This window comes from Denticeps clupeoides, chromosome 10, assembly GCF_900700375.1.
Source record: "Denticeps clupeoides chromosome 10, fDenClu1.1, whole genome shotgun sequence".
NCBI classification, from domain to species: Eukaryota; Metazoa; Chordata; class Actinopteri; order Clupeiformes; family Denticipitidae; genus Denticeps; species Denticeps clupeoides.
In genome coordinates this window covers 20440848-20728911 of record NC_041716.1, presented here as the reverse complement: position 1 = coordinate 20728911, position 288064 = coordinate 20440848, and the positions used below count along the sequence as shown (strand labels likewise).

Below are 288064 nucleotides of genomic sequence, written 5' to 3'. Positions count from 1 at the left end.
CAGAAACATGAATCCTCGGAGACACCCTTTCACAGCCGTACAGGACAGAAGAAACATGCCGCCAGCGCCTGCGTTCTGTTCCTCTGTTCCTCAGATCTTATGGTGGAATCACGCCAGCCTGACAGTTGGTTATTTGCTTTCTGACACAATATGAGGTCACATGTATTTGAAATATGTTCTGAATTCTCATACAAAACCAACTGTTCCTCACACCAAGTAATCAAACTCGTTTTTCCAGCTAAATTGCAAAGAACGACAGAAGGACAAAATAAAGCCAAACACACACACAGACACATACCAAAAAAAAACAGACTCTGTCTAGATGACACCTTTCACTGCAGCCCTATTCAGGGTGCTTCACCAGGTGTTTGGGAGAAGTCTGCTTTATGAGATGAGTAACATGTATGGAAAAGTACCATTCCCCTCCCAAGCACTCATTAATGTGTCCCGTTTCTACACACATTCTGGCCCCAAAACTCAATTTTATGACAGAATCTCGTTCCTGTGAGGCATAGCTTCCAGTTTACGTTTTTAGCTAATAACAGCTTTGAGCACACAAGACTGGCACAAATTAGCACTTTGGGCAAAAGATCAGTTGGCGGACTGCCCATCACTGGTGGAGCATTGCCACAACATGAGCAGCAGTGTTCACACTCAACACACACTCACACACTCACACAGAAATGAGGTCTGGGATGATCTGTTACACCCATGTCCCGCTTCGGTTTATTATAGTCCACAAAAAATGTTCTTGTTACAAGAATGTCTGAAATGGAAATTTGTATTATTAGTATTATTATTATTATAATTGGAGAAAATGAAATGACATTTTGCACATGTTTTATGTACCAGGCGCACATTTTGACTCCAGAAAAAGTGCTGGAATTATTATTTACTCTAGAAAATGTTAAAAGCTCTCATGGCAATCCAGTGTTTTCCACAGTGAATATTAAAATGATCTTTGTGGTAACAGAGGGAATGGAGATTTTGTTTTTTAATCACCTACTTAGATATATACTCCACTTTTAACATTTAATCAGTCTGCTTTTCATATATATATATAAATGAACATGTCACATGTGTACATCCGGTGACTAAGTGACATCATGAGGCCGGGAGGATGTAGCCCTGATGTTTTAGCGAAGGCCACACACCTCTGTAGTGAAGGGTGGCTTCGTTCTGGTTGCCTGGCTGATGCTTGGGAACGAGCCACGCATAAGGTCCCATTTATGGTCCCCACACTCGTGCCAGGAGCATTTTGCTCACAGATTTGTTCTGAAGGGGAACATGTATGTTGGGACCTGGCCCCTGACAGTTTGGGCCCTGATGGAAGGAACCGGAGGATGAAGATTAAACCAAGTTCCTCCAGATTACAAGTGGAATTTCCTCTGATCTGCAGCTTGCTGCCACATTTGCTGCCACAAAAGAGCCAAAAGTTTAATATATCGGAGAAGAGGGGCGGGGTGTTGGATATTATCAAAGAAAACAGCTTTTTTTTCTCTTTCATATGACTTTGACCCAGCTGTGACCAGAATTTCAAAGTCCCCTGATTTACTGTGAGTTCCTTGCAAAAAGCTGTTTCTGTTCTAATCTGGCCCCCAGTTAAAGCACCTTCCAGTGTACGACGCATTAATGAAATGGATCTCTCCTAGCAACAGCGCTTTAATCAGGGCCGGAGAGAGGCCTGCACCTTATAAACAGTTGTGGGGAATTACGGCGATAGAGACGTCGCACTCGTGCCGCACACGGGAGTGAAGTAACCGTGCTGAAACTCCTGCCATTTAGCCCCTCTGTGCTAAGTTAATGGAATCCTCTAATGTTTAGTGTGAAGCATCAATCATGCAAAAATCTATTGTTGCATTAGCCTTGAAAGAACAATAATAATAAAATGCTATAATGGCTTTAGCTTCCTCTCCATAAATCATGTTGGTCGGCTGGGGGGGCCTTAACTTTGTAGATTACGCCGTTTCAGCCATCTTGAGCTGCAGAGGACGATTAAACTTGCGTTACATCCAAATTTGAGCTGACTGCAATCTATCTATCTATCTATCTATCTATCTATCTATCTATCTATCTATCTATCTATCTATCTATCTATCTATCTATCTATCTATCTATCTATCTATCTATCTATCTATCTATCTATCTATCTATCTATCTATCTATCTATCTATCTATCTATCTATCTATCTATCTATCTATCTATCTATCTATCTATCTATCTATCTATCTATCTATCTATCTATCTATCTATCTATCTATCTATCTATCTATCTATCGCTTACAGGTCTTTTTATGATCAGGCAGTTGGGTGGCGAGTCTTCAGGTCAGGTTCTGGAGGAGGGCTGCTCTGTTTCACAGTCATGATGGGAGGAGGTGGCGGGGGTTCGTCAAAAAAATAACCTTTTTCTCTCTGCCGTCATCAGCCTGACTGAGGAGAACAACAAAACAAATCATTTTTGGGGAAAGAATACATGTATTTTAATGCCTTCAAGCAAAACTAATTAAAGACGACACCTCATTTACATAAATAAGCATTATAATTTGCATGGAGGCACCAGGGAATACGTTTAGAAAAGAAGGCAATATTTTGCAGTCTGCTAATTTCATTTTATTTAGGATTTAAGCTTAATAAAGATTCATTTTGGTGGAGAAGAAAATAATCAAAGGGGAAATTTAAACTATCTCCAAAGATGCAGCAGTCCCTATTCAAAGGCCCCTTTCAGAGTCACAAGGAGTCCCTAATCAGAAGTGGCACTTCCTGGCCTGGCTCCAACACCAACTCCTTCAAAGGTAAAAAAAAAACGTAGAGCCCAGTTTATTAGTATGCGCTTCTGGCATCGGCGGAAGAATTAATGGTCTTGACTGATAATGGCCGTAATCGTAGCACAAATGGGGTGTTGAAATAGCAAACAACGGGCAGAAGGCATGTAATGGGGATTTTATTAATTACCAAAGCTCCAGGATTTACCGTGTCTGCCTGCCAGCCGCTCGGCCAGGGTCGCCCGGCCTCATCTGAGGAAAAGGGCCAGCTGGGGGTCATAGGGGTCACGTGCCACCACACAGCGCCACAGCGCTCCAGCGTGATGGAAGATCTGGCAAAATGGACACACTGCAGCCCTTTAGATCTGAGACCAGACACACAGATGGTGTGTGAGACTTTGCTGTCTCCAGTTTGTGTGTAGTGTGTACTCGCTGAGCTTTTCTCCCCCATTTTTTACCCTCCACCTTTACTTTGATACATAATTATCTTAGCATTTATTTACCAGGCTGCTCTCATGTTTTTTAATGCCCACTTTTGAAATTTGCCTGTGATCTCGGCTCAGCCAGATTGTGTTTTTCTGTGCCCTCAGTGGATTTTTAAAAAATTGAGCATCTTACGAAAAGCGTTCCACAAAGAGAGCACTGCGTGAAAAACAAATGTAGAACATAAATAAGTAATGAACCCGGCAGCTGCTCACAAGCCGGCACTTTTATTCATTTATTTATCTGTTTGTGTGCATGGCGGGAGCATCACCTTGGCTTCTGGAATATAGAGCGAAAGGTGAAAACGTATTTTCTTGCCGGCATCATAAGGTAGCCTGGCTACTCGCATGTCAACTCGTCACCGGCAGAGAGTTGATTAAAAATCCTCTTTATTACTCTCTGAATCCCTAATGGACGCTAGACTTTAAAAATGGAAGAAACAATTAGAGTTTTACTGCTTTGTGGCCACTGCTGATTTATATAAATCACACCATGGGTGTAAATTTTCCAATAAAAGAGCGAGGCGCTCCTCGCATGCATAATCAACAAGTCAGAGGACGCACTCCTGGAACAGGCGCGCTCTGTGCCGTTTATTTCGAATTCTGGGAAAGCGTCCTCGACTTTCCACGTCGTGTTCAAATAACTCTTTTATTAACATTTCCCTGGCTGTAAAAACAGGAAATGAGAAGAATGCAAGAAGTGTTCATTCATGAGCACTTTTAATAACGCATGACTGGAGGTTCACCGAATCAAAATTCGTTTGTCAAAATTTCTGTTTTATATCAGTGAATAAAGGCAATCGTGGTTGGCAGCCTGAAATCATGAGCTGCTGAAGAATGTCTGGACATTTATCAATATAAACAGGGCAAGTTGGCATCTCTGGTCCAGACCTGGCATGGTGTTCTATGTTCTGTCGGCACGTGGCTCCTCAGCTTGTATCTGTATAATCACAGATACCTTCGTTCTCCACGTACCATTTCAAAAATCAGCATCTACCATCACGCATGCCTGGACTGTGTGATTCTCCTACATTTTCTTCTTTTGATAACCTACAGTCAGGCATGGCCTCTCAGATAATACCTGCTGGTGTGTGTGTGTGCGAGTGTGTCTTTTGTTGGCTTCGGCCTCCCTCACTGCTCCCCTTCTCACGCTGAAGAAGATGATGGAGAGATGGGATCAGTCAGTCAGGAGAAGGGACCACAGATGGAGCACAGATGACCACAGAGACAGGGTGGGGCATGGAGGAGAGTGATGGACATAGCGTCCACCTGCCCTGGACCTTCCGCTGACCCTCGGCTCTTCTTCTGCTCCTTCCTCAGATCCTGTCCTCCAGGAAAAGAAGCGTCTGTCTCTCATACCTTTTGTTCTCCTCTGTACCTGTTGGGTGTGTACATTTTTGTAGTTTGTGAGATCATGCTTAAAAAATGCGGTGAAAAACATTTCGTGTTGTGACAGATCGAAAACCGGCTTTTACATAACGAGAAACATTTTTTTATATCTAAGCATGCATTCTGGAAACATGCAATGAATGTGCCATTCTGCCCTTTGTTTTCCTTTTCTTCCTCTTCTGTTGCTTTAAGCTGATCTTCCAAGTTAAAAAACCACATTCTTTTTCGGTGACAAGCCCCGTTTAAGCTAAAACCTGCAGCTTTTACATTCAGCGCCCTGTTCCTATCCAGACATGTTCAGTCTGTAGTCGTCACCGAGACTTTTAACTCAATTCACGTTTCACCCAAATCCTACATCAGATAAAGAGTGGTTTTATTCGCCCTTTCCCCCAGAATGATAACATTGTGTGGATATTCAGTTTTGATTACGTCTGGGTATCCACCCAGTCAGGATTTACCGCCATCCTTCTTGAAGTCCTTTCTTGGACTCCGGGGAATTTATCCGTCATATATACACTGGGCCATATTTAAATGAAGTGACGTGAAGGATTAACAGCAACATTTAAGACATGCCACTTAGGAGTATCCATGACTGCTGATTCATAAATCAATCAGCATTTCTACAGCAGTTGTAGCATCTGGCAGTCTCTGCGCAGCCATTGGAGTATTTTTGCTGGGAACTTTCTTCTTTCATTTCTCCCTGTGAGCCATGGCACAACGGTTCTCTCATTTACTTTCTATGTCTCAAGTTCAGCTCATTAGGATTATAACAAGTAACGTAATTAGCAGTCATAATAATTACCGTATTTGATATGTTTTCAGTTTACTTATCAGCCACATTTAAGCAGGAAATGACTTGTCATTAGTTGTTTTTGTCTCTTTGGAGCATTAAACCTTCTGTTTTCCAGGCTTTCAGCCTTCTGTCAGTGTGAAGCCTGTAAACGGGGGAATTGTGGCGCGGTACAGTTCAACTACGCCAGACGGGATTATCCCTATTTTACACAGTCATTGAGAAATATGGAATTGTATTCTCTCAGGCTCAGTCACATGTCTGAAACACACCCAGGCTACTTTTTTTCAGATTTATTAAAAAATGAAAATTTTTATTGTGCTGAATGGAGTGTTGCTTTTTGCTTTTATTGGCCTGGATATTCTAATGAGAAAACAAAATTGATTTTCTTTTATTAACTTACTGGGGGGTTAGTTTTGTTAAATCTTTTTGTGTTTTTTGTGGTGGAACAGCACCAGTGAAACGCCTGTGTTCACAGTGCCCTGTCTGAGGAAGACTCCGGTGCAGCTCAGCTGTCTATCTTCAGCCTTCAGACAACAGCATGCCAATTTATTTCTTTCTATTATTCAGGATCCACCTAGAAGTAAAGAAGAACGTCCAGCATGAAGGAAACTGGAGAGAGGACAGATTAGTTCACACACACGTTCAAATGAAACCACCACGTCACCCTGAAGGTGAGCTCTTCTGACTCATATTTCTCAGTCATAAATCTTAATAAAACAATAGAATGAATGAGTGCTGTGTCCACACATTGCATTCACATACACTCTGAACTTGAACTGTAAGTTGCAGGTCTGTGAGGGAGTGTGGTCTGACGATGGCAGTAATAGAATGAATGCCCATATCAGCATTAACTACAGTAAAAACAGTCAAATCTCCTGCCTTGTGATTCAAATTGAATATTTCGCCTGAGAAGATGATCTTGTGGGTTGTGCTGGTGATTGAGTCGGCTGGAAGAGAGTGTCGGCGTGCTTCCCATGCCACAGGTGGCTACACTGTTACTTCTGTATTAAGAGCTAATAAACTGGATTGTCTTTTTTTGCCAGCGTATGAATACGTATGAATTTCTTTCATTTCTGTGCTTCACAAAAGCACGGGTCTCTCCTGAACGGCAAGCGCGTCTCTGAGCGCTTCACCTTCGCTTCACAAAACAGCTTAATTGACTCACACGTTCACACCGATGCTGTGTATCAGTCATGATACCCCGAGGCCTGGCTTAATTAAGCTCTGAAAGCCCATGAGCGCCGGGTGTTCAGCAGGTGCCTGTTCGCCACGTTTGGGGACTTGCTTGCAGAAACGACAAGAGGTGTGCCAGCTCATTATAAATCTATAATGAAGAGAGATTTTTCTGTTTGCTTTTTAGCAGATGCTGCTCATCCAGGATCAGTGCACCTGAAACTCTTCACTTTTACCTGCTAGCGACTCTGTCACATCTCCATGTTGCGCCGCGGTGGCCCGGTGTGTGTTTCTAGCAATCTGACAGCAAGTCAGCTGAAACCGTACAGTCATTCACTCATAATCCAGAGCACACACAAACACTCCGCTTTAAGATGAAACAAATACAGATATGGCCCCACTGGCAGCAGGTTCCGGCACCCCACGAACCGCATGCCGCTGTTACAGCCGCTCTGCATTTGTTCACTGTTAGCAGTGTTAAGTGAGTGGGGTGGAGGGGGACTGTCACCTGTCAGAGGACGCAGGGATGGGGAAGGAGGGGGGCCAGGAGTATTAGAACTCCTACACACATGGCGGTCAAGCCCTTCAAGATCTCCTGCAGGGCGGGTGGTGGGGTGGAGGAACGTCTGCCAAGAGCCAGAGGAAGGTAAACCCTGGCACTCGCGCTGCCGGCAAACGGGAAATGGGCAGAAAATTGAGGTTAACAAGCGTGCCATATGCTAAGTGGATGTGGGAGTCCCCGAGCTCTCGGTCAGGCTGTCGTCCAGCAGACCCCCATCCCTGCTGGAGATGCTGCCAGAGCCTAGTGGCTCAGGAAGCTGGCGAGGTGACTGTCACCACATGGGTTTATGCGACTTGGCTCCTCCTACTCATTGCAGCTTAGAATTCCAAAGCAAACAAGTGGAATGGAAGGTTTGAATGGATGGAAATGATTAGAGGAACCTAGGAATTAATGTTTGTAAAGTATATTTTCTTGGCCCATACCAGCCTAGATCTGCTACCAATGGAAGTGCCTCATACAGAATAGACATACGAAAGGAAATGGTCAATAGAACATTAAAAACCAGAGCTACAATACGACTGAAAGGAAGTGGAATGGTAGCAGTTAGTGCAACTCAGTCTTAAAAGTGGAGGTATTTCCCCAACTCCACCACCCTGTGGAGTGCAGTGCTCCGCCTATTATAATAAGTTCAGCAGATATAATGAAGGTCATTGTAATCAGTGCTAATGTGGCGGGGAGTCGGGACATTCCGGCTTTATTCGTCGGTTAGGCCCGGCTCTGCGGTTCCTGTGGGACCTAGCTGATAGCGTTATCTTCACTAACCTGATTCTAATATGCTGTTCGCACTGGCGTCAGCCTGAACTCTTTCCCACTGATATGTGCAGGTCGAGGAGGGTGGGGCCAGAGTGGAGCGTTGGGCAATCCTTCCTAAATCCCATCCCCTGGTGTTTGCCTTTACATTCCTTTTTATTCCCTCCCACATCTCACAGTGGCAATCACACTCACCTAAACTAGCCTGGTTTATTTTGATGTGCTCCACACTCTTCAATGAAAAAATCTTTTATAAGAACACAGCTCTAGAGAGTGCGCTTTTAAATATAATCCACCTCCCATGCCTCTGAGGCACACAAATCTCCTTACTTCACATTGAGATGGAATTTGTCAGAGGGACACAGCCGTTTTCTTCTCCTGTGGTGCGATTAGCTCGCCTGCTTCTGGATTTCTTCAATGGCCATCTGACTTTTTTACTTTTTTATTTTTACAAACAGGAATGTCAGATAGAATATCATTTGATATTCTATTTTACAAAAAAATAGTTTAATCTGAGTTAGAATGCTAATTCTAAAACATGTTATAGTGAATTTCCGCTATTCTTATACTGTATAGTTGTGGCCAAAGGTTTTGAGAATGACACAAATCCTGTTTTTGACAAAGTTTGCTGCTTTACATCATAGCAATTATGCCAATTTGCATATACTCCAGAATGCTCTGAACAGTGATCAGATGAATTGCAAAGTCCCCTTTTGCCTTTAAATGAAGTTAATCACAAAAAAACATTTCCACTGCATTTCAGCCCTGCCACAAAATGAGATCTTTTCAGCGATCCTCTTGTTAACACAAGTGAGAGTACTGAAGAGCACAAGGCTGGAGATCATTCTGTCATACTGATTGAGTTAGAATAGCAGACTGGATGCTTTAAAAGGAGGGTGATGTTCTACCAATGTTAATCATTGTTCCACCTCGGTTAACCATGGTTACCTGCAAGGAAACATGTGAAGTCATCATTGCGCTGCATAAAAAAGGCTTCACATGCAAGGATATTGCTGCTACTAAGATTACTCTAAATAAACCATTTAGAAATATAAATAAACCATCAGATCATTAAAAACTTCAAGAACAGAGGTTCAAGTGTTGTGAAGAAGGCTTCTGGGTGCCCAAGAAAGTCCAGCAAGCGCCAGGACCATCTCCTAAAGATGATTCAGCTGCAGGATCTGCTTCTCATCCAATCGAGTCAGCTCACTCACAATTTTGCCTAAGATCACAGCCATGATTAAAGAACCTCCTCTGACAGCAACTTCTCCCAATCGTCCAATAACAGTTTGGTGAAAAACAATGCCTTTTCCAGCATGATGTAGCACCGTGCCATAAGGCCAAAGTGATAATTTAGAGGCTCAGTGAACAAAACTTAATCCAATTGAGAACTTGTGGTTATTTGTTTTAAACAAAAAAGTGAAAAAAGCTGATTAATTTCAGATATAATATGAACTATATGTCTGTTTGTATGTATATATACATACAATATATACATATACATTAAACACAATACAGATTGACCTTTCACCTTGCACACCAAGGGTGATGGGAAAAAGGCCCCCTTCCCTGAAATAACCACCTAAAAAATTGAAGTGGGGCTTAGTTCACCACTTTCATATTTCCCTTTAAAAAGACAGCCATCTTTCTGCTCTGAAAACATCAAAGGCCCCCCAGGAATTCAGGGGACAGAGAGTCTCCATTCAGACGTGCCCCATACAAAAAGATGCCTCTAACCCCTTGTATTTCTGTCAGCCCTATCACTCAAACTTCAGTGGTCTCTCTCTGGCGTCCGCAGCGCCGCTGTGAAATGATCTCTTTTGTTTCGCATCATTAGTTCCATCTGTTGCTGGAGAGCAGGAGTGCTCCTGTCTGATCCGGGGCAGGGTGGCGGTGATGGTGGCCACGGGCAATGTGAGACCCGGTGGCTCGCATCTCTCGACCTCGTCCGCCGTCACCGCCACACAGCCCAGATGACACCCCCCCCACGGCCCCTCCCACCACCCGCGCGTGTTTACTTATTCATCGCTGCTGTGCTGCGCTGTATGGAGGTTGGTGGGGCCAGGGCAGGAGAAGAAACAGAGGAACGCTGGTGTGTTGCCGCATGTTCGCTGCATGACATTAAAGGGTAATTGGCTTTCTAAATATTCATAAAGATAATGAAGTCTTAAAATAGTGTCTACTCAGACATCTCAATCATTGTGGAAACCCAAACGAGTATCATTGATACCGAGTACATGAAACTATAATAATGAATGGGATGCCATGTGAGTTTTAAAAAGCAATCATGTGTTCAGTGCGCTGATGATGAAAAAATCATAAATTCTGCCCACATTACAACCATTTCGGTGCAAACTTGATTTTCTTTGTATCTTTGTTGCTCCAAACAGATGCAGCATTTTCTCTTGGCAGGGAGATATTTTATTCATGATTTACATGAATGATAAATCTTCAGAAAGTCTTACTGCTGATGGGCATACACAATTTAACATCTGTCTTCTGCAGAGTAATTAATATCGCAGAGGAACACTTGGGATGCGGGCAGGACCTTTGTTTAACTGCTGTAGTGGTTTTTATGCTGTGTACTGGATCTGCCCTGCCAGTCTTCTTCCAGGTTCTCACATTCATGTCCCGTATAAGTAAAAACCTGAAACATAAGACCAGAGTAAAAAAGCTCAGCTCTCCTAAATCTACAAGCCCCCAGTCAGAGTTACACTGTTTACTTGTCCAGAATGCAGCCGGCTGAGTTCGAACCTGGATCAGTGTAATCATGCACAGTGCTTTAATGCGGAAAATTTGAAAATAAAGTAAACTGCCCTGTCTCTTAATTACTGTGTTGAATCAAAAGCTGAATCAATTAACAAGCCTCCTCATTTTTTCAAGACTAGTTATACTGTATTTGGTGCCATTAAATGTATATAGTATATTAGTCTTTTATACAGGTACAGACAAATTATGAAATATGAATATTTACAATTATAAATAATATTAGATATATAAATATGTCAATAAAAATGTATTTGTTCCTTCTAATGTGTTGTTTTTCTTAATAGAAGAAAGTCAGCTGGTCTATGAGGGTATTTGGGAATTGGGATCTGAACATGAATGTCTCCAGAATGTTTCCAGAACATCTCATGCCGAGTATATTGAGTATATTGCTCCACAGGTCACATGAATTGACCTGACCTCTGTTGAAACCAAAAGTCAGCTGATCCTAATCTGATATGTGTAAAGTGCAGAAATAGAGACACTTTAGATGTTTTATAGATTTCTGTACACTATGGCCATGTTGGCATTATCCTAAGTGACACCCCGTTGCCTGAACCGCAAGGTGAGGTATTTGTTGAAGCCATTATGAAACACAGTCGAGCTGCAGGAAAGGCCATATTCAGTTTGAATTGATTCTCGGAAAACTGCAGAAGTGAATATGCTTTCATTTTGATGGTATTACGATGGACAGAATGTGTTGTGTCAGTTTCACCTTTCCATTACTTTGTCCATTAGGGTGAAACTGACTGATTTTATTTCTTACACTCTATTTTCTGTGATAAAATGAAAATTCAAAAGCTTATTAACTCTGAGTGACACCCATATCTGGGGCGGCTGCAGGAAAGTAAGTTGACTAGATCCGGTTTCAGTTCATTTTTGACCAATTTCCCCTCCCATGATCAAATATTTCACTTTCCAGGATGGTCCTAATGGGAGTGTCAGGTTTGGGAGCCTTTCTCTGTGCTTTTACATGCTTTCTCGTGGCTGTTTCAAATTTCTACCTGTCAACAGTCATTCGGTGGTCCAGCACTGTGAGAAGTGCCACTGCTTTCCACATTCTGAAGCAGACCTGGATGCTGTGGGTTCATGCTAGCAGTAGTCAATTTAAAGGAATAGTGGGAGACATTAATAGATGAAAGGTAGGAGCACTGAAACCGTGTTTTTCTGCATGCAGCAGGTACTCTGTGTCTCTGGAGTTAATAAGCCATCTTCTGTTTTGCAGCTATTTCTGAAACGGGGCTTTAAATCTGCAGCACTTTGAAAAGAACAAACATGCTGTCTCAGGTTCAGAGGCCTTCAGCTATCCTTTCAATAAAACAAGTTCAGCTGTGAAAGCTACAGGATCTCTCTTGAAGGGGTTGCCCCCCGAAAATATGCCCCCTCCTGCTACAAAAGCCATTTCCCTTTGATTCCCTCTGGGGGGAAATATTCTGGAGTTTTTATTTAATCATGTTTGGAAGGTCTGGACAGTTTATGCACCCAGGCAGGGTCTACTAAAGGGTCAATTTATATAATGTTTATATAACTGTGGTCACACTTAAAGAAAAAGAGAAGAGAATATTTCTGAAAATAAAATGAAACTCTGGGATCAATTGCGCCATCTAGTGGTGCTTCCTTTCATACTGAACACTGACAGGTAGGGTTCATCTTTTTTGTTTATAGTAAAGGTGTGCATCTTACAATGTTCAGTAAGGTTATACTTTATTGTACCTGTTATTTATACTTCCGTTTTACACACCATTTTACACACCTGTGGCACACCTGGGTTGTAGGTGTGGCCCTAGCTCTGCGAGTGACTGCTGGTTGTGTGTAGCAGTTTAAGGTGTAGATTTGGGATTTGTTGTGTCTGATGATGTGTGGCAAGCCTTTGCATTGCATATGAGGGGTGGAGTGGGTCTTGCTTGCTTGGGATGGGCACTGCTTCCATTGCTGCCATGTGTGCTGCCCGGTGGCTAGTCTATCTATCTATCTATCTATCTAGCATATATGTAATAATGCATGTTGCCATGAAAGTCCTGAGAACAAAGTTTAAAAAAAATATGATGGCTTTAACTTTTAAAAACATAACAGTCTATTAGTACAATAATGCACTGGCCAAGACCTCTCAGGACCATTAAAACACAAACCCTCCCACTTAAGCATTTTAGCCTCCTGCATAAATGCATCTGAGTGACTTTCAGGGGATAGTGAAGACAGACCACTTGGATGCTTCTTTTTGTCTTAATGATTATTTGTCCGCTTTAAACTCATCAGGCTCATTTATCAGAGGATATGTACCTGTAAATAGCCTGAGATGGAGGTCTAGCGGGTCTCCCCGTCACAGGGTGGGCAGTAAATGCGCCACTGTACTCAAGGTACAGTTTCGGCTGTGTACATTAAGAGAGATATAATAATCCCTCATAAGGATGCACTGTTGAAAATTCTCCCATGGGAACAAAGTATGAAACCCTAATCCTGCTTTGGAAATGCTCTAATTCACTTGGCTTGGTGTGGTTTCTCTAAGATTTTCACAAGTCTGACCATATGAGAATTCAGCCCACCTCACCTGCTGTGAGTAGAGGTCACTGATCTGTCCCTGATCTGAGGTGCTTGTGACGACTAGCATTAAAACAAATTTCTCTGAGGTTTTGTCCCTGGTTGTAGCAATGGCAGGAGGTGCGGCTTAACAGAAGGAAGCCATTAGGAACATGGGGCTTTTTAAACATCCCTGTTTTTTCCTGTCTCCCTGCCTGAAACGCAACTGTTGACTTATCTTCTCCACAGTCCGACTGCTTCCAATTATGCCTCAGTCAGTGGAAAGGCACTCCCCCCATCTTCAGACGTGGAGCCAAGATCCAGTGAATCATTCCAAATAGAAAACTAATCACCAAAGTTCATGCTTCAAAACAAACTAAATGTGAGGCACTCTGTCATTCGGTCCCAACACCGAATATGTTTTACTGTGAAATCTATATCCAGAAAAACACGCAGTACATCATATTATGTCATTAATCATCATAATACATTGATTCCAAGTGAACTAAGCTGGTAGTGCAGTTGGAATGATTTGGAGTAGATTTGACTGCTGTGAATTTATGAGAAATAATGTGAGAAATAACAACGGTGACTTTGGTAACTTTTTAATAAGAATTGTTTCTGTCCCTGGGGCTATAACACCGACAAACGGTACCGGGTCCGGTCAGTCCCTGATATGGAGTAGAAGGAGTGTTGTAGGGGACCAGGGTCTGTGTAGGGAAAGGGATCCATCTGCCGCATGAATAATTGACGTGGCTCGGGCTGGTTCCTGTTGATGTTGTGCTCTAGCACTCCTCTAAGCCCCCAACACCCCCACACTCATTAGTTCACTCCCCCTTCCGTCCAGAGGGTGCGATGCTCTAACGAGAGAGTGCAGTTATGATCCGCAGGAGATAAATAGCTAGAAACCTTTTTACCTGCTTTCTGAGAGGGCTTTTAAATTGCTGACGATTGGGATGATATTCCTTTCCATTCAGTGAACATGCGGACATAGGATGTGTGTGCTGGGAAAATAAAACCGTGCTCATGTTTACCCGTTTTGACTGTGTGTGACAGATGAAATAAACACAGAACTGGTATGACGACCCACTGGCGATGCCTTAACACCTACCTCGGCTGGTGCAGTGTAGGAAACTTACTGAGAAGAACGGTCCTACCTGACACACACACGCACACACACACTCGGCAGAAGAGTGTTTAAAGCAGGCTGGAGGAAGGGAGGCGGCTTTGGGGATGGTGTGACAAGCCCTCGGAATCTCTCTCTCCTGGCGCCTGCACTAATCAACCCTTGTAATTTATGCATAAAATATGATTTATATTTAATTTCACTACACTTGCATTGTTAATTTGAGATGTAATTAACGCGTCGCCACGGCAACTAATTTCTCAATGCCGTAAATTATCACCGGCTTTTCATCAAAATTCAGTTACTTTGGCTCCTGTGTGCAATGTACTGATGCAATTAGGTTACCGGGGCAACCCGAAAGTGTTCATTTTCTTTTGTATAATTGCAGTGAGGCAGAAGTTTTTTTTTTCCTCTGAGAAGTCATGTTCACTTTTTTGTTAACAAAGAGCGCACACACACAGATCTTAATAAAGAGAATACAAAAAAACTTACATAAACACTCACATTCTTATTTCATTGTAGGGGGTGATATTTAATATATGTATTGTGTTTTACATTGTAATATATAATGATATGTATTTTTTATTATATTCTGTAGTACTTGTGTTTTTAATACTTATTATATATACAGTTTTATAATACAGAATCCAGACAAGAGGTAAAATGAATGCCATTTAGCTAAAATATACCTACTCATCTATGAAGACATATACTCATTATAATCACAGTTTTTATGTATATGTGTGGATCAGGAAAGCGGTGAGGTTTTGGCAGTGTCCTCTTCTGTTACGCATTTATCGAACCCTGTTCCTAGTTCACCGCCTGTGATATTTTAATGAAGTGGCACTAATTTGCACTCGAAAACAGAGGCCACCAGTACAGATGTGTTTTTCGCTCTGATTTCCTCAGTCTCCACGCGTGCCAGGCCCTGGGTCTCATTCAGATGCCCCACGCCTCACTGCTCATTGGCTGCAACGCTCTGGCCAGCTGAGAAAGGTCATTAAACATCTAGGTAGATTTTTTTGGACCTTGTGAGCTTTGGTTCAACCAGCAGGGTTTACGACTTTAGGAGAAGGAGGCTGGTTCTGCGGCCAGAATAGGGCAAGACCCCACAGCAAGACCCCCAGTTCTTTAACTACTATCTCACTCTGCAGTGGAGCATTTAAAAAAAAGTATCTTAGTTTTACTTTCAATTACCATGCAGTGTGTTTTTGCTTCAGCTTTAGCTTTAAGAATTTTAGTAATTAAGACCTGAAAGCTGACTGTCACGACACAGACTGAAGTGAAGAACCAAGTGTACAAACAAGCATGGGGGATTGAAAAGGCACGAAAGGGAAAGTGGAACATTAAAGAAGCTCAGAGTAATATGTCTTGCCTGTGAGGCATGAGGTTCGACTGTCATGGTGCGTCTTGTGAATCCGTTTACTGTATAAGAATCCTGGGGGATTGGACATATTGGAGTCACAATATTGAGTTTTTATTACAAATGTATGTATTTTCAATATTTATGTGTCTGTTACAACCTGGTATAATATTAGGTCTTCATTTCTTTTTTGTCATTTCTAAGCAAATTGCATTAATTGGCTTGAAAATGTATAATAGCGGTCAGTTGTGCCCGGACTGCACTGTCGATTCTCTGATATCATGAGTGCTGTTTGATCCTCTGTGGTTTTTACCAGTCGAAAGATTTGTTGAATCCACATCTATGAGGGAGGAGGATTTCTTTCTATATCTGGCTCCGGTGTCACCACTGACAGAAAACAACAGATTAACATCATTTCCAGAGACAGGCTAACGTATAAGGAGGAGAGACCCGGATCTCTCTGGAGGAAGTCCCCAACCCAACATCAACCAAAAACCAAACCCTGCAATCCCTGCATGCGTGACACGTTCGATTTCCACATCAGCTTGTTCCTGGCCCCCTGTTCCTTTGGTCTGATGCGCAGTTCAAACTGGTGGAAGATCTCAGCTGGGGAATATCTGCTTCCAGTTCAATTCTTGTAGCTGCTACCCTTCAGCCTTTGATGAAATGCTGATGTTTAACGAAAAGACAAAAAACATGAGGATGTCTGACCTCTGTAGATCACACTGCAACATTCTGAGTCCCATCACCTCAGGGCTCTTTTTCTTCTTTTACTTGGGTCTTTCAAGCAACAATATCATTAGCATAGAAACCAAGCGGAACCAAACTGACACTCTGGGTTGCTTTACTTTGGACTGATCCATACAGCACTTAGTTCAAACTAAAATGATTCCCAGGAGCAGCACATTGCAGGTTATTTTCTTATGTACATACATATGAAGTTGAAATAAACTGTGTTGAAGCAAACAAATTAAACTTGTTAAACAGACTCTTTTTGTACCTTAGCATGCAGTGATATTTCTTGAAAAGAAACAGACACACATACTAGCAATAGGATCCTAGCATACTAGCAATAGAGCATGGATGGCGGAAATTGTGGCCATAAACGTTTTTATGTACTGCTGGACTGGATGTGTGTTTTTATGTATAGAATTAATCATGCAGAATGTGAGTATGTATCTGAATGCATATTTCCCCTCTGATGTAAGTTCGGCCATTGATTCCGATGCAGTATGCAGGCTGTAATTGAGTACTGAATAAATGAAAGTGCCTGGGTTCTGTGTCGAAGCACATGTTAGCTTATCTCTGTGGCCACCAGACAGAGCTGCTCCTCACCGGACCGGTGCAGAGATGATTTCATGCATATTCCTATGCTACATGACAGCCCAGTAACCAGGGAATGTGGAAATTGAATAGAAGTCCAAGAGTGAATCCTTGATGTCTGAGGCCCGTCCTCTTGAAAGTTCAAGTCTAATGATTTTTCAGCCTACATTCACACAAAATACTGCCGGGAAATGCCACCGTGTCATTTCTTTTACAGTAAATTTGTACATATTGAGGTTTTGGCAGGTTTTTAAAATGTCAATCTAGACTCACCTCTAACTCTTACAAGTGCCCATACTGCTGGGTAATGACATACTATAATAATTGTTAATAGGTTAGGAAGCAAAACTACATGGCAACGACTAAACAAGACCAATCGATTTTATATATCCTTTTTATTGTGAAATGCTCCTGCAGTCCTCTAGAGGGAAATATGGAAAAGAATATCAAATGTTTAATATTTTACCCTGGTTAAAAAAAATTCTAATAAAGTGTATTATATTTGTTTATTTATTTGGTTCTAAAGCAGTAGTTGCTTTTGTCACATTTATTCCCATTTTACCAGCACAAGGGGCCCTGGAAGACGAGTTACCAAGGAACACAAAATTTTAATTAGTGTATTTTAATCATTCAGGCTTTTCGAGCTAATCCACAGACCCCAGAGAATTCCCAAGATGCTGCTCTGCTCTGCTTTACCATTTATTGTTGAGTCTATTATAATTACTGTTAGCAGGTGGGGGCTGGGAGGCGTTTATTATGTTTTTCCATCTTTATTATAATTACTGAAAAAAATTAAAGGATGCTGTTTCATTAAGTTTAGAGATGCCTTTCTGTCTCTTTTTTCCCCTCTTGGTCTTATTACCTTCTTTGACTTTTAATGTTAATGTTATATTCATTGTCATTGCATGATATTTGTGAATTGCTGGGCATTATGTTAAAGAAATGAAACCGATTTTATCTTCAAAGAGATGCAAAAGGGAAGGAAGATGGTGTTAATTAAGAGAATTTCTCTCTGTGACCGCTCATCAGGATCCAACTAATGCTTTGGAAATTGTGTTGATGTGTCCTCTAAAAAGCCAATGTTTAATATTGAGTAATTGCAGAACACATGGGCAGAATCTGTTTTAACAGCCTGCCTCAAATGAAGATAAGAGACTGGCAGTAAATCTTAAAGCTGCAAGCTTTGGGTTTTCTACAGGGATTTTTCAGAATCTTCTGGAATTGTATTTTTTCTCTGAGTGTCTGTCTGCTGTTTCCTTGTTGTCATGGTAGAGTGTTTGAAGCTTATTTGTACACAGCCAGTTAAAGTCTGAGCAAATTTTGTTTCTTATCTCTGAAGAAGCGTCTAAGGATCTCTTCATAAGTACAGTCCCAGCTGCAGTGTTTCAGGGGACACAGTTTGAACAAACAGCACTGAGCCATAAAGTACTTTACACTCCTGTCCCCGTTCACCCCCACTCTCGCGTCCCCTCTCTGGCAAACACACAAATATGCATATGCACACACGCTACACAACTTATTCCATATGGATTGCCTGAGCAGCAAATAGTTTGTTACAGACCCGCGCTCAGTTTTGTGAACAAGTCAACTGTAGGACACTTAAAAACCGAACGTGATCTTGATTTCTTTTTGATTTCTAGGCATACAAAAATTTGTGTATTTGGCACTTTTACATATTATATATAACATATATACAGTGGCACACCACTATTAAAATTGAACACCACAATATATAATTTCATAACTTTTCCCAGCTTTAATTTTTGTAATTTCTCAGGCATTTAATTATAGTCTGTATAATGAAAATGAAAAACATATATATATATTCACACACACACAATAAGATGGTTACATAAGTGTGCACACATTTAAGCAATGCTTTATTCAAGCACCATTTGATTGAATTACAACATTCTGTATTTTTGGATACACACAGAAAGAATGAACAAGAAATGAACAAAACCCCAAATCAAGTTCAGCTGTCTTAGTAGGATTTCCTTTACATTTACTCTGTTACAAAAATATATGCTTTTGAGCTTGTTGACAAATCAAAAAATTACCATACCCCAAGTAGCAGGTAAAGGCTCATTAGAAGGAGAGCTCTCAAGTTTTTAAGACAAGTAAGAGTGACATTCCACTGAATCCCACCAACACCACCACCTCAGGAATGTGGATGATTCATTAAAAATCGCATTATTAGTGTTGTTGTTTGTTGGTGTTATTTATTACTTAGACTTGTGGGGGGAATTTTTTGATACATGCACAGAAAATTACATCAAGTTATTTAGCTTGTTTGGAGAGAAAGATGATTATAATGTGAGAACATGTCAGTCATCATGTGATAACAAAATATGACGAGACTGATTACAGGTATTGTCAGTGAACTGGCTATGAAGGTTTAGGCTACAGACATGCTAATTATCTGGGCAACATTCTCTAACAGCAGTCAAGTATTCATTGTTTGAAGCAAAAACGTGAATTTGTGATAACATTAAAACAGAAGATATGGTTCTGCTATTGGCTGATTGGTTGTTGACTTATTTTGATTGGCTGGTGAGTGAGTGAAAGTGAAGTGAAAGTGAAGTGATTGTCACACGTGATACACAGCAGCACAGCACACAGTGCACACAGTGAAATTTGTCCTCTGCATTTAACCCATCACCCTGAGTGAGCAGTGGGCAGCCATGACAGGCCCTGGGGAGCAGTGTGTGGGGACGGTGCTTTGCTCAGTGGCACCTCAGTGGTACCTTGGCAGATCGGGATTCGAACCAGCAACCTTCTGATTACGGGGCCGCTTCCTTAACCACTAGGCCACCACTGAGGAATCCAAATCAACAAAAAAATGACTTCAGAATCCATGGACATGCATTTCGGGATGCTGTCCCAGCTAAGCACTTGTACTTAAACCAAACACTCCACAGCGGCCAGCAATCTACATCAGTTCTGGTGATCTGTTGCCTGGGCCCATCTCCTACTCTTCCTCTCCTCAGTGCCATCAATCTACATCAGTTCTGAAGATGCATGATCTGGTCCCATCTACCACCCTTCCTTTCCCCAGCGCCCCCAGAAATCTACATCAGTTCTGGAGATGTGTTGTCAGGAGTTCTTAAAACAACTTGAAACAGCAGAAAATGTTTTTTTTATTATTATTTTTGTAAAGAGCTTGGGTGCTGTACCGGAAATAATGTATGGGGTTCTTTATCTCACATATTACACTGTTATCATTTCTGTGTTTTGTGTACATTTTTATACTACACAATTTATAGTGACAGTTGCATTAAAACTCTTTCACATATTCTAGCGGTCTGTTTTAGAGACGGGGTAGTGCAGTTTTTTGCCATTGATTGATACATATACTCCAATTGAAGGCCAGTGTTGGGTGTAGCGTGTGCCCTGTACTTGTCTTTCCCGTTGGTAGTGTTTAGTTTCTACTGTTGCTCAGCCTTCACCTTAAAATGTCACCTTCACTGTCAGGGAGAGTGAGAGAAAGAAGCCATAATCAATGATACATTTGAAGCTCTGGGCTAAGCTTTATGTCGAAGTAATACAAAATGAAGTAATTGTCAGCCCATTGACAGAGAACATTCCCCATGTTTAAGCCTCAGTGCTGTTCTTTCAAGCTGTGTTGGTAGCATCTGCTCTTTCGAAAAAAATTCTTTCGTCCCCCGAGTGTATTTAGCACCAAATCACAGGGCTATTTCAGGAGCCCTCTTGAAGCCAGCAGAAAGGTGAAACAGGGCCCTGGCGTTCAGACTGGCCATTTTTTCGTGTTTTCATGAAAAATTCCACATGTCCTCATGAGCTGGCTTTCACAAGAAAGCAGGAATATATTTCAGGACAGATCCTGAGAAAAATTAATTAATGGACCTTTGAAAGGAGCAAAAGGCCAGTGTAATGCAATTATAGAGTCTTTGTGAAGTGTCAGGATTTTGGAATTATAAAACCACACCGGAATGGCAACAGTAATTACGCGGGAAAGGTGGAATTTTCTCATACCTTTACAGATATTTAACAGCTTACAGCTCAATTTCAAGTGCTCTGTTCACTTCTCCCTAGAAGCCAGCAATGATTCTTAGATGGCTCGACATCCTCTGAATCAGTAGAGCTCCTTTGATCTCCTTTTTAATTGAAACTGGCTCCAAATAAGGTACCCTGTCTACCCCATAACTTGTTCTTCTGAGTTGGAGTCTCTGCCTCTGAATATGATATGTACTGTCAACAGGACTACTGATACATTTATGCCCTAAAGAGGGGTCTAGATTAATTGCAAATAGATTAAATGAGACAACAGAGGACGCAAGATCCACAAAGACCTGAAAATAATGAAAATGAGGGGCTTCTCCACTGGGACGTCCACCTGTCTCCCATTTCATCTGGCACTGCTTGTTTCAACTTATCACAGTAATCCTGAGGTGTTTCAGACAGGGTAGTTGTGTATGTGTGTGTGTGTGTTTTGAAGCAGGTCTAGGCCCAGCCCAGTGCTGTTGCTTAAATAATATTTTTGTGGATTAGGACCAAAGGGAAGCAGGTAACCACTGCAGTCATTGCTTGTGAAGCTTGTTCACTGCAGCAGTTGTTATGTCTGTGTTGAACAGTTGTTGTGTCTGTGATGTGTGATTAGCTGTGTCAAGCAGAGAATAGTCTGTAATCCTAGGAAACAGGGATAGAATTGGCACGTTTTTAGTCTTTCTTCTGTTCTGTTCCTGTTCAAATTTAGGATGTCCCTGCATATCAGACAACCCCCCCCCCCCTTTTTTTTTTTTTTTTTTTCAAGCTTAAGGCCTTGTCCACATGAGAATTTTTTTTTCTTAAATATGAAAATTTCTATGCGATCTGGCCTTGCGTCCACATGGAAACAGTGGTTATTTTCTAAAACTGGTAAATTTCCCCTTTTCCTTGTATCTGTGTGGATGGCAAAGTGTTTTTTTTTAGTCCAACCTCCAACCTGACCTATAACCCCAAATGCATCATGCATACTACAATGGCGGATAACACATTTGTTGCTGTGCTGCAGCAACTGCAAGAAATCCTCTCGATGGTCCACATTTATAATGAAAAGACGTGGCAATAGAACAACAATGCGTTTAACTCACCGCGGAGTAGAACTAGACACCAAACAAGGAGAGCTGTAGCGCTACTTACAGGTGTGGAGAGGGGCTTAAACATTATCTGTGTGGACGTCAACATTCTCCGTGTGGACGCAGTTTTTTTGGAAATTGAAAACTTTTTTTAGAGAAAAGTGAGTGAGAACACGGCCTAAGTTTACAAAAAAAACAGCGATTTTATTTTGTTTATAGTGAAAATATATAGTAGGCCGTTGTTTTTAAAATAATTTTTGTAAGGCATTTGAATAAAGTGTTGTGTAACTGGACAGGACAGGTAATTTCCACTCAGTGCCGTAATGGCAGATTGAGTTATCTTTTCATTTTCTGAAGTACATTATCTGTTGTAAATGCAACATTGGCGTGAATTGCTTACATTGTGAAACATACACAGACACTCAGGCATCGGTCGCCGCAGAGAAGACCGCAGGTAGAAAACAATACGACCATCGTTATCCGAACGGGGTGGTGTAAATGGGCAGAAGGTCAGCGTTTTGCTGCACTGGCTGTCTCTCGGGATCAATCCCTTCCGCGGCTCCTGTCTCACCTGGCTTTGCCCTCGTTCAAACGAGCTTAAATGGCTCAAATTACTGCTGCAATCAGGATTTTAACATTCTGCTCATTTGGCACAGGGCTTTGGTTAATTGCTGCCAATTGCTGTTTTGATCTCCAGGTTAAAGTCAGGATTTTACTGGCTTGCAGCACTGTATGTTTTCTAATGATCGTGCACGGAATTTTTTTTACGGGGAAATGGTTTTCGTATAGGACCAGTGCGTAATGCGGGTGAATCATTCCCCATTTGTTTGGTTCTGTATTGAAACAGGGAGAGCCGCTGCACTCTGCGGCTAAATTGAGTTAAGAGGAAACTCTTCCCTGAATGACCTTTCTGTATGTCAACACCAGCCACAATTTAGTGGCTTTGTGAACTCTATTTCAAAGGTTAATTTTGAAATCTGGAGCAAATTACCTTAAAATGACTTACAACAGCATTAAAATTCTGAGGCCCTGTTTGTTGTGGCTGCATTTTGAAGAGCGCTAAAGAGAGGAAGAAAAAAAAAAACGTGAGAAGAGAATGGCCCTGGCCAGGCGAACGCATGTCTATAAATGAAGAAAAATAGATGAGGCTTAACTGAAAACATATGGCCGAGTGCTGAAGAAGAAGTCTGCTTAAGAGGATCATGGTGGGGTAATAATGGGAGACAGGAAGAGGGCACATGCGGTGGTTTCTCGCTGTGTTTTTTTAAAGGGCCAGTGGCCACCGTCTGAACCTGGGATGCTTAGCACTAACTTCGACGTCCTATCAATGTGCTCAGTCTCGCTAATTATTACCATTAGACTATGCGTCCTTGTCGTAGCCTGTGTCGTTTACAATTCTAATTAAGAATTCTTGATCTTGTCTCGTTCGGCTTGCTACGACTGCCGAATTGAAATGCGTGTGCAAGCGTGATCCCGACACACCCTCTGGACAGAGAGAAGCGCACCGCCAATTACTGCCAATGTCAGCGCGTGTTACACTGGATTTCCAGCAGATGTGGATATGCGTCCCTCTGACCGAGTTTTTCTCTAAATGAAACAGATATGGCAGTATGGTTTCTGCAAGGAGATGAAAGACCTGAAGAGAGTCCTGAAGAGACTGTTCTATGTAGACTGGCTGTAATATTCCAGACACAGAGTGGTGTGCTAGTAATGAGCTGGAGGTCTGTTAATTTTGCTTAGTGGCCCAGGTATATTGTCATTCTAATGGCCTGGTGTCCTGATAAATTGTCCTCTGAAGACCAGGTAGATGGCGTTTTCTAATGGGCTGGAGCCCCAGTTAAATTGCCTGTGCTTGGCTGTGGTGCGCTGCAGTGGTGGTGGGCTAATGCCCCCGGTTAAATTGGCAGCAGGTTAGATACTAATTAGCCCCACCTCACTGGTATCTGCTGCTTAAGTAACCGTGTCTGTTACTGCATTAGCCTCGGCCCAGCACTTTCCACAGCCTTCAAAAGGCTATCGCTAATACTGCTGATGAGCTAAAGATTTGCCTTGTTTTACCCCTCCTTTTCCAAGCAGAGGCACAATTTTCACAAAATTATAGTTAATGACAGTGCAGGCTTTAAAGTCGTCTCTGGTATCTATTGAACCCCGTGTAGAGAGCGCCTGAGTGGTTAATGATTAATAATTAAATGATTTGACTTGCACTGTGCTTGAACAGGTAGTCCATCCGGCTGCCTTATTTTCACCTGTTAGGATTCATTATTCTCTCCTCAGTGCTTTATTTAGTCGCGAACTACCTTTTTCCTTAAATCAGGCAGGATTGCAGGAGCTGCCGTATCACCTCCCCCTTCCTCCTGCATTAAACGTAAGTAGTTATAGGCCCCAGAGGGCCCGGCAGTCTATTTTCCAATGATGTTGTCAGACATGTGGCGGCCACCCCAGAGAGGGGGAGGGTAATCATCCTTTTCATCTCCAGAGGAGCAGGACCAGGTCCTCAGCTGGGCTCCTCAGCCCTGCTTGCTGGTTCCTGGGTGTTAGATGGAGAACGCTGGATGGCATGTTCTTACACAGAGCGGTCTATTGGAAATACACGCATTTTCCGTGATAATCACTCATCTAAAATAAGAAATGGCAACATGCTAAAAGGTCTTTTGTTTTTGTGTGAGCTATTGTATTCTGCATATTTGTTAATGGAACAAAAACAAAGCATTGTAGGTGGTTCACATCATAATAACCACTCAAATATGGGTTAATACACACACAAAGCTTCACTCTGCATAATGCACATTCTGATGCCAGTTCAGCAAAGATCAAAACCAAGCCTCAGGTTATTAAAGAGCAAATTGCCTTTTATGCTCTTAAATCCCCTTTTCTCTTTTCAAAAAGGTACATTTTCTTTGTGTAGGTGTTGGAACAATTGTTCTTTTCTCCGCAACTCCCTAAAATAGAAAACGCACCAGGCTTGTAAGAAAATTAGTGAATTTAATTTCCTTGAGTAATGAAAATGTCATGCACCATTTAATAAAACTCCATGAAAAAAGTCAGTGCCTTGCACATCACAGACAGCTGGGCCCTGTGGATTTGAAAGTTATACAGTAGCCTCTTTTGATGTTTTGGCAGTTTTGTTTCTTTTTTTTTTTCTTGACAGGGATTCAAATTAATCAGAACAGGATGGATGTAAATAAGAAAATGAAAAGTTGTTTGGTGTCTCGATGCAACTCCTGGCCTGGCAATTTGAGGTTGCAGATAACTCTCTCCTTTTAAACTGTGAATTATTTTACCTTTATGAGTCTGTCTCATCTTCAAGGTCAAAAATGTAATTTTTGCTCTTTCAAAGGGTTATAACCTTAAAAGGGAAGCCTCCATCCACCCTGATTAATGAGAGACCCCTGCATTTGATGTTTCAACGGTGACATTTTAAACTTTAAATATTTTATATGCATACGGCAGGAAAAAAATGAAGATATGCATTCATGTGGAATAAACGGTATTGCAGAGAAGAAAGGTTGGGCTGGGTATCATTTTAATAGAACAGTTAGAGTGCAATGGTTTTTCTTGGTGCTTTTTATTTGAGGTTTTTATGTGTGCGCAAGCTGATTTAAAGGCACACTAAATCATTTGGGATGGGAGTGCGGGATTATGCATTTAATCAAGGAGCAGGCCTTGGGAAAGTGGCTGACTGAGTCGCCAGGGCATCGACTAGTGCAATGTCTATTGCCATCCACATTGTCTGAATCACAAAAAATTATTATAAAGAAATATCATAATTTTGCCTCAGCCTTGTGTAAGTATCTAATGTGATCCTTTTAATATATTATTTTCAATATGAAATAAATAGGTCTAAAGTGATGGAACTGTCAGTAATCATTTTGGCTGATATTGGATCCTTGTTGTTTTTCTGACCAGCTCAGTAATATCACATTTACATGCCCCGATCCCATACTCAGACCTACTGTAATTTCCTGGCCTTTACTGCTAAATGCACGAAGGAATGCAGGTAATAGCTCTTCATCATCTTCATGTCTGTTTCTACAGCTAGCTAAAAATCATGAAGTACTTACAGTTTCAGCATCTGTTTCTCTGTTCATAGAACAACTGCGGCACTGAATCTGGATCTATTCTGAATGCCCGACTGTCCCACTGGACAACTGGACAGATTTCAGCTCTGTGTTTATTTTATACGTGACCTTGCTGCGTCGTACACAGCTGCAAAACTGTACGAGGCCTTTATCAGAGCAACTGTCCAAAAACGTGGGTAGGAAGAGGGGGGTGTCAGCAGAGAAGGCTCTGGAATGTTCTTTTGCAGATGATGAACAGTATGGTGTCCCACAGGGTACAGAAAGTGATCCAATGTTATTGTTCCCTGTTTATGATTCTCAAATATTTTTGGTTTTTCTTGTCAAGAATTTTAGACCATGTGGCTTCAGCAGTAACAACACAGAGATGTGAACTCATTGCAAAAATACACGTTTTTGAAGCAGAGAAGACCACAAGACCAAATATTTAATTATCCATTTTTTAGAATTTGAGTCAAGTCTGTTTTTAACTAGCATAATTTATAAAGAGTAATTGTCTTCCGCAGATCTTTCCGCTCCAGAGTGTATTAAGACAAAAATATATGGACTTTCCAAACGTTCTCTCTGTGTAAAAGATTTTCTCTCACACACAAGTTAATTACAGCTTAAAAATTGGCCCATCTTTCCACTCTTCATGTTTACAAGGTCCTAAACTCCGCAGACACCAATATCATCCCTTAAATAGGCTTCACAAACAAACATTTTATATCAGGGCATGGCTGTCTCCTCATCCTATTTGCTCCTGAGGGGGATTAGGGCTGTCTGTCATATTGACTGACAGCTCTCAAATCACATCTTTGCAGCAAAGTGGCTGATTTTTGTCAGGGCTCCTCATCATGAGGAGAGAATGGTTTTATCTGGACCACCTTGTTTGGAGACGCGCAAAACTGCTAAACCCGCAATTCATGAGAGATCTGTTTACAATCTATGTCGGCAACGGACTGCTAAGCAGCCTGCACAGATGCATTATGGGCCGCTCCAAGGCAACGAGGAGCAGAGCGATTACGCTGTCATATCGCTGTTCAATGCAGGGTAAAAAGAAACACACTCACTCATAACTCCAAAAAGAGGTGTATTAACTAAGCATTTCTAAACTTTTTTCTTTTTGCTCTGATTTTAAAAGAGCAGCAAAAGGGCAAAAATCCTGGATTTTATGTGAGGTTCTTTATCATTTTTTTATGTGATGCAGTTTATTTCACTGCTGATTTCCGTGATCGCTTGTCTCAGCAGGACGTTTTCAGACAGACCCTTTAATTTGGTTGAAATGCTCAGGAAGTCAATCACACATCTTAATATGTGAGGCATTACAGCCCGGTCCAGACAGGGTAGTCCGGCACTGTCCATTAAAGCTTTAATGATTTTATTTTTACACTCTGGTCGAAGCCACTTCCGGTTATATTGGAATGCATTAGTGTCTTGATCATTGTCTTAAGAGGTTAAGAGCTGATACAACATAGCAAAAATAATCTTACTAACAGAAATCATCCACCATTTATATTTTATGATATTCCTGAGGACATTAGGTATTGTTTGGAGGGTAAAGGGAGACGTTGGTGTGTGTGTGTGTGTGTGCGCCAGGCTCTTTGATATAAACCAGTGCTTTGTAAATAAATCCACACAAAGTGCAGAGAGAATTTTATCTGAAATTTGGTATTTAGGAGATTCAGAGTGAATGATGATATGTGACAATCAGTCACAGCAATTAGTGTAACTGTTAAGAGGCCTTTTTGTTTCTCTCACCCATACAGAATGTCACAAATAAATCCTCACTCGCATTTGCATATTAATTGGATCTGAGACGTCAAGCATCTTTCATTAAGCAAAATGATCTGCATATTTGGAGACATAAAATAGTTTATTTCGATGTGGGAAAAGAAGTCATTGAAAATTGACCGCGCACAGAGTGTAAACTTGGCGCTGCTGTCGACTGATGTCAACCTGGATTTAAATTGTTCTTGGATGTTCATGTATCCCTTCGTAATCTTGTTTGGATAGGGACTAGAAGACTGTGGCCTGAAATGTACATACAAAATGGAGAATCCACAAAGATTTAACAGAAGTGCAATTTAACATGCAGCCCCAAGGATAAATGGAAATGGAGTCGGCATGGCACGCTCGGCATGGTTTCAGAGCTACACTGCTGCTTTAACCACACAATGTACTCATGATAAAAAAACAGAATAGAGTTTGTGTAGGAGCATGAGTCTTCAGGCTTTATCAGTCCCCTGTACGTCATCTTATAATAAGGTCATATTTTCTATTTTTATGAAATACATAGACAAAACACACTGGTGGCAAATGTTTGCCGAAGACGCAGCCGGGGTGTAATGTCGAGTTAATTTGAGATGGCAATGGGGCCGGACCTTCAGGGAATGTGCTCTTCTGCTGCATTTTGTTTGCTGCCACTGTTTCCCCATTCTGGGGGGGAAATTGACATTGGTTTGGTTCGATACGATTAATGGGGAGGGCCGGGCATGGCGGGGTCTGGCTGGTTAGGGCTAGACTTGTGAGTAATTTGATTAGGTTGCGGGGGAATATATCTGGAGGATTATGTAAATGGCATTGCCCCCATGCCGAATTCTTTTGAACTCCTCAGAAGTCGCAGCTGCCGGGGTCGCAGCCAGACAGGACGGGTGGCGTCTTGGTGTGTGATTCCTCTGTGTTTCAGCAAAGCGTTTAAAGGTCATATTGAGAACAAACAACTGGCCTGATAGAGGTCTGAGGGTCTCACTTCTAAATGACTTCAATTTACTTTTCACTGATTAGAAGTGGGTCTAGATTACAGAACGCACGCAGAATAAACAGGAAGGGATTGTGGCTGAAATGGTTACTGTTTATAATTATAACCTTTAATTATGGAATAATGAGAAATTGTCTGTACATGGTAAAAGAGAGACTCCGATGTGACCTCTACACTGTGTTCTACGGTGGACCTCGCTCTCTTTTTCCACTCAAAAGATTAGGATATTTTCCCTCTGGCCTTATTTGGTGCATTTCTGGGTGGGGATGTGTTTGTATTCTGCACTATGGCAACCAAAGTCAAGGTGACCAGGACCATGTTGAGCACATTAGATTAGCAGAGCAGAGACAGAGACAATGCAGCCAGTGCAAAAACACACACACTCTTACACTTACGTGCGCACGCATACACACACGGTGCTTCTGCAACCATTACAGGCCATCAGTGGATTTATGGTTTTGGTGAGAGTGACCACTGCTCTCTCTGGGTTGGTCTGCAGCTCAGAACATGCCGGCTGGGTGAAGGCTGCAGGGCAGGCGGCCCAGCTCAGACAACAGTCCTGGCAGGGTGGACAAGTGTGTCACATCCTGTCCTGCCTTTGGTTTGTCCATTTTTTCACTGCATTTTCTCTGTTGATGATGTTAAACTGATTATTACAGTGGTTGAATCTGTTTAGATCACAATTGCAGAATATTACAGTTTGTAAAATAGCAGTTTACTTTAATAGTTTGTGTTAACACACCTGGTTTGAAAAAATGGAATAAAAAAAAAAATCTGCCTTTTCGCAAACATCTAAAACCAGCATACCGTATCTTGACATTGATGTAGCTGTATAATCTGAATGGTGGAGAATTTCTCAGTAGGTCGGATAGTGGGCCGGGAGGTAGTAGACCAGGTTTTGTTGAATGTCATATCCGTGTTGCACAATACTTTTTTCCTTTGTGCCGTTTAATGTGAACTCTCGGGGTGCTAACTGTACGTTTAGGGGGCTGTTGCAGTCTGGGATGTCATTTTGAAAAACAAGTGCTTTGAAGGCTCTCGGGCTTCAGCTCCATCATTTCACAAAGCAGCTAAATGCCACTAATTTTAGCAGCTGGTTTGAAATCTGGCTCCTGCTTTGCAGCATGTTAAATAACCCCGATCATTTATCCTCCCTTCTGCCCGTCACCGTAAGAACCATGCAGGCTGTCTGCAGCTCGGCCTCCCATTGAGACAGAGCTGCGTGTGTTTCCCATCCCAGAGTTCCATCTGTCTGTGTTCTTGCTCCGTGTCTGGAATGTGTGTCTTCAGCAGGCAGGCAGGCAGGCAGGCGTCCTGAAGTTGAGCTGCAGATGCTCGGAGGTCCCGTTGGAGAAAGTGGGGTGTGGAAGTGGCATCTTCGGCGTCTGTTGCAGGGGATGACGCCGATTTAGAGGAGACAGCTGGACTACTGTGCCCTGCTTTGGCTGTTTTCACCTCTGTTCTCATTTCAATCTGTCTGTTTGCCGAAATGTCTGGCAGATTTTTGTGAATTGTGTGAAACTGGTGTGAATATTGCAGATCTTAACTTAACTCTTTATAATCTTGAGAAAAAGAGAAAACAGTATTTTTGTGGATGTGTGCTTTATAAAAAAAAGCAAGTGAAGAAAACAGCCCATGAATATGCAGTGCAGCCGTCTCATATCTGGGAATAATCCTGCGCTTGGTGAAGCACGCCAAGTCACCTGGTTATTTGATCGGGCCGGGCAGCTACGTGTGCGAGGCTAGATACGGAGGCATTATTACCCAGGAGGGGTCAGGGGTCAAGCATTAAGCAAACTGCCAGCTGAGAGCTGTGTGCCCGAGAGCTGCGAGCACCGGGCCCTGGGAAATACTCCGACGCACTGTCTACATGATCATCTCACTGCAGATGCAAAGATAAGAGATAAATAAAGGTTGCGCTTGTCTAGAATGGTGGGGGTCAGCGACTCTTCATGCTCACCTTTAAACAGGGCTGTGTTATTTCCCATAAATGTTGTTTGACCTTCTACAGGGGAGCACTTTGTTTCAGGTCCATTCCTTAAAAAACAGAGGCAACACAATGGATGGGGAGGGAGAGGAAGCCTCCTTGTTCCATATTCCACATTAGAAACACAAAAAAAGTAAATATGGCTAAAATAAATGACTTTAAAGCAGTTCATAGGAGCAATTTATTTCTTTATGCCTTTTTCCAAGATAATAACCTGGGGTGGGGTTTTAGGTCATTCAAACACCACGTTGTGGCAGCAGGCCAGCCTGTGTGCGTTTGTGGCCACACTCCCCCACCCGCTTGTTGGTAGATGGCTTGTCCAGGAATCCGTGATGAGAGCGGAGAGTTTTATCACACAGACTCAAAATAACCCAGAATGCTGGGTGGCCCATATTAGGCCTTGATTCTCTGTCAGGCAGCATGCGAAGGAGAAATGGCCTGACAGTCTGGTGTTACTGAGCATCCGCAGGGACCCTGTGACACACACACACACACACACACACACCACACTACAGAGTGAAAACGATCAAATCATGCTGAGCTGGGTTCAGGCACACCTGGGCTAGCCCCACCCAATTAGGAAAGGCCATGTAGGGGATCACCTGGAGCCGTAATGAAGCCATCATCCTCCATGGGGAGATTGGCATTGATGATTAGTTGATGATTACAGATTTTCTTGCAGGTCAATGTTTCAGATGAACACGCCCCGAACTGGACCTGTTTTTTTTTTCTTTCTATTTCCCTGATATAACAGCACATTTTTCACTAGACAGACTGCTGTCATTCATGACTCTGCAGACAGAAAACCGTCTGATGTGCTTCTCCTGCTTTTTGGTTTTCTCCCTCAAATGGACAAAAGCTAAGTAGACGGGACAAGTGTATGTGTGTATGAGCTTCTGGTTTAGGAAAACTGACACTTTCCTTTTAAAGACTTCCTCTGAGCAGCCAGATAAGGAATTTAGTGGCTTTATCAGAAATGCCACTGTTTCATTTAAACGGACTGAGGCACTTAGGCTCTGGCAGCCGCTTTTCAGGGCACAGATAAATTTGCAAGAAAGTGGAAAAGATTGCAGGCCAGGGTGAGCAGATTAGCAGGAGACAAATATAGCAGTGACATGGTGGCGGGCATTGGTCAGGTGGTCCAGAACAAGTGCCTGCTTCCTGATAGCTCTGAGAGGCTGCAGGGTTGGATTGCCTGGAGCTGTGAAGTATGGGTCCACCCGGTATAAATATCTCCCTTTCTCTCACTCACTTTCCTCTCACTCTCTGCTAATCATGACTTTTTCCTTTCTCTCCTGTTTGATAAGGTTTCAACAAAGGTCAAGAACTGCTCTCTCTCTCTTACGTCTCCAGTCACCTCCTTCTCCCGAACCCATGCCCTCAAACTACCTACAATGTTCACACTTTGTTCCCTGAATGGGAAAATATTGATGTCCACACGTACAGGACATTGCAGAGCATACAGGAAGAATAAGGATAAACTGAGTAAAAAAAAATATTATTAGCTTAAAACTGATTGAGCCCAGATGATCTGTTCCAACATCATGCAGCTTTCTGTGGGACATGGGACATGTGAGGTGTGGGTGTAGGTTATCCCATTCGCATGCTCTCTGTCCCACTCTACCTCAGATCTTTAGATGTAAACATGCATCGCCTGCCTGAAGGCCTGGACTGAGCTCGCTTTCAGGGGGCAAGAAAACACATACAGCAAGCAGACATTACTGTCATATCTCTGCCCTGTCCCCCTGTCGCCCCCGGGCTGGGTGAGCATGTAGCGACAGCGATGCCAGACTTGGTCAGGCACATACACACAAACAGACACACATGCACAGGACACTAAATGTCTACATATGTGAAGTGTGTCTAATCTAATGCACAAAAAACACTTAACGCTACAGATAAATTCAAACTCATGTTTACAGATAGTATCAATGTATGTCTTCTAACGTAGGTACAAATACAGTGTATACACAGCACGCACAAAAGCACAAACGTGCTGCACTCTTCAGAAAAGTGGTGCGTTTAACAAGGATCGCTCAGGGAATATATAGCTAGTCCCAGCTACAGTAGTGCACATTTTATACCGCCCTGATTGATCTATGATGGACTGAGATGGCGCCAAACAGCAGTATAAGTTTTCATCGGGGAAGAGGTTTTAGTGGATTTCAATAGGATTTCAGGATATCCTTGCAGTAGCACAATAAACGTCCTCAGCAGCGGTGGAGAGAGAGGCACTTGTGAATCTTACCCCATCTATAAGTGTCATATGAACCCAATGCTCACCATATCTGCCAGGTCAGATATAAATATATATAGAGCGAGCTAGAAATGTTGCCATATACCGATTGGCTCATTATATGTTGTTCTAGAAATAATATGTTCACAGTCATTGGAATCTGTAGAAGTAATTTTATAAAACACATTCGGGTAAATATTAACCTTTTAAAAAACTTATTAAATATTAACTTTATTTTTCATCTTTTTATAAAAAACTATTCAGTACTGTGATTAAACACAGACCAAGTAGTGTTTGAAGCAAGGTATTGTGAACATAGTTTTTTCACACATTCAACCAATGTGTTGCAATTATATTGTTAGTAGACCAGATCTTAGTATACAATGTAGCGTATTACAATATTAATAATGCAGATTCTTTGTTAATATTTATTCCATCTTAGCATCACTGTAATAACAGCTGTTCCTAACATGTGGCAGTAAGCAAATATACAAAGTGTCCCGTCTACGAGCTGAAGAGGGAAGGAAGCGCAGAGATGGGATATGATGGGAATGGGATTTTATTTACAAACAGAAACAAAACCAGACTCGATGGCCAAAAACAGTGAAACCAAAAAGGGTAACAACATAAACTAACCCGCAGGCGTGTGGCGATTGCCAGAAGTCAAACTACTAATCAGTTGCATGGTCCACTACAGAGTTCACGAAAAATGTCGCAGCCCCACCGAGCTGCTCCATAGGGCCTTTTAACCTGCTGTCCTGATTGTGCACATGTGAGTCCCCAGGTGCTGTCAATCCTGACACAAAACAGAAGAATTAGAGTGACATTGTTCCACTATTGTCATTTTGTCAAACAAGTAAAAAGCCAACAACAGGCAGGCATAGGCATTTGTTTGTCTAACAAACAAATATCTATTTATATAGATGAAAAAGGTTCCACAGGGATCAGTCCTTGGTCCGGTTTCATGATTGATTATTTGTTTTTTTCTGTTAGAAATGAAGGCTGAAATTGGGTTTTATACATCTTCCTTAGCAACCTTGTAATGTGTTGACAGAGCTGACCACATTATACCGCGTTGCCTGGTGTGTCTGAAATGTTCAACTGTATGGTTGTAAGTTGTTTGATTAAACCATTTGCAGAATATAGTTTTGATCTGTTTGGCTGTTTGGATATGGGGGTATTTATAAATTAATGTCATTTTGTCTATATTTACAATTAAGTACAATTATTGTTATTTTTCATATTATTATTATTAATTATTTACATGCCCCATACAGTAGTATACTGTATGCTACTGTTCAGTGCTCTATTCCTGGGCCGGTATGTCACGAAGGGAAAATATGAAGAGCACAGGTTCCCTTCCAGCCCTTCCAGATTTGCAGTGTTAGTCAAACTAAGCCAGCAAAGTGTTATTAATGGATTAGTATGAAGGAAAGACAAATTTAGAAGCACCCTCCTCTTTTTTCTTTTCAGTGTTTCACTATGTTTAGTGCTTAGCAGATCAGGAGCCAGACATGGTTTAGATTTAGAAAGTATTTTTAACACAAGCTAATAGTGAAAAGGCTTTTAACCTTGACTTGCTTTGCTAAATTAGTTAGATGTGCAAGGCCTTGATGATAAGCAATAATAATTGATTTTTGATTTTCATTGATCAAACTGAGAAGGAAACTCTCAGTGTGTGGACTGAACAAACTTTTATGTAGCACCTTCAATTATTATTTTCCATTATTTAGATTGACATAACAGCATATACATATAATTACAAAGAATAATTGCTTTCATCTCTTAATCCTTCTGTTAAAAATGTGCAGTAACTAATGTAACATTACAAGCTGTTGCCCTGGCAGCGAAGCCTACAGAGTTTATAAGACCTTGAACTGGGCTAATACTTGTCTATTCTGATTAGGATTAGAATGTGTTGCAGGGACTCAGGCCAGGGAAGTGCCTGATAATCTAATAAATCGAGATAAAAAACTCTGAGATTGGTTTCGCCAAGGAGCAGGGATTTACGTTTAAACATCTCAGAGAGACAGGGATTAGCCAAGGCGATGGGGTTGAGGGGGTAAGTGGGCGTGGCAGTGTTTAAGGAGACATTTGTGGAAGGACATGGGTGTGGTGCATTAATGGTGTTGGAACAGTAAACAAACCACAGCCCTTTAGTAACTATGGAATTTTATATGTCAGAAATATAAATCAATCTGATGAAAAGCAAAGATCTGTAAAAATCCAATGAATCTTGACATTTGACGGACAAGGTCAGTACAGAAATGGCCAGATTAAAGGCCTCTCACTGCTTTTTTGATTCTTGTTGAGCATGCTGTGGGATAATCCCATCTGTAAAGAAGTAGGGACAGCAGGATGAAGCACCAGAGAAAGAGGAAAGTGTCTCTTTTGTGCTGTGTACCCACAAATCCCGGATTTTCTACTGTGTGTTGTCAGTATTTTTGGTTTCACTTGTTTTACTGGGGTTGGCACGAAAGCTCTTGTGTGTATTTCTATGTTTTGAGGAGTCTTACTCTAACAACCATATTTTTGTCTGTGGGGTTGTCGAGGCAACCATCCAAGCCCAGACATGTCAGAGGACTTTATGGCCCTGAAATGCATGAAAGTGTAGTCAATATATACAAAAACATTTCTAATTATGCTGCTAGCAAAAACAAGGGACACATTTGCTAATTTCTGACATCGATTTAACCATCTTACATACATTTATTCCACATGTTTATAAAGAAATTAAATAATAAGGTAGTAGAGATTTTGAAAGTGACATACGTGGAAAAATATATGAAATACTGTCGATCCAAATGTTTCCCCACTCTGGTAGTAATAGGGGTATTGAAATGAATCACAAAATTGATGTATCGTGGTGCAGAACATAATCGATTACATCATAATGACTTTGCTTGGTGATTTTCTGTCTGTGCTATAAAAGTCCTAGTTAAAAAAATAGTGCTGGTAGTGACTGTCTGATCTGAGTGCAGCGCAGCCTCCTTTTGCTGTGCTTTGTACCTGATTTGAATGCTAGGAACGCCAGAAAAACATCTGGTTTGTCCATGTGAACGAGAAGTAAAAATGAGAAGTAATGAAAAAAACTTGATGGTTCACACCGCCAGGTACTATTCAACCAATTCCCTCTGGGTACTGGCCAGTTTAGAACGTATTTCAGGGATGTCTGCAAGGTGACCCGTATTCGCATCCTCTCTGTTGCGGTTAGGACGGTGCAGGCGCACCTCAGCCCGGCTGTGTGCTTGCGCTGTACAGGAGATGAGAACATAGTGCACTGATTACATTACTGATTACAGTTTGTAAAAAGATAAGTGTTGTGATGATAATCTATCCTCTGAACATCCTGAATCCTTGTTCTTGTGAGGAAAAAAAGTCAAGTTTGGCATTAGTTAATGAGACGATCAAACGACTTCTCTCTGCTTTTCTGTCTTATTAGGGGCCTAAACTCTTCAAAGGCTGATGCACTGAGCTAACAATAAGGGATGAGACACGACAAGCCAGCCCATTCCAAAATGGATTTTGTCTCTTTCTTGGGGAACTGTTGGCAATATCATTTGGCAATTAACGGGAAAACAAGAGAGAAATGGAGAAGCCAATTACCTCTCTGAGTTCGCTAAAGGCCATTTTAAACTGTGTGCCCATGACATAATAATGTTTATGGTAAATATTATAGTCTGAGCGGGCAAGTGCCTGGCGTGAGAGAGAGAGAGAGAGAGAGACACAGAAAAGGGCATCAATCTGAGACAGAGAATAATTTATTAAGATCAGAGATGCGCCAATTATGTGGAAAGGACCAAAAAGAAAAAAAAAATCTAACTCTCCAGGAACCGCATACATGATTGCAATCTTGATTAAATCCCCCTGGATCTAATGAGTTGATTTTCTGCTGTTAATATTGCATTGGCTGATGATGGATTCGTTAAGATAATGGAACGAAGCTAAAATATAAATGACTCCCTGTCAAGGAGCAGATTTTCGTCATTTTCTGTCTGACACCTCTGCCGTGGGGATTTGGTCAGGCCTTTTTTGTGTTGAGAACTGGCAGATCTGGAATACTAATTTTTCCTGGATGGCTCTAATTCAGCACGCCCCCATATACACCCAGTCAATATGATCTTCTTAAATCTTGAACTGAGAACTGGAAGGAGAGGAGTACTTTGCAGCTAATAAAATTGGTTTGATTATTGTCTGAATTGAGCTTTTTAGTCAGTCATATGAAAGAATTAAAATTTTTTGTACTGAAAAGTCATGTAGGGAAGATGTCTAGAAGAGTCTAATGATCTCTGGTCATGGAATAGGATGAATTGGTTTTGTGTATATAAACAATTTCTATAGTGTAAATATAATATTGTGTGATATATGCCCTTAGTACAAAGGTGATCTTGTCTCTATTTGCGCTGCTAAAAATGTTTTAAGGCCACATTTTGGAAAATTTGTCTGCATGTGTCATCACCTGCAAAGTCACATTTGAAATTGTGACTGAAGTAATCTGCATGACAGTTGCTAAATAGGCCACCACCAAATAGGCACTAATATGAAGCTAAACAGCGGCAATCCTACTTCATCTCTAAAACTGAAACCATGTCCCTTTGTCACCAAACGCTGCTGTTTGGTGTCCTTAGATCCGCCAAATCACCAGTGTGTCTATAATCATCTTAATCGCCATTGTTGTCCATTTTCATGCTCAGCCTGACCCCACCTTTGTGGTGATGATTGTATTGACCCCCCTCTCGTTCTTTTTTCTGTGATATTACCAGGGAAACAGTCTTCCCCCTCCGGCCTTTCTTCCATGTGTCACTGTTTTTTGTCCTTTAACATGGTTTTGCTAAAATGTTTTTTAATCAATCAACTATAGGGCAGAAAATGGGCTTTGTCACGGCCAGGTCCCGGGTCGTGTGATGCCCGCTTTGCTCACTGACAGCTCTTCAAAGGCGGGAGAAGAAGGCATATTTTGGGGGGGGTGTTGTGGTTTCCATGACACCAGCACTTGTTGCACATCACCCACCATTCTTCTGTCCGGCATGAGCCTGGGGTTTCAAAGGGCCGGACAACAAAAATTAGGGCAGGAGGGAACAACAGGGCCATGGAGGTAGCTGCCCTGCAACCCGCTGCTGTCCCCTCCAGCAGCCCCCAGATAATGACAGCAAAAAAGGGGGCCTAGCCGGCCTCGTCACATATGCATAAGTGGCAAGATTTAGCATTGTGCTGAAGGCCCCTGGCGGCACCATCTGAAAGAAGCAGAGGATGATTTGGAGATGAGTGGTGTGTCCTCAGCAAATACAGCAAGTTTCAGGATGACGTCATATTAAATAAACACCGTTTCCATACTTTGTACCTTTTGTGCAGGAACAGGAAACTGAGTACAATAGGAGAGCCATATATATTACGTTGAGAGTTCCTGTTTTTGATGTTTTACACCCACGGAGCATGACACGTGTTTTTATAACTGGCTTTCTGAGATGGTTGTGCTCTCAGGGCGTGAGCTGGGTTTAGCCTTTAGTCTGTTAGCACACAGGTAGATTTCAGGCCTGGATTACATGCTGCAGGAATTTGCTACATTTTGCCGCTCCTTTTGCTCTTTTCACAATTTCTTCCCTCTATGGGGAAATGTATTAATAAGGTCAAGGTTTTTTGCGTGTCAAGACTGAACAATTCCTAATCATTTCCATGGCATCAGCATCGCCCACAACAACACACAAGTTGAAATACCTGCATCGGCTTTTTGTTTTATAAAAAAATAGATCCTCTCCCCGACGCGGCCCAGCCGAACTTCCCGTCTGTAATTTGAGTGGCAGTTTGTCTCTCCTTCTTCTACCGGCTGTCAGTCTGCTGTAAAGGTGAAGGGAGAGTAGCGATATGTTTCTTTAGGGGGATTTATCATGCTGGTCATGCCCGCTTTCCTGATGAATATATTAAAATTATTACTGTGCAAACAGAGTTTCTAATTACTGACCTGCTTGCCATTGTACTGTGCGTTTTCGTGTTTCTCTTCCCTCCCTCGCTCGCTCGCTCTCTCTTCCTCCCTGTGCCTTGTTTACTTATCTGCACCAGTGAATACAGAATAGTGCAATGTCATTTCCATCCACATGAAATGAATTTTGAAAATGCCAATCTCGCCTATTATGGGGAGTAATTACAAGTCTGTTTTTTCCCCCGTTCTTTCTTTCTTTTTTATGCTATCTTAAGTCGATGGAGATATCGGCGAGTGAATAAGTATCTGCTGTCAGTGTCGGGGTAATGAGAGTGGTCTCCACGTGAGAAGGCTGTGATACTGTTTAAACGGCGATGAGAAAAGAGAGTCCCATGAATCACAGCTGATCAATCTGGAATATGTATTTATAATTAGCCTGTCGTTTGTGGTATGAGAAGCACGATGAGCGCAGGGATCCTTTTGTTCTTTTTTGGTGCGGTCCAGCAGGTTTCTTGAGCTGGAATGTTGCAGAAATTTCCAAATTTGTGCATCCGCCGCCAGCTCGGCGTCGCCCTCGGTGCCAGGCTGTTATTAAAGTCACCCACCTGCCCCGCCACCGTGCCCTGCGCCGTGTCGGGCAAAGGCCACTGCTGTTGTTTATTCTTCCCGTGAGATGCGGTGACAGGGTTTGATCCGGGGGACTTGATAGGAACTGCAATTTAAAAGGAGGACACTGCAGCTCAGAACAAAAACAATTAAAGCCAAATGAAAGATGGCCCCCAAGGGTTAAAAAGGGAAAATGAGCAAAATGCATGCTGGAATGCACCGCTCCAGCCGGCCCCTCCCCCCCCGCGCTCTCCCAAACTTGCTACGCCATGGCATTGTTATGTATGATCAGATCTGCCAGTTCCTCCTCTAAGCTCCTTGTCACATTTTGACTTAATGAAGTGCAACTTAGAAGGGAATTGGGTTCATCACGGCAGTGGCGCGATGCTCCCTTGTTGTAGCAAACAGGAGCGGCATGGGACTGAAGCACTACAGCGCGAGTCGTTATCATTCCGGTCAGTCTGTTTAACACAAAATTAAACAAAGAACTAATTAGTGCCTCATGAATTAATAACTGCACTGTTGCCGAGTAGAAGTTAGGTTGCTGGGGAGGAGATATAAAATAAGTCAGAAGATCAGGTTGGAATTATGAAGACAGTGAGTGGCACTCTCAAGGTTAGGAAGTTTGTGGGGAGTCACCAGGCGCAGAGTGGCGGGATGTTGCCTGGTCTCCTCATGGACGGATTCTATTCCCAGAATTTTCCTGCTCGGGAATCATAAATAAGGCTCCCGGTGTCCGGCATCTCATTTTATGTTTGACCCTTTTCATCGAACGTGTCAGCTGCTTTTTGCAGTAAAATCATTTTTCCACTTTTATTACAAAACAGTGTTTGACCCTTAAACCACGGCAGACTGATGAAATTAATCTAGGGCTCTAAAGGCATTTGTGTCAAGTTTTTTTTAATGGAAATTCAGGTGGCCTCGTGCTCTTTTTAAATGTCCAGAGACATCACACACACACAGCCACACCCACACACACACACAGGCTGTTTGCTTATGAAAGCATCAAAAGAAAGTGGTCACAGTCGACTTGATTTTACTGCCGGGCGGAATATGAGCCGTGCGGTGGCCTCTGCTAACGCAAGCCACTCCAAGGTCATATTGGCTAATAAAATCCTCCCCTCAATCAGATTTTAGGATTACTGATTCTAAGTAAATTATCACTGGCAAGCTGCAGTGAAATATTCTGAAAAGTGGCGAAGCCCAGCGCTGCACCTGCTCTCCAAGCCTAAATGAGGGACAGAGACCCGTCACCTGCGGGGGCCGCTCAATTTATACACCATTTAGTACAGCCGCCGTGCCACTGGGCTTCACTGGTCCCAGTAAAACCGACACAGACACAGGCATGGAAATGCAAACACACATTTATATTCTGGTTCATGGCGGGGTGTGACGTTTACAGGAAAAATGGCTTTTCATAGCTTATGTACATATTTGTGAGCTGTATGTGTTTAATCTAAATGCTTGATTTGGTTTTAATTTGATGATGTTTTTTGTCTGTCAGATGAAGTAATGCACTGGATGGAATGACTTGGTCCCTCCAAGAGAAAACAAGGTAGGACAAATATGTCTTCTGACTAATTGCAGTCTTCGCCATCCACAACACTCGTATCCCCGACAAATTCAAGTGTCTTCATTAATCCACATGGATCAATGTGTCCGGGGTTGTAAAAATTGACAAATTACTTATTACATTCACAACATTTTCTCTTCCAGCTGATTAACTCGCAGCGAGACACGGCCATTTGTTAGATGCACATTCGCTGATACCTTACACTTACTGCTCAACACACCCAACAGTGCAGTCTGAGCGTTCCCCTTCACACGCGCTCAGATGTAAGCAGATGTTTTAGGGATTATCCATAATTTATGGCTCTCGCCAGTTCTGATGAGCACATGCGGGGTGAAAATACGATGGCTTTTTCAGAAGAGCCCTTTGGAGGAGAAACGCTGCTGACGTGGAGGTCTGTCACAGCATGGCTCGTCACGCCGCGGCTCTGCCCCTGGCTCTCAGTCAGCCGCGATCTCCCCACTGAAGGCTGACGTTCCACGTTGTCTCATATCAGAGAACTGGCTCTCCGGTCTGGCCGGGAGCCCAGCTGGACGGTGATACATAGGGCGCCACCACCTTCTGTCCTCGTCAATCAGCAAACATTCGCTGCACCAGTCTGGCACAACATGTAGCTTCTCGATGGAATCCCAGCACTTCTGTAGAAGGATCCAGGATGGATCGTAAAATCTCTTTTCAGGAGAATGATCTGATTTTTATTATTTGCTGCCGCTGTAGGGAAGTAGTGAGTAGGATGGGGTGTGTGGACGGGGTGCAGGAGTAAAGCAGTTGTAATCAGTTCGTGGAGAGCGACGTGCGGTGGTACCTGGCAGTAGTCGTGGCTTGAAATCTCTTCTTCTACCTGTTCTTGTGCTCTGCCTACAGCCACATTGATTAGCGGGAAACTGATGTTTTGTCTGCGTTAAGCAGGCTGCTTTAGGAGTCCCAGCTTACCTCCAACAGGAGCCAAGTTTACCAATGAAGGCATCTCCCGGCCCACCAGACTCACCCCGAAAGCCTGGAGTATAGTTTGCTTAATTGGGTTTTGATATATTTAATTCGGCTAATCACAAAACCTAACCGGCTTTAATGCTGGGCCTGCATGCTTCTCTCTGTTCTTCGGCAAAGCTCGCCGAGACCCGTGTGGAGCGGCGCTCCCAGGATGGATTCCCTCACAAACAGTGGGAAGAAAATTAAACTGCCAAATTTGTTTTCATTGGTTGTGGGCTTCCTTGGGGATTCGCAGGCTTTTAATTGTGCTCGCTGTGAAGAATTTGGTTGGGCTGTTTTTAAGACACCAAAAAAAAACGTGCCAGCCCTCTTTTACTCCCTTCCTGTGGAGTTTTTTTTTTAATGATGTTGGGTTGGTGCTGTGTACTTGATGCTTAGGGGACCAGACATTGCTTTTTGTTCTTATATGATTATTATTATTATTTTTATTGCTTTTTATAGCTATGAAATTAAAAACAGCTGCAACGTAAAATCATAGAGGCCGAAATTTGATGTCCAACCTCTAATGATCTGATGCCCATCCTCCAAATCTAGATACCCCGATTCTCCAGTTTTTGGCCTTTGAAAACATTTTTTTTCCCATGTGTCAAAATAAGCGGAGTCTACATGGCGATGGCAGCCCAGTGTAAATATTTATGATGTAACATCTCCATGTGAATAGACTTTCCTCCGAATCCATCCATCATTCCGGCGGATTGTGAAAGCCCACCCCCGGTGGCAGCCCAGTCTGTAGGAAGCGCAGACGGGAGCGCGGTGCGCCACCCCCACCGGCCCCCGGTTTTCTTTTGCCCGTGGTGCCTCCCGGCTGGGAGGGCATTTAATCTGCTGCCCCCTCCGTTTCTCTTTGGGCCCAAACTTCAAAGCCTGTTTGGCCCTTTGTTTCTGTGACGTGGCTGCTGGCCCCAGACGTGCAGAAACAGAAAAATGGGATGTAGGTCAAATTATAGCCGTTGTGCTCATGAAAACGTGAAATTCTCCCTTTCACAACCAAGAACCTTGGTTACCAATGTTCCTGTGCAGAAAAATGACAGCAGAAAAGCAAATCCTGTTCACACCTGTATTCATGACAATATTGAATAGAGTCATAGGCAGATATATATGGAGTTTTTTTATGTGTTCTGGATGCAAAAACTTGTATTTTTGTTGTAATTAACTAACCAAATGCATGTTCGTACTCTTTTCTACATATATGTTTGATACATTTGAAAATTGTGAAATATTTTCACTCTGTATCCAATGCCATGAGCCATTCAGGTGATTGGCTACTTTGATTGGTGATTACTTTGATTGGCAGGTTGATGCCTGTGAATTGAAATGCAGATTGAGGGAAAAGTGCTGTGAGGTCATCAATGCCACAAGGCTTAAGAAGAGTTCAGAAATTTGTCACACTGCATTTCAATTTGAATCATTTTAATGTTGCGCTTTCTTTCCGACTTTACCTGAGCAGTGAGCTCCTGTTTTTTTCATCCATTTCTTGCAAATGAGGCATCTGCGCTGTGTCTCAATACAGAGCCGTTTCAGCTGCGTCCGCTTTATCACGACACAAACACTAAAATGTAATTATTCCCACCTCTCCCCGATAGACTGAGCAGCACTTTGTGGAGGTAATATGGATTATCACAACAGTTCTCTGGCTCAATACTGCTATCTAACTTTATCCATTCATCTGCAATGACGGCAGCGCTTTGTGCAGCACGAGCAGTGCCGCATCTATCTAAATAATAATAATATATAAAACCATGAGGACTGGGATTGTCTTTTTAATTTCAGCAGGCCTGTGTTATTGTTAATATTCAAACCGTGATTACAGCATTCAGAGGGAAGGGAGGGACACAGGAGCCACAGGAACAGGAAGGACGGCAGACGCTGACTCTATCCAGGCTGCCTTTTTTTAGGTTATTATCAGTGGAACGTGCCGTAATTCCGCGCTGAAGTGTTCCGTGTGCGAGCACGGGCATTGTGCGTTCCCTGTGCTTTGAAGTGAGCACTCAGAATAGGTGTTTCTTTCTCCTTTCCCTCCTCTTCTTTTCTCTAGTTTTGAGTGGCTCTTTTCTCTCAGCAAATCCATTCAAGCTTTCAATACCTTTCCCCCCTTCTCTCCACGCTCGCCTTTTTTCCCAGCAAGCAGAGGGGTTTTACTTTACTCCTTTGTCATCCTAATTGATTGCATTAACCTTTTGAGTATTGAATTTCCCGTGCATCACGCCGGGCCCAATGTGGAATATTATCATAATCCTTCCAAGTAATGGACACAGGGCAATCAACAATGCTTTAGGAAAAGTACATCTTTGAAAGATGGAGCATCACATTATTTCCAATCAAAAGGGCTGGCCAGGATCGGTACGCTTTGAGGAACTTTGACAGTGTATTTTTTTTCTTCTTTTATAATTCAGACATTTAGCACTTTGAACTTCACACTATGCAAAATGTAAGCATGGTTAGCGTCATTGTGTGCATATCCCTTTATGATCCTCTTATCTGGCTGATTATGATGTACCAGCACATAAGCATGACAAGTCCAGACCCAGTGCCAGTGTGTGTCATTGTCTGACCTGGGCTAATTTGCCTGAAAATTCCATTAGTTCATTGTGATTGTAAGAAGTTCAGGGTGGACTTTGGAGTGTTAGCTCTATTCATTACATTGGAAAGTAGTCGTCATCTCCTTAACCAACAGATATCAGATAAATGTTCATAGAAATTAGTTAAAAATGTGTGTGTGTTGAGTTATACACAATGAGCACTGGTTGGTCAGTAGTCAATTTTCAATACTTGCAGGTTACACAATATGCTTTTTCCACAATTATGACATCACAGGCCTCTGTGTGTGTGTGTGTGTGTGTGTGTGTGTGTTTGCCTGCAGGGATGTAGTGTGAGTTTTGTTTTACATGTAGTTTGAAGTATTAAGGGTCAGGAGATACTGGCTTTAGAGGCAAGATTAGCCCTCGATTTACTCCAATCTCTAGGCCACGTTCTCTAATCTTCTTAGCCGCCTTACAGCTGGCTTCTCTCGCTCAGACAGACCTGCCTTTCAAACATGTCCACGTTTCTGTTTACTCAGCGTGGAAGGAAGGCTTGCTGCTGCTAATTAGCAGTAACGTTAAATTGCGTTAGCAGATCAGGATCAGGCTGTGCTTGTTGCAAAAGTTCTGGAAAAGACCACGCTTTGGTTGCCTTGGATCATAATGGACAAATCAAGCAGCATTGTCTGGTCTTTTATTGGTATTATAATAAAAAACGTCCTTTCAACACAAATCCAGCTCCTGTTTGTAATGGGACTATGCTGAATTTCTGCACCCAACAAAAGACTCGGTGTGTGTTGGGCCCGGCTGAACGTAGCCACCTGGCGCTTCCGACAGACTCTTTTGTATCTCAGGATTTATTTAACAAAACCCTGAAATCTAGAGTGGCGGCATGGAAAAAAGGAAAGCAAAACTGACTTTTCAGGTTTAAATAGAAGTGTAAACAGCACTACAAAGCATAAAATTAATTGATTGTTAGGCAATACAGTCTCTGTGTTATCATGTTACCGTGGCAACATGAAATTGTTGTCTAGCTGCTTAGATGAATTGAGGCAAAGCAGCCCTTAATTCACACAAACTCTATTATATGTTTTTCAGCCGAGAGAGGAAAAATCAATTGCGAGTGGCAGGCTGTGCCATGGGTAATTATTGTAAACAGGGACGATGCGTCATGCTCTGATGACACCCGCTAGTATGAGTATGAGGATAAAGTGCATAAAAATCTCACCTGCTCTGCTCCTGGCCTCCATTCAGGCTGAAGTAGACGGGATTTTTCGGTATCAGCGTCAGTCACTTTTGGTAACAAAATGGCAGGATCGCACAGGTGTTCAGATTAAATTCTCACATTTTTTGCCCCAGAAATTTGCATGTTGCTATCATTTTGGCAGCATAAGTGAACAATGAAATTCTGCTCACACGTTTCTTTACCTAATACCAGCACTGTTTTATCTGTAATTTTTTAACATTATGTCTTACTTTCTTTAAAAATGCTAACATGCTGCATACAAATTGAGGTCTAAAGCATTCCAGTGAAAAAAGACACAGTTGCTAAAACACATGGCAACAAAGTAAAATCAAAGCTCATTAGGCTGCGACAGCACGCATCAAACATTTGCAAATGTGTCGAAAATGTCATATTTGCCACAGATACAAATTTCACATTGTCAAGGAAGCAGAGTTTAAAATATTGTATAGTACCAGTTATTTGAAAAAAAAAGCCTGTTCCATTCCATCAAGGCGTCAGGCCCCGTGGGCCAACACAGAGCGCCTTGTCCTGTAGGCCTCATTACCAGGACTTCTGAGCGATGTCAGCCTACATGCATACAGCAGATGGTGAAGACACCGTCCCTGGTGGGTTAACACAAGTCCACGCAACCAGCAGATGAAAACCTGGCAATGTGACGGATAAAATGAATGATTCAAATTTAATTTAAAACAAGAAAAAAACATGTATACAGGAGTATGGATCCTTTTTGGACATCATTAAATGCATTTTGAAATGAAAACATCCCTGTACTCTAGGCAAAAATGTAAAAATTGTGTCATTTCAAAAACAGTGGTTCCCTGTTAGCAAGGTATAGTCTATTAACAATTGGAAAGTTAACAGTTCTAGCTATCTAGTAGACTTAACCATCATAAAAATAATCATGATTATTGTTTAAAATTGTGCCAATAATTGGTGAATATTTTTTAAATTATTTGACAAACAGCCCTTCAGATTGTTCTAATTGGTCTACTAAATCAGACTGTTAATTTAAGGTGAAAAAAAAACGCATGTTATTTTGTTTGGTGATATGTTATTGGCATGCTGGTTCAGGTTGAATGCTTAAACCAGCAAAAGTGAATTGGGGAAGTGAAGGCATTTAAAAGAGCCATCATTGTTAAAGAATAGTCCTGCAATCGACAACATCGGCAACAACATTTCATCATACTTGTGAGACTGTTTGTTGTTTTTATTTAAATTCACTTGTAAAAGGCATTAAATTAATAATAAAATGAATTATTTGAATTGTGTTTGCCATAAAGTCACTTTTTTAGACACTGAGAGGTAAAAGTGTTGGTGGTGAGGAGTGTGGCTGCAGGTCTGGAATCAGTGCATTAGAGGAACCTAATTTATTACCAGAGTCTCTCCAAGATGACAGACACTTTCCCCATTAATATCTATTAAAGTCTGATAAATGGCAAGAAACGGCCGACTGTATTGGTTTTTGTATTTTTACCGCACTGTCAGGCTGATGGGCCCTGGCAGGATTTTCACATGCAGGGAGATGGGAGCTTGAACATTTTTTCCACACAGCTGTCACATGTGCATATGCCTCACTCGCACCTAACTAATACACCAGTAAATATGAGTGAATCAAGCCCAGAGTGACTCTTCTGTGCCTCTGTCACCTCCCCCTTCCTGTTGCTTCACTGCGCAGATCTGTCCCTCTCCCTCTGTCCTATTCAAAGACATATATAGAAACAATCCTTATTGATCTAATCTGGTTACTGCTTGCTATTTTCAACAGTTCATTGAAACTCCCCCCCCATCCATATCTCCCTCCCTCCCTGCCCCCCGTCTGCATGACCTACATGACAGTCACATGGCGCGGCTCCCTTGCCGGGCATTTTATGGAAAATCTGTGGGTGAGATAAACCCAGAGGGTTTAAGTGTTATCCCTCAGTGTCCTCTCAGGAGGGCCCAGCGCACTTCGAGGTGGGATTGTCCCAGCTGGGAAGGGCCTGTTCAGGCTCCGCCCAGAGAAGAGAGGGAGGGGCTTTGGCCTGGCTGTGACCGAGTCCCCTTCACACTGTCGTATGCCTGTAAATTTTCTGCTGCCTTTGCTATTCAGCCAATTACAGCAAAAGAGCTTTAGTGATTTTTTCCCTCCTCCCTCCCTCCTTCCCTCCTTCCTGCCATTATTTATTTATTTTGCCGACGAATGCAAAGCATCACTGAAGGTTAAAAAAATGCTGAATTTCATAGCTCTCATAACGTCAACTTTTTATCCGGTGCCAGCACTGATCAATAGTTGTCAGCTGTGTGCTCTGTTAAACAAACACCCGCGCACGATAAATCAGCCGGCAGCTCGCGCCTTTACTTTTCAAGACTCGCCATTTTCTGTGTCCTCCCTCTCACTTTGTGTCATTAGCAGTGCAAACATCAGCAGCCCAGTTCTGCATTTAATACCAAATTAGGGTGGCAGCATGTGACTCAATATTAGTGTTGACAGAGTCAACAAAAGCTTGTTCTGGAGTTTCAGAATATGTATTTAGTAGCAAACGATGCCGATTTCGGCTCATGGCAATATATCTTATTTTTGTATAAGCTTTAACTGCATTAAGCGCAGCATTCTGAATAAAGACAAAGCCCATATGCATGCAGCGGCATGGTGTACACCATCTCCCTGGCACGGCGTGACCCAGTTGACCCTGACAGTAATCCGCTCTGTCTTTCCCTGTCTGCTTCAGTCATGTTACATATCTAATAGACGCGGTAGAGAGGACACGTTTGCCCGAGGCGGGGGACTCTATAACCTCTTAAAAAGCTGGATTTTTCATTTACAGACGTTTCTTGAGTCTTATCTGCCGGCTTTTTATGGAGTCTAATGGAGTCTGAACTGCTTCTGCTTTTTCCACCTCCAGATAACCCGGCAGTCAGGAGGTCTCAGAGTGTCCAAATTCCCACATTCTTCTGGCAAACCAGCTGAAAATTGCAGATCGGTGGCAAGTTGCTGGATCTTAGTGGTTTCTGGCAGTGCATCACAAAGGGCTTTAGGAGGAAGGAGAGGCGGGTGGATAGTTTGGGGAACAAAAGAAGAGATAAGGACAAATTGATGGACGTGAGACTTTTGTTGTGGGTGATTAGAGGCCACATAAGGAAGTGATGCAGTATATTGCACTATATGTATATTTATATAAAATATGACCTGGAAAGCAGAACTCATTTAATATGAAAAAGTGATTCGGTCTCTGTGTAAAACACGCGTGGCGTCTGGTATGCGGATCGCAGGTTCCGCTGAGGCTCTGTGTCCCTCCTGCTGCACACCAAGCACCATCTGCATTTCGCTGTTAACGCGCCTACACATCCGCGGGAGGATTAGGGAGAAAATCCCCCGATTTTTTCGAGCAGTTGACAAATATCAGATTTGTCTCTAAAAATTAGCTGCATCCATATCTTCCACCATATGACACACAGAAAAGATTATCTTTAAAACCCGGCCAGCTTGAGTGCAGCGGAAGCAGATTAGGAAGTTTCTGTTTAGTCATATTTGCCGAGTCGCACCGGCAGCCCCTTCATGCTTGTCCCCTTACCCCCACTGGCGCTTTTGGAAGAAGCCTGTTTGTCTAGAGATGAGTGTGAGCAATATTTATCCAATTCATCATCACCCAATCCCGTGTCTGCCTTTCTAAACAAACAGCGGGGCGAGTTAAAGAGTCATAAGTGAATAAGAGCAGCAGGTGTTCTTTTTGAAGGCCCTTTGTCGCCGCTGCAGGCTGCTGGGCTGTTGTTTTAGACGGCCATTGGTGCAGTGCAGGGGGTGCAGCGGGGTAGTGGGGCTGGTGGTGACCTGGGACCTCGCTACTGTCTCATTGTGAGGTTTTGTGTAAAGGTAGCGGCTGTGTTTGATCTGGACCACTTTTCTTTTCATGCCCAAAATCCATCAAAGTGCATGTGTGTGAACTTTTGGGCCTTGTCGGGGGACAGGGTGGGATGTGTTAGCAGGTGTGGGGGTGCCTACAATATGCTTTCATCTCCATTTAATTACAGTACTCATGATCAGTGTGTGCGTGTGTGTGTGTGTGTGTGTGTGTGTGAGCACCTCCAGTCCACCTGCACTGCTCTGGTCGGCACTCATCTTGCTCCTTTTGTCAGGACCACCAGCCGCACCCAGAGGTTGGGCCTTTTCAACACAGGGGCCTGTAAATTAAATTAAGGTGTCAATTAGTCAATTACAGCATAATAACTGAGAGGGCAGGCATTTCGGGAGCCCGGTGCACCTCGGCTAAGTTCATTTCCTCCGGTCCAGCAGCCCAGCGCTTTGGCACACGTCACTCCCATCCCAGATCCGCTGAATAAGACCCTGGCCAGTAATTCCATTTACTGCAGCCTATCGCTTTTTTGATCAACAATTTCCTTTTGTGTGTGTGTGTTTTTTTTATTTTGGATGCTAGGATGACACTTTTTCCCTCCCCAATTTGGCTTTGGAGAATTTTATAATTTAGTAATTAAAATCTTTGATAGGCTTTAGAAATTGCTCCTAATTGAATTTAATGGGAAGATGAATTTCAATTTTATTCGATTACCGGGACCCCTGGCATAGGTATTTATGGAAAAAACTCTACAAAAATATGCTGTGTGGGCTAAGATGGCCTAATAAAATTAAGGATAATCGGATTTCTCCGTCATGAATTTTGCTCTAATTTCACTATAATTTTCCATTAGATAGCTGGTTTACAAATATTTGCTCATCTGCAATGGGAGTAGCTATCTGTCTAAAATGATTACGGGCCGTACCGTCAGAAACGTGGCCCTTTGCTGTTTCCCTTTAAAAAGGCAGATTGCGAGGGACCGAAATTAGGCAGATTGCATTATGACTGTCTGCATCCGGGCGAGAGATGCGCCCGCGTAATGACAGGCGGCAGGGGATGAAAGCTCTTGTCAAGAAAAATGTTTGGACTCTGGGTAATATTTTTAAGTGAATCTGAGGTTTCAGCATAGTGCTCAGCAATAATGCGTGTGTGTGTGTTATACGAGGCCAGTGTAGATTTTTATCTTTATTAAAATTATTCTGATATGCTACAGAAATAAACATAAAGAGCTGATGTCTACACATGCATGGGGGTGTTGGGGGCGTGCAGAACAATGCAAGGGCAAACCTTCCTCTCGGGCTCTCACTCATCAAGACTCTGCCGCAGCCTCAAGATTTGTCACATTTCATTTCTTGTTAATTTCATCTCCAGCAAATGAAAGCTGTGTGCTCATCATCAACCACCTCCTCTTTAGTATGAAAATGTTGAGATGGAGCCCCCCCCCCCCTCTCCGTCCAGTTTGGCCCCGCTGACCGCGCCAGCCAGCAGAGGGTTCAAACAAAATCCACAACTCCCAAACGGTCAGGGTTCCCTCTCCACACGTCACCGGGGCTGGTGCACAAAAGCAGCTGAATTCCCACCTTTCAGCCGCTGGGGTCCTTTGTCCCAGCCGAGCGTCCAGCAGACCGGCCCCTCCCTGGCAGCGCGGCGAGGGGGGACAGCGTCTGCGCTGCTTTGACCGACACGGCTCTGCCATGTCACACTCCCCACTGTCCCTTGCCCAGAGTGCTGCTCAAAAATACTCACATGCAAAATTCCTGAAATATCAAAATTGACAAGAAAAAAGTGGCTAAAGAGGGCAGTCTGGCAGACATCAGCTCTTTTCATCTATTTATTCCTGTAAAGCTCTTTATTTTTGTGGCGGGAGCAGGTTGGAGCACTTTTAAAGAGAGAATGTCCCCGGAGCACTCATTAAACAGACAAATAAATACACTCCTATTGTTTAATCATGACTCATCTCCATAATTACTGCATCATTCAGAACCTGTTTCATGAGCATGTCCTTTCACAGAATTATGAAGCAGGGGAAAAAAAAAAAAAAATCCTACAGCATATATATATATAAAAAAATTCCCCTTTTTTTAAAGCTACTTTCCCCTGTTGTTGCAAGTAGTTGGTAAGAGGCTGGCGGACGTATGAATATGACAAAAATGTCCAGAGACATTTTGCATGCTGCTGCAGAAGAAACTGCCAGGCAAATAAGGGCTTTGTCTTATAAAGTATTCATTGTCACCTGGTAACGGCCGCAACGCCGTTTATCATTTCACCTGAAATTACAATGAAAACTGATACCTTATCACAGCGACAGGGAGAGGGTGTGTGTGTGTGAGGGGGAGGTGGGGGTGTGAGTATTGTGAGGATGGCTCTTAAAAAGTTTTTTTTCTCCCTAATTTATAGCCAGCTGTTCCTGTATAAGGTTACAGACAGGAGGCTGTTCAATATTCATGATTGGAAAAGAATCAAACTCCCAACCTGAGTGATTCTTTATATTACAAAATTCATCTGGTCATTTATTCTCGGCATTTTTTTCATAATTTTTTTTTTTTTGTAAATGAATTAGAAAGACATTTTTGTTACTATATTATTAAAAAGATTATATAAAATGTCTCAACTTTCTTCAGAATGAAAAACAGAAATGCAATGAATGAAGTTATGGATTTTGAGCGTGAAAAAGTTGATTTTGAGCTGCTTGTGATGGAGCAGAGGAGGCTCCGCCCCGAGGGAGAGTTGAAAGGCTGGAAAGGCCAGCCCACCGCGCAGAAAAAAGCGCGCTCCGGTTCCTGCTCCGCTGTAATTTCCTACAGCCTATTCAGACATCACCAGCAGCCGGGTGTGTGTGCGCGCGTGTGTGTGTGAGCGAGCGAGCGAGCGAGCGAGGGAGCGGAGACCGGAGAAGCAGTGAGAAAGCCAGGGGGAGGATCTATTCTTCCACCTACCCCCCATCAAACCACAGGAGGGAGGGGCAAAGCCCAAACTGCCAATCAAATCCACTCGTGGCAGCCGGCATTATCTCAGCTGCAAACTATTGACAGATTACATGTCAAGGAGTTTAGTAGATGATTGAAGGAAGCTTTTATTTATTCTTTTTCTTGTTGTGAGTGTAGTGTAGTGTAGTGTAGTGTAGTGCAGTGCTGTTGTTGTTGTTGTTGTTGACGCACCTCCCGCTGCCCACTTCTGATGTTCTTCAGACTGAGTTGAGTAATATTATGAAAGTTACATGCCTGAGAGGATTTAACCTCGACTTCCCTGAATATGGTGAGTACCGCACTTTCTCTCTGCTCTGGCTGTATTGTGGGGGACTGTGGGGACGTTGGAGGAAGTTGATGTGCGGCTCGGCGGCGCGGGTGACAGCGGCTCTTCATAGCTTTCATTTTCCCCTCGGCCGGCCGACACGTTACTCCTCCTGCGCGTGCGGCGCACCGCTGCTGTTTGTACGGATCGGTATGTGAAATGTCATTCGAGCGCTGGCCGTGGCCTAAGGGTTTGTTGCTAAGGGACAAAGCAAACAAACTGTTGTGGCAGCTTTGTTTAGACACATGTAAGGGCAAACAGGACAGTGAAGTCCTCTTCCTCCTCCTCCTCCTCCTCCTCCTCAATTCTCACCTCTTCTTCACCACTAACCAGACGTTTCATCCGTTACTGTAATTATTCTTCATCAGAGCATTACACCCGAGTTGTTCTGAAATGTATAAAAGTACAATTCATTTTCATATTTATGAAATTGTTGTTTTACTTTTGTTTTGTAATTATTATGCATGTGAATATGAAATATGGTGACTTTTTAAATGTTTTAAGAATAGAAAGTGTGTGTGCATGTGTGTGTGTCATTTATATTTTCATTACAACATTCAAAAAAATAATTTCAGTTTACTCCCCTAACTTGTTGACATTTGAAAAGATTTGAAAGATGTGGCACTTTTTTAAAAATGTGAATGACCTTTTGTTTGAAAAAGAATAAAAAGGAAATAAATGAATAAAAATCTAAATAAACCTGTGTGTGCATGTTGAAGCCCTACTCGTCTCTGGGTGCGCTGCTGTTTATGGAGTGTGGGCTCTGTGATCATTATAATCAGGGCCGTTTTGGGGGATCGCTCCGAACTTGGCTTTTAACTTCCTGTTTGCCCGCGGCTGTTTTGTGGAGTTGCTATGAAAATGAATACAGAAAAGGTGAATAGGTACAGAGACACACCCTCCATTTAAAAGATTTAGAAAAAAGTCTTTCCATTAGTGTGAGTGCTGGATCCTTCAGCACCTCTGCTGCTCTCCACCGGAATGGGGTGAAATGAGGAGAAAACGGCCCTCGCTAACCCCTCTCACAATTTAGCAGCAAGCCAATCAATTTGATGTCTCAAGTAATAAAAAGTGGCGTTGCCGTCTTAATTCTCCAGTTCCTGGGATGACAGTAAATTTACATTTTTTAATTAAATGCGCTGGAATTTTTATGAGGGGGCTGGGCTATGCTAATGGGAGTGTTGTGTACTGCAGATTAACAGAGTTTCGAGAAACGGCAGAAAACAAGGCTCAGTCTTTAACCCTTTTCATGCCAATTTCTCCTGAGGGACACGTCCGGGCCGGAGCGCCGGCAGGAAAGAGGCTTTTAGCCATCAGGTGATTAGGATCGCCATAACAAACAAGCCAAATCATTTCACTTCGCATTTATTATTTATGCGCCATTCCGGTGGCACTGAAAAATGGAAATGATTCCTTCTGATCAGCCTGGACTTTTACATCCTCTTCTAGCATTTTCTTACTTTGCTAAAATGGCAAAAATAATTTAATTTTAAAAAGGTATTTTTTCATTGGAAATGTATAAATTATTTGAATTTCTAAGAATAATTTATTTGTTGTTTAATTGTTACATCATTTTTAAATTTAATTTAAAAATCTAAAATTCTATATTTTATCTGTGACCTTTTCTGTTTTTAGAAATACATTTTAGCAATATGTTTATGTTTTGTTTAGCGTGTGTGTGTGTGTGTGTGTGTGTGAGAAGGAAAGAGAAGGAGGAATAGAGTTGAAGATGCTCCTTGATGAAACTCAGACATCACAACATCATAATTAACTTTACTCCCCCAACTCAAAACCGCACCAACTGACAAACAAAAAGAAAACAGATATAAACAACCGTGTGTGTGTGTGTGTGTGTGTGCGCGCATTCGCCCTCCTGCAGGCTCACTCTCTTGCCCTCAGAGTGGGTGGTGTCGGCATGGAGGGGCAAGTGGCATCACCACCCCCTCCCACTTCTGCGCACTCATGCAGTCACAAGACCCTAATTAAAAGCGCCAAGCTCTCCGTCACCACACAGAGTAATAGCCTAATTAATACCGCGTAAGGAAGTACACTACAGCCATCAACACGGCTTACACTGCCTTCACACCGCTTTTTGAAACGCCTTGCATCTGCCAAATGAGGATAATTATTATTAGTATTATTATTATTGCTGCTGCTGCTGCATTTTGGGTAGACTGTGTGTATTATGGTTGGTTCTGTATGCTGCTGTCAGGTGGGACAGTCTGAGTGAGACGAAGATCTCAGAATGAGTCGAGTTTTTGTTGTAAATTCCCTTGCCGAGGGGAAATGTGCGATCTCTCTCTTTCTCTCTCTCTCACACACACACACACACACTGTCATTTTCTGGAAGAAGTAAAAACAGAGCACTCAGGATGTCTGGAAAAGTGACTCAACTTGTAAGATGTGAGATGAGAGCAGGCATTTTAGTAGCTGTGCTGTGTGAGTAGAAGGTGAGTAGACCCACAATGAGGCGTAGGCAGTGTGTGTGTGTGTGTGTGTGTGTGTGTGTGCAGTTGCGTGCAGAAAGTGTATAAAGATGTGCATTAGGGCTTTATTTCCGTATGCAAAGCGGCGATAGAACGGCTCTATTTCACTTGTACAATGGTATACATGAAATTAGAATTTCATGCAAAGTGGGATCGAAAAATAATCTCGCCGGCTGATATGGCATATAAGAGGGAGTGGAAGAATATGAAGAAGCAATTAGCGCGGTGCAGGATACTTTGGCGTGTCGGTGTTAAAGCGGCCGCGCTGCTGGCCTAGAATGAATTTGCATGCTCCGCTTATCAACGCACACTTATTAGTCCGCCTAAAAGGAAGAATAAGCCGGCACAAAACCCGTAGACTAATCCTTTTAAACATGGCAGGGGTCTTTAAGGTGTGAGCCACCCAGGTCCTGTTTTGGGTGGTCCTATGCTGTGTGACGGACCTGTTGAGGACTTCCAGCCTACCGTCTGTGGAGGTGCTGGGAGTTTTGCCCCCCTCCCTCGCACCTTCCACCCCATTCTGTGTTCCTCTGCAGAAGAAAGGAGGAATAAACATGATGGCCTGTCCACCCTGTCACCTGTCCTTGCACTGTGTGTTTGCAGTAGTGAGCTGCCAAGATGATCTCCTGTCCTCTCCTGTAATTGACTGCAAACAGGAGGGGGCTCTCCTTCTCCCTCTTGCTGTGTGTGTGTGTGTGTGTGTGTGTGTGTGTCAGGCCCTTCACTTGGGTCAGTAGCAGCCAGCACCGGCAATAATTACAGTGAGAAGATGATAAATCTGCAGGCCAGCTGTTGCGTTCCGTAACCGGGTTGCCTGGGTGGGTGGGGGTCTGTACGGGGCTGTTCTTTTTCTTCCGAGTTTGCTGTTTGACAGAATTTTAACTTGGTAACTCAATAGGATTACACGGTTCCAGGGCCTACACCTGTTAAGAGAACAGTTGGCTGGCCGACTCCGCACCCTCCCTCTCCCGCACGCTGCGCTCCTTTTCTGGAGATTTTTATTCCTCGCTGTTCAGGGTTTCGAGATGTTGGAGGGGCTGTGATGAGTGTTTCTCTCCCTGCTGTCTGCTCTCTTTAACATTCGGAACCCTCCCCTGTGTGTGTGTGTGTGTGCGTGTGCGTGTGCGTGTGCGTGTGCGTGCGTGCGTGTGTGTGTGTGTGTGTGTGTGTGAGCGTGCGTGCATGTGTGTGTGTGTGTGTGTGTGTGTGTGTGTGTGCGCGGGGGTGGACAGGTGCTGCCGCTGCCTGAACACATGTCAGTTCCACATTTCCCCCAATAAAAAGAAAAGGGAAAGTTTTCATGTTGTCAGCAGTGGGGTTATTATTATTTTTGCAGTTATTGTGTTATTATACACAGCAATTATAATGAATGAAGGTGTAGTTCTGGTCAAGGCCGGTTCTCCAGAAAAGATTTACGGAAAATTTCCACTTTCTGGAAAAGTAGTAATAATGCAGAAGCGGACACCGTGTTCCATGTTGTAAGAACCTGCTGTGTGTGTGTGTGTGTGTGTGTGTGTGTGTGTGTGTGTGTGTGTGTGTGTGTGTGTGTGTGTGTGTGAGACGGCGCTGTTTATTTAGCGCTCGGCCACTAATGTCTCTTACTGCCGTATTTGGTCGTCTGCAGTGTGGAGCTCGGCCGCTTTGCTCCTCTCTCACACCTGTCCCATTGTGCTGGAATATTCTATATTTGGAGTGAAGTCGTGCCACCCTGGTTGGTTTGGGACGTTTCCGCGTCTGCCAGCTCCAGCAGAGGTGGGGCAGGGTGCTTCAGGAGGGTCTTTAGCATTCATCTCTGACATTTTTAGGTTATATAACGTATTATATTTTTTACACCGCATTTCTCAGCGCATTTGCAATCTTATCTGGGCAAGAGAATGGAGCAGGGCGGAGGCAGAATGGTAACAATCATCATTCATTCACTTTGATTATCCTGATAAGCAATCAGAAATGCGGAGATAAAAAAAGTGTTTTTTAGAAACGTGGCCGGGCAGGGCTGGAGGTCGTCCACCGCCGCGCCACCTGATCCTTCCTTTGCAGTCAAATAAACGGCACACTTCTTAATTGTTTGGAAAATATTGGAAGGGACTCGTCACCACCCCCTGTCCCCAACACCCCCACTCACCCGCCCCCTGTTCATTTCCCCGCCTGTCCTCTGCTGCTGGAAAATGGCGTTAATTTTTTTATTACCTGTTTGACTCTCCTGCCTTATTACTGTAGCCCCTTAATGTTCTCCGTAACCGTGGAAACCAGATGAATAAACGTCCGCAAAAAGAAAATGAGATGATTAAACAGGTCACCCTTGCAAAACAAATTCGCTTGGTCGAGCACAATTTGTGTACCGAGCGCCTGTCTGAACAGTTTGCTAACAAGGGGATTGTTTGCTGGGGAAGCAGAAGGAGAGAAAGACGGGAATAAAGATAAAGTATCTTCATTTAGAAAAAGACACACATTTAAGGGGGTCAGGTGGTGGCGCTGGATTGTCCATCTCCATATGAAAGAGGCGCAATTTTGATCCATAAGAATAATATCCCAATGCGGGGACGCAGGGGGAGTTTGATTTCTGAATTTTTGTCATTTGGGGGCACGGCCACCACATCCTGCTTTCTAATTGTCCTCGCGGCCATCTGCATGTCTGTGACATCCCCTCCTGTGCTATTATTACAGTGGCCGTAATCGCAAGGTTTCGTTTTACACACGCTCTCCCAAAGGCTTCATTCCACAAGGTCCCCTGTCCCACAGTGCGGCCCAGCGTCCTGCAGCATCCTGCAGCATCCCCCGTTTAATAAAGAGGCTGGTCCCGCCCTGTTAAATACCTGTCTGTGTCGCCGTTGTGACAACAAATCACTAATGGCAGTGAGGTTGCTGTTTGCCGTGAAAGTGTTTGTCCACATACAAGGGTGTCCAAACGGCGTTCCTGCTCCTCCAATGTCCCTCCAGGAAAAGCGCGCGGAGATCCAGCCTCGTCCCCCCGTGCGGGGGTTTCTATGGCCGAAAACCGAAAAGTGCTTGTGCATTATTGATGTTTTAATTTGTGCAAATGCAGGAGTCTTTGTTAAGTGATTATAGTGCTGTAGATAACAGAGAGGTACTTTGCCCAGAAACTGGAGCCGCTGCCCGGAGCCGTGGGCCATCTGAGGAGAGAGAGAGAGAGTGCCGCGCTTCCACCCAACACTCGCCGGAAAATATCAACGTGTCAAAGATAAAAGACGGGGGGGGAACACTTGTTCTTTTGTCCTTTTTCAGCTACACCTCTCCCATTTATGGTGTCCTTTTATAGGTCTTTTACATCCCTTATCAAAAATTATTTGATGTAAATATAATAGAACTGACCTGAAAAGCCCCATAAGCAAATATTGTGCATGGCACGCTAGCACCTGACCTTGGGAAAGAATGCAAAGTTATAAAGCCCTGCGCTAGAAAAACAAACCCATAAAATAATGAGATGGAAAATGAGGTAGTTTAGGTAAATATGATTTTTTTTTTTTTTTTTTTTTTTGATTAGCTGGAACTCAGGGTCGGGACTTTTCCATGACGTCACATTTTTTTATGAATCAGCCTGATAAGGATGTATGCTTTTAAATGAATATATGAATTAATGATATCAGCAGCAATGCCAGTAGGTGGGAGCTGGTGTTTTGTGGGCCACCGTCAGGTCATGTAAGGTTCCATGTCTGTTTGGTTTACAGCTGCCTTTGTGTGGCCTTCTGATTGGCTATTATGTTATCTGAATATGCAGCTGTTAGCTCTGTGAATCAGTCTTCATCGTTTTATCTCCACTTCAGTATCGTCAGTATCACACTCCACCTTCATATCAGTCTTTTTTTAATAATAATGACATTTTACTTATTATGAGGGATAACTTGATAAAATGATCTGGCATCAGCCATCAACTACCGGCTTGGAATAAGGAAGCAGTATAAAAAAGGGACAAATGCAGCTGTTTTAGGGCATGAATTTGATGGAATGCCTCTTTCAACCGATTAGAAAGCATAGTAAAACAGGAAGCTCTCTCAACACATATCGCAACATTGTGTGCGTGTGTTTTTGTATTCTCAGATATAAAAACAGATGTCCACAGCGAGTGAAACCTAACCTTGCCTGGGGAAAACGAGCCTCGGTTTTAACGAGTTTCAGCCTGACAGATGACATTTAGGCCATCTATTGGATCACATTGCTGACATTATCTCTCATTTCACCAAACCCGGCGTTTATTAATAATTGATGAAAATGTTGTGGTGGAGCAGGGAGAGTGTTCGGGAGGAGTCGGTGTCGGTGGCACTTGGCGTACAGGACGTTTATGAAGGCGTGCACGCTTAATGACGCCCGGCTGGGGTTCAGCTGTAGGAACTGTGACTCAGGGCACCCAGTTCACATCTCCCACAGACTCTTCACCTCCATTTTGTAATCACCTGAGGTGTCCTGAGGTGAAATCTGCGGTTATAAGGGTGTAAAGTACACTGTTTTATGGCGTTGGCACTGCTGGCTGAGAGGTCCGGGGAGGTGCGTTTGCATGTTTAACTCTCGTGCCTCCAGCACCCGTCCCCGTGTCAGCGAGGACCCGCCGAGCACATGATGCATTAAAGCTGCCATAGCACAGCGCACCCAGCACAGCTAAAATCAATTGGAATGGATAGTTAAGCCACGCTAAAAAATCAATGAGCAATTCATGTCCTTGATCACACTGTGTCATTTCTCTCAATGTTAGAGGCTGCAGCCCGCCCCGCTGAGCATGACGGCCCCAGCCCACAACAGCGGCCAATAACACTGCTTTGAATGGCAAATATATAAATATTGAATTAAGCCAGGCTGATTCCTGCATTGTTGCGCCTGCGCTGTGGCCAGCATCTCTGTTCACATGAAGACTTGTGTCATTTGATAGTGATGCTTGGAATAATCCCTCCGTTTACGTGGCGACAGCAGCAACAGGAATAATGAGGGACTCCTGCTTTTTGCCCCAAATTTAAGAAGGTGCTGTAGAGAATGGCTGCCAGGCAGGCGGCTTGTTTTCTGCCATGTTGGACGATCCTGAGCTCAGGAAACCTTATCTGTTTAAACTGGGTAGGACCTGATGAGTTAATCTCCAGCAAACCATTAAAAATAGCAAAGGGCAGAGCGGAAAACACAAACTCCTATCAATTTGTATGCCATTCAGAGTTTTCTGAAGCTTGGTGCTTCTCAGTGTGGCCTGTGCTGGGCAGGAAACACGCTCTTTCCAGGCCATAATTCTGCCCTTATTAATGCCATTAGTGTAACAGTCGGGCCAGATCACATCACAGTATGACCAGTGAAAGTCCTGGGTCGGGCGCGGTGATGGGAAGGTGTCGTGATGCGTTTGGTCGCACTGGTCTGACGGGTGAAGTCTCTTCTGGTCCCCGCTGTTTACGTGTCTGATCCGACTTTCAGATTTTGTCTTTTCATTTCTGGGCCTTCTGGACAGTTGTGCTTATTTCAACTGCCTGACCAGTAACAAAAATCTGGGGGCAGAGACTCGGGTGTGACACAGTTAATAATGCAGGAGTCTGATTGGATGTTACGGTGATGAAAGGTGACAACAAAGCGTCATTTCAGTGCCGGCCCGGAAGTATTGGTGTCTTGGCCTGGTGGTGGCGGTGGTGGCGGCAGCAGCAGGCATTTAACAGGTGCCTCCTTGCCCGCAGCAGTTTAAAGGGCACCCAGTCACAGGCGAAATGCCTCTGATTTAGCCAGGGGCCTTCGGAACAGTTGTCCTCTGAGGCTGACAAAGTCGGCGAGTGTTGGCCGAGGAGCAGTTGCTGTGTTGAGGTGAAACTGCCACAAGCAGCTGCGCTGGGGGGTGGTGGCATGCAAAAAAACATGCAAAAGCACCTCCCACCTCCCAAAAGAACAGAGTCACAGCTGAGCAGCAATAACGATTTTTTACAATATGCACTTCAATATGTATATATATATATTATTATTATTATTAAGTGATTGAATGAGATTTTGTCCTGTTCATCATCAGCACAGAGTACACAGCTCTGATCTGAGTAGCTCCACAAACACTTCACCCCCCTCCTCTATCCATCTGCATCATGTCGATCTGTCAGACTGCCAGTGTCTGTTCCAATTAGATTCCACTTAATACACGTAACCTCGATTAACACGCAATCAAGCACAGATAAATCACGTCCTTTAAGCCCCCCCTCCGCCCGCCTGCCGCCGTCACTGTGTATCATCCTGTTTTTCACCGCGCACTGCATGTTTTCTTGCTGTTTTTAGGTCTGAAGCTCGGCCCAGCACACAGCATTGGGGACAGGTAGCCATTTGTCTTCGGTTATGTATTTACCGTATGAATACAGTGTCGGCGCTGGTCCAGTCAGCTCAGCATGCTGGGGATTCGCTGGAATGCTTATTTAAACTGACAGACCATTAGAAAAGCAATAATTTTATCCAATAACACTAGAGTCATTTATGTTGCAGAAAACTCGTGAAAAATTGATCAAATCTAAACAGGAATCAGACTCTTGAAGTTAATAATTTAGGCTTCATGCTAATTGGGTTCAGGAAATACAGAGGGGGAAAAAATACAAACCCAACAAAAAAGCGAGAATAAAAACATCCTGCGGCAGTAAAAAGGAACACACAGCACTCTGGAGTCTTGTTTTATTAATCGCCGCAGAAAGTGCTAACATTGACACGTTGGACAGATTATAGTTTTAATAACCAGCCGGGTTAAACACAGATATCCTGTCCACCCCACTCCCCCGAGATCCGTCGCGGGATAAGCCGGAGGGAGGGGTCAGTGGGCTGCTCTGGCCTTATTAACCCCTCCATGGGACAGGAACCTTCTCCACGTGCACTTTAAAATAAGGCTGATCCTTCTCTTATCTCTGCCGGCTTCCAGCCTTTTCTGGGACTTTACTAAAGCCCGTGTGGATGAGCGGGGAGTCGAGGTTCTCAGTAAAAATAGTGCCTCGCCGCTGCTCACGTGTCATATTTCACCTGTAAGACCGGGTGTCTGTCCCTTTAAACCCGCCACTGTCTCCTCCCAAAGATCAGCTAATTCGCCCCTCCTTTTTTTCCCAGAGAAAAATTGGGAATAACGCTGATGAGTTGTAGCAGCTTCATCCAGGCGGTGTGAGAGTATAATAAGTGTTTTCGCAGACGTCACCCGTGATTATCTCATCATGGTATTTTGGGTGAATGTGTTGGATTTAGAAGCCGCTGCATTGTGCTGACGCTACTGTTTAACAGGGCAAGCGAAATCACAGCCAAAATCACTTCAAACTCTCCCAGAGTCTGGCCTAAATGGCCAAACAATGAGTGTCTGGGAAACGTGAAAGGGAATGTTTTAAGCGTGAGTGTGGTGGGGTGCATTATGGGGGAATGGGGACAAATTTGCTTTCTCAGTGAATAATTGGATGAGGGGGGCTGACTGTGTTTTACCCGTTTTTTGTGCAGTCACAGGAACAATGGGACTTAAAAAAAAAAAAAAGATTATTAGTGTAAATTAGCAGATCGGCCAGCGTGGAATTCCTGTCCGTCAAGCGATTGGCCTTTACTGTAAACAGAGAGCGTGCGTTTACTGGAAGTGCTTCATAACCTTTACATTTATCAATACGTTTGGATGCTGGCTCACATCATTCCAGAATATTCATGGAGCGTTGCCTGATCTTCATTATGGCTGATGGAATTTGTCTTATAGACTGTCATGGAGTGCGATAACTCTGAGGCTGGGGTTATCGGTGTGTGGTCCAGGGTCCAGGATGGGGGCTTGGCACTAGAAGAGGACTCAGGGAGAGCAGCGTGCCGCAATGTGACAGGATTAGCCAAGCCCAAGTGAGCAGGGCTGGTAGTGCTGGGATGCAGAGCTGCTGCTCAACACCAGTCCCGCCCGGCTCCGAGGAACGCCGACTCCCACCTCCCACAGCCCACCTCCAGGGAGAGGCATCTCACCATCGGCCACACCGGGCAGCTGGGGCCGAAGTGAAAGAGAGTTGGAAAATTATCCTATTAAATTGAATTAAAGAGGCAGCCTTCATTTAGCTCTAGAATGATGGATTTGGATAATTAGCAGCCTCAATGGGTGCTGGGTAAAATGGAGATGTGGCGCCACAGACATGCAGAAACAGGACAGGTCAGCCCCCCGTGACCCATGGCCTGCACACCAAAAAACAGGGCATTTGTCATCAGGCTGCAGTTAAATTATGAAAAAACGGTGAAAAGGCACAAATCTGGTCAGTAGGATAGCGGTCATCGGATTATTCTTAAAATTCAAACTCTCTGAGCACCGCGTGTGTTTTCTGTGACCTGGCCGCTCTGATTGGCTCATTACAGGACCTAGTTACTGCAACGCGACCGGGGGTGGTCAGCCCACAACATTGTATCTGCATGTCCTTAATTCCTGATGATGTGTCAGCCCTGGGCAGTGAGTGTGATGGAGATGACAGCCGGGTCGGAGGGACCGTGTGGCCGCTAAAAAATCACGTTGCATTTCCAGCAGCTGATAGCCGCGCGTGTGGCGCTGGCCGAAATAAAAGGGGCGGGATGGGGGTAGAGTCAAGTCTGTTGACAGGCGTCCACAAAGGCAGGGATTTATAGGGCACGGCCGTCACGCTGTAATCTCACAGCAGAAAATAATAGCTAATCCCAGTAAACCACCAGTGCAGCGCCATTTGCATAAAATGGGCCGACAGGGCTACAGATTGAACGGCTTTTTATTCAAATGCAGGATATGTGCAGCATTTTGGTGGGAGATCCTTGGGAATACATAACTTTACAGCGGGCCCACCTGAAAAGAACATCTTAAATCAGGGATCAAATAATTTTATGCTACTTCTGGGCTTTAAAAAATTAACGCCGCTGTCAAGAGACGGGGGGAGGAGGGTGGGGCGGCGAAGGAAAAAAAACAATCTCATCAAGCGAGCGGCCGTTTGCTTAGCAAGAGCTGACAGTCTTTGTGTATGTAAATGACGAATTTAGAGTAATGGAGTCGAACCATTTCTAATTTTGTGATGGCAAGAGGATTTTGATTGAAAGTAATTAAGCAAGCTAGCTGTAAAATTAATTAAAGCAAAAGGAGGGGGGATTTTTATTGGATTGGATAGCGATATAGCTGCTGTCAGGCGGGGGGGACAAATGGGGGTGACCTGGATTCCCTGCCCTGTCTCCTCCCACCCGGGACTTTTATGTCACTTTAATCTCTTTAGAGCGGCTGGTGTGCATTTGTTCAAAATAATCAAGGAAATATGGTCAGAAATTGTCAGCTTTCAGATCTAATTTACCTGACAGCCCCGCAAGTGTGTGTGTGTGTGTGTGTGTGTGTGTGTGTGTGTGTATCAGACTTCTCCCACTCCAACCCGCTGTCCTCAGCTTTCTGGAAAATGCTTCTGACAGTCTTGAGACATCTTGGCTCCTCATAGGAAAGGAGACAAGAAACTTGGTCTGGTTAGGTTAAACCCCATCAATGTGCCAACACACACACACCTACACACACACACACACACACACACACACAGAATGTAATCCCACGTCTCTGAACTTCCTGAATGGTACTGTCTGTAGGTCATGGATGTGAGAGAAAGTCTTTTAATATGCAGGAAAGGCCACTAGTCCTGTGTCTTTGTTTGTCGTTGCTGTCCTCTTGTGTGTCTTTGGTTCTTCTTACCTGGTCTGGGAGGGAACAGCAACTCTGTAACTGTTTAGAACAAGGTTCATAACTGAACTGGTGTGCAATAGCCAAAGGGGCCTTTGCCGTCCCCGAGTCCCCTGGGGTGAGGCGTGATTCCTGTTGAAAGTGGAGCTCCAGAGAGGGGACATTGGCTCTACAGACTCCTAACAGGATTAGAACTCCCTGAAAAAAGGCCCGATCCCCGCAGTGGATCAGCTGCCCTGAGGATTTCCCCCTAAAGCCTCCATCCCCAACCCGGCCCCCTTTATAAATTAATATAATAAAAGGTGGAACAAAAGCCTTTTCCTCCTCTCTGTAATTAAACTGCAGGCCCTCCAGAGAAAATCCACTCCTCTGGTCCCTGGAATAAAGAAAGATGCAGAACAGCGAGCATCCCAACATCACCTCACCGTATACTGTTAATGAGTTACACACATACATACACCCACATCATCATCATCATCATCTCACTGTGGTCACAACACCCGTGCGTTACCTGTTACACTGCTAACAAAGCTGACTTTACACACACACTGTGTGTCTCTGGGGGAGGAGGGTGCAGGTACTTTCACAGCCAGCAGAGCTTTTGATAGAAATTACTTTCACACAATATGCAAATTCCTGCAATTGAAAAAAGGGGGTCTTTAAGTGACAGGTTGATATGTGATTAAACCACAATTAGAGAGCTGGAAATAAGCGGCGGCAGCCGTGGCGCAGGTCAAGTGCAGCGCTGCTGAGCTAAAATGTAGCAGGGTGGTGAGGAAACATTCACAGGGGAGGCCAGCAGAGAGACCCGAAGCAAATTAGCAGCCGAGAGAGAAGGACAGGCAGAGAGAGTGAGAGAGAGGTAGTCAGACCAAGACAAAAAACTCCACAGCAGTTTATCACCACATACAAAATCCATATATAATGCAAAATATATTAAAAACAAACCAAAATAAATCACTAAAAATGAACCGAATATCCAGGAATCAAGTGCTTTTTAAGAAATGTGCAGACATAAAAATATACCTGCTCAAACCAGAGCTCTAAAAAAGGTGGTCTACAGACAGTAAAAGAAAACTGCAAATTATTAAAGCATGAAATACTAACGACCAGACAATACTACTAATAAAATTCAAAAGTAACATCATTTGTTACAGGCAGAGAGCGGGAGGGAGCTGAAATGTACGGTTTTAAAAAGTGACAAAATGTAGGTGGGGGGAGGTGTGGCTTCTTAAATATTCTTCAACCCCAATAAAGGTTTATAAAAAATGTGTGTGTGAGGTCATCAGGTGGAGGTCATGTTCTGTGTGTGTGTGTGTTTTCCCTCTCAAATACATTTAACGATCCAACAATGTGACACACTGTCCATCCATCTCCTCAAGCCAAGACAAAGCATCTGCGCCTAAGGAGGATTTTCAGCACGGTGTCCAAGCCCAATCAGGGCTCTGACCTCATTTGCTTTTGATTGGCTCTCGCCCCCCCCTGGTCTAGGGCCTACATGGGATCCCAGGATATCTTGCTCTGGGGAGGACTTAGCTGGTGTATGTGGTTGGTTGGGAGGGATTTTCTGAGACATGAAAGGCCCAGGGCTGGTTCCTGGCAACAGATGGCCCACGGCCCATAATCCCGTTTTGATGCTGCGGTGGGCAGTTGCTCCTGAACATCTTCAGCGAAGCCCCGGGAAAAAAAAAAAAAATCTTGTGTCACATTTCCCTCTAACTGACCCCAATTGTCAAGGAGCTGGCAGCTGTCAGACTCAGTTAACTGTGTCTTTACAGCAGAGAGACTAAGGGCCACAGGTCCCCCCCGCTCCCTCATGCCAGTTTCCTGTTTGTTCTGTCACACGTTCTGTGCATGACACGGTTAAAGCATGACTGGTGGTATGTGGTGATATATATTTTTTTATGCTGGACAGGTTGTGTCCGGCTAAGAGGCTTACCTTCCATCTCCATTATTAGCAACAAACCGTGCGCTGCGTTCTGCACCTTTTGCTTTTCTCTTGACACGTGATTGGATCACTGCTTGAGATTGGCGAGGTGGGGATTCCACACCAATGAAAAAACTTCAAACAAACACAGATCTGTATCTGTGTGATGGGACGTGCACAGGCCTGTCTTCTCATGCATCTTCAATGTCACTAAATCCTGACAGAATTCAGCTCACCTCAATGGGGAAAATAAGACACATACGGGCCCTTCTTATGACTTTTATTGCACAGGAAGTGTCTGTTGTTGACTGTAAAAGGGGTAAGTGGCTGAGATTAGAGGCTCGTCCATTTGAAGGAGTGGCTAATGACATAAATCCTGGCATCGCAAAGAAAGTGCTTCTGTCAGGGCAAATCCCACAATGCCACTGAGCCCACTAATGGAATTTTTAAGGAATTAGGAAACCTTTTTACCTTCCTCTCGACAATCTCTGTCATGCTCAGAATGGGAAAATCATCACTGTGTACCAACATATATATTTTTATTATTATTATTATTCCAAATAAGCTTGCTGTACTTTGAAAGCTTCTCCAAATTCTCCACCAACAAGACAATTAGACCAAAAAAAAATTATTTTTTTTCTTCCCACAGTTGTGTCTCCTCATTTGTAACACTTAAGCTCAGCCTCACACGAAGCCCCTGTGATTAAATTAAAAAATCACTCACCCAAATGTTTGAGTGTGCTGCCACCATTATCACCTTTAGTTCTTATTAATTCTCGAGTGTAAAAAGAATCAGGGTTGAACTTTGCCGTAACCCGTGTCTCCCGGTCTTTTTTTCTTCTCCTTCCAAGGATCTGCAATCCCCTAATTAGAGGCAAGTTGAAGGAGAGGGAAAAAATAAAGAAGTGCTCGGTTGTGGCGGTAGTGTGCAATTGTGAAGCTTGTGGCTTTGGTATAATTTTTTTTTGGAAATGACATGCTGTAATCACACCTGGATTGGTTGATGTTGGAGGTCAGCGTCCACCTTCCTCAGCTCTGCTTTGCCCCGTAACGGATCTTGGAAGGATATGGCTCGTTGCTGAGTCGTGCACAGGACTATTTCAGGAGCCAAATGCGATTGTTTTAATACTTTAATCCTGCTGCCCTTGGCATTCAGGATTTTGTAAGGAGCATCCTACCAATTTCAGTGGCCTGGATTTGAGCCGGACTCCAGCCAATGCTCACCAATATTTGTAGGTCAAGCAATTTGATCAGTGTAGAAGGGGGTTTGTTATGTTAATAATTTGTAGATTAATTTTCAATGCTTTGTATTGTAAGACTTTTTGCACAGTACTGAACATTCCCAACAAAAAAGCCATTTTAATTGTTGCTCCAAATTCCATTATTCTTGTGGGGATGTTAATCCGTTTGGGCTTGGTTGTCAACTGTGTGTCAGGGGCACCAGCAGTGATGGCTGCCCAGTGCGCTGATAGCCCCCTGAGGGACAGTTAACCCCCCCCTCAACCGGCCCTGGTGCCTCGAACCCACGGTGCCACCCCGAACCAAGGTGGAGAGGCGGGAATCAGGGGAGTGCTGCTTGATAGTAATGCCTGCTGATGGTTTCAGAGATACTTCATTTCAGGAGAGGGGCTCATTAAGTGCTGTCTTCATCAGAAGGCAGCGCATTAGGGTCCGGAGGAAGAGGAGAGTGCATTAGAGAGAGAGAGAGAGAGAGACTATGCCGCTTTCCTATTGTCCTCCCACTTGTCCAAATCTAATGTACTTTCAGAGGGATCGGGGAAGAGGGGTCAATAATTATGCATTTTAATTATTAACCTGGGCCCATCTTAATTGTGCTTTTTAAAGCTCTGACATGGACAGGATGGTTTATTGCGCTGTTGGTCGGGACGAGCTTCGGCCGAATCACTTTCCCACCATCCACAACCTGTCTTTATGGGAGAGTGCTGTAATGCTGTTTTTTCTTCCCAACGGATAGTGCACTTCTTCAACATTTTTAGTGAGCACTCTCTCTGTGTGTGTGTGTGTGTGTGTGCGTGTGCTTGTGTGATATTCGTCCTCCCATCACATTAATTAGGTGATGCGTACAGTAGACTGACAGGCAGTCTCAGGGTGAAGATGTGAATATAAAGGAAACACTCACTTGTCTGACCTCGGTAAAAATTCCATATTCTGCACAACAAACAATGGCCGTAAAAACATCCTGTTGATGTTTACTGTATTTCAAATATTCTTTCTTCACCAGGAAGTGATCATCCCAGTGAGAACAGAGAAAGAAATGCTCCATTATGGAGTGTGGGAATGTTGGTTTTGGGTCACAGGCGTGTAGTTTGGCGTGCTGGGTGTCTCTGAAGGGCACGGGGAAAAATCATCACGGCAACTAATCTGATCCGTATTTATTCATTTACTTTTTCTAGATGTACAGTTACGCTGGTCGCTGAGGATGTGCTGCTGCACCTCCACATTTGGTGTCTGTCAGCTGGAGATGAGCGGGAAGTTTGTGTGGGAGCAACGTTATAATTACTGTCTCAGAATCCATACAGAGCTGCATAAAATAGTATTTATCCGGTGCTGCAGTGGCTTCCGTTAAATAAAACAGACCCCTGCGTTTGTGCACAGCAAGGCGGTCCACGGCGGAGATGTGAGGAAGCCGCGGTCCTGCCAACCCAGAGCAGACACACCCACGCGCAAATAAACATGAAGAGCTAATTTGTTAGCGGCCTCATTTTTCCCGGGCCAAGTGTGGAATATTGCGCGGAGGGGGAAAGTGATGCTTTGTCAATTGTTGACATGTGTTTGGTCCTCGGCGGCACATTCATAAAAGAGCCCAGAGCGCCGCGGGTATGCCGGCAAACGAGATTAGCCCCCACCCCGCTTCCTGCCCCCGACAAGACCCATGCATGTCCCCGCCACACGTCCAGATCCAGGCCCCACGCGCCCGATCCAGCTAACAGCCGGAAAAAGTCAAAAAACCCCACCAGTTGGCCACCCCAGTACCTGTGTGTCCCACCCAACCTCCACCTCCCTGTAGACTCCCGTCTGTCTCTCTCTGTGTGTGTGTGTGTGTGTGTGTGTGTGTGTGTGTGTGGGCTTGTACACTGCTGAGGTGTTGAACCCTGTCAAGACCTTTTATTATTTCTCACCTTGAGACAGAACTGAGCCACACAGGCCAAGGGCGTGGACTGGCCACGTCTGTCCCGTTCTGTTTCCCCAAATAAATAAATAAAGACGATGAAATTAGAGAAACAAAGCGTGCGCTGCTCTTAACACACAAATATCTCCAATATGCTGATGCGCTCTTTTGCGCGCCACACTGCCTAAATTGCATTTGACTGTGTGCATTGATAATGAAACTTTATGTCCTTGTAGAAAGGACAGCTAGTCCCTTCCACTTAGAGCAGGGACCACTGTCTTCCCTGGCCACTGCTGTTTTAATACCCCGCCTTATGAATAAATGAAGCCTGCGAAGCAAATAAATAAATAAATACATTTGTTCCATATTTGTGTAAATTGCTTTAAAAGCATTTTATCATGTCATAAAAATTCGCAATTGATCTGCAGAGTCGAGGCCCATTGGACAGCTGTGTGTTTTGTTAATGGCCACTTTGCTCCAAGCAGCTTATTAAAAAATTTATATATAAATGCTAAAATTGCATAAATTATTTAAATACAAAGTAAGCATTTTTTTTAGGTAGGGTGGGGGTCCCTGACGCGGAGTTCCTGTATTATTATCCCTTGATAAAAAGTAATGTGCTTCTTTAGATGCATGATATCTGGGCTGCGAGGTGAACACACACGGGGGGGGGGGAAGTATATATTTTTTGATGACTTCGTTTCAGCAACCCCGGAATGTCACCCATATCCTGGCTGATTGTACTTTCCAGTTTTATGATGTTTTTTCATTGATTTGTTTCCGCGGCGCAGCTGCCGACCTCTATTGAGGGACGAACGTAATCAGCGCTGACGCAAATTAGATGGTTATTCGTTTCGAAAATTGACAGAAAAACAATAAAAAAGATGAAATGCTCCCAAATCAATAGATATAATGAAATTCAAATAATCCGAGAGATGAGGTCTCCATGGCAACTGATAATGTGGAAAAGAAAACAATTTAATAAAGGACAGACACGCTTTGAAAACAGATTGGGGGGGGGCAGTAAAGCAGTCAGAGGAGAGCAGATGAGAGGTGGGGGTTGGACAGGGAGGGGTGGAGAGGACTGCTGGTGTTTAGTGGTTGTAGGTTGGTCGGTCGGTGGGTCCGGCGCTTGTCTCTGCTGTGTGAAGGATCCGTGTCTTGTCCCAAGGACGCTGGAATAATTAGAAAAGCTTTCAGGCCAGAAAGTGCAGATTCAGGTTTTTAATACACACACACACACACACACTCACACACGCAGAAAAAAAATGATTTGAGGGGCAGTGAATCGGAAAACCATTTGTTGGTGACCTTCCTGAGCGGCCCCCTGGTACGCAGGCAAGATGGAGGCAGGCATGGCAGCGCGGCTGAGTTATGGCATATTTGTGTTTTTATAGTGGCACTGGGAATGGAGTTAGGAGGGGGTAGCAGGCGGGCCGGGGGTGTCAACGGCGGTTGGCTGGAGGGTTTGGGTGGGGGCAGCGAGTGTGTGTGTGTGTGTGTGTGCGGGAGTTGCAGATCTGGCTTTATTTACAGATCAGTTGTCAGAAGCGCCATTTAGCCGCAATGTGTGAATCGCTGCACAACAAACTCTCTCACTCCAGCAGTTCAATAAAATTTTGCACTGAAATCAGCTGTTCTGCGAGTGTGTGTGTATGTGTGTGTGTGTGTGTGTGTGTGTGTGTGTATGTGAGACTCTTAATGCAAATCTGCCACCCTGACCAATGTCTGATGTTTAAACCTGTCAGACCTGCTCCCGCCATATCCCGCCCTGTTTGCTTGTCTCTAATAACGCGATTTGCTCAGCCCCAACGATATTAACGGGCCATTCAGGATGACAAGTCCTGCTAAAAAACCTCTTTTATCCGGTTTATGTGCAATAAGCAAATGAAGTCATCCAGGGTAATAATCCTTACATTAAATGCAGGAATTCTTGATAAAAACTAAGACGCACAGTTGGTAATCTGTCCACAAGTGCGCGTGTGCGCCATGTAATTCCAGAGCATCAGCTGCCGCGCCGCGTCTCCGTCGCCTGTTTAAGGGGGGATTGTTGGGCCAGCTGCCGCGTGGCCTGCGCTCAACACGTTCATTGCCGTCTTTCCCCTCCCTGTCATTACACACGGTTTCTCTGCTTTAGCTGCGGCCACACCTACTGGATGAAGGCCTTTTCGTCTGGCCGGACGGTTGCAGGAATGGCCCCCATGTGATATTGTCGTAATGCCCAGTCTGAAATTTGTGCGGCGTAAACAAATAAGTTTCATGTGAAAAGTTTTGCGGGCGAGTGGGAGAGAAAGTTGAAAGAATCTCTGCGAGACTTCAGATCTGACATGCCCTTGTCAATGAGATTTCGCTTCCCTTCTTCCGCCTTTTAAAATCCGCCTCCCAGGGACAGCAGCAGCTCTGAGGCAAACATGGACAGAAATATAAAATGAGAGTTTTAGGGATGTGTGTGTGTTGGAGTGAGTGAGTGACACACATTGTGTTGTATCAGGGTCAGGCTCTGGATCTCCAGTCCTTCTTTTCTCCTCTTCTCCAACCCTCCACGTCCTCTTGCGCTGTCCCCTGTCCACTCTCCCTCCCTCTCGGTGCCCTTTTTCCACGATGGCTGTGGAGAGCAGAGGGTGGTGAAGGACCCCTACTGGTTAAGTGGGTAAACATGCGCAGCCCTGACATCTGTGCTGCAATAGGCGAGAGAGGGTGAGAGAGAGAGTGTGTGTGTGTGTGTGTGTGTGTGCGTGTGTGTGTGTGTGTGTGTGCGTGCGCGTGTGTAGCCTAGACATAGAGCGGCTGGCGCGAGTGTGAAAATGCCGTGCTTCGTAGAGAGGGCTGCTCCAGAGCGGCAGCGTGTGGCGGCCAGGCCAGGGCCAGGTAAGGGGCCGGACCCCCAGCAGCAGGGGCAGCGGCTGGCCTGTGTGTGTGTGTGTGTGTGTGTGCGTCCAGGTGTGTGTTGTCAGACAGACGGACCTTAATTTCTGAGTGTGGGTGACGGGGGGTGCGCCTCTCATGCTCTGCTGTTGTTTAGTGGTGTGTGTGTGTGTGTGTGTGTGTGTGTGTGTGTGTGTGTGTCTGTGTCTGCTCTGCGTTGCTGGTTCTGCAGGTTTTGCCGGTTGCGTGGTGTGTGTTCTGCACGTGGGAAGCAGGACAGGTCCAAACTTTTTACCGTTTAACACCAGTCTGCTCCATTATCACTCTCCTCAGGTCCAACAGGAAAAAACAGAACGAAGTTCCATGTCAGGTGACATCTTTTATTGAGAAGGTGTGTGTGTGTGTGTGTTGTAACTCAAACTCTGTTTGGACAGAGAAGTGGAGCTGAGAAGTTTCCACGGCGCTGGGGTAAACAGTGGTTATGAAGACGCTCTGTTTGGAACACGTGTCCCATTAGACCGAACCCGCCGCTCTTTCAATTAGATTCTTCCTCCCCTTTTCTTAAATAAATACCATGTCTCCCAACCTAAACACAGGCTGGACCTTTATCGTTTCGCCACCGGGAGAGGCGAGGGCCTTGCTCCAAAGCCAGATGGAATCAGACGAGGTGCAAAAAGGTGAAGTTCCATTTGGTGTGTTTCCGTGGTGATATGGTGTTTTTTGGGTTGTGATTTCCATGCCGTCACTCTGGGCCAGTGGGAGATTGATGGCTGAATGATGTGGTGCATGTTGTTCAGGAGAAGTGAGAGTCTTTGGCTCCTTGCCGGCCCTTAACTTCACCTTTTTAAGTCATATTTGTGCTCGCTGGGTGGGTGCAGGCCAGGAGCTTTCGCTGAGATGGGTTCCACTCTGGTGATAACATTAGGAGGACTGTGAGCTTTGGGCATCTAGCTGGATTCAGTAAAAATTTATTTGAAATGACCAGGGCATATTTTCAATTTACTCCCTGACACAAAGGATCATGTATCGCTAAAGTTATAACAACACTGCAGAGCACCGTGGAATCTCAACAAACACCAGCACAATTTTGGAGGAATCAGAGCAGATCTGTATTCACTCATAGGAATATTTACCATTAAGATACTCCATGTTCCTCTTTTTCCTTTATTTTTATATATCAGGAATAAGGGACATTTTTCCCCATGAAGAGAAATTGCTCCTTCTTTCTTTTTTCAATCCACCTTTTAGTCTGAGTGAAATGTTTCCCCAGTTCGCTCAGGGACGACTTTATTTCTTAGTGGGGACTTAACACTCACTCAGTTCCCTCATAAATACAGCTTTTCCCCAACAGCCAGCCAGCCATAACTCATCCTCTAACTCTGCAGCGACGGGGACCGGCAGAGCAGAGGGAGCTTTGTTCATCTTCAGTCCTCCTCCAATCTACAGTCTGATGAGCGCTTTTCAACAGTTGGCTTCTTAATGAAGATGATAGACTGCCACTGTACGCCATTACTGAACTTTTTCTAGGCCCTTAATTTTTCAGTTACAGTTTTAACACATCTGTGCCTTCTACTGTTTACACTTTCAGTTAATGAAATTCATTTTGCATCATTGTATATCCAGCAATAATTTAATGTGATTTGTTTAAAATAAAAATTGTCACCATGTACACTGCTCAAAAAAATAAAGGGAAAACTCAAACAAAACAATGTAACTCCAAGTCAATCACATTTCTGTCAAATCACACTTAGGAAGCAACACTGACTGACTATCAATTTCACAGCCCCCACGTGCTCACCAGCGGTAGCATGACCGCCATTAGGATCCTCAGACTCCTCATGAGACCATATGCTGGTGCGGTTCACCCTGTGTTCCTCGTAATGCAAGACAATGCTAGGCCTCATGTGGCTGGAGTGTGTCAGCAGTTCCTGCAAGACGAAGGCATTGATGCTATGGACTGGCCCTCCTGTTCCCCACACCTGAATCCAACTGAGCACATCTGGGACATCATGTCTCGCTTCATCCACCAACGCCACAATGCACCACATTCTGTCCAGGAGTCGGCAGATGCTTTGACTTGTTTTAAGGGCATTACATCAAAATTGGTTTGTTTTTCCACTTTAATTTAGAGTGTGACTCCAAATCCAGACTGATAAATTTGATTTCATCGAAATCATTTTTGGTGATTTTGTTGTCAGCACATTCAACTATATAAAGAACAAAGTATTTAATAAGAATATTTCATCTGGGATCTGGGATGTTGTATTTTTGTGTTCCCTTTATTTTTTGAGTAGTGTATAAAACAGAGACAAATAACTTTTTTAAAAAAGGCATTCTTATTTTTTTGTTCTATATAAAGTTTGTTCACACTGAATACTTTCATCAGATATTAAAAGTTGTTGGATTTGGATTTTTGTCACTTTTGAGGGGGATTGACCATTTGGTGGATCATCCTAATCTTTTCCTCTTGCCTGTGCTGGCAAAACTACTTTGCTCTTGTTAATTCACTGACGCTGTAGTACTTTGTGTCATTGGCATTAGTATAACATTTGAGGTGCCTTTAAATTTCAAAAAGGCATAGTCACCACCCTGACCTCAGGGTAAAGCATCACTCTGTCCTGTGATTAAATCCCAATACCCAGAAACACCAACGCACCTGCCGATTACCTACAATTTAGTTCCTATATCTCTTGATGAGAAAGAGCTGGAAAGATCCTGAGGCAAGGAGCGAGCGAGCGAGCGAGCGTGGGTTCAGGTGAAACAAGGAAGAGGAAGAGTGGCGGGTGGGCGAGCAAGCGAGTGAGCCGAGCGTTCTGATCTCGTGCTGATGTTCTTTCTGGAGGAGACAGTATCTCTCTCTGGGCCGCTGAATTAGTTGTGATCCTGCCTGCTGGTGCCTTCTGCCAACACCGGCGGCTCAACAGCGTCCACAGTCCTCTGAAGTCATGCTTCCACCCCGCCACGCCCTCCACTCTCACACCGCGTTTGGGTGCATTTGAGTGAAAAGACACTGGGAAATTTAGCCAGGCTGGCAGTCCCCTCACCTTTGATGTGCCCGTCAGATCTCCTGTTTATGCAGATGCTGGAGAGACTTTCATAAAACCCACCTCACCTCAGCAGCGCCAAGAGATGATCCGTCCTCCTCAATCTGCAGTCGTCTCCACTCCTGTTAACACTTGTTTATCCAGCGACGCGCCTGGGCCTGACCCTGCAGGGGGGACGTGCGTCTGAGCCTGACCTGCGGGGGGGGACATGCGCCTCAGGCTGATCCTCCAGGGGGACGTGCGTCTGAGCCTGACCTGCGGGGGGACATGTGCCTCTGTCTAACCTGTGGGGGGACATGCGCCGAACTGCGGGGGGACGTTGGCGCCGGACGTCTCCAGAGTGGCGGGAGTCCGGCTCTGCTGTTATTGTGTGTCGGCTGGGCACCAAACTAATTTGATAAAGCGCCACTGCATACAGTAAACACATGCGTGCAAACACAGGCTGGCACGGCATCAACCGCGCCGCTCCGCCAGGCTGCGAACTGGCATGAGGCTTGGCGGGGTGTTGGTAATTGCGGAGGAGCGTGAGCAGCACCGGGCCTGGTGTTGGGATAATGACGGGTTAGCATTGCTCTCCTGACAGCGCTTGTGGATGGGGTGGGAGAAGGGGGGCATCAAACCCACCTGACACTGTGGCTTTACCCACAAGCCCCAGCGCTGGTTTCGCCTGGCTTTGGCAGACAGTCATCGAAGCCTACGTCCCTGCGCCCAGCACTGGGAACAGCCTTCATCACCTATATTCGTTTCCTGAAGAAAAGAGAGCGCAGCCAAGGAGAAGAAAGGGAAGAAAACTTTTCTCAGCATTTTCCTTCCCTTTGTTTTTTTTTTTTTTGAAGTTGTGAAGCGCTGCTCAAGCACTGAAGGAGTGCAGACTGTGGCATATGAATATGCAACAAGCCATATGGCTGAAACAGCACTGGGACTAGGTGTGTCCAGAAGGTAGTTGCTGCCAATGCCTTCTTGTCTTCCCAAGGAAATCCAAGGAAGATGCAGAGTTGTTTCTCTGCCTTTTCATCACCTTGGTGTTGGCCATGTTCAGTTTCGGGCAGCGCCTTGTCCCGCCACTGGGTTCCAGGAGCTTTCAGGCCCCAGCTCCGACCACCCTATGATTAAAAGTGATATTTCTGACACACGAGGATGCGCACGGGAAGTAACCTTCTCTAAAGCACCCATTATTAGATGCGTGGCAGACCTGAATATTTATAAAGCATGCTTTAATAATTAATAGCAGCAATCTGCTGCCGTAATTCATCAGATTTGCACTTTAACCGAGTATCCCTTTTCAGTTTAAAATAATAATAAGGGAGATGCTAATGTTGCTGAAATGCTATCTGCATATGTCTGCATATGTCTGAAATTCTATCTGCAACTACAGAACCATACAGCATTTTTAATACAAATTTTTGACATATGGTAAGATTTGCATCATGCACCAAGCCATTTGTGCTTTGCAGCTCTTGTTTGTCGCTTCCTTTTTAGGGTATATCACATCAAAAGAGAAATCAGGAAACCAAATGTTTTGGAGTAGAATATACAAGTAGCTGTTGTGGTTTTATCAAAAGCGAATTCTTTGTTTGAGTCAGCCAGCAACACTTCCTTTTGTGTTGTTGGACCAAAATAGCTCACAGTTTTTGCAAAGCACCACTTTGTATGTTTCATTACAACAGCCGTTTTTCAAAGAAGGCAGCTTTCATTCATCATGCAAAAAACACACACACCAGATAAGAGGAATGTGTGTCGCTTTTTAAAAATGCGTTCTGCATCCGAGTTGCTATAAAATAACAGCGAGACATGGTCTTTTTTAAAAATCGGTTTTTGTGTGTGTGTGTGTGTGTGTGTGAGAGAAAGAGTTGATTCAAAATATGCTACCCAGCAATCAATAACTGACCTACAGCCCAAGATACCACTAACAGGACAGACCCAAGGCACAGTTACACAGCTCCCTTTCTCACTCAAACACACCTACACAGCTGATTCTATGAGATCTGTACTTCAGATTCATGGTTTCTGCTGGTTCTTAGTCTGAAACCAGTGCTCTACGTGCAGCAGAAGATGTTTAGAGGACACCTGGGGTCCTTGCCACTCACATAAAACAGAGGAAAACAGTCTGTGAAGCAGAGCAAATGTTTTAATGGTGGTCAGGGATCGATGTTGTCAGCACCACATCCTGTCTGGAAATGTCATTTTTTCAGCCTAATGTCACCTCTTCCTCTCATTTGAAGGAGGAGAAGGCACCCAGAGCTGCAGTGAAGGATGAAAAACAGGCAGAATTTGAGGAAATCGCTTTAAAAACACTGTATACTCGCAGGCTCCTCTGTGTCTGAAAAACAAATTTAGGGAGAACCTTGCAAATCAATTTAGTGTTTCCCCAAGAAACACTTAATTGAAGTTTCCCCTCGTGCTCTGTTCAGAACTTTCTCTCTCACACTAAACACACTCCTTTCAGTCTGGTTTCACATCATCTGATGCTGTTGACCCCACTGGCCAACAAGGGACAGAGGGCAGTCACTTCCTGCACTGCTTCCTGTTGGCATGAGTAAGGTCATGGGGGTGGAGCTCTGCTCAGTTGGAGGAGTGAGTTCCTCCACTTCTCCATTAGAAAACCCTGGGAAGACAAGCCCTGGTTGGGGTTGGTGGCATGTCTGGTTGCCGTGCGTGTTTGGGTTGGTGGCATGTCTGGTTGTGTGTGTTGGGGTTGGTGGCATGTCTGGTAGCCGTGCGTGTTGGGGTTGGTGGCGTATCTGGTTGTGCATGTTGGGATTGGTGGCACGTCTGGTTGTTCGTGTTGGGGTTGGTGGCATGTCTGGTTGTGCGTGTTGGGATTAGTGGCATGTCTGGTTGTGTGTGTTGGGGTTGGTGGCATGTCTGGTTGTTCGTGTTGGTGTTGGTGGCATGTCTGGTTGTGCGTGTTGGGATTAGTGGCATGTCTGGTATCCATCCTTGTTGGGGTTGGTGGCATGTCTGGTAACCCTCCGTGTTGGGGTAGGTGGCATGTCTTCTCTTGTTTGCCCATGTGTGGCAGGTGTGCGGCAGCTCAGATGCTCCTCTCTGACAGCAGAGTCCGGATCCCACAAGGTCAACCCAACGTCGGCACACAAGGTCACAGCCCAGACTAAAAGCAATAAGTGCTTTATTGATAGAAAAAAGCCCTGTCACACAGCAAGCTAACAGATGTGCAACCAACTGATTAATAATAAAATAGATTTGCAAGGTTTTGTGTGTGTGTTTGTGCATATCTAACAAGCATGTGTCTGGTCTTGTTAAAGGTGTCTGTCATGAAAATATTTAGATATTTGGTGCATATTTGCCCTTTAGCCACCATGTGCTTGCTGATCTCTGCAGTGAAATTTCAAATCTGTTCTAACTCATCAGACAAAAAATGTCTGATTGCTTTTGTGTGTGTTTGTGGAATGTGTGTGGATCGCGTGCTTGGCATTGTCCCAGGGACACCCTTTGGACAGCGTTAGCATTCCTCTTTTTATGACTTAAAAAAAAGTTGAATAAAGACAAGCTGAAATAAATGAGTGACATTTGAATATAATTATGAAGCAGTGATGCTGAACACCTTTTCTTTTTCTTTGCTTCTCTCATTTCAGACCAGGTGAGCAACCTGCTGCTCAGGAAATTTCCCTCTCTCCCACACTCCTCCCCTTTGTTAAAACCCTCCTTAACGCCCGCTCGGTACATCCCACTCATCCCACCATATTCCTAAGGAAAATGTGGGGAAAACAGTGGCAGAAACCCGCCTGCTTGTGGCATTGTTTTTAATCATCAGAAGCCAGAAATTATTATTATCGCTTCTGACGTGGCAATTAAAACTTCAGGTCAGGAGCAGAACGAACGCTGATCAGCGGCGGAGCTGAGAAGTTTTAATTAGACGATCAGAACCATTAATGCACAAAAAAAGGTGTGCACTGGGAAATTAACGCCAACGTCTTAATCAGGGTTAGCGACTCCGAAGAGGAGTCAAGTGAACAGAGAGCAAAAAACAAATCATTTCCGCACCAGTGGGACAAAACTCAATTAAATATGCAGACAGAAAATGGAAATTTTTAGCTCGGGCACAGCTTGGTGGGGGAAAAACGGTGCGGATGTGGCGGTGGGGTCGTGGACCTGCTTATTGTTATTCTTGTGTAATAAAAATGAAAGAGGGGCAGATTGCCGAGGTCTGGGCAGTGGGTTTGTCCATCAGCTACTTTCTGCTCGGTTTCACTGTATCCATCCGTCTTTTAAATGAATAAAAATACACACACTGGTATTTTTCTTTTTCATAAAAAAGAAAATTCCTAAATAAGCTTTTAGGAATAAGCAAGTAAACACTTAAATTTAACAAAAAGTTGAATTTAAAACAAATAAATTACAAACAGTAAATAATTGAATGAATATATTTAAATGAATAAATATAAATTTATTAAATAGATGGTTTGGGTAAATTGCTAAATGTGTTCAGTTGAAGGGCTAAAACCAAAGCAAAAAATTAATAAAAAAATTACACCATGTACAAAAGAAACACAAAAATGGAAATTTGTGTGAAAATGAATTGAAATTGTTCATGTTCTGATATTAATATGATATAGTAATGTGAATAATAATGAAAGTTATTTTGTATGTTTGTGAGTGATGAATTATCGGTTCAGTGCAGATTCAGGTTTTCGGGTTGGGAGGCGTGGCCTGTGGCAGTGCCAGTTTACAGGCTTGTCGGTCATCTGCATATGAACAGCGCTGTCCTTCCCCGTCTGTCTGGTAACCTGGCTATTAACGGGAGGGGGAGATGGAGAGTGGGGTGGAAGAGGAGCAGGACACGCCAATCTAAGCAGTCATTACCCGCCGCCTCTCAGCACCGCCAACATGATTACAGTCCATGCACGTTCCGCCAAATAATGCACTTCCAACGGCATTATTAGGATTTGAAACACCACTTGATTGGGCATGATATCATTCTGGTGCGTAAACAGCGGCTCGGCATTAACGCCGGCACTTGAAGAGCTCTGACAGGAAGTTCATCACTCGCACCACCAGCCGCGCTCCTTCTTTTTCAATTCTTTTCATCTGGTTTCATCTTGGAGCCACAGATTTGTTTTGAAATAGTTTCCCCACAATTTTAGCAGGTTGTGTTTTTGGCCTTATAAAGTCTGACTTTGAGTGCGGGATCAGGTCTGCACAGTTTCCAGGGGAAAGTGGTGTCAGGCCTTCAGTAAACAGTGTGTGAAAAGCTGGAGTCCGGCGTTAAAAGCTCCTTCTCCTCACCTACCCTGACGAGGCACAACGAGAGAGCGGTGAGGTGGCGGCGGGAGGCTGTGCTCCCACAGGAGAAGCCTGTTCCCTCATCTGTGGCCTGGCCGATCTTTATCTCATTCTGCAAACACCAGCGTTACCATAGCGATCCCATTGTCAGCGACGACGTAAAGCGAATCGGCAGGGCAGCCGCACAGGGACCCACACAGGTTTATTTCAGATTGGTGAAGGTGTCCGTCTTTTACTCACTCCCCCACTTTTATACCTCTAATCAATAAATAGCTGCATGGAGGTCATTTCCTACGAGGAGCGCAAGGTCGCGGCGGAGGAATTACCAAAGACGCTGAACAGAGAGACAACACCCACCTGACAAAATAAATTCTTCGCAATTTATGCCTTCCACTTCCTAATAGTTTTCCCAGCTGATTTTTCCTTTCCCTCCAGAATCGGGGACCTTTTCACCCCTTCACTGCAGAAAGGTATAGTTCCTGGCTGAGACTCATTGTTTCAGACAGGAAGTCCACGGTAACGCAGAAAGTCTGAACAAAGGGCAGCGGGTGCACGATGTTCTGGGAGAGTCACCTATACTGGTTTTATTCTTCTATTTAGCCGTTTCATATTCATGCTTTCATTTGAAATGGATCAGACTGGATGGCTAATATACCCATAATCAATAGTGAAAAACACTGAAGATAAGTCAGATCCATGGATCACTACATCTAACTTAGAATGCAGTGGAGTCCATGACTTGATGCGTATATATTCACACTCTTCATATGTCTTTATGTGAATATGAGCTTGACATGGTTTCTAGATGTGACATGATTAAAGGACGTTTGTTTCACTCCGGTGGGGACGTGAAGGTTTCTGCCCTAAAAAGGCAGCTGTGGATGTGGAATGCAACGGTGGCAGAACGTGGAGAGTTTGCAGAGTTTGGAATCAGCCAGTGCTGTTTGTGTTAGCGAACAGCCGCACATCCCTCACGGAAGACACGTCTACCCTGCTTTGTGAGAGGGTGAGGTCTGGGATGAGATATGGTGTGGCAGGTCTCGCCCCAGACTCACACAGCAGAAACTCTGGATGTTTTTCAGCAGAGTCACAGTCTGTGTGAAGTTGGGTGGTCGCAGGAAATCTCTCACTTGTCTCGTGCTCAGAACTTGTGGGGATCCGTATTTGTCAGATAAGTACCTCTGAAAGTAAAAGCTGCCATCGTGGCACTCGTGCCCGTCAGGGTTAATCCTGAGCAGATCCGACAGCAGACGGTAAAGAGAGAGAATGTCTGGTTTCAGCTTGTTTCTGGTCGCTGTCATGTACGCAGGATCAGATCTCCATCAGAAAGTGCTGCGCTTCACGCTGGGGGTCTGATTCTGATCTGGTTGTGGTTTTTGCTGTTCATTGCAGCCTGGCGGGGGGTCAGGTGACGTGAGGCGGGTCTGAAACTCTGATGAAGGGGTGACTTCACCACACATTAGCATGTCATCCCTGCTCTGTCTATTTGAATAAACACACGTTGCAGATTTCTGATGGCTTGTATGTCTCTGTGTGGATGATAAAGGTGTTTGTTTCTCATTGTCTCTGCAGCTGAAAGGACTTTATGCACTGAAACGACCTCAGGAAAATCCAAGATGGCCGCCAAAAGAAAAGGTGGCCTAAAGCTCAACGCTATCTGTGCCAAGCTGAGCCGGCAGGTGGTGTACGAATGCGGTTCCCAGAATGCGGATGGCAGCACGAGTCTGCTGGACAACAGCGAGAGGGGCAGCCTGCAATACGATGAGGCTGACAGACCTGACAGCGACCTGCCTGAAGGCCTGAGCCTGGGCCAGAGCCTGGAGGACGACCAGCGGCGCCGTGAAGCCATCGAGAAATGGGTGAATGGGGAGTATGCTGACGAGTCGTCCCAGGATGGAGCCGAGCTCAGGGCTCTGAGGCCTAGCAGCATGGAAGAGGACGCCCCGGAAGGGGTCTACATGGTACAGCCCAAAGGCTGCAGCGACGAGGAAGAGAACGCAGACGAGTCCGAGGCCCCGCCGGCCTCCCACGATGGCAGCTTCCACACGGACAAGGACTCAGAGGATGGGCCCAACAAGGAGGACAGCTATGCGTCTTCCAGCGAGACCCCTTCCCGCCAAGCGCCCTTCACCTCTCCAGGTACCCCCTCTCCCTCCATCTTTCACACCAACTTTACACAAATAGCTTCAAGCAAAGCGGGGTATTTTTCCATTACATTTGCCCTTTGGAGATGGTTAATCCCAGGGACAATTTGGCAGAGACACATCACTGAGATTGACAGCAACCCTGCAACTGGACTGAAATGAGAGGGAAAGCTCTACTTACATTTACAGCATTAAGCATAAGCCCATTGAGACATACTGTATGTGATTTTGGGCTATATAAGAAATAAATGTTGTAAAAAAAAAAAAAAAAAAATGTTATTTATCAGACGTCCTTATCCAGCGCGACTTACAATCAGTAGTTACAGGGACAGTCCCCCCCCGGAGCAATTTAGGGTTAAGTGTCTTGCTCAGGGACACAATGGTAGTAAGTTTGATTTGAACCTGGGTCTTCTGGTCTTAGTGTTACCCCTAGGCTACTACCACCCACATACAGACAGACAGTTACAGACAGACATGTGCTTTACTCGCTGCAAAAAGGAATATGTGGAGCTTGCGGCACCAGCGCTGGTGCATTTCACCCCAAGCCTCCTAAAATGATGTCACCAGCAACATCCAGTCCCACCTCACAGACCACAACTCATAAAATCACAATCCAGAAAATAAATAAGTTTCTAGCTACAACCATGAATATTCAGCCACAACTTATTCTTTCAACTTCAAATTAAAATGATATATTTCTTATTATTAAGCCACTTTGATAAAGTCCCACAATGAGATTTCCACAGGACGCGCCATTTCAGTGTCTGTAGCTTTAAATGCTAATGAGGAGGAGAGAGGTGGGACAAGGAGGAGAGGGGGCATTTTGCGGAAATTACATCATCAACACCATTCACCAACCACAATGTTTATTGCAGACAGGAAGTCGTGTCTGCGTCTTCCCAGAAAAAATCTAATTAACCCAATTGTTTAACGTAAAAAAACCCCCAAAAAAACGTGTGCTCATTTTTACATCTAATCACCAAGCAACTGCAATGCTTCGCACATTTTCAAGCCATGATGGTTGATGGAGATAATGTTTTAGGGGAGGGGTGGGAAATTCTCTGGGCGGAAAAGCATGAGAAACAGGAGGTAACAAATTCCAGATCCAACCGTCTGAGCTGCTGCTCTCTGAACGGTGAAGCAGAATGGCAAAAACACTCTTTACAACTATCACCATTTCTAGCCATCAACCATAGACAGGCTAGGGGAACTTGTAAAAATATTCAATAATCTCACAAAGTGAAATTTTAATAATAGGGGACCTTTGACACCACAGCTTTCATTGTTCTAGATCAGTTCTAGATACACAGAACTGTGCTGTTCTGCTTGGGAAATCGACTTTTATTACTCCAGCGTGGGTGCTGACCGGCCGCTCGCGTCCTGGAGGAAATCTACCTGAGATGATCACGAGATAAGGCCGCAACAGCAAAGAAGGCAAACATTCTCCTGAGCCGTGTCATCAGCAGGCAGACACTTTGAACTCAGAGGGGTGGAGACGTCCACCAGAGCAGCGCAAACTAAAACTAGATCCCCCAAAAAGATAAGGACAGTAAACTCACTTTTTTCTTCAAATTGTTGTACTGACCTTTTTTTTTTTTTTTTCTATTTACATATTTCCGTCTGTGCAGCAGCATCTGGTGGCCCAGCAACTTTTTTTCCTTCCCCTGGAAATGCAGAAGCTCTGTGGTTTTAATTAGACGTTTTTGTGTTTATTACTACGCCATGAACAAGCCAAGTGTAAATCTGTTTGTGTTTGTGTGCAAGACGCAACACCTTTTGCCACCGCTGGGCCCGAGCGGCTCTGCATCTGACAACAAAGGCGAAGTGTTCAGCAGACAGTATTAGTCACAACTCTCGTCTTTACCCCCCCCCCCCCCCCCCCCCCCCCCCCCCCCCCCCCCCCCCCCCCCCCCCCCCCTCCCCTGGTCTCTTTGTTGATTGTAACTAGGGCATCTATATTGCCATGTTTTCGTGCAGCTCACAATTAAATTTTTTTCTCCTAGCCGCTGTCTTTCAAAGACTGATGCGGAGCGCACATAATTATGCATATAAACATAGTGGCTTAATTATCTCTCACAACATCAGTGACAATGTAATTAACAAACATTGCAAGATCAGTGAGAGAAACTGCGACCTTCAAAACATTTAACTTCTCGCACTGAGGCGCCACGCCGATTCCCTATCAGCACCGAAGCCAGGAATACTTTCCGGAGAGAAAGAAAAGGCGTGAGATCAGACAGGCCGGGCTCAGACAGCCATTTGTAATTATGCAAGTGGCAGCTTGAGAGAAGACATTTTATTTACTGTGTGCTGTAGCCCTGTTTAGATGTAGTGGTTTGTGGGAAAGTCACTTCCTTTGACAACAACATGAAAAAAAAAAGAAAAGAATGACAAGATTCTGAGAAAAAAAGTGTTTCACTGGTAAAATGAGAGTAAGATTCAAATTCACACACACACACACACACCATCTCACAACTGTGACACTGGCAGGGTGGAGGAGAAGGAAGATCTCCTCCAGCAGGTTCTTTAAGGTGAGATGGGTCAATCTTCAGACCCTGGGTTGGTGCAAGTGCTGCTATCAACACTGAGGCCAGTGTCCCCTGGTTTCTGAGGACAGGAAGTGCCACTCGCTCGGCCTCAGCTGCCCATGTTAGGAGACGTAATGTGCCGTAATTGCCTGAAACCCTGATCAGGCCCGAGTGGCATGTAGGAATATGGCAGCATGAAGTGGGTGAGATTAAAGGCGCTTCTTCTCATGCTCTACAGCCACACGGGGTGGAGGGAGGGCAGCCAGGCAAATCACACCTTCCTCCTCCTCCCACCCGCACTCATGCAGCATCATTAAGAGCTGCGTTGCGATAAGGCTGGAGAAGAAAACTCATTTACATGCTGTTCCTTCGCTAAGGTTATCAGCTGCATGCCGGACTCCAGTCGCTCCCCTGATACCGATACTACAACCACAGCCACACCCTCCTCGCCAAGACCCCGACACGATCGGCACAGATAGCACTGCATACCTGCCTGTGGTTATTACTGAATTTACCCACATCAGGGGGTTTCTGCAGGGAAGTCCCAATAAGGCAGATCATTAAAAACACAGCATTTCTGTCTTTGGCACATTTTAAAGGAACTTGATTAAAGGCTTGTCCTCGATTAAAGGCTGCATGGAGTCAAGTCACTTTTTAGGTGCACAATTATTATTCAAAATTGCAAAAAATAAAAAACAAATGTGTGCCATGATGTCAGGAGTTGTGAGTTTTATGGGAAAAGCCAATAAAAACACTGTAGCGGGATAAAGAGACCCATGGCAAACAAGCACGATACATTTCTTTTAAATTTTTCATGCCCTTTCGATCCCCTGGATCCCATTTCATACCAATGTGGCGTGGCAAGAAGTAACCCTGATGCGGCGATGGAAATTTGGGGATTATTTTACATGCTCAGGAGGAGATGTGAAAAGCAGGAGGAGGGGGAGCGACCGATTTAGCAATAACACCGAAATCCGAGACCAAAGGCGAAATATTTTCGTATTAATTACCACGGCAGCGGCTAGCATTACAGCGGCCCGTCTCATGTGTTCTGGGGCGGTGAAAACGGCAATCAAATAAATGAAGAAAAAGTCTGGAGCCCTGGCTGAGGTCCAAGCTGTCTTCATACACGCTTCCACGCCCAAGTGAAGTTGTCATCTGGACCGGCACTGGCGCTGATGCCAGAGACTATTTTTTATTATTCATCTGCATTAGTAACAGTTTACTGTAGAAACACCTCCTGGCCACTCGGTGAGCCCCTCTCACAAACCTGTATGATGGGAGTTGATGGTGCAGAAGTAATCTCTACACAACCCAAAAGTTACAATTTTACATATTACAGCATTTATCCATATGTTTGGGGGAACAGGACCTAGTTTTATCAAAAATTACATTTGCATATAAACAACCCCTATTGTTTCAGATTTCAGGACAGTGAGAACTGTGATTAAGTATCATTTTTTTGTTAAGATGGACTTAACCCTCCTGTTTCATCCTGTTTTGACTGGGTTACGTATTATATTATTTAACGGTTCCTTTAATTAGTACAAATATTGAACTTTTTGAGCTAAAAAAGGTTTGATTCATTTGATTTAGATTCATATGATAAGTAATTAATTAAAGACTAACATTTTATACAATCAACAATTATACAATCAGCTCTTTCTCGTTTTTTTCAAGAACTATTTGTTTTATAATATGTGAGTATGGAAATAAAGATTTAACTATTTGATTATTTGTATCACCTTAAAATGTATGCCATGTGAGAGATTCATTAATTAGTCATGGTGTTAATTCTCGCTGACCGCAGGTGAAGCTTCTGCTCTACGGGACTATGCAGCCAACACCATGAATGAGTTCCTACACATGTTTGGCTACGATGACCAGCAGGTGAGGGATGAATTGGCCAAGAAGATAAGCTTTGACAAGCTGAAAGCTGCTACCTCAGACCCCTCCTCGCTCAGTAGCGAGGAAGCCACCCGACGGGCCCGCTTCTCCAAGTACGAGGAGTACATTCGCAAGCTGAAGGCCGGTGAGACCCTGCCCTGGCCAATCCACACGCCCAAGCCAGAGGACATCAACGCCAGCAAGATCTCCCAGGAGAAAGGACCCCTCCTGGCCCCTGCTGGATGCCTCCCAGGCAATGAGGGTCCCTTGTACCCGGTGGGCCTGGACCATAAGCAGGCTTCAGCAACCCAGCCCTCACTCAACGCAGCCCCACCCAACCAGAACCCAGCCTCGCGAGCCTCCAAATATGACTTCTTCATCCAGAAGCTGAAGATGGGTGAAAGCCTGAGGCAGCAGAACGGTAGCACCTACAAACGGCCCTCCAAGTATGACCTGGAAAACGTCAAGTTTCTGCACCTCTTCAAGCCTGGTGAAGGAAACCCTGACATGGGTGGCGCCATTGCCTTCAAGACAGGCAAGGTGGGCCGTCCATCCAAGTATGATATCCGCAACATCCAGAAGCTCATGACAGGCAAAGAGGGCCAGCCGCTCATGCCCAGCATCCTCTCCACCACGCCCGGAACCCCTGGCACCACGCTGGTCCCCACAGCCGCGTCCACAGGGGCCGTGGGATCATCTGGGCTGCCCGCCGAACAAACGGGAAACCTGGGCTTTAACTCGGCCGACTACATGAAGTCCAGCTTCTCCAAAACCGACTCCATCACCACGGGCACCGTCTCGTCTGTCAAGTAAGAGCCTTTACCTTTTAACCTCGCATGTTCCTGCCTCGCCCTGCAGGGGACGGCGTCACACACTTCCTCTGTTCAGCTGAGGTGTAACTCGGCTGCTCTTTACAGGAAGTGGTGCAGAACTTAACCCACATCTGCAGCCCAGGACCTCTACATCTCTCTCTCTTTCTCTCTCATCTCTCATTTTTTCAAACCTTCAATCCACAGTCAGATCATATATTTTAAAAGAAATTATCTTCACCATTGAAAGTACGTGTTCAGGCAGTGGTGGCCTAGCGGTTAAGGAAGCGGCACCGTAATCCGAATCCCGATCCGCCAAGGTGCCACTGAGGTGCTGCAGTGTATCACAATCACTTTTTTTTTTTCTTACCTCTTAATGCATGCCGAATTTCATAAAAGAAAAAAAAAGTGAAGTGATCGTCACATGTGATACACAGCAGCACAGCACACGGTGCACACAGTGAAATTTTTCCTCTGCATTTATCCCATCACCCTGAGTGAGCAGTGGGCAGCCATGACCGGCGCCCGGGGAGCAGTGTGTGGGGACGGTGCTTTGCTCAGTGGCACCTCAATGGTACCTTGGCGGGTCGGGATTCGCCGACTTCCTTAACCGCTTCCTTAACCGCTAGGCCACCACTGCCCCATATCAACACACTTATGGTTCTGAGCCATGCCCAAGTCATTCAGTAGCCTGAGTGACAAAACACGTCCATTTTCTGTCTGTGCCACTTAAATTGTGCTATGTACCCTCCAATCGTGGCCAGGGGTGATTAATGGCTCCTCCAGCATTTTTGCATTCTCTTTGCTTGTTGTGGGGCGATGCATCAAAGAACGCTCAGAAGCCCCCTGATTCATTCCTGCCCAAAAACGGCAGGAAATCTTTATTGATAGTCTAAACTTTCATACGGCATGTAAGTAAATATTGTGTCAGTTTCGTGTTATTAACGATGCCACCAGCTCCATTAATATTCTCTCTTTTATTGTGTGCCACATTAGGAACGGACTGCCGCCAGAGAAGCCGGTGACAGAGGACGTCAACCTGTACCAGAAATATATTGCCAGGTAGCTCAACTTTTTGCGCGCCTCTGCTTTTTAATGGCGGGTATGTTTTATGACGCGCTGCAAGTGTGGATATGGTGGGAAAAGGGTCTATAAAAGTTGCGTATTTACTTAGTGAAAATCCGAGTTAGTCGAGTTGTACTGTAAGAAACACAAAGAGACAAAAAAAAAAAAAAACCAAGACAAAGCCCAGGACACGGATCTGCGGTGCAATATCACTTCCTCTATTCACCCCACCGCCGCCGTCGCCACGGCAGCAGAAAGGTGATTATCATTTGTTTATTTATTCGGCTTAAAAGAAAAGAAAAGCCCAATTTGAAAAAAAGCAAAGTGGCTGCGTTGTTAATGATTACTTTCCCCAGCCGTAACACGAAGGCCACAAATCAAAGCCCCGGCAATGATAGACATACACACACACACACACACACATGAAAAAAACCCTCCTTGGACTGATTACATTTTGCAAGAAGATTTAATTAAGGAATTTTTAATGAGGCTTCTGCTGGCGCTGCCAAGAACTGTTTTGATATTTGCTCTGTATAATGCATAAAATTTGTCTAAACATCTCGGCAGTTGATGCGCAGGGAGGCAGTAGATAAACCCAGATACAGTTTCAATTTCCGTGTTGCGGGGGGAGGCGAAGGAGGGAGGGGAGAGAAAGAAAGAAAATGAGGGACTCATAAAAAGGCCAAACGCTGCCTGCTGCATCTTTGTTGGGGGAGGTTCGTCAGTGTCTTCCACGCTAATGAGCACACACTTACACTAAAAAGCCATCTTTGTAAACTTGTCGACGCCCACCTTCCCCTGAAAAGGGGGAAAAGTTCTTTACACTGGCGCTCGGCACGGGTTTGATGTTTTAAAGAGCCGCCCTGGTAGTGTTTAGTTGCCGTTTTCCCCCCTTAACCGCTTTCATGCACCCACCAGTGCTGCTGCACTTTGATCAGCTTGTCTCCATTGTAACAGGAGATGTGCAGCAATCTCTGTATTGTGGCAATATTAATATTTAATCTGCCGCTGAATAGCAACGGGCCATTAGCCCCCTGACGCGGCAAGTGGGAATTGTCCAGAGGCAAAGCGATACAGCTGGGTGATGAGCAGAGGGGTGGACCACACTCCCAGGGGGGCTGTGTGTGTGTGTGTTTGTGTGTACTACATTCTACTATAGCTCTGTTTCTTTTTTTTAAAAAAGCAGCCTAAAGCACCCGAAGCCCCCGCCAACCCATGAGCCCTTCACACCACCACCAACTTTTAAAAGGTAGTGAATTTGCTGTTCAATTAGCTTAATGAATTTAGCAAAGTCATCTGTAAAAAGCAGCTATGGGATAATCCAGGCTACAGTGGGGACGTGGAGAAAAAAAAATCTATTACTTAAGCCCCCACACCCCACCCCACCCCACCCGCCGCCGGTACTTCAGCAGATGGTGCTCTTGGCAGCCTCGGTGCAAATGTTTATTTGTGTGTTTTTAGCTGTAATTGGAGGTTTTTAACAGTCATCATCGTCAGGGTTATAATCAGCCTGTAAACACTCGGGAAATGCGCCTCCATAAACGGCTGCCAATCTGTGCGAGCCGCTGCCGACGCCACCGCCACTCGTCAGAAGGGAGAGATAGCGTGAAGATACGCTCCCAGCGCTCTATTAGGCATCGCCGCCGCTGTTAACCTGAAGCGACGGGCGCTGATCTGGCAGGGCCTGCAGCACCGGGCCCGTGTTTGGGGTTACAGTTTAATCAGAACCACGCCGACTGCTTCTCGGCTCTGAGCGAGTTCTGATCCCTGCAAACGCACCACACCGACAGTCAGTGCCACGGAGGTTTCACGGGCAGACGTCCTGCCAGCTGATTGGTTGTATCTGTGTCTTGAGGCTTTGGTTAGATGTAAACCTGGAGGGGGTCTAACAGGGTCTTCCTGTGTTAAAGGTTCTCTGGCAGCCAGCACTGCGGCCACGTCCACTGTGCCTACCATTACCGGGAACATTACCACTGCATGGACCCCGAGTGCAACTACCAGGTAGGTCCCCGTCAACCCCGGCCCCTGCCTCCGAACACGCCCCAAATGGGACAAGATGTTTTTGTGTGTACTGTAATGCTGTGAAGACGTAACTTAGTGCTGGCCAGCGGGGAGGTCCGTGTACGTGTGTGTCTGCTGAACAGGTTACGGCTGCTGGCAGGTGGCCTGCCAATGGGAGCAGCCGCTCTGTGAGCTGCTTCAAAGCACAGTTGGACTCTGACAATTGGCCTTGTATTCTGGGTTAATTGTAAATATGCTGCAAATATGGTTCCTATTCTGCATTTTTTCCTCGATGGCATCTGCTGCAGGTCTGGAGCCAGTTTTAATCCCCTGTCACATGATTCATCTGGTCCCGGTCCCACCAGTTGTCAAGTAGAAGTCTGCATTAGGCAGATCAGAAGACAGCAGCCACGTTCGCCTGCACATATTGGCAGATTTGATGCACCCAGGGATGTGTGTGTGTGTGTGTGTGTGTGTGTGTGTGCTCAGAGTGAAGGCCTCTCTAGCTGTAATCTCCCTCTTCAGTTTCTAATCGTATGATTACATTCTGAGAAACAGACGAGGGAAATGCCTGACTAGCTGTCTCGCAACATGGAGATATATTTACTCATATTTACTCATCTGCTGCCTTCAGCCTGCTCTTCTACGCTCGGCGGCAGCAAGTGAAAGAGCTTTTCTGGTTACATGTGGCACCAGATGCCGAGTTCAGATGCAGCTTTGTCTACTGAACCTGTGATGATCCGGCTGCAGATCGCTACATGACACAGTCCCTGGAATATTATCCTGCTGCCAGTCACGCCTCTGGCCTCTCCTTTCATGGACTTGTGTTCATTGGCCACACCGATGGGAATCCTAAAATAAAATGCACCAGTCCAGAGCACCTCCAGGACCCACTCCACTCCACTGATTATGAATTATGAAAAGCCGAATGGCTTCTGTACACATGCTAAAATCATTATTATTATTAAATACCTTTAAACTAGGATATTCAGTAGATGAGAGTATAATTTCCCCAAAATATTGAATAAAATACTAACCAGACTTGAATTTATCTACTAAGCATTAAACTGGACAGCTTAATAAACTCCTGCATGAAATATGCGAATCTATTTAAATGAAATATAAAATGTTTTTGTGAATTTGATCATTTTAAATAAAGAGTAGAAATAATTTAACTGACCATGAATGTATGTATGTATTTATTTATTTATTTATTTATTTATTTAACTTACAAAATCAGCTCAGACCTGGACTGAGATGTCTGTGAGAAATGATGAGTTGCAGATGGAACGGACCCATCGATTCAACCTCTTTGGTTACAGTTCCTGTAAAATATCAGCTTAAGCCCAATTACAAAAGATTTGGCTGCTTGTGTCTCTCCAGAGGGACTTTTCCCCCCATTTTATCTTTTGCCCTTACTGGTCTGTGGTGTAGGAGTTTTGATTTTGTGAAGAGTATCGTAACATATTCACAGCTTATTAAAGTCTAACCCTGCACAAAACACAGCGCTTTAATACTTTAATTAAAAGAGGAATCATATCTCAGCCAGGGAATTAAAATGGGGAACATTTTTGGTCGGCTCGTTTGTTTGTTTGTTGTCTCTTTTCCCTGTGCACGTCTGAAAGACCATCTGTACGGAACATAATTTTTCAGAAGCTGAGAAAATCACAACTGTGATCTTGCATGTCAAGTGATCTGCTTTAATTAAAAATGGGGAAATAATAATAATAAAGATGTGGGTGTGGGAGGAGTGCGCGGCAACAGTGAGCTGCATGAGAGCAGCGTTATTGAATATAGACTGTAAGCAGTGAGAGAATAATGGGCTGCATGCGGTTGCTAAAGACCGCAGGGACGTCTCCAGTGTCTCCGGCTGCAGCTTCACACCGCTGCCAGTTGGCTTCTGTTGGCCTGTGGCTACTGACAGACCGGCTTTATGTAGCTGATTGAATATTAACCATATTGAAAGCCCCGCCCTGAAGCTCTGACCCGGTTCCGCTGTGTCATTGACAGAGATTCACCAGTAAGCAGGACGTCATCAGGCACTACAACATGCACAAGAAGCGGGACAACTCCCTCCAGCACGGTTTCATGCGCTTCAGCCCGCTGGACGACTGCAGCGTCTACTACCATGGCTGCCACCTCAACGGGAAGAGCACCCACTATCACTGCATGCAGGTACCCTCAAACCCGGAGGTGACAGTCCGGAGGCCACCAGTGGCCGAGCAAGTGTTCCTCCCACCTTTTCAACAAGCACCGAATTACCATTTAAGAGCAGTTTTCATGCGTTTGATAAAAGGTGTCATAAAGTAAATACAAGAAAAATGAAACGGATGGACACAAAGCAGTGGCACACTCTCTCCATGATCCCTCCCACCTTCTCCCTGGCTCTCTCGCTCCTTAATTGGCATGGATAAAATTCAGTTAGCTGTTTATATAAACTTAACATTTTTCATCTTTTAGTACCAAGCAGTGAGTTGAAGATTATTTCCCCCTACAGATTTGTTTAATTTTTTTTACATCTGCTTATTTTCAAGGTGTCACAGTCCCCGGCCGGATGGCTTAAGATATACTCTGTTTTTAAAGTTCCCTAACGGCGTAATTGTTATTAGACAGTTCAGGTCTTGTTTTAACAGCACTGAGAACCAGCAGATGTTGGCATCCCTTCTCCTGATTTAATGTGAAAGAAAAAAAAGACGAAGCCGCTGGCATTTTTTTCATTGTTTGACTCAATATGGCAAAGTTGCCACGTTTGCACGGGTGAAAAGTGCCAGGGATGATATACAATCGCTGCTTTTAATTCAAACATTCACCATTTTTTTCCAGCAGTGTGAGTGCTGCTGCGCAATGGAACGTTTTAAGGGAGAGAAGGTGACAGTCGAGCTGCCCACCACCCCCCGAGTCTGCGAGTTAAAGCAGAGATTATGGTCTTCTAATGCAGAAAAAACCTTAAATGGGAACAAGTTTACAGCACACGTTGCCCTCACCATTCCTACGTTCTGCCGCATGATGTTTCTGCTGTCCTGACCTTACTCATTTATCATAAGGATCTCGTGAATGCTTCATGGTTTTAAAAGAAACTTTTTAGTCTAGTTTGGTACACGTGCTGCGTCCTAAATTCGAACCGAAGTGAGGGCTGACGGTGCGTGTGCTCTGTCCTCAGGTGGGATGCAACAAGGTGTACACCAGCACTTCTGACGTCATGACCCACGAGAACTTCCACAAGAAGAATGCACAGCTGATCAACGATGGCTTCCAGAGGTTCCGTGCCACAGAGGACTGCGGGACGGTCACATGCCAGTTTTACGGGCAGAAGACCACCCACTTCCACTGCAGGTGGGACTCTCCTGACCTCATCCTGAACCGGCTGGAGAGTTTAAACCTCTTTGTTCTGTGGGACAAGGAAGACTTATGAATGTGTTTGTGAAGTGTCAAACATGAAAGCTTAAAGAATGAGCATTGAGGGGTTCTAAATGGCAGAATTTGAAAAGCAGGCGTGGCTTTGGGCTCTGTGTTAAAAATACACTTGTGAAGGACACTTTTAAAAACATGATTTGATAAGAGAACTTGAACGTAACCTTCACAACACACATGAGGTAACCTTACACTTCTGCTGCAGGCGCCCAGGATGCACCTTCACCTTCAAGAACAAGTGCGATATCGAGAAGCACAAGAGCTATCACATCAAGGACGATGCGTATGCCAAGGACGGATTCAAGAAGTTCTACAAGTACGAAGAGTGCAAGTACGAGGGCTGCGTCTACAGCAAGGCCACCAACCACTTCCACTGCATCCGCTCCGGCTGCGGCTTCACCTTCACCTCCACCAGCCAGATGACCTCACACAAGCGCAAGCACGAGCGCCGCCACATCCGCTCCAGCGGTGTGCTGGGCCTCACCTCCTCCTTCCTGCTCCCCAAGGAGGAGCAGGATGAGTCCAGCAACGATGACCTCATGGACTTCTCCGCCATCAGCAGCAAGAACTCCAGCCTGAGCGCTTCCCCCACTACCCAGCAGTCATCCACGGGGCCACACCTGCTGACCACTCCGAGCATCACCTCCGTGGCCACCTCCACGGCCAGCCATGCTGTGAAGCCCACTCCGTCTCTGGCCCCGGGGGGTCACATGTCCAGCCTGCTGTCTCAGGCCTTGCCCAGCAACATGCCTGTGGCCCTGGCACTCTCCAACCCCAACCTGCCTGGCTCAAACCCCTTTTTCCCCCTCATGCCTCGCCTACCGCTACAGCTGCCCACCTCTGCTGCCACCGCCAGCCTGATTTCGGCGTCTGGCAGCCACTCCATGCCCAGCGACTCAATCGCCCATAGCGCCACCTCGGCTGGAGATGTGGCACCTGGCACCTCCACCCCCATCCCCACGCTGACCCCCTCCTCTTCCTACAGCACCTCCTCCATCATGGAGAAGATCTCTGCCAGCAAAGGACTCATTTCCCCGATGATGGCCAGACTGGCAGCCGCAGCACTGAAGCCCTCCGGCAACTCTGATGCAGGTTAGTGGTCACATGACTCCTCCTCTTCAACAGTTTGGGCTCTTTATGAAACCTGCGGTGATGTTCCACAGGCTATATCTCAGCTGTGATTGGTGAGTTGAAGTCTTGCATTTCTGAGAATGGGGGTGTTAGTAGTGTAGAAGGTGTACAAGCGGATAAACAGCCAGAATTTAGTCAGAGGTATCCACGCACTCAAGCAGAAGTACAGAACAACCATAACCAGACCACATATCAGATTAGTAAAGGAACAGAATTTTTATATTTAATAAAAATATCAAGCAGAAAAAAAAGCAGATGAATAAAAGAAGCTGGTGACACTCGCTCAACCACAGCTGATAATAAATTTTTTTTACAAAATAAAGTACAGACACCAACAACAACAACAACAACAACAACAACATTTATTTCTTATATAGCCCAAAATCACATACAGTATGTCTCAATGGGCTTTGACAGACCCTACAGTTGACCAGACAACCGTACATAAATACTAACAGATTCTTCAAAACTAAAACACACACACACAGTCATCCACTCCTATCTCCACCAATCATGGCCACCTACACAGCCACAGACTGCTCGGGCCAGAGTAGAGTTGGAAATGGCTGCTATGGAACAGGTGGGTACAGATGGAGGAGGATATTGAGGGTGGGGCAGGTCCTGGTGGTATTTCTGGAGAAGGACACGTCCTCGGAGAGTGTATATTCGGGGGTCCCCTGCAGGTACCGGTGGAGGGTTTAAGAGAGTGGATCACAGATGGCGAGATGTCCCCATTCATCCCTTTCTGTCCTCATCCTTGGCTACAGAGTCTCCCCTCAGCATCCCAGTCTACGCAAGGTTCATCTTTAATTTAGCTGAATTCTTTGACTGCAGAATTACAATTAAAACCAAAATGAGAGGAACAGAGCAGACAGAGGCCTGGGAGTGGAGATGACAGCATGGAAGAGAAAAGAAAAGTGTGAATAAGAGAAAGAGGAAGCGGTCAGGGTGCGATGAAGAAATGGAACCATTGCTCATTATTGTATGAAATATCAGTTGCTTTTGAGTGCTCCCCCTTGCTGACTGACTGAAATGAAAGACATGATCAGAATCTATATTTCTTTTTTCTACTTCCTGCACAGCTCTCACTTTTTTCATATCAGTTACTTTTATCGGCACCACACCAGTGTATCTGGGTGTGTGTGGGTTTCTTTTCTTTTTTAATAAATGCACCATCTGAAGGGTTGACTAATTGGAGCCATGGTACAAATGATCTTTCACAAGCACAGCAACTTAGCCGAAGTAATTACACGCTGCACTCTTATTCCTGGATCATTTCCAGAAAAGGAAGGGCTTTCAGCTCAAACTGCTTCATTTTCTCACATTTATTTATTTTGCTTGGCAGCGGAAAGATCATCTCGGGGCCAGTGGCGGAGATTATTAGCCCAGATAAATGTTTTAATGAGTGTTCGCTGGCGGGGCTGCTACCTGTGCCTCCCGTCGCGCCATTAGAGGTGAGTCGCGGGGCACAACTCGATCCCGGCCGTGACATCCCTCAGCCATGGGGATCGAATGACACAGTTACCCTGGTTATTACAGCAGGTGTCTCTGGGTCTCCCCCCAGGGCACCGGTGTTTGTGTTGGGGGACAGCGGGTCATTCATCAGATGGATGCGGTCGTCCCCCAACAGAAGAACCAGGACGGTCCGATAAAATAAGCCTAGAATGTGCAGCCAGACAGGGTCAAGGTCAGGGAGAGAGAGAGACAGACCCCTGCCACTTCTCTACAACTCCCGCCCTCCTTCCCTGAACAACACACGCTACTCCAGCGTCGGAGAGGTTGTGGCAGGGCGGAGCCTCTTTTTTCATAAAACACCACCCGCCATCCACCCAAAGCCTTCTCTGTCTAGCCTGAGGACAAATTAATATTTCAACCACTGGGGGATTGTGTGAATGCAGTAAAGTGCATTCCTGTGAGTGCTTTCGACTCTTCTTTTTATCTGTCCTCACCCCTCACCATGTCGGCTGGATACATATTCAACACACAAATAAAATTCAATTCAGTGGAAGGGTCACGCTATTTGAACCGATCTGATTGGCTGTCACCTCCAATCTGACCAACATAGCAGATGTTCCTTTTGGGCATGCTCAGTGCACACCGGGCTGGCCGGCCGTTGTCAGGCCAACAAGGACGAGTGGCAGTGGGAGATGGACTGGGCAGAGAGATGGGGGGGGCTGCCACTTTTCCTCAGCATTAGCATCTTCTTTAATGAACACTTAAGCGGCAGGCCTGCAAATGAGTTGTGACAAGGGCTGTAGAAAAAGGAGGCTTTCCACCCATTCCTCCACCGCTCCATCACTCCAGACATAATTCCACCATCATTATCACTCCCAGGATTCCGGTGGCCCGGACACAGGTCAGATTGGATCTCGTCATGGGCTAATAATGCTGACCAACAATATCTCTCCCTCCCTCCCTCCCTACTCAGGGAATGGCCAGTCGGCTTCCGCCAGCCGCTTCAATCTAGTACAAGTGAAGCTGGAGCCGAGCGACAGCATCACCGCCGCCTCCCACAACTCGGTGCAGGAGCACAGCCTGGACTTGAGCAAGAAGGAGCACAGGTAGGACACGCCCCCATGACACTGGCCCCACCCTCTGCAGCTCCTTGTGATTTACTCAGGAAATAATGCTGTATTGTGTTAATTAGTGTGAGTGCTCTTGTTAAAGCACCCTGCACAAGGTGGCTGTGCGCTGTGGTCAAGGTGGAGTGCATTAGCAGTAGGAATCTGAGCCTCAATGTCAAAGAAGCCAAAAAAAAAACACTGGTTATTATTACGGTTTCTTTTAATTATGAAAAATCACACTGTCCCTAACACTGTCTTTTTACATTCAAGTCCCCATGTCCAACTTTGACCATGGTGTTAGATCTGATATTAGACCTGATCTGCATATTCACACAAGCGGTGATGAATAATAATATTTACTCTTCTCATCCACATTGGACGAAACATTGTTCATTTTCCTTGTTCCAGTAATGAATCAAACGGACACCAGGCACCAGTGAATACATCTCTTTTATCCTCACTTATGAATAAGGTAAGATCCATCCATCAAACGCTTTTTCATCCCCAAGACAAATTAGCACGACGTGTCGGGGGCTGTTTGTTTTTTTAATCTTTCCCCACTAATACGATGAGTTTGTATCATTTAAATTTTCAAGTCATTTTTCACTTGACTGTAATTTCAGCCCACCGCTCACAAATTAATATAATGAAGCAGGAACTGGGTGCCACGCCAGATATATAGAGATGTTTGTTTTTTGATGAGCTGTTTTGAACTCAGCAGGCATTTTTCCCCTCCCTCTCTCTGCTTTCACCTTTTTCCTCTGGCTTCGCTCGCTCTTTATTTATGGACTTTGTAAATTATTTGATTAAAAAGTCAGGCTGGGGGGAAGGGGAACCAATGTCTGTCAACCTCATTTTTTACCAAGAGTAAACGTTACCGGACACATATTTAAATGTTGTGTGTTTAGGAGCAGATTAAAATGGACATTGTTTTTTATCATACGTCTTTTCTGACTTATACAAATGCAGCGGGTGGGGTTCCATTACGTTCATGATTTAAAGACGCCCCAGAACTCATTTTTCCTTGAGCAGCTCGCTTTACTGTGGGGGTTTTTTTTCTCACCTTCATCTTGTTAGTAGCAGACACTCGTTTGTAAGACAGTGTAGACCATTTTCACAGAGCTTTGTTTCAGCTGACCTTTAACCTTACATTCTGTCAGATGACCCAGTCCAACTCCGGCTTCTTCAGCGTCCTCAACCTCAAGACAGAGCTGGAGAACAACCAGGGACCTGACGCCTCTGAGACGGTCCAGTACCTGAACCGAGTGACGGGCAGGTCTCTGGGCGACAAGTCAGCAGATCTGTGGAAGGCCTACCTGCGCAGGTAACAACACGAGTCCTTTCAATTCTGGTTAAATAGTATTACATGAATTACCTTGTTTTATTAGTTTGCATTAAATGCTGTAGTTCCAGTTCTTTTGCTTTAAAATTTGAAGACGTCATAGAGATATGGTGGTGGGTTAACAATGACTGGATTGTCCCTCTTACAGGTTTGACATTGAGGATTTCTGCGAGGCACAGTGTGACTTCCTGCAGAAGGTGCACTTCCACTGTCTGGTGGAGGACTGTGGAGCTCTCTTCAGTACCATGGATGGAGCAATCAAACATGCAAAGTGGGTGTGGCATTATTTCAAATTTAAACCTGTTTAGGACAATTTCACATATAGAGCATCCACCATCAGTTGAAAATGAATTATGAACCTTGTCTGTTTATTCAGTTTCCATTTCAGAGCCAACCTGAAAGTGAAGTCGGAACCGTCTTTCAGTGAGAACAAAGACTCTGCTGAGGGACCTCCTGGTCAACTGGCTACTTCCATCTCTTTGGCCAGTACACCCCCAATGGATGTTCCCAATTTGGTCTCCTCGGTGGGCTACAGCACCCCATCCTCCCTCCTGGCCTGGAAGCAGCTTACTGGCTCCATCCCTCAGCTGCCCGCCTCCCTCCCCAGCCTCCCAGCAACATCCCCACTGGCCACCACCTTGCTGGAGAACGCAAAGCCGCAGGTCAAGCCTGGATTCCTGCAGTTCCAGGACAAGTATGAAGCCATTTTTGTTATATACAAATGTTCCATACCCCATGTCTATTTTTATCCATTCACCATTCGTCTGTTCTCCAGTGACCCTTGTCTGGCAACAGACTGCAAGTACTCCAACAAGTTCCACTTCCACTGTCTGTTTGGAAACTGCAAGTATGTGTGCAAGACATCCGGAAAAGCAGAATCCCACTGCCTGGACCACATCAACCCCAACAACAACCTGGTGAACGTGCGAGACCAGTTCTCCTACTACTCTTTGCAGTGCCTGTGCCCAAACCAGGTGGGAATGACAATTGGAATAACAATTTTGGAATCTGCATGCTCCTTGCAGGATTCTTATACAGATGCCAGCCCACCCATCTCTTCTTCCTAAGCGGGAGGGAGGCAGATCACAGTGCTGTCAAATTTAGAAATTGTTTGTTAAGGGCATGTGGGCTGTGCTGCTTCATCCAGAAAAGGGTTGACCAATCCAGGCTATACGTTCTAATGGCACATTCTGAAATCCAGCGAAAGATAGCAGTTAGCGTTCTGGTCCCGATCTAACCAGGGTCTGACAACTGGGTTAAATGGTGATTTGTTAAGTAATGAATACAAGGAGAAGGACACCCCTGATGAGGTCGTGATAACGCTGCATGCTGTTCCCTCGCAGCACTGTGAATTCCGCATGAGAGGTCACTACCACTGTCTGCGGCCCGGCTGCTTCTTCGTTACCAACATCACAACCAAGCTGCCCTGGCACATTAAGAAGCACGAGAAAGCTGAGCGGCGTGCGGCAAACGGCTTCAAGTACTTCACCAAGCGGGAGGAGTGCGGCCGGCTGGGTAAAGTTCTGCCTTCATTCACTCAACCTGCCTTTCTACTAGTGTAGTCACGATACTAGATACCCAGGAAAATATTCGATACTTTCATACCAATTTAAAAATAAAAATAATGTTTAAATGCTAGGAATTTTAATAGCATTATTGCTTCAAAGTGACAGGTTCAAACCCCACTTACTACCATCGTGCACTTGAGTGTCTCCAGGGGGGACTGTCCCTGTAACTACTGATAGTAAGGTGCTCTGGAAAGGGCGACAATACAAACAATAACATAAAACAACATGATATTGTACAAAGCTATGGCAAATATTTTACCATTTATATAGTAATATATATTGTCTGTGGTAAAGGTTTCTGATCATTGTGTTTCTGGTCTATTACAAGATTATGGAACACTATTTAAAATAAGGTCAGCATCATCAACCCAAAATTTAAAATCAAGACTTAAAACACACAAGAGAGCTTTCAACTGTATATTGTTTTTCATATATTTGATTATGAGATCTATTGTTCCCTGTACATCACACTTCATTGTTTTAACCGAGCTTCACAAATTAAGTTGGGAGGACTTTAACAGAAACATAACACCATTTATGCTGTTAAACGAACAGTGACTATTACCGACGTTTGCGGCCTAGCAAGTTTTCTTCTCAGCTTTGATTGCTACTGTAATGCCAACATAACAAACAGGCTGTGGGCATGAGGACAGCCAGGTGCTAGACCAGGCAGTGGCACCATTACGCACATAGTTCTGAAAGGTGCTTGTGTACAGCAGCAGTCACTTGGAAACTGACCCCAGATCAGAAGCTCAGGGGCATGGTGATCTGGCACCGTCTCTCAGTTATTACGTGTAGGAGGGGTGCAGGAGATGAGCTGTGAAATCAGGAGTGATGTAACTATAATTCCACGTTGATAGCGGCAATGATGCCTTTCCCACTGACACACACACACACACACACACTTCCCCAAGCCCATGATGCACCACTTCTCCACACTGCATGACAGAAGCAGTTTTGAACCTTTTTTTGCAGCATTTCAACTCATAACACACACAGCATAAGAAGCACACACTTTAGGCCTACCACACAGCAGCTTCTGAAGATTTAGTGCAGCCAGAGAGAAAGTGCTGTGTGCCTTTTATCATACATTAATACTCCTGTATTTATAGTAGGTAATCAAACAGAAGTTGTTTTCTTGGGTATATTTAACCTGTCAGGAATGAGCAATTACACATGTTTGTTAATTACAATGCCTGTCTCACACAGTGTGTTTGTGTTGCTGCTCTTCCCTGGCCTCCATCACAATCACACATCACACCCAGGGAAAACGAAACTTTTTCTCTTTCTGCCTCTGGAGGTGGGGGGAAACTGGAGTGAAGAACCCAACTTGGTTCTAGGCTTTCTGCCGGGCCTTTTCAGACACACACGCTGCCTGTTGCATTGTTAGAGGAAAAAAAAGTGTGTGTGTGTGTGTGTGTGTGTGGGGGGGGGGGGGTGTATTACAAAAGCAAAGCGCTTCAGTCATAAAAAATTGATGGTTCAGCTGGACTTGGAAACTGGTATCCATGGCAGCAAAATCAAACATAAAGGGGGCCGATGTTTTCCCTCGATCTCACAAAAGGGCAGCTGATTTTTTGCCAGTTATTCCTATTTACTCAAGTTTGCACACTGTCAAGTGCACGGCCCATTGTGTACAAAGGCAATTTGATGACAACAAGACTTGCGGTGTGTGCTTGGCTGCCATGGTAACTGACAAGCCAGCACCTGCCCGGCATGTTGCTCCTTCAATTATTTTGTGTGCATTATTCATAATAAAATTACTACCAGCTTACTACCATATTTGATTAGCCTTTACAAAAGCTGTCATTTAATTTGAAAACATATAGCAATTAAAATCAACACGTCTGCACATTCAGAGACAAAACGCACGAGTTGCACAGGAACAGACAACAATAGATGGGTTTTGAAAAATGAATTTAATATAGAAATAATTGTATGTTTACTCTGGTTTGGTGGGGTGCGCGTTATTGCCAAACGGAACGCGAGAATTTATTTATGTAAATTCCAAATTGAATAAAAGATGTCATTGTAATAAAAGAGCACCACAGGTCTAATCTTCAAAAGAGTTGACTTGCTCAGTGTGACACCGGCCTCATCCATATTTCCAGGCATGCTGGTTAATTCTGAATCTGCTCTCTGCGTCTCCAACCCCCAGGCTGTAAGTATAACCAGGTGAACAGCCACTTCCACTGCATCCGTGAGGGCTGCCAGTTCTCCTTCCTGCTCAAGCATCAGATGACCTCACATGCACGCAAGCACATGAGGAGGATGCTGGGGAAGAATTTTGACCGGGTCCCATCCCAGGTAAATACATCAGCTAATTTGTGCTGCAGCCAGATAAGAGGTGGAGAACAATGCATATGGCAGTGTTAGCCGGTGCATACGGTAACACAACGAAACGTGTCCTCTGCTTTTAACCATCACCCTTAGTGAGCAGTGGGCAGCCATGCCAGGGGCCCAGGGAGCAGTGTGAGGGGACGGTACCTTGCTCAGTTACGGGTCTACTTCCTTACCCGCTAGGCCACTGAATGTGATTGATGTTAAAACCCAGAGGATGTGAAACAGCTCGTGTTGAGCTGAGGAGTGACTGACCTCCCATACGATTAGGGCTTAAGCAAGGATATTCTTCTAGAAAATTCTGTATACCATATAAACTATAGTAGACATGTACATTAAGAAGGAAGTGTGTGCTGTTCTCCTACAGCTGATGGCCCATGGCCAGAGATCAGAAGACTTGCAGCATCTGGCCAGCATGGCCGCCGGGGCGGTGGGCAGCCACTCGGCCCTGACCCCGGGATTCTCCAGCATGATGGACGAGGCCGATGACTACATGGACTACATGGGCGGGGGCAGCCCCCTGGGTCTCTCCTCTGAATCGTCCAATCCTGACCGCAGCTGCACCAGCACCCCGGTGGGCAACGAGAGCTCTCCAGCAGGTGAGCGCCACACAGACACGGACTGTCAGAATGGGAGCTCGGACTTCCTGCAGGATTCATACATTCCTCATGGAATGCTGGAGGCTTTTTTTTTTTTTTAAACTTGCACTCATTCGCCCGTAGTTGAGAGTCTCATAAAAGTAACCACTTGTCCATGAAACATCAGAGCCGCCAAATGTTTTCTACGGTAATGGCATTTATCAAATTATGGAGCAGTAAATTTATTATATAGTTCTCTCCACCCCCACTCGTACATTAATGTCATCCCCTTGGCAACTTCAGAAGTGAGACTCGGTGCTCCGGCTGCGTGTGTAAACACGGCCGCCGAGAGACATTTCTCCGGCGGACCTGGCCTCCGACTCCTACTGCACATTTCCACCATTTGTTTCCAGATGTTTCCATTCTCACCATGATGCTTTGGCTGCTTTATTTCATTATTTGATCTTCTCCTTCTCTTTACCCACCCTGTGTGTGTGGTCTGTGTGTGTGTGTGTGTGTGTGTGACTCCTCTTTGTCTGTCTGTCCTTCTGTCTCTCTACCTCCTGGACAACCTGTCTCGGTAGGACCAGGCTGCCAGGCCGGTACGCCTGCTTCCATTGCCCCAGCTGACTCTCCTGTCCCCCAAACTGCACCACCACCTACTCCACCTGCTCCACCTGCTCCTCCTCTACCTCCACCGCCTCCTCCGCCTCCTCCTCCCACTCAACCCGCACTCCCACCTCAGCCCCTCTCCTCTTTCCCTCCGGCTCTGCTCCGGCCACCTCTCCCCTCTCTCCCATACCTGCTGTCTCCATCCTGTTTGTCGTACTCTCTGCTCAGCGCCTCTCTTGGAGCGACACGGAGTGTTGTCATGCCAACCAACACACCGGCTTTCAGCCCCGTCATTGCCACTCCGTCTCCGGTTAAAAATGACGTCCCTATAGTGCAGGATGCTGCAGGTACTCATCCATCCCACCAAACAGCAGAATCAACTTCACACCAGCACTCAGACACAGCAGTAGAAACGTCCCCGAGCTCCGCGGGTGAGGTGACACCCTGGCTTTCATTAAGCAAATGGCCATAGGGGCAGTCAGTAATGGAGGCAGGGTGGTGTTACCGCAGTATATTCAATACCTGCTACCGGGTCCCTGGCCTCCATTAGCTCGTTTTTTTTTAATCACGCGAAAGTTTTACGCCGGGGTCCTGAGTTTCTGTCAGCAGGGACAGCAAGCGTCGTTAGCACTGACCTCCAATTCCCTGGAGAAGAGTGACCTCCACATAAAGCGTGAGCTGAGGGTGTCGGGGTGACTCCCCACCTCTGTTTGTAAACTGCACAGCCATTAAAATATCAAGATCTTAATACAAGGGGTATAAGACACGGGCTGTAGAGCCAGAGGTCGGGTGGGGAAATGGTGATCATTATCTGCTGGGTCACGATGTATCCCCTCTTTCACCACAATCAGGGAACACCATCTCCATCCCCACCCAGAGTGGTGCCAAGAAGCGCTTCTGGATCATCGAGGACATGTCGCCCTTTGGCAAGCGGCGCAAGACGGCGTCCTCTCGCAAGATGCTGGACGAGGGGATGATGCTGGAGGGCTTCCGCCGCTACGACCTGTACGAGGACTGCAAGGACTCCGGCTGCCAGTTCTCGCTCAAGGTCACCCACTACCACTGCACACGCGAGAACTGCGGCTACAAGTTCTGCGGCCGGACGCACATGTACAAGCACGCGCAGCACCACGACCGCGTCGACAACCTGGTGCTGGACGACTTCAAGCGCTTCAAGTCATCGCTCAGCTGCAACTTCCCCGACTGCCAGTTCTCGGGTAACAGCACGCACTTCCACTGCCTGCGCTGCGACTTCCGCTGCACCGACAGCACCAAGGTGACGGCGCACCGCAAGCACCACGGCAAGCAGGACGTGATCAGCGCCGCCGGCTTCTGCCAGTTCAGCTCCAGCGCCGACTGCGAGGTGACCGACTGCAAGTACAAGCTGAAATGCTCCCACTTCCACTGCACCTATCCCGAGTGCAAGCACACCGTGGTGGGCATGTCCCAGATGGACTCCCACAAGCGGAAGCACGAGAAACAAGAGCGCGGCGAGCTGCCCTCCATCTCACCCAACCAGGAGGGCGGCCACCAGGCCAGGGCCGGACTGGCCCCGCCCCCACAGATGACCGTCAGCCTGTCCTCCGTCTCCCCTGGTGGCCACCTGCATAACACCCCCGTCTACCTCCCACCCTCCGGGCCCACGGCCGACTACGAGCACCCTGGCTCCGGCGTCAGCCTGGACGGTTCCCTCAACCTCGGCACCGACACCAACAGCTCCCTGTTCTTCCTCAAGAACGCCATCGGCCTGGGTCTCAACGACTCCCTGGACCTCAGCAAGAAGATGAGCCACCATGAGGTGGCCCGTGCCTTGACCTCCCACTCCACCGGCCTGGGCCTGACCGCGCCTCAGGACGATACCACCGGCACCTCTGGAGAAGCAGAGGACGACTTGTCGCCTGAAGACGAGCCCATGGCGGAGGAAGAGGATGATGAGGATGAGGACGAGGAGCCTGAAGATGACCTGAACACAGACTCGTATGAAGATTCTATGCCAGAACCTGATGGTGTAAAGGACAACAGTGCGAATTTTGATGCTTCCAAGATCCACACTTCCCAAATGGAAAAGGAGGTGGCTGACCCATGAGGACCCCAGACAGAGAATCGATGAACAAACGTCATGAAGCGGCCTCATTCATCCCGATTAGAAACATTACAGACGTCCTGAAAACAACAAGGAATGGAAGGCCCAAAAAGATTTATTACAATGTTTACAAGGTGACCAAGATAATGAATTTAATTATGCATTAAAAATGAACAGAAGAGGCCCTCTTTTACACATGGATGGAAATGGACACATTTTCCTACGCATCAGTCTTTTTTTGTGTGCGTGCATGTTGACTAATTTATTTTGATTGTTACTTTTTTGTGTGTGGAAAAATAAGGAAGCAAACAAATCTCTATATATCTCTATATACAGTAGGTGTGTGTGGACATTGATGAATAAACGTGTGCAGTGGTCACAAGGACTGCAGGACCCTCTGAGCAGGGAAAGGGAAAGACTACTGTACAGAGACAGAAATGAATTCAAGAGAATGTGTTCCAATCACTGATACTGTTCTTATCGTTTTATGATTATTATTTATCATTGAAGAGCAGGGGCCTGCATGGAAGCTTTTGGCCTGTACATCTCCGTTCCTTCATGAGTTTTGCTGGTTCTCCTGTTGTAGTGGTCAGTCCACTGCCCTGTTTACTCTTCTGCAGTCTCTGCCATGCAGACCCCCGAAAACCACGGTCAGGTTTTACACTTTACTAGTCATACCAAAACACGCAAAGCTTTTCTTTCTCGTTCATTTCTGTCTTCTTTTCCACCTGTCGGCATTGCATACTGCTACTGTACTTTTATAGGCGAGGATAGCAGAAGCCTCTTTTTAAAATCATTTGTTACTTCTAACCATTGCATTACTTTTACTTTACTTTTTGCAGTCCTCCAGTTGCACATGTGATGTGGCGGTCGGGCGGAGATTTGTAGAAATGGTGTGTGTGTGTGTAGACTCTCAGCTACTCATCACACCCCAGACTAATGTGTCTGAATGTAGAGAGGAGAGAAGGAATTTGTTTTTCCTAAAAAAATGAAATATTGTGTAGCATGAAAACAAATATACAGACAAGGTAAGTGAGGAGCATGAGGTGACATCATGGACAGTGGTGGGCGGGGGGTGGGGCGATGTTTAGGACGGGCAGCGTCGTTGAAATGTACAGACAGAAGCAACATGTTTATGCCGTTTTTTGTTTTCTCTTTACCATGGCTGTGGTTGAGCTCCAATTATAATGGTTTTATTTAATATTTATGTGACTTTGCAATTAAATACAAATTAGGGTGTTTTTGCACTTTTTAGTTTCATTTGTACTTCATGAAAGAAATATTGCATTTACCTTTTAAGATGTTGTTTGAGTTCACTTTGCTTTTATGCACAAATAATAGATGTTTAGTGTGAGAACAAACTCACGTTGGGTGTTCTATTTAAAACGATTGGAGGGTGCGGGATTGAGTGGTGCGCCACGATGAGGAACACTAAGGAGGGCTGTGACTGAGGACGGATGATGACAGCGCTCTGACCGGCCCAGATTACAACAAAAAAGGTTCTGCCATGCTGAACTCCTATGGTGGCAACAAAATCACTCATTTGTTAAACATGGCTTTGAAAATAATGATTATTATATATGGAATTAAATGTCTAGATGGTTATCTTCAATTATTGTTTCAAGAGGGGGAAAGGTTGTATAGTATTTTCTTCTGTAAAAAAAACTATATGAACAAAATGCTCTTTGATGAAAAACTTCCTTTAAAATAAAATAAAAAGGGGAAATAATAAAACATTAAAAAACTGAAATAACACCGGTATAGTTTGCTTGTGTGTCAACATTTTATTATTATTATTATTATTATTATTACTGAACTTGCAGGTCCCTGGGAAAACAGCAATGAGGCGCCATAGGAAGTTTGCTTGTACTGTACTGATTTTGTTTCAGCGTCACACAAAACCACAGATGTGATTTATTATTGAATGTTTCTTATTAATTTAAAAACCATCTTTTATTCAGCTTTATTTGACTTTGTTTGTGTGTGTTTTAATTTAATTTCTTTTGCTGTAGGCATGCCGTTCCCACAGGCGTTATTTTGCCTCTGTCCCCAAGTGCAAGGCAGAGTGGGTTTTTTTCTTTTCTCTTCATATAAAATGTTGATACGGCTTTTTTTCTGTTGTTCTGGCTGGGAGATCCATTGTGCACTTGAATCCATTTTATGTGTGTAAAATAGCAGGATTTGTAAAAAGTCAGAAAAAATAAAGAACATCTAATTATTCTAAACTGCATGCATGTGCTAACTGCTGTTTGACGGAGCCACCTGGGGACACCACGCGAGTTCCAGGAGAGATTTGACCTCCGTTCACTTTCTCACTACCTGAGGATTCAGGGGTGAAAGGTCGACAGATCTGAATGGAGTGAATGAGAATGAAATGTTATGTCAGTATTGCGCTGTGATGAGAAAAGCCTCTCTGTCTGGAGCCCTGTCTGGGTGTCTGGAGACGGATGGTTATTTTATGTTTTCTGGGCTCCGCCCGCCGCACAATGCCCGGTTCGCCGTCCCTCAGCCTACAGCTGCTGGCGTCTCTTCCTCCTCCTCCTCTTCCTTCTGATGTTTCTTTAAATAAAAATGGGTAAAGGCATCACCATCTGTCTGCCAGCTGGCATCCTGTATATAATCTCAGCCCCCACCTCCCCACCCAAAAAATAAATACATAAATAAACATGAAAATTATATTACACAAAAACCAGACGGAAAGGAGCTCGGCTGCTGCCGAGGCCACCAATCAGTGCGCTCCATTCATTAACCAACAGAAGAAAGTGGATTATGTTTCTTCTTTGAAAATTTTAAATGAAATAAAATTTAAGAAATAATGAAATAACTTTCCTGTGCCATCCTACAGTGTCTGACATGTCAGGGTCACCGAGTGTAAACACACACACACACAAACACACTAATGATCATAAAGGTAAGGTGGGATTTTTGTTTTCACATGAGGATAGGGAATAATCACCCGTGAAGAACTGGGAATGTTTGTGTTCTGTTTCCTCAGTAAGATCCATGTTGAGAAAGGCCTGTCCTGATAAGTGTGTGTGTGTGTTGTTTAAATGACTGTGTGTTTGGAAACAGGCATATCTTGCTGGTTGGAGCAGGCCGGATCCGGACCACTGTGACATGCTACGCTGATGTGCCAGGAACAGGTTTTGTGTGTGTGTGTGTGTGTGTGTGTGTGTGTGTGTGTTGGAGGGGGTGTGCATATTTGTGAGTGGCTGTAGACACATGGCAGCTACATAGCAGATTAGGACACAAACAGATGAAGTTCACAGTGGGGCATGTGGGGGCATCGCTAATTTTATTGTATTTTACTCTCATTTCAAGTTTGGATTCGTTTTGCAATATGGTTTTATTTTTAGTTGCTTTCATTTCCATTACATTTTACATTTTTGGCATTTAGCAGACAACCTCATCCAAAGCAATCAGTAATTACAATGAGTAGTTACAGGGACAGTCCTCCTGGAGACAATGGGGTTTGAACCTGGGACTTTGTGCTGTTAACGTTTGTTGCTGAGTGTCTAACCCACTAAGCTACCACCAGTTTAGCTTCAGTTATTTAACTGCATAAGCCCCCCCAAAATATACAGACACTGAAATAAAAAAAAAATGTAATCCATTCACATGACATAATTTCCCCATTTTTTTGTCAACTATCCGCGGTTCTGCTATAGAACCTGGTGGATGGGAGCCATGGTCTCAGTTTTAAAAAAGGCGTCGCCCAAGAGAGCTGGGGGGCTTTTAGTTGCAGCTGTTGTCTGAATGAAAAATTAACTTGAAGGAGCCCAAAGGAACTGAAGCGAATTGGACTCCCATTCAGCCAATTTTACATTAACAAGGCTTTATTGGAGGCAGAGTCACATTGCCTCCACACACAGGGAGCAGCTCAAGCAGCTCTTCACTGATTCCACATCATCGGCATCATTTCACCCCATTTTCTAACAACGTATAGAGATTCTGTACTCTAAAACTATCATCCACTCCAGAACGCCTCCTGAGCCTCCTGTTCTAGTTGTGCCTCCCCTTTAGAACCCATAAGAGATGAATTTTGAATACATTTGCAGGGGAGAACTGGGGCGGGGTTTATATATGGTCGTATTCTACTCACTTTACGTGCTGAACATGTTTTATTAATGAAGCTGGTGACAATGCTGCTGTTATTTTAAAAAAAGACCGCCATGGAAGTCAGTTATTGGGGGCATGGATAGTTATGGATAGTAAATATTTAAAAACTTGATTGATTGTATAATTAAATATATTGTGGCTGTTAATTGTATATTATAGTGATAAATGTACCTCGCTACGTGCTGAACACAATGCTGTGTTCTGCAGCCCCACCTCCATCACCAGGATGATTTTCTGAATCTTGGGACATGATGGACAACAAATTATGGAATAACAAAGAGCTGCGTGGTGACAAACATCTCTGTAAGAACCAGGGTGTGGTTTCAATCCGGTCTATAACTGTTTATGGGGAGACTTTCTATTTGTTTCATGACTGATCTCCAGCGCCAGACAGGACGTCCAACCGTGAACACGGAGTGCAGGAAAATGTTCATCTGCGCTGGCCACGACCCAGGGAGCCATTACAGCTCAAGCTGCCATCTCTGTAGCAGAGGGGTGGGGGCTGCAGCGCTCCATAAACAGCAGCAAGAAGAGCGAGTAGGGAGCCACAAATGTGGCACTCGGGGCCACCAAGGGCCAGAGCAATTCAGCTTCCATGCCCAGGGGTATAAAGTGCTAAAGCAGGGCACATTACTCTGGTACCAGGCTTAAATTGGCATCATTGCACCACAGACTGGTGGGAATGGTGCTGACTTTGGGAGGAGCTGAACTGGGCTTCATGGAGTCCTCGCACAGTGAGTAAAACGTTCATGGCTAAGGGGACAGAAGACATTATGTTCAATTATGTTTAAAAATAAAGAAGGTGAAGTGGTGGCCTTCAGTCAGAAGATGAAACCCTGAAAGTCTGGTTCCTCTGCTGGAGACTGGAACAAGCGAATGGTACAGAGGGACCATAGGCCCTTCAAAAGGTGACGCTTGCGCTAATGTTTCACATTATGGTTGTCAAAGCAATGCCCTGCTCTCCACCCCTTTGTCCATTTAAAAGCGAATCAGCTATGTGACATTTGCAAGGCGGAAGCCGGCATGTTTGGGAAGATCGTGGGTGGGTTAATAATAGAAAAGGTGCAACACTGATGGGAGGTTTTCTGTTACAGGAGGAATCTGTCTCCAGCAGGAAGGTTAAGAGAGCAGAGTGGGAATTTGTAAAACTGTTTGGAAATCTTTTATAGTGGACTGATAGATGCCAAGTGCATTTACACACATACCAATAGCGCAGTTTGTCCAATGAGATGGGATCGGGTGAGCACCCACCCTGACAGTCATGGACCCTTCAACAGCCCCTAGCTGTTAGTTCAGAACTTTCCTGGACCAGGTTATTAGGAATAGTGTTAATGGTATATATGCATATGTAGGGGACAAGCTGTCCTTGCACCCACAGCTACCCTGCAGATTGTACCAGAGACACGAAGCTGATAAGAAATCGTTCATTTCAGCAGCAATATCCACATTTTCAGTGTTTCTTCTCCCTCCATATAAACAGGTGAGATGATGCATGGTTACAAAGGAAAAGAGAAAAATACAACAAGCAGAAAACTGTTTCACCATCATTAAGCTCCGAACTGCAGAATACAGAAAACGGGACAGAAAGGAGCGGCCTGTAATTATACTGGTGCTGTAATAACGAGGTAGTTGGCTCCCGCGTCCACCCATGTTCTCTAATTGTGACAAGGTGTGTGTGTGTGTGTGTGTGTGGGGGGGGGGGGGGGGGGGGGGTCTTTCTCAAGAAATAGAATTTAGAATGTAGTGGCATGTTGGTCCCTCACTCCAAGGACTTCCTGTCAGAAGTGACACACTTTCTTCACCCAAGTACAGCCACTGGTGTTCAAAAACAAACAAAAAAAAAAGGTATAGGCTCTGAAAATACTCACACAGTGATGCTTCTAGTTCTACAAACATCACACTAAGGCAGTTGCATGTTTCCTGTGCCAAAGATGAAATTCTCTTTTTTTTCTCTATGTCTTTCTATCCAATATGTGTCTCCACTACTTTTTTCTGGAAGGGTTAACTATAAAAAAACAGCATAATAATAGATTCACCATTCACCTAAATTGAACCTAGAATAAAAAGCCTGTTTTCAAAATGTCAGAAGTAGAATGTCCATTTATGTAGTAAAAGTAAACGATCATTCAAGAAGTCGTTTAAAGTATTTGTACTTCATTACTTCCCTTCTCTGGTGAAAAAGTGCTTAACAGACGCGTTCAAATTTTCCAGCCAATCCTGGGCCGCCTTGTTATAAAGCTCCTCCCCCTTCCTCTATTGGCCCCTGGGCCTGTTCAGGTGCTGCTGGTCCTGCCATTCGTCTCATTTAAGGTGGTGGTGGCAAGCGGTGCACCTGTCACCCCCCAAAGCGCCTGCAGTCCTGGCCACTCAACACGCTGCCTGGAAAATCCATTCTGCTCACAATAGCAGGACAAGGGCATTTCTCTCCCCCATCTTCTCATATCCGCCACCATGCTGATGCCTCATTATGGACCAATTCATAAATATTGTCTGCGGTATTACCCCTCACAGGGCTCTCAGATTTATTAAGCTCTTTCCCTGCGTTCTATTGGTTTTCTTTCTTTTGGCTTCTCCACTTTATTTCACCCCCAGCATCATATTTTTTTCACCAATTCTCCAACCTCAGGAGCAGCTCCAGGCCAGTTTAGCTGTGCTCCTGCTGTACCACATGGAAGAACAGGAGACCAGGCCAGGTGGCCTACAGGCAGCTGGAACATTGCAGAACACGCACATCATCCTTCTCACCCAGATTGTGAAAATGGTTGTGGTGCACATCTTGTATGCATATTTATACAAAACTGGATTTCCCTACTGTGAGTTGGAAGCAATTGCTGCATCAGGTTCTTTTTTTAATCGTAATGGTCTGAAAGGGCAGGAGACACCACTGCATTTCATCCTGAACATCTTATCTAAAGGGAACAAGGAAGCGGGTTCCACCACACATATCTCCATTGACCTTTCACTATGCAAAGCCAGGACTGGCCTGGAAGGAGCACCTGGTTAGAAGAAAGCATGGAAGGGTGTGACCCCCTCAGGTTCTTGGTCATGGAGTGGAGGAGGTGTGGGACCTACTTTTATTCCGGTGTTATTTTTGTGAACAGGAATTCAGCCAATAAACGTGAAGCTGTTCACTCCACACGGATGCTGTGTTCACTACAGCTTCGAAAGCTTCGCTGATTATATGAAAAACCCAGAAAAAGTTGAAAACTGATTAAAATTGACCAAACTGCATTGCTAGACTGCTGCATATATAACACCACCTCTAATGGGAGCAGACCACCAGCTCAGTTCAGGTGAACCATGTAGTGCTCTCCAGAGTAATAATAATAATAAAAAAAAATAAAATAAAAAATAAAAAAAAAACTCTGGCTGGGTCCACAACCTCCTTCAGCAGCCAATCAAGGCCAGCCCCTTAAGATTGAGATAAGAATTGGAGATTAGGAAAGATGAGGCTTTCTGGGCAACAAGGTCCCTCAAGACTCTAAATGATGTACAAGTGCATTCATTACAGCTGGACCTATAAATCTCAGGTTGGCCTGAACTCCAGGGAGGGGTTAATGGATTACAAAGGGATGTGGTATCGAACCCTCCAGAAGTTTATACACCACATCAATATGTGCAACACTATTGATCATATGGACAGATCATTTGAATTCATAAACTTGATAATGCACTGGAATATTCCAGCTGCTTACTATAGGTGAACAGAGCTGCTTTTTTCTTTCTTTAAGAACACCATTTCAGGATCAAGGTCCATCGATCAAAAGCCTCTTAACAGAACAGGGCTGCTGATGTAAAGTTACATTTTTAAAGTGGATGTGTAACATCCTTGTTATGGGGGCACCTACACACACACCCACACACACAACTCTGTTCTGATTTTACAGCTTCTGGATTCTGCTGCAGTGTTTCTGAATGACATATTATTTCGTATTATTGTTTTTCTCCGCCATCCACACTCCATCTAAATATTCAAACATTAAACATTCATGAATACTAATGCACAGAGAAATGGGATGTTTCAATGTCAGTATATTGTGAGTGCAGTGTAAACATCTCTCTCTCTCTCTCTCTCTCTCTCTCTCTCTCACACACACACACACACACACACACACACACACACACACAATCTGAATAAAGAAAATCAAACATTTTCACAAAAATACATCAACGATGACATCAGTGTTAAACCAGATTTATTACAATTATTTACATTCTTCTTGGATGTCCGGCCACTGCTGACGTGTTGACTGCTGCTGTTACCAACCGTGTCCTTACAGTAAAGCTAATTAAAACATTAGAGAGGGATCTCCTTAACCCTAGACATGTACACACACACACCAGCTACACACACAGTTAACAATGTGTGTGTGTCCCCAGGTGTGAAACACACAGTTTTACTCACACCTCAAGTACATTCCTCTTCCCCCCCACACACACACACGCGGTCCTCTCAGAGGCCAGATTGATGGCTGCATCTTTACACTCCTGAATTGAAATGATTTATCTAGGTTACTTCATAATATTTTACTATTTCAGATCAATATTAATCCATTAGAAAATGAAAGCAACTTTCTCTGTATAGCGGCACAAAGTAAGATGACACGTTCAGCGTCGGCTGAACGTGAAAACGTGGACAGGGCCAAACTCCTCCTGTAGCAGCAACCGGTCAGGGGGAGATCTCTGCTTCGCGCCTCACACACTTTAATTGTTTCATGTTAAGATTACTCATGGCGGGAGGCCTGTATAATTTGGGCTGGAGGGTTTGTCAGGTAATATAATGTAATAAAACAGCCTTTCAGTATTAGATTTTCCATTTGAGCCTCCTTGACATTTCAAGGCGTATGAAGTTATACATCTGTTATTTGTTGATCATTTGATTATTAACGTACTTCATAAACCAAATCAGTTGCCCTGCTGAGGACTGCTGGCATGTGAAGGGAGAGACTCTGTTCCCCCAAGCTGCTGGGCAGAGACAAATAAACATCTTTTATGCTCCATTTTAAGGTACGAGTTTCAGGACAGACAGACAGGTCAATCAGCACAAGCCCCCCAGTTTTCTGAAGTAACTGAATTAACATGATCATGTTTTGATCTATTTACATGTAGTGGATACAGTATTAGAACCTACAGAACCGGTCAGCTGACGAGTTGTGTCTCAAACGCAGTACTGGTCTAATTATTAAACCCCCACCTCTCATCCACACTGAGAGATGCTCAGCCAGCCATTCAGTGATGAAAAGGAAGAAGAAAAAAAAAAACTCTGTTCTGACTTCAACAGTAGATGCTGGTCTACAGAACTATAAATTCAATCAAAAGCACATGTGAGGCAAACAAAAAAAAAAAAACAGGCAAACATGGGACAGGACTAAGAAAGGGAGGAGATAGTAGTGTAGGGAAGGGTGGAAGTAGGGGTGTAGGGAAGGGTGTAGGGATGTGAAAGGACAGAGGAGGAGGAGGAATAGGTGGACGGTGTACAGGGTGGAAGAAGGAAGGGACTGAGGGATGTGAGCAGGTGGTTGGGTGGACATGGATAGAGGAAGAATGGGTGGATGCAGGGTACATGTAGGTTGGTGGGAGGAGCGGATTGGTGGGCGGGCCCCTCCTCAGTCCACCTCGCTCTCATTGCTGGCTCCCTCAGGACGGCGCAGCTTGTCCACCTGCTCGTGGAACTGTCCGTCTCCACCCCTCCTATCTTCTGTCTGCACGCAGTTGTCCTCGTCCACATGCGCCACCTCATCATAATCCTCTTCATCTTCTTCTTCCTCCTCCTCTTCCTCCTCTTTCTTCTCCTCTTCTCCTTGCACCTCCATGCGCACTTGGTCCTTCAGGTCCAGCGGCAGCATGGAGCCCAGGCCGGGCTCCCCATTGAGGCAGTGCGCCCCAGACGGGGTGGTCTGGGTGCTGAGACCCTCTTTGACCGGTGAGGACGAGACCGACTCATTGCTGACGGGGGATATGTCACTGCTGCTGTTGGTGTGGTTGGCAGAAGGCGGATTGGACAGGGAGTTAGGCTTTAATGGGATTTGCCAGGAGGGGATTTTGGGAACGGATGGTGACGCTGGAAATTGCCTCCTGTAGGGAGAGGATGAGGAGGAGTCAAGAAGAAGCAGAACAGGATTTAGTCAGGAAAAGTAAAGACTGACCAGGTCCCCTGAAGAGTGAACATTATGGGCGCCACACACATCCTGCCCTGCATGAAACTTTGTTCTAATCTGAAAATGTTATTAAATCTAGTCCATATTGCCGGCAATTATGCCGGCAGAACACCGCACTGAAGCAGATGTCCAGCACACCTGGCAGGGATGTGATTGTACATTTAAATAGCTAAACTAAAGTCTTCAAAAAATTTAAAGTTACTTCTAAGAAGAGATCAAATGGTTACTGTGGCGGCACGTCGTAACAAGCTGGTGACAGATGGTCTTTTTTTCCTGGCATTTCAGTCTTTAACCAAAGCCAATTACTATCAAAAATGGAAAATAAGAATATGTTTTTTATTCAGATGTCTAAGAGATTACTTAGGTCTTCATTTGCATGAGACCTTCATAATCAAATGAATATTAATGAAGAGGGGGTGGGGAAACCTGTTGGTGATGTATCAGGCCCCATTAACCAGTAATGAGCCGGTTCCAGCAACATGCCCTGCTGAAGGGGTGAAGATGACAGCTACACATCCAAACGTTTAAACGTTGTTATCTGCTGGAGTAGCCATGACGCTTGCAAATAGGTGCTGAGAAAAATACACAGCATGGGACCAAAAAAACTAACCTGAATCTGGTACGTCACCCGATTTTGCAGGTACTGGATGTCTGAATATCGAATAAACACTAGGGTCGATTTGATAAAGATAATCATGTACAAGTATTGTATACTAAAAATAATGTTACACATAATCTAACTGGGGCCACCACCCCCCACGTGATATGCCAGGGAGAGCTGCGGGAGATGTACCTGCTGAGGAGGAGAGCCTTCAGCGAGGTAATCTCAGCCTTCAGCTCGCCGATGCTCTGGGACTCCAGCATGCGATTGGCGGTGGAGGAGGCCTGTGGAGGAGAGAGAGAAATAAGCGCATTAACCCACATGACTTCTGTAGTGGAGGTCAGCTGATCTCCAGGCTCAGTCAGTCAGGTGTCCTGCGGGTTCTGTATAAACTTGAAGTGTCTGATCTTCTATCAATTCTACTTTAGAGCAAAAAAAAAAAAAAAAAAAAAAATCTTACACACTCATCATTCAGACCCTCTCTAATCATCTCTTAGTCACAGTGGGAAAGGCGAGAGGAAACACAAACTTTACTTTCTCAATAAAGCGTATTCACGCAGAGGGAATTTATCATGCTATTTTTACATATTTTTCCATATTTCCGACTGCTGATTTGAGCAGGACGGGGCTCTTGATAAGAGGTCTCCCTCGTAACAATGGCAGCATTCATCGGGCCGCCACAAGTCGGGGGTTTTATTAAAAGGAAGCCTTATCACCCATGGGCTGGCATGGGATGAATTGCCACAGGGAGTGATGGTCAATTGAAGTGGCCCCCAAACATTTGAATAGCAAATGACTTTAAAAATCCATCCTTTTTCTTTTCATTTTTTTTTAAGGCTGGTGAAGTCATTTCCTATCAGAGGGGAGGGTGACCTGGAAGACTGGTGTGGTTTTGTATTTTGCACACGGCCTTGTCTGTTCGTTACGGATGAGTTTCTCAAGTACCACGTGTGTATTGAAAACAAACTCTAATTTAATACCAAACCCTGAACAAGCATAACATTCAAATAAATGTTGTGAGGGATTAGGAGAGGCTCCAGAGTTCTTTCTGAGGGGAGAGAGCGATTCCTGTAAACCCTCACCAACTCACAGGGGTACCTGGAGCTTTGAACCATCCACACAAACAAACCTTGTCCTGCCCAACACTAATCCCCTGGACTCTCCACGCAAAAGATCCAGAGGGGGGAGAAGAGGGGGGGGGGGGGGGGGGGGGGGGGGGGGGGGGGAGAGTGTAATTAAGAATCTCCAACTCACTAGAGGCAACTAGTTAGGAGGCTGAGACCCCCTATCTAGAAATGGGGGGGATAACTTGGGAGTCTTTTGCATGTAATTAAATCTAAAAGCGAAATTAATTGAATCACATCTGAAAGAGACCAGACCCATTTACAGTGTTGAAGGTGGGGCTAGGGGATTTTAGATGTGGGAATTGCTGATAAGGTCCTATGTTTTTGGAGCATCTGATCCAACCTGTACACATTATGCTGGTCTGAAGACCCTCTTATTACCGCTCCCCTTTCATTACAGTCCTGCTAAACCCACGCTGCCCTCAGCTGTAGCATAATGATGAAGAGGAAAAAAGAAACAAGTATTGCCTCAGAGGCCAGAGATGAACATAAAATCACAAAAACCATTAGAATAATGGGCAAGGGGACAAGGAGAGGATGCAAAGGTAGATTTGCAAAGTTTTGATTTGTTATCGTTGCAGTTTTGGTTAGGTCTGTCCATTTGTATAAGTTTTATTCAAATTATATATTATGCATTTTATTTGCACAATATATACAATTTGCATGCAACAATGTAATAGTCTACAAAAATTATGTAGTTAGTGTAATCCCAATATCCGAACTAAATAAAATGAAAACTGAAAAGGACCATTTGATTAACTTCCCTCAGAGGAAGGTGGGAGAGTGGAACAGAGACGACAGTCAGACATGGAATGCATTACTCAGACTGTAGACCATCAGCATCAGATAATATCTTAAGAGAGTAAAAATGTCAGAATGCAAACGAATTCACAGTTCTGCACATTGATAGCTCCCGCCCTGTACACCATGTATATTTATGGTGAAATCGACTTCAAAATAAATCCCACGGGAAGGTTTGGAGTAAAAACTCTAGAACAATTTATTTCAGTCTATTTATTCAACATCCCAGTGGCAGGGCCCTCCTGCTACAAATTGAACATTTCCTAATCTTTCATGCGCAGCCACTAATAGAGAAAACGATCAGTGAATTTAAACAGCGCAGCAATTAGACGCAGCCAGTCGAGATATGTTAGGGAAAAGAATGAATTTGTACAACATCTCAAAATAAATTCATTCACAGCAAACGGCTGGAAAAATACGTCACGGAATCCCACTAGAAGCAACATGGTGCAGCGCGCCCAGAGAACAAACTGTAATTCAGTGGTTTCAAAGTATAAGAAGTGTTTACTTAGCAGCTGAGGAAACAGGAGTTGCCATGTGTTTTGGGTTAAATGCACATTTCCGTGTTATGAACTTTAATTGCCAGGATTGGCGCTCCTTCGCGGCGCAGTGTGGAGAAGCCAGGGCCGCGGCAGCACAAACCGCCAGATGAAATGAAGTAGCTCCGCGCCTCAACATGTGTTTTTCATCACGCGCCCTGGACCTGAATACAGTTTTCCAATTTCCCATATGGCTTGAGACAACAGGGCTTGGCGTCTCAGAAAATTTAAGATCAGCTCTATTGCTATAAAACAGGGGTCATGATTTGTTTAATGGAGGTTTTGATGTGAAATATAAGGTTTATAAAAAAACCATCCAGCAAGCCACTCATGGCAAATGAGGTGGCCATGTTTTAATCCCATGTATTTACTTGAGAGAAAAAGCGGCATCTTTCTATTGACTGTAAATGGGTTCAATGGCAATCACAGTTGAAAGGGCCTGAGCATTTGGATGGGATTGGATTAAAGCATATTTAAACATGAGGAGGGTAGAAAACAATATTCAGAAATATAGTGAAGTTGGTTCTTGAAAAATAATCATTTGCTGTGGCATTTCAACACTGGAAAAAATTTCATGTTGCCATAATGCATGTGGAGACTGCAATTAAAAAAAGTATTTCACTTATAATTAAAAATGATGCTAAACCTCTGGAACACAGTCACATGACCAGCTGTTGCTTGGATGACTATGACGATTTGAATCATTTGCTCCTTTCACACTGTACCAGCTCAAAACAACTCCAATTCTAATACTTGATTATAACGTCATTAATCATACGTCCTGAAACGGCATTCGGTGAGTGAGTCAGTCAGTCTGCAGGTCTAAAGAAGTCAAGACGGAGGAGTTTCATATTTTTCTCTCCCATTTGTGCTTGTGGACAGATGCGTTGGCATATGCTTTCCTGCAGGATCCAGATGCTGTGTTCAAACACCCACGTGCTTAACAAGCTGTGGACGTAAAACAAAGGCCCTGCTGCAGTCCTAAAGTGTTTTTTAAAATGGGGTCCAATCCATGTCACAATTTTTTTTTAATGAATATAGAGACTGAATAAGCTTCTGAGTTGATTCACTATGCATCTCACTGTAGCATACATCTATATGTCTGAAGCACCGTCCTGTAGAAATATACCACATGCGTCCTGTAGAAATATACCACATACGTGTAGAAGAATACCGCATTCGTCATCACTGATGATCATGTATCATCACATCATGAAGCTTGTTACTAGTTTCATAGACCTTATTTAGCCAGTACCACACATAATGGAATGAATTATGGAATCAAACCTGGACCAGTGATGTCCTAGCGCCAAAAGTCACAGATTCAAATCCTGAACCACCGACAAGATAACGTCCCCACATACTGCTCCCCGTGGATTGGTTAAATGCAGAGGACTCATTTTGTTGTGTCACTGTGTGCTGAGTTTCTTCTTTTTCTAGTCAGCCATAGCAATGGACAACCCCTCACAAGGACCACCTTCTCAGAGGGACAATAATAAAACCAGGCTGATTCAGATTCATCAGACATGAGGCTAAACCTTCATAGGCTTTCTGGCTAAACAGTTTCTGGCTACAGAGGTTACAGCCTTGAGCTTTAAAATAAGGAAGGACCCTAAAAACTGCATAAATACAAACCACAGAAACATTTCCAGATCATCTCAAGTCTTCTGTATTATTTTACTTTTACAAGAAAAGAGTTGCAAATTTCTTACATGGAGACATTCTGTCTAAAAAAGTCAGGAAAGTAGGCACAGTTTGGTTGAGGAGGAAACTGCAATCTGAATGCAAATGTTCAATCCTACACCAGCAGCTTTGCATGTAAATAAAATCCTGCATGTACTGTCGTCTTCACCCTAGGCCATGCGTGAGTGACGCCTGTTCAGGAGGAGGACTGCACACGGAAGGGTGAACTACAGAGATAATGCCTACGTGGGTGATTTGTCACCATGTTAGTGACTATGTGCCCATGGGAGTGGTCTATGTAGTCCAACCTGATTCATCTGAATAGGGACAGAACAATTTTTTTTGTGTGATTATGAAAGTTCTATGGACAACAGAAGAGGGCTGAATTAGAATCAGGGTGATCTATGTGGCAGGACATGAGCTGAACAGAACTGAAAACATACCTCTCCATACCTTAAATGTGCCGGCCAAACATTCATCTCACAGGTCACTAAACCTGAGCTACAATCATGCATGACAAGTAGCAGCCCAGTCTCCCACCCAGGGGGACAGGAGACTGTGGAGATGGTACCCTGTTACTGTACCTGGGAGGCAGCCAGCTCCTGGGTGAGATCCTGGATTTTCTTCTGTTGCTGGATCAGCAACTCCTGAACAGAAGCCAGGGTCATCTGGAGCTGGGTGACTGAGGAAGAAAGGACAATTACCAACTTCATGCCCAATTCAGAAGAGACAAGAGAACGGCATGTTGCAGTAATACAAGCAGGAGCACTAAAGTTCACAAAACACCTACTTTTCTCCAATTACCACAATCTCTTTGATTTGATTTGCACCTCTGTCAGTAATGTAATGGATACGTACACATGCAAGAAACAGAGATTAATCGCTACTGTCTGATCTGCTATTAAATCACAGTCTATAAACTTCCATTAGCCATCTAAACATGGGTTTCAAATGCATCGTGAATGCTTCAAACAAATCAACAGGGCTCACAGAAGGAGGGGCTCCAGACAAAGTGTCCCCGCTAATCTCAATAAATATTGCTCTTTTTTCGCATGCACTTTGAAGATTGAATTATATTTTCAAGGTTGCAATGCTTCTGGAGTATCAGAGGCTGATATAAAAAGCAATAAGGAGGGAAACTGCGCTAACAGTCTTGCTGGTGTTATAAGTGGGTGTTTCATTTCAAATCGCTGAGCGCCCCAAACTGGCTCCTTCCTTCAGGCTTCCAGTCACACGTGCGTTCCAAAACAATGCATTAAGTTTCCATACTGATTATGTTACAGAAAACCAATAAAAGGCCTCTATAAATCACGCTCTGCAAAGTGTTAAATCAAGCCTAATTGGATTAACATCAGTAGATATTAGAGCTGCCTGCAGCCGGGTGACCACCCTCCCACCTGCTAAGACCTTTCAGATGTAGCACACCACAAGTGCTCCACTCCTCCGGCGCTGCCTCGCCAAGAAAGACACAGCAGCTGCTTCAGGAAGCAATAACAGCCCCACAGATGTTGACTGGGGTGCGGTAATACGGGACGGGACGGGACAGGACAGAAGACCCTGGAAACCTCTTCACAGCACAAAGACAACAATTAATAAGAGCTAATGAGTTGCCAGTTGGGTATCAAACAATTATCTATCAATTGTTGATCTATGACTAGATGCTCACGAATGAAGTGTCATCCAGAACACACACACACACACACACATTGTTCTTTATCTGGAGACAGAATTCCCTGTACTGGGCAATAAATATTTGTATAAAAGGGTATATCAGAAACTCCCCAGACAGCAGGACGACAAGTGTGTGTTGTGTAAATTATTCAGTAAATACCTCCACATAATGTACACTACACGTCCACGTCCAGTCTCTATCTTTAATGGCCAGGTGGTCACCAATATGCTCCTCCACCAACAAAAGGGCCAGACGGCCGCTCAACTCCATTACAGTTCGTGCACGCTGCTCCAGAGCGTCCAGAAGCCATTCATTAGCACTCCGTGTGAAGTTGGGGAGGAAGGGGGGCTGCAGCCGCGACCCACTCAGGGTGTGTAATGCCGGTGTGCTCAAACAACACATCACTCGGGTGCATTTGGCACTAGAGAAACACGTGAACTTTAACAAAAGGGGTTCAGGCAATTGGCACAAAGACAGTCAGCCCCTATTACTCATGGAGTGAGACAGGGAGGGGGGGGGTCTCTCTCACTGTAATTGCAACCCTCTCCCAACTGTTAACTGAAACAGTCATTAACTACAATAGCAGCTTGGCTAGTGCAGCCACAGCAAATTAGATCAGTGGCGTGACTGACTGACTGAGGGAAATGTTCACAGCGCAGCGACACGCTGATATAAAAACCCTCCTATCACAACAAAGACCAGCGCATGACAAACAATGGCGGGAATCCGGCGGCAGTGACCTGGCATAGGAAACATTTTCATTTTTGCATATATCGAGCAAAAAAAAATGACAAGGGCTGATTTGTTAATCAGATAGGGGAAGCCGCACCCGCCTTGCACGCCACTGTGCCATTACACCCCCACCCAAAAAACATCACAAAATGCCACTATGTGGCCAGATTCAAATGCTAAGAAGGTAAAACAGCACTTTGTCTTCAACCAGTCCGGGTGGAAAGAATGATCAGGATTTAAAGGCATATTAAGACAACTGAATAGATTGCTCTGCTTACCGCCACCCAACGTCCTTTGGCAACTTAATTGCGCATCCGATTTGCTTATTTAGCAACCTTGCAGTCATAAAACAATGGCTGTGCTGTGTGCGGACAGAGACCATGACGGACGCCGTTGTTTACGTGGCCCATTCATATTCTGTGTGTCCTTCCATTTATATAATGTTTGACAGCCCAAGTTCTTCTTATCATGAACCTAAGTTGCATGCTGTGTACAGACACAAGAAAAACAAACTAACAAAAAAAAAAAAAAGTCCCTTCAGTCCCTTTCCACAGGGCTGATTGGTTTACTGGAAAATTGTGTCTTGACAGGACAGGCCTAAACTAAATCAAGTGAAAGGGACAGGAAAGTGACTTTCTACACTAGCTTCTGAAATGATAATGAGACAAACTGATGTCATAACAGATATTGTAATGTCAGACTCTATAGCGTTTCAGGACTCAGAGCGATGTTCTCCAGTCTGTCCTGTTTTTCCCTACTTCCCACTTTCTTAATTTTTCCCTTTTCCTACTGCACCGATCACCTGCTTTTCTACCTAAAAACACACATTAGTTTCCTAATGTTTTCTCTAATGTTGAATTCACTGTACTCAACACCATTATAGATCAAGATGGTAGAATTCTAATTATTAAATTATCAGTATATATAGTCCAAATGTTGTTGACCCCCCCATTCTTCAACACTTTTTTTTTTTTGCTTTTTAACGCACTGTCTGAACAACTGCATTGTGCACTTGTCCGTGGGGGGCCACCTCAACATTTGACTAAATAAAGAAATAGTCAGGCTTATTACAGCTGGAACTGGGAATTAGGAATCTATACATCTAGTTAAACAGTAAATGATCGACTATGGACTTTGTGATGCATGGCATTCTTTTCGCTCTAACCGCAGGGAATATACTTTCTTCTCATATGTCCATCACTCCTATTCTCGTCTGGATTATTTCTTAGTCAGCAGCTCACTGATGAGTGACATTTCAGACACTGATATACACTATAGCTACATCTGTGTCTTTAAATCTAATACATAAGGAGGTCAATTCACCAAGTAAAAACTGTCGATTTAACATTTCTTAAAGATTAATATTTTATCAGATTAAAAAAAAAGAAGAGCAGACCACATATTTAGACTGTAATAATTAGCACCTGTTCTAGCTATATGCGCTGTAAAAGATTTAAATGGGGACACAGAATTTTCCCCTGAAAAAAAAATTAACAAATCTGTATATGCAGCACAGATAAACCTATCTAAAAACTTGATTTGTCAGTTTCCAGAAAACATAACCCTCCCAAAATGATCAGAAGCCATGGCATTGCACTCTTCACTAACACCAGTTGAACTCCCTGAATAGTACGCACAATAAAAAAAGCCCCAGGTCCAGAAGGATTTCCAAATGAATTAAATAAAGAATTATGGACAATTCTTGGACCAACTTTTCATAGAATATTACAGGAAAGTAAGGAAAATGGCAGACTACCTCATATGATCTCTGCCAACATTATTATTTGTCAAAACCAGACAAGTACCCTACATTTCCTACCAGCTATCGCCCGACATCCCTTATTAATGTTGACCTTAAAATAATTTGCAAAGCATTCTCAAAAGGAATAGCAAAGATAACCCTGCTCATAATTAATCATAACCAAACTGTTCTCATTAAAGGTAGGCACTAATCAACAAATACACACAGATTACTAAATCGGATAGACTATTCATGCAACAAAAACACTGAAATGACACTATTGTCATGAATTAGTCTTAAAAGTGCAGCAAAGAAGCAAGGACAGAGTGGAATTAGAAATCAGTATGAGCTCATTTCTGACAGCATGGTGGGAGTTTCTATAAATTACTGGGTTGCCACCAATCCCATGCAAATGTATGCCCATCTGGAGCCGGACTACTACAAAACAATAATATGATAAACTTCTCAAATTGGAGCTGTAAAAGCATTAAATACTTGGAACATATATTCAAAGGACAATACTTTATTCCCTTCAATATATTAGTTAAACAATATGGTATTAACAAGAACAGATTCATAGAATATAAAAAGTTACATCTATAGGAAAATTAAAATATCTAATCTAATCAAATTACAAATACTATCAAGTGTGATAGAATTCCATAATCTAAAAACTCAAAATTACTGTCTAAAATATCCCAGACTTTTTCCAATATGGATGAATCAGTCTCCCTTTCTATTGTTAAATGGGAGGAGGATTTATCAGTCAGCTCAGACCACAATTTGTTTAAAATTTTGTATTTCTACAATCTACAATTAATACAATTGTATTAATTGTACAATAAGATTCTGCATAGAGTGCACTTAAAATGATATGGATGTTCAGGATGAGTTTAATGTCTACTAACAACAGATCACACTGTCAGGGCGACACACCTGACAAATACAACCATGCTCTTTGGATCTGTTCAGAGATTTTGGTGCAGGATTTGTCAAAGGGTCTGAAATGTACCGTTCTAGCCTCCCCTTCTGTCTGCTTGTTGGGCGTCCTAGGTGTAATCACTGAAAATAATGCACACCACATGGCTTTCACCGCTTTATGCATTGCTAAGAAAACTTTCTTCATGAACTAGAAAAATAAAAATAATCTAAATATATCAAACAGTATAGAGATAATTTGCTGGACTATATTCATCTTGAAGCAGCCTCTGCCTCCACATTAGGTCAATCTCTCTGGGTTCCTTTGATCAACTCAATCAAATAGTGTGTGTGGGGACGGGGTTTCTTCATGCTTGTGTGGGGGCACAATGAATGGCACCCAGAGGGCGATCTGTTCATTAGACATATACACCACACACCAAAACCACATTTGAGCGGGTGAGGGGAGGCATGAGGTCTTCTCACAGCCTTGCTCTCTGTTCGCCATCTGGGGCTGGGGGTTGGTCTACCCAGTGGTAGACTGGTTCACTCCCGGGGACTGCTTGGCAGGTCATGGCCCTCCTGGCTCTGTTGGATCCCTGGCAGGGGTTGGTGTTCTTGGATCTCTGGGTCTATTACCTGGTACCTGCAGGCCCACCACCACGGCCCCTGGGGCTGCTGTATTACGGCTGCCGAGTGCCCCCCACCCCCAGTTCTCTTCTGCCCTTTTCTAAGTGGGTGCCACACCTGTTCTTGCAGTGGCCCTCTTAGGACTCCCGTGACCTGTGGGGATGGCTATGGCCTGTGACTTCATGTCCTGGTGTGAGCGGGACTGTGGCTCCACCACAAACACTATTAACCACTTACATGGAGAAACATTATTGGTGCATTCACACACAAGTGTTACACCCAGGGCTACACAGGCGCACAAACACGTACTCACATCTTGTATTATTAGTACTATGCGCTGTTAAATAACATTGACTATTCATTATTTACTGTTATTTATACAGATGTTGCTGTGTTTTTCTGATGTTTCTTTTTTATCTGTGTTCATCCCCTATTCTTCTCCAAACCCCCGCACCATTTTTTTTACTCCTCCACCCTCTCCCTCTTCTATATATGTCATCTGTCCAACTTCTCTTTTTCTCTCTCTTTTTTTGTCTGTCCCCCAGTCATGTCTGTCGTGTTTGTATAAAGTTAAAGTGAAGTGATTGTCATTGTGAAACCCTGCACACAGTGCACACAACAAAATGGGTCCTCTGCTTTTAACCCATCACCCTTAGTGAGCAGTGGGCAGCCATGAAAGGCTCGCAGGGAGCAGGGGACTGTACTTTGCTCAGTGGCACCTTGGCGGATCGGGATTCGAACCGGCAACCTTCTGATTACAGGGCCGCTTCCTTAACAGCTAGGCCACCACTACCCACTTAAATAAGAATAATAAAAATTTATTATAAAAAAAAAAAAAAGTGAATGATGAACAGTTTCATGTGTCAACTGTTACTGTCTGGTTGGAAGAAAGAAAGAAAAAAATAAGATAATGAGACAAAGTGTCTTTTTGTTGAGAAAAGTCCCATGTTCAGCTTTCATGCTTACTGGCCTGACTAATTACACATGGCCATGGGGGTGGGGGTAGAATGGGGTCTGTGTGTGTGTGTGTGTGTTGGGAGGAAGTCTTATGACAAGCAGGTTGAGATGTCGCACCTGTCCTATGTGGAAGATGCATCTGTCACCGAACACACGTTTAATCACTACCCTGGCATGCACTCACACACACACACACACACACACCACACACACACACACACACACAGCACCAAAATTAAAATGAACTTTCTTGCCATGGAGTTTCAAATAAAAAAAAAAAAGCCAGTCATTCCCCTCACCCTCATTAATATTCGGAGGTTAAGAGCTTTTCAGCGAAACGTAATTAATTGAGGCTGAGCTGACAGTAAACAACCAATTTCAAATTAAAGCGAAATGACAGGAGCGTCATTTGTAAAATGTGAGCAGATTTTGGCGACAGATAAATGAAGGAAAGCGTTAAGGAGGGAGAAAGTGATGAAGATATTAATCTTCACCTGTCTGTGTCAGCGTGCCACTCATCTCCGCCATGCTGCTCTCGATCCTCTGCAGATGCTTCTTGTCCTCCCGTCGTCCCATAACGAGGGGCAGGATGTATTTCTGCAATTAAAAACATGACACGCTATTACAATTCTTCCCACAAAACAGGGGGGAAAAGGCAGGAGGACAGGCCTGAGTGCCACATACAGCAGTCACCAGCGCCACCGCATCCAGGGGCTTTATGAGCCCACAATGGGATTTCCAGGCTTGAAGAGAGAGACATTTTATGGAAACAAAATGGCCTGGTTGCAAATAAAAGCAAAATGAAGTTTCTGAGAGATTCAAACAAAAACTCAATCATCTGGGATGATATATTTATTCTCATAAATATAAACGGAGTAGAAGGAGCAGCCTTCAGGAAAATAAAATGGAAGATCCACAGCTAAAGGGGAAGACAATGGCCTCCAAACCAGTACTGGGATACGGCCACGGATTTTGAAGAGATAAAAATTGAATATGTGATCTTTTTTTTTTTTTTTTTTTTTTACATGACTGAAAGGTGTGTATATGTTTAGCCCATCTTTGTTATCCTATCCCCTTAGAATGAAGCCCAGATGAGAGAGAGCCCAGCCTTTATGGTCTAAATCCACCTGAGGTGTCTAAAACTAAGCTGCATGAAAACCAGAGGAGCTTAACTCGACCAGGAGGAGCAGCAGCTGTGTAGACGAATGAGAGGAGATTACATCCCTGCAACAGATCTAAAGCCTGGAGATGGTGGGGAGAGCATGTTGTATGTAGACTCTGATAAGCACAGCTCTGCGTTTTCTTCAGGATTTTTTTCCCCCAGTGCTTTGCCACTTCATTCAGCTGGACTCAATTGTCAGTGCTCTGGCTGAGAATTAAGCAATGTGCTGTGACTCTGGGTTCAACTTCATTAGGCCCTTTAGCCCACATCCTCGCTGCTCCATTAGAACATGTCAACTCCCACAGACAATTGCATGTCAGAGCAGAGGCTTGTAAAACAACACTTCCATACATATTGAATGAACAGACAGGTCAAGGGGGTGCATCTGCTCCCCACACCATTATTCATTTTTTTCCCCAATCTTACATCTTAAACTACTGTCAAATAATGAGAACAGAATGTCTCTCAAATTTACTAATATAGGGAGCAGGAATTATTTAAACTAGCAACACCACCAGTAAAATAAGTCCAGTTCACCAGATATCTGCATAATTTGCACAGTAAACTGCATTGATTTATGAACATTGGTCTAAATGGGACATAAATAAAGTTATACAATAACAGAACAAACATTACTTCCAGTTGACAAAATCTTGCCCATGTTGTTTATTTAGCCCTTAGCCTTTAAATCAAAATTTATTTGTTGCAAAATATGCAATAAATAATGCAATTAAATTTTTTGTATTGATTAACAGTTCAAAATTTGTTTATTTTAAAAAGAAATTTCAAGAAACAAACCTATACACTTTTGTCATTATTTCATAAGCAGAATATTTAAACTTATTTTGGCCCTTTCAAGTAATTTACACTTACATTAAGCAGCAAAAACAAAATATTAAGTTCAATTAAACTGGTCATCCCATCCACCCACACCGCTAAAGTAGAAGCTCTTCAGATTGACCAGTATTATAATGGACATAGACTGTGGACCATAACAGTGGACTTGTCTGCAGTGTCCAGTACCTTCAAACATGGTGCATTGGAGAAAGGATCTGTCAGGGTTGGACAATTTAATACCAACCCTGCTCTTGCATGTTCACTCAACCTTGGAAGGAAGTTTCTTTCTGTTTTACTCCCTTTGCATTTATAGCATTTACCAGATGCCATTTATCAGTAGTTACAGGGACAGTCCCTCAGGAGACACTCCAGGTTAAGTGTCTTGCTCAGGGACACAATAGTACAAATGAGGTTTGAACCTGGGACTTTGGTTCATAGGTGAGTGTTACCCATAGGGTTTCAACTGCAGCGCCTGTCAAAGCCCATTGAGATATACTGTATGAGACTTTAGGCTAAATAAGAAATAATAATGTTGTTTTTGTCATTGTGACCCTAACTAATCACTGGGCCACATCTACATTAACCACTGAAATCAGTTGCTATTAATCAGAGAGTGGAAAAAAAATAAAATTTAAATAAAATTTATATAAAATTTAAAAAAGAAAAAACACACTTCTTGAATATTACACACGCATAATTCTTTAAAAAATAATAACAAGAAAAAGTTCAAATAAAATACTGTTCATTAAGTGTGTGTTGGGCTGAACAGAGGGTGCCAGGCCAGGTTTTCACAGCTACACCAGCTCTGTTGATGCTGATGGAAGTAATAAACACTTTTAAGTTGAAAAAGATTAAACGAGTGTCAACACTACAGTAATTAATAAGCGCGGCACTGAGAGCTGCGCTGTGCTGTAGTATAAATAAAGTATGGCTAGCGTCCATGGCATATGGCACAACGGGTGTCACGCTCAGTTGCTGCAGCGGCAGTGGGCACCTTCATGCAGGGAATTCCACTTCCCCTGCTATGAGCTGCTGGGAGACAGACAGGGAACAGGAGCATGAGAGACATGGCATGGGGAGAAGGCAGAGAGACCAAGACAATGGGGGGAGGGAGAGAATAAAACTGAGCAGAAATATGAGGAAGAAAGTGAGGAAGGATCAGGAAGAGTCACTGAAGGCTAAAGTCATATCTGTGCACTTCTCAGATTAAAAAGAAAAATCTGTGTAGTTTACAACAAAGTGTTTCTCATATTCTAAATGTGCAGGTCTGTGCTCAACATATAAATATATATGCGCACCATCCTGCTGTCCACACTTCACCACTGATTCTGCAGTTTCTTACTCTTTAATTCACTCAGAAGAAAATATATTTTTACATTCTGTATTGTTACAGTTGGAACGATACAAAAGAGCATTAAAAAAAAGTTTCATTATTACCTGTTGATACACTGAAGGTGTAAGCCCATCAGGGGTGAAGCAGACATGGGAATCAAATATTATATAACAGCAACATTACAAAATCAGTCTGGCCTATATTCCAGACATTTATATTAATTTGTCATTTATTTTCAGATTAATTGTTTTGGCTAGACAGTGCTGAACAGATAAAATCTCTCTTATTGGTCAATAGATTTATTTCTCACAGTGTTTCAGTTATTTACAATACATCTGATGTTACAATGATTTTCCATATTACCACTTTAATGAAATATATTATACATGTATATCACTGTGAGGTGCAGCCAAGTAAATAGTTTTCCATTTTTCCACTTTTGTAGTAAATACAGTTTTCCATTACATTCCAATTACATAGCGAAATGTTGTTTTTCTGCTCTGCTGTGTTGGAGTTCAAAAGACACAATTCCTACAATCACAAGTCAGTCTACAACCAAAATAATATTATAAATATAACATTATATATATATATATATATATATATTCACACACACACACACACACACACACACACACACCCTAAAAATCCTATAGCGCTGGTGCAGTATGGTGCATGGAGAGCAAAGCACGAACAGAGCAGATAATACCATTTATCCTGTGCAAGCTGTAAACAAACTGTAAAATTCAATGTCAAAATTTGATGGTGTCTGAACGGGGTGGTGGAAAAGCTGACTGAAAAAGAATTGTGTAATCTACTAGTTTTAGTGTGATTGCTCATGGCTTGGCTACGATCTGGATCGCTCGGTGCTCAAACAGTCGAATGACACTCAGGCAGTGAGCTCCGGCACCAGATGTCGGACCGGAGTAATGACCACCATCCTGCTGTCCAGTTCATGACATCATGACAGTACTGCAACTGCGCTTACAGCAGGTCTATCAAACACACCCACCCAAATAAAACCTGAAATGGCTTATATATGATAACGTAACAAAAAAATAAAAAAATTCCATGTAATGTAAGACATATTTGGATACACAGGAACATGCACCCAGTAACTAGGGAAGGAAGACCTAATACACTCAGCTCCCTGCCACCTATAAAACAAACTAATCGACTACACATGCTCCTCTGCGGCTGGGCTGGGATTAGTGTCCCCTTTGAGGATCGCCTGACTCAGGCCTCCAATCCGCAAACTCAGAGCTGATAAACGCAGGAAACCAGTGAGGAAAAAATATCAAAGAGACCCCTTTGGTGTTTGAGAGAGGCTGAAAATATAGGTTGGGGGTCTTGGATGAGCTCATTCTCATGACGCAAGATAGACATCTGAGGGAGAAAAAAACCCCAACCTTTCAGAAACCCATAACCTTACATAAAAGCCACAAAAAAAAACCTAGAAACTAAACCCACAACTGTACATGCAGGGCATAGAGGACGCCTTACCCGGTAGAGGTGATGGAAACCGAAGGCTATGCCAGCCATGATTATGGCCAGCGCTCCGTAGTCCCTCCATCTGTAGCCTGGTGAATCTGCAGGGTGACAGTGATGTCAGACACATACAGGCTCATGGCCACAAATGTGAGATACAGTAACACACTGAAACAATCCTGGAAGGGAGACCCACAAGACTGCTACCCATTTCAGTGTATGGACCTGCATGTGTACAACAGGCCACAGTTAAATAGACAGTTCATAACTTTGTCATGTCTGGTGCTCTTGGCATGATTGATTTAGTGATTTTAGCATTTAATGATAAAGTCTGTCGATTCACCCATCATACCTTGTAGTCATCTCAACATTTATTTTAAAATGATGGTTGATTTTCTATTTACGCTTATTGTCAACCCAATGAACACTGACTCACAACTGGGTGGGGAAGGCAGTTTTTAATCAAAGGTTTTCTTCCTCTCATTATAAATCAGTCAGTAGAAACTGTTGCTTGATGCGAGACGTGCATTTGGAACATGAGTTAAGCACTACGTACGCTTTTGAAAGTGTGATTCATTACCAGAAATACAGACTTCAGACAAAGCAGTAGTGTTCATGAGACATACCTTATCTCAACACTTAATACCAGCCAGAAATTATGTGGATCCTCATTGATGTCCATTACCAATGCAAAAAACTCAAGCATCTTCAAAAGGCAAATAGAAACCAACAAAATTTGACAAATTAGGCAGGATGGTTCCCACTGACATCATAAACAAGGTCTCTCAGGCCAATGTACTGACCAGTCAACCAGATGACTGCCAATTCCACTAACCACCATTTTATCCCTGAGCACAACACTTAACTCTGACTCTCTAATTAGTGTCTGCACGTTTCCATGGATTTAATCTGGACACCTCTGCAGTTAACTCCTGGCAAATTTCTTTAACCACATTTAAATGTAGTTTACTTCAGGCCTGATTACATGACAATATGTCCCTCAGATCAGTTCAGATAATTCTAGAACACGTGAACCTCTATGAGAAATTCTTTGGCATGAACTAAAATGTAAAAATGACATGTGACAGGGCTCCTGACTACTGACCTAGTTCGTCATTTAAGCAGTTTGCGGTTCGAGGCAACAGTAACCCTAATAGTCAGGTTCACTTCAAATAGAGAACCACAGTATCTCATCCACCATTTTTCCGGTAAAAATAAATGTAAACAAGTACAACAAATGTGAAAGTTTAGCTTGAACCTCAAAAAGCAAAGGAAGAAGTGGAGCATGAATGGCTTACACCTTGAAATGGTGTTGAGCATGCACCAGAAGCATCACTCACACACACAGTCCAAGAGCAGCACACAAGGAAGCAGAAACCACATCAAGCTGGTTAACAACCCCTCCTTTCAAACCCTCACTCATTAAGCAGCAGAAAGCAGAAAAAATCCCTCGGCATCCCATGACAGATCATGACAGCAGATATTTGTGTTAGGCTGTGCAAGCACCTGCGCATTTTAAAAGCTGACTCCGATATTGACAGAAAGCAAAAAAAAAAAAAAAAAAACTGGTGAAACACAGTATGAATGAAGGTAATTGTTTCCAAAGGTAATGGACTGCTGCGACCTGCCAGCCAGCAAACTGGCACTTAATCTGAAGCACAATCTTAACAACTGATGAGAACGGGAGAACTACAGTGGTGCTTTTATCAGGGTTTATATTAAGAACTCAGGCATGGGGGGTTTGTCAAAGGTCACGGTACAAAACTTTAACTAAGGTGAAAGGACCCAGGCAATAATTTATTCACCAGCATTTCTTGCTGCATACAAATCAACAGTTCCTTAAAGCAAACACGGTGACATTTTTGTGGTGAAAGCACTTTGTTTTCTTCACAGCAAGCAGCACAACGGCTGATTTAGCAGCTGATGAAATTCTTTATGACACTCATGCAAGTCAACCCTAAAACCCTAAAGTCATTCATTTCGCTGGATTTCAAGGTGAGTCCAGGTGACACTACGCCCTAAGGCATGCCAACAAATCACAGCATGGTGAGCTAGGGAGAGGCCAAGAAAGGGAAAAAAAGACGAATTCCTGTCTTTCAGTCCACGGTGAGTCACCGTCCCGCCCAGATGCTAAACACGCACATTTAACAGTTTCTTCAACCAAACGTGCCTCAGGCCTGATCACAGATCATGTTTGAACCTTTTTAAGACAGGTTTACAGTTAAACAGGTTCAGGGTTCTACATGCTGTATTTAATATAATGCTGCATGCAATTCACTGCTGATCTAAAGCAGGACCTGGACCAAGAACAAGGTATACTAGACATACAAATTCACCGCATTAGTACAGGAACGATACGGAAAAGTGGCTCTGAACACACTATGATGTGGTCCAGTTCCTTCTGCTCCTCAGCCCCACCCCACCCCCAACACACGCCTCTGATCCTCTCCTTTCCACTGCTCCCCATTTGATCACTTAAGGTGTGAGACTGGGCACACCATTTCACCGTTTTTGCAATCTCCTCTCAAATTTATTGGGTTCAGAGGAGGCCTTACTGTCCTTCCCTGGGTTGGAAATAGAGATCAGAGGATCCATTACTTCGACAGAGATGGATGCAGGTCCCTGTGCATCGTCCCCGTAACAAGGACATCAAAGAAAGGTGGCCCCCTCTTTTCACAATGACCCCCTGTACAAGACTCGCCACACTCACCTCATTATGCAGCTCCCTTATAGCCGATTTTGATATAAAACCCCCACTACAGTCATGCAGGAGCCTAAGTACACGGCCATCCCATCAACATCACTTTCATTACAAAACATGAGATGCCGGGGAGTCAAGGATGGAGCAGTAATAAATGAGAGGAGAATACATCTGGAATTATTGTCATACGGGTGGAGCATTATGCGTACTACATTCTGCATTGGCAAATCAGTGGCCAGTGCCCATAACCAGCCATGGTAATAAAGATACAGGGTGTAGGTCCTTTTCCATGGCCTCGGAAAGGGGATGCTGGGTAATCTCCACTGATATAGGCAGGAGGATATCGCCTAGCTGGCGTTGGCAGGAATTAATTACAGACTGAGACATCACTGTTGTGTAGCAATCATGGGCCCAGATATGGGCATAATTTGAATACACTGGGTCTGTACAAACACAGAATGAAACCTTTTGCTACAGAGCAGAAGGGCACTCACGGTGTAGTACTGGGGTGAGCTGCGTGGAGGGGAGAATTTGAGGGTGGCCCGCGGGACCCTCGGTGCTGCCAGAGAGCTGGATGGCCAGCTCCACTTCCTCATCAGTCAGGCCTGCACAGAAGCAAATAAAATATTTCAATAAAATGAAGAAATGAGACACATGAGAGCAGGTTTCCTCATAGCATGTTACAGCCATGATCAATGTCCATTCACAAAAAAAAACATTTTGTAAAACTTTTTGGTTATCACAGAACAGAAATGTTATTATGTCTTAAACACCCCCCAAAATAGCCCTGTCCACAAGTGGATTATTCAGCAGATAGTGAACACAGATTTACAGTGAATTAGCACCACATTTAGTGCTAAACAATCTTCTATGCACTCTCTGCAATCATCTCCCTTCCTGTCTGATCTCTGAAGCTTGTCCCTTCAGCTTTTACTTACTTAGCCACAGACATAACGAAGCAGTCCTCCATCTCCACTCCACTCCCCTCCTGTTTACTACTGACGTTCCCCTGGGCTTCACAACCATTCAATTCCACTCAGTCTCCAGCTACACTGAGGCAAGAGACCCAAAAGAGCCACTTTCAGTACTAATTCAGGTCACACAGCAGAGGCAGACTACCGAACGTGTCTCACTGCTCTACCAGTCAGGAAACAGGGTAAATGCCAGGCCACATGTGCTTCAGCATGCCTGAACGAGCCAAGAGAAGAAAAGACTCCTGTCCAGTCCCTAGAATGCTGGGGATCAGAATCAGTATGCTTTATTCAACTTACTTACTTACTGTCATTTTATTTATGTCTATGTTTTACTCTAAAGTTCTGCACAGCCACATACAGTTGTGTTAAACTAGTCCTATACCCTGAACTTTCCAAAGGAATCACTGTGTAAACTGGAGCCACGTCTTCTCGTCTCTCTGTATATCTGCACAATATATAGAAGAGATGACAATAAAGGTTACTTGAACTTTAATATTAAACATATGTTTTTACCATTAACAGTCAATGCTATGAAGTAAATGTGTCTTAATGTTTGCCAGGAAATCATTTTTCATTCAAATCAATACATTTTTCTTGAAAAAAGAAACAATCTTTAAACAGAACATATTTCATTTGTCTGATGTTCATTGAAATGATCATAAGCACAAACAATCTGACAACAAACTGACGAAACAATGCAACTTGTCCTATGCTTTTAACCAATCACCCTGAGAGAGCAGTGGGCAGCCATGACAGGTGCCCGGGGAGCAATGTGTAGGGATGGTGCCTTGCTCAGTGGCACCTCAGTGGCACCTTGGTGGATCGGTATTCAAACCGGCAACCTTCTGATTACACGATCTACAAAACCTTGCCAAGTCAGATTTACTATAATAGGAACTGGTGAATGTAGAAATTCAGAAGAATGATGTATAGGTGTTTGTTGGAGTGGCCTTCTTTATCTGTTGCACTAAACCTGAAGGGGATTACAAAATGCTTGTTGTATAGTTGTGTCTTCTTGAAACCATTTTTTGCTGCTCTGCCAGTTTTATGATGGTCTCAACTAAGAGTAAAAATATTTCTCAACTCGACATCTAACCTTACTTATAATGCACTGTTAATTAATATGTATTATGTTGTATGTAGGGATGATAACTTGTGTTATTTTGATTGTCTGTACTTAATATATATCCTGGTTTTGTTTAAAAAGATGCAGATTTCAACAAATATTCAGCTGACAAACATGTCAGAGATAGATTTGGGATGGAGTTAAAATAAAAAGTCTCTTCAAAGGGAAATACTTTAGTTCAGACACATGAAGAAACTACGTAGCAAATTACAGTCCAGATCCCATGGTTGAGGAATATACCATATTGAATTTTCCCCCGTCCTCATCAGACACATATTGTTCAATCTTCTATAACATAATAATAACAACATGTTTTTACAAAAGAAAAGGTTTAAATATCGGAATATCCCTTTGCAGGATCAATAGAGCTACATTTTATCGCATAAATCCTCCCTTCCCCCACTGTGGCAGATAAAGCTAGGGTCACAAATTTTATGGCTATGTGAAATGATAGTACTCTTTGGAACGGAAATGTCCATGAATACTGCTGAATAATTTAAGAAAAGTATTGGCCTGCCAGTTGTGGCTGCATGTGCTGAGCTGGCACAGGCGGCCGACGACAGTGTCCAATAAACAATAACATGTCCCTGGACCTCTCCACACTCCGACCACAGCAGACTCGCTGGTGGCAGAGTATTGGGTAGGACATGGATGCTCCCCTCCTGCCATTAACCGCACTGAAAGAAAACGATCCCCCCCGGGAACACTGCATTTCCTGCCACAAAATATGCAACAAGGACTGCAACTGACACACAGCATAATATTGTAATAGTGGACCTATTTTTTCCCCACACAGATCCACCTATGGAAAAGCATGGTGACTAAATTTGATACAAACATATAATAAATAACTTAAAATACCCCAAACCTGTGGATGCAGATGCTGTAAACCCCCAATTTGGTGGGTTGACTTGTGGAATCATGCTACAAGATTTTTTTTTCCCGCCCCACTTTTGAATGCTGGCGATGCTTTTAACTCTGGCAGCATGAGTCTAAAACCCACACAAGTGGCTCAGGTAGTGCAGCTCATCCAGGATGGTACATCAAGGCGAGCTATGGAAAGGTTTGCTGTGTCTGTCAGCATAGTGTCCAGAGCATGGATGTGCTACCAGGAGATGGGTCAGTACATCAGAAGACATGGAGGAGGCTGTAGGAGGGTAACATTTACATTTACATTTACGGCATTTATCAGACGCCCTTATCCAGAGCGACTTACAATCAGTAGTTACAGGGGACAGTCCCCCTGGAGCAATTTAGGGTTAAGTGTCTTGCTCAGGGACACAATGGTAGTAAGCGGGATTTGAACCCGGGTCTTCTGGTTCATAGGCGAGTGTGTTACCCACTAGGCTACTACCACCCCACCCCAGGGTAACAACCCTGCAGCAGAACAGCTACCTCCACCTTTGTACAAGGAGGAACAGGAGGAGCACTACCAGAGCCCTGCAAAATGACCTCCAGCAGGTCACAAATGTGGATGTGTCTGCTCTAATGGTCAGAAACAGACTCCGTGAGAGCGGTATGAGGGCCCGGCGTCCACAGGTGTGGGTTGTGCTTACATCATGTCTTGCTTCATCCACCAACGCCACTAGATGCTTTAGATGAGGTCTGGCAGGAGATCCCTCAGGAGACCATCCACCACCTTATCAGGAGCCTGCCCAGGCATTGTAGGGAGGTCATACAGGCACACACACTACTGAGCCTCATTTTGACTTGTTTTAAGGACATTACATCATAGTTGGATCAGCCTGTAGCCGGATCAGCCACTTTAATTTTGAATGTCACTCCAAATCCAGACCTCCATGGGTTGATTAATTTGATTTGATATTTTTTTCTTATTCTGTTGTCAACTATGTAAAGAACAAAGTATTTAATAAGAATATTTCATTCACTCAGATCTATTTTTTTGAGCAGTGTATGTCTAATGACAACATAGTAAAAGGAACATTAATGGAAAGCTATTCTGTATTTCATTATCCTGTATTATTTGGTGCACCTGATACACATGGCGCCTGTTTACGAGCCACCGTATTAGCAGATGCTCAGCCCAAGCATTGGCTTTGACCTTGCCATTCTCATTGGGGCATGAAATTACGGTGGTGGCACGGTGATATTACAGCTATAAATACTGTAAACTGCATATCTGGGCTACGTTTTCTATTGTCTTTCAACATAAACCTGATCGGTATTTATTTAAAGGAAAACCCATTGCTCGTCACATTATTTACAGCTCTATTTTCCAGCCCCTTGTTTTCTTCAGCTTTTCTTTTGCCCACACATCCAAGGCCCTAACCACAAAAGGTGACATGACCAGCTCTTCTGTACTCCAATCAGCCACCACAATAAAACCCCCTACAATATTGTGCAGGGCCCACTCATAGAAACAAAAAAGCTGATTTACAGATGTATGGACTAAAGTAGATCGCTGATCTCAGGTGTCATGTGGTCAATTTATACGAAATATAAGTTCATTTATATGAAATCAGATGTGGTAAAATTTTAGAACAAAAATGTTCAAATATTCAGTAAAAATAAAACGTATAAAAAAATTACAGACGTAAGAAAAAAAAAAAAAAAAAAAAAGTAATAGTGTTATTTCTTTTTTTTTTTGCTCACCACTCACTTGCTACAGGCTCTTCAGTTAAACCGCATACTTTTTATTGGTTTTCACAACCTAGCATGGGCGGGGCTTCCAGTCACTGGCCAGCAAGTATTCGAGTGACAGCAACATGCTCCATAAAGGAAAATGCGCAGATAGAGTATTCTAGCATAATACAACATGTCTACCATTGTAGAGTCAAATACTTGCTAAATACTTGCAATTTATTAATCATGAACTTGATCGAAAAATGACCATGGCTGCTTCTTTGTGCCTTCATCCCCAAAACTCACACTTCAAAACACTGAACATCTGGGGCACGGAGTGGTCACTCATACTTGCTGGTCAATGATGGGAAGCCCCATCCCACAAGGGAGGTTTGTGTCATTTAGTGCAATGTCCTGTCCCATGTATTAGGACAGGTTTCATAGGAATTGCTGGTCAATATAGCCCATACACTGGTGTGTTACCAGTGTTATTCACTTCCCCTCTCAGTGGTTTTAATGTTGTGGCTGATCAAGGTGTGTTTACAGGTCTACACTCAGGGATAATACCAAAAGTCTGTCCAATTCTAAACCTTCTGGGTTAAAACAATCCTGGACAACCAATTATAAAATTGCTTACTAAAATATGTTGAGTGCAAAAAGGTGAATGCCTTTTTACTATCCTACAAGAGCAGAATTATTGAGTTGTCCTTGAAACCAAAATTACTTACATTTTGAATATGAATTGCTGGTGTACAGAAAAAAAAATACGTAATAAAATGTCATGGTCATAAATAGATAGAGGTCACAAGCCTTCAAAATGAGCAGTGCACGACTTTAGCCGTTTTTTTTCCAAGAAGCACCAACTTTGCCTTCTAAGTACAGTGTGACCACAACTGCTTGCCCTAAATAATGACCACTCTCATAGCTTATTCATTTATGTATTAAAAAAGAGGGACTCTGCTCTCATTTCCCTGCTTTATCGCCCACTGCTCATGACAAAGTGGCGCAGAGCCTGGGCTAGGTGGCGCCGTAGAGTAATTTATAACCACATCAATCCCCGCGCCCTCTGCGCAGGCCTTGGTCATTGCCATTTTTGTCCAAGAGGTGAGTCGCGTAGCCTCACTTGCAAACAGCAGCCCATTAATATCCAAGATGAACCATAGCCTTTACCTTCATGCCAAGAGCAGTGTTGGACTACCAGGTTTCCACATCCATCATAACTCAGGACTCACAATTGACTGGGGAGGGTCAAAAGTGCAGCCCAACAGAACAAAGCGCAGGGGTCCCTTTACTGACACTACTTTATTTAAAGCAAATGCTACAAAAGGAATATGAAATCCGATTCCACGCTTTTAGGGAATCGCTCATATAAACTACTGGCCAGACACTGCGGATCGGAAGCGGTCCCTCATTTGCATCAGCACACACACACCAGACATGTCGTTCGTAACTGGAGATTTTTATACATCTTTTAGACTGACAAGAGCAACGATTTGCTAATCATAGAAAGCCAATGAGGAGGTGCAAGGAAAGCCTGAAAAGGTAATTGACAATTCGTGCTGTGAAATTATCAGTTTACATAACATTAGGGCATATTTCTGTATGCGTATCAAAAGCAATCACACTCCCCTTGAAAGGAGAACGGTAGGACGAAAGACAAAAGAGGCTTCCTTCAGTGCACATTAGAGCATAACTGCGCATGTAAATAATAATATCTGCAAAGAGAGGCTATTGAGTGAAGAATCTCCAACACGCAATCAAAGAGCGCCCCGTTCCCCTACTCATCTGTTCCAGTGCGTCAGCGCCGGCTGTCCAAAGAATCCAATTTAAATCCCTCATTTGCTGAGCAATCCGATTGTTTTTTATTTTATGGCGGCTCTGATGCTCCCGGTGTTTAATACCTGTTCTGGACTCCCCATGGAAAGCCTTTCCCTTTATGATCATTTTTTTAAGGATGTAGTGTTTCTCTCGCTTTTTGTGTGTAGTAGCGACAGCTTGATAATTACAATGACGACCTTGCATATTTCCCTGCATGTAGCTTAATATCCATTAATTAGCTTTTCGGGTTAGGCCAAGGTCACAGTAATCAGATTAAAATATGGAATTTACCAGAGAACACATTCTTCCTGCTTTTTGTATAAAGCAAGGCCTTTTTAATGAATGCAAGAAATACATCCTAATAAGCATTAAACCATTCATAACCATTTAAATTAAAATAATTCACCTAGCACAATACAAAAAAAAAACAGGAAGGTTTGTCATGACCACTTCACTGGTGATGATGCAGAGAGAAGAGCATATTTTTTATGTGAAATGTAATAAAGAGAAATAGTCTTAACATTAGTCAGCACTTTACCTAGAATATTACCCCCTTCCCACCCATTCAGAGTGATTCAACATTGTGACATAATTACATTGCTCAAGGTGAGGCGCAGGCTTCTGCTGATACAGGGCCATTTTCTCTCAACATGCACAAACCCCCGAAGTACAACCTGGCCTATGTTTTTGAAAGGTGGGAGACCACCAGGAAAGCCCTTCATCCAGATATACTCACGCGCGTTTCACTACAACATCAGATCTTTGTGCGAGGTGGGCAGGGTGACCTGGCTGCTGCCTTGTCCACTTTATTGCAGTGTCACACAGTCACCCTGACTATGGAAATCTCCATCTTCCAGAATTACTGAGTGCACATGATATTTCTGGAGCGGGAATTAATGTTCCTGCTGCCCGTTGTAAACACTCTTGGATGATCACAAACAGTGTGGTTACAAGGTTTGATAATTAAAAGGCTGGTGACCTGGAAAGTGTGGGCCCTCATTCAAAGATCTCCAAAGGGCCATCTTTAAACACACACACACACACACACACACACACACACACACACACACACACACACACACACACACACACACACACACACACACACACACACACACACACACACACACACACACACACACACACACACACTCCTGCCTTCCAAACCTATAGATCTATTGAAATTCCCAAATACCCCGGAGTGATTGTGTTCAGTCTGTGCCATATGCAGATCAGAGCAATTTCACAAAACAGCAGAACCGTGATTAATCTTTTATTTAACAACTTGCGGGAGGTCACTGGAATTAAGATGTCTGAGAAATATATTACCAGCGCACAAATGACACCATCCACCAAGTACCTACAGATTCATTAAAAAAATGCTTTATTTAAAAGAAACTTTAAATGATTTTATAAAGCCAGCATCCAGATTGTACACAGCAAATAAATATTAAACCAATATTAAGCCTTTAGATGCGCTTTTTTCCTGCCTTACCCAAACACTAGCCTATGTTTTTTGTGTTTATATTTGTACTTTTCTTTTTGCATCCATATTCTACCCCTCAACATACTTGCCAGGGGAAACTGACCTATTAAAATGTAGCAGGATGCAAGCACATAAATATTTGATGCCCTAATAGAGCCCTTAGAGGAAAGCATTTTAAAACCGTTTTTCATGCATCCTTTTGTTTTTTAACATACATATAACCTGATCATGTTTGTAACTGTATATGTATTAACGGAAAACACTAAAGACGAAACCAGGAAACCTAAAGACGATCTGTTCATGCAACCCTATTAGATATGCAGCTCGTGCGAGCGGCCTTGAATTATAAATAGAGTTGAATTGTTGCTAATGAGAGGCGCAGATCGAGCTGGGGGGGTTCGGAGGTATCAAAAGATATTGGGAGTCATAACTCAGCGCTCATGTGACTGATAGCAGATAGCAGCTGGCAACAATGGATTTAGTTTCAGGTTTCAACCGCTGATCATGGATCTTTTAGGCTCTGTTTTCACGGCCTCGTTACTACGGTGCCTGCACCCAGTCACAGAGGTTTACAATTAATTAGTCCCTAACGTACACAACTAGTCAAGAGAAAATAACAATTCATATCTAAAAAGCATCAGATTGACATGAGGCCGAAACAGACATCTCTGAAGAGACAACATTATAATGAAAATTGCAACTTTTTTTTATCTTTGTGTGTGTGTCTTAAATACATTTTCTGTGTGTGTGTTATAAATAAATTTGATTTTAAACATCACTGGTTTTCTTTTGCTCCACCTTCAAGTGAAGACCTTTGCTAATGAACAGAATCACTGGTGTACAGGTTATCTGTATATTTTTATTTATTTTTCTTCCTCTGGAATTCCTCTTCATTAAACCCAACCAGTAATGCACTCAATAAAACTTTCCACTCAAGTCGGGGCCATATTTATGGTAAAAGCTAAATTAGGTAAAAGCCTTAAAATGCTAGAAGCTAAAATAATTGACAGTCCCACTGTAAATGTAGGAAGGTTAGTCAATATTAATTTTCTGTTTCCCACAGAACTGTCCCAACTGGTGGGTCATTTATCTATGGCGCCAGGATCAACCTCTCTGCAGTCAAATCGACTCAGACCTGACCCCCCTCAGGGCATACAGCCAAGGTCTCGACCTCTGACCCCTAAAAGCAACTGACCTCATCTCACGGTGTCTGATACAGCACATTTATCCTGATATGTGACTTCCGCTATAGAGGACCACTATACTTTTTATTTGCGAGCTTAAAAGCAATTTACAGTATTACAGGAGGGTTAAATTGACAAAAAGAAGCAAAGAAATAAACAAAAGAAGACTACATCTTACCTTTTTTCATCAAGAAGGCCTTTCTGGTGGCCAGGGGACTTTGACGGACTTTCTGGTTCTGTAAAAATTTCACAGCTGTTGCAATCTAAGAATTAAAAACAGAAAGGTCAGTTCCCAGCAAAGTTCTCCTTCAGAATGTCTAAAAAGCAACAATATATCTGCCATAAATGGATTAGCTGATGTGAATGCCCAGTGAAGACTTCCCCTCATTGTGTGGAATGTGGAGACGAGACCATCTAACCACTTTAGAAAGAAATAAGGGGAATGTGTGAATCAGCAGTTATAAAATTAGCCGGGCACAAATTGCTGAAATAATGGCAGGATGGACTTTAATTTGCCATTATCCTCTTTAAGACAAACGCCAACCTTAAGTGAGTGAGGGGCTCACTTAAAAAAAAAAAAAAATCCATACTTAATGCTGAGGTGTCCCACTGTATCTAATAAGTGAGGAGTAGGCATCTTAAGGCTGAATCGTAAGGATGAAAATGCATTATGATCAAATCAGCCAGTCTTGCACAGTGTAATGATCAAGTAATAATGCATTAGAAAATTAAATATTGCCTGAACATGTGTAGTTGTAAGTGCACAGCGTTCATCGATTTGCCCATGTTTTCCTTTGAGGTGGGCCTTAATTTCCCACTTAGACACTTTTTTTGCCTGCCATGAATGAAGAAGACAGGGTTAAAACACAAGTTTGAAGTGGGAAGCTGTGAAGTGGTGCTTTTAAAAACTAGATGAAGATGAGCGAAGTGGAGCAGATCAGCGCAACGCCTTGTTATCGCACCTGTGGTCCCTGTGATTCAATTGTAAAAGTCTGACCTGTAATGTTGAAAGGTTTTGAATACAATGCTTTTCTTTACGCTGCAGGCAAAAAAACTGAATAAATAAATAAAGAATGTGTGATTGACCGTACTGTCTCTGTTAATTCATTTTGGGTAATGCATTGCATATACTATGGACCTGTTTCAATCCAAAAGAATTGCATTTTGAAAATGGTCTGAGGAGAATATATAATAGACACATGGGCTGAAGTGCCATATAACTCTTTAGAGACAAATCATGATAAAGTGGGTTGAGGGACATGGTTTTGCTATCAAATCCTATGAAACAGATATGAGCATCAATTTATATGGATTCTAAAGCCAATGAAGAATAAATGGACAAAAAAAAAAAAAAAAAAATTAAATCGTTGTTTTAAAACGTAAGATCATCACAGGGCATCACAATGAGGACTAAATCACTCACATTTTAAATGCTTGAATAAATTTAATTCCCCCAACAAACAGTTTCAAATAAAGAAAGCAGTCAATACATATGTGGCCACCACACTGCTGTGTCACCATGACCTTTCAAGTACACAAAGGTTACACAAGGGTTTGGAAATTCCTGGATGTCTACACGCTGAGGGCGTATTAAAGCCAGTCACCCGGAACCTGCATTGTGACAGGCAGATTAAAGCGTCTGCACGCCGAACCCCCCCACCACCAGCGGATGTTGGAGGAGCAGAGTTACAGTAAACACACAGGAACACAACTATCTGCTTTCGGGGGCTTTTCACATCTGGACTGGCCCGATACTGTACGTTTGTTGTGTTATGGCCATGCAAATTCATACCAAACTTGCCTGTTGTTCACTAAACCAGTCAGTATCAGAGAGAAACTGAACATTGTACACATATAGGGCACTAAATACACAACCCAGGACTAACAGAAAAAGCTTCATCCATTTATGTATCAGAGCACATCGGATCTCCAGAAGCAAAAGTGCTTTTCTTAGCAGATGACAGAGCTGCTTCACCCAAGGTGCACCCAGACATCTCAATCAATTATAACCACATTGTCCAGATTTTAGCCTTGTCCAGTTATTGACATATAGATCACCCGGTCGTAGTGTAAGGTAGCATGCAATGGTGCTTTTAAAGTGGAGGCCTGCATCACTGCGTCAGGGCAAGACACATTGGGATTGGCAGGCTAAATATCAGCTGAAATTAAAGAGGCAGGCGGGAGGATGCTGCTTTGGTGAATACCAGTAAACACCTCTTTGTTAATCAACCATTATTTTCTAATGTTTCTTGTAAGGCTAAAATTTCTAATGCACTGAAAGTGCACCATGTTCTAACCAATAATCTTTACAAACACGATGAGTGCTAAAGTGTTAGGTGTAACCGAAAAAGTGGCCAAAACTCAATCATAGGAAGAGACAAACATTAACTGCCATGATAGGAGACGGTCAAGTTGATGAGCAGACAGGATTTCACTGCCACTGTCTTATTAGGTTTGAATTGGATCGAGATTTTACATTGTACCTTTCTTGACCTTTGCTCCACAACAAAAAATAAGACCATTTCGTGAAGAAAATCAATTTGTAAGATACAGCTAACTTTAGTGTAACCCTGTCCTCTAGTGACAATTAGTAGTATATAATAAAACAAATAAATAAAAATACATGTACAGTACAAGGACGATGGCTCCAAGATATCAAATATCTGCTGCAAAAAAAAGAAAGTTTTTGCAGAAATTTGTAAAAATGAGTCACAATCAGAAAGCCTAACATGCAAACAAAATTCTAAGTATTAGAGGTGTGAACCTTCATTTGTCTCACGATTAACGTTATCAATGCTTCGATATCAATAAGTCACAATGAATCCCATAAATTTTCAACATGGTCACATGATTTTTTCAAATACAATAGTTAAGGTCTGGTACATCTGTGTGGACGCTTTGAATGAGTAGAAGAAGGGTCTGTGTTCAGTCCACAGTCCCCTGATGCCACAAATGGCAAAAAAACACCTGGTTTAGACATCCGTGGCATCATGAGAGCACAGACTGAACAAAGACCCTTCTTCTGCTCATTTGAGAAAATCTAAAGCCACTTTCAGACCAAACGCAGCAGCGCTGCAGGGCTCAACGCAAAAAGTATGCCTGCTTTTCCAAACTCCCGGTAAGACGATAATGTTGTGTTGTAGATCTCTGGACACTCAGAGAAAGATCAGCTTTTCCCCCATTCCCACTTTGTGTGTGTTTCAAAGTGGCAGAAAGAACTCTTGCTCGCTTGACTTCTATTGGTTGTGCGAAAATATGTTACGGCACATTGCAAATGACCATTGTGGGAACAAGGCCACCGGGTGCAGCACCACACAGCGCAAAACCCCTACCCAGAGCAGCACTGTGCCCAAAACAGTCGGCCACGGTCACTACCGGCACTACTTTGGAATGAGAATTTTTCATAACGCTGCCAGAAAATCTTTCTACCATTGTGTCCCTGAACAAGACACTTAACCCTGAGAGTCTGGGGGACTGTCCCTGTGACTACTGATTGTAAGTCACTCTGGATAAGGGTGTCTGATGAATGACATACATGTAATAAATGTAACAGTGTTACATTGAAAAAATGAAGTGTCGCCTTTGAGTTCAAGAGTGCTCTGGAGCTGGTTTTCATCCAGGATCTACCTTGTTGCAGTCATCTTTCCCTCCATCCTGACTAATCTCCCAGTTCCTGCAGCTGAAAAACATCCCCATTGCATGATGCTGCCACCACCATGCTTTACGGTAGGGATGGTATTGCCCCCTAGTGATGAGTGGTGCCTGGTTTAATCAAACTTGCCTGGCATTCACACCAAAATGTTTAATCTTGGTCTCATCAGACCAAGAATTTTGTTTCTCATGGTCTGGGAGTCCTTCAGGTGCCTTTTTACTACAGAGTGGCTTCCATCTGGACACTTTAACATACAGGCCTGATTGATGGACTTCTGCAGAGATAGTTGTCCTTGTAGAAGGTTCTCCTCTGTCAACAGAGGACTTCTCAGGCTCTTTTCCCCCAATCGCTCACTTTTGAGGGTAGCTCTAGGAAGAGTGCTGATGTTTTATGTACTTCTTCCAGTCAAGACAATCTTGTCTCGGAGGTCTACAGACAATTCCTTTTTTGACTTCATTCTTGGTTGGTGCTCTGACGAACTCTCAACTGTTTTTTCCACAGATGGACTAATTAAGATGCAGAAATATCAAGGATTATCAGGGGAAACAGGAGGCACCTGACCTTAATTTGAACCTTCATGCTATTTTTCCCCCCATGTTGACATTATGGGATGCTTGTGTGTAGAATTTTGAGGAAAATGTACTAATTTCTTCAATTTTGGAATAAGGCTGTAACATAAAATGTGGGAAAAGTGATGCAGTGTGAACACATTCTGGATGCACTGTAGTTCTTTAACTTAATTACAATTCAAGTCAAATAGTTAAGTCAAAAGTAAAAAGACAGGTAAACAGGTAAGAATTTTGAATGACCAGGTCTTACTAATGTCAACTAAAGTATGCATAGCCAGTCATTTCTAAAACTTTTGCTGCTGCTGGACTCACACAAACACTGAGGATCAGGCCATTTAAAGTCTCAAGGAGAGGAATGTAGAGTTCAACCACTGAATAAATAGATGTACGATTGGGCATGTCGGAGATGAAGAATTTTAGTGATATATTTCTACATTATAATATATTTAGGGCTGCAACTAACGATTATTTTAATAATCGATTAATATGTCTATTATTTTTTTGATTAATCATAGAATCGGGTAAAAAAAACAAAACAAGAAAAGCATTCATTTCCAACCCTTTATTCAAAAGCAGAACCAAAGTCTTTAGAAAGTGCACAAACATGTTGCTCATTGAGCTGTTATAATAATAATAATAATAAAATAAAAATTGACTAACACAAAAACATACACATGTATGCTTTACATCTGCCAAATATAGACTTTTTTTTTTAAAATAAAGTGCCACCTGAGCTGCCAGAACGATAAATAATTTATAAAAAAATAAAGAACAATACAAATCAGAAAATTTAACAGGATTTGTTTGAATGTCAGAACTTGTTCTCTACACTACATTGCAGATGCACACACTCGCAGATGCACACACTCACAAACTCTCACACTGACACACACACACACACTTTTCTAACTTAGTAGTTTTGTCTTGATTTCAGTCCAAAAATCTTAAATCAAGATACATTTACTAGACACATGAAACAGCATAAGAAATGATGTCTTGTTTTCTGATAAAACATCTCAAAATTAAGTGATTGTTTAAAACAAGCAAAATTATCTGCCAATGGGGTAAGAAAACTAATCTTAATGAGATATAATCTCAAACAGAAGTTTTAAGCATCACTTAATTTCCTCATGCCATTTTTCTTGTCTAGTAATCTTGATTTAAGATTTTTTTAGATATTTGGACTGGAAACGAGACAAAATTACTAGTTAAGAAAAGCTTTTTTTGCAGTGTAGCTATACATGACAACGGATTGAAAAATGAATGGTCCAAAAAAGTGAACAAAAACATGTCTTTAGTCTTTTAATGCAAAGTAACTATAGCACTCCTGCTTTACTACTGTTATTAACGCTAACTTGTCATGCTTGTCAAGCTGGATGACGGGTAAACATTTCCATTTACAGCATTTATCAGACGCCCTTATCCAGAGCGACTTACAATCAGTAGTTACAGGAACAGTCCCCCTGGAGCAACTTAGGGTTAAGAGTCTTGCTCAGGGACACAATAGGCGAGTCGTCCACGCGGAGACACAGAGAACAGTCCGAACCCTGTTTCATCCCCCCTCCACACCTGTAGGTGGCGCTGTAAGTCCCAGTCTAGTTCTCCTCCGCGGCGAGTTAAACACCAGCACCAGGGACATTACGTTCCTCACTTCAAAACGGAACTAAAGTAGGATTCTGTAGCGACTTACCCTGCTGCTGAACTCCCTTCCTCCTCATCAAACACACGTTTCAGGTGCTGGATCATTGCTGTGGTGCTCCCGTGCCGTGCCATGTCGCTTTTGCATATTTTCGCGCAGATTTCTCTGCCTCCGCCATGTATCTGTCCTCTACCTCCGCTCGTTTTTTTTTGCTCCGCGCTGTCTATGAGGCGCCAAACTCTGCTAGCATCTGTGCACGAGAGAGACCGAGTGTGTTCACTCCGCTCTGCGCTCAAATAATAATTTTTTTTTTTTAATAATCAAACATCTCCACGTCGCGCGACATAACGAATCGATTAGGAAATTCGTTGCCAACTCTTTTAGTAATCGATTTGTATCGATTCAATCAATTCGTTGTTGCAGTCCTAAATATATTGTGATAAACATAATAAAAACACCACATTTACTGACAAAAATTTGAAACTGAAGAGCCATGTGTGCAGAAGAGCAGAGTGCTGGGGGTGGTAAATTTGTGCATTATAAGTGCATCTGTTTTTCACACCTTTTGACATGAATCTATAGACTGAATCTAACAGATCACAACACAAGTCCGGTTTCCTTTAACTCGCAGCAGAAAGGGGCTTGCACGGCAAGTGTGTTTTCTGTTATGCATTTCCTCTTTCTGGTCAGGCCATGTGATGAGCTTTACAAATGTATTCTCACCCATAAAAGATAAAAGGAATAATGTTTCTTAGCAACATTTCCATCAATGACCAACATGCAAAAAAATGGAAGATTCGGCTTCAGGGTCATCAAGGGTCAAGAGGCAGAAACAAAGTAGTATTTGTTTTCAAAGATTAATTTGACCAGTCTTTAAAGACAAAAACCAAGCAGACAGGGGCGTCTGGAACAGTCTACGGATCTACTGGGTTTTTTTTATAGGGTTAATTGGGGAGAAAAGAAGTCCTGACAGCTAACACAGGGAATTAGCCAGATAGTGTGCAGGGGCAGATAGGCTATGCAAACGTGTGTTACAGGGGGTTTGCACCAGCCAAGGACGCTAAAAGGAAATCATTAGCAAGTTTAGGATCCAGTCTCAGTGTGAATCAATTCATTTCAGGCTGCCCTGTACATTTGTGGAGAAGTGACCCTGATATAATAAAAGCCTAATAGACGTGGACGGAAATTGTGTTACTGTGCTTCTCAAATTCCTCCCAAACACCAGTTTGGAAACCAGGGAAAGAGAGAGGGGGAGGTGGGGGAAATTGGAGGAGGAAAAGGAGAAATGAAGCTCTATATTAATTAGCTGCTTTCGTAGATGATGCTATGACACTGATGCCTGCCCAAGCTGCTTAGCCCAGTGGGTCTCTAACACTGAAACCCTGGACATGGAAAGAGATCCTCAGATAATTAGGCATCTCTGTTTACCTCCATTCTGAAGAAAGAACTGCTGGTATCTTTTGTAGGCTACCTCAAATTCTACGGTCACTTCATGTAATCCCAGACAAACTCAATGATGTTAAGGAGCTCTGGAGGTACCAAATAAGCATTTACAGGACTCCTTGTTCCTCATAGTGATTGGTTGCATGTGTGGGGCTGTTGTGCAGCTGAAGAATATATTTGGGGCAAATCATATGTAAATGCCCGAATTTCTCATTAAAGACATGATCAATCCATTTACTGAAATGCAGCCCCAAACTAACAAGAATCATTCACCATGTTTCAATGTTGCCTGAAGATCTGCTACAGGACAGAGTTGAAATTTTAACTCTTAAGTTGCTTGGCCTCATTTCCATGTCAAAAGACCACTCAAACATAGATTTCTCAGGACAGTAGATGGGTGTAACTGAGTGCCACTGGTTTTGTCTGTTTCCTTGGCCAAAATTTTGACTGCTTTGAAATCTTTGTCTGGGAAAGATTAGCTGATGCAGTATAACTACTGTCTTGTGTTTGTTTAGTCTTGTCCTGCATTAAATGAATTGGTCTTCCAGTTTGTCAAATACCCAGTTTTAAGTGCGCTACACTGCTTTCAGTTTCAGCAAATGACTAGGTAGGTTAAAAAAACAGTCAGAGACAGAACAACTAAACAATGCATTTAAAAAATGTTACACGTTAATTTGCATTTTCATGAATGAAATAAGCATTGATCCATATATTTCGAAAGATTTGTGGCTCCCAGTTTAATTTTATAGAGGTTTGGAACGGACACTGAGAGCTTCTGAACTCAATACCTGTATAAAAAGACACCTGGATGGGGCAATGTTCCATCAAATCTTGGGTGAGAACCTCTTTTCCTCAATCAGGGCATTGAAAAACAGGGGTGGATGGATATTCTAGCATGACACTGATCCTAAACAGGGCCAAGGAAACAACTGGCTAACTCAGGAAAAAGCATATTAAGGTCCTGGTCAGTCTTCAGAGCATAAAAACTATAAAAATCCAAAGCAATTTGTATTTTTGTATATTTTTGTGCTGGAGGTCTGAATTTAGAGCCACACTCAAAATTAAAGGGGAATAACACACAACAGGACGATCCAACTTTGATGTAATGTCCTTAAAACAAGTCAAAATACGGCTCAGTAGTGTGTATGGCCTCCATGTGCCTATATGACCTCCGTACAACACCTGGGCAGGATCCTGATGGGATGGCTGATTGTGTCCTGGGGCATCTCCTTCCAGACCTGGAGTAAAGCATCCGGCAACTCCTGGACAGTCTGTGGGTGCATTGTGCCGTTGGTAGATTGAGCGAGACATGATGTCCCAGATGTGCTCAACTGGATTCAGGTCTGGGAAACAGGCAGGCCAGTTCATAGCAATGCCTTCATCTTGCAGGAACTGTTGACACACTCCAGCCACATGAGGTCTAGCGTTGTCTTGCATTAGGAGGAACCCAGGGCCAACTGCACCAACATATGGTTTCACAAGGGGTCTGAGGAGCTCATCTCGGTACCTAATGGATACCTCATGGAGGGCTGTGTGGCCCCCCAAAGAAAGGCCACCCCACACCATTACTGACCCACAGCCAAACCGGTCATGCTGGAGGATGTTGCAGGCAGCAGAAGGCAGAGGTAGCAGTCCTGCTGCACGGTTGTTGCCCTCCTACGGCCTCCTGATGTACTGGCCTGTCTCCTGGTAGCCCATCCATGCTCTGGACACTACGCTGACAAACACAGTAAAACCTTCTTGCCACAGCTCGCACTGATGATCAGTCCTGGATGAGCTGCACAACCTGAGCTACTTGTGTGAGCTGTAGACTCAGTCTCATGCTACTACTAGAGTGAAAGCACCACTAGCATTCTAATGTGACCAAAACATCAGCCAGAAATCAAAGGAAGTGAGAAGTGGTCTGTGGTCACCACTTGCAGAACCACGCCTTTATTGGGGATGTCTTGCTAATCACCCATAATTTCAACCTGTTTTCTATTCCAATTGCACAACTGTATGTGAAATTGATTGTCAGGGTTGATTCCTAAGTGGACAGATTGATTTGTGTGTTTTGATTGGAGTTGATTGATGGATTGACTTGGATATACATTGTGTTGTTTATGTGTTCCCTTAATTTTTCTGTGCAGTGGATTTTATTTGTTATTTTAATTGTTATTTAATTCTAAGTATTTTCAGTCTTAAGTTTATGCCTCACACTGGGTTGACTGCACCTTAATTTTGGTTGTTCCTTGAGAAGTGACAATGACAAAGATTTTTACTTATCTTATGTTATCTTAATCTAATAGAAAACCTGTGGAGGCATCTAAAGGTTTTAACTATTCTGATATATATATAAAAACACACACACATACATACACACACGTTTTGGCATTAATGGCATTTCTAGTCCTGCCTAAAACTTTTGCACCGCACAAACAAACAAACAAACAAACAAAACAAACAAATAAAATAAATAAATAAATAGATATGGATAGATAGATAAATAAATAATGGGTAAGGTGAATGAGGGTGATCATGTGACCTTTAAACTGATCCCCCTCAGTCTGCTGTATTTCTAGTATCTTTGTTTTTAACTGATGGACAAATCTGTCCAAAATCACAGAGAGATCAGTTTAGCGGTGCTGGCTACAGAGGCAAATCCAGTTGAAAAAGGTCACCAGCATGATGTATAGAGATGCACTCACAAAAAATCCCATTACTAATGACAAAGTATATACACTTTCAAGCTTGCGACTCACTCACACGGCGTAGAAGCGGCTGATATTCAAATCACGTTGGTGGCAATTTTTATTGAAAGCGCTGAACTTCGGGGAGTAAAGGTCAGAAAGAACATTTCTACTCACAAAATGCAGATGGAAAACTTCACTGACTGCTGCTTTGCAAAAGTTTAAAAACAGACAGGGCTACCTGCTGCAGTACACAGGCAAAGCTACAAAACATGACATTGACAACACATTACACAATTTTAATTTTGAGAAGGCCAAGGCTCAGACGCCACTTTTCTTCTCTGAACCAGCCGGCTGGGTCAGTCATGGTTCTGTCAACAGGTCAGGAGTGCAGGACTCTTGCAGGGTCACAGCACATGTGAAGACCCCCTTGACAAGGCCTCACAGTCTCAGTAGCAGAGCCCATCCACACTCATGCTGTTATTCCCAGACACCTCACTTCTAATCTGTTATTTCAAGGCTCAGCATTTCATAATAAAGACTGTTCAGATTACTTCAAAGGTCTTCATTGAACCCCTGAAGTAAATACAGTCTACCTCTCCTCCCATTTTCACCTGGGTGGTGGTGGTTTTACATTTTAAGAATTGTACTTATAGTTGCTTGCTATAAATGGGATATTTTGGGTTTTAGGTGCTGATACAAATTTGACTTGTCTAATGTTATCGCAACTTTGAATTTGCAAGTTTGTTCGGTGTGATCAACCTAAATATAGCCATACATCAAAATTAGCATTTTTAGCAACTACCACCATCGGCCAATGTGATGTCACCCATACGTAAAATGTGTGGGGTGCTTTAACAGAGCAGCACTGTTATAAAGGGTGTGTGTGGCTTTAAACAGCAAACAAAAACGGTGAAACCTGAGTGCTGGTGTTTGGGATTAAAAACCTGTAAAAAGTAATGAACCCCCTGCAATAATAAATTCTCTGTATTTATTTGGCTCACTACCTGCCATGAAAGAGTAGGAGTTAGTCCCAGAGTTTATATATGTTTAATGTGGTATACGTACTGCAGTCTTCAGCAAGTCTCTCCTGTTAGAACTGTAATCAGGCCTTTCCTTGTGTGTGCTACAAGTGCTAGACTAAAAGTCCAGAAGTTCTTGTTTGATGACGCTTATTTACCACAGAAACCACTTTACTCATAGTACTAAAGAACCTCCTCCTATCTTCTGATCAATAATATATCTTTGCACTTAGACAATATAGTTGGCATTCATGGACCAGCCATCTCCTTGTTCAGATCGTACTTATTGTACCGCTATGGAGTCCCACAAGGTTCAGTGCTGGGCCTGTCACATTACTCCAGCTTCTTGCTTGGACCAGCTTCTAGTTAAGTGCTCTAGTTAAGTAACCCCCACCTTCCACCACAAGTGCCTCACACAAGCGACGGGAGGTGCCAGTTTAAGAAAGGTTTCCCTCTTAGATCCCCACAAAAGAGATGTCTCAGAGATGTCCAACACTCAACCCATCATCAGCGTGCATATAGGGACTAGATTCAGTGGCCCAAACCTGTCACAGAGGGCCCAGCATTGATTGAGACAGGTTGTTGATGGGACACAATGAACCTGATTGAGTATAGGCATGCTATGAGGCATATAGTGAAAAAGGAGCAGCTTTTTGCCAGAACAAATGACAATTCATAGGTAATGGTGGCTTTGCTGTCTTAAAAGAGGGCCCAGCTGATTGTTGAAGCAATAGGACGCCACACTTCAGGCTCGCTGGTGCCTCGCCTGTCACTGATGTGGCTCCAGAGACTCCTGTTGGGGATGCTCCACACTAAGCTCTTTTAGCCCTTTCAGATGTTGCTTTTCAGATTGGATCCTGTGTAGCACAGACACATTGTTGTGTGCCCTTCTCAAGAGTGCTTGACTTCACTACAGAAGTGCCATTCAATGGACTTCCTGCTCACTGGTGTGGCTATGGGTCATTATGCAGAAAGGATGTGACAAGGACACCTCCACATCTGGCAGGAAGGCTGCTTGTAGTCATTGTACAAATGTTCCGTAGCTGCATACAGCGTGGCTAGCTTTAAAACATTTTGTGTGTCCTTCAAGGCTGGCATGTTCATGTGCATCTTTTGACACTCCAACACAACCCCACAACTGAGAAACAGCATTGAAGAAACCTTATTCCACCATACTCTGAATCTCGGACGTAGTGCCTCTGGATGTGCCTCAGCCATATAGGTTTCCCATCTAGATGGCTGACACACTGTTCTTCTTGTGCCACCCCAATGGCCATTGTGGATGTGGTTCCTCCTGCTTCTGACCCTTGTTCAAGGTGAGTGCTCCAAGTGCGGGCACATCTGCGCTCACAGATATGGCACCCAAAATCAATTTTTCCAGCCGTGGCTGTGGTCTTCCAGGCGAGCCCAGATCAAGCGTCATGCCATGCATGAAAACAGGTTGAAGGTTTTCCAGGATCCACTAACCTGCCCTGTTGTTTGACTTCCCCATGTCAGGCCTGACCCAACATGCCTTTATTAAATCAATCCATTGAGATACCTGCTTACTCTAATCCCATTGAGCCCAGGAGGTATGCACAGTACCCTGAAAGAGCACTGAGAAGCTATGTGACTGCTACAGCAGGCATCTGCCACACATCTGCTTCTCTGAGCCTCATAAGGGCTTTCCACTTCTCTCACAGAGTGGTAGAGGTGATCATGTCATGCATGCTGGACTCCCTCTGCCCACTCCTGCCACAGGAGACACAGGGGCAGCCCTTGCAGGGTCCCTATATCAGATGTACGTGCTTCTGCCATGTGGTCCACCCCATATACATTCTCTCATTTCTAAAGAGTCAATGTTGCTTTGTCCCTAAGGATGGCATCAACAGTACAGTCTTCCAGTGCCGTGTCCATCAGAATCGCTCCTTGTGACACTAAGGGCATTCATCATCCACCTTTGATACACAATCTCTGACAGTCAGGAGACACAAACAGTAATACTGGTTACAGATTGAACTGTGGTTATGTGAAAATTGGATAACTGCCAGGATTCCTGGTCATTTGGATAGTGCCAGAAGAGGCCAGGTCCTTTACTGCAGAGTGGCAAGTGACAGTGGAGAGGCACCAAATGACATTTCTCAGCAAATGCTCTAAAACCATATCCAACTTTGAAACACTGGCCCTGGCGGTAATCCAGCAGTAAACAATCTGACGTCATGGCCTGACATCAAGAAGGTAAGCAGGTGTGGTACTGATATGGGAAAAATATCAATATTTAATTGACTGTCTGAGAAAAAGACACTGCTGCGGGCTAAGTGGTTTAAGAGTTCAGTCTTGATCTTTATAGTGGTGTCACTTTCTACATATCTCCTCGGGGGAAATTAAAGAGAGAGAAAACACATTTCAGAAACACTTCTTTGAAGAGTTGTGGTCCCAGGTTCAAACCCCACTTTCTACCACTGTGTCCCTGAGCAAGACACACTGAGTGTCTCCAGTTGCTCTAGATAAGGGTGTCTGAAATGTCTTAAATATAACTGATTAGTTATATTTATTTTATTTTCCAACAAAACATCATAATAATCAACTAAATATGAACAACCCCTCAAAATCAACTTTAAGAAAACCCTTAAAAAATAAATAATGCAAGATAGAAAGTAAACTGGCTGCGGCACTTTAGGCAGGTGCCTGAACACACACACACAAACACACACACACACACACACAGTTACTGAGCAGCAATTCAGTAATGGATACTTCCTCAGCTCCTCAATTGGTCAAAATGTTTTCATACAATAATTTAATTCAGGAACACTTTTACAAAGCAAGAGTAATCAATTTTAATTAGTTGATTTCTTTCAATCGCATAAAATTTAATGTACTGCCATCGATCTCCTTTGTTCTTTAATGCGGTGGCACTTTCCTGTAATGTGAAGCTTTTCGTCTGAACTTTTACAGTCAGCGATGACGTTGCTGCTGCAGCTCATGGTTTGGGTGTAGGAAACAGCTAACTCTTTACAACTCCATACACTGCCATCACACACTCATAACACACAAAAGACAGCACACAGCCTGGAAATTGGCTCGACCACATAATCACACATGCCCAGATAAACATACAATAACCGCCCCACTCTGCCACTGCACCACACCACTCAAGAGAGATGAGAGTCCTTCACATGCAATTAGCTGATGGAGCCAAAACCAACATGGCACCAATGGTGACAACGTGGAGCTTGTGTCCTAAAGGGGCAGGCAAGTTGGGTACCGGCAACAGGAGAAAACAAAGAAATGTGAGAGATTGTCCACCACCACACACTGCGGGGAACAGTGGGCACCACCTTCCTGGCATTTTTGGTCACTGTTGAGAAGAGATGTAACACACTGGCCTCTTCATTAGCAAAACAGCTAATAGATATCAAAGTGTGCTGACAATTAGAGCTCGATGCTCTTGCCAGTGATCAATTGATTTGCTGTGAGTGTGACGTGACACTCAGAAGAGACACCCACACACACTGGGAGACAGATTGTGACATTCTGGTGACATTATCATCTCAAGACTCCTCTGGTTCAATATCCGAAGATGCTAATCACATGTCTTGGATCAACAATTTTGCAGCCTTCCGAAGGCTAAGAATTGGTGCTGCGACCTTACTGGCAGGGTGACCCCTTCTGTGGGGGGGCAAGAGTATGAGTGAGAAGGAAGAGAGGAGGCCAGGGAAGCCAACTAAGAAGAGGAATACCACCATCTACTGGAGGAGCGCTGCGAAGCAGCAGGGACTCCACTGAGCCAGGAACGTTTGGATGGCGGCAGACAGTCAAGACCCCACATTTCAAACCTAGCTCATTGTGTGGGGGGGGAGGATAAATCTACTATGACTTCCACTATGGAATTCGGAACAAGAAACGAGTTTCGGCATCCAGATGTGTCTTCACATTATCAAAAAGTGCTGTGAATACAGACTTAAATCAGAAGGTGCTGTGAGCTAAACAAAGTCATAAAAATAAAATCTGTGTTGAATTCCCATAGCTTCCCAGGCACATCAAAAAACAAAATCCCAAAAACCAACACTGACATTCATGACCAAAACATGCAAAAACAAATAATACTTCATTATATTGAATTATTTATTACATGATGTTCTGCTCGCCAAGTATCAACACTGATTTAAAAGATAGTCAGTTCATTTCTCAGGTACCTGTTTTTGAGGCTACACCTAGGGTGGGTTGGGTCCTCTTTTATTGTTTGTGGTATATGATTATGAACATAGCATCACAAACCCAGACAATGTGAAAAATGCATTACCACAAGCACCTTTTAATGGTTTCTCTGCATACTCGCCCAACAGTGTTACCCAACCCCATCCCCACCCAGCAGACAGAAATCCACTGTCTTCTTTACAATAAAGATGAGCGCATGGCAGTGGGGTATGGCAGGTACACAAGGAGCCAGGTATGGTGGGTAGACAGAAGCCCCCCCCAATGTCACAGAGTGGCATGTGGAAGCAGAGTGGCTGAGCTGGCAGACAGGGCAACGTGGTGACAGACACACACCTGTTCTGACATTTTGTGCCGACCTTGACGTTAAGAAGAAGGGGAAAAATACATGACCGCACCACTCTCTAGTCCCAAAGGAGAGAGGCATCTGGATGCCTCATCCATTCACTGTCCCTCAGTAACCTGAATGCCACTCCTGTTGATGGAATTGAGGGAAACATGATGGAAATGAACAGGGTCAAAGACCAGCATATGAGGCTCAATCAGGCAACACGCACACACAGAGACACGTACGTACGTATGCACACACACACACACACATACACACTACTGATTTCAGAGCAGAGATCTTGCAGCTGTTATCAGAGCTCATGAGAAGCACTTCTGTGAAATTTTTAAAAATGGAAACCACACAGTTAGTGTTCGGAAGGCCACACCTTCCTTTCTGCCTGGATTTTGAAAATGAAAATCATCTGTGCCGCCGGCAATAAGTAATAAAGAAATGACACCTCATAGCACTGAAGACAGACAAGTTTCAGTTTCCTTCAGCTGACACGCCAGGTCACCACCTGGCCAGGAGACAGGTCAAAGGGCACGGTGGCTAACTGTTCTGCCAGCATCAGGAGGTATATGACAAATGTCAAGCAACAATATATTTATATTGGTTCAATAATGTAAAAGTTTATATTAACAATAACATTGTAACATTAATATATTAATGCTGAAGTAAGAGGCTTCTGTCTACGGCAGTGGAGAGATTTGGTTCAGCTTTGGATGCAGATAATATTTTAATTTGGTTAATAATATACAGTGAATGCTGCCGTAGAAACAGAAAATAATTTTTTTATGTATATTTGTTACTTACAATACAGGCCAAAAAAATTTGGACACACCTTCTCATTCAATGTGTTTTCTTTATTTTCATGGACATTTACATTGGTAGATTCTCACTGAAGGCATCAAAACTATGAATGAACACATGTGAAGATATGTACTTAACAAAAAGTGGAGACCTGGCCTCCACAGTCACATGACCTGAACCCAATCGAGATGGTCTGGGGTGAGCTGGACCAGCGAGGGAAGGCAAAGGGGCCAACAAGTGCTAAACACCTCAGGGAACTCCTTCAAGAGTGTTGGAAAACCATTTCAGGTGACGACCTCTTGAAGCTCATTGAGAGAATGCAAAGAGTGTACAAAGCAGTAATCAGAGCAGGTGGCTGTTTTGAAGAAACTAGAATATAAAGAATGTTTTCGTCCAAGGACTCCCTGAATTACCTCTGAATTAATCACGCAAATTCACCAAAACGTAAATCATGGCTCCCTCGCTAATTCCATGTGCAGTGTGTGAAATGTACAGCTTGACGAACTCCGCCAGTAGTGAGGATTTCACCTGTGGGAAGTGTAGGAGACTAGTTGAAATGACAGAGAAAATAGCTTGAGGAGCGCATCCGAAATGTATATTTAATTAGGGAAACAGAAGTCTTAATTGACTCTTTTCTAGTTCCGGACGCGGAATGAATGAGAAAGTGTGTCCAAGCTTTTGGCCTGTACTGTATATGATTTGTACACATTAGAGACAAGACCAAACTGACAGGAAAATATGTTATTTCCTTTGAAGATACATTATTGATTCAGTACCCAAGTATTGATGTTGAAGTTGGACAACTGAACAACTGTGTGAATGAAACAATGTTATACTCCAGAGAGTTATTTGTCTTCTTTAAATACATAATTTCCATTTGGGTGACAGTTTACTGTATTGCATGATTCTCTGCTAGTCCCACACCTAGTGTACACAGACAGACAGATTTTTCCCTGTGATTGAAGTGGGCAATGGGCAAGAGTCTTCCAGGTATAGATCCATTATACATTGCGAATGAACAGGAATGACTGTGTTTTGCTCAGGGCGCTGCAGTGGCAGCAGGTGACAGACAGTGTCTTCGGCCTGCAGGCAGCTTCAGGTGACAGGAAAATAAAAAAAGAGTCCAGCGTGCACAACATTAGTGGCGTTGAGTGAGGAGGCCGCCACGGCTCTGCGACAGCAGCCATTTTGGCTCCAGCCACGCGTGAGGCTCGGCAAGACTTTGTTTTACATCTAATGATGATGAAGTTTTTTTTTGGCTGACTTTTCCCTCAACGTTCAGGCCGGCTGCGGCAGAGCTCATATCATTCCCGTTTGACAGAATCCCACTCTTCTCCTGATTGGCCTGATAAAGTCATAATCTCAGGGTGCCACACAGAGGCAAACATAAACCCAATTAGCATCTCCCCTTCATTATTTTTCATCAAACCGGGAAAACTGACAGGCATTAATTAATATCTATTACCAGTTATTTTTCCCCCTTCAGCAAGACTCGCTAGAGGGGAAAGAAACCAAGAAAAAAAGAAAAAAAAAACAGCAATTAATCGTGCAAAATAATCAAAATAGTAGTTACAAAAAGCACTGATAAATGTTCTGTAAGGGGCCATCTAAATGTAAGAAGTGTAATATGTTCTTGCTGTCATATTCCATTAAACTGCTCTTAGAGTCTTGAAAGAACTATTAGTCATTACATTATTAATAACATTAATGTATTTACATTTTTAGTGTACAAGCTGCTTTTCCAGCAATAATTTATGAACTAGACTTCAAATATTTTATAATGTACACTCTTTTGTACTTATTATTGATTACAAAACCAGTCAGGATTTTTATGTTCCATGCCCCCTTTCTCCTCTTAATGTATTGAAGAGGGCTCCCTGCATTAGGGAACTGAAATAAAGCGCATTTACATCTGAAATAGAACGTCATCATTTACATACCAACATTCATTTGAGGTGACAAATGATGCTTTGCTCCACTCCATGCTTTCCCACAATGCACCACTCATTCAATCCATATAAATTATGCCCGACACACTGAGTGCTGCTGCATATTATTGTATTATATTTATGCAGCACATGTATGAGTCCTAGGAGGCTACACTGAGCAGAGGAAAGTGTGTTTACAAAGAGTGCAGAGGTGTGTGAGTGTGTGTATGAGTGTGTATGCAAGAGAGCATGTATTTATTATTATCTCCAATCGCTGTGTGAACACAGCATTTGAAACAGATACATAATTTGATCAAATTCAAGAACATGATTTAGTCCTCATAGCTTTGTATCTGCTAAAGAACGAGTAAAATGTTGTGCACTCTTCTCTGGAACAGTCACAAAGTCTTATTCGTGATGAAGGAAGTTCCCTGGTTCCCCCGATATTAGTCAAACGATAACCGCCATAAGCCAGCATGTAATGTTCAATAATTATAGAGAGCAGCGTTTTGTGTGGTGTACTTACAAATGCACCATGGGAACCCCTCCATTTAAACAAATAACTGGCACTGCAGGGGAGTTGGCAGATGAATTAACAGCTAATAACTTACTGGGAAGCCAGATAAAAAACATTCCCAACGTGTCAATTACAAATCATTTTCCTCTGATTTCCAGACTTCAGAAATAGTCGCCTCTTCTAAAGCACAAACTTGGTTTCTGACGTTCATTATGCTGGGGTCTGTGTGTGAAATGCTTCAGGTTTTGCATCCTGACACACTTCAGGGCCTCAATCAGACCTCCTGTTCATTAAAATCAGAGGACACTGCCAAAATGACAAATAAAAGGGCCTCAGCACCTGAATTACCATAGTCATTTACTTATTAAAGCAGGGATGTTTCCTGTCAATCAGCGGCCATCACGGCCCTCATTTGCAGCGGAAAAAGCCAGCATAATTGCTTCTTACACTAATCAACACAACTTGTGTAATTATGCCTTGAAAGTGACATTGGGGGCTGTGTGCATCGTGAGCAGCCCTGACAGGGGAAGTGTCTCTGGCGAGGGCGGCCCAGCCATCCTGGCACTCACACCTCGCACACTACAAACTTTAAATCCGGCAGAAGTAATTACAAAGTAGAATACTCGGAAGAAAAGGCAATTCCGTGTGGATGCTGTTCCCAGGCACATTTAAAAAAAAAAAAGTCACACAATCACAACATATACTAAACAACACTAAAATAGGAAATGCCATATTGGTTATATTAATCCATACGGTAAAATTACAAACACGGGAGAGTAAATTAAAAAGGGCAATGAAATTATATTGAATGTTACATGATCACAGGGCTACCACAACTCTCATATATATATATATATATATATATATTTATATATATATATATATATATATTTTTTTTTTTTTTTTTTTTTACGTCTTCCTTAAAAGTGGCATAACAAGAGTAGAAATGTCTGCGGGGTCATGACACACCCCATGGAGCTGCTGAACAGAGCCATGAGAAACACAAACCGCTGCTTTGACCACTATAGAACCAAAGAAATTAAATTTGATAATGAATGTGAAGGCCAGGGGTATAAATCAATCTTTTTCATTAATGCGATGTAGTGCTGAAAAATCAGTTTTGCTCACTGTTGATCAAGGGAATGTTTTGCAGAAAAGTGTTTAATAAATTAAAAACCAACGTACAATGCAGATTCTTCTCCTCTACATTGGAAACAGGTGACCCTATCCACTGTTTTTGGTCTTGTGTGTAAAAGAGCAAAAATATTGGTCTGATATTGTGAATGAATTGTCTGCTATCTTCAACTCTACCTTGGACACCTTCTACAAAACCCGTACCGGAAACATTCTGGACAATCACTCTCATCCTCTATACTGCAAGGGTTTTATAAAACAGCCTAATTTGCTTGTATTTGGTTGACATATGCTCTGCTTAGTTTGCTCTACAAGGATTTCAATGTCTCTTATCTTATGGTACTGTTGAGGGAGGGGGAGAAATATCTATGAGCTAGGTTTATTTTTGTTTTGTGTGTGTCTGTTAGTCTTCCATCTGGTCTGTTAATAATAATAATAATAATAATAATAATGATTATTAGAAGAAAATAATAATCAAAAATAATATTTATTTAAAAATATATATTTGTACCTTCCATCAATTCCATTATATTCTTGGTGGTGCAAATTGACATTTAGTTTAGGTTTTTACTTTTTAAAACAGACATTTTCAGTTGAAATGTTTGGCTTCCTGACTGTGTTTGAGGGTTCAGAAGTCAGAGTGCTCATTTGGGCCTAAACCAAATATGAGAACACAGATTTGTTTTAAATGGCTCATTGGACAGTGATTAACTGGAAGTTCTGAAAGAATTGATGAGCAGGGTGCACTTCACAAACTGGTGAATCAGCCAAGAAGCAGTACACCCGCAGAATCACCCGCAGGACCCATTCACACTGAGCACTTTGGACTCGAGTGACAAATCGAATTGGACCTTCCCACACGGCCCCAAACATTCTGCATGCGTGCAGGGACAACACATCCACAGCGGCAAGGTCAGCAGAACCGCTCCTTCACAAGCAGGCATCGCCAAAATGATGAGGGGAAATTGGCAGAAAGCATATAAAGTCAGAAAACCTCACCACAGTCACTAGACAATGCACAATATGACAAATACTACATGTAAGCCTGAAGCTAGACTAAATGTTTAAATTCGCATGTGACTAATTTTCTCTAGGAAAGAAAGAGCCACTTTAAGAGAAGCATGTTCGTTGATGCTGTTCTCTTTTGAATAAATCAATCGTTTTTGACAAATTTAGACCTAAATTAGCCATTTCATTTTCTGACTCAGGTCATTTTCTGACTCAGCAAGCATTCCTTGTGTTCAGTGAAACCTCTAGCAGACTAATTTACTGTAACCTGCACCAGTTTAAAACCCCCTAATAATCCTCTGAAGGAAAAAAACAACATGGATTCTAATCCACTTCCATCTGAAATCAAGCTAGTTTATTAGTGGAACATGTAGACGCTGAGGACTGCAGGCCAGTCCGAGTGCAGATAGTGAATAAAAGGTGCCTCTGCAGCAGAAAAATAAGAGGAGAAATGGCCTTTTCATGTGGGAAGATGTCCGGCTGTAAATCTGCCGGGTTGTGCCTCTGGGGAACAGGCCGCAGTAATCTGGTCCAACCGAACATAAGACAAAAACCACAAAATAATGAAATCTAGGGGCCAGTCCCCCCCACCAAAAGAGCAAGAAAAAGAACATCACAGAGTACAATTAAGAAAAGTTGGCTAATGGGAAAGAACAGCAGAATTCAATAACCCACAATGTCAAAGATGACGTGGGAAAAATGTTCAAACAGAAGTGAGATCTGTGTCACTGCCCAGTCATATTCTATATACATTTCCATTCCAGTTGTTACAAACCCGAGAAATCAACAGGATGGAGTGGAGAAGCCGAGTGATTCACCTCCACTTGGCGCAATGAGTCAAAAAGAGCAACCCGAACCGAAACGCAGCGCTGGGCCTGCAGCCGTAAACTCATTTTCTCAGGCCAGGCATCCGCGCACACGCACCATAAATCTGACGTGAAATCATAATCATAAAAGCAATTAGCTGACCCTGCGCCTCTCGCCCTTGGACACGACAGTGAGAATTCTTACCGGGGCCTTAAAGGAGGCAGGTGAGGGGAGGGGGGAAAAGTGCAACACAGCAACTTCCTGTGTCATTTGCCAGCATCTACCAATGACAACATACTGCAGCTTCAGGGCCACGACCCGACAGGACCACGACCCGACAACACCCAGAGGTGCAATCCTACTTTAAAAACGCACCGATTTCAATATTTTAACAGAAAAAAAAAAAAAGTTAACCAAGTCCTCGTAGTGATAGCATGCACACACAAACAACCTTGCAGCGACTCCTCACACTACCTCCGCAGCCACGCTGAACCACTCGCTGCCACCTAGTGACTCTTCTCCAATAATCATGAAATATCTGCCCCCGCATGAGCCATAACTCACCTTTACTGCAGGCAACTCCAATAAAGGATCACAATTACAATTAAAGTAATGAGCAAAAGAGGGGGAAAAAAAGCAAAAGCCCCAACCAAGTTCCCCTGACAAGCTAAATTGCAGCGCAGTTTCCTCCAGACTGAGGAGAGGCCATTACTAGACACAGTCTCTTATTCTCCGAATAATTAACTTTTTTGCAACCCTGAATGTTCCAAATTACAACAAATCCAGGACACTGTCCTGCTCACAGGCAGGGGACACTTTAGGGCCACAGAAACAACCTTGGACATCATCATAATCATCATTATTACCAACGTTAACAGGTACGCATCTGCCAGGACTGAAAGTTTACTCGAACACACACCGCTCCAGAGCAAGGTGGGGAAAAGCGGGAGAAACGAGCAGCGGTTTGTCAGAACAACAGAAAGAGGAGAGACGGATGCCACTGGCTGTAATGTTAGTGCTGCCTGCCGTCTTGTCACTCAGCCCCCGACTTTCTGCGGCATTGTGTTTTCCTTTTTTCCCTTTCTCCAGCGTGATGGTGATAGCAGAGGGGGCTCCGGAAATTCGGAGACTGCTGAGCCAAAACAGATCACTTCAAAGCGCCTTATTTAACGCCCGCTAAATTTTTCATCACAGTCACTTAATATCCTGGGGAAGGGGGAGCGTTTGAAGTTGCTCAGAGACCAGGATGTTCTTCTGACAACTTTTTCCCCACCCTGCCCCGCCTCCCCATCCCTCCTTCCCCCCACCGCTTTCAACAGAAGACCAGTGACGTCTGGGGCTCACAGAGACGACCCTGAGAGGCAGGACAGCTGGGGTGCCACACCCCCACAAAATAAGGTATCTTCCGGAAGGGCTTCCGGGTCTTCCCAGCAGTGTTTAGGTGACTGATTTTTCACATCATAAATAAGTGTCTAGGTGATAATTATTAGAGTTAATAATTGTGTAGAAGAGTAAACCAATAAATAAATAAATAAATACATGGAAGAGGCTTGTGTCCAAGGCAGTCAGTCCAGAGATGCAGTGAGGTTTGGTTGGAGGTGCTTGAGTTGGGACGGGGGGTGGAGAAAGGGTGGCTCGTGGCGCTCAGACTCCTAATGGCCCCACTGAGGAGTGCAGTGGTGACTGAGGTCCACAGATCAAGGGATGTGAGTCAGAAACTGTTAACATGACTGGTGTCCTCTTCCCTGACGGACAGGCACACACATACACACACACGCACTCCCTCAAACCCGGCCAATGGTCCCTTTCCCCTCATCCAGATAAAATCCTTTCAGACACAAATTTCAATTATTCACCTCATCCAAATAATGCCTTGTGACATGAATTATGCCGCAATGTAATAATCCACTTAACTGGGAAAGAGCAGCTCATCAACAGGACAAGGAAGGGAAAATGGCAAGCAGCTACCAACACTATGTCTGCACATTTAACGGGATGGCGTAGAGCAAAGGTACACATAAAACATCCATTGTTAAATGATATTAAATGAAGAAAACACCAGCACAGCTAATTACACTGGGATGAGATAAATGCCAGACCTATGGATGAGATTTAAATAAATATATATATATATATATATAAAAAGAAGATCTTTCACAATTAAATTAAATTAAAAGGCATACAGGGCTGTAAAATTAATCAATTATTAATCAGAACACAACCAGTACGTAAATTACAAAAAGCTGTAATTACGGGTGTATAATTTTTAAATACATTAGTTGAGTCAGTCTTCAGTGATTAACAATATGGATTCAAGTAAAAATATGGCTACATTTCAAATGTTCTTTTAAGTATCATGGACTTCCATTATTTTTATTATTAAAAATATAGTGAATATTTGTCTATTTCTTCTGATCAGGCCTTCCATTCATACCACTCACACCTAACAAGCCTTTTACATAAAAATGATGATCTAAATACATTTTGTTTCCATTTTACAGAGCAAATCCTCTTGAGAAAAAATAGAATCCAATCGTTAGTCACAGAACTCAATCCATTGATGATGATTCACGATTTAATGACAAGCGGCTCAGAGGAACCATTTCAAGAACCGGTTAAAACTGGATTTTAGATTTCACATCAAAACAATTATTTACATGGCTAACAATAAAATAGATAGACAACAAAACTATATTGTCATGTACTACATTGCAAATAAAGTAAAGATTTTAACAATGCAAAAAAAAAAAAAAAAAAAAAATCACTTGTTCTCATAATTTAATTTAAAAAGCATTTACCCCTTCAAGGCTATCGATGTATAAATGAAACAACCTTTCAGTAGCTGGCCTTTTTCTTGTACTGTACTGTTTTGACAACACTTGAGATTTCCACCAATCAAACATAAATCAACAAAACAAAGAAAAATTAATTTAAAAAATCTACATTCAGTTTGCAATGTGCTGTTTGAAAGAACCCTTACCAATGCATCCCGTGGAGGAGCATCTTCTCTGACTGCAGATCCACTCTGAAACACAGCAGAAGCTTGCGTTAGACCGCCATCTAGAGGGAACACCACAGCATTACTGTTCCTTAAAACACAGCATAAAAAACGACCAGACTGCCATGGATGAATCTGCAGTTTATTTCATGATAATAAGATAATCACCACAGAGACAGTACAGAATTTGAAACCGTGCATTTGAGGAAAAAATAATACAGCAGTCAGATAGTAGGCAGCTGTATCAGGCCACCTGCCTAGACAAAATTGGACACATGACATCCTAACGTTATTAAGAGTAAAATAGCACAATGGTAATTGGCACAATGTTTCCGTTCATGGCCGACCATGTCTGTCTAAAAGGCCTAATTAAATATCGGAGCCCGTTGACCGTCGCCAAAATCTGGCAGCAGACATTCAGATAAGGCCTGAGGAAACTAGACCACAGGTGAATTGAATATATTTGCCTTTAATGCCTTTTTATAACTTCCCTTTCGTCTGATTGTTTTCTCTGTCTGCTGTCCCCAGTGCGTATCCTGCATCCCCCCTTCGTTCTGTTTGTCTATCCTCCGTTCATGTTTCGAAACCTATGCAGCTCTCCGACTGTGACAAGACAAATAGCTGCATTTCAGCTGCCTTTCATTTTATTTCACATATTAAATGTGATAAGTGTATTAGTTTATTTACATTTATTCATTTATTTACATTTACAGCATTTATCAGACGCCCTTATCCAGAGCGACTCACAATCAGTAGTGACAGGGACAGTCCCGCTGGAGCAGCTTAGGGTTAAGTGTCTTGAACCTGGGACTTCTGGTTCATAGACAAGTGTGTTAACCACTAGGCTACTACCACCACTGTCCAGGGAGCTCCACAACCACAAGCTGTGTGCTCCACACACACTGAATAATAATAATAAAAAAGCTCTGCAGGATGTAAATATTTGCCTTTTAAACAGGTTTTATATTATTTACATATATATATATATATATAGATTAAAATTGTTACATTTTCTATATTGCACATACACATACATAATTACATATATAGAATTGTATGTGTGTAACCCATATATTTAAGTTGAGTTAACATCACAATCATGACTTTAAAGGTGACGAAATTTTGAATTAAACCAGTCTTTAACTCAAGTATGGTAAAAATTTCTTTCACACACACCAATTAATTCAAATTGCTGACTGACTTAATTCCAGGATATTCCAATAGACACTAAAGCTTTGACTTATATTTCCACTTATAGAATTTATCAGATGCCCTTATCCATTGCTCAGGTACACAATGATAGTACATGGGAGCTGTTCACGTGACTGTGGTCTTCTGTTTCAAAGGTCAAAGGTCTTCTAGTTTAAAGGCTACAAACACCTCATCAAATGGTTTCTCCTAAGTAGGTCAAAATGACCCCCTTCATGAGCATATGGTTCTATATATTAGTTTATTTGACTACTTGTATGAATCTGAGGAACCACTGCAAGTTCACTGCACCGGAAATAACGACGTACAATGCACCTGTGTACCAGTATACACCAGTAAGGCCATGAACCAGTTAAATCCAGGAGCTCCACTAATACAAATACACATTGCATCTTGGTTGCAGGACGTAATTAGATGTGAGCAAAATGTGAGTCATTAAGTGTGCACTACCTGTAAACTGAACACACTGAGCGTGTCTGAGGTCTATTGAAGCGTCCGTACACGACTCTGTTCATGACAATTAGCCAGCTGCAATACGCGGACATTGCATCCGAGAAATACTGGAAATGTGGGTATATATCCTGACGTCCTCGTGTAATTCATACTGTAACCATTAATCAAGATAAAAGCTCCTGGCCTACAGCTGCCAAACACGCTGCTACGCCTACGGGCTAACTTGGGCTGCTAAAACTTTTAAAAACACTAAAATACAAACGCAACACAAGAGCCAGTGTCCAAAAATATAATTAGTTGTGCAAACACAGCAGTGAATACAATCAAGGCGCATATGAAGAAAACAGCAAAAAATAAAAATACGTTTACCTGTAATTGGTGTTCAGGTTGTTCTGTTGATGCCATCTTCTTGGCTTCTTACCTAGCTAGCTAAGCTAAACAGAGTGATTGACTGCTTTGGTCTGAAATAGTACAACTAGTAAATCCAGAAAAGACAAAAATCTCAAAGTTACAATTTTCTTCGGGAACGTCGAAACAAATTTCAGTAAATTAATAAATTAGTATTAAACGAATGCTTATGCAAAGGTTCGCTCCTGACCAAAGATGCTTTTCACGTATTTCACGTGCGATCGACTGTTTCGGTCTGACACAGGCCGACTAGCAGACGTCTTCTGTGTGTGTCCACAACCGCAGTCTTTCAAGTCGATGTCTACTCTGAGGCAAACATTCTGTAGGAAGCTGATTCCCTGCACAGTGCACTTCATAGTCAACGGGTGGATGCAGCAAACTGACAGTCTCACTCCATTTCCCAGAATGCAGCTGGCACACGTTTGTTTCGTTTGAACGTTTTGGAAAGTTGTCCTAGCAAAACCGCTCTACGAATCCATCTACTTTTGTTTTTAATGAATCATTGGACTCTAATTATTGGATCTAACCATAATTCCAGTGAAGAAATGACGGACTTAAAACCTTGTAAAGTGTGTCGTTTCGACCGCCAGAAATCGTATGGAGTAGTAGCGCACTCACTGGATCAACTCAAAACCAAAGGTAAAAGCTTTTTTCAATATTTTTCAATTCCGTCATATTTATGTGTTCCGTATAAAAAGCTCGATTGTTCTGGCGTGTTGCTTTGTGTAAAAACACTCGCGGCTGATTTACAGTCCACGTTTCATTCTTGCTCCAGCATGTCAGTACATGAGGCAACAATCTTTTTTTTGGTTGTATAAATGAAGATTACTGTTTATCCGACCACCGATTTCATCAGATCGCTGATACTTTTAATAGTTTGACTGAGAATGTATGAGCGTCACTGTGACCTGTCATGCGGCAGGGCGACATTCCATTCCGTAGCTCAGTAAGGGACCTTGTCTGTCTGTCTGTCTGCAGGGAGTGAACTGCTGGGTTTCTGCCCTGGTTCCACTGTGTCCGTCTTGCTGGAAGAGGATGGCACAGTCGTGGAGGATGAAGCCTACTTCTTGTGTCTCCCCTCGAACACAAAATTCATGCTCCTGCGTGATAAAGAGATGTGGTCCCCTGCTGTTAGGAGTGAGTGTGTGTGCATTTATTACAAGGTTTTATTCGGCTTAAAAGCAGGGTTAAGTGTCTTTCTCTCTCTCAGTTGACGGTGGCACAGCTTGGCTGCGCAGTGACTCGGTTGAAGCTGACGCCGTGGACCACGCCTCGGCTGAGACAGGAGCCTGGCAATGCCTGTCCAGTCAGCTAAAGCAGGACCTCACCGCCATCATTCTGATGTCTGAAGCGGAGCTCCAGGTAGGTGCTCTTCCCTGGAGGATTGGTTCTAATTAGAAACATATTTGTTGTGAGCTTGTGTGTCTGTGGCAGAGTCTGGTGGATGTACCGTGCTCAGACTTGGCCTCAGCCCTGGGCTTCGAGCCGAAGAAAGCTCAGTCTCTGCAGGACACTCTGCAGCAGGTGCTGGATCGGAGAGAGGAGCAGAGGCAGTCAAGAGAGCTGCTTCAGCTCTACCTGAAGACTGTGGAGACGGAGAGAGCTCAGGCAAGCATGCAAGAAAGTAAGAGAACGCTTGTATCATCTGGGGAGAAAAGGCCATGAATTAACCCACAGGGCACTTTGGATTAGATATAAAACAGCCACTAGGTGGCAGAATTGTACTGAAGAAAATCCCACCCTGCATATTTCTGTTCTTTTACGGTTCCATTAGAAACAATAAATTAATACAGCATCAATACTGGATACTGTTTTTAAAATGACCTTCCCATTATTAGGGTGGTAGTAGCCTAGTGGGTAACACACTCACCTATGAACCAGAGGACCCAGGTTCAAATCCCGCATTGTGTCCCTGAGCAAGACACTTAACCCTAAATTGCTGCAGGTGGAGACTGTCCCTGTAACTACTGATTGCAAGTCGCTCTGGCTAAGGGTGTCTAATAAATGCTGTAAATGTAATTATTTAAATAAATGCAGTGATTTTATGGTTTATAATTACGGTAGAACTAGTTCTAGAAGGATTGTTTCCTTCCTTTGCACTTACATCATAATGAAATTCATGACAATTGTCTTTCAGTATATTGTGTAACACTGATATTGTATAGCGCCCGGGGAGCTATGTGTGGGGACGGTGACCTCAGTGTCACCTTAACCATTCGATTATGAGTCCACTTCCTTAGCCGCTAGGCCACTGCTAACATTGTTGAATGTCACAGGTCACAGGTTTTTCTGTGATTCTCACCTCTGTTCTACCATTTCATAGTAAAAATAATGTTATATGTTAGATGTTAGTTTTGCCATTTACTTATACAGGTGAGGCTGTTGCTGAGGAAACAGAGGTGGACTCCTCGTCAGGAATCAGTTCCAGGACCCTGATGGTCCTAAAGGGCAAAACAAGTCCGGAGACGAGGCTCAGTGACCAGGAACTACAGGTGGGCCATTAAACTCCTCCTCTGCAGCCAGACTGTCATCCAGAAGTTAGGTCTTAGTAGTCGTATTGAATTGAATGTCGGTGCATGGTCATTTCCTCTTGGTGGCACTGTCTCACCATGTGAAAGGGTAACGCTACGTGCTTGTAACATTTTCGGGAAAAACAATTGGTGACTTACGCAGCAAGAGTTGCAAGCTACCATTCATGCTGCGTTTTTCAGATGGTGCTGAACAAGGGAGTGGCATCGATGGCACGGGTTCTGGGCTGGGAGGTAGACCGGGCATCTGCTCTGGTGATGGCCTGTGAGACGGAGCTGAAGGGGCGTCTTGGCAAGATCCAGGCTCTCCAGTCCATAAACTCACAAGCTCACCATGTGAGGTTGTCATCTACGACAGACAAAGACCAGGAACAAACCAAGCGCAAAAAAGCAGCAAAGTGACTATTATAACGTTCTTCTGTTTATGAAAAACAGATTTTAATGTAACTTATTTTCATTGTTTTGTTTTTAATGGTCTGTATTTAGAAATCCTTCCCTCATCAGCATAAATTTTATTTTATTTTATATTTTTAATGACCTAACACTGAATTTTAATTTTCTGAAAGAACTGACAATATTAAACATTTTTATTTTAATATGTGTTAATTTTATACAATACAAAACTGTGTGTTGATTTATGTATTTTAATGATGACCAACTCACATTAGTCATCATCACTGTTGATACATTACATGTGTAACTATAAATTGACAGGTAAACCTTTGCATTTAATGTTTTATGAATGATTAAATTCAATTTGTAGAGGTGTAGAAATGCTGTAATGTTATGTTAATACTAGGCTTGGGGTTTATAGCATGAAGTGCAGTGTTGTGTTAGCTCACACCAAAACACAAGTTCCTTTCATACCAATGAAAATATGGTAGTTCACATTCGCGCTAGTAGTACTTCTGCCAATTAACCATTTACAATGACAAAACCATTGATGCCTTTGCACTAAACCACAACAACAGGTGCTATTGTGCTGTTATGGAATAGAAAATGAATGATTTTCTAATCTCTCGTTCAGTTTTTAATCTGTGGGATGATGTGTAGATGTGTGTCATAGGTAGTGTGGTAGAAATCGGAATGGGCACTGACACCGGTCGTGTCAAAGTTGGTTTCAATCTTTAGTCACATAAACGCAATGTAGTAAATGCTGTAAGATGCTTGAATGAAGGTTCTATTTGCAGAAATGTTATCTTTATCTTTTCTTTCTTTATAAAAGTGATTGTCATTATAATACAGCACACAACAAAATGTGTCCTCTGCTTTTGACCCATCTCCCTTAGTGAGCAGCGGGCAGCCATGACAGGCGCCCGGGGACCAGTGTGTATGTATTACTCCCCTAAAAGGAAAGTGTAGGTTGAATTATACATTACATCGGCAGTGGGAAATGGCTACATGTGATTGTTCATTTCATTCCATTGTTATGTTGAAAAGAGAGAAAATTACTGGGGACAAGCATGTCATCGTTATTTTCCTGCCATATATAAGAATTGTGACAATCACTTCACTTTCGAATTATGTAAAAATGTCATTTTTACTAAGCTCTGTCACATAATAATCTCCTGGAATCCACCAGTGACTGTGTCTATAGGCATGGTCACTGTCAATGACAGGCAGTGGAGCCGTGTTTCTACTGTAAGTAAAGTATGTGCCAAATCCATCATAAACATCATCCTGTTTGCAGGATCCTATTACTGAGAACTCATGAATATGTAAATGCAGCTCCAGGACATTAAGTGAATAATAAAGTTGTCCTGCGGCCTCTAGACGCTGTTTTTAATGATGGGAGAAGAAAAGATCTCCTCTTGGGTAGAGCAGCACTCAGCAGTGGGCTGCTTTCGGTGGGGAAGATGTTCTGGCTTGCGTTCTAATGAGGCTCCGCAGACGCACCACCTCACATTAAAGAGTGCAGAGCAGATCCAGTTCCAATAAGAACAACTGACAGAAACACACGTTTTAGCACAGTGATGCTAGTGAGGATCACAATTACTTTATTCATTTTAAAAAATAAATTATAGCTTGCATAGTTTTTTTTATTCAGCACATTAGTACCAGAATGAATGTGCCTGTGAAGTAAAGTAGGATAAATAGGATGCAATCATTTCAGTGGGAAAATGTATAATATCTAGTTTTGTTGGATATCACATTTATTGTCTACAGTAATCCTGTCACAGGTCCTGATGAATTGTCTGGAAATCAGCACTGATCCTAGTACCGGTATATCACCACCCAGTCGCGATAGCGTAGAATGTCCATGATCATGTAGCAATGGAGGCAGTGTCATGCAGTCCTCTCCATGTTAAGTTGGAGAACATTGCCACTTTTTACACAACATTTCTCGGGCCTTTGTTATACCCTCACCTTCCACTAATTGTGGTACATTGCGATCATGAGTTGAATTGTGAATTATTGTGATGTTGTGGGCCCTGAAATGACAGTGGAGAGATAATTCCAGGAGTGGAGGACCCTGCAAGAATACAACAGTGGCTGTTTTGACAGAAGGAGCTGGTGGTTGTATAGACTCTGGATGCATTATACATGAAGGCTAAATGGTTTATGGCTCAAAAGCCTGGGGACACAAAGCAGCTCATTTACAATCTTAAACATTTCTGCATTAAGTTTGGGTGTTTTTATAATTGAAATGCAACAAGTGGTTCTTGGTTCAATGTCAGAATCACTGCTTATAAATAATGAATTTTATTCTAACCATATTGTGCATTTGATAATGCTGAAATGCTTGTGCAATGGCACAGAGGACAACGGCAAAGCAGGATTTTTTTCAGCTGTTCAGCGTCGTGAAAACCTTAAAGACCCTTTATAGGTATTTGTCACGGCCACAGGAGGCGCACGGACATCAAAGGGGGCATTGACCCAGAAGCAGACCCAGCACGGGTGGACGTTCATGTATAGAACACTAGTGGCAATCTTGTTCATTGGCTGCTCTTTGTTGGATTTTTTCACACCAATATCTTTACTGTGACTGACCCTGCCTCAAGATAACCGACTCGATTTTGACAACACTTTTTCTTTTTTTTACCCTTGACTGTACTGATTTTAGGCTAAATGTTGCTAAACCCTTGCTTGGCCCCTGACCAATCTACTGTCTTGCCTTCTGAAAGTTCCAACGCCATTTTTCTTGACCCACGATCCTCTTGACGGCCCGACCACGATCCAGCCCACCCGCGTGGAGCTTCCCCCTGGACCGCCCCACTCCCACGAGCGCCCTCGTACTCGTCCCCACTCCCACTCCTGCCCCTTTCCTGCTGTCATTACCTGACCTCTCCTCGTCCTCCAAGCATGTATGCGAGTGTGCCCCTGAATGTCGGCCATGACAGTATATTACTCTTGTGTGGTGAAAATCCTGAATGATTGCAGGATGCATTAATGACAGGTTTTTGTGATGAACAATGAAACCAAGATAAAAAAAATTTATAACTATATTACGAAAACAACTGAACAGACAGACTCTTTCTGATTTATTTTTATTTTGCTATTCAATACCTTTTTTTTTTTAGAAACTTTTTTTTATTAGACCATAAATGATCAATTGTATGCTGATCGACTGTTGCCCTCATATGACAAGAATCACATACACTTCTGAGATTCTTTTTATTAGCCTGATATGCAAGCAAAAATCTGAAAAAAGATCAGTTTGGAACTGGAATAGAGCATTAAAAGTTATTTGCCATGATGTCCTCTATCCAGGGCAAGTAGTTGTTCACTTTGGTGTATACTCCGTACTGCCCTGTTTTGGCACATTCATAGCCCCATGACACAACACCGCCCACAAACCAGCTTGCACTGATGCTGTCAAAGAAAGTAAAAGGTCCACCGCTATCACCCTGACATGCATCCTTCCCACCTTCCGGCACACCCGCACAGAACATGTTCTCAGTCACTTTGAGTTTTCCATGCTCTGTCTCAAGAAGGTCAAACACCGCTTTACACGTGTTAAAGTCGACCACAGGCAGGTCAATGTACCTGAGGTACAGCGTACCTTTGTTTGAAGACTCCCTGGACACTCCCCAGCCAGACACTATGCCCGTGTCTTCAGGCGTCAACGTGAATCTTGAGTCTCTACCGGGGAGGCACACTGGCATGACTGTGGCATTGACTGTCACCTTGTGTTCCATTTTCATCAGCGCAATGTCATTGTTGAAGTTGATGTTGTCGTGCTGATAGTCTGGATGTATGAAGACCTTCTCCAGTAGGCCCACCACAGCATCGGGGTCAGTGCGACTCACCAGCCCTGTCTTCACTCTCAGGCTAGAGACATCTCCATAGTCATAGACTACGTGAGCTGCCGTCAGCACCCAGTCATCGCTGATAAGGGCACCTCCACCCACGAAAATGTTCCTCTTCAGCACCAGAACCTGCCACGGGATTTCCTTCTTCTGCACCCTCTCACCTCCAATGATCCTCGACAGTTTTCCACTGTTAGGTTTTCCGCACACTTAAATGAAAAAGTAATATGCGTTCAATTAGACATCATTCTAAACGATAGATGGATTATTTGTGCATTTATAAAACAGACAATGAGCTCTGCTGTGTGCTTTGTTACTTACCAGGAAAACATTTTGGGGGATCATTTTTACCCTGTGAGTTTCTCCAGGAACCTTCATGGTCACATGTGTAAATTCCTAAAAATGTTGAATCGAATGCTTGAAATTGAATATCCTTATTGTTATCAGGGCTATTTAGAGTTGGACAGTCTGTAGGACAGACATTTTTGGCTGCAGTAGTTTTACCTTCTGTTGCATTTATCATGTCATAGAAAGGAGCATTGCAAGTATATTGGGAGACAGACTTGTATGTTGTTGTGGTGTAGGTGACAATTCCATTGATGATATCATCTGGTGGTCCACAATTAACAACTGTAATAAATAACAATAAACACCCTTTAATTGATGCCATGACAATTACAGGACTACATGTTGTGAATGACCATATGAAGGTGGTGTCAGTATATTTCTTTGCTCTTTATTTTTGAAGTAAACAGTATCCCAAATATTAAAAACACATCTCCATGACCCTGATGAATGTGGTCAGCAAGGTATGCTTCCCCATCTTCATCCCTCCGGTTCCAACAGGTTATGCTATGAATTAATCACCAACACCACACTGTCACACACACACACTCACACACACACATACTTGTACAAACTGGCAATGGTGAATTCCAAGTCCCATCTTTCTGGCATAGAGCCTGGTATGAATCCAGATACTCTTTACCCTGGAGTGAAGAACACATGCTCATCTTAACATACAACCTAACAGAAAAATTTGTGGATATAAAAAATAAACATATAGTAGATGGCCACTGTAAGGTGTGTGCAGCTACCTGTTTTATTTCATAGCCCCGCTCACATATTAACTCAAACTTGTCTGTAAAGATGAACCCAGACTGTTGAGGGTTGATGCGTCCATGAGCTGGAGCCACTGGGCTGGGGCATGGCATAGCTGAAGAGTAAATGAGATTTTGAATGGTTAATACAGTAATCACTGAAAGGGGATCAAAATTACAATTTCTTCAAGTATTGAAATTTTAATATATTTTGAGGTACTCTTGTGTGAAGTCATCTGCCTGTATGTGGTACCTCTGCTGGTGAACTTGAGCTTCCAACCCCTGTTTTTCCCTGATCCATCCGCAGTGAAAGTCACATGAACCTCATTACTTTGGGTTTCTATCCTGGAGGGCACCGTGTTTCCACAGAATGGGCCATATTCCTGTCGACCTGCTGAGATCTTCATGCGCATAAGGGGACAGACATGCAGGGACATAACATAAAGGTGAAGCATCCTATTTAATATATGCTTGGAGCGGCACAGTCATGCATCTCCTGAGACGTGGATAGCAGGGGGTAGAAACAGGCTGTTTAAAGGAGCATGAGGAAGAATACATTGTTTATTTAGCAGGCAGCAGCAGATTGATTAGTGTGTTTTAGAGAGTGAACAGATCACCAGGACCTACCCTGATGAACCCTGCTATGGTATTCTGGAGTCGATGAAGACACAGGTTTTACAAGGTATTGTCTTAGGACCTTTAATTTGCCTGAATTCAATTCAATCCAAACTGTCATTGTCATTGAATCTGACTTCTTGCTCTGTGTATGTTCTGTGAATTGAAACTAGGGGTGGTAGCAGTCTAGTGGGTAACACACTTGCCTATGAACCAGAAGACTCGGGTTCAAACCCCACCCTGAGAGTCTTCAGAGGGTCTCTCTGACTGATAAATTCCGTAAATGAAACATTCTATGAGAAACTGTAGAATATTAATCTACAGACTACAGCTACTGACAGATTTTGATTTAGTTTTCCTATGTTTGTAACTTATAAGGGCTTGGGAGCTTGACAAATGTTTGGTCATACAATTTTCATTCAGTCTTTAAATAGTATATAAACTAAAAATGTAAAAAAAAAGACTAGATTTGTTTCCATGTAAATGGGACAGATTGTAAAGATCTGCAGAATATACAGTGGAGAAAATTTCTATTTGACACACTGCGAATTTTCCCACACACAAATATTTTTTTTCATCACAGGTACAAGAAAACTGTGAGAGAGAATATAAAAAAAAATCCATAAAATCACTATTAAATAATTATTTAGTATTTTATTTTTAAAAAATATTTCATAAACTAGGTAAATAGAACTTAATATTTGGTACAGAAACATCTACAGAGATCAGATGTTTCCTGTAGTTCTTGACCAGGTTTGCACACACAGCAGCAGCGATTTTGGCCCACTCCTCCATACAGATCTTCTCCAGGTCATTCAGGTTCCATGACTGTCACTGGGCAACATGTGATTTTCTATTGGATTGAGGTCTGGAGACTGGCCAGGCAACTCCAAGACCTTGAAATGTGTTTTAAGATAATCTGTCTCATAGTTGAGTTTATGAAAATTACAGATCTCTCAATTCTTTGTAACTTAGCAGCAGTGTATCAAATATTTATTTTCCCCACTGTAAAAGCGCTTTCATGTGAGTATAGCATGGTTGTTGGTGATATAACAGTGACAGTGTGTGGCAGTGATGTTCCAATACTGGTTGTCAGGATAAGACTCTGGGAAGAGGTGAATGGAATAAGAGCTACAGAATGGACACTGCTATGGTATTCTGCAGTTGATGAAGACACAGTCCCATCTTATTAAATAATTTGATAGGGATAGTGTTGAATGAAGACCGGATCGATTAACAAAGTGAGAATATGTTGAGGAAATGCCAAAATGTGTATTCTGAAATGTTTACAATAACAACAATTTCTGATAAAAATGTTCTTGTTTCTGTTTGTCATGTCACAGTTGTTGTCATTTCAGTTACCAGTGATTTCTTATTTCTAAAATTATACCATCATGAAGTCACAATTAGAGGTGTACTGCCCTCATTTAGTTTGCTGAGCACTTCCAGCTACTGTAAGGACATAGCATGTGGCAGTGTGAGTCAGTGACGGATTTACTAAACCTTTAAGACGTCATACGGACAAGGGGTGTCTGGATGCGTCTCTACATCAAAAGGTTCCTGAAACTCCAGGGTCAGGAGGAAGCCCTCCAGCAGTCGTATGGTGTAGTCACACTGGCTGAGCTTGGGGTAGACGCTTGGGTAATCAGGGCTGGTCAGCTCCCCTGACCTTTCGGTGAATAGATGGCCACTGCAGGGCACTACAGGACACACAGAGCCATAGTTTTTCTCTTTTATACTAAATTCTGTACATGGCATGAAATAAAAAACAACAAGAGGACAAAATTATCCAAAGTTCAGTTCATTTATATAATTAGGGATTTTAAAAAGCTTATCAATTAATCTCATGGTATGATGTCAGTTTTCCCAGGGAGCAAAGAATAACAATTAACATGCATGTCCAGGCTGTTAATTGTGATTAATTACCCTGCATGGCTCACTGTTAGTGTGGCCAACAGGTATTCATTTGGTGAGAACTGTTCCCTCAGGAAAATGCAGTAATTAACCCACTCTCTCACTGACTGACAGAGATCAACTACCTGCAACTGTCTCTGAAGTTAGTCCCTTGTTTCATATTTTACGGGAGAAAAACCCACACTCAAAAGCCATTTTTTATGCAGAAACCAAGCAAAATAGTATGTATTTAAGTGAAATGACTTTCAATCTGAGGAGAAGCTTTTTCATCCAGCGGTATGGCTGATGGCTCAGTAATATATTATAAAATCTCCTGCATTGAAACAGTGGTCTGCTGAAGATGTGGATCTACAAATAAATCTAGAAATGTATACTTAAAGGAGCGAAGTCTATCTGTCTACAAAGCATGTCCTGTGTGCTGATGCTGACAGAATCAGAAAATTCACCTTGTGAGATTTATGTTGTATTTGTGTTTTCTAAACCAAAAATGTCACGCAAACACCAGAAATCAACCTAGTATTTTTGGAAGCCTTTTTTTTTTTTTTTAAATCAAAACCCTACGGGCTGATGATATGTCTGAATAGCAATGATTCATTCAGAGTCTGTGTGAAGATCAGGGACAGAAAAATGGACAATTTATTTATATGAACATTTATTCATCTTATCATCATGCCACGACATCACAATTTCTCTACTAGAGGGGTTCCTGGTGGGACAATTCTCTACACTTATATAGAAGTGCATCACATTCAGTTCAAAGTGTCAGGTGTAGTGCACCATTTGGGGTCAACACTAATGTAGGAGAGGTATGAAAGAAAACATTTTTCATAGGAAGTCCACCAACTGGGATCATTGTGTATAAGGGAATGCCGTATGGCACCAACTTTAAGGGAACACTAAAAAAACTTCTATATTTCTATATTATATATCTGTATTTGTTTGGTTGAGCTCTTCTGTCTGTGACCCTTACCAGTGCAGGCTCTGTTGTTCGAATGGAGCTGATACCCCACTCTGCAAGAGCAGAAATAGCCACCAACATAATTGTGGCAGTAGTGGTCACAAATGGGCTCTCCATCCTCTGTACTCAAGCACTCATCAATATCTGCCGAACATTAAAAATGTTAATACCAAAGAATGACACAGATAAAATCAGCTTAGAAGGTCAAATGTAATGACTAACTGTTCTATTTTTCATGTGGTTTATGTGCTGAATACTTCAATTCAAATTACTTATCCTGAATTCAGTCCAACCTAAATTCCAGGTTGTAAAATTGTATAAATATTAGTCCCCAATGTGCATTAAAATCCTTAAAAGCATGTTTCTTGGTTGATTATCCCTTATTTATCTTGACTAGATGAGAGAAACGCCAACATTTCACCATCAGCACTGTGTCCACCTCTCTAGTAATTTAAAGTCACTTAACAAGATAAGGTGATATCTCACCTTGTTGCTTAGCAACAACCCCCACTACTGGATCACAGATAAAAATATTTCATCACAGAAGCCAAAAATAAAGTTTTTCAGTTTCAGTAAAGAAGTTTGAAAAGTTTATACTGCTACAAATAACAAGTAAATAGTAGAAATGGAACAAGCACCATCTCTAAGCCAGTTAAAGATGCATGAAAGGTATGTGAATGCACAAAGAGGGGAAAAGTTGCAATGATGCAAGTAAAATGAAACCCAAGTGAAATGGAAACAGTTGGTGTTTCTACTTCTGGAGTTTACCTTGTGTGGTGTAAAAGGCCTGGAAACCAGTGAACTGGCCCTCATTGGAATAATCAGATTTGAACACCACTGACATGGTATTCTCTGCTGAGTAGAAGACGGTGTTCTTTGGTGCATCATTGTAATCTTTCTCCTCTTCACCACACAGGCGCACAGTATCCCTGCCTTCTGAAAAGACCTGTGGAAAAGAATGTTTCCAGTTGAGATGGTTCTCACAGAGCTTTACTTTACACTGACCTACTTCACTCCTTTACCTGAACATAGTCATATTCACACATGTAGGATGGCTCTAGACTGAAGGTCCTGAAGTAGAGCTTTACCCGGTGACCCTCTGGGACAGTGATGTTCCATACTAAATACTGGTTGTCAGGATAAGGCTCAGGGAACTGGGGAGAGGTGAAGCTATTGAATGGACCTGTTAACTCCACAGTCAGTGCTAACGGGAGGAGGGTGATAAGACATGCCACCGCACTGAAACAGACATGACAGCCAACAGGCGATGTCACTTACAGCAAAATATGGAGAAATAAAAAACAGAATATCACTTACCTCTTCATCTTCCTCTCTGTTTCAAAGATCAGGGGTTAAAAGGCACCTCTGTGTTGTTGATGACCTTCGCTCCTGCACTTCAGGTCAATGATCCAGTACTGAGTGAACACACATGTTCAATTCCATTGGTCAATTTATGGTGAAAACAGATGATTATAAAATGATACAGAACTGTTCCTGGCCATAATGCAATTCTTTATCATTATAAAATACCCTCAAATAACCAAAATATGTACATTTTATATATGCCCTTTAGATTGTCCAAATCTCAAAGAGCTGTCAGAATATGGGGGAAAGAAAGAGAAATAAAATGTATTGCTACATAGACTAAAACATGCTTTAAAACAAAATTAGAAAAGATTTGTAAAGTACAGAAAAATATTAAACACCAAAGGTTTTATGAAAAATAAAAGTTTTCAGCCCTCTTAACACCATGGATTGTCATGGAAGTCACTCACTTCCTGTTATAGGTTTATACTGTATAACAAAGCTGCCTGCAACTGACTGTGCATAAGAACAGAGAAGCCAGTAGGCTTGAGGCATCCAATGGCGGTGCACCCTGCCGATGGTAATCATTTTTGACAGTGTGGTGGTAATTACGGAGAGGTGTGATGTTGACATGCAAATACAAGGTATGAATGCAGGTCCTAAAAGAACTTCCTTTTTCATGTCCCAGTCAGCTCAGAAGAGACGAAGGGTGTGGAACACCTCCGTTCGGCAATCAGGACAGGAATTTTGCATGAATACAGGGCAGATTGCATCACTAGAAAACAAAAGGGAGAGCTGAAAGCCTTGTGTCTAACCATATGCCAATTACACGTTAAGAGCAGAATTAATTCTAAATGCTTTTGTAATGGCAGCCCTGCATTCAATTTTGCCTCACAGCGCCAAATGAAATGGGGTTTCAGCTGGCATTACACAAAAGATGTTTTCAGAGAGACCAATCGGGAGGAATGTTGAACAAGCAAGCTTATAACACGCCTTCTCTTCAGTTAGACCAGACTGGTAATGTCTGCTGGTGTATGCTGTGAATTATTATAATTATCACTGGCAGTACATGCCCTCTGTGATTATGCTCGTCTCTGTACTGTAACACGGTGACCTCTCTAGTCTGAGGCACTGCAGGGGTCACAGGGCTACGGTGTCATGTAGCTCAAGTGATTTGTGAGGAGGCAAAATCTCCACTTCTGCTTTCCTTTAATGAGTTTACTTATTCAGCATTGGTCTACAAATATTTTAATGTTTAAAAAAAGAAGCTAATCAAGAAACACCTTGAAGAAGGTAATTGTACGTAACCCCATTACCCTCTTAAAATATGGCGATATACACCAATTAGCTCTGTGTAAAACCCATATGAGCTACTTCTGTTCATTTGCCATTCCAAGCATTCTAATAATAAGATGATATTGACATGCCAGAAACGTCATTTTCCTGGTTTAATTGCATTTGCACTTAATATGAGGCAAAGAAAAATATAAATAAAGTAAGTGAAATCATTGATTGATTTCTGTATAATACTAAATAAAGTGCCTAGCCCTCATTCCATGGAAATGCAATATATTTGATCTCATTTGTCTGTTTAGTAGAAAAGATCAGCAGAACTCATTTTACATTAGGCAGCACATTTCTGTCATACTACTTAGTAAATAATTTACAATTCTTTTTCAAGAAGGTTGTGGAGAGAGAAGATTAGAAATGTTAAATATATAGCTGATACTGTAGAAGGTTGATTATTGGTTAATTGTACATAGAGTCCAGATCTCAAATCCAAAGCACTTTACATATTCACCTCTAATCAACACTTACCTGCAGATGATGATGGAACAGTGGTTCTGTACACACTTTTACACAATTTTAATTCGGCTGCACGGCATGATTTGCAGAATGGAGGGGATCACAGTAGTCACATGCAATGAGAGTGCGGTTTCATTCTCTCTGGGACAAGTTGTAAGCATCTCATATGAGATGGTCTATACCACAGATAATTATAGCACCTCTAGCTCTTAAAATTCTCTCATAGAACATAATAAACAATTTTAATTTAAAACTAAAATCATTTGACCTTACCTTGGAGGATTGTAGGATGGGAGATTCCAGGCCCATGAATTTTCATGTGTCAATGAAAACCCCACCACTTATCTCCAAGCCGTGGCCTTCCCCAAACCCTTAACAAGGTCAACACCATCATCTCTATCCTTTGCTGCTGAGTTGGATTTTCCTGCCTTTTTACAGGATCAAAGAGTTTTAAGCAACCAACCATGATTTATTGAGAGAATCCACATAGACCATGGAAAAATAATGCATTTATGTACCAAAATAAGACATGCCACCCATGTCCCCATCTGTGCTCCACATCCACTCAGTGTGCTCAAGATCAATATCTGCTGACTCCACAGTGGTGATTTTCACAAATTACTTTCAAGGAAACAAGACAAAACTCAATTCAATGTCTCCCATTAATTGAGCCTGGAACCTTGTATTTGACTTTTGCAGGTGGCAAAGTCTGTGTATGTGACTTATATGGCAAACAAGAGATTCTGATTGAAAACGTTCATACACTTATTTCAACTGATGTCAGCTGAGTGATGATTCCAGGAGGCTGATCTGTCTTAATGCTTAAATGAAATCCACATCTTTTTCACTGAAATTGTAAGCTAAGCCTAAGCTTAGGATCTCTGTGAAACCTAGGATCTCAGAGCACAATCAGTGCCATGGAAGGGTTCTAATCACCCGCTTCTAATGAGAGACAGCTGCAGGTGATTAGAACCCTTCCATGGCACTTCATAAGTCAGGCTAGGCAGCATTGCTGTATCATGTTTTTTGGTTTATTCCGTTTTTGCGGTTCTTACCTGTAATGCTGCAGGTGTGATTTTTTTATTTTTTGTATGTTTATTTTCTCTTATTAAATCACATTCTTTGCGCGTCTACATTTCTCCCGCACCCCTGGCCAAGATATCTGATTTTGATTGCGCAAATATCAGTAAATATTTTTGTGCCTGTCAAAAAGATTTTAGAACATGTTAATTATATACACACACACATATGCATGCATTCTTTAAAATAAATTAAAGCTGTTCGTGCAGCTACATTTTGTTAATACAAGCCAGAGACAATGAAAATGAAAGTGACGTGATTTTCACAGTGCATTAACGAAATGTGTCTTCTGCATTTAACCATCACCCTTGGCCCAGGGAGCAGTGTGTGGGGACGTTGCTTTGCTCAGTGGCACCTCAGTGACACCTTGGCGGTTTGGGTCTCAAACCAACAACCTTCTGATTGCGGGTCCATTTTCTTACGCAGCAGCGTTACGGGGTGGGGGACCATGAGCTGTTAGCGGTCATGTGGGCACTCGAGGAGTGGCGACACTGGCTGCAAAGCTGTGACACTTTCTGGTCTGGACCGACCATCAAAACCTCATCACAATCAAGGCCAACAACTAAGTCCCCATCAGGCGAGGGGATTTCCACCTGTCCTACATTCCTGGTTCCCGTAATCAAAAAAACGACGCCCTGTCCTGACAGCACGCTCCAGACTCCTTGTCGTCTGAACCCGAACCCATGCTTCCGTCCCACCGCATCCTAGACCCTCTCCGGTGGTCCCAGGATACTAAGATCCGGGCCACTCAGACGTCCAACCCTGGGCCATCCAATGTCCCACCAGGGAGCCTGTATGTCCCCAACACCTGCTGGTCCAATGTGCTGCACTGGGGTTTGCCAAAACTCCTTAGCAGGTTGGACGTTCTGGTGGCCATCGTTACAGCAAGATGTGCCTGGGCCAAGACTCCAAACACTCTTGCTGTTGGTCCCCTGCGCCGTCTTCCAATTCCTCGTCGTCCCTGGAAACACCTCGCCTTGGACTTCATCACCAGCCTCCCTGAAGCCATTGGAATGACCACCATCCTGACCATAGTGGATCACTTCTCCAAGGCGGTCCACTTGGTCGCCCTGCCCGGTCTACTGTCCTCTGCCACATCTGCTGACCTTGTGCTCCAACACGTCGTCAGACAGAGCTATTGTTTTTAGAAATTGACTGGGCAAAAACACATACGCACATACACAAGCAAATAATTAATTTTCCATTTGTGGTCACCACACACCCTCTCACTGGCTGCTCTGCTCTGTACCAGTAATGAAGTGGTTCCTCATAAGAACACAGTCACTTCAACAGATATCAGACACTTAAGCTTGAATGAAAAAGCAAAAAGGAGGGATAGCAGGGATCAGTGTGGACAGAGAAAGAGACACAACAAGACAGCATCAAACTGGCCAATGAGATTACTGTCTTTACAACTTAATTATAAATTAGTAAGGGGCAGTGCCTATGCTTGCAATTACAATACAGCTGTATTCTGTATTTTTTTAGGTTACATAAATACATTATACGTTCAACTCCATAATCAGAAATGTATATACATTTTATATAAATAAAGGTTCTCAAAAATTCTGACTTTGGAGGAACCATTGCTGCCTGTGCTATGTTGATAATAGTTTTAAGAATAGGATAAAGTTAAAGATAAAGCAAAGTGATTGTCACATGTGATACACAGCAGCACAGCACACAGTGAAATTTGTCCTCTGCATTTCACCCATCACCCTGAGTGAGCAGTGGGAAGCCATGACAGCAGTGTGTGGGGACGGTGCTTTGCTCAGTGGCACCTCAGTGGCACCTTGGCGGATCGGGATTCGAACCGGCAACCTTCTGATTACAGGGCCGCTTCCTTAACCGCTAGGCCACCACTGCCCACTGATTTAAAACATTGGGTTCTACTTGTTAAAGGAAAGCGGATGTAATACACAAGTACATTGACTTGACAATGAGATTAGTTTAATTAATTCAGGCTTTTTAATCTGCCATTGGAAGGATATTTTCCATAGTAATATCGGCAGAGCTGTTTGTTAGAGTTTTAATCTTATCTCTATCCATAACAATTTTAGCATTAAAGAAGTTCATAAAATCTTCACTACTATGATTATATCGAATGATAATATCCGTGTCTGTCTTATTCCTGGATAGGGTTAGGGTATTAAACAAGAATCTGAGAGAATTTTTGTTCTTGTCTATTAAAGAGGATACATACATCGATCGAGCTGCACTAAGAGTCTTCCTATAGTTCAGGAGGCTCTCCTTCCATGCTATCCAGAATACATTCAATTTACTTCAACGCCATTTATGTTCTAATTTCTGGGTGGTCTGCTTTAGCAAGTGTGTGTGATCATTATACCAAGGTATTAACTTTTTATCTATTCTTTTCCTTTTGAGGGGAGCAACATTATATTATGCAGTAATAGTTCTTGACATTTAGCCTTGGGTCTGAAGGTAAGTTGATCAGTGGTGATAAATTTGGTAGGGTATTAAAGTGAAAGTGAAATTGAAGTTATTGTCATTGTGACACACAGCACAGCACATGGTGTGCACAGCGAGATGTGTCCTCTGCTTCACACTTAGTGAGCAGTGGGCAGCCATGACAGGCGCCCGGGGAGCAGTGTGTGGGGACGGTGCTTTGCTCATTTGCACCTCAGTGGTACCTTGGAGGATCGGGATTCAAACCGGCAACCTTCTGATTACGGGGCCGCTTCCTTAACCGCTAGGCCACCATTGCCCCCTTAATAACCCTCTGCGCTGTACTTGATGTAATTGTCTGTTTGTCTCTTCCATGCGTGGAGTTGATTTTATTGTGTCTAAGACATATTTTAAAAGCAATACGGAAATGATCTGAGATTATGTGAGATTGCGGAAGAGTTACTATGTCTTCTATATTTAAACCATAGGTCAGTACAAGATTGAGCGTGAAACCACCTTAGGCCCTATTATATTTTCTTAATCTGAATCGAGTATAAACAGGAATGCTGTTCTTAGCAAGTCTTCTAATTTACCACAGTGGATGTTAAAGTCACCAACACTTAAGGCTTTATCCACAGATCCAACCAGGTCAGAAACAAAGTCTGTCAATTCACTAAGAGTAAGGTCCAGGGGGTCTATAAATAATAATTAGTGGAATAAACTTATGTTTTTTGTTTTGTGAGACTATGTTAGATTTGTTCGTATAGAGAATCTCCATGTCCAGGTTTATGTATAATGCTGAGGATATCATTAGAAATTACTGCAACGCCACCTCTTCTTCAAGTTAAGCAAGGTTGGTGTACATAGCTGTATCCAGGAAGGCTAGACTTGTTTAATGGTACAAATTCTTTTTGTTTCAACCAGGTTTCAGGCACAGTACAGCAAACCCCTGATCTGTAATAATTTCCTTAACAATGAGTGCTTTAGGTGTGACAGATCTAACAGGGGATATGACTAATTCTTATATTGGTGCTGAAGGTGGTGCTGAGGTGCTGAAACAGACACAGCTTCAGCATATTTATCTGTTTTATTCAGAGATGGAAAGTAACTAATTACATTTATCACGTTACTGTACTGAGGAGTTTTTGTGATTCATTTGTCATTTTTTTTACTTTTACTCAAGTAAATGTTTTACTTTTACTCAAGTACTCAGTAACTTCTGTTACTGAGTAAAAATAAGATGCAGAAAAAAAATCCCCTTGAACTGAAAGGAAATGTATCTGGGAAAAACGCAACACAACAACCAATGAAAAGGGATCCATGAATTCTTCACATTATTCTGCTATTTGTGATGAAAAAAAAATGTTGCATCACTTAAAGCACAGAGTAAGTCATCTTTGGTTTTAATGTCATAACAAATTCACAATTAGTTTGACTCAGAGGACAACTTGACTGCTGTTAGAGAATGTTGCCCAGATAATTAGCATCAGTTATTCACTGAGTGTCTGTAGCCTAAACCTTTACAGCCTACATCCTGAAAGCATGTGGTAGTAAGCAGAATAGCCTAGTGCATCTGGAAGTGCATCTGGAAAGCATTCATAGTGCAACAGTTTTTCCAGTTATTACAGCCTTATTCCAAAATAGATTAAATGCATTTTTTTAAATGCACCCCATAATGACAACATGAAAAAAGTTTACTTGAGGGTTTGGCAAATTTATTTATATAAAAAAAAGCTAAATCTCATGTATAAGTATTGACAGCCTTTGCTCAATACTTTGTTGATGCACCTTTGGCACCCTATTACAGCTTCAAGTTTTTTTTAATATGATGCCATATGAAGCTTGGCACACCTATCCTTGGCCAGATTGGCCCATTTCTCTTCGCAGCACTTCTCAAGCTCCCTCAGGTTGGATGGGAATCGTCAGAGCACAGCCATTTTAAGATCTCTCTAGAGATGTTTAATCAGATTCAAGTCTAAGTTCTGGCTGGGCCACTCAAGGACATTCACAGAGTTGTCTTGAAGCCACTCCTTTGATATCTTGTATCCTTTGATAAGCTGTATGCTTAGGGTTGTTGTCCTGCTGAAAGATGAACCGTCACCCCAGTCTGAGTTCAAGAGTGCTCTGGAGCAGGTTTTCATCCAGGATGCCTCTGTACATTGCTGCAGTCATCTTTCCCTCCATCCTGACTAGTCTCCCAGTTCCTGTAGCTGAAAAACACCTCCAATGCATGATGCTGCCACCACCATGCTTCACATGGTATTGGCCTGGTGTTGAGCCGTGTCTGGTTTCCTGCAAAGTGATGCCTGGCATTCATACCAAAGACCAGAGAATTTTGTTTCTCATGGTCTGAGAGTCATTCAGGTAGCTTTTGGCAAACTCCAGGCAGGCTTCCATGTGCCTTTTATTAAAGGTCCCCTATTGTTTTTTCTTCCTGGTTTCGGCAAACAGGATGTTTTGATGACATCATTTCTGGGAATGCTTGTGCACTTCGATTGGCCGCTCTTGTCCTTGTCCCGCCTCTCTCCGCCTCCTGCATTTTATGCACACACACACACACACACACACACACACACACACACCAAATTGGCGCATCCTGGGAAAGCTGATTGTGAGCCTGACCAAAAGTGTCTGTAATTCTGCACCATGGCTGAATTTTGGAAAGAGTCTTTAGATACAGTATTACTTATATAAAAGCAAAATAATTTTAATAGTAGATACATCATTACCTTTAATGAGTGGTTTCCATCTGGTCACTCTAGCATACAGGCCTGATTGGTGGATTGCTGTAGATATGCAGAGTCCTTCTAGAAGGTTCTCCTCTGACCATTGTTCACCTCCCTGACTCCCCTGACTCGCTCAGTTTAGGAGGTTGGCCTGCTCTAGGAAGATGTTGGTTTTGACCTTCTTCCACTTAAAAATGATGGAGGCCACTCTTCTCATTGGGACCTTCAAAATCAGCAGAAATTGTTCTGTAACCTTCCCCAGATTTGTGCCTGGAGACAAACCTGTCTTGGAGGTCCTGTTCTCCTCTGCCCCGGTCCACCCCAGCCTCATCCCTTCGCCTCCTTCCCCGCTGCTCCCCACAGAGCCAGAGCTCCCTTCCCACCACGTTCTACCAAGGCCTCCGGGAGGCGGAGAAAGATGACATGGTGAACTGTGAACTGTGAACACACACATTGCATTGGCCACATCCATAGACCGAAATCAGCACGTACCTCTCCACCGTTGCCCCCCGAGTCTCACCGCTGTCTCACTAAGCTAACCATGCCCCCAAACCCAACCACACCCACGTCCAAGCAAAATAACATTGTCCAAAATACCAGCCAAAATACCAAAATACCAAAATACCAGCCGACGCTGCTCCGCTGAGATCCAGGGAGCCGTGGTTGCCGTCAGCCCCCTTGTACCTGGCCAGTGTTGGCAATGTTTTGCAGGGTCCTGACGTGCCCGATGGATTTTCCAGACTGTCAAGGACGCCTGTGTCATGTCTGGTGGTGTTCAAGATTCCATGTATGGACTTCCTCTGATGCTGCCATCTTGTCAGGATTCCAGCTATGCACCTCCAGTAATCGGAAGTTTTTTGCCAAGGTCCATGCCAGGTTTTTAATGTTTCTCCAAGCGAGACAGCCTCTGGGTGGCCTACGAAAGCTACTGTGGGGTCGCGAAGATCTGTCATGCTGTCCATGTTTCCCCTGGTGATTCTGGAGGTGGGAAGTAATGGCAAATTTGTGTGGCCGGACCTCGACGGCCAACGAAAGCTACCATGGGGTCGAGGAGACTCGTTGCACAGTTCAGGTGCTCCTGGCAAAAAACAAGAAGAGGATAGTGGCGGACTGCCCAGTGGGCCGTGCCGTAGACTGACCAGAGCGGCGGGCTCCTGCGCATGGCAGACAGGATGCTGGTCCCCCACGGATGGGCCATGCTTTGACCCGGGCCTGAAGCCGTCACACTGGGTCCAGAGTTCGGACCGGAGTTTTATGTTTCCTGTTTTATTATGTTTCCTGATTATGTTCAACTGTGTATGATTGTATAAAGCTGCCCTATTCATGTCTATTCTCCATCGGGTCATTGTTTGGTGATGTTTCCTTTGTCCTGTCCTGTGACGTCATGCTTATGCGTCTTTTTCCTTGCCATGTCCAGCCATCGTGACAGTTTGCTATGGCTCCCGTGATGTCCATTCTTACACTATAGAAAGAACAAAATGCCCAGTTTGTTAATAAGGAATTGTTTAACATTTTCACAGTTTTGGATACTTTGAATTTGGCTTTACTTTCTCTTTTTTATTGTAATGTTTGAGTTGGACTATACAGTTTAGAATTTGGTACTTTGGTGGCCAACTGTGCTACAAAATGTTTTATGGGCGGTCTGAACATAGTTTGTACATGTAAACCGCCTAAAAGTTTAATAAAAACAACTAGTGCTGTATTGGATTTTTGACTAATGTAGTGGGAATTATTTCCAGCACCGAGCGTCTGAGGAGCCACAACGAGAAACAGTTAAATGAATGCAGCCAGGCTTTATATTCATGTGCGCATGGGAAGACTCGCTATAAGAATCTCCAAATCCCAACAAAGAGATGCGTATATATATGGTCAAGTGATTTCGCAACCAAAGATCTGGTGTTATTGTGTACCTGCCAGTACCATGCACAGAACATGATTTCACTCATTCTTCAGAGATAAGACTGAAGACCACAACTATTTATGATCTTGTTATATTGGCTCTGCATGAGAAACACTTTGCTTTCACATTAAAAACTTTGCTTTCAAATTTCCCTTCACACTTGTAATTTTTTAAATAATGTAATTGAAAGTAATTAAGTAACTTTTACTCAAAGTAAATTCTACTCAAGTAGATTTTAGACTGGTACTTTTACTTGAGTAGAATTTAAGCAAAGTGAGACAACTTTTACTTAATTACATATTTTTCTTGTAGGAGCTCTTGTTTTATAAGAACAAAGGAAAGACACAGTGTCAATAGTGTACACGCTAGGTGGCAACTCTACGCAACTGACAGACACTCGGTTTCGCCAGTCTGTCTGCCACCCACTTTATTTTTTGGACACCTTTTATACAACCAGCGATTTATATCGAGGAGCATGCTATGGGTATACTGGAACATCTACCAGCACCAGCGCTTTGATATGATATAAAAGTTTTTGGTGAAAAAAATGCCTTTAGAAATGTCATTTAGCATTTAGCACGTAACTCTGTTTCTGTATTCATGCAGCATAATGTGTATAAAATTTTTTTTTTAAAAAAAATAATAAATCTCCTACCTGTTCTTTTTTGGTACTACAGCATGATGATTTGGGTACCTGACCACGCCCCCTTTGGCCTACACTGGAATTAATGTGTCTGTTAACTGCCAATTCAAATAGTTTTTAACAATACAAATAACAAAACCTTTGCAAGCAATGTAAAGCAATTATAATATAGCATGCTGCAACTCCAACCATAGAGGCACAGCTGACAAACTCACTGAAAGGAAAGGGTGAAAAGTTTTCTGTCCCCACCAACTCAATGACATGCCACATATTGGGAGGAAAGAATTATGAGTATGCCTTTTCTGCACACTGTGTTCATTTGCCAATACACCATCCTGGAGCTGCTCGACTGGCCGAACTCTGAAGCTGACGACGATAACAGCTGGGGGTGCGACTACCCCTGGGCAGAATGCCTGGAACTGGATGATGAGGTATGGGGTCTGCTCTCTAGCCACACATCTAGCCAACTCTAGCCACACTTTCTAGCCAAACTGGCGGAGCTTCAAGCTATGTTCCATGTCGAATGGGAGGCACTACAAAAGCTTGCCGCAGAGGTGGTAGTAGCCTAGTGGGTAACATGTCTGCCTATAAACCAGAAGACCACCAAGTCACAGGCTCAAACCCCACTTACTACCATTGCATCCCTGAGCAAGACACTTAACCCTGAGTGTCTCCAGGGCAACTACTGACTGTAAGGCGCTCTGTATAAGGGAATCAGCTAAATACCCTAAATGTGAATGGAAAAGATGGGAACAGACACTAGGACAAATAGCATAAACACACTGCACCAGTGCTCCCTGAAAGCCGTTCCACTCTCCCTAAGCGTTGCCTGACACCACAGCCAGTGCTCAGATGGTTCCACCAAATGCACTGTCACTTTTTACTTTCCTGCCATCAGGCAAGAGACTCAGGACAATTCACACACGCACATCACGATTCAGGAACAGTTTCTACCCCAGTGCCATCAGGCTATACAACACATAGTATGCACTTAAATTATGCACAATCACTTTCTTATGCAACTTATATATATTCACCCTTCTGTGACTTATTATTTATTGCTGCTGCACTTTGTCTTCTATGTCTTCTATGTATCATGTTCTATGTTCTGTCTACGTGGGAGAGGTTTTCAAGTAAGAATTTCATTGTGCTCTGTACACTGTACTTTGGACATATGACAATAAACTTCAACCTCAACCTCCTACTGGTGCCACCTTCCTCTGTACTTCTGGCTTAGTGGGTTGCCAGGTTCAACACCAATTCCCTCAAATCTCGAACCATCAAGATGCTACTGAAGTCCCCTTGATCAAGATACTGTCCCCACATGCTGCTCCCTTTCATGGCTGCTCACTACGAGTGTGTAGTGATTTGAAGGGTTCATGCCTCGTTTGAATTGGCTGAGAGGATAGAATTGAGGGAGCATTTGCCAAACATCAAAAACACCGTTCACCAACCACAAGGCATGAACGGCAACAATGTCTTTGACCGGCAGAAGTGCATTTTTACACTGCATATTAGGCTGCCGATTCATTTTGAATTTATTAAATGTTAGACAGTTTTTTTTGTGATTTTTGTTAATGGTCAACTCATTGGAATTATGTTTTGTTTAGGTAGTCTTGTTTTTTGTGAGTCACGATTCTCCATGTTAAGATGATATGTATGTATTGGTACAAATATTGGTCTAAATATTGTGCATGCTGTGCTGCCCCTGGGGGGCCTTAGCCTTGATAAGGTTAAATGCAGAGGATAAATTTTGTTTTGTGCACCGTGTGCTGTGATGCCAAAACTTTTATCATTATTTCCAACTTCTTGTCACCTGGCTCCATCTTGCACTGTTTCGTTGGGACTCAGTGAACATGCAGAAGGTGCAGAACTTTAGGGCCTACATGTAAAAACTATTACTGCAGACAAACCTGAACACACCACCCTCACTATCTGAAGCATGGTCGTAAATCTTGAAATTAGGTTAATTTCCCTAATTATGTAGCCAGTGCTTCTTGACCACAGATTGCATGATGTCTGCCTCTATTTTCCATTTGTTTAAGACTGACAACAAACCTTCTACATCAGTCCAGATATTAGAAGTAACTCGAACATTGGACATGCTTTTCTCAGTGTGGACATTCTGGCCTTAAATGATGTGCATGACAACAGCACCCACATTAGAACAAGTGACTGACACTGACAGTAATCCCCTTCACACATCCGGATTATACCTGTGAACGGTGTGAAGTGATTGTTTCTGACACTAAGGACAGGTGAAAGATAAAACCAGGACACACAGCCAGGCTGCCAAAATAGAAAAATGTCATGATGCCCCAGGTGCCTTTGAAAAACCAAAAAGCTAATGATAGCCTATTACTACTGATAAATCGATGTTGAGTCTTTCGGCATTGCTGTTCACTTCTGACGTCAGCTGGCCATTACTTTTTCAATTTAGCCTTCTATACCTTTTTTGCAGATTAAATGGCCCATATGGACATTTCCATGCTCTTCATCCCAGTAGTTCAGTGCCAATTCTGTGTGGTGACACTGAGCTCAACACAAGTCAATGACTTAGAGCGCAAAGCCAATCATGAGCAATGGTGCACAGGTGCCACGGTCACTGCCATCACCTCTGTATTCACATTTGCACCATCAGTGCTAGCAGAAAACATTATTGAGCAATGCCAACATATATTACAGGACATGGCGGCCGCCTACAACCGGTTCTGGTGTGAGAATTACCTCAGGAAGCTTTTTAAAAAGAAGACTTTTTTTCTCACACAGAGTCGTATGCCGTCACTGAACAGCTTGAAACAGCTTAAATGCACAGTTTAAATGCACCGAGCCACTTACTGGCTCTTATCTACCTAACGTAATAATTAAAAGCATTACAGGTTTAATTGCTGGGATGCTGTCTGTGGCTCCATCTTGCTTGTTTGAACACAAAGCTCATACATAAATAGACTAAGTAGCGATGAAAGAGAGCGTGACTCAAGAGTTTTTTTTTAGTTGCTTTCCAATCACTGATTGAATTACTGTGTCCATCTGCCAGCCATTAATCACAATGGAAAATAAAGGAGATAAAATATACCAGCCTGCAAAATATTCTGAAGGGGTGTTATACATTAGTCTTCATGTGCTGTAAATCATAAAAAAGATACAAAAATAAAAATGAAACTCAGAATTAATCCATCTATCCCTATAAAAGGAAAACTTGAAATAAAATGTTGATAAATGTTTTACAAGCCTCATGAAATAAATTCTATTTTTGTATAGCCTGAATAAAGATAAGGCCTATTTTTAATGAAAGGTTCAGGTCGCCTTTTATTCTGTCATGACTGATGGTAATTTGGTGTAATGATACTGGTTGTCCTTCAGCTAGACTATTTTCACAGGTCACCCTGTGATTGAAACATTTGTAGGACTCATCATCAGCTTCACACTTAAATCTGATGGTCACTGCTGCTTCTCTCCCTTCAGTCCATTTTCTGTAATTGCGGTGCAGAGAACACAGTCATCACACAGGTAATGAACCAATGTCTCTTTATGTGCTTAGCCGGTAAACCTGCCTTACTGAGGTACTAAAAATAGTGGAATATTAGGAAAGTGATCTGTTCGTTAATGTTCATTTTCTCTCTGTAAGCGCATTCATCACTAAACAGTTACAATTGCAATCACTTCATAATGGACAAAGATAATGGCCTCAAATTGTGTGTAACTTAACAAAACAAAGAAAATAAATATCCAGCCAAAGCAAATGTGACAGCTACTTAGTATTACATAAAGCTACAGTTTCAATTAAGCTGTTCACACAGAATTAAACGCAGGAGAAAAATGATAATTATACAAACTTTTTGTTGAATGGTGATGTGCTTGCTGCTTGTGAGACAGTGATAACACATAATCATTTTTACATGCTAATTAAAGCTCAAGTTGGTTTAAGCGGTAATAGAGTTGTAACTAGCACACTGGTGTGCCCTTGTCCCTTGGGTGTCTTGAGGTTTAGCATTTACCCCTCCTTTCCAAACAAGCTCCCACTGAAACTAGCTGTATCTCTATGGTTACAGGCATCAGCATCCCTTCCTCATGTCAGTGGCATCTAATTTCCACAGTCATCTCCTCAGTGTGGAAACAGCAGGAAGGGATAATAATATGCTATTAGATTGCACTGACTAACGAACAATCACAACAGCGCAGACGTTGTTAACTGCCCACTGACTGTCTTCAGAGTCCTCCATTTCTGGTCACCTGTTTTTGGGGACATTTCTAAATATTTCAATATATACTACAATTTATAGCCTCATTTTGTATCTACAGCAATTGTATTGTCTATTCAAATACTATCCAGATATTTTTATATATTATAACATTATTATATTATATTGTAAATAGTAGCTGGAATGACTGTTAATGAGGGAATATAATCATAAATATAGAGAATCATTATTGAGTTCAGTAATACAAGCCTATCTCTTTAACAGGTCCATTGATTATGTCATGACACAAGGAAGGCGAGGACACAGCCACAGTTGCTATACAACAAACATATTTATTTTATACTTGAAATACAGTGCTCTACTTTTGGAAAAGGGAAGGCAGGGGTTATCACCCAACACACTCCACATCTGAAATTCAGGGAAACTTGTGGCTGCACCAGCACACAGATTCAGACAGACCGGACCTGGAACACTGGTGCTGGCACTCTTTTAATTCAGGAGGGGGTGTAGCCTGGCTGGCAACACCAGGGATTTTTTAGACAACCATTTTTGGGATTATTTTAGTACAGCTGCTGCACTGGATAAAAGAAGCAATGACACTAGCCTAATTCACACTGTGTTTGTTACCTCAGCAAATATGTCATTAATGATTATGCTAAATCATTATTTCTAAGTTTGTCATTATTTCTTAGTTCCTCTATAATAATGTGCGTGTGTGTGTTTGTGTGTGTGTGTGTGTGTGTGTGTGTATATATATATATATATATTTTTTTTTTTTTTATAGAAATAAAAAACCTCCTAAACTTCTGAAAGTGAAGTGATTGTCACTTGTGATACACAGCAGTGGGCAGCCATGACAGGCGCCCTGGGTGCAGTATGTGGTGACGGTGCTTTTGCTCAGTGGCACCTCAGTGGATCGGGATTCGAACCGTCAACCTTATGATTACGGGGTTGCTAGGCCACCACTGCCCTATTCTGAACATACTGTTGATATTGGATGTGTGCAATGTTGCCCCTTTTATGGTTACATTTATGCATTTATTTACTTTATAATTAGTTTTAAAAAATTAAAAGGCACTAAATATTGATGCTTTTTATTATCATATCAAATTTTTTAAACATGCTTGCCTCCACACCAAGTTGCTCAAATAGGATAATAATGACTTGCAATAGCATTTTCAAAGATAATTTTAATTGTCAAAAACTCAAATCCAAATGGACCTTTAAAAAACACAAAGAGGGAATATATACGTACATATTTACAAAAAGGAAGCAACCAGTGGGACAGTTTACTATCTAGAAAATCTAAACTAAAATAAACTTACTCAAAATGGTGGCCTAGCGGTTAAGGAAGTGGCCCCGTCATCAGAAGGTTGCCTGTCATGGGTGCCCACTGCTCACCAAGGGTGATGATTAAAAGAGGACACATTTCATTGTATGCATTGTGTGCTGTGCTGTGTATCACAATGACAATCGCTTCACTTTCTTTCAATTCCTCCATGGCAGCAGGTCAGTTTCTAGATTCTTGTCTTTTGCTTTTCTTCTTTGTTAGCCATTTTTGATTAAATACACTAAAGAGATTTTCCAAAAAACTATCAGAGAACCGTGTAAAGTCCAAGAGTGCCAATAAAATAATGCCAATATGCAAATGGTGCTGAAATTATATGCTGTATATCTTAGGTAAAATGGGGAGTTCATGTGATGTGTGGGCAGTTTAAAAATATGAGTGAGAACTGAGGCCTACAAAGCTAGTTCAAACAAGCCAAACTGTTACGGCAGCGACAGGAACATGACTGAGTGGGAAGGATGCATTCGCATATTACAGGGCATTTTCACTTGAAACATCACACAAAATGCAGGCCAGAACACAAACATTCACATACAATGACCCAGCAAAGACTACACACAATAAGACTGCATATATACACATACAGACAGGGCCACATGCTTTGGGCAATCAGGGCGACAACGATGACACCACGAAACGCCAAACCAGGGCACCCCTCCATAGTCAGGCCTTGACACAAATAAATAGGCTGGCCAATGCGATTTTGAACATTATAAAATCATGCTATTAAACAATAACACAGGTATTGCTGAATGTGACCAATAAAGCCCGAATTAAAACATTATCTCTACAATTAGTCTACATTATCTCTACAATTAGTCTGACAATTAATGAAAAGTGACAAAGTCCACTTGGACTGTATGTTATTCCAACCATTCAGACAGCGCACAGTGAAATGGAGACAAGGTTCCTCTGGGACCGTGGTGCAACATAAAGCCCATGGCAAAAACAGCAAGTGTGCTAAAGAGCAAACATAAAATGTATTAATAAATTATCAAGGTGCACAGCAATTATAATTGCTGCAGCATAAATTACAGCAGTATAATGAACATTTTGAAAAACATACAGTATTGTTAAGTATTAAAAGATTTAGACAGTTTTTGTAGATGAAGGATATATAGTATCCTATATAGCCTGTACTTCCCATCCAGGCATTGAAGGCCCATTCACCGTGGAAGCTTCTTCCAGAAAGTCAAAGGGGAAAAGAGTGTGAGACCTGCGGGGCTTTCCGGTGTAAATGTCTAGGTCCCTACTGTCCTCTCTGTGCTGGGGGTGAGTCAGCAGCATAAAACATTCATTGAAGTCAGTCTTGTTTGTGAAAATGATCAGCATAGCATTACATTAACAATTAATGAATAATTATTGGTAGACACATTCCATCTATAAGCAGTATCAAGCAGAGATATCTGGATAATTTTTTAGTGGTTATTAAAGACAATTATTAAAGAAAAATTAAAGAAGAACTGTTCTATGAATCAAAATGAAAAAGTAAAGTACAGCTTTCAAGGGATAACTTGAAATTGGTGTATTCACATTTCATTGGTGTATTCACTACCCACATTTCTGATTTTCATCTCTGTGAAGTTCACCTGCTCCTAATCTTTATCTCTTTACAGTGGTACAGTGGGTGGTATTAACGTAGTAACCTTATCCTGTAAGACCCAGAGGACTGCAGAACTGTACAAACCCCAGTTATTACGATTGTGTCCCTGAGGATTATTGATTGGATGTCAAAAAGATTGTCTTCATTTTAATGTAAGAAATACAAGTTAAAAATTTAATGTTTAGATTTAACGTGAAGTCCAGCAGTCATGAGCTCTTAGCAAAATGTCTGATATACATCAAAAACAGTTTTGCTTCTGGCGGTTGTGATTGTGTGTGTGTGTGTGTGTATTATATGGCATTTTCTTTGCTTTGTTTCTGCTTTAAAAATTAACTCATCCATGTTGGGTTTGTGCAGCACTTTGTGTCCAAAAACTCTCAAATGTCAAAAAGTGAACAAATCGAGTATGACTGACATTGATGAACAAGCTTGCTCTCGGCAAGAGACATTGGTAGTTACACTGAGCATTGGGAGCTAATGAAGTGTGTCTCGGTTATGGCGCTTGGACTACATGAATCCAACTGGTTGAGCTGTATTACTGAGACATTGTATTTAACAAATCAGGGCAAAATAAATTCTGCGCCCACGCAGACATTAATCATCATGTGCCTGAAGATAAATGCAAGAAAGAAGGAAAAATGATACTTGTATAAATATGAAAGGGCTGCATTTCACTAATACATTGCGCTTACATCTTCATCTGCTCATAAAATTTATTAAGTAGAAGAGCTTTGTGGAATTTCATGTGAATTTCACCATTAGACCTGCCATTTAGGCCTCAGATGGGACGTTGTATCCACATTCATTTCTTTCATTTTTATATCATATCAGATTTATTTCTCAGGCGACACACCGACACTGCAGAAGTACAAATGACCTGCTGCTGGCCATGTCCTGCCTTTTCACACCCTTTCATTAGTTATCAAGGCTTTGGGAAGTGAGCTGTGAGTTTCCCATTCTTAAATCACCCGGAGGTACAATAAGAAACAGCATCACTTTTGAATATTTTGCATTATTGAGCACAAAGAATAATTTAACAATTAGTCTTGCAGTGATAGGAACATCTTCAGAAACAAATTTCACTGAGCAAATCAATGGATGCAGGTTGCAAAGAATTCCAAACATGACCTCAACAGACACTAGACTATTCTTATTATATGCTACTGACAATATAAAGCGGCATGCAAATATTACATTATATGTGTTACAAAATGTCAATTTCTCATGTATTATTCCTTAATGGAAGGAATCTAGACTCTTCGGTGGTGGAATGAACTTCCCCTTGAGGTCAGAACAGCTCAGTCAGTATTTTAAAACAGCAGCTCAAGACCTTCCACTTTAGAGAATATTTAGATTAACTTGTAACCTTCTTATTGTCTGACTTATTTATAGAAACTACAACCGAGTGAATAAAAAGATTGTATTCATCGTTGGGAGTCCTAATGAACCAGAACTGTTCACTTCATTGATGGTAACTTGAAAGCATGTTGTAAGTTGCTCTGGATAAGGGCGTCTGCCAAATGCCTTAAATGTAAATATAAATTAATAGAAAGCAGAGGATCACGTCACTCATTTAATGAGTCAGAACATTTACGGGACAGCTTGGCACATTTGACCTCAGATTCAGCATAGTACAAGCCAAAGGAGGAATTTCATGTCTTAAATGTGCTGTTAAAATTGTTCACAAGAGCACTTTCCTAAAGCGTGTTGGTATTTTTATTTATTTATTTTGGAGGACAAGAATACGCTTCCAATTTAATGACACACACACACAAGAAGTCACGCCAAAATTGCAAGGTGGGAGTGCACTCTCAGATCAAAAGAACAGCCATGGTTGCAGGCAGCAGCTTTGAAGTTGGTCTGAAGAAGACTCGGCACAAAGAACTTAACTGAACACAACGTGGTCAGATAACTGCACTGCCAGCGGAGATGGTTTTTGGTGCCCTGGTCCTGACTGGAAGAGAAATAGCATCTTGTGTTAAACAAACATCATCTAAAATCAAGTAGTCTGCTTATTATAATGGAGGGAGGCCATTAGCACTGGCCCTGGAACTTTCATAAGCTTTTGTTAAAGAATATATTATTATGTACAGTATGTGCCGGGTGCAGCTTGTTAGCTGACACTCCATTTCAAGTGGCTATTAGGACATGTGCAGGAAATCCATAATTATTTTGGATTTGGTAGATTCAAGCAGCAAAAACCTGCTGAGTGTTCTTTATTCTGGAAACATCCATCATAATGTTCATTGTGTGTTGCTCTGTTGTGCTTGCCATCTTTGTACATCACCAAAGGTAACATGGTCACATCTGAAAATTAGCTTTCAGGAAGAAGAAGTAAAGGACCTTGAAGATGAACAGGGGAAGGAGAGGTATAGAGGGTGTGGCAGAATGTTTCATAATTTACTTATTAATCACTGTGGACAAGCAGTGAAGGAGAAGTGTGCTTTTTAAGTAGCCTGGTTTCGCATGAGGAGGGTGTGTGGTCACCTCTAATAAATGGAAAGTCAGAATTTTCTCAGTTTTTCAGTCTGTGATCAAATTTTGAAATTCCAATATGAGAAAAGCATTCTACACATTTCTAGGCTCCTTAAATGTTTGCTGCGAAATTAGGAATTCAGAAAGAAAATAATGAATAAGGCTTATTATTTACCATCACGTTGGTTTCCACAGGGCTTTAAATCCAAAAGCACACACACACACACCCTCTCTCATATTCATGGCATGACCTGGCATTGCACTGCTCTACACAGGCTGGGAAGCGAGAATGGAGCGGCAGGTTGTCAGGTTTTGCATCATCTCGGACAGCACAGCTGCTTGATCGCGGCATCAGTTCACGGTGGCAAATCACGGTGTGTCACTGTGTTGTGTGGCAATAATAAGTCATTTGTGGTGTCATCCTTGCCATGGCATGTAAGCTGTTTCTGTTCTTTCTGGCAAATGTCAGATCATCTCCTGGACCATGCACAATCTGTTTTATTCTGTCATGGAGGAAATCATTTTTTTTAGATTTTTGGTTTGTTTATTTATGCTGTTGTATTGTGAGATGTTCTTACTATTTGAATTAACTATAATAACCCTATTGCACTGCATAAAGATTTAGTTTTTCCATCTAATAATGTAACGTTGTGAGCCATGATTCAACAGTCAACTGGACACTAAGGCTGTTTCTGCCAAAATTTTAAAACAATTACAGTTATGTGGAAAATGAGGTTGATGTAGTGATACAAAAACTGGACATCAGTTGAACGATGGCTAATCTTTAAGCTGACAGGACAAATGTCATCAGATAGACTAATGGCCCAAAGTTTTGTGTAATTAAAGATGAATTAAGCAAAAAATTTTATTGCTGACTGGTCATGAGCCACTGTATGCTTTTACTTCATTCAAACGAATTTTCTATGAAAAAATTCCAATCTCACATATAAAGATTGCTTTCTCACTTGTACTTTTTTAAACCATTTCACTGGTGCCTGGTTTACTGTTTAATGTGCATCATCATTTGATCCAATAAATGATTGATGCAGTTAATTGCAATTTGAAGAGTGGATCATGTCTGTTAGGACACTGGTCTGAAATAAACAAAATGATGACTGGATGATGTAGAATAGCAGTAGTAGGTCTGGCTTATACGTAATTCTTACAGCCGATAGCATAAAAATAATAATGTTCACTAAATGTTCATAGGAAAAAGAATATTTGAATATTTATAAAAATTCCTCTTTACAAAACAAATATCTTCATAGAGAGGACGAGAGAGAGACTGTGAATCTAAAAAAAATTGCAGCAGTGTATTCTCAGGAGACACATTCATTTCCAATCATGCCTACAATTAATTCAGTACCATCACCAGTACAATAAACTGCTTCACATGATGAAAACTGTTCACTGATGATGCGTTATTACATGATGCTCATGTTTATTGGATTTAATGATAGCTTTTGATTCAGCGCTTGTGAGAATAATTACGCTACTGATGCGCAAGATATGGCATGGATTAAGTCTTTTTTAAATAAAACTGAGAATGCAGAGAAATCACACATCTGTTGTCCAAAAGGAATACCATATCCATGCTTTATTATTTCTCAAGATTAACTCTTTAGACAAACACAGCACATAAATAAAGTAAATAAATTAATAGAATAATGCTTTAACAGTGTCGCTGCAGTCCTCTGAGACAGAGGATCATATTTACAGCTGAGGTCTACCACAGTTCATTTCTTTTGCAGGGATCATGACCAAGCTGATGATGTTAGCAGGACGTGAAGGTCTTCCAGAAGAAGTTCTTACACGGTGCTTTGCGGTCGCGCTGCGGCAGCTGTGATAACCGGTTGTAGACGGCTCTCTCCTCCAGACGAGACTCCAGAGGCTCCTCCAGGTCACTGGTAAGCTCATCCCCGGGCAACGTGTCCACTCCATCGAGCAAGCTCGACACCAGTTTCAGGATCAGCTCCTTGCGCTCTTTGCTTAGCTCCTACCCAAAATGAAAAAGCCTTCTGACTTCTCTTAAAACTGAAACCCCTCTAACCCTGTACCCACCAATAATACCAGTAATACTACTAGTAATAATAATAATAATAAAGAAGGACATAATCTCACCCTGGCATGTGTGGGACTCCTGTCCTCCAGAGGAAGTGCGGCTGCTGCTTTCACACTGTACACCACCAGCATGAGAGACACCACACTGGCCACCAGCTGCATACTGACAGACAGACAGAGGGAGAGAGATAGAGGAGCTGGTGGTGTAGAGAGTTCTCAGGGCAGGAGCCAAGTTCAGCAGCAGGTCTTCTCAAGGTTACGCCACGGATGCTGCAGGTTCCAAAGTCACTGAAGAGTCCTGAAGATCTTACACTTTCAGCTCCCAGGTGCCACAGTTATATACAGCCCTCTCCCAGCCAACCAGTGACGCAGGGGACTGGCAGATGGAGGAGGGGCTGGATGTCGGGGGTAGTGGGTGGTTGGGTGTCAGTGGTGGGTGTGGGGGGTTAGAAATCAACTAGCTCTATATAACAAACCATCCTAATGTTCACAGGAGCAAATGTGTGAAAGACGCACGTCACAACGCTAAAAACGGTCATTACATCAGCATGAGACGCTCAAACATCATAGTCGCATGGAAAAAAGTGAACTTCACTGACTGGCCATAATATCAGAACAGATGTCAGTGTTGTTGGTCAGTCCCAAAGTTCAGAATTCTACATACAGTCAAAACACGACAAACATTTTATTCTAGTTAAATCAATAGCTGTTAAAAGGCAATTTCGTTGGTGTGCATCACACCCATCTCAGTCCCGTGACACAGGCGTCCTTTCTTCCCCTGTTCTAATTCCTCCAGCACCCACAGATTGCAATCGAACTGTCTGACACCTGAAATGACTGTGGCTCTGGGCTTTTTCATGAAGATCAGGCCAGGCCAAGGACAGTACATGTCTTCAGAATTATTTTAGAAAAGGACAATTTCTGAAAAAGTTTCATAAGGGGCCATATATGCCATATGCCATTTTAAATAATTATTGCTCAGCATGATAAATGGCATTGTCTGAATTATGTTAAATGAATAGATATCTAGGTTTTCACATAATTCATGCATGTTCTTCTCTCTGTTTGGGTTTATACTAGATGGACATCAGAAAACCAATCCAACACAATCATATCTAACACAATCTGTTGAATTAATGTCATATTCCAAGAAATGTTATATTTTAGTTGTTAATGCTCATTAACAAGCTACATGTATAAAAATGACGGAAAAGTCTAATCCATTGCCGTGATCTGAGCTTGAACGTGGCCTGTTAGATATGCAGTCCACTGGGGTTTTCATATTTCCTCAGTGGACACGCTGAGCTAAATGGCCTGGGGGCCACAGGGGATTAGCATAGTGCTGAAGACCACAGTATGTTTGAAGAATTTATGCCAATTGACCTATGCATCACGATTATCCTGCTCATCTCCCAACAGACTTCAAACACAAACTTCACCGTTACATCCCAAAATGGACCTGGGGTTTTAATACATCCACTTTGAAGCATTTAATGCATTATGGATTAGTACTTATCCAAAATAAACATATGACAACTGGATTAAAAACAAGCGGAGCCTATAAGGCTAAAGATCTGCTTTGAAATTCATGGCACAGCAAATCTGCACATTTCCCATAATGGTTAAACTTAGCAGCACAGAGGTTGCTGGCCTTAATGTCAAAAGATTCTTGAGTTACTGTGCATGTGTGAAGGTCAAAGTTCCTCGAACTGAAACAGTCATATGGGAAGAGTTGCTGTGAATCCTGAACAATAAAACTAATAAAATTATGAAATCCTCGGCGAAGACACAGATGCATGAGGATCACATCTTAGAGAAGAAACACAAAGTGAAAGAGCCACATCTGAGAAGCCAGAATGCCCTCTTGTGGCTAAAATAGTCCCAGTCGCACAAAGACAAAAAATAAATGTAGATGACAATAATATAAAACACAAAAGGTTTGGGATGCTTATTTTCTGTTCCTGTGAGATTTTTTTGTAAGCAGGACTTCTTGATAACATCTGAGCATGGCTAGCAAATACTTAATGCAATGGATATATATAATTTAATTTCCAGATACAGTTAATTGATATATTGTGTAAGTGCAGTCAGTTTTCCTAAAATCTACCCCAATTCTTGCACTATACGGTAAGAACACCCCAGCACTAGAGTTTTCCGGGGTTACAGCATTAGAAGGGGTCTGCAGGTCATCTCTTCATGCAGTCTCTTAAAGTGGTCTTGGCCGCCCATGAGCCTGTCAGGACCTGTAACCCCAGTTCTCTGGTATTCCTCCCTCAGGCCACCTTTTGTAGGTCCTGATAATGCAGATCATTGGATTGATCAACAGTCCATTTTAAAATGAGAAATAATACAAACGTTATTATGTTGACTAACAGTTTGTCTTTTTTATTTCAAAATAATGGCCCTCAAATAGCAGAACTGTTGGTCACAATAGGGGTTTCAAACAAACCACACAAGTCCACCAGCAAACTGTAAAAGCATAAAAGATATGATGACTGCTGAGAAGTTAAAAATCTGCAGCCGATTCATGTCAGCAGCAGTGAGAAATCTGTTCAGGCAATCAGATCCAGAACCTGGATGCAGCATCGTCTGCAGAATGCAGCTTACTGGACAGACAATGTATAGAATCAATGTATTTCACATCCCTATGCTCTGCATATCAATGCCAATTTCCCTGATGGGACACACAAAACCAACAGTTCATTTCAAACCCACACGGACTCACAGTTATACACGTGAAACAAACCGTACCCAGAAAGATCCCATTTCCAATCCAATCCTTTGTATACATATCTCCCATGGCGCTTTTCGCTTATTCCATGGTGAAACTGCATTGCCCAAATATTTTTGAATTTTTATGTCCAAGAATGTTGAATGTTCTAGAATGTTATTGGTAAAATGAATTCATCCACACAGTTCTGCTAGCAAGTTTGGTTATTGTGTAACTCTTTACAGCACCGTTGCATGGAATAACATCGTAGATGCCAGAAAGCAGAAACATAACATCACAAACATATGACTCTGTTCTAGAACAAACAGTTCTACCACAAACGAGCAAAAGCATAGGGGGCAGCCGCTGCTAAACAGTCCCAGGTTATAATGGGATGATTGTATTGAACAGGAGAACGAAACCAAGGTGAAACTTGCTGAGGTCCTGGAAGGAATAAGTAGTGTCTGTAAAGCCCAAGTTCACTGTATGGAGATCGGTTCTTCTCTGAATGAGTCCATGCTGAATTCCCCATCAGTGTTGAGCTCAGAAGCGGCCCAGGAGGCCAGAGGTTCTGCAGCTGCGGAGAGGGTTTGGTTTTGCTGTCACAGAGGGTCGACCTAAGACAGAGCTGGGGCGTTCACACACCTCGCATTATGCTTCATTCAATACCTGGAGATAAAAAAGGAAGAAAGGGGTGAGTAGTCAAGAAAATTAATCGTGCTAGATTATTTATTGTGGCTTTCTTGTGACCACAGTCAGTACTCTGGTGATACTACAACAACTGACAAACACACATATTTCATGTGGAGATATAGAGATTTTAGAGGTTGGGAAAGTGAGCGACAATCTAAATAAAGACTATCTTGATTATTAGCATTCATTTTGACTGGGCAGGACATATATTGTGAAGTGCTTTTAAACAACATTAAAATGTTAAACCTACCTTCCTGGCAAACTCTGGTAGAACAAATGCAGCCCTGTGGATTTCAGGGTTATAGTACTTCAGGCTCATGTCCTCGACCTCGTCCCTCATCAGTTCTCTTACAGGCTCACGGAAATTTGTTTGCTGAGATGTTCGATAAAAAGTAGTAAAATAATGTAATCCGGAGAACTGAGTGGAGCCCATTTATCAAGGTTATTTAAATGAACCGTGTAGAACTTACTGGATTTTTGCTGCAGAGCATGAAGCCAATCTGTCCGCTTGGGTAGGTGGGAATTGTGCAGTAGGCATAATCCACTACTGGGAATAGGGTCTTGCAAAACGTCCGCATCTCTTTAATCAGCTCCAAGTGTAGCCACTGGCATTCTCCTGTGACAATAAAATACACGTTTGCCAAAATTTTGGTAAAATGTAGAATACTGTAGAATCCTAATCATCTAACCTTGGCAACACAGAATTCCTCCGTCCCGTAATGCGGTCTTCATTAGCTTGTAGTAGGATTCCTTGAACAAGCTTTCTGCTGGACCTAGAGCACAAACAGTAGTGACTGAGCAAATGTGGAGAGAAACACACAAACCTGAGCATAAAACACAGACTTCATCATACCAACAGGGTCCGAGGAGTCAGTGATGATGACGTCAAAGGCATCCTGGTTTTGCTTCATGAACTCAAACCCATCTCCAACGTTGAGAGTAAGTTTGGGACTGAAGAAGCCCTTTGCCATTCCAGGGAGATACTTCTTGGACACATTGATCACATCCTGTCAAAGTGATAAAAGGTACATGCCTCAAGTGATCAGAACTAGTGGTTACGTGTGGAGTGGAGGACTGACCTCATCAATCTCACACTGAACCACAGACTCCACCAGCGGATGCTTCACCACCTCCCTCAGAACACCTCCATCCCCACCACCGATAATCAGAACCTATGAAGAGAGGTCAGCAGATGACAAGGTGGAAGGAGGAAGGTGTGAACCTGGCCGGCCTCGTGAGAAAGCACTACCTTCTTGGGGCAGGGATGGGAGCAGAGGGGTAGGTTGGCGATCATCTCCTGGTAGGAAAACTCATCTCTCTCAGTACACTGGATAACTCCATCCAAAACCAGCACATTTCCATACGTCTTGCTGCAGATTAGAAACATGTGTTCTCATGCATCTTCAGACAGACCCGAACAAGCTCTACAAAGCTGAAACGATGAGAACATTTCCTTCTTCTCATGAGCTCAGGTTGATTTAAATATATGAGATATGAGTTTTAACAACAAGATAAAATATTAAAAGAAACACGAACGGCAAACGGGTGAGAGTGTGTAGACATGAAAAATCGACTGACCTTTTAAAAACCATGACATCCTGAAATTGTGATTTTTGATGGTACAGAACCTCCTCTACTTGAAGACTCATGGCTTGTCCAGGCCATAAGGTACAAGTCTCTGTAAACCATCCTTCTTTTATATTATCCATCGCAAATCCTGGGGAACCGAGCTGATGTTCAGAGTAGTAAATAAAAGGAGCCTCTGCAAGGAAGTGTAAGGTTCCTTCTAGCGGATTGACACGATGGGCGGACGATGCTCTACACCCTAACATGAAGACGCGTCTCCGGCCAATCACAGGCGCTGTGCGTCATGCACCGCCATGACAACAGCCAATAGGCACAGAGATGGCAGAACTGTGCTGTTCGGTTGACTTCCCGGAGGCCAGGTGGAGCACACGTGAACGGAGCGGCGCGGTTCCACTACCCGGTGTTTCTGGACTTTCTGCTGGCTTCTACTCAAGCGCGGAGCAGATACCCACACAACAGTCATGCGCTTCCGATCAAGTCCTTTTCAGTCTCCTCCACGTGTGAAATAAGTGTGTGAATCCTCTTAATTCAGGAAAAAACATTTACACGCAACCAACTCTGTCTTTAAATCTGCGGAGCTGTCCACAGAACAAAACAAGAACAATGTTCGGTTTTGCAATATGCAGCTTCATAAACACAGTTGAATTGGATTAATACACAAACATTTAATTTAAGACAACTGGCATTTAAACACCTACAGACATTTAAATGTGTAATATAAAAACTACCCCCCTAAAATAAAACGTAATGGTGGCAGAATACTGAAAACATTGCCAGATTGCCATAAATGTGTTCTGTAGCTCCTTTGGATTCTTTTAGAAAACATTTAAAATATGTGGTTGTGCATGTGGAACACAGTCATGCTGTATCATTATTTTGTTGCTCTTTTGCAATATGTCTGTAATTTGTCAATTACTTTTTTCAGCATCAACATGAGCAAAAGTCTTCATGTGGAGTACAACATTGTGTTGCTGCTGAGAGAACAGCATTATGACAGAGTCTGAATGTCCAACGCAGTGGGGCGTACTTGCAGTCTGGGGCAGTACTGGAGGCTGTCGGCGGGGGCAGCACTGCGCTGACGAGTCGGACGGTTGCTGTAAAAATCAAAGGAGGAGAAGAAGAAGCACGCAACATGGCTGCGTCGGGCACGAGTAGTGCTGGCGACGCCAAACTAAATAATACCTCTGAGCCAAGCTGCGATGCGAAGGGCGAAAACGAACATTTCCCAGGATTTAAGGACGTGGACGCATTTGTCAAGGTTCGTGTAATGAGATTTTGTGATGCGCCGTGTAGCATAGTCGATTAGCTAGCAGTAAACTCCGCGGTGCGCTCCGGGCTTTACGCCAGAAAACGAGAACGATATGGTAATTTAACGCGCTTCTTCGTGTGTGAATAAATTTTACAGCATGGCCTGGGAGCCGTGGTCGCTGCTACGAAGGCTTCTTCTGCGCTCCCGCAGCCTGGGGATGAATTTGACTTCTACCGCAGCTTTCCTGGCTTTCGACACTTCTGCGCGTCTCAGGGGGATAAACTTCTCCACTGGTGAGGCGGTTTAAACACTTTCTTCCCCTACACATGTATATGGCTTCTGTTAATATATCGGCAATTGAAGTAAAGGTTTTTTTTATAACACTCAAACATATTAGACAGAATGAGATCAAGCTGAGCTTGAGTCATGTCCGCTGTACACGCGTTAGACAGTACGGTTGACAGTAGTGAAACGAAATAACGTTTCTCCGGAACCTGGTGCTACATGTAACATTTGATCGATTAGACAAAGTACATACTGATATAAAGTGCACGTGTGCGACACAGACAAAATGAGCTACATACAGTGCAAACAGGGGACACAAGCAGTGCATTTAACAGAAAACATGTACAATGAGACAGTGCTAAACTAGTGAAATGAGGAATAATTGTGCAAATACTGCTGTGCAAAATGGAACTTGATGTAGTTAGAGCATGTTTCCTGTCTCTAAAATAATTCATATTTTTATGTTAATATGTTTGTTTGTCCTGAAGATAAAATGAAGTTCATCTGATCCTTGTCTAATCATATTTCTTTTAATTCAGTATGAGCCAGATTATGCAGTACCATGGCTGCATGTCTCACATGAGGGTTTGCAACAAACTGACAGGCCTGGAAGACCAGTTTGATCGCGTGGCAGATTCCAATGATGTGATTCTGGAGAAAGTGGTATGGTTTTGTAAGCACAATCTAGATGACTCAATATACTGAAATAATTAATAACAGAGAATCTTACCGTGGGGAAATGTAGGATATTCTGCTGGATGAAGCTTCTGGGGTGAACAGGTCGCAGGAGCCAGTAATGCCAGCCGGCTACCAGCCTCCTAAGATTGTTGTGTCCAGTTGGAACCGCAAGGTGAGAGCATCTTATTTACTTCATTATAAAGGGATCTCTGAAAATGCTTTCCCAGCCTATCATTATAAGGGATTTTTTGATGGTTTGTGTACAGGGAGATGGCTCTGCCTATAAATCAGAGACTTTCAGACTTTTGCATGCCAGAAATATCCAGAGGCCACAGTTGCAATTCAAGGACAAGGTGGACAACAGCAACACTCCTTTTATTTCTAAAATCTTTGTGAAGCCCAACGCCCAAATGCCACTTCCTTCATGTGAGTGTTATGCAGTTCATTTTTACATATGACATTTGGCTTAGCAGTTTGAGTTTACTTTTCTGAAAGTATATCATTACTCTACATCAATTTTAAAAAGAGTGGACATGGAGCAAAAAGCAAGGTTGATTGAGAATGAACGCAAAGGGGTTTTATTACAGGTTGATCCATCTCAAATGGTTTTAATTCTCTTTAATAGACTTCACTAATAAACACACCCGCAATGAGAGACCAGAGGATTTGGACGTGCCTGCAGCTTTGGCGGACTTTATCCACCAACAGAGAACCCAGGAACACAAGGACGATATGTATGGCTGAATATATTGCAAAACTTTAATGGGACACACTTTGGGGCTTGTCTAAAAATGTTTGCTTCCACAGGTTCAGTCATCCTTATCAATATGAACTGGACCACTTGACCTTGCCTGAAATATTAACTGTGAGGTGTGAGCCGCAGGTAACGTTCATTCACTTTTGGCACTTTTTGGGTAGTTAAACTTATTGAAATACAGAGTATGTAATGTGTATGGTTTTAAGATAGGGATCATTTGATGTCATTTCAGATGTTCAAACCCCTCTCTGACACCAGCTGCCTGTTCGTCAACACATTAGAGGATCTGGTTGCATTGAATGAGAAACTGGCCAGGACAACAGAATTTGCTGTAGATTTGGAGGTACTACTACACACAGTAATGCACACAGTCTGTTTATGAACAGAGGGAGTGAGGAGACGGGGGGGGTGTGACTGTTAGTTATTAATGAATCCTGTAGACTGGTTTATTTACAGGAATTCCTGTTTTTCACAGCATCATTCCTATAGGAGCTTTCTTGGTATTACCTGTTTGATGCAAATATCGACAAGGGATGAAGATTTCATTGTTGACACTTTGGTGCTCCGCAGTGAAATGTATATCCTGAATGAGACTTTCACTGATCCCAACATTGTGAAGGTAATGCTTTAACAACACTGACAGACTAATTTGGTGTCTTTTCAGCAGTGAATGATCCAGTGTTGTTGGCCGTCCATCACAGGTTTTCCATGGCGCAGACGCTGATATCGAGTGGCTGCAGAAGGACTTCGGCCTGTATGTTGTTAACATGTTTGACACGCATCAAGCTTCCCGCATGCTCAACCTCGGTAGAAATTCACTGGACCACCTCCTCAAAGTCTTCTGCGATATTACCTCAGACAAACGTTACCAGCTGGCTGACTGGAGAATACGGTAATCACCATGTCCTCTGTTTGAATTGTAGTCATATAATGTGGCTGAAACTGTCCTTATTCTTCTGTAGACCTTTACCAGATGAGATGTTTCAGTATGCTCAGGCTGACACCCACTACCTGCTCTACATCTACGATCGTCTGAGGGCTGACCTGCTTGATATGGGCCACGGGAATCCTGGCCTCATTCAGTCTGTGTGGCTCAAAAGTCGAGACATCTGTCTGAAGGTGAGCTTCTACAAAATAAAATGTGTAGCATTTTCAAATTATGCAGATGACATAATTTGTCAAGTCATGTGTCTATTTTTGGCAGTTGATGGAAATGGTTCTTATATCATGCACATTAGTAAATGGTAATATTTAATTATGATTGAGGCTTTATTTGGCTTTTTCCAAAACTGATATCAGGTTTGTTTTTTTTTTGTTTTTTTTTTACAGAAATATGTAAAGCCAATCTTCACAGAGCAATCATATCTGGAGATGTACAAAAAGCAGAAGAAGCCTTTTCACACTCAACAGCTGTCTGCCTTCAGGCTTCTGTTTGCATGGAGAGATAAGCTAGCCAGACGGGAGGATGAGAGCACGGGGTAATACATCTGTTCACTTTTTTTTTTTTTTTTTTTTTTTTTCTTTAATATCTGCACCTGAACAAAATGTTTTGGGAGAATAGTGATCCTTTACCATTTTACTAAAATCTCTAAGCCCCCAAAACTGACTTAACCTGCCATTTGGTCTGTCTTTTTAATAAAATGTTTTAATATGCAGCTTCTCAAATGATGTGCTCTGATATGATCTGAAATTTTTGTATTTGTTTTTAAGGTATGTCCTGCCCAATCACATGATGCTGAAGATTTCAGAAGAGCTGCCAAAGTAAGAATTACACAAACCACTGTTGTGTACAACGGTGGTAATTAGATATGGTCTGGGTTTGCAGATGTTGAAATTCTGAGCAAAAGTGTGTTCTTGATGCCGGCTTTTTTACTTGCAGAGAGCCACAAGGAATAATTGCCTGCTGTAACCCAACACCCCCACTGGTGCGACAGCAGATCAATGAGCTAAACCTCCTTGTGAAGGAGGCCAGACAAGTCCCATTGCTGAAGGTGAGCCAACACCGCTGCTGCTATTGGCTGAATGAGAGTTGTCTATAAACGCATTCTGCATATATCTTGTGATTGCAGAGTGAAGTTCTGGATGAGCAGAAGAAATCCGTGACTCCTAAAAGAAAGGTTTGTAATGAGTAGGAGCTGATCTCATTGTATGCTTCGTAATGATTGTTGGCACTTTTTTTTTTATAGCCCGACTCATCATTGTTTGGTCCTCATGATGCATCCCATGTTTCAGAGACTGACCTCTCTTTTCAAGGTGCACTAAAACGTGAATATATGTACTAATCTAATTTGTGCTGACCTTTTAACTGAACATGTTGGTGCTTCTCAAACTGCAGAGACTCCTACAAAATCAGGAGTGTTGTTCCCTGATGAAGTTGAGGAACTTGTGCCCCTTGTAGCCACAGCCAAAGTAAAATTGTTTGAGGTAATACTTTTGGGGATGGGGGGATTACAGAAGATTTAAGTGAAACTAAATCCTCTTTGTTTTGCATGTTTTAAGGATTGGAAAGAAGATTCCAGCACCCTCACTGTGGCCCAGAAGAAAGCTCACAGCATCATGGAGTCTTTTGAAAATCCTTTCAGAATGGTAACACTTTTATTGTAATGGTTTTAGAAGCTTTACCAGGGAAGACTGAGCATCTCTTATTTCTGATCATATTCCTTACAGTATCTTCCATCAAAGGATATTCACATTTCAAAAACTGCTAAATATGACCCATCATCAAAAATATATGAGGTAGGTTCAAGGTGCCTATAGATTGGTTTCCAGCACTCAACTGCAAAAGAGTCTTCTCATTCAGTCACTGGTTTTTGGGCAGATAAGCAACAGGTGGAAGCTCCTCAGTGCTGAGCAGCAGCAACAGGAGGCAAAGGAGAGGAAAAAGGACAAGGAGCAGACGAAGAAAGCAGCAGGTGAGCAGCACTTTCTCCACTATGTGGATCTCTGGCATCAGCAATGCATACTGAACAGTTGTATTTTACTTTTTCGTAGAAGAGCGCAAAAAGGCTGAAAGGACTTATAAAGAAGCTCTTCAGGATGTCATAACTGTCCGTCAGGAGGCAGCGGTGAGTGCAACATATGATCTGAGATGAAGTGGAATTTTTTTTTTTTTTTTTTTTTACTTTCAGCTAAATTTGTACAGATGTTTTTAGTAGATTGATTAGGTTAAATGTGACGTTCTCGTTTCTTTTCCAGGAAGCAGGACAGCATAGAAAGAAGAGAGAAAGGGTGGTTAGTGAAGTAGGAGAGCAAGCTCCTCAACCTGACCTTAAGGTTCAGAAAACATCAGGAGGGCCAGCAGATGTTCACATGGCTTCATCCTCCAGCAAGAAACCCATGAAACTTGCTGAAAAATCCAAAAACCCCGACCTGGCGCAACCCACGACCTTCACCCCATTCGACTACAGCCAGTCCAGCCTGAAAGTATTTTCAGGTAATACTTGTTCTTGTAATGCTTGCCGTGCTCGGAGTGACACCCATAAGATATGCTGTTTTTTTTTTTTTACAAACTTTTTTTTTTTTTTGTACAGGGGCTAAAGTGAAGGATGCTGCACAGTTTGATCCAAACAGACAAGTGCACGTTCTGAGAAAGGTATTATTTAATGACAGCAGGTATCCAATTTATAATGAGGCAAAACAATATTAGTTAATCTGATATTTGCTGTGTTGCAGAAAAATCCCAAAGGGCAGAAACAGAGCTCTCAAACCAGAAGTATGTCTTATACGGCGGCCAAATCTGAAAGGTGATTATTACAGATTGTGAGAGTCTGCTTTTAATGGCTTGTTTTAATAATGCACTTTTTTTTTTTTTTTTTTAACAGAGGGTTCTATCGAACTTGGCCTAAAAGATAAAATGCAATTCCAATCTGCCAGTGCAGCACCTCTTCCTGTGCGTTTTTTTTTTTTTTGCATTTTCTTGAAATTAAAAGGTTTTAAAAGTGTGTTGTGAACGGACATGTCTTACTTCTACACTCACATTGTAGTTCATTCTCAACTACCAGTGGTGTTCAGTTTAAATAAATAAATGTTATTATTCCCAATGCTGTCATTTACTTTCATCCAAACGTGACATGATCACGCAAACCATATGCCATTTTCACTCTGTTTCTGCATCTTAAAGACAAGTTTTGAGACGGCTTATTTCCTATCTCTCTCTGCTTTACAAAACATTCTTTACTTTTTCAGATGCTTTTATCCGAAGCGACTTACAAGAGGAAGACACCAGCAATTCTTGTTTGATTTCTATAGATTTTGAGTTTACAAAACAAAGAGCCCTGATAAGGCCTAACTTGTCAGAAAAAGAACATGCTTGGTAATTAAGTGCTAGGCGAAGAAAACTTTATTATTATTTTATATATATATTTTTATTTTGTCCAGTGTGTGCACGTGAGTGTGTAAGTGTTCGATTCGTCTGAAATACTTTTTGAACATGTGGGTTCCAATTACGGGTTTACTTCCTTACCCACTGGGCCACCACTGCCCCAGTGGGTTAGCATTTCAAAAAGTAAGGTTTCTTCACAAATGATTCTTTAAAACTCACTAGTTCATCTTAACTTATTAAATAAGAAAATTATTAAAGTGTTTCACCCTTTCCTTTGGTTAACACCAAAAAGAACAAACAAAAACATAAAGCGTTTGAGTAGGTGGGAGGATATTGTTTCAATCTGGTGTTGAAACAGATGTAATCATCCTCAGGGCCTGAAAAGCATTCTCTAAAATACGGACAAGGCAGAGGTCAAGTATCAGCCCAGTCCAGGTTGTAGCTCCCGCTTCTCCTACATGGTGATGAACACTGAATGCTGTACTTCTGAAGCACAGCACACAGTGACAACAAAATGAGTCCTCTGCTAACCATCACCCTTACTGAGCAATGGGCAGCCATGACAGGCTCCTGGGGAGCAGTGTGTGGGGACGGTCCTTTGCTCAGTGGCACCGTCATAGTTTGGGATTTGAACTGGCAACCTTCTGATTACAGGGCCGATTATTATTTCTGATTATTTACAGATTGGACTGGACAATGTGGGCCATCTACATGCATCAAAGACCAATCAATTATCAATAAAGAAAACAAAAGAAAGAAGAAAAACCTGCACTGACCCATAATTAAAATTAATAGCTAATCTGCAGATTTATATGGAAGAGATTTAGTCAAAACCAGACTGTTTGATAGCACTGTATATAAGAAATAAATGTTGTTGTGTGTCCTTTAATGATGGGTTCTGAGTCTGGACAGCCTGCTTCAAATCATCCAGCAGATTTTCCATTTTTCAGGGGACTAAGATGGCCATTTCAGAACTTTGTACTTCCCTCTGCGGGCATTTTGGGTCATTGTCTTGTTGGAAAATCTAACCCCTATGTAACTTTGTGACTGATGCTTATCCTGAAGAATTAGTTGATATTGGGTTGAATTAATCTTAAACAATGGCCCCAATCCCTTCCACCAGATTTAACAATACTTAACAGACGTTTTTCTTTTCTTCTTCTTTGCCATGCAAAGTGCTTTTTGTTGTTATCAAATAACTATATTTTTGTAACCTGAACTCTATTCATATATCTGGTAAATTCATTTTATTTTGCAACACCAAACTAAACCACATGGTGGCATAGGCATGTTTTTTTTGTGATGTAGCAATGGAACCCTATCATTTACATAATCAAAATTGGTTTACATCAAAAGAAATGGGCAAGAACATTACTAGACAACAACAACCCTAACCCTACTATCTATAACAAGGCATCGTTTGCAAAGAAAACAATATATTCCAAATCTTATAGTATAAGATATCTTGTATTATAATCTTACAATATATTCATGGGACTTCATGCTGTAATGAAGGCTGGTAGTAGCCTAGTGGGTAACACACTCGCCTATGAACCAGAAGACCCAGGTTCAAATCCCGCTTACTACCATTGTGTCCCTGAGCAAGACACTTGACCCTAAATTGCTCAAGGGGGACTGTCCCCTGTAACTACTGATTGTAAGTCACTCTGTAAGGGCGTCTGATAAATGCCATAAATGTAAATGTAATGGAATATTCAGTTCTAACCTAGCTGCAGGGCACATGACAGCCTAGATAAACTGGGAGGGTTGTGTCAGGAAGGCCATCCGGAGTAACACTTTTTGCAAATCAATTATCCGAACAACCAGATCGACTGTTGCGACCCCTCATGGGAGAAGTTGGAGAAATATGGCAGTAAAATATTTAGTTATACTTTAGCAGTGTGTTGCTTCAGAGGAAGGGGTGATTTCAATGTCTTCATAACCCAAAAATGTTACTTTCAGTTATAAAATAATCACTGAGTACCATAATTAAAAATTAGACAAGTTTGTGACAAACATCTAAATTTATTGGCACAAACTCAATAACATTATAACATAATCCCACACATACTGTGCTTCACTTAATCTTAAATTAATAAAGTTAATAAAATCTGACATACTTCAAAATTTCCCCATTAATGCAATGTTTTCTCTCTCTAGTCTCTAGCAAACTGTAGAAATATGAACAAATGCAAGCAGGACAGAACAGGACTGCAGGACTTCACCAAAAGGGGCACCTGAAAGTAGAGCAGAGACAAGTCACCTGATCCTAATAAATACACCCAAAAGAAGATTCATAATCAAACCGGGCAATGATGACATACCATCCAATGTAGCATTGGCACAAGTTTTCGTGGGAAGTGGCTTGCTTGATTAAGAGCTCCACTTGAGTGGGGACATCTAGGGTTTCATCATGTGAGAAGTCTCGTCCTGATGGACACAGAGGAAGAATATGGATGTATGTCTGCTGATAGTGAGGATGTTTAGTCAGGATGTGTCCAGTAGAACTCACCAGTCAGTTTATCTCGCACACGGTTGATGATCTGGATGGCTTTTTTGTTCAGAGCCTCGGGCTGCACAAGGCCGTCTCCAACTGATTTACACAAACACACAATCTGAGCATGAGTACCAAAAGAACAGAAGCTGCAGTATTTAAGTGCAACAGAAGCAACTTACTAAATGAATGTATTGATTCAGGCACAGTGGTTCCTGGTTTCTTGTGCGTCGTTTCTCCAAGGTCAATACCCTCCAGGGCTTCTGCAGGAGAAACCGAACACAGCATAGCTTGTAAAATGAAACACACATCCACGCTCATCCCAAGGATGTGATGTTCATGGTGCCTTACCAACAGATTGTCCAGCAGTGTATGAGTCTGTCCTGGTCCTCGAGCGTTTGTTCCCTTTAGTGTTTGCTAGAGGAATGGGAGGAGAAAAAACCTTGACAGATCCATTTCAACAAGCTCCTTTCTACATTCTACATTGTCTGGTTATCTGGCTGCCGAAATCAGAAAAATGACTTGGAGCCAAACACGCAGATTTGGGGTGAAATGTCAGAAGAAGATGAACACTTACTGTCCATCAGTCTCCAGTTGAGTAAGGGGTCGTAGACAAAAGCCTCAAGCACAGCCATGACACTGTCCCTGTGCTCCCTCAAGACCTCCATCACTGTGTGACATGTGATCCTGTAGTTCCCATCCAGGCCTGTCACCTAATCAAAAATTATACAGAAAGTCAATTGTAACCATGTATACTAAACAGGAACCAGGAACGATAGGAGCCACTCAGAACAGATACAGAGAATTTCTTGGTGTTTCTTACAGTATTATTTTTGTCAGGCTGCTATTATACACAAGCCTGAATCATGCCTCTATTGAAGCAGTAATGCTGTCATGGAATTATGAAGGGTGCATGTACATGACAAATCACCAGATAATTCTGATTTGGTTGCACCCTATATTACTGTGGTATACACAGATTTGATGGATTGTACTTTTTTTTTTAGCTTGTCCGAGCATGACAGGAAACTAGGCAACATTCATTTCTTTTACTTCAATTTAGACAAAATGAGGGAGCATATATGACAAATTTCACTTTATGAACTATGATGTCTTACTTCCATGGCATTAGTGAGCATTCTGGTCAGTCTGAAGGGGATTTTCTCTGGGAATTTCTCCCTGGTCATGGCAACCTAAAAAAAAAAGCAATGATTTCTGTATGAAAGCCGACTCTGAGTGACTGTCTTATACATGGTGTAACCGAAAGCTCACCTCAAAGCAATCTCCAAAATCAATATGGAGGATCTTGCCACTCAGTCTGTCCAACATCAAATTGGATGGATGTCTGCGAATAGCAACAGCAGAGAGTTCAGCTCTAAGTTACAGTGCATTCAAAAAGTATTCACAGGGACTGTATACCTGTCTCCCAGTCCCAGGATGTAGCCCACCATGGACATGACCGCTAGCGAACGAGTGTAGTTGGTCCGCCTGTCAAACCAGACCTTAGGATGAAACAGAAGACAGATTTACAAATGGCTAGCATGTGTTCAAATAAAAGTGAATGTGTCATTGTGATATAAAGCATAGCACTGCACAGCACATCTGCACTCCACCCAGCATCTCTATGCTAGGAATCTATGATTATCACAAGCAGGTCCTCATTACAATGCTGCATTTGGCATTATTAATTATTACAATTATTATTACTACAATTCATCTTAAGTTTGGTTGATCATCTGAAAAGCATGTACAAACATGTAATGTTTCGTAATATTTCACAAGTAAATTTGGTTCAACTTACTATCTAACTAAATCCTGAGCAGCTGGTAAGGGTCAGATGCAGAGAAATGCTCTCGTACAGGCAGCTTCTTTCTAAATGTGTGTGTGTGTACTACCTTCTCTAGTAGTCTACACACGGTGTGGGGTGTGGAGATGTACCTCTGAACTGGGACTCTTTAGCCACAGCAGCTTGGCCAGGTCGTCTCCAGCAGTGTTATTCACAGCATGTTCAAACACCTCCACCTTCTCCATTAGGGTCAGATGGTCATAATCTGGGGCCATCTACACCAAAACACAAGATAGATCCCCAGGGTAGCTTCACATCCTGTGACAATTAAAAAATCTCAACATCAGCTTTTCCTTGGACAGTCTGGCTCACCCTCAGCATGATGCGATGTTCGATGTTTAGCAGGATCTTCTTCTTCTCTCTGTAGTCTCTGATCAGGGCATGGAGTGTATCACAGTGAGGCACCCATCCAATCAGGCCAGAGTTAGTTGACAGCGGGATAACCGCGTATCGCTGGATGCTGGACACAATGATTGCAAAATAGCATTTAAAAGACTTCACATTGGTCTGTAGTCACCAAAGAATTTCATCTTTTATTACGTATTTACATTTCTGCCATTTATCAGATGCCAAAGCAATTTACAATCAGTAGTTACAGGGACAGTCACCCTGGAGACAAGTGTAAGTGGGGTTTGAACCTGGGACGAATGGGCTAATACAATCTTTACATTTTTTTTGTATACACATAATATATACATATATTTAATATAATATGTAAATAAAAAATAAGAATTACTATTTTTTTGTTTCTTTATTGTTATTTGGTGTACATAGCATTCAAAAAACAAACGAGAAAAAATTATGCAACAGTACTTTGCAGGATATCTTAAACTTATAATAATTTCAAATGTATCAAAGGGGAATGAGACAAAGTGGACTAGAAGACCAAGCATAACATTAAGGTATTTCTGATTAAACTGACTGTAATTGTGAAAATGTATGCCCCGAGAAGCATCACACACACCTGAGGTTCTTGCGTAGAGACGCAGGGTCATTGGCAAGTAGGGTGTTCACAAGGCCGAAAAGCTGCATCACCCTCTCATCCTGCCTCAGGTCCTCATGGCCCTTCAGAAGGAACATGAACTCATGCCCATTGCTGCCTGTAGAGACATGAACAAAAGTCACCTGAAGTTCGCTCACACTGCACAAACATTCAGGCGCACGCCAACATTAGACTGAGCGTTTCCTGTTTATGTCTGAATGGCTGTTCCCATGTGGAGTTTCAACTTGAGTGCAAGAGTGAATTATATGGAGCTACAGAGAATTTATTTTATATACACAAAATAAATAAAAGAAAAACCAATCATAGCCTGTAAGATTCGAAATTTCCTATGAGTTGAACAAATTTTACGGCCCTGCATTTAAGAGGGAAAAGGGAGCCTTTCAGAGGGTTTTAAAACCGTATTCAAATATCTCCAGTAACACTCCAGCTAGACAACAAACCTGTTCAGTGTCCCAAATAAACCTTACAGCAGACTAGACGTCATGACAAGAAGAAACATTGGCATAAGAAAACCTTACAAAGTCTACTACAGAACAAGAAAAGAAAGGTGAAAGACACCAAACTGGGATCCCAAATGAAGGCCTGAATGAATAAATGAGAGGCCATTAAAGTTCCGTAAAAGTGCTGCAATAATAGATGGATCTTTTTTATCTTGTTTGTCAGGCTGGAGGTGTTCTTGCATTGTTATAGTGTAGACTTTCTTCTGTTTGTAGTATTTTGAGCTAAAGGGCTCTTTCAGTGGTGTTGAGCTCATTAAAATAATAAAATCCTTACCCATGATGGTGAGCTTGCGTGGCCGCTGCTTTGAGGTGATGACCTGCAGTGAGGGGGCGATGGATTGGATGCGAATAATTGGCTGGTTGGGATCATAGGTGCCAGGCACAGCCAATTCCAAGTCACGGCACATCAGCAGCTTTGGTGAAACGTACTGCAGCTCCAGAGAGGTGAGCTGAGGGCGCGCACACACAGGAATGAGGCCATTTTCAACAGAGCTGCACAGTAACTGCTATCAGTTGACTTGTTTAGACACATTATATAAAAAGAATTTCTATATAGCCAGTGGAAGCCTCATACAGCTCCACCTGAAATAACAGCACTGAAAGCAAACCTTCAACAGTCATACTGCAGCTGTTATACACACAGCTCCGTTCAGTATAGAAATCTGATCCTTTCAGTGCTCACCTGTGGCAGCTGCTTGGAGATCCTCCTGAAGACATGGTAGTACAGATCCCAGGCTTGAGTCAGGTCCTTCACATTTCCTGAGCGCATGTACTTTCTGCACCAGTCCTGAGCCTCCATGAGATCTCGCCCGTAAGCCTGCCAGGAAACTTACGGTTCATTTCATTTAATATTAAAACCTAAAAAACACATTTCTAGGTTCTGGAAAGGTTCAAATGACATTCAACTTAAATCAAAGTGAAATGCTCTTTAAAGACAACAAACCCCTACATTCTCATTCTAGAGGCATATAAACAGAACCGTCAGTACCTGGTTGAAGGAAGTCTCTTTGAGAGTCTGTGGACCACGCTCCATCATGGCGTGTAAGGGCTCCAGCACAGCAAACATGCCTTTCACGTTCCTCTCACCAAAGTAGAGACGTGATGCCTCCTCCAGGCCCTCATGCCACATCTCATGCCAGAGGATGGCCACACGAATGAGCTCTTCACTCACCTAAGCACACAGACACCCAGAAATCCAATGTACCTCACCTCACCCTTTCATGGAAATTCTATCACAGCAATGAATGGGCATAAATGTATTAAATCTGTATTAATGAATTATAACCCAGACAGGGCAGGATCACGCTTTGAAAATCACACCCATGGGGAACAGCTAAGACCCATGATGTGTCCATTCAGAAAGGTATACATATTTCCCCCATATTTCAGTAGATTTTTACATTTTATTTCAGTCACAACAGCCAGTTTGTTTGTATCAGGTTCTGACTGCACACTGCTTCATACCATGATGGCCTGCTGGACCAGAGTGTTACAGTGCTCACACATGTTCTTCAGGATCTTGTTGGCAGCGTTGTGGCGGGCAGTGGTGGTGGACTTGGATGCCACAGTCAGAGGATAGATTAAAGCCTTTAAGAGCAAAAGACAACAATTAGAGGAAGATCGATGGCTTCATCTTAGATGCATCTTATGACAAACACTTCATTCCAAACACTCCGGAGATTCAAACGGTGGATAAAACATTGTGTAACTTGAACCATTTTACAGTTACTATTTCTGTTACAAATCTTGTTAGCACCCTGTAAAAAAAACATCACAAAGTCAGGTCCGCAAACACAAAAAGAATGGCTGACATTACTGCAACAGCAGATTTTCTATGGGTTACTATATTGCAAAATACACCCAAATGTAGGTCACTCTTTCCTCTTGGGTTTTAAGTTGTCCACAGGTGAGTCTAATTATTCATTAAACTCCCATTCCATACTGCCAGCAATGGAATGAAGCCAGAAGAAAATAATTTCACAGAAAGGTGAATGCAATCAGTAAAATTCTGAGGCAATGATGCAAAATTCACAATGTGAGACTGGGGTCAATGATTTAATACAGCATACACCGCAGAGGAATAGCATGCATGCGTATTGTCCACGAATGGAGCCTCTAATAAAGTCCATGCCCAAAAATGCTGTGTGAGTTAACCCAAGTCTAGTGATAAATATCTAGTGATACCTAGTAGCTTTGAAAGTATCATTACATCAATTTTTTTTATTCTTTTTGGATCTATTCAAACCCATTTTATGTTTTCGATGACCCAAACAAACATTTGAGCAGTAATGTATGAAGACACATCATATTACACAACACAATCCATATTATGAACATTTAATTGCAAAATCACCTGTGGGTGGTAGCGACCAATATCTGTTAGCAGCTGGTGAATAAGGCGTCCCACCAGAGAACGAGGTGTGTCTATACGAGCAATCAACTGTGGGATCACCTAGAAAAGTTGATATTTCAAAAGTTGAAAAGTCCATTGATACTGTGGCCAGCAAGCATCAGAAGGGTAACCATATAAAAGCCTTTACCTGTAACCATGTGTCAATCTGAATGGTTTTGATTCCTTCCACCAAAGCCTCATTAACATCTGGCCAGTGGCCATAGTCGAACCACAGGGTCAGGACTCTGTACAATGCGAATTCTCTTATCAATCTTATTTTATGGAAAAAAGCACTTTTTAAATTCATTTTTACATTAAACACCACAGTACTGACTGATTTTGGGCACATTTAGAATATTTCCTAGTGGGTATAAGAGTAACATCTTGAAGGATCTGCAAATTCCCAGCTGTACTAGTTTCAGTGTTGTCTCTATAAAGTCTGTTGAACAAGCTGTTACTATTTGTCCAATTTTATCTGGGGCTTTACTGCCACTGGGGGTCACTGTTTCTTCAAAAAGGTGTTACATAAAGGTGAAAGAAACTTACCTAAGAGTGTCTTGCAGGTTGTTCCCTCGTGACAATGATATGGAGCGGAAAAAGCCCTGGACAGCTGGCACTGTGTAAAGCAGCAATGTCTTGGACAGGTCCTGCAGTCAAACATAGAACCCAGCCCGTGAGACAGTCAACTACCGTTGCTCTCAAATTTTTTATTAACTGATTTGTGTTGAAGTGTACGGTGTTAAACCCAGTCCTGAATATTCTTCAGCAGAGCTTGGCATTCAGTCCTGGGTGGACATGAAGGTGGCCACCCAAGGAGCCAATGTCTCACCTCATTGACTTTCTTCTGACCAGGTGAGGGCACTGGGCTGTGGTCAGTGCTGTCCACCTCACTATCGCTGTTGCTGGCTTCGCTGTTGGCACTGGCTCCACTGGCATGGCGCAACTTCTTCTTCTCATCGCGACCTTGGTTCTGGTGTTTGTAGTGCAAAACAGCCTCAAAGTTCATCACTGCCCACGCGTGCCACGCCTGCCAACAACAACAGAAAACAACAACTCCACCATCATCAACTATAACATAATTACAGTTTTCAGCAATTGAATGTCAGAACATAAGTACAGAGAGCTGAATGAGGATTTGAAGGACCAAGATTCATTCAATAAAAAGAGCTGACACAGTGCTGGGTGGTGTTTGTTCGTTCATTCATTCCTTCTCTCTTTCGTTGTACCTTTGTTGCTTTTCCAACCTCAACCTACATTTCAATTTCCAGCAATAAAAAATAGCATAAAGACTATGGTGACAGTGTTATTATTGTTATAATTTATTTCTAAATGCAATAATATTGCATATTATTTGTGGCAAACATATGTGGGGTTTACTGCTTTTCAGACAGTGATTTACAGAATTGTGGGATGCAGAAGCCATCTCGGGATTAGCAGGCATCACATTTGTCAGTCACAGACTGTTCATGATGAGAAAAAGAGGCACATCAGTAAAAGCCTGAGCAGTGTGCCAGTTTTGTGTTCTTCAGCACATTAACAACACCACCGTGGTAATAGGAAAGAGCTCACCTTGTACCAGTTGCGGTCATGGTCGGTGGAGTGGCTATAGTACTGCAATACTTTGGGGATGGTGCTCTCATTGATGCCCTGTAGACTGAGCTGCCACTCACCCAACTTCAGGAAACACCTGCAGACACAGAAGAGGATGGTGGGCTCATGGTCAATATTACCCTGATGGTGCAGATGAAGTGCACCATTGGCTCACCAGGGGTGTAAGGAAATAAAATTGATTATTATTGCAATATTTTATTTTGCAATACTGTATTGATTTTCAAAAGCATGAGCTGACAGCTAAGAACATTGTTTAATACTAGAACAAGCAAAATAAATCAAGATAGTATCTTTGCTGATACTATACGTTTATATTTTGATTCTTTAGATACATACAGTCCCTGACTAATGTCTTGTGGCTTATCTATTTTGTAGAAACGCCTGCTATTAACCAGACTTTGAATTTATTAATTGGTGTTAGAAATAGCTCATATGAAAAGCTAAAACCCTAAATGATGTTTAATACATTGAAATGAATTATTTTCACTGAAAAAAGATTTATCATTTAATCATGACAGACCAGGTAAAATTTTGGAAAGACTAAAGCACACCGGCACACATCCACACATCTTTTAAGTTAAGTTTTAGCAACCCTTCACCGGCAAATCCACCACCATTGAGTGCCACAAGCAAATACAAAAATATGTCAGCAAATTAAGTATTGGTGCTGTGAGATCCAAATTCAATATCTTGTATGACTTCCATGAGATTTAATGACTGCATCCAAGCAGTTTGGCAAGGATTCATACAATTTATTGATGAAGTCATCAGGAATAGCAAAGAAAGCAGTCTTGCATGCCTCCCAGAGTTCATCAATATTGCTTGGTTTTGCCTTCCATGCTTCCTCTTTCATCCTACCCCACACATGCTCAATGATGTTCATGTCTGGTGACTGGGTTGGCCAATCCTAGAGCATCTTGATCTTCTTTGCCTTGAGGACCTTTGATGTGGAGATGGATGTATGTGATGGAGCACCATCCTGCTGCAGAATTTGGCCTCTTTTATGGTTAGGAATGTAAAACGTAGCTAAGATTTCTTGGTATTTCAGACTATTGATTTTGCCTTCCACCCTGCAGATCTCTCACACACACCCATACTGGATGTAACCCGAGACCATGATTTTAACGCAACCAAACTTTACTGTTTTCTGGCTTCTGGGCACTGATTCGACCATGGAGGCCATTTCAAGACAGAATCTGACAAACTGTTCTGGTTGACACAGGGAATTGGTTGACGCAGTGGAAAATGGTCTGGCCTTGGATTTTTGAGCCAACAAACGATCCTCTTGAGCAGTTGTCTTGCGAGGTCTGCCTGGCCTGGGCTTGTCAAAAACGTCTCCAGTCTCTTTTTTTTTTATCCTCTGTACTTGACGCTGAGACACACTGAATGTGTCTGCCACATCAGCAGTGGATATGGTCTTCAGCCTCTTGATAATCAACACTTTAGTCTCAGGGGGAATCTTAGGCATGTTTGCAGAGGTCTAGTTGCAGTTGATGTGAAGGTCTAGTGTACTGGGGTTCTTTTTATACACACCTGAGACCTAACTGATCCATTATTAGTCACAATTAGTCACAGGTGAAGCTCATGTGACAAGGCGACAACACTTATGTCTTTGCAAATATTGACAACGGGCTTTACCAAGCTTAGAATATTAGAATACTTTTTGACAGTTTGGTTTTGACCTGAAACATTATTACAAAAGCTGTTGGGAATAAAATGAGCCATTTCTTGTAAAAAAAAAAAAATGAATTAGAAATATATTTCAGCGGCACTTGAGGTCAATTTGTATCTCCTGAAAAATCCCAGTTTCCCCCTGATGTTTGTCACAGGAATAAAGCCTAATAAAGTAATGGTTCTGTGCTCAAATAAATCATACTTAAGCATCGCGTCTACGAAACAGGAAACTATTCTAAGATGAGGCCTTCTTTCACACACTGTGACTTATTGTTCATAAGGCAGCCAAGTGTCCAGTTCATCATCCTGTACAGGCCCTATCCCAAGGAAACTGACAGTAACTTGCTGAGTTGAGTTTTGGATTCAGCAGACAGGCTGAGGTATGAACACTGCTCCGGTCCATCCCCTGGGCAAAACAACTTAAATGCAGAAATGTGTTCATTCAGGCAGCCAAACTCCCTCTGAAACTGCAATCAGTCCACAGGCGTCCAAAACACATGGACAGGTGTAATCCACTGCAAAATATAAAATGATTTACACAGCAACTGCAGATACGCAGCATGTTGAGGGAAAATAAGTCCCTGCTCCACCTGTGCTGCTGCACTGTTCTGACTCCATGAAGGCAGAAGTAAATGGTGTTGTGTTATGTCTTGGGTGATACCACTTACACTTTCCTCTTGCAATTAGAAAATAAATTATCTGTACTGTGGTAAATAAATTTATACAGATAATTTACACAGGAAATGCTGAAGGATGCAGCCGGGGGTGTTAGAAGAACACAAAGACTGATTATCCTTTTTTGGAGCAAGAAAGTTCCACATTCCACATATCCTGCTCTGATGTAATGCAAAGAACTCAGTCAACGGAGTAATGTTTTTCACAGAACAAGCCCAGAAGTGTTGAATGGTTAAGGGCATGGTGAGAGTGTTAATAAGCTGGGAAAGGAGATTTTCAACACATAAGGCTGGATCAACCTATATTGCTCTGTAATAAGGGCGTCTGGATAAGGGCATCTGATAAATGCAGTAAATGTAATAAACCCCTATGTACGCTGTTCCAACATATCTACATGTGTTCAGATATTGACAATGTCACTCAGTTATCTTCCTCCTACAGGTCTTACAGATACTATTTTCCAAATACCAAAATATATCAAATTTCTCAAAAATCTGGGGAACCTGAGCTGCAACCACCAGATGGTAATCAGCAGTTAGAAAGTGAAGAAATTAATTGGCCAAGACCGTTTGGTTAATTAAAGGAGGCATCTGAAGGTCAAGGTGGTTGGTGCAAGTGTAAGTGAGCATGAATGAGAATATGTCCTACTCAAGTCCTCTAGAAGGGTTGGATATAATTTAATTAAAATAAAATTTTATTAAAATAGAATTATTATCCTGCAGGGCTTTCTGTAGGAAAGATGTACATGATGTGCATCAATACATGCATTAAAATACATGGTAGAACTATAAATGACCTGGATCAGGGTCTGTACTGTAAGGAATAGGAGCTCGCAGGAGAGAACTGAGAATAGAAGGCACACTAATAGAAGGAGAATAGAAGTGCAGAAAGAACTAAGTGACCTCTGAGGAGGCGTATTTATGAGAAAGGGAAGTGTTTTTTATAAGCACACTAGCCAAACCATGACCAAAGGATTCCTTATGTCTGGTGTGTACAGGTAGGGCAGATCTTCCCCCAGTGGCTGCCGGACAGTCTGGAGGAACAGGTGTGTTGGAACAGCAGTGAGGTTGATGGCCTGACCCCAACTTCTGTTCAAAGGAATTTCCTCCACAATTACAGAAAAGGGCAACAACAATCATAGCAGATCCTGTTACGCTATTGATCTACAAATGAGCGATGCATTGAAGTTATGTCATCCAAAGGATTTCGTAGTAAAGGCTGAAAGAGTGGAGGACAATTGGCTTTCCTCCTGAGTGACTAATACGGAGAGACCAACGGATTTCTGGGAAGGTTTCCGGTCTTGAAACAGGTGTTCGGATGAATGTGCTAGACCAGATTTCTCATTTATAACCATTGCTTACGCAGAAAACGAGACATAAAGCATACGTTGTGTACTCTGCAAATTCTCCCCAATGCAAGCAAACATTTTATTCATGATGCATAATCCGAATCCATATGATATGATATTTAAATGAGCCATGAAAGCTGATTTTTCTTCATACAGGTGACATGTAGTACTCAGATGTAATTTGTTAAAACCTTTTTTTGCAAGTAGGACAACATTAATAATGTGTAAGTCCCCCCCAAGCCATTTTTCGAAGAAAAAAACAAAAACATTACAGTGTAAGATGTTTAACTCAGCCTGCCTCAGGCCCTCTTTCTCTCATTCCGCAATGTGGAAAAAAGCTGGATGCCTTTTTCCATGTGGTGTGCATGCCGGATTCCTGCGTTTTAATGAGCTTATGGCGAGTGCAAACAACTTCCTAAGGCTTTGATGTCACTCTCTCCCTCCCATTCCCTCTTACGCAGCAAATGGTGAAGCCGCTGGCTTCTCAGCCTTCCCCGCCCTCAAGCACTTTACAAGACTAGGTCCACACACGCTTTATCTCACACACAAGAAGACATTTCTGATGCTGTGGGGGTCATGGGTTACGGGTGCGCGTATATGGGCAAAGGAAGGGAGTGTGGAAGGTGTTTGATGTAGAGATGGCAAAGGTAACCAAGAAGGCATGACTGAGACAGGACAGGGTGTTGGGGGGCAGGGGCAAATGGAACGGTGCACCGTCTTTGTCCCTGCAAGAGTGGAAGAGATGTGAGAAAAGTCTTCATCAAACACATGGAGTATGGGCCAGAGGCGCTTAAAACCTCCAAAGGCAGACCCGGCCAGAATGCAGTGCGGGGAAAGAGAATGTTTCTATTCTGGACCCTGGGCAAATAAACCAAGGATGTAAAAAATAACAACCCTTTATACTATTCACCAAATTTTCAGGTCAAAATCAGGTATCACAAACAATGGCCCTGGAGGCACTCATCCTGCATGTTTTTGGTTGACCCACACTCCTGACTCAATTTCTCTCCTCATTACCAGTACTTTGAAAGGACGAAGCCTTGCAGGGTTGTGAGCTCTGGTCAGGTGATACAGAGGATTAAAATGATATAAAGTATAACTGGCCATGTCCTTGTTCTGCCATAAACTGCATGGCCTTGAACAGATATATTAAATCCGCAAACAAACTTCTGAGTAAGCAAGTGAATGCACGTGTGTGTGAACACTTTGTGATCCCACCTGGCCATAAGTTTGTGCAGCTCCTGTTTGTGTTGCTGGTCCTCTGCAGCAATAGCATGCTGGGCCTGCTGTTGCATCCCCTGCACAAAGTGCTGCATGTGCTGAAAGGCATCAATCTGCAATAAAGATAGATGTCAGCACAGAACATTTTTAACAGTGAAAGAAAGTTGGAATATCAATGATGATCACAAAAGGAGCCCTCGCCTGTCACTTGTGTAAACCTCACCACCTCTACATAGACATATCACCTCCCTTTGTTGAGATTTTGTAGGGTCAGGGGAGTGTAGACATGGGGGCTGTAGGTTTTGGGAACAAAACTCTCAAGCTCTATGGATTAGTCATTAAAGTTCCGGTGTTTTGAGAGCTCCTGCAGCTGGGGCAGTCCCCTCCCACAGACACAGGTTCAGTCTCTGACACTTATGTAATGCTTGGCAGACGCAACACTTGGCTAATAAGCCCAGCACTGAGGTTGATGAGGGCCTTTCACAATGGAGAGCGAAACAGAAGGCACGAGGAGAGAATGGGGCGGGGGAGTTAGAGTCCTGCTGGTATTGCCAGTATTTACTTGTGTTTATTGTCCTATGAGATTACATCTGGACAGTGTGCAGTTCCCAAAAGCTTCACCCATCAAGCCAGAGAGTGTCATCTTTATTATGTAACAAATATCCCTTCCAAAACATTACAAGCCATATGTTTTTATTTACAGTAAAGGCAGTGATTGATCACTACTGAAATAGCCACCATCAGCAAAATAGGTTCCAATATTTAGCGCTCAAGTTGAAGAATTACACTGTTGCCAACAGGACAGATGCCAACTTTCTGTTATATGCTAGCTGGTGTCCTTTTCACAAGTACTTCTGCTTTACAAGGCCATTCGTCAGCGTGAGGGCGTTAATAATTATCTGGAGGCTGCAGCTCTCTTCTTGGGTAAGATTATTCTAAAAGTGTATAATAAGTATAGAATTAAAAAAACAGAATAAACTGAAATAAAAGTTAACTTCTAAAATAAACATGATATGGTTGATGTACATTTTGACAAATAAAGATTTGGTGTAATGCTTTACTAGGGGTGACAGCCTACCTTGCGGTTGCTCTTCCACATGTACTTCATGTAAGCATAGGTGACGTGGGGGTGAGCGGTGGGCAGAGGGTGGTCCAGCTGCTTGGAGGGATCAACTCCTAGCAGGAGCACAAGGGTCTTGTGTGCAAGCGCCTAGAGGGAAGGCCGTGATAGGAAGATGTCAGAAGGAAATTCCTTCGCAAATGTCCTCACATCAATCTATCCATCTGTGGAGGTTGGCGCTGCATGAACCTCGGTTGTTAAAATAAACAGCTCAGTTACAGAACTGCCACCAAGGGTGAAAGAGAATTCAGATCGCTGTCCTTCAGAACAGTATGCTCATTCTTCCAGTCCCTCTATCCCTACTTTCACCAAATTACGTACCTTCCCTCTCTGAGGTCATGCCATTAACCCCATATGAAGGCAGTGTAGCACATTTATGTGTCTGAAGTTGCTGATTTAGGTCTAAATTATTTATTTCTACCATATTCAGTTAAGTGAAGCAATTACAATTATTCAAAAATATTCAATTATTCCAAACTGGACAGATCCGCCTATATAGCTATCATTAAGGATTACCAGACGCACCAGACGGCCACTCTTTCCGCAGAGGCTTGCATACTTCAGCCAGGTACGCATGTCTTCATGTGGGTTGATGACTAGTGATCGAACCATCAAGATCCTCTGCCAGTCTTCCACAATGCGCTGGCAGCCCTGTAAACACAAATGAAGAGTGTAAATATGATGGGATCCTACGGTGATAAACATTTGGAATCTTATGTTTCTTAATATTCAAGTGTGTATGCATGTCTGTGGTATTAGCTCATGGACAAAATATTCAGGAGCATGGGTCTGAACAAGAGCCATTTTTTGCATGAACAATAAATCTGTCAATACAGCAGTCCTGTCCTGTCCTGTCAGCTGTTATGGTCATTATGAGACATGTTTGTTCAGCATGAGACTTTGTCCCTTGCTGGTCTCCTAACGGATGGAACCTCTGGGACAAACAGCGATGTTCAGATGCAGAGGCCGCTGGCTTTACAGCTCCCCTGAGTTGTTGGTCTGATCTGATAAGCAAGAACCAGAAAAAGCATGCAGAACGGTAAACGTGTTGAGACGGCATCTAGACAATGAGGTGGAGCGTGAGCTGGCCTCATAGAGTTCAAATGGGGAAGCTGGAAATTGCCAGATATACTGAGATTCCTTTAAAACACCATAAGAAAAAGCCGAAGGGTAAGTAGTATAAAACAAAGTTTAAAACTCCAAAATAAACTGAAATAAAACAAAACAGATCTGAATAATTTCAGTGGTAGTAGCCTAGTGGGTAACACACTCGCCTACGCACCAGAAGACCCGGGTTCGAATCCCACTTACTACCATTGTGTCCCTGAGCAAGACACTTAACCCTCAGTTGCTCCAGGGAGACTGTCCCTGTAACTACTGATTGTAACTATCGCTCTGGATAAGGACGTCCGATAAATGCTGTAAATGTAAATGTAAAAATAATTTTCAGGATTCATAATGCTGCATGTAATAGATTTCAATACTGCTACGCAGTGGTGGGCAGTAATAATGTAAATGTATATTATTACTGTACTTAAATACTTTAAAATCTGATAATCATAAAAATGGGCATCCCTACAAACAAAGGTTTGAAAACCGCACAGCAAACTACTACTATGCATAAGACAACACGTACTAATACCTACTTCTTTTCTGCAAGATTCACTCCTGTTAAGGGTAAGATTTATTTGTCCAGTTTGTTTTTATCCATAGAAACATATACAGATGCAATTCATTAGAGGATAAAAGTTATCAGACTTAAAGCTACAAATACATTTTACACTAAAACATTGCAGGTTCCTAAACTAATGGAAATGCTTATGTGCTTATAATCATTTTAATTGTTGTCAGAATACTTAAAGAGGACTGGGAAGTCCAATTGGTCAATTCAACTGGTACAATTAGAGAAATCTGAAGTGCCTGCTCTATCTGTTTTCAAATCAGTAACAGATGATCCAAAGGCTACTTCTCAGTCATATATTTCTTATATAGCCCAAAATCACATAAAGTATGTCTCAATGGGCTTATATTAGCCAGAGGTTATTATACAAAAAATGCAGCTTGAGTCCTTTGACTTCTGTAGTAATGAAGGTAGTTAGGTTATGATCCTGGAGAGGCTGTAGCAGGGTTGTGGGAAGGTTACCTGCAGTCGCTCCCACCACGTCTCCCTAATGATGTCTCGCCTCTCTGGAACCAGTTTGTACTGGATAACTTCCTCCAGCTCTGACAGCATCTGACATGACACCATGGCCTACAGGAGAGCAGAGAAATTGCCCAACAAACATGAGAAACATACACAGTTGCACATGCTCCAATCAACATGCCTGATTAAGATAATGAACCCCTGGCCTAGGTCCTAACATTTTGATAAATTGTTCCTTCCCATTATCTGTTGTATGTGCAGAAATAAATCCATCTTTCTGACCAGTAACATCTGCTCATGACAAACCTGTGCCATCATCTTCCAGCTGTGGAAACTTGTGGTTTTATCTTGTGCAAGACATGACAAGAGTGCAGAGCAAGGGAGAATTCCACTAACAAAGGACTGGTAAACACAGCTGACAAACACACAAGGTGCATGGTGACAAACTGGACCATTTTACAGACCAGTGTGCGAGTCAAGTTATGCACACATCTATCTTACCCCGTATGCTCGACTGTAACTTTCTCCAGCCATGGCAGTCAGCTCAGCATCCAGGAGGTCTCTGGCTTTGTCAATGCACTGAAAACATGAAGCACATCCTTGGTTTGTCTGATACAGCACCATCAACTGAGTAGGTGACTGAACAGTTTGTGTACTAAACAAAGCAAGAGTAAATGGATGGACATATGTCATCCACATGTCTGTTTCCTTTCCACAGCCCTGGCCGATATAACAGGAGTTTAGATGTGTTATTTCCTCTATAAGCACTAACAGCAGGGCTCTGTTATGCATACAACCCCCTGCAGCCCTGTACCCCCCTGGAAGGTGGAAAAACAGATTTTTACATGAATGTTTGTTAACGATGCTGTCAAATATTGTTAAGAGCATAATCCCCTTCGTCAGCGGCATTGAGGAAGTTAAGTGGTGAGCTACAGCACAGTTTCCATATATCACTGGCTAAAAAACTGCATGAGTTTCAAGGTTGGCCAAACCTGCAACCTCTTCTTTGAAGACTCCACCATGTTATGACAAACCAATCTCTTGTTTGTATGAAAATGCTAAATCATTTAAGTAGAGGGCTGCTGACATGGAAGGCAGAAACCCGGGATACTGGTATAATTAGGACCTTAAACATTTTAAGGGTCCTGTTTAAAGATGATGATGATAATATTTAGGATCTGGCAAAATGACTGAAAAACTAAACCTGCACAAAATCAAAATTATTCTGGCCAACCACTGTGCAGGAGCACAGTCATCCAAGTTTACCCATGACCCAAGGTTCTGGCCAAGCCTGGATTATTTAGAACACTCATCAATGTTCTTTTGAGATATTTAAAGGATGGTGACATCTGAAGCCTTTCAGGCTGTTCAGGAACAGGAATCCGAGTCCTGGTGATAGGACAGCCTGTCTCTTGATTCAGTGGTAAAACTGCCAAAGGCTGAATATCTTCCTCAGCCTCAGGACTCTCTCATGCTGATTATAAACCAATGTATATCTGAAACACTACAAAATAAGATTTATGGTTTCATATTTGTGATTGGGAGTTAGATTTTTTCTATATTGCTTACACCAGTGGTTCCCAACCTGGGGTCCGAGGTATTAGTAAAGTTATATTAGCAAATATTAACAGTCCAAATAAAACACCAAATAGGATCATCAAAACTCTGTATAATCCTGTATGCTATATACACTAGATCTGTAAATCTTGGCCAGAGTTTTGCATGTTGTAAGTTTGTTTTATTAAACATCAGTTTTTTAATACAATGTTCGTTTGATTTGCAGTTCTTAGCCTCCGTTGTCAGGTGAAGCAAGAGCGATGCGAAAACTTTGGGGAGGTGAAACGGAGGCTATTATGATTTTATCTTAAACCTGCACCTTTCCCTCTTCCCTCGTAGCGCGTGCAAAGAAACCAGACCTTTAAAAACTGTACATTACAAGGGCTCAAGGGCTGTATGGAAATGACACAGTAAAAACACTGACTGTGTGACTCCACACAGCATAGCAGTCGATTATGGTCAGGTTGGGGTCAGGCTGAATTCAGCCGGGCTCTGGAGGAGTCTGTACTAACTATATGGACAATTTCTACTCTAATATTAACTCTATATAGCCTGCAGTGTAAAACAATGATAATAAAAACAAAAACCTACAACTGCTGTTTTTTATTTTTTTTGCAAATAAACATTTGTAATGACTTTTAATGTGTGTATGTGGGAAGGAAAAGGGGTTGGGGGGTGTCACAGCTTGTCTTGGGAAGCTTTTTTCAGGGAAAAAAGGTTGGTAACAAATGGCTTACACTATAATACTTATTAACATGTGTTGAGAGAATGTGTGAGCATTCTTCAGTTCTTTAGTGTTGGATTCTTTTTGTCGTGTAACATTAGGTTTAATGATTTTTTTTCAATAAGAAGTGAACAACCTTTTTATTCAGTAGTCAGTCTTTTGAACTCACAAACCTAAAAGGTTTTTATGGCTTCTACCTTATTTAGGGGTTCCTGCTCAGAAAAAAATTCACAAGCTTTACAGACTAGACGGTGTACAATGGCTGTAAGCTTTAAGATGCCTGAACCCAGGTTGGAAAGTGAGCCTTTTTTTCCTCCACCTGGAAAATGCCAAGTTTATCTGCCACCTCTGAAATCCAGATGGAAAATTTTATGACACCATGGTTGTGTTAATAGGACCTTAAAGAAGTAAAGGGTCTATTTTTATTTTAATTTATAAACCAGACATTATCATAGAGCCATTTATTTTAGGTAAGTGCTTATCAGCTTTTAATTTTGTACACCAGGTTTAAAACAATAAGAATATTTTGAGAAGGCAACATAACTTAAAGAGCTAAATATATATTGATCTAATTTGATCATTACAGTCAATTCAAGTGTGACTGAAAAGAGCTCAATCATATTTAGCTTGTTTTACTGAAACCATATTTATTGTATTTCATACGTATAACTTAAAGCTTCTTCCAACAAGGGATCTTTGAGTTCTGATCATTAACTGATCAAACCAATTCTTTATATAGTCCATCTAACATATACCGTTTTATCTACCCGGACTGACCTGCTGAGCCAATGAAAACAGGTCCTGATGCAAGGCCAGTACAGCCCTGTAGAAGGCGCCATCGTGAGTGTCCCTGGGGATCATACATGTATATTCTTCCATACTGTCCCAGTGTCCTAGGACCCGGACAGAAAGGCACTTAGAACTTGCAGGGCATCAATATTTCATTACACAGTTTAGAAAAGGCTCAAGACTCATTTTATACTGTACAGTAGCTAGACAAGAAAAGATTGGTGGGTCATCTGTTCAGTTTTAAACAATATTTAAATGGTGAATATCAGGTTGCAGTGCTAGAGGTTTTTATGAATATGATTGTCTCTGTAAACTTTATGGCTGTCTTATGGACCAGGGTGGATGCAAAGGAAAGCTGCTTTTTTTGTCACTGAATAAAATGCATACAAGCAACAAATCATGCAACGGCGCATTGACCAAGATTATCTTGCAAACAGGAAACAGCTAATACATTTGTGCTTGAAAATATAGATTGGTTAAAATGTGGGGGCACTAAAGAATGTCCAGCACTAACAACATAGAAATGCATTTGATCTCTCACCAAGTCCCCAGGCTGCAGCAGCTGCCATTCTAGCCATTTTTGCCTGAGTCTCCTCGCTGACCAGCGTCCACTCCTCACAACACTGCTGATGCAGCTGACCCCTAAAATACAAAAAAGCACCGTGAAAAATTCAGTCACTGCACACATACAGTCAAGTCCATACATTTTGGGACATTTCAACTCTAAACCCAACAACATAACACAACTTTCCACACAATAACCCCATCCTTATTCCAGACTAAATAAAATAAAAAGATTAAATAAAAAGAACAAGAAAACATTATTGTTTCTGAAATTTTACTGGGTAATACTAATATTCGGATTCTGAGACTGAAGGCTTGTAAAATACTCCAGGAAGGGGCCCCACATCTTGTGAAATTCTTTGTTGGGATCACTAATTGAGTAGTGTATCTTTTTGTGTCTTAGACATTAGTCATTTCTGGAGACCTAAAGGCCACCAGCAAAACACACACATACACAAGGTGCCACAAATGGAAAATGGGACATTTTTCCCCGTAAGAGTGAATAGTTAAGCTATTTCAAAGCTTAACTCATCCATTGAGCATGGGTGGGAGGAGCAGCACCTTTCCATCTGAGTAAGACTGCACGTCTGGCTAAAAGGGAAGCAAAATATAGTGTCCGGGGTCAGACATGTATCATCACTGATGCCAAAAAGCACAATCCAAAGATTTGGTTGATTAGGTTCAACACAATTCTAATCTTGTTGGCTCTACACACCCCCACAATGGATTTAAAATAAAAAAAAATATGTGCTTTAACTTTTAACTTCACTAATAGTGACAGCTATTTGGATCTCATATTCAAAGTTGATTCCAAATACAAATTTCACACTTGAAATAAAAGAGACCTTTTATCTACTCCTTGTCATTGAGATAATCTGGGAACAGCTGAGCAGCCAATTGTACCATCAGTGAAAGTCAAAGTGAAGTGATTGTCAATGGTGAAGCACAGCAAACACTGCACACAGTAACACAATGAAATATGTCCCCTGCATTTGGTGAGCAGTGGGCAGCCATGAAAGGCACCTGGGGAGCAGTGTGTAGGGACGGTACCTTGGCAGCTCAGGATTCAAGTCAGCAACCTTCTGATTACGGGACCACTTCCTTTCCTGCTAGAACACCACTGCCCCATTACTTTTGGTCTATTAAAAAGTTGAAGATTCCCACTCCCAATGTAACACTACCTCTTGAAGCTCATCAAGAGAATGCCAAGAGTGTGCAAAGCAGTTATCAGAGCAAATGGTTGCTATTTTGAAGAAACTAAACACATTTTCAGTTATTTCACCTTTTCTTGTCAAGTACATTCCACGTGTTCATTCAGTTTTGATGCCTTCAGTGAGAATCTATGACGAAATGGTCATGAAAATAAAGAAAACACATTGAATGTGGTGTGGACTTGGACTTACTGTACACACACACACACATGCACATATATATGGTTTTCTGACTATTAAAAATATATATATTAAAAAGTTCTGGTGTTTGTTTTTCCTCCCCCTGTAGTAGCAAAAATAGTATAGAATATAGAGTACCATTTTCAGTGTCAGTATTGACTTTAAAATTTCAGTATCGTGACTAGACTCAATATTTAACCCTCTGACTGTAAATCCAAATACCTACTCAGAGAACTCAGAACACACATTTACATATAGAAATCAATACTACAAACATTTATTCAGCTATTCAATTAAACAGGAATACCCATTTCTGAAATTAATAAGCTGAGTATTCCAGGAAACCTTACATCTGTCGCTATTCTCCAAATCACACAACAGCATTTCTTTTACTGCTCAGTGATCTCCTTCATGAGGTCAAGAGGTCATAATTGGATTGAGGTCTTTTATTAAAAAAAGTGGTATAATTCTTTTTATTCATGCCACCATACAAATCACTTAAAATGATTTGTGTCTGGTCAGGTGTGTTTTTTTGATTACATATGCCTTCAGCAATTAAGACCTCCTTCATGCTGTAAGTCCACGTTGTAAGTTGCTCTGGATAAGGGCGTCTGCCAAATGTCTTAAATGTAAATGCTGCTTAAACAGGACATGGACTTTACAAGATCTTTGAATGTGTCCTCTGCATGGGAATTTGAAGGGTGTTGGGGAAAACATAATTTTGTCCAAAACCTTAATTCTTGTGAGTCGGGTCAGCATAATAATACTAATACTACTGATAATAATCTTCTACAAGGTGAAGGTGAAAGAATTGTGGATTGCTCGAAGACCACTTTTTTTTAACAGATTAAGATAGAGAGAGAAGCTCTGAACAGAGTGAAGAGAACATCACACTGCCACCACACTTGCTTGTCTCATTTTAAATCTACAGGAACCCAACCTGTAAAAAAAAAGACCAAACCTTACATTATCATAAATTCATTTTTGTTTAAGTCACTCGGTTCCTTATAGTTTTTTCTCTGTGTGTTGCTTGCAAATTTTAAAAGAGATAAGGAATTTTCACATTGGGATTTGGCCAGCAATGGTCCATTTTTACCATTTTACTCATCCAGTCACTTCCAAATGCCACTGTTGGCTATGGTGCTTTTCACTGCATTCCACCTGAGACCACATAACCTTGCACAGACGCAACTGCAGAACATCATATCTCTAGCGGGAGCCGTTAACTTTTAATGGACAGCTGCTTTCAGACCCAGCTGAGTTTGTCTGGTACAGACCAGAGGCCGCAGTGGAGACAAAGGCCACCGTACTGGCACAGTCTGGGCTGAGGGTCATATGCTTAGGTCCTGTCTGCTGCTGTAGATGTTTCCCCATATACTGCCACAATAGTTGAAAAAAGGACTGTTCTGCGTGCACTGCCTCACAAGCTGGAAAGTCAGTGAAAAATAAATATTTAAAATACTTGGCAATTTATTACATTACGGTACATTTCCATCCCTGGAAAAATTATAAATAACTAAACGCAAGATTTAATTGTTAAGTTCATTTCATGTCAACACTATTAACGATTCCCATCTATGGAGAGTGTAGTATCCTCAAGTACATGCCTCAGTCCTTTCTGTTCAACATCTAGAAAGGCGTAAAAAGTCATCAAAAAGGCGTCAAGTATTATAGAATGGATAGTGACATGACATTATTATGAAATAGTGGCAACTCTCCGTTATTCTCACATCTTAGTGACCAAAAAGTAAGATGCACTAGGAAAGAAACCTTTAAGTAAGTCATTACATTACAATTAATTTGTCGCATTTGGCAGACTCTTTATGCCTCCTTTATGAATCCATGGATGGCAGGCTTTTGAGTGTCCTTGCAAAGAAAGGTGGCTATATTGGTCGCTGATTTGTTTTTGTTTTGTTTTTCAATGTCAGAAATGTATATTTGTGAATGTGGAGATGTTATATTCATTTCACTGGTAAAATATAAATAATTGAAATGGGTATATATTTGTTTTTTGTTAAGTTACCTAATAATTATGCACAGTAATAGTCACCTGCACACACAGATATCCCCTTAAAATAGCTAAAAATAAAAACAAACTAAAAACATAAAAAAAAAACTAAAAAAATTAATGAGTTTTTTGGGTTCATTGAGAACATGGTTGTTGTTCAATAATAAAAATATTCCTCAAAAATACAACTTGCCTAATAATTCTGCACTCCCTGTATAGGTTTGTGTTTAACTTTGGCAAATGCTGAAGAGAGGTCGAGAAGAATAAGAACAACCGTTTTGCTGATCTGGCCGCATGTAGTTTCTCAGAAACAGACAGAGGAGCAGTCTCTGCAGAATGACATGCTCTGAAGCCAGACTGGTTGGGATCCAGGAGGTTGATCTGAGACAGATGAAGTGATAGCTGACTGTAGACAGAGCATTCAAGGACTGACAAGGATCAGTGGTGGGTTTCTTTAGGATTGGAAGGGGTGGTGGTAGTAGCCTAGTGGGTAACACACTCGCCGATGAACCAGAAGACCCCACTTACTACCATTGTGTCCCTGAGAAAGACACTTAACCCTAAGTGGACACTTAACCCTAAGGGGACTGTCCCTGTAACTATTGTAAGTCTGATAAATGCTGTAAATGTAAATGCAATAGAAGATGTTTTAAATGCAGTTGGCACATGGCCAGATGCAAGTGCGAAAACGCGAAAAAGTGGCTATGTGAGAAATGAAGGGGAAAAGGTCAGGAGAGATTGTTTGGAGTATTGTGGAGGGCATTGGATTGCCTGAATTGGGATTCGTAATCAGAAGGTTGGCGGTTTGAATCCTGATCCGCCAAGGTCCCACTGAGTGAAGCACCGAACAAAAACACTTACTCAGGTGGTCAATCAGTGACAGCTTTGGGTTCCCCTGGGGTGTGAATTAGACTTAGGGACTTAGGGATATATAGTGAAGGTCACTCTTCCACTCCACTTCACCACCACTTCCTTACCTTCACACTCACTCTACCTACAGGATCCACGACTGTCCCCCATCCATCTTTCATTCAACACAACCTTCTGACTCATTCTACTCCTTACCATTAGAGACAGCCAACTCTTTCCTCCTTACTTTCCCTTTCTATGGATCACCTCTGTCCTTTATCATTTAAACCCAAAAGGACTTCTCCCCATGCACCATTGCAATCTTACCAAGTGACTTGGAAAAGATCCACCTCTGCCTCACGTAGACTCGCCACTGGTGTCAATCAAGGCTCAGTACTCGGTTCTCTCCTTTTCTACCTCTACACAAGATCATTTGTGTGTCATTTCCTCACATGGGTTATCCTTCAACTGCTATGCAATGACACATCTTCTCTTTTCCTCCCTCAGATCTACATGCTGCTTCCAAAATCTCTGCATGTTTAACTGACATCTCATCTTGGATGGCAGCCTTCATCTCAAACTAAATCCCACCAAAACTGAACTAATATTCCTTCATCTGAAGGACAATAGGCTGTCATTTGTGGACCAAAATGTGCAAATACTGGGTAGAGAAGATAAATGTTTGAGAGAGCAGCGACCTCTCCAACCTACCATGCTACCCTTTCATCCACCCTAGAAAGATCAGGCCCAATTCACACGTCCACCATGTTAGCCATTCTTAATGACCAACTTAATGAGGGCAGGAGGAGCTGCTAGGGTTGTGGCTGTCAAGATTATCCACACTCCCTGCCCTTGTTTTACACTTGGATGACTAAGAATCTTCAAAGACCTAATGATAGCAGTTTATAATACTACACAAAACACTATCCTTGCTATACACCACACAATTGTTAGTCATTCACATAATGCATTTACTTTAATCCTAGAATGTTACGCTTAGCAAAGACCCAGACAAGGTACTGACTGAAATTTCCCAATGTGTTTACAGCTGCTCTAACAGGAAATGTTCACTTTTCCTTTTTTCTTTCTTCTTGCCCAGTCATGAAAGAGCACAATGTCAGATTCCATCAACTCAGGTCGGCGATGAACTGTGCTAGCATTAACAAGCACAAAGCAGGAGTGATGGGGAAGGCTCCACTGTGGTCTGGCCCTCTCTCATCTCCACCAGCCGTCTCCATTAAAACCACACACATTAATGTCATTAAACCACATTCAATCCACACACCAGAATCTTAGCATTAACCTGTGGCTGTTCAAGTTTCCAATTTCCAAGATACCTCATATAATATTTAAGACCCAGCAGCCTATCGGTAGGACAGATGCAGATGATTCTCACAGATGCAGATGCACTCACCTGGTTTGTAAAAAAGCCTGTTCCAAAAGAGGATTCTCCATTCCTCTTATTACATACACAGACTGCATTTTACACAGACCTCCCCATCAGACTTCCCTACATCTCTGATTTTCAAACTGTAAAGAAACATTGGCATTGCAAAATGAGCTACATAAATGTAATTTAATATTATTTACCACTCTCCTAGTGCCTCAAGACAGCGCATTCGCCCAAGGATCAGGTCTGGGTCCTCTTTGTTCATGTCGATTTTCTTGTCATAGGCCACCAGGGCATCTTCCCACTCATGCAGCTTTTCATACCAGGTGGCTTGGATCTCCTGAGGTGGACAGATGAGAATTTCTACAATTGCTATAAAATTCTGAAAGCAACATTTAATAAAAATAAAGAAAACAAAATGAAGCAGGTAGTCTTTTTCCCTTCAGCATGCAATGCGCAATATTTTAACAGATTAAACATTTTAAATATTGGCATTATTTGTTATTTACATAAAATAATTGGTTGTTGCTCAGATAAACCAATGCTTAAGAAATAAGCTTCTTTCAAAGTATATATTTTAAAAATATGAAAATTGTTTAACAGAGTGGCTAATGCTTGGAATGGTATTTATAGATTACAGGAACAGGTAATGAGTCACATTTTTTATTTTTAACGATCTCTGTATTCTCTCTCTCTCCCTCACATTATTTGTTTAACTGCGAGGCCTTAACACACAAGAGCTCAATATTTTTAGGTTTACAATATGGCCACCCTCGGAATAAAGAGCCCCAGACTGTAGGGGAATGTAGCTGATGCCAGCTACATTTCTTTCCTCATCCTGATTATGACCTCCTGAACTCATGAAGCGACTGACTGATTGGTAAAGGAAATACTGATGTGAGCCACAGACGGGTGACCGGCTCAACATGAGGTTTCCAGGAAACCCACACTTTATTGATGAGGAGCTTAAGTAATTAAATCTCAGAAATGAGTTTTCCTGGCTTATATATGTTCAAGCACTTCAAACACTGTGGAAAATGCTCGGTTGTTTTATATTAAACATTTTTTGGTTTTGGTCCTCATGTCACTTGTGCCCTGATTCTCAGCCATCGGCATTCACATTTATGGCATTTATCAAATGTCCTTATCCAGAGAGCCTAACAATCAGTGGTTACAGGGACAGTCCCACTAGAGACAGTCAGAGTTAAATTCTCAGGACACAATGGTATTAAGTTGGGCTTGAACCTGGGACTTTGGGGTCATTAGGTTCATGGACAAGTATGCTATTACCACACCTAACAATATGCTTTGGTGATGAAAATAATCTCTATGCCAAGAGAACTATTTTGACACTGATGCTTTTTCTGTGAAGTGACTAACCAGGTGGATATTAGAGGGGTGAGTGATGGATGAAAAAAGCTCAATAGGAGGGGCAGCCAGAGTTATACAAAGAAACCTTGTTTTCAACATTATGCAATGAATCTGGAAAAAAGCTTCAGCGTCCAAGAGCACGTCCTCTGTTTATGAGGTTACTTCATAACTGGACAATGGTCCTTTGGAGAACAAGAGGGGTGAAAAGTAGCAAAAAGAGGCAGGGGGTCACAGAAAGGAACACTGAAAAGTTTGCAATAAAAGCCACAGTTCCATGCTCACACTATTTCTTTTTAATTTAGTTGTGACATATTTTAAGAGGCAAAAAGACCTCTGTGTGGAGGATGCAAGATGAGGGCGCTTACTAGCTCGCCGAAGTGTTTCATGGCGTACTCCAGCACCCCTGAAGCGGCCTCTGGTTGCTGAAGCTTGTTGTTAATGCTGAAAGTGACAGAGATAACACTGAGTTAGCATGCAGGCATTAAAATTCATAGCAACCCTATATAGGCAGGAGGCTCCTGAAAAAAATTGTGGGTTTGAGGTAAGTCAGGTCAGAATAAACTGATGCTATACACTTCATTGTATGAAGTTAGAGTACCTTTGCAGGCCCTAATGACTTCAGGAGACCAATGTCTCTGTTTCCATACATCCACTGAAATCCGGTCAACACAAACATTTGAACAGAAGCACCTGAAGCATCTGAACAGAAGCACCAGTTTCATATCTGTAACTTATCAAATCTTCCAGGTAAAAACATACCCTCCCGGATAGCTTAAAACATTTGAAATGAAACAAGTTTGTGCTGATAGAATCACTTGTTCAAACTTTTTATTGGTCTCCACAGTAACAACCGACCGAGGACCAACCAGAATCCCAGACCTTCTTCTGACGTGGTGATGCGTCTGGCACTGAAAGAGTGTAGAATAGCTACAGATACTTCTCAAGATGAAAACTGATTAGTGTGTCAGTGTGTAACTGCAGAACATATACGGCTATCTGAAACCGGACAGTGGTGAGTGATCGGTCAAATGCAGATAGCACATTTCAGTCATGTTGCGATCAGTGCATACTGCACTAGTTTGGCTATTCTATTCAACTGAATGTTTAATTCTTTCCAACCAACCTTATTTAATATGTATTCAGAGAAACTACCCAACATCACTACACCCTAACAGGCTGGTGTCCATACTCTTATGCTCTCAGTAAATGCTTTTAAACGGGATACATTTACTGAGCAGCCAATTACTTTTCATTAGGCTGAAATACAGGAGTTGTTAATAGAACACTGGCCTTTCATTCCTGCAGACTAAAACACGTGCAAGTACTCGCAACAGTTTTTACAATGTCATACTGAACATCCCTGGTCACAAATTCAACTGAATAAGAAAGCAACGCTTTCACTTACAATGATCATTTAAGTGTTTATATGGCAATCTGCCACCATGTTGGATCTCTTGACACCCCAATTGACAGCAGAACACATCTAATCTAGCCATTTCACTCTCATTTACATCATCAGAAAAAACCCTCTGCTGCTCGAGGAATGCGTTGAACAGGCTCAGTTTGTCACTACCGTTACCGCTCTGACAGATTCCTGCCAAATTTGGTGTGTTATATTACAATCTCCATGCTTTGGTAGTAGATCATAAGAACAGTATTTAACAGAGGTCTGCAGTTTTGGTATGTTAAGGGGGTGTCAGCGCTAAAACCTGGGCTCAGACCCGGTGTCAGTCCTCTGTTCCACAATACTAAACACACTCAGATGAGAGGGTCGCATAAACTGACCTCCAGACGAGTCACCCCACAGTTTCAAGTCAACATGTCACTTTGCCACTTGGGTTCTTTTACCCACATCTACAGTTTTGACAGTATTGTCACAGTACTGAAATGCTTAAGGACCAATTTTTTTTTCATTTACAAGCAAAGTGTCAAGCTTGGTCAAATTTGAATGACATGAAAGCCAAAATCAACATAACTAAAAACCTCACCTTGTTTACACCTCAGTCTGAAGACACATTTGGCCAGGCTCTGAAGCTACACAGCAGGCTTTAGTAAATTCTGCACGTATGAGAGGGCAGGAAAAGGACACCCAGCCGCTGCATGACGGTAACGAGAGAAAAACTGCAAAAGTCCACACAAACCTCTTCCCTCATTTGGCACCATAAACACAAGATCTGGGGACTCATTAATAATGTAATAATAAAAAATCTTGACTGAAAAATGTGTGTGTATTCACGCAAACTCTGACCCATGCGTGCGAATATTGGGGGGTGGGGGTGGTGATTGGGGGGAAAGGGAAAAGGGTTAGAAAAAAACATGAACGGCATTAGTACATACTGTATATAATGATTCCTTGTGCTAGTGAGTAATACAGCGTATACTCAATTGCACTTTTCAGTCACATTTATAATAGTAAATATATGAGTAAAACATAATTGGAAAAAAAATTAATTATTTACATGAACATGTCCATGTCCAGCTGTAATTCTTGGCCTGGGTCAGATTCAGGCTCAATTTTGATCATTTTATTCGGGCCCGGGTTTGGTCAAGATCGATAAATGAGTGGTCAGCAAACACTAATTCCTCAAGTCCGGACGAATCGCAGCTTGGTCATGCGTATTGCATCGTGCAGTGTACATGATGTATGATCATGATTCACCCTCCCTGCTTGAAATTTGTCGTACGTTGTGAGGTTGGTCCTCACACTAAACTGTTCAAGTTCAAGAATTTAATGATTCAGGATTCAAAGCGTTTATTGTTCATGTGTAGAAAATAAATTACATTTCTCTGTAAAATTAAATTCTTTGTTTGTGGTCCACATACAAATGCTGAGTTAAGTAAATGTAAATAAGATAAAAAGTAGGTGAGGACAAGTGTTGTGCAGATAAATATTAACTGTAACACAGTGATAAGGAAATTACATTATGATTGCATTACATTAAGGAGCAGAAATAGCTTATGTGTGCAAAAATGAGCTTAATGAGTCTTCTTGACCAGCTGTGTGGTGTTTAGTGACCAGCTGAGTTCCTCACTGTTGACCCTTATGTATTCAAAGCTGCTCACCCTCTCCACCTCAAGCTCCCAGATAAACGGTGTATATCTCCTTTGTCTTATCTGTGTTGAGGGTGAGGTTGTTGTCCTCACACATGCTGTTGTCCTCACACCACCTTCACTTTAAGGAAAAAGGACACTCATTTTTGGACGAAAGTGTTCAAATATTGGACAGAGAAGATAAGTGGTTTGAGAGGAGTGGGGGAAGCTTTGCATGTGCAAATCAACAAACCCTCACTCAACAGAGGTGGAGGCCTCAGACACAACTTATCTTCAACATATAATGCTGCCCTTTCATCTATCTCCAAAAAAAATCAGGCCCAATTCACACATCCACCAGGTTGGCCACATTTAACGACCCGCTTAATGGGGGCAGGAGGAACTGCCAGGGCGGGGCTGTCACACCTACCCACCCCCCTCCCCCTGCCTGTGTTCCACTTAACGAGCCTATTCAAGGCAGGAGTGAGCTGAAACCAACCTGGAGGATAAATTTGTGGACAAGCCAACTTCCCTCAGATTGACAAAGTTCTGTGGATGCAGAAAGAAACGTCTCTACATTAAAGAAAGAAAGTCCAGGTGCCATGACTCTATTTTCAGACTCCTGTAAGACTGTTCGTCCCCTCCAGTGATGCGACCAATCACTGCAGTGTCATCTGCGAACTTTAGGATGATGATGTTTTTGTGGAAGGCAACACAGTTTTGGGTGAGCAGGGTGTAGATGATGGGGCTGATGGGGCAACGCAAACAGTTTTTTTCACATTGGAGAACTTGCAATGCGTTAATCATGGGGAGAGACCTCTCTTTTCCCATGGTAATAACCAGGCTGCTGAATAGAAATGGGATGATTAGCAAAAGTGCTTTGATTTAGAGCATGAATTGTATGACATTCAAATAATGTTTGTTATGGTGCGATCTGGTTGTGCTACTGGTTTGATACCTGTCTCTATAAACAGAGATGGGTAACCTGGTGCTAACATTAATGTGAGGTAATGGCATTAGGCTGTACTGAACGTTTCGCCCAGGGGCCCACACGACCCATAATCCGTCCCTGCCTGCCAGTCAAGTAGCAGCACACAGAATCTTGGATCGTTCGACTGTGACAGACACAAGCGAACCCCTTCAATGTGGTATCACCTACTTATCATGACTGGAACAAGGAAAAAAGTTATTTATAGCGGTAAATTAAATAGCAAAAAATAGTTAAAATATCTTGCCAATTTATTAAATATGAGAGATTATGGTCATTTAGAAATGTCATTTTCTTGTATTAAATTCATTGTTCATGTTGTAAATGATTATGAAAGTTGGAAATAGATATTAATTTCAGAATATCTGCATTGACTTCCAATGGAATGCTGTGTTCGTTAACCCAAGTCCGACACAGCTTTTTACACTGTAAAAGCTTAATTAGAAAAACCTTTTTCATCTTATGTCACCTACTCACATATGCTAAAGTGTGAAAGGGTAAGACTGAGTAATGATGAAGCCTTTCAGCAGAAGCACACAACATGTTGAAAACATCTCAGATATTGTACAAGTTTCCGCATTCCATTTGTGGGATGGTATAAAGATATTCTGTTTGTATTTTACAGAATGTGCTTTTTCCTTGTAGCATGACCACCCCACCTAATGACAGCAGCCAGAATTCTGTATGTGGCATCAAATGTCATGCAGTGCAGCTTTAGAAAGTGATCATGTGGGTTTTAAAAAGATTAAACTTGTTAGTGTACACAAACACACACACAGCCTTAGCACACAGTGTATAAAAGTATTTATTGCTGGTTGAATGCAATGCAGACATCTCCTAAAATCTACAAATCCAAACATGTCTGATTATTTGCAGACACAGTGCAATTAACTCTTAATCATGTATTATATCAAAGGCATCACAAGGATGGAAAAACATAGATTTTTAGTCTTTCTGACATATGATATTCTATTTCTCTTTCCAGCAGCCTAATTTGCAGAGCAATTCGCTGTTAAAACCGCTCACCACAAATTACAGAACAATAATAGAAATGAAATGGAAATTTTTTCATTCCTTGAGGTAAAAAAAACATTTTGCAGATGTTAGTCCATGTAAAGTCTTCACTCTAAAATACTGATGCAAAGACAACTTCTTACCAACAAAAATAAAGTAAAAAAAAAAAAAAAAAAGGCAGAAGAAACGGGTGATTTAATTTTACAATGTAAAATGTAAAGGACCAGACTCTTGCCCCCTAACAGAAGATAAATGCCTTGACCAGCATCAGCACCCGCTTTTCCCCCTCTTTTACGTCATCATAGTAGAACGGTTCCCAGGGGGCTCTTCAGTCACATACAGAGCATGAAAGAGCAAGAAGAGGAAGCGCCTGGTCCCACATATGGTCAACTTGAAAAATACACTTCTCTGGGTATAAAAGTAATATGTTTGTTAGGTCATTATGTGTTCCTAAGAAATAAATAATGAGAGCAAACATACGCCATCCGCTCTCAAGTTGAGGCGAAAGTGTGCCAAACCAATGTCAGCGCTGAGACCTACCAGAAGGCCCTTAGATCTACTCTGAGCATTCTGCACTGCTGCCAGCCTCACAGCCCACAGCACGCCAAGCATGAAGACAGGAAGAATAGTGCTAACCATGCCAACAGGAATGTTACATCACTCTCCACCACACAAAGCACTCAGATCCAGATCTCCATACATGCAGTTTCTAGGCTAAAAAGGGTCCAAAAATACACAATTACAGCAGGAACAAGGTTCATTATATAATTAGAAATAGGAACTGGCAGTTCAGTAGTGTATAAACACCAAAGGCTTGTGCTGTTTTTTTGTGGGAGTTGTGGACTGCATTTTACTGCTGAACCTGACCAATGTACATTCCTAAATCCTGGAGGACACCAAAAAAGCCTTTGAAATTATCTTTTGATGGCGAGTGAATTTAATTCTCTGTAAGCATTTATTAATGCCTAATGACTTTGCAGTGAGTAGCCATGAAAGGTAACTGGGGAGCAGTGTGTGGGGATGGTACTCAGTGGCCCCTTGGCAGTTCAGGATTCGAAATGCCAACCTTCTGATTACGGGCTGTTTCCTTACCCGCTAGGCCACCACTGGAATATACTCAATGTATCGCAGATTGTTCCATGGACGATGTAGTAAATGATCAACATTGAGCATAAATCCTATGTTAAACAAAAGTAAAAGCAGACGGCTCCACCAATCCAGAAAACTCTCCAGACACATGCACGTTTTGTACCGGAAGAGAATCAAATCCACAAAATCCCATGTGATTTAAGAGACATTAATTGGAGATGGAGGAAGACTACTTTGTTCAGCAGAAAAACTAAACATTGAGTCAGGAACCTGAGATGGGAAGAGAAAAAGAATGCAAAACACACAACTCACAAATACAGAGTTTTAATACATTAAACAGGGAACCAAACAAAAATCTCGTAATGACAGAATCAGTATGGGACATGGCAAAGATACATTTATACTAATAATTACAGATGCACACAATCAGGTAATCAGGAGCACAAGACAGAGTAAATCACATCCAGATTCCAGATTTTTTCATGTTGTTCGAAAAATTAAATGGAATAATAAATACATTTATTTAGTGGTGATCTAGAAGTGAAATAATGTTTTCTATTACATTCTTGATGAAAATGTAGCTCATTATCAGTTTTATGTTTTCATTCTTTGAGCAGTTTTAATCCCTGGTTTTAAAATGTATGATGCTTCAGGGATTACAAATGGCCTACAGTCACTTTCTCTGTTTATGAGAATTTCCCGTAAATTTAGCTCTCCGCTGACTGTTTCAAATACAAACTATTGTCTCACAAATATGTGAGTTCACCTAGAAATTCTCTCAATAAGAAGCATGTTGGAGATAACACTTTTTATTAAATCAAACCTGCCACAGAGTCCCTTCAATTCTCTAAGAGGAATTCTAAACTCCGAGCACACACCATATCCATATTCTGGTTTGAATTTCCTCTTCAGTCGGGACTCAAATAAGGATTTAGAATTTGTGTGTGTTTTATAATGGCAAAATAACCTCTGAAGTGTATTTCTTTCTCCATTTCATGGCAACTGATACAAAGGGGATTGCTTGGCATATTTTTCTTCCCTCAGGCGCCAAGTCTTGTTGACATAAAAGGAATAGTATCTTTTCAGTAGATTAAGAAGCCTTATATTTGTCTGGTTCCACTAGCATTGCGCAGAGCTTAGCAGAGGCATAAACAAACGAATGGGAACTAACAAGTGTCTCCAGTGGCAATATATTTAAGTAGCAGCAGGGGTTACTTCTACGGGTGCCTGATTCTGGAAAAATTCTATTCAAATCTAAATGTCCATTTATTTATTTTTCCATTAGCCTGAAAGGAAATACAGCCCTGAGAAAATAGCAAAAGTAAAAACTGTTGCAAAAAAATCTTCAAACTAAACATCCAGTTGTGCAGCAACTAGCATGTTAGCAGGGCTATTGGATCACAATTGCCAGGTGAGTGGTTGTGAGCTACCATTCCTGCACAACAAACATTTCATTTATAAGTGCGGTTGTGTGGCTTCCATTGCTTGCTGTAGTATGTTAAACTCGACTCTGGCTGACCATTGTCTGGAATATACTCAGCGCCAAATTTTTATCTAAAACTGGACTACATGTTAAGGCCGTTCTTGTTGCTTTCTTCAATGATTCCACTCTTCATATAACTGAAGTATAGAATAAAAAAATAGGGATCATTCTACTTGCTTCAATACCAGACTAATGTTCTTCCGGTCCTGATGAAATCTTCAGGAAGTATTATAAGCACATTCCATGACTCACACAGAAGAGCATGAGTGTTACTACGTCTGGTCACAGTTAAGCAGACCATGCTAAGCATATGGACATCTCTTCAGATCCTTCCCTACTTCGGGCATTTAGCCAAACTGTGCAGCCGTAGTAGTCACTGGCCACAAGCCTACTGAAAAGACTGGAAACGAATGAAGATTAAACCTGGGTTCAGTTCTACTTCTGAGATGTCACTCCATGTATTTACTGCAAATGGTGCAGATCGGCACAACAGTACGGTGACAGTCCTGCAGTGATTGTGCTATGATGTGCCATGTTTGGCATGACTTGATGCCATCGGTATTAAATAGTTTACAGATTAATCACATTTGTTGACATAGAACAACAAAATGTGACAGGCCATGCACATTTATCAAGTACTGGTGGAAAGGCACAAATACAAAAATGATAAATGACTTCATGAGAATGTGCTGTTTACAGGAAGAAAAATAAAAGAGAGGTGTTTAAACCGCATTGTTAGTGCCTGGGTTTATACATAATAATTATTTACATTCACTGCAATTTGATGCCTTAGTCTGTTCAGAAAACTGCTCTCAAGATGTCTGGGAGGAGGAAGTCAGTCAATGTGCACTGAACACTAATAGCTATAAAAAACAGTGAATGTCACCAAGACTGGATCCTGGAAAGAAAGAAACCCATGCTTTAACCCCTACATAAGACTTGGCTTGGTTAAAAGAGGGACGTGTTTTATTAATTCAGGCTGATGTGTTTATGCTAAACAGACACTAGACAGATGGGGCACTGGTCTAGCATGCCTTGGCAAAAAACGCAGGGATGTGACATCATGTGAAACAATTAGGAAAAAGTTGCGGGAATTGGCAGCACAATTTGCTTTTTAAAAAGTTAAGAAATGGTTCACTTCCAAAAGAATAGTATAACCACATTTTCTGGTAGCTGAAGGAGCATTTATTAAGGCATGAAAATGTAATCCTTTTACTGTACCCTGTGGCTGAACAAACAATAATTTAGGTCAGTGCTGCTCATATTTCATCAGTCCAATTGGCAGTCCGTTTTGTAAAACATTGGAACCAACAGCCTAATATTGTGTAGTCCTCAATCATGCAACAAAAATAGTTACGCTAGTTACAATAGTTACAGTAAAAATAGATACACTGACACTTAGATTCCACAATCTTCTACCAAAATGTCAGAAGGGGTGTAGAGCTTGCCTTATTCCCATAGTGCATCCTGTAACATTTACATTTACATTTACATTTACAGCATTTATCAGACGCCCTTATCCAGAGCGACTTACAATCAGTATTTACAGGGACAGTCCCCCTGGAGCAACTTAAGGTTAAGTGTCTTGCTCAGGGACACAATGGTAGTAAGTGGGATTTGAACCCGGGTCTCCTGGTTCACAGGCGAGTGTCTTACCCACTAGGCTACTACCACCATCTCTACCTCATTGAACATCCAACAATGATTTACATGATAAACATGATGGAAAGAAAATGTGATTCATCTAATCAAGGTACATTCTTCCATTGATAATCTCCAATTCTAATGCTCATGTGTGTATTGTAGGAGCTGTTGTTGGTGGACAGGTCATGCTGACCAGTCTGCTGCTACACAGCAAGCTGTGCTGCTGTGGCCATCCAGCATTACCAGATTAGGTAGGACAGACACTCACCACCAGCATCAAAGAGTCACACATGGTCACGATTTCACAACCAAATCAATTTAAAACCATGATTCGAAAAAATCTGATTTTGAAATCATGAAAAACAGCGATTTAGTTAAATAGTTTGAGAATCCTGGATTTAAGACACTCAAAGCTACATACAGAACCTTGGGCTGCTTCTGACTGGACAATGTGACATCACAGATGTTTGCTAGTTAAATGAGTATTTATATTCTCATGCATTCTCAACATAAGTTTGGAGTTTTTATTTTGGCAGCTTAAACAAATGATCAGAATTGAAAAGTCGAGTTGGCTGACTGGGGCGAAATGTGAGTGAGGTTGAGCAATGCAGTCTTACCCACTGTTCCTGACAGCATGCAATAAAATGCCTGGAACAAAACTTGACCAGACGTAACACACCTTCTCCAGCACACCCCTCCTCTGGCGTACAGAGTCACCACACTGTCATTTTCTACAGCGCCAGTTACTGTTATTATACATCCTTCTCCCTGAAACAGATTCTTGAAGCAGGCTCCTGTACCAACATCTGCTTTCTTTTGTTGTTTTTACTGTATGAAATCCGAGTGACTCTGGAGGCAAATAAAGCCACGGGACAGAAGAAAAGAAAAAAGAAAGAAAGAGGAACCGAGAGAGACAGAATGATGTAAGAGGAATTCCTCACATGGTTAGAATCTATCCACATCAATCAGGTTGATTTGGTGGCAATTACAGTGACCCACCAGACTGTCATTAAAACTACAATAATCAAACTTATCAGGGTTTTATTTAAATTTTACAAGATTTTCATTTATTCTAAATAGACAAGTTTGCCGAAAACAAACTTTACTATGAAAGTGCTTTCACTAAATGGTATGATTACAAGCCTGATGTCCACAATTAGACACATTTTGAGGATGTGGCTTTCTAGAGACCAATAAAAGAGAGTGAACAGCTCTGGAGCATATAAAGTGCACAGGGCCATGAAAACAAAGCACTCGTCTCAACCTTCCCACACCTGATGTGAGAGGGTGTGACTGAGCAGGACACTGCACTGCAAAAACAGAGCAAGTGGGAGGGAGAGACGGGAAATGGGGTGGGGACTGGGGGGGGGACTGGGGGGGGCAGTGAATGTGATCCCAACCAAGAGGGGAGGTGCACGTGTGCAGAAGCTATTTAAGATGCCACCACACCAAGGTCTTCAGTGTAGAGCTGACAGCTGAACTTTGGTCTTCATTTGGAAAGAGCAAAAACCATCAGGCACAGTGAGGAGAAACCGAGAGAAGACAACACACGTCTAAGGTTGGAACATCGCAAAAGTGCTTTATTTTAAGTAAAGACCATGTTAAAGTCAATGGTATACGTAGCCATGCTGCTCCTGCTGGAGGACACAACTGCCCAGAACCCTATAAAGAAGCGCCTGGCCCCACCAAAACCCTCAACCAAGGGCCAGTGTTGTGATGAGGTGCGCTCCCTCAAGGTGCAGGTGGCCAACCTCACCAGCATTCTGGAGGAGCTGAGCCGCAAGCAGGAGTCCGACCTGTTGAATGTGGTACGGCAGATGCTGGAGCTGGACAAGCAGAGTCGGCAACAGGAAGCTCGTGTCACCGAGGCAGAGAGCAAGTACTCCGAAATCAACAACCGTGTGGAGATCATACAGATGCAAGCCTCTCAGGCAGTCACCAAGACCTCTTCAGGTAAGAGCACCAACACTACCGGCCATCTGACCTCAGACCACAGGTTCAGGGGACAGAATTCTAAGACTGGTGAGGCTAAGGAATTAACATTATCCGAAGAATTATCTTTGGACGGGATGCTGGCATTAACAACATGATCTTTCTGTACAACACTACTAGATACCACAAAACCAGCCCACCTCCCCGCACGCACGCACACACACACACACACACACGACAGCTGCTGTCTGGCCAGGTGTAAAAATCATACTGCCAACCCCCACCATAAATCAATCATGGAACAATGGCCTCTCAAGGCTGCAGGAAATGAGTTTTGTCTGTGATTTCATGTTCACTTCTCCTCGTTTCCTCAACTATCCGCCCGTCAGAAATGTTCATTTGGCTCAGTTTGGGTTAATAAGCCTGATTGCTTTAGCAGTTGTACAGATGTGTTAAATTAAATCTAAGGCAAGTAAGACAGTAACAGTGATGAAATGGAGTGTCTACTTCATCCACCTCTTTCCAGCTCTTCAGGAGAACTGCACAATATCAATAATTCTTTAACACATTTACAGATGTCTAAACCTGTCATTACTCTACAGAGTGCAGACCTCCAACTGCTGTTTGCTTTTTTCTTTTTTTTACATGCGTTCCTCTCTGGCACACAAGACCATAATTTGCACCCATAACCTGCTGATTACAAAAAAAAGGCTGGTCACTTCCCTAAAAAGTCTATGAATCATCAGCCATTACAAGGAGCTTCATGCTCCCAATGCTCTATTTCAGACCTTAATTAGACTGCAGTCTACAGCAGTGTTGTTTTCCTACCGCTGGCAAGCCAGTTCAGTGCAAGGACGCTTTGTTAAAGAATTTACAAATTAGACAGAACCAGGCCTTGGCAGGAGAGGGAGGGACAGCAGCGCTGGAGGCAGACTGGTTAAACTGCCGCCGTGAGAACAGTCGGGGTCTCCCCTCTGATGTGCTGCACCCCCTCTCCACAGGGATCATAAAGCCCCTCTAATAGAAACTCCATACCAGGCAGTCAGACAGAAGCCCAGAGTCTAATGTTACTTCGGTGCCTGGGCTGGAGAATGAATCAGACATTATTTGTTTAACTGCTTTTGCCCTAGTAGTGGTCGCCAAGAAAGCTAATTTGGACATTTTCTCTTTCTAGATGCAATCTATGACTGTGCATCCCTGTACAGCAAAAACTACAAGATCTCTGGGGAATACAGGTTGCCAGCTGATGACTTCCTGGGAACACCAGATCTGGATGTGAGCTTCTATCGGTCAATCCTTCTCATCCAGATGCAAATATTAGTCCTGAAATCAGTCCTGAAAAAGAGATGATCTAATCGTGCCTCTGTCTCTTAGGTCTATTGTGACATGGAGACTAATGGTGGGGGTTGGACACTCATCCAGAGGCGTAAAGTTGGTTTGAGCAGCTTTAACCGGGACTGGAAACAGTACAAGAGTGGCTTTGGCACAATCCGTGGGGACTTCTGGTTGGGCAATGACAACATCTTCCGCCTCACCCGCCAGCCCACCACACTGCGGATAGAAATGGAGGTATGGGCCAGAGCAGTGATGCTGATTTACATACACTTTGTTTTAGCTTGTGCTATGTCCTGAAATAAAAAAAAACAAAAAACGAATTAAGACATGTTCATTCTCTGCAGGACTGGGAGGGTGAGACCCGCTACGCTGAGTACAAGTTCTTCACCATCGCCAACGAGCTAAACAGCTACAAGCTCTTCATTGCCAACTACAGCGGCACTGCTGGTGACTCTCTGCGCTACCACAACAACACCAACTTCAGCAGCAAAGACAAGGACAATGACAAATGTGTGGACAACTGTGCTGATCTTCGCAAAGGTATGTCAGGTCTTATTCAGTATGAGAGATCAACCTCTCTTCCAAAACAATGCAGATAAACTAACCATGGCCCTAAAGACCCTAAAGCCTTCTTAGAATTGTATTGCATTGTGCTGTCCGCTTCAGGTGGCTACTGGTACAACTGCTGCACCGACTCAAACCTGAACGGCATGTACTACAGACTCGGAAAACACACCAAGAACTCAGATGGCATCACCTGGTATGGCTGGCATGGACCCAGCTACTCTCTAAAGAAGGTGGAGATGAAGATACGACCTCAGGGTTTCAGACCTTAAAGACTCTGAAAGCACATCTAGAGATGAATACCACTGATAAGAGTTCAGAACCATATCCTTGGTAACCATAAAAAGCTTTTCCTTTTGTCTGAATGTGTGAGGACCATGTTTGGTTGCCAATTGCAGTAGATGTTTTTTTGTTTTATTTATCTTTCATTCTTCCACAATCTTCATATGAAGGGGCAAGAGCTGCATTTCCTGTGTAGTTCTCCTACAGCCAGTAAGTTGTATATTTATCAGACAGCACCATGCTCACAGCTGTGATTATATTTCGTTGAAACAGAAATGGCCTTTGTCTGAGGGACAGACAATATTTACTGAAAAATTGTGAAATTTGTAAAATGTGTACAGGTATGCCTTTGAGTAATGAATGAATAAAAATTGTATTTTTAAAAGAGTCTCTGAGTAAAACATCCCAAAAACACACACAAAAGTCTCCTCTGAAATCTGGTCATTTCTGACCAGATCCTGAGGCTGTTAACCTCTCCTCACTGAGATGAATGTTAGTGTCTGAGGTTCCTTCCCACAGCAGTTCACCACTGTTGACACTTTCCTGACATCTCTGTCAAGGGACTGTCAGCAGCATGAAGACATTGCACAGAATCCTCATGTGATTGAGTGGAATCTGTTGCTGTGGCTGGGTATTGGGATGCAGAGTTCAGTTTTTTTTTTTTAATAAAATGTATTTATTGAATAAAATCCAAGAAATGCAGTAAAGAGCATACTTTTCAAGTCTGCATCTGAGATCTTCTCATGAGAAATCATACATATACAGGAGCAAAACACATGTAGGCCCACAATGACAAAGCCTAGGATTTTCATGAAACACTCTCAGACAAACATGTGACCTGGTAGGACCTTGACTGTCCCACAACTGTTTGGGAGGTCTATAGGGTGACACCACAAAATCAGGACCTTTTAGTCTGGTTTGACCTTGTGAGTCCACATGTGCAGGGACTTCCTGAGGTGTTGACTGGTGGTCACGGATCATCTCTCTAATCTGTTCATCATGAGGGTTAGTGAGAGGGCTTTTACAGAGCTAGATTATGTTGAGAATCACTCTGCCCAAGCAGTGGCCATTACGTAATCTTCAAAGGCAAAATACAATAAATTATAAAGTCAAAGTGCAGTCAAGCAATTAACCCAAACATTTTATAGCAGCTCTTAGATGGAGTAAATTACAGAAAAGATTTTGAGACAGCAAGGGACATGCATGCTCTCTGTGTATTTGATCTGATTTATGTGAACTATGATAAGTCTCCCAGAACTGGGAACTGACCTGTGGTGGGGTCAATACTGGGTATCTCTGTATTGATCTACTTAAATAACACTAATCACAACTACCTATATACAAACAAACATGTAAGAGAATATACACTGGAAAAACAAAGATTATGCCCACTTGGCTGGCTAGTTCTACCCCTTAACTGAGAGCACACAGAGCATTCCAACATTTATTTGAAATCCATTTCAACGTTGCTTCAGTAGATGATTTGCTGATGCATTTAATACAGACAGATGGAGGAGACATACACAAGCAGGCAGTGGCTGGGCTACTGGATATCACAAACTCTCAACTCCAGCTCATATAGAATAGATCCAGTGCTAACTCGATGTCTTTAGAAGTGGACCTTTAGTGACTCAGGTCCCAAGGCCTTTTCAGGTTCCAGTTCTCCCTCACTCCTCTCTGCTGGACAAAGATCATGTAGTCTGCTTCAGTCATCATGGGTCTCCTGCTGTTCTCCACTCACATGGCACCAGGACAGGCCGCTTAATCCATCCGTCTCAATTCCTGCTCACTCATGACTTATTCATACTGTAAAGCATCCAGCATCTGGACAGCCTGAGGAATTATCAAAAGTCTGCCTTGATTCCCACATCTCCAGTGTGGAGAATGCCAAGTGCATGGATATCAAACAATGTTTACATGAGAGAGGCACTTTAAACATAATTCTGCAGCACCAAGCTGGCGTTAAAAGAGCATTGTCTGGAAGTATGACGCATATAATCAAGATGAACAGGGAGATCCAAAAGTTGGGGACAAGCCCATTTGCAAGAAGTGCTTCAAAGGTGTCGCTATAAAAGTGAGCAGTATGACAAACATAGCAAAGCATTTGAAACAAATTATACGCTAGTAGTGTTTCGAGAGGGCAGTGAAGTTTTTCAAACATAATATAAATATTTATATACTGTTGAAGTAAGTTCATTTGGAATGTCACTCTTACATGTCTTCAAAACTTAAGAGCCCTACGTCTAATTAGCTTTTACTTACTACTTGGGGGATGGACATTCTTTCCGATTGTTTAGGGCATCTGGAAAAATGATTGTCCAGAGAAGAAAAGGTGAGCACTATCACCAGTCTTGTCTTGTGCCAAAAGTAAAGCATCCTGAGACCATTCATGTGTGGGGTGGCTTCTCATCCAAGGGAGTCAGCCATGAATGGTACCAAAACATCCTCCAACAGCAACTTCTCCCAACCATCCAAGAACAGTTTGGTGAAGAACAATGACTTTTTCAGCATGATTGAGCACTGCACCATAAGGCCAAAGTGATAACTAATTGGCTCTGGGAAGAAAACATTGAAATTTTGGGTTCATGGCCAGGAAACTCTCCAGAACCTTAACGAGAACCAAACCAAACGAGAACTTGTGGTGAATCCTCAAGAAGCGGGTGGACAAACAAAAACCCACATATTCTGACAAACTCCAAGCACTGATTATGAAGGAATGAGTTGCCATCTGTCAGGATTTGGACCAGAAGTTGATTGACAGCATGCCAGGGTGAATTGCAGAGGTTTTGGAAAAAAAGTTCCAACACTGCAAATATGGACTCTTTGCATAAACTTGATGTAATTGTCAATAAAAGCCTTAAAACGCTTATAATTATACTTCAATACAAAACAGAAACAACTGACAAAAAGATAAAAAAACAATGAAGCAGCAAACCAGTATTTGTCATACCAGGAAACCCCATAAGCCCAGCTGTCCAGTACATTATTGATCTGGATAATCTGGACACGAGTGTGATTCCACATATCTACAGTGTAGAGATGGGAAGAACAATGCCTTGAAAAGAAAAGTTCTAATCTAACACAGAAGATACCAGATTACTGGATTTGGGCTCATTTACAGCCCACTAAGGCAGTCATCTGAGAGAAGGAAAAGAAAGTCCTGGTGAGGTGAGAAGCAGATGGATGGACTGAAAACGCCTGGCCCTCGTAGGAAATAAAAAACAGGCCCCTGGGAAAACCAGACCAGGCATAAAAATTATTAAAAAGAGTGAGTCCAATTACGAACTTGAAAAACAGATCTCCTCAACAACATGAAAAACCAGGAGGATGAGACACCCCACAGGTAGATGACAAACATCATTAGAGGTCACAGTAATTTCCATTTAACACAAAGGGGAGCCCTGTAATTTCCAAAGTGGAGGTGAAAAGGCCACAACCTGGAAGTTAAGTGTTATAAAGAGGTGACTGAACATGTAGGCAAAATGAATTATATAATACTCAATACACATTTTTTAAACAAAGATTTATTCTATCACTAAGGAACACAAAATGAAAATAAAAAATCAATCCCAATCCAGCCTCTGTGTGCGCGTGTGTGTGTGTGTGTGCACATGCGGTCTTGAATGCAGCACAAAGCTGGGAAGGAAACTTGCTCTTCCAAAATCTCCTTTCTAGGAATGTTTATATTTGTAGTCATGGTGAAGAGAGCAACTGTCTCTTTGAAGAGCAGAAAGAATGTGCAAAAAGAATTCTCGCCACCTCTGCTCCAAACCCCTGAGAGACACTCACAAAACAATTATGATGGAACCAAAGAAGAAAAACCCCTGACATAATATATGCCAGTTAATGCTGTGCGCTCAATTCATAAAGAAGAAACACTATAAAAGGCCCAGGACATAGTAGTATTCAAATTCTTTTTCGGTCATGTCCCTTTGTAATTTGTCATCTTAAAAATCTTTTTCTTTTTTTCTCCACTTTTCCCCTAATGCAAGAGGCCAACAATAGACATTATATCAAGTCCTACCTGATCAGAGACTCAAGGATGAGCGGTGATGGGCCCTTCTGGAACTCCAGCTCTTTGTAGTGCAGTGCTTTAGCGTAGGCACGACACTTTGCAGCTCGCTCACCCAGCAGCACAATGCCATTGTCGTCTCTCAGAGGAAGTGGGCCCTACCATGGCAGAGCATCTTTCAGTATACTGAATTTTGTGGCACAAAAACTGGTAACAAAAATGTTGGGGCAGCAATACAATGTGTAGATTCGCTGTTCTGTAATTAGTCAATTCTTAAATAGGAATTACAACAGGAACGCTATTGTTGGATCGCTATTGTTAACACCCACGGCATCTGCAAAAAGCCTTGGAGTTTGGATAGATAACAAACTGAGTTTGAACCATCATGTTGCTGCGATCTCCAGATCCTGCAGGTTCACTCTCTACAACATTCGCAAGATTCGGCCTTTTCTCTCACAACAGGCTACGCAGCTCCTCGTCCAGGCAATGGTCATCTCCAAACTCGACTACTGTAACTCTCTCCTGGCTGGAGCCTCTGCAGTCACCATAAAACCACTCCAGATGATCCAAAATATGGCAGCCCGTCTCATTTTCAATCAGCCAAAATACACCCATGTTACACCTCTTCTTACCTCCCTCCACTGGCTCCCGGTAGCTGCTCGCATTGAGTTCAAATCCTTGATGCTTGCCTACAGGGCTGTAAATGGAACTGCGCCCTCCTACATCAACACACTACTACCTAGATACACTCCTGCACGCTCTCTCAGATCGGCAAACGAAAGGAGACTAAAAATTCCTTCTTCACGGGGTCTCCGATTCCAATCATGTCTGTTCTCCGTTGTTGTCCCTGGCTGGTGGAACAACCTGCCCTCCTCCACACGACTAGCCGAGACTATCACCACTTTTAAGAAGAAGGTGAAAACCCTCTTATTCCAAAAATATTACAGACAAATTTAACACATACACATGCATACACATTGAACAAACAAATACAAAATGTATAAATACATTATAATTTTTCTTAGTCTAGCACCCAACACTCTCCGAGCATGCTCTTCAATGACAAGTCTAAGCCTTATCAGGGCTCTTAGTTTGTATACTTGATATTCTATAGAAATCGAACAAGAATTGCTGGTGTCTTCCCATTGTAAGTCGCTTTGGATAAAAGCGTCTGCCAAATAAAGTAAAGTAAAGTAAAGTAAAGTAATATGGGCACCAATTCTAACAAGATATAGACAATAGGTTTTATTTACACCATCCAATCAACTACACCTCTCACCTTGTCACTATGTTCCATGAACTCAGCCAGGTTCAGGAGGGTCTGTGTGACCTCTGCAATGTCCTGTGAGGTCAAGGCCAGCTCAATGCTGCGGATCAGCTCATCTTGCTGATCCTCACTCAGCTCAGACCAGCAGGACAGAAAGGCCGCATTGAACAGGTCCCTGTAGTGACATACAGCGCGCGCACACACACACACACACAAAAATGGAAATGAGTTCTCTGCATTTAACTCATCACCAATCATGAGCAGTAAGCAGCCATTAATGGCACCCAAGGTTCAGTGAATTCGAACAGACTACGCTCTGGTTAGAAGTCTACTTCCTTAGCCGCAGGATTAGTTCTAAAAGCAGGGAATTTATTTGGCTATATTGATTAACAATGTAATGTTTCCATTTTCAGTAAGTTAAACACTTTAAATACTTTATTGGTCAATAGGTCACTGGGGTCAGAGCACTGAGTCAGCTCTGGGCCAAGTGTAAAGATGGAGTGAGATTGATGAGGGCACAGAGGTGCTGGAGGTGCTACCTGGCAAGAGGGATGTAGGTCTGGGCCAGGGACCAGCAGGAACGCAAGGCAGGGGAAGACGATTCTTTAAGCAGTACCACACTCAGCCTCCGCAGCCACTCCAGCCAATCATCCTTCGACACCTTCCTGGCAGCGCCCCATGCCTGTCCAGACAGGGGGGAAAAAAAAGCTCATTACCCAGAATCCTTCAGACGCATAACTCAACACAAACAGCTGCATGGACCAGACTTTCCAACAATGGGCTTCGGAACTGTAGAACTTTATTATGTCTCTTATTGAATGTACATTCCTCCCTTTGAATAAAATTGCCAAATGAACGTGATCTAATCATTATTAGTTTAGAATACTGACTCCACTGCAACATTCATCTGTGGCACTGTTCAACGTTTTCTATGCAGATTTTTCTCCAGCCCATGGTGGAAACACTAATCTCTCGTGTCTAATAATTCACAGGCGATGACAAAACCAGCAGTGGTGCACAGCTGGGTGGTGGAGATGTTTTCTTTTCATGTGAGAATGATGAACGCTAGCAGAAAGAGAGAGCGATACCATGGAAGTGACATGCAAGAGGCCACAACAGTGAGCTCCTTCTCAAGAGAAAGAAAAGAAAGGACTGCCAGTGCACTCCCATAATGCTAAACTCTCACAAGAGCATTATGACTTTAAGTGGGTGTACTTTGTAATGTAATATAATATATGCAATGTCCCCTTCTTAAGTGCCCAAAATAAGAATTTGTATTTTCACAAGATTTTGTTAACATTTAGTACACTGTGTTCATATTCATTCCACTGTTGAAACAGCAATTACTGCTTAGTGCTGTACCTAGGTATAATAAGTGGCCTAGTGGTAAGGAAGCGGACTAGTAAGTGTAAGGTTGCGGGTTTGAATCCCGAACCACCAAGGTGCCACTGAGGTACTCTTGAGCAAGGTACCATCCCCACACACTGCTCCCCTTTCATGGCTGCCCACTGCTCACCAAGGGTGAAGGTTAAATGAAGGGGACATATTTCATTATATGCACCAAGTGCTGTGCTAAGAGTATCACAATGACAAAAACATGAATTTTAAACCAGTGGACTTAGTGGACATAGAAACTGCAAAACTGAAAAAAAAAAAGGGTGACGTTTGATGCCGCTCACCTTCTGCAGAGCAGTAGTGCTCACATGGAGCTTCTTCATGGGGCCCGATTCGACCGGCCCACTGACCAGTGCGTCTCCCTGGTTACTGCGGAGCTGCCGGTGCTGAAAGACCAGAGGGTCCTCCTCCTCTTCTGCCAGCGTGTACCCCTGAGATGAACAGGGTCAGGACTAAATGGTACATGGCTTGACTCCTTCTGATTTTTCTGGGTTATGAAATATCAAGTCCAACATTACTGTGTATGTCAAGGTTATGTAGGAGCTTAATGGAAGCCGGCCATGATCAGTGAAAACTAAATTATGTATGAATGTATATTACATATGCAATGAGGACTTCAAGATCCTGTGAGGTTCATCCATGTTATTTTTCCTGGCCATGGGACCAAAATATGCATCCAAACATCATAACAATAAGCACCATCATGCGTTACGGTTAGTTTGGCTGTCAGTGTAACAGTGCACAGGAAGTATCATGTGCTGGAATGCAGCCTAAATGTTCCCTGGGGGAAGCCAGCCATGTGTTGGGGTTACATGTCTGGGTTCACTGCTGAAAAAAAGCAACTAAAAGAAAAACAGCCAGCACACAACGGTCCAATTGTTTTAAATGCAACACTCCACTTGAAGCAGACGTAAATCAACCCTGTCAGCTTACAAAGATTGCCTTAAACTTTAAAAAGATCTAAATAAATTCAGTGCAGGATTGAGAGGCAACATACTCCATGTTATAGTAGATTAAAAAAACAATAAAATAAAAAAAAAAACGAGGGAAAAAATAGCAACGAACCTTGACAATCCGACAGATGAGAACATCATAGCGCTGATGATTGATTCTGTGCTTGAGCATAACTTTGTTGACCATAGGAATGAAGATCTGGTACTGTGGGATAATAAAGTAAAGACCCTTGATTACTTTACATATGGGTCTCATCATACAAGACATTTCAAGTTAACTTTTGTCATTAGTGCTCAATAACTACATAGTGCTCCATAGCGGATGATCACAGCTTTCCACTGGGAATAAACTAGTGGTGGGGCAGCAGATGAATGTTCAGATAAACAGCAGGAGGTTGCTTTACAGAGGTGACCTCATGCATCCCAGCTGGATACAGAGAAGGATCCAGCTAACTTTAACTGGACATCCCTGCCAAGGACATCCCGGTAGTGGTGAGGTGTTGTGGAAAAGACACGTGAGTCAATTCTGGCCAAGCATTAACTGCTACCTTTTTGCCAAGCTGGAAAACCAAAGAGGACAAGGTGTCCATGGCAGTGCTGCGCAGCTCTGGTGTCCCATCCAAAGTGCGCACAATGGGGTGGATGATACGGGAGGCATAATCTGTGAAATCCAAAGACTCAGTCAGCCTGTCTAAAGTCTCCAAGGCGACCCTGCAGGGCACAGAAACAAAGCACAACAGATGCAATGAGAACACATGACTCCACTTAAAATACCTCTTAAGAGTCCTCCAATCAAATCTCACAAAACAAAACATTTGTACAAATCTTACTAAAACAACTCTGTTAAACATGGAGCATTTACTACTGTGAATGGGACATTTTTACTCGCCACTGTCACCACAGGTTTGGTATGATCCAGACACTGCTGTAAAGTTGCTCTGTGACATATAAAACTGAGGTGAACCTGAACGCAGCACTGAATGAATTTTATATAAAAGTGACAAGCTGGAAAAATAGTGATTATTCATCTATGACTTCAAATGACAGAGTTACTGGGAAATGCTATTCCAGTATACAACTCTCCTCAAAATATACTCAACACATCTGCAGGGGAAAAGCACAAAATTGGTTTAAACCAACATCACAAAACCTAATGCTGAAAGTAACAGAGGTTTTCACAAAACCAATAATCTGTTTTCACTTCCTAATCTCAGGCTAAACACAATGAAACCCTTATCTCCATCTGGAGAGCTCAGAAGTTGACTGTTTTGATCACAGGACCTCTGGACATGTGGGTAAATACAAATAGAAAGGAATTACATCACTGTGGGAATACTTGGAACTGGCTGAGTAAAATCATAAAAGCTGGACAAAGACTTACTTGCGGGCTTGTAAAGGAACATCCGGTGCATCAAAAAGCTTCACAATGGGGGGCAGCAGCAAATGAAGATAGTCGTCAAGGTTCGCACCAAACAACTGAATGGCATTGAGGAGCTATGAAAACATACCAAAGCCTAGTATTAGACAGGTACCCTAAAACCAAAACATATCAACTTCAACTATGAGCAAGTACTGTTCTTCTGGTTTTGATTTGGAGAAGTTTTCAGTGTGAGATCTACAATATTTCAGAATCATGTTCCAACACCCACCAAATTCTGGCACAGAACGTTCAAGGTCTGTAAAACACCTTCTTTGGCCCTGATAAAATACCAGCTGGAAATTAATCCTGCTGGCCTATAATGGCCCATATTCAAAAGCAAATCTTTTAATAAAACAAAAAATAATTTAAAGAATTGATTGCTTACAGAATTAATTTTCACAGTCATCTCTGGACACTATCATGGTGCATTTGTGGGAGAAAAGTGGATTATTCACTGCAGATAACACAATCCCAGTCATTCAGAAAAGTAGCAGCCCTGAACCAGCACCATTCTCCACTCCAATATCCAAAAATCAAATCACAATTATTGGCCAAAAAACTACACGACACACTAAAAGTGCATTTGTCTTTCTGAAAAAAAGCATGTGGAAGAAATTACATAAAATGGGGTTAAACTAGCATTTTTATTATAGGGTACTAGCTAACAGTGAACTCAGTAGGGTTAGCAGGAGCAAGTAGTAATGTCTCCACCAGAGTTCAGAGAGGCTTCCAGAGAGAATTAATTAACTCACTGCAGCATACAAACCAGGCGGAGTGGACTTACACATCAACAGTTTTATTATAACATACCAAAACAGGTACAAGGAAAAACAACTGATTAACCATAAACCGGGTTATCGGCAGCCAAGACATACTAATGTGTAAAAAGAGCTACTGCAGCAAAATCAGAGCTTGCTGAAACCTTTCATTCTGGTTATGACAGAAAGGTGTTAGAACACACAGAGGAGCACTGCTGGCTGCGCATTGGGCTGCATAATGACAGACCACCAGAGTAGCCATGTGGACCCCTGTCCACCACCAAAAGCTCATACAATAGGTACATGAGCACAGAGGAATGAAAGTATGTGCCCTAGTTTAATAAATCACAACTACTTTAGATCACCTAGAGGCCAGTGAAGGCAGTGTTGTACTGTGAAAGCTTGCATTGAGAATTAAGACATTTAAATTACTGAGAACAAAGTCCAGTAAATGCTGGAATAGGGCGGCCTGATTTTGCATTACTCTGCAACAGCCATATGCAGTAATTTAGTTCACCGTGAAAGACTGAGCAGAGAGATTTCTGGCCAATTATGGGAGTTCAAAGTGTTGACATTTCTTCCAAATTCTGCAGGTTTCAATGCAATCAAGTATCTGTGGTGTATACTGGAAGTTTGATCTATGGAGGTTTACAGGACTGAAAGACATGCTGTATCTGCTTTGTACCAGATATCGTAACATACCTTCAAATATTGCCTTGTTTATTAATCTTTCTGAGGCTTTCAAACGTGTGAAGCATTGCAGATGCAGATTGTATGTCTACGCCAAACATTGTGGTTGGTGAATGGTGTTGATAACGTAATTTCCGCAAATGACTCCTCAACTTCTATAGGCAGCTCTCCTAATCATTAGCATTTAAATTACATTGTAGGACTAGATCAAAGTGGCTGCAAATCTGCACCAAGGCTGAAGTTTACAGTATTAGTAAAAATGAAGTGTTTGTCATTGTTTTCTGCGCCTGGGGAGCAGTGTGTGGGGTACTTTTCTTTAGTGGCTTCTGATTACAGGGCTGATTCCTTAACCGCTAGGCCACCACTGCCCCACTGTCTTATTGAGGACCAATAAGACTGATACAAAAGCAAAGAAAATTTTCTAAGGGACCTTTAAGAAAAAAAACATTTTAAACACTCTAATCTCTTACCTTAATGGTGACACTTCGGCCTGTGCTGTTGTCATGCATAAAGACTCTGAGCATGTGAGGGATGAGTTGAGGCAGGTAGAGCTTGAACTCCCCGCCCAGGGCAACAACAATCTGCTCAATCAGCAGAATAATGGTGTTCTGCATGGGGTTGTTCGGTGTCCAGTACTCCTACAGGGAAAATATCAACATAAAAGAGTAGACTTTGGCACAACCATTACCCAGCACCCCTACATTTTCTTTAAAAATGTGAGAAGTATGACCCAGATTCATGCTTAGACTTGCCTAGCAGCAAATAACTTTTTCAGACTCGCAAGCAGAGTACAGCCAAACATCCCATTGAGTTTAAGGCTCACAGAAATAGGTCAGGCTATGCAGCACGACTTCCATGGCCTCAGCTTCAGAGCTCGTCCATCCACCTGACACCACTTCAAAAGGCTAAGCCTCTGGGCCACTCAGCCACCCATTTCGGAAAAGGTGACAGAACTGGATCGGATTATGACAGATGAGAAAACAGTGGAAAAATAGGCAGAGGCGCCTCATTAACAGGTCTTTCTCACTAGAGAATGAGGGTTGAGGCAGATGCAGAGCTCTGCGTTTTGGTCTGAAGATTCCAGCACCCACTCCCACTCCTCCTATGGACTGTGGACAACCAGTGGAATCTAATACTCAGGCCTAATTTACTATTCTGCCTCAGGTGTGGAAGCCAGGGGTGGACAGTAAAATTATATATACACTCTGCTTAAAGGTTCATAAGGAGTGGGCTAACACTACAACTGCTGCATTCTTCTTCTTGGTGTGCACAAGTACTAAGGCACTAAAGCACGGAAGAAGAAAAAATAAAGCAGCACAAGGACTGTTTTTCATCTCACACTGCAAGTCAAGAGGTTTTAAATGCTTTTCATGAAAACAAGCCTAATTAGGAACGTGATGTTTTGTAGAAATGAGACCCAGCAGAGGCAGTGAGGTTCACTTACTCTGATGAGGGTGAAGATGTCATCCATGTAAGGCCGGATGTGGATTTTGACAAAGCACACCACCATTCCCATCTGCTGGAACAGAAACTGAGGAGGAGAGATAACAGGTATGACCGGAACAAACCCTGATTGCTGATGTGTCAGCCTGAGTTCATTCAAGGCTGAGCTCCACTCGGAGCCCAGATTTTATACATATCCATGGGCCAAGGCCAAAATAAAGTCAGTGAGAGTCGTACATGTCAAGTTTCAACAAATCCAGAACCGCAGCCTGCTATTCGTTAAAATGCTTTACAAACCTGCTAACAATTCCTTTATTAACATTTTTTTCAGATATTTTCTTACACAAACTGTGCTATACAAAATGAGCTACGCAATCTGAGCTCCCTACCTAGCTGGCTATCTAAAAATATGTATATTTTGTAGAATCTAATTTAGTAGAACAGAGAGGCAAGAGGGAACTTGTGTTACCTCTCTTATGCTGGCATCACACACTCGGATGACGTTGAGGAAGGTGGGCATGACCTGAGGCAGGAACTGAACACACTTGAGCCCCAGAGACTTGAAGATGAAGGTGACTGCCTGAACCACCATGGTGTGATGATTAGACAGGGAGGGGTCCCTCAGAATCCGCATCAGAGTCACTATGGCAACGGCTGGGTAGAACTCGTCCAGGGGCAGGTTACCCATGTTCACCAGCATTTCACTGGTGCTGTAATCAGCTATAAAGCACATATACAAACATCCATTATCTTATTCCCCAAAGTTGGAGGTTTTCGTCTGCCTGTCTTTCCCAGTCTAATAAAGCCAGTCCATTTTATGAGAAAAGACTAAGAACACAGAGGGAGAAATGGATGTCTGGGATTCCTATTTAATCGTCCTTGTGCAGGGACGATGCCATGAGTGTCTAAAACCTGGAACATTCCACACCTTCTCTTTAGTCTTCACTGTTTTATTGAAGGATCCCTGGTAACTGTATCACAGGAGATCTCTAAAATGTATAACTGTCCTGCTGAAGAATTACAATCCTGTCTACAATCTTTTTTTCAAACCAGTAACCAAATACATGAAAAATAAGTGTAACACATAGTAGTTGTATTACTGTTTGTTGCAGCCTCTTCATTCTTTATTGCATTTTTTTTAATTCTCAGAAATGATAGTGACTTCATTTTGTTATTGTCCTGCCCTACTGCACCTTGTAATGTTGGGGCCAAATAGGACAGACTTTTAGCACATGTGTAATTCAAAGTGTAACACGCACTAAAACAGATTCAAGTCTGAATTCTATTCTGAAGTCTGCTCAACACATCATCACCAAGTGAGTGTTCCACTGAAATGCTTGGTTTAGTCCCAAACAGGCCAGTGACTGGACAGAGTTAAATGCAGTTCTTGGCTTCTGAAGCTTCCAATGAAGCATCCAGTGGTGATGTGGTCTCAACATTCCCACTTCAATGGATTGTAAATTCTACAGTCAGATGGGCCACACATGCTGCCCCAGAAACCGGCAATGTGATCTGCCTGGTTGAGGATCTTTGATCTGTATGAAATGTAATCAAAACTAATCAGAAATTCGATCAGTAATAGGCTCCATAAAAAGTCTGTACTAATATCAATGCAGGATCATGAAGTGCAAAAGAGAGACAAACCCTATGGTGATGGTCCACTGGCATACCTCAGCTACCCTGGAACCTGAGAAACCTCTAATGCAAAGTTTTCCAAAGATAAGAGGGATATTTGATTTCAACACATGTAAATGTCCAACAACCACCGAAAAATGGTAATTTTACATTTACAGAATTTGTCAGATGCCCTTATCCAGAGAGTACTACAATCAGTAGTTAAAGGGACAGTCCCCCTGGAGACACTAAGGGTTAAATCTCTTACTGAGCGACACAATGGTAGTAAGTGTGGTTTGAAGCTGTGACTCCATGGTCTTCTGGTTCATAGGCAGGTGTGTTACCCACTAGGCTACATCCACCGTAAAATTTAATAAAATAGTAAAAAGATCACCTATACCTCAAATCCCAATCCCTTAAAAATGGTTGTGTGCCCACTGGGGTCTCAGTTGGCAAGTGATGAAAATGGACAAAAAGTTTAAAATCAAAGTGGGCGATGAGACTAATGTTGATCTCAGACTACAGCAGGCACAGACGAGGCAGCTCCAGACATTCACCTCACTCTGTAACCTCATACCTCAATGGGGAGTTATTCTGTGAGGCCACCCTGCAAAAACTATTAGAGGCCTTCCAGATACATGCAATGGGCTTAACTGAATGCCACAAACTAGGGAGAGATTGTGTCTCAGTGGATCCATTGTCTCATTTGTTGTTCTAACCAAGACAGCCAAGCTCATTTCATATAGTCCTAGAATAATAACACATTAGATATATGGCTTCTTTGCTACCATGCAATAAATTTACATTTACAGCATTTATCAGACGCCCTTATCCAGAGTGACTTACAATCAGTAGTTACAGGGGACAGTCCCCCTGGAGGAATTTAGGGTTAAGTGTCTTGGCTCAGGGACACAATGGTAGTAAGCAGGATTTGAACCTGGGTCTTCTGGTTCATACGCGAGTGTGTTACCCACTAGGCTACTACCACCCTAAGTATTATACCTCAGACTCAAGAAGACATGATTTGTGGCAGAATGGGTCCTATTTCTGTCTACCACTTAGGTACAAACCTATTCGCTATGATAAGGGAGTAAGCAATCATATGTGATCAGTGTATCTGTTCTTTAAAAAAAAAAAAAGTGAAGAAAGGGTGGAGGTAGAAGGGAAAAGGGAAGTATACATTAATAAGTTCACATAAATTAAGTCAATGCAATGAAGTCTGTTTGACATGTAAGGCTGGTAAAAGAATGTCTATTTTTTTGGCAAAATGCTATGAATGGAGAACTTTGTCCAGGACAAGACTTAATCCATGAAAAGAAAACTGACCCCATGCCAATCTGCTACTAGGCAGGGACACAAAAATACAAAGGAAAATAGCATACATTTCATATGAACAACCTTTCAAAAACAAACCAGTGTGTAAACTCTGGACTACATATTAAACAGGTCCACATCTTTTTTTACTGATTTTTGTCTGACTTGTGTCTGTTGTGGAATTCCATGAGCTTCACACCTATATCCGTGAAGCTTAGAATTAGAATATTATATTCATCAATAGAATTGCCTGAGTATAATTTGGGGTTTGGGCTCCCAAGCAGTGTTGCCAGCTTGGGCATTTTTCAATCAGTATTGCAGGAAACACACCTTTATTTATAATAGGTAGTGAAGAACCAATTGCACTGTATGCTACTCAAAGTTAAATACTTATGAGAATTTGTGTCTTGGTGCATTTTGAATGATACAACCACTAATCTTGGAAAAACTGATCATGATGCACTGCGTGTAGCAGTGTTGTACCTGGTCATGTACATGCCCAAAAGCACACATTGTTGTTATAAGAGCGCATAATTCTGAGCACAAAACAGTGTAAGCACTAGGAGTGTGAGTGCGTATGGACTGGCTGCACAGAGGAACAGTTTTGTTTTATATTAATCCATTTTTGAGTTAATCATTATTCATTACATTTACATTTACGGAATTTGCAGACACCCTTATCCAGAGCGACTTACAATGTGCTTTCAAGTTACCATCGATGAAGAGATCAATTCCGGTTCACTTAGACCCCCAACAATGAATACAATCTTTTTATTCACTCTGTTGTAGATTCTGTACACAAGTTCGACAATAAGAAGGTTACAAGTTAATCTAAATATTCTTTAAAGAGGAAGGTCTTGAGCTGTCATTTGAAGGTGCTCACTGACTGAGCTGTTCTGACCTCGAGGGGATAGTTTATTCCACCACCGAGGGGCCAAGACGGAGAAAAGTCTAGATGAATGTTTCCTTTTACCTTTAGCGATGGAGGGACCAGGCAAGCAGTACTAGAGGCTTGGAGTAAACGAGGTGCAGTGCAAGGTGTAATAAGGGCTGTGAGGTAGGATGGGGCTACTCCATGTTTGGCTTTGTAGGCCAGCATCAGTATTTTGAATCTGATGCGTGCAGCTACTGGGAGCCAGTGGAGGGAACGTAGCAGAGGGGTGGTGCGGGAGAATTTGGGAAGGTTGAAGATAAGTAATTTTATTCATGGTGTTTAGAATCAGTTTGAGTTATTTAACATTTTAATACTAAAACCACCCTCAGTAATGTATACTTACATTAAATTAATGATTCAAATGTATTTTAAATAAATTCAAATTATTATAGTTTATTTCAGCTTTTTTTTTGAGGCTCTGTTTTTCAATTATATTTGGTTTCCATAAATACTTGCCATGGAAAGCACATAGCTTGTTTTACTGGCAAATAGCTAATCGTTTTAATTTAACTACGTTCACAATTATTATTGTGAACTGCTTTTTACATGCTAAAAAATTTAAGGATGAAAGTGGGCAGAACTTACCAGAGTCCTGGCTAGACTTTGATTCTGACAGGCTGACAGCAGAAGCATCTCGGGATTGGTCAATCATGCCAATGTTGACCTTGTGCTTGTAGGGGTCTAGCGCTCCTAGCAGTCCCAGCACACGAATGGCCTTAGAAAGAACAAAGATTAAATGAAAAATCAAATGAGATGATAGCAGGTTATATCAATTTCTATATTTCTCAAGGAGACATTGATTTTATCTGTGATGTGGATTGAGGGAAGCATAATACTCTATCTATTAAATATGACAACTTCAGCTATTTCTATGATGCAGATAATCTTCTAATTCTAAATGTTTTTGCTCACCTCTCTTCTGATTCCTTGATTCTGTTCAGTCTTTAGAAAGTTCAGCAGCACCTCCAGTAGTGATGGGTACTTCCTGTAAGGCTCAACAACATATCCGGTGCTGGCTACTTGCTGACCTAGTGTCCACAGTGCCACCTGTTGGCACAAAAGTGAAGTGAAGGTCACACGGTGACACGGTAATACAAAGCAGCACAGCACACGGTGCACACAGTGAAATTTGTCCTCTGCATTTAACCCATCACACTTGGTGAGCAGTGGGCAGCCATGACAGGCGTGGGGACGGTGCTTTGCTCAGTGGCACCTCAGTGGAGTAAACGAGTAAACTTGGCAGATCGGGATTCGAACCGGCAACCTTCTGATTACAGGGCCACTTCCTTAACCGCTAGGCCACCACTGCCCCTTCACAAAAGTATTCCAGAAAGGTCAGTATGTACTACTCCCATAATGTGTTCTCATACATTAGCACAGTTGGTAACATACTCCCCTATAAACCAGACAACCACAAAGCCACAGGTTCAAAGCCCACTTACTACCATTCTGCCCCTGAGCAAGAAATTTAACCCTGAGTGTCTCCAGGTGGACTGTTCCTATAACTACGAATTGTAAATTACTATGATAAATAAATGCAGATAAATGTAAATAGTAAAACATTGATAAACTGGATGTCAAGAAGTCAGACAAAGGCTGAAATGGCTTGGGTTTCTTTGGATAATTGGGGGCCACAAAAATGACTGGGATTGAGAACGCAAAGAAAAAGGAAACTGAGCATTCAGATTAAAAAAAAAAAAAAAAAGATGCTTCATTAAATTGATTACAATATTAATTACAATGACCATGGGGAGCAACAGACTGCTCCGAAAGCTTTTGTGTTATCCTACATCTAAACGCTGTCCAAAAAAAATCTCAAAAATACATTTAACATGAGATACATACAGCATACAGACCGGCTCTGTTGATAAATTAATAAATCTGTATGCATATGCTGTTGAAAGCCTATACCTGTCTCTTGGCTAGGGAAGATGAGTCCTGTAGCATGTCCATAATGATGGGGAAAAGCTCATCCATCCACTTCCTCATCTCGAGTCCACTGACCTGAAGACAGTCCACATACAGTTCTCATGCCAAGATGTCACACAGTATCGATATACAAAAACATCAATACAACCAATCTATATCCTCATGCCTGAGGAGACACACCCAGAATAAGTAAGATGTTCCACACCATAGAACTCATCCTTACTTGAGCCAGTTCACCAATAGTAGCCAGGACACTGATGACCACTCCTGGGTTGGGGTCTGGATCTTTCAGCTTCAAGATCAGTGCCTGACCACACAACAGATGAATAGATAAAAAAAAACATCTCTCCTTCTACACCACATTGGTATTCTGGAAATATCTTATTATCTTATTCCCAAATGTTTTGTACAATTTAATTTTACAATTGTATTTAATCTTGCTTTCAAGTAAATACTTATCAATCAATATTATTGATTTTTCCTAACACTAAATTATATGAGCCTGTTTTTTTTAAACAAAGCAAACCAGTAAATGGGTAGCTAAGTAACAAAATATAAATATATGGTATTTGGTAGGGGTGTTACAAAATATTGAAAGTATATCGCAAGTACACATGAAAATCATATGTGTTTATTAACATCATACTGATTTTTACATTTTCTTTAATTTGCACAGTGTTCACTGATTATAACAAGTGTGTGTGCATATGCACTTTATTTTTTATATTTACATTTTATATTACATTTCAGCTCAGCCCTTTACAAGCACCACACCAGCCATAGATAATTGACCATGACTTAAATATCTTATTTTCAATCTTATGCAGTTTATGTTTTGGTGTCCAATAGATCAGTGTTCAAATGAAAAGAGAATAAAGTTAAAATTCAGTTTTGAGTTATGTTGTTCTGGCTGAATTATTAATGTAATCAACCCAGATTGTACACATCAGCTCTGTTTTTACATTTTCATTGAACTGTAGAATATCAAAATATGCACAGTTCCACGCCAATACCCTTAGTATTTGGTACTAAGTACCAAACCCTTAGTATTTGGTATTTTCAAGAACACTCAGAAAAGAGGCTCTGAAATACCTTCAGAATGGGCTCCATGTATGGTCGTATGAGCCTTGGAGCATTGGACACCAGGTGACCCAACATGCGAGCACTTTGCTCTTTGTTCCTGCCCACTCCACTGTGTTCCAACTCAGTCAGGATCTTTGGGGAAGCAAATCCAGATATTTAGAATAATTAAGTAAACAATAAATTACATGCAAAGAGCCATACAGTCATAGAGTCATTGTGTTTGCACTTAAGGGACATCCAGCAATAAGCACAATTTATGGAAGGTAAAAGGATAACATCAACATCTACCAGTAATATAAGCATCCAGTCAATAAGAACAGTGCTGAATTTCAAGCATGACTGCCCCCTACTGGTGGTAAATGACTTTCACTCTCGGGTGAGTTGAAAGTGAGGTGAAAGTGAAGGAATTGTCATTGTGATACCACTGCAGCACAGCACAGGGTGCACACAACAAAATGGGTCCTCTACAATTTACTTGCCGGGATTCAAACTCACAGCATTGGGCATCTGAGGTCAGCCGACTAAGCCCGTTGGTGCCAAATCAATGCAGATTTCTGATTTATTTTCAAGTCACCTGAATGAGCATCTTGCGCAGGAAGGGCATGACAAATGCAGGATTCATGCTGGACAGGCGGCCAATAGTGCAGATGGCCAGTTCCCGGATTTCAAAGACCTCATCATTAAGAGCCACAAAAAGAGCTTGCAGGTTCTCCGCCTGTGCCAGATGGGCATCAAAGCGCTCATCCAGGGAGGCCAGGACACAGTAGCGAATATCAGGGTCTGACAAAAACAAGCAGGCAAACAAACTCTCTGTGTCATTACCCTTTCCAAACTCTCTGTGTCATAATTAAATCTACATGTCATTTAGTTAACAGTATGTATTTACTTTTAATGGCCTGTAATGTGTTTAGTTGTCATTTGCTAACAAATGCCAGAACTGGAGACATTCAGCAGCCACTCACCTGGATCAGTGATCCCTACCACCAGAAGCTTGCTGAGAACATCAGCCACCACCTGAACCGCAGTCTGACTGACCACATGACCATGTCCACTAATCAGGTGGATGGAGGGGGTGAGAAGGCGGGAGCAGGTCCGGGCTGCTTCCATCCGGATCTCCTTGTGTTCACTGTTAAGGAAGTGGTCTGCACAGTGGCGCACAAACTGTGTCAGGGAATGCCCTGCATCAAAGGAGACAAAGGAGGATCTTAGGCCATAATATGTCTGATTCTGTGAAGATAAGGAAGGATTGAGGGTACTCTTCTGCAGTCAGAGCTGAGAAACCAGTTCACTGTAGATGAGATGGGTACATACAATATGTGTGGGCATACAAGTCAGATTTTGTCTCATGAGTCACCTTCAAACTCAAAGCTGCCCAGGGTCCGCAATGCGAGAGTGATGCTACCGACATCACTGGCCTCTGGAATGTTGGTGAGGCTGGGGGAGGCCAGCTGATGTGCCAGGCCCTTGGGCATGCCTGGGTGACGCAGGGGCTTGTGCATAAGAACCAGAGACAGCATCTTTAGTAGCCCATCCTGGATGTCCTTTTTCAACTGTGGAATCTGACGGCTCAGGTCATACAACACTGCCGTCAGAGCTGGGCTGAAGAGAGGAAAAATCAGCAGTTTGTTGCAGTATTTTCCACTGCATATAACCTCGTCCAGATATTCACTGTACTTTCTATGCAGTAAGTCAGCCATGATGATTTAAAAAAGCTCATAGTTAAACGTTACACCAAGGTTTCAGACCTCAGCCCCACTGCCAGCATGGGCTCCAGCAACTCCTTGATGTCCTGTTGGATGCTGGGTCCCATAGCTCTGGACAGCATGCTGATACAGGTAAACACTGTGGCATCCACCTGCACGGTTTTCTGTCTCCTACACAAAAACAACATTTCTAAATACAGCTTGCACTTTGCTCTACACAATCTTTAACTATAGCAAAGTAATTACAAACTGGCTCAACAAGGCCACTCACAAACAAGGTCATGTGTACTGGGACTAGGTGAAGAGGATGGGAAGAAAAGCATACTTGTGGGCAAAGTCTTTGGGTGGTAGAGCTGCCTTGATAATCTCCAGGATCTTGGAGAGGTATGGCTGGATCTCAGTTCTCACAGCCACCACCAGCAGGCCCAGAGCCTGGAAGCCAGCAGTGCGTTCCCTCTCCTTCTTCAGACAGCCCAGCAGATGGCTCATGGTGTCTGACAGGTACTGATCTAAACCACACAAAGGAGGAAAAATGAAAAGAAATAATCACAATTACAAATCAAATGCACTATTATTTCAGATCCAGGTACTTTACTTAATTTAACAATAACATGCCATTGTTAAGCACACAAGGAATTCTGCTCAAAATGGTAGGTGGAAGTATTACCTGTAAAATTATGAGGCTGAAAGGCTGCAAGGCGAGGCAGCAGATTGAGGATGGTCATCTGTATCAGAGGGTTTTTGCTGGCCCTGTATTTCAGCACCCATCGACACACCTGAGGAAATGCAATCACAAAGCAACTTACACAGTTTCAAAAGACCACCAGATCTTTCTCATCTATTCAATCAAAATCAATCAAGTCAGATGAAACTGATGCAAGAAGGTGTAATTTAGCAAGATTAATGTCACAGGAACTTGTTGTGTCTCATTTTGTCCAATTTGTCATTATTCCTAATGAGAATTCTAAAGGAGCGACAGTTTTAATTTTGTCAGTATCCATCAGCAATCAGTGAACACAACCCTGACCCCTCAACAACCAACAACTTAAGGTTATGCATCATGCTCAGTAACACAATTTGGTTATGATTTGAAGCTGCAACTTTGTGATAATCTCATGGGTAGCACATGAGATTATCATGGGTAACACACTCGCTTATGCACCACAAGACCACAGAAGATTCACAGGTTCAAAGACCACTTGCTACCATTATGTCCCAGAGCAAGTTGCTCTTGCTACTGATTGTAAGATGTTCTGTTGTAATACCACACATGTAAATGTTTCCCTTAGGGACTTCAGCAGACATTGGATGACTGACCTGATCAAAGCGCTCCTCCATCAGCTCCCGACAGTAGCGACTCTCTACCAATGTACTCTTGCAGGTGACTGGTGTGGCCCCAAAGCTGAGGAAGCCTTGTGGTGTGTTGTATCCCAGAAGACCTAGCAGGGCATTAGACTGCTGAGGCTGCACTGACTGGAAACTGGTGAAGGGTGTGATGTGACGTGGTTTGGTACCAAAGCCCATCAGTTCTTTGCAGTATTTATCATGTACCAACTGCTGCTGGGTAATCTCCTCCATCTCCTCACGCATGCGCTAAAACATGGATTAACAGAAAAGTTAGCGAAGCACATATACCACAATACCACAGTCATGTATTATATTTTCCCTTTTTTTCTTCTTCCCATGAATTACTTTTGAAAGGGGTTCCCTATATGCACTGATTACCGACATACAACCTAAACAAAATCTACAGTTCAATTCAATTGGTATACTGCAAAAAAAGTCTGTGCAGAGCAACAGCCCAATAACCATAAGATGGCATCTTCAAAAGACAGTGGGAACAAAATACATATTCAAAGGCCACGTCTCCTCCGTTATCACAATCTTGCCTGTTTGGACTTTCAAACATGGGATATGCAATTGAGAAATGGACAATCCTGATTATTACCAATATTACTCAGATCCCAGGGGAGATGTTTTCTTCTTGAAATTTCCCCCTGGTTTTAAGATTTTGTTTAAGATTTTAATCTCTTAGACCAATATCATTTGAGTTTTAGCAATTCTTTACGCAGTGTGTGGAAGGCTCACCTCTCCCTCCATACTACTGATGCGGACAAGCTCATTCAGAATCAGTAGAGCCCCATGCACCCGGTCATCCCGGTTCATTCCTTTCTCTTTGGCCAGAGTCTCGTCAAAACCTTTTTCTGCCTCATCAAATGTTTGCTATATTAAATAAAAGATTTTCATTAGCACCAGTGTAGGTGAGAAGGAGGTTTACTATTAGTTGTGGGTGATCAATTAACTTGACAAAATTTCATAAAGTGTCATATGAAAAGTGAATGGCAAACACAGACCTTATACCACTGGGGTTTCTGCATTTCCTTCGTTTCTCGTTGAGTAGTCAGGATTAGGCAGGCCCTGAGAGCTGAGACTGCTCCTTCCCGGATGGCTTGCTTGGAGTCCCAAACGGCATAAAAAATGTTATCAAAGAAAGGCTGGACCTGTTGGAAGAAAAAGGTGGGTGCGCTAACAGCCAGCTCACGCAGAACCAGAACCTGGAAAACACACAGAGAGAAAATGCATGAAACGCTTTCATTTTGAAAAACTTTAACCACTGAAACAGACTTGACTGTATGGTCCATACCGCTGCATGGCGTCGACCTTCATTCCTGTCAGCTCCAAGCCACTCCAGGGCTCTTTTCACCTCAAACTCCACATACTCTGCAGTGAAAGTGTCCCCTGCCATGGACAAGTGACCCATCGCTTTGGAGGCCATCTCCATGACGACAGGGTCACTGGAAGGTAGCAGGTTGCGCAGGTAGTTGGCAAATCTGCTGATCCTAGTAGCATTGCCTCCCTCAACTCCGATAAGACTCACTGCATTTAAATCCAGAATGACACAAAAAAGCAAAATATGTAATGTAAGTAAAAAGTAAAAAATTACAGCTATACTGTATGATTGCATTGCATCACATGATTACTCAGAAAACATTTTTTATGTATGGCTTTTTAAACAGTCTTGAGCCATTTCTGTGTATAGGTTATCTGACTGTCAAATAAAAGTATTTTAATCCCAAAATATTTCAGTAATGTCTTCCCCTCCCCCTAAAACAGCAGTCGGAATACTGCCTATCATTAGTATTAAGGGAGTAATCTCAAAACTATTCTTTCCTTGAACATCCACCCACTCACCAGAACAAAATCAACATTGGGAAAATGAATTAGGTATGCAATTAACGGGATGGAGTTGTTGATCACATCAGATCTACCACTTCTTTTGCATGTTTAGGACCAATTCAAAGTTTAACACAAGACACACAAAATCAAAACCATGCCAGGTTGGAGAGTGTTATTGAATGTATTTTTTTTTTTCTTTCTTTTTTCATTATTGTTAAAGTTTACAATGTCAAAAATATGTTGTCTGCTATATTGGTATAATATTCTTCCAATAAAATAAAGTTGGTAACAAAATCTAAATTCACATAATTGACAAATACAAATTTAAATGACACAAATATCCACATCTGTTATGACACCATCATTGAAAAGCTGCTAACAAAATGTAATTTGTTGTAAGATCAGATAAGCTTTCACTATAAAAACACTTGTATAAAACTATTAGGGCAACAAATCAACTTAAATGACACATTTAGCAATTTATTCATTATTATGACTTAAGTTACTAATTGTTTCTGAAGGTTGCCAATTGTTTTCTGAAGGTTGCCGTGATTATCCCATCCTGAACTGTTTCCTAGTTACTATTGCGAAGATTAACTTATTTTCACTGCTGACTAAAACCTTTGACAATAGTGTAAGTTTAGTCAGGTCCAGATCCACTTGATCATACAGGAATTGTGCCATCGGGTATGGATGAAACATTGCTAGATTCCCAATCATTTTGTGGTATGGTGTGTAAACTGTGATTTATCACACTCACCTATAGCAAGAATTCCTCCCTTCTTCTCATTGACATCCGAGCTGGAGACCAGCTCGAATATGTGATGGTTCAGCTCATCGTAGAAAGTGGTGGCTTCATCTTGGCTCAACTTGATTTCAAACACAAATCAGTGAAGATATTTATGAGACTCTCCAGTTCCGTCCGGCATCTTGCTGAGAGGACGTTGTCTCACCTCTCGGAGCTCGGTGGTCACGTAGTGCTGCAGGTCTTTGGCCGCTTTAGCGCGGGTGTCCTCGTTGCGACTCTTCAGGCCGCTGACGAACTGCTGCAGCACCGTCGCTGTACCCGACATGACCGGCCGTGGATCCTACCCGTGGAAGCATCAACACAGCTCACTAACCCGGCTGCTGTAAAGCCACTGAGCACGCCGATTATTACACCTCGATGGCTGTCGCAAAGCTGCCCTCCCCGACGGTTTATCCGGCAGTATTAACAAGGCAGTTCTGTTTATTCGTGCAAATGTTAGCAATGTGCGCTAACCTCTTAACATCATTTTCGCCACATATCCTCGTGCAATGTTGCTCATTATCAGTAAACAGGTTGATTACTACTTAACAGCGGGCGCATTCAACAATGCATGGATGAAACAGAAAAAGCAGCTTACTTGGGAAATTTCGCTATTTTGACCAGCTGCAGAAAGTCATCTCTTTTACCCAGGGACCGTGTTTGAGGAGGGAACGGACAAAGCCCGCCCAGCTGTCGGCTGTCCAACCGTGAACGAGAAAACCAATGATTGGCACTCGCGTTATCCAATAGAAAGAAAGAAATTCTCACCCGGAAACCAAAGACAATGTCGTTTCTGATTGGATGATTTTTTTATATATACAAAAATGATATCCAATACAGTACAAACTCTCTACAAATTCAACATTCAAAACGTATAACCCTCAAAGTACGGGGGAGAGAGGAGTAATCAAGACCCCAATGATGACTGCAACATACAGTAACACATCAAACTTATGCTGCAGTGGGAGATTTGACCCATAGGGGTCATATTGCTTGTGGAGAATATGCATAAATATTTAGCCTATGTTTGTTTTGTTTTGTTTTTCTGTTGTTTCGTTGGTTATGTTCTGTATTGTTCAGTGTTGATAACCTATTTATATAAAACAATCTAAATATAATTGTGTATTTAATTCTTCTGTTCTGTTCTGTTTTGTTGTGGGAAAAATGAAAATAAAAAGTTAAACAAAAAACAAAAACAGTGCAAGAAGACAAATAGGCACAGACCAAAACAGTTTTAAATGAGATATGCTATCATAAACCCTTCTTACATATTCAGTTATTTGAGTGATAGAGTATTGTTTATTTTTTATTAATATCATTATTTCTGAACGTGAACAAAACAAAGGAGATGATTGTTGACTTCAAAAGACAACAGAGGGACCACTCTCCACTGAACATTGATGGATCTTGTGTGGAGATCATGTGTGGAGACACAAAGTTCCTTGGTGTTGATCTAGAGGAGAACTTCTCCTGGAATCTCATCACCAGCTTAATAGTCAAGAAAGCCCAGCATCGACTTTACTTGCTGCACTGGCTGAGGAAAACTAATCTCCCACCACCCATCCTCACCACCATCACCACCCAAATGAGAGCATTCTGACCAGCTGCATCAATGTCTGGTTTGGGAACTGCACCGTATCGGACTGTAAGACTCTACAGCGTATAGTGAGGACAGTTGAGAAGATCATCAGTGTCTCTTTTTTCTCCATAATGGACATTTACCAAACC

The 288064-nt window shown here is 42.5% G+C and overlaps 9 protein-coding genes across 16 annotated transcripts; 4 read left to right on the top strand and 5 right to left on the bottom strand.

Annotated features, from left to right (window-relative positions):
* Positions 1-52587: 52587 nt before the first annotated feature.
* Positions 52588-109690, top strand: casz1 (castor zinc finger 1). 7 transcript variants are annotated; one of them, XM_028994523.1, is made up of 20 exons: positions 52588-53057; positions 82975-83541; positions 87885-88770; positions 89767-89832; positions 91019-91084; positions 91746-91836; positions 93847-94011; positions 94997-95169; positions 95453-96339; positions 98807-98939; positions 99351-99414; positions 100103-100266; positions 100433-100555; positions 100661-100978; positions 101060-101258; positions 101628-101799; positions 104011-104159; positions 104560-104791; positions 105355-105729; positions 106234-107468. In XM_028994523.1, exons 1-20 carry the CDS (start codon positions 53009-53011, stop codon positions 107466-107468), a joined length of 6114 nt encoding a protein of 2037 aa, XP_028850356.1. In that variant the 5' UTR covers positions 52588-53008. The 7 variants fall into 7 exon arrangements, with proteins under 7 accessions (XP_028850356.1, XP_028850354.1, XP_028850359.1 ...); XM_028994521.1 differs by lacking the exon at positions 52588-53057 and adding an exon at positions 73328-73791 and having other exon boundaries at positions 91022-91084; XM_028994522.1 differs by lacking the exon at positions 52588-53057 and adding an exon at positions 73329-73791 and having other exon boundaries at positions 105361-105729; positions 106234-109690.
* Positions 109691-115763: 6073 nt separating this feature from the next.
* On the bottom strand, positions 115764-173010 carry pex14 (peroxisomal biogenesis factor 14). 2 transcript variants are annotated; one of them, XM_028994380.1, is made up of 9 exons: positions 172588-173010; positions 170539-170583; positions 146011-146095; positions 137156-137266; positions 133976-134061; positions 129635-129737; positions 123075-123172; positions 118536-118627; positions 115764-117659 (listed from the first exon to the last, which is right to left on the bottom strand). In XM_028994380.1, exons 1-9 carry the CDS (start codon positions 172621-172623, stop codon positions 117191-117193), a joined length of 1125 nt encoding a protein of 374 aa, XP_028850213.1. In that variant the 5' UTR covers positions 172624-173010; the 3' UTR covers positions 115764-117190. The 2 variants fall into 2 exon arrangements, with proteins under 2 accessions (XP_028850213.1, XP_028850214.1); XM_028994381.1 differs by lacking the exons at positions 146011-146095; positions 170539-170583; positions 172588-173010 and adding an exon at positions 137600-137781.
* dffa (DNA fragmentation factor, alpha polypeptide) lies at positions 172871-176358 on the top strand. Its single transcript, XM_028994382.1, has 6 exons — positions 172871-173265; positions 173605-173763; positions 173837-173988; positions 174061-174250; positions 175000-175118; positions 175338-176358. Exons 1-6 carry the CDS (start codon positions 173121-173123, stop codon positions 175554-175556), a joined length of 984 nt encoding a protein of 327 aa, XP_028850215.1. The 5' UTR covers positions 172871-173120; the 3' UTR covers positions 175557-176358.
* A 2473-nt stretch (positions 176359-178831) lies between these two features.
* On the bottom strand, positions 178832-185402 carry masp2 (MBL associated serine protease 2). Its single transcript, XM_028993451.1, has 11 exons — positions 185309-185402; positions 185014-185230; positions 184760-184937; positions 184004-184135; positions 182623-182819; positions 180758-180905; positions 180502-180620; positions 180315-180393; positions 179909-180034; positions 179726-179800; positions 178832-179613 (listed from the first exon to the last, which is right to left on the bottom strand). The coding sequence occupies exons 1-11, from the start codon at positions 185314-185316 to the stop codon at positions 178832-178834; spliced, it is 2061 nt and encodes a 686-aa protein (XP_028849284.1). The 5' UTR covers positions 185317-185402.
* Positions 185403-207053: 21651 nt separating this feature from the next.
* Positions 207054-207872, bottom strand: sst6.1 (somatostatin family member 6.1). The gene is made up of 2 exons (XM_028994486.1): positions 207607-207872; positions 207054-207481 (listed from the first exon to the last, which is right to left on the bottom strand). The coding sequence occupies exons 1-2, from the start codon at positions 207706-207708 to the stop codon at positions 207260-207262; spliced, it is 324 nt and encodes a 107-aa protein (XP_028850319.1). The 5' UTR covers positions 207709-207872; the 3' UTR covers positions 207054-207259.
* A 1658-nt stretch (positions 207873-209530) lies between these two features.
* On the bottom strand, positions 209531-212761 carry srm (spermidine synthase). The gene is made up of 8 exons (XM_028994301.1): positions 212528-212761; positions 212199-212319; positions 212029-212121; positions 211803-211956; positions 211639-211722; positions 211420-211565; positions 211200-211322; positions 209531-210925 (listed from the first exon to the last, which is right to left on the bottom strand). Exons 1-8 carry the CDS (start codon positions 212656-212658, stop codon positions 210908-210910), a joined length of 870 nt encoding a protein of 289 aa, XP_028850134.1. The 5' UTR covers positions 212659-212761; the 3' UTR covers positions 209531-210907.
* Positions 212762-213616: 855 nt separating this feature from the next.
* Positions 213617-219545, top strand: exosc10 (exosome component 10). The gene is made up of 25 exons (XM_028993967.1): positions 213617-213794; positions 213942-214078; positions 214610-214733; positions 214816-214920; positions 215015-215174; positions 215374-215482; positions 215556-215631; positions 215738-215848; positions 215981-216124; positions 216207-216397; positions 216468-216624; positions 216835-216983; positions 217216-217266; positions 217385-217496; positions 217575-217622; positions 217692-217758; positions 217841-217929; positions 218005-218091; positions 218173-218241; positions 218324-218417; positions 218497-218570; positions 218701-218938; positions 219036-219097; positions 219178-219248; positions 219327-219545. Exons 1-25 carry the CDS (start codon positions 213669-213671, stop codon positions 219355-219357), a joined length of 2682 nt encoding a protein of 893 aa, XP_028849800.1. The 5' UTR covers positions 213617-213668; the 3' UTR covers positions 219358-219545.
* A 2324-nt stretch (positions 219546-221869) lies between these two features.
* mtor (mechanistic target of rapamycin kinase) lies at positions 221870-287067 on the bottom strand. The gene is made up of 58 exons (XM_028992783.1): positions 286935-287067; positions 286503-286637; positions 286310-286418; positions 285017-285249; positions 284727-284927; positions 284461-284595; positions 283690-283965; positions 283040-283148; positions 282698-282881; positions 282415-282543; positions 282024-282268; positions 281632-281847; positions 281244-281449; positions 280679-280801; positions 279810-279893; positions 279569-279661; positions 278570-278704; positions 278243-278372; positions 274265-274515; positions 273797-273883; positions 272823-272990; positions 270866-270978; positions 270033-270195; positions 269597-269689; positions 268816-268962; positions 267676-267818; positions 267149-267311; positions 265882-266027; positions 248862-248937; positions 247326-247465; positions 241465-241565; positions 240912-241027; positions 238355-238432; positions 237854-237961; positions 236236-236361; positions 235669-235800; positions 234588-234703; positions 229631-229748; positions 228891-229088; positions 228608-228708; positions 228210-228306; positions 228023-228121; positions 227134-227256; positions 226658-226840; positions 226352-226486; positions 225944-226118; positions 225131-225266; positions 224479-224626; positions 224259-224381; positions 223740-223822; positions 223593-223665; positions 223439-223513; positions 222898-223033; positions 222672-222737; positions 222503-222583; positions 222339-222419; positions 222151-222256; positions 221870-222063 (listed from the first exon to the last, which is right to left on the bottom strand). Exons 2-58 carry the CDS (start codon positions 286620-286622, stop codon positions 222048-222050), a joined length of 7548 nt encoding a protein of 2515 aa, XP_028848616.1. The 5' UTR covers positions 286623-286637; positions 286935-287067; the 3' UTR covers positions 221870-222047.
* angptl7 (angiopoietin-like 7) lies at positions 259138-262242 on the top strand. The gene is made up of 5 exons (XM_028992784.1): positions 259138-259697; positions 260851-260951; positions 261051-261245; positions 261356-261551; positions 261678-262242. The coding sequence occupies exons 1-5, from the start codon at positions 259343-259345 to the stop codon at positions 261845-261847; spliced, it is 1017 nt and encodes a 338-aa protein (XP_028848617.1). The 5' UTR covers positions 259138-259342; the 3' UTR covers positions 261848-262242.
* Positions 287068-288064: the final 997 nt, after the last annotated feature.

What these genes read in the sequence shown, in the direction of transcription:
- casz1 (XM_028994520.1), top strand. Translation starts at nt 73,689, where the DNA reads ATGTCTCCCAACCTAAACACAGGCTGGACCTTTATCGTTTCGCCACCG. An exon ending in CCACCACCAACTTTTAAAAG is followed by an intron (nt 91,085 to 91,745) that starts GTAGTGAATTTG and finishes CCTGTGTTAAAG; the next exon opens with GTTCTCTGGCAGCCAGCACT. An exon ending in CTCCGGCAACTCTGATGCAG is followed by an intron (nt 96,340 to 98,806) that starts GTTAGTGGTCAC and finishes CTCCCTACTCAG; the next exon opens with GGAATGGCCAGTCGGCTTCC.
- pex14 (XM_028994380.1), bottom strand. Translation starts at nt 172,623, where the DNA reads ATGGCATCAACAGAACAACCTGAACACCAATTACAG. An exon ending in CTCCTCCACGGGATGCATTG is followed by an intron (nt 146,096 to 170,538) that starts GTAAGGGTTCTT and finishes TTTAATTCTTAG; the next exon opens with ATTGCAACAGCTGTGAAATT. An exon ending in AGGAGCTGGCTGCCTCCCAG is followed by an intron (nt 118,628 to 123,074) that starts GTACAGTAACAG and finishes TCTCCTCCACAG; the next exon opens with GCCTCCTCCACCGCCAATCG.
- dffa (XM_028994382.1), top strand. Translation starts at nt 173,121, where the DNA reads ATGAATCATTGGACTCTAATTATTGGATCTAACCATAATTCCAGTGAA. An exon ending in GGATCAACTCAAAACCAAAG is followed by an intron (nt 173,266 to 173,604) that starts GTAAAAGCTTTT and finishes GTCTGTCTGCAG; the next exon opens with GGAGTGAACTGCTGGGTTTC. An exon ending in TGTCTGAAGCGGAGCTCCAG is followed by an intron (nt 173,989 to 174,060) that starts GTAGGTGCTCTT and finishes TGTCTGTGGCAG; the next exon opens with AGTCTGGTGGATGTACCGTG.
- masp2 (XM_028993451.1), bottom strand. An exon ending in ACCATTGCCAGTTTGTACAA is followed by an intron (nt 180,035 to 180,314) that starts GTATGTGTGTGT and finishes TATTTATTACAG; the next exon opens with TTGTTAATTGTGGACCACCA. An exon ending in CATGATAAATGCAACAGAAG is followed by an intron (nt 179,801 to 179,908) that starts GTAAAACTACTG and finishes CAACATTTTTAG; the next exon opens with GAATTTACACATGTGACCAT.
- sst6.1 (XM_028994486.1), bottom strand. Translation starts at nt 207,708, where the DNA reads ATGCAGCTGGTGGCCAGTGTGGTGTCTCTCATGCTGGTGGTGTACAGT. An exon ending in GGAGTCCCACACATGCCAGG is followed by an intron (nt 207,482 to 207,606) that starts GTGAGATTATGT and finishes CATTTTGGGTAG; the next exon opens with GAGCTAAGCAAAGAGCGCAA.
- srm (XM_028994301.1), bottom strand. Translation starts at nt 212,658, where the DNA reads ATGGATAATATAAAAGAAGGATGGTTTACAGAGACTTGTACCTTATGG. An exon ending in TTCAGTGTGAGATTGATGAG is followed by an intron (nt 211,957 to 212,028) that starts GTCAGTCCTCCA and finishes TCACTTTGACAG; the next exon opens with GATGTGATCAATGTGTCCAA. An exon ending in TGACTCCTCGGACCCTGTTG is followed by an intron (nt 211,723 to 211,802) that starts GTATGATGAAGT and finishes TTTGTGCTCTAG; the next exon opens with GTCCAGCAGAAAGCTTGTTC.
- exosc10 (XM_028993967.1), top strand. Translation starts at nt 213,669, where the DNA reads ATGGCTGCGTCGGGCACGAGTAGTGCTGGCGACGCCAAACTAAATAAT. An exon ending in ATGTGATTCTGGAGAAAGTG is followed by an intron (nt 214,734 to 214,815) that starts GTATGGTTTTGT and finishes GGGGAAATGTAG; the next exon opens with GATATTCTGCTGGATGAAGC. An exon ending in GACAAGTCCCATTGCTGAAG is followed by an intron (nt 217,497 to 217,574) that starts GTGAGCCAACAC and finishes TTGTGATTGCAG; the next exon opens with AGTGAAGTTCTGGATGAGCA.
- angptl7 (XM_028992784.1), top strand. Translation starts at nt 259,343, where the DNA reads ATGTTAAAGTCAATGGTATACGTAGCCATGCTGCTCCTGCTGGAGGAC. An exon ending in TGGGAACACCAGATCTGGAT is followed by an intron (nt 260,952 to 261,050) that starts GTGAGCTTCTAT and finishes TCTGTCTCTTAG; the next exon opens with GTCTATTGTGACATGGAGAC. An exon ending in CTGTGCTGATCTTCGCAAAG is followed by an intron (nt 261,552 to 261,677) that starts GTATGTCAGGTC and finishes TGTCCGCTTCAG; the next exon opens with GTGGCTACTGGTACAACTGC.
- mtor (XM_028992783.1), bottom strand. Translation starts at nt 286,622, where the DNA reads ATGTCGGGTACAGCGACGGTGCTGCAGCAGTTCGTCAGCGGCCTGAAG. An exon ending in ATCAAGGAATCAGAAGAGAG is followed by an intron (nt 278,373 to 278,569) that starts GTGAGCAAAAAC and finishes GTTCTTTCTAAG; the next exon opens with GCCATTCGTGTGCTGGGACT. An exon ending in ACATCTTCACCCTCATCAGA is followed by an intron (nt 272,991 to 273,796) that starts GTAAGTGAACCT and finishes TTTTCCCTGTAG; the next exon opens with GAGTACTGGACACCGAACAA.